The sequence below is a fragment of the Suncus etruscus genome, chromosome 9 (assembly GCF_024139225.1).
Source record: "Suncus etruscus isolate mSunEtr1 chromosome 9, mSunEtr1.pri.cur, whole genome shotgun sequence".
Taxonomy (NCBI): Eukaryota; Metazoa; Chordata; class Mammalia; order Eulipotyphla; family Soricidae; genus Suncus; species Suncus etruscus.
In genome coordinates, this window is record NC_064856.1 from 13,799,476 (window position 1) to 14,085,915 (window position 286,440).

Below are 286,440 nucleotides of genomic sequence, written 5' to 3' on the forward strand. Positions count from 1 at the left end.
GGGTTATTCATGGACAACTGATCAGGGTCCCAGCAAGTGGGACTGAGACGATTTCGGGCACTACACAAGTTTTACCTTTCAAAGGCTTAACCCCAATGGGATAAGAGGAGTTTCAAACTATATCTGCATACACTCTTAAGATAAAGGTGAAATAGGGAGGGCCACAAACGAATAAATATTAATTTTGTGATTTCTCATATGTGAGACTTAAACACATGATAACAACAAAGTGCCAAAGGTAAAATAACAAGAGAACTGATCCAAACAACTTAGTTGGGGAGAGTTTTGTTTGTTTTTGGGTCACACCCGGCGGCGTTCAGGGGTTACTCTTGGCTCTTGCACTCAGAAATCGCCCCTGGCAAGCTGGGGGACCATATAGGATGCCGAGAATTGAACCATCGTCAGTCCTGGGTCGGCTGTGTGCAAGGCAAATGCTCTACCGCTGTGCTATCTCTCCAGCCCCATGGGGAGAGTTTTGAAAGAAGAGTGTTGGAGTCCTTGGGAAGGGAAGTGGATACACTGGTGTTGGGTATTGTACTGGAATTATGTGCATGAGAAACACCATGAATAGTACTGTAAATCAGAGTCAATAAACATTTAAAATTAATTAAATGATGGTCCCAAAAAGGCATGGACAACAATATTTATATCAAATAAAATAGACTTCAAGCTAATAAATAAAGAGCAGCGAGACAAGGGCAGATATAATATGATGATGAAGGCATCCATTTATTTAGAGAACTTAACATTCATGAACATGAACCAAAAGGAGGTGCATCAAAATACATAGAGCATATGCTAGCAGTCCTGAAAGGAGACATCAATAGCATCAAATAGTAGTGGAGGACCTGAACAGTTCTCTCTCATGATTAAATAGATTAACCATTGAAGTAGTCAGTAAAGGGGGCCCGAGTGATAGTGCAGTGGTAGGGCATTTGCCTTGCATGTGGCTGATCCAGGACGGACCTGAGTTCGATCCCCTTGGTGTCCCAAGCCAGGAGTGATTTCTGAGCGTATAGCTAGGAGTAACCCCTGAGCGTCACCAGGTGTGGCCCAAAAACCAATAATAATAATAATAATAATAATAATAATCAGTAAGGGAACAACAGCTTTAAACAAAACCATATGAATTTGAGACATTTGCAAGGCTCTCCACACACCTCACCAAAACAAAACAAAACAAACAAACAAAAAAACAAATGGGGGGGGCCGGGCAGTGGCGCAAGAGGTAAGGTGCCTGCCTTGCCTACGCTAGCCTTGGACGGACCGTGGTTCGATCCCCCGGTGTCCCATATGGTCCCCCAAGCCAGGAGCGACTTCTGAGCGCATAGCCAGGAGTTACCCCTGAGCGTTACCGGGTGTGGCCCAAAAACCAAAAAAAAAAAAAAAAAAAACAAATGGGGGCCAGAGAGATAGTACAGAAGACAGAACACTTGCTTACCATGTGGATAATCTGGGTTGGATTCTTGGCCCCCCTATATAGTCTTCCGTGCCCTGCCAGGTATGATCCCTGAGTGAAGAGCCAGTCAAGCCTTAAATACCACCAGATTGTGACCCACAAAACAAAACAAAACAAAACAGAAAGTCAAATGTTTTCTTCTCAAGTGCTCATGAAGCATTCCCAAAGATAGGACACAGGTTGAAATGTAAAACAGATGACTATAAATTCAAGAAGATCCAAATCATATCTATTTATTTATTTTTGGGTTTTGGGTCTCACCCAGCAGCACTCAGAGATTACTCCTGGCTCTGAGCTCAAAAATCACTTTTGACAGGCTTTGGTGACCATATGGGATGCCAGGGATGCTAGAGATCGAACCTGGATCTGTCCCAACTCAGCCACATACAAAGCAGATGCCTTAGTGCTGTGCTATCACTCCGGCTCCCAAATCGTATTTTTTTTGTTTTTTTTTTTTTGTTTGTATATTTGTTTGTTTTGTTTTGTCACACCTGCTGATGCTCAGGGATTACTGCTAGCTCTGTGCTCAAAAATTGCTCCTGGTTTGAGGGATCATATAGGACACTGAAAATCTAAACAGGTCCATCCATGGGCCCGGAGAGATAGCACAGCCGCGTTTGCCTTGCTAGCAGCCGATCCAGGACCAAAGGTGGTTGGTTCGAATCCCGGTGTCCCATATGGTCCCCCGTGCCTGCCAGGAGCTATTTCTGAGCAGACAGCCAGGAGTAACCCCTGAGCATCGCCGGGTATGGCCCAAAAACAAAAAAAAAAAAAACAAAAACAAAAACAAAAAAAACAGGTCCATCCTGGTTCTGCTGCATGCAAGGCAAACACACCCTACCACTGGGCTATCACTCTGGCCCCCAAATCATTTTTTAAATCAAATTATTAAGACCTTGCTTTTTGATATTTGCTATTTTGTTTTTTATCAACATGATTTCTTTATAGATCTTTGGATATTTTTGGATCAGATGGTATAAATACAAAAATCAGTTGGAAAAGAAAACTCAAATATATGGAGATTAAACAGCAGCTACTAAATAATTCTTAGGCCAAAAAATAAAACAGGGACAATAAAAGAAAAACTATAGTACAATAATCTATGATAAGTAGATAAAGACTTGTATATTAAAAACTTTACAACTCTATTACAATAAATAGAAGACATAGGAGATAAGGTATTTATGGCAAATAGACTGAATGAATTAACATTGTTAAAATGACCTTCCACCCAAGAATATACAGATTCATCATAATCCCTATCGAATTACAAATGACATTCTTCGGGGCCGGAGAGATAGCATGGAGGTAAGGCGTTTGCCTTTCATGCAGAAGGTCATCAGTTTGAATCCGGCTTCCCATATGGTCCCCCATGCCTGCCAGGAGCATTTTCTGAGCATGGAGCCAGGGGTTTCCCCTGAGCACTGCCGAGTGTGACCCAAAAACCACAAAAAAAAAATGACATTCTTCAAAAAAATAAACAAATGTTGCTGAGATCTATATGAAACCACAAAAATACTCAGATAACTATAGCAATTAGAGCCAAAAGAATAATGGAGGTTTCATGTTCTTTGACTTCAAACTACTCTCTTCTAACAAAGTTAGAGTAATCAAAGTATGGTATTAGAATAGAAATAAACACACAGATCAATGGAACAGAACTGAGCAAAGAATTATTATTATTACATACACTGACAGTTTATTTATGACCAAGAAGTCAAGATCATGAAATAGAGAAAGAAAAATTCTTCATTAAGCAGTGTTGGGAAAACTGGATAATCACAAGGTAAAGAATAAAACTGGATCCATATCTCTCATCATTCACAAACGTTAACTCAAAACAGACTTAGATGGTAGGCTTCAAACCATAAAGAAGAAAACATGATCAAAACACTATTATATTGGCTTATAAATAAAAATAAATAAATGGGATTCCATCAAACTAAAATAAGTACAATGTGAAAAAAATCTTACTGTGCAGTTAAGATATTGTTAGGGTCCTGAGCCAAAGGGCGAAATCACACAATTGAAATAGCAAAGCAAAGCTTTATTCCATCAATCAACAAGCTACAAACTGACTGGTCAGAGCCATCTCCTAAAGAGGCAAACCCACCAGGGGTCACAAGCCAGATTAAATAGAGTTAAAAGCAGTAAATCTTCATCTTTAAGTTGAATTGCTGTTCTCTAGGGTATTTCATCATGTCTTTTTATGGCTAGATGTCTAGGGCAGGGTGGTATATTGTGGCTTATAGGGCCCTTTGTCATTATTGTTGGGATAGAAACTTAGCCCTTTCCTGGAACTTAGCCTTGTTAGCCTTAAATAGAAGCTTAACTTTAGGTTGACAAAATGGAGTACTTTCTGCTCCAGGCTTTACATTCCCTCCTCTTCTCTTGGACGTGAGTCAAATCTTTGGCTCTCCTTGAGGTTCCTCCATCCTCGTCCCTATCTAGTGACACATACTGGGATCTTGAGCACAATCATCTTAACTATACTTAAGTGAACCTGAATAAAACAGGTGAGAAAATCTTGTGGAGCATAATCAGAAACCCCAAATAAATTGCTTAAGTCAACATTTAGGAGAGGGATTCCCAAGATGACAGTTTGACCAAAAAAATTCCTTCATCCACAGTGAACAAGGCGGTTCCTGCATTTTCTTCCATCCTGCAACTTAAACAGCTGTTGAGGTGAAGAGAGCAATAACATAGAGCCCTAAAATTCAATTTCCTGGAGAGACAGGATGTGAGAGTTGTTGCCCTCCCTACACTGGGTCCAAAAGAAAAACCTCCCACACCTGGTGCTAATTCTTTTACCCTTAACATTACCAGGGAAGCCACAATCTTTGCTTCTTCTTTCCACCCAGCCTCTTTTAATATTAGTGTCCAATTCATTCTTTCCACTTGTCTCAACTTCTGAGATGGACAGGAACAGTGTAATTTCCAATTGATGTAAATGGCCTTGGCTAGTTGAATTTCAGTGACCCCTCTTGCCCTTATTCCCCTGACAGCTTTCCTGCTGACCTACCTGTTTCTTTCTTTCTTTTTTTTTTTTTTTTTTTTTTTTTTTTTGGTTTTTGGGTCACACCCAGCAGCGCTCAGGGGTTACTCCTGGCTCTGCACTCAGAAATCGCTCCTGGCAGGCTCAGGGGACCATATGGGATGTTGGAATTCAAACCATCATCCTTCTGCATGTAAGGCAAACACCCTACCTCCATGCTATCTCTCTGGCCCCTGTTTCATATTTTCCCTACAGATTTCACCACCTTAGAAATCATCAAGGGCAGTGTGGGCAAAGGTCCATCTTCTGTAACTTCTTCAGGCTGGCAAAGAACTAGAGGCTCTACCTATAAGAAGGAGTGAAACCTCATGCTACCTTAGCTTTTAATGAGGGCCCACACAATTGACTGATCCATGCAATTGAATTTGCAGTTATCAACATCTGGAAAAGAACAGATTAATAAAACAGAGGAATGTCATTTAAAAACGATAAGGCCCTGGAGCAGTAAATGGCCCTTTCTATGCTTGGAAGGACAAGGTTCTCTCTGGGATAGGATGACACAAAATTAAACAACAGAAACCAAAGAATCATAACACTATACCTGTTTTCCCAACAATTTAGGCATCTGTTGAGGTCACACTTCCAGTCTTCCTCAGGATAAGCTCTTTAATGTTATACAGGTATTTCAGGGAGAGGAGACACAGGACTCCCACTAAGTTCAGTAACAGCACATAATTACTTCCATTACTGTACTGTTCAGCCTAAATTCTCCTTAGTAAAGTTCTGGCTTTCACTGTTCTAGTCAGACTTGAGATAGCATGTATAGCTTTTAGTTCCTTCATAACCAGTAAATCCACTAGAATACATTTAATTCGGTCAGTTACAGAAAAAAATAGTTTTTCTCTACACTTTCACCTTGAACCTTGCCAGATGACTAAATAAACATGGATTTTTCCTTTGGATAAGCCCAGCAAAACTGGAGAAATCTCCATCTGGGGCACCCCATTATTTACAAAGAATTTCTGGGGGTTGGTCAAAGACAGAGCAGGTGGCTTATCAGTAAAGCATTCATACTTTACCAGTTACATCAGTGTTACTCAGGCTTAGCCGATGTAAAGATGTGTCAGGTCTTTATAAAAGACTGGTCAGCATGGGGTCGGAGCAGTGGCACAAGCAGTAGGGCATTTGCCTTGCACGCGCTAACCTAGAACAGACCTAGATTCGATCTCCCAGTGTCTCATATGGTCCCCCAAGCCAGAAGCAATATCTGAGTGCCTAGCCAGGAGTAACCCCTGAGCATCACCTGGTGTGGCCCAAAAAGAAAAAAAAAAAAAAAAAGGTCAGCTCAGCATGACGAAGTCCTTGGCCTCTCATTTTCTGTTGGAGTGTCTTAGTAAGGAGTCTGTCCCATTCCTCTCCATCGTTGGGAGAGATTCTGATACACATAACTTTTCTCACTGCTGAGAGCAGGGCTCAGGCTATGGCCAGCTCTTGCAGTATGAGACATTTCTAGACAATTTCTAATTTCCTTAGGCTAGTCTGCCTCTCTGTCTCCCTGTAGTTAGCAAACTACTTGTAAGAGTGGCAAATTTATTGGGCATGCTCCTAGCATTTAACCTCAACCCCTTTCAACTCTGTTTCCATGAAAGAGGGCTCTGGGGTCCCCTAATTGACTTTTTTTTTTTTGGTTTTTGGTTTTTGGTTTTTGGGCCACACCCAGTGGTGCTCAGGGGTTACGCCTGGCTGTCTGCTCAGAAAGAGCTCCTGGCAGGCATGGGGGACCATATGGGACACCGGGATTCGAACCAACCACCTTTGGTTCTGGATCGGCTGCTTGCAAGGCAAACACCGCTGTGCTATCTCTCCGGGCCCAAAAGATACTACTTTTTTTTTTTTTTTTTTTTTTGGTTTTTGGGTCCCCTAATTGACTTTTAAGATTTTCTGTCTGCATCAATAGTAATCCCCTCTAAGGAGAGGAAAACTTCCTGTCTCTATTTATGCAAACTAACATAGTACCATGAAGCATTCCAATAGTAATAAGGATGAAATGGACATTAAGAAAACAACCCCATTCACAATAGTACCACACAAACTCAAATATCTTGGAATCAACTTGACTAAATATGTGAAGGACCTATACAAAGAAAACTATAAAACTCTGCTCCAAGAAATAAGAGAGGACACACGGAAATGGAAACACATACCCTGCTCATGGATTGGCAGGATTAACATCATCAAAATGTCAATACTCCCCAAGGCATTATACAGATTTAATGCCATCCCTCTAAAGATACCCATGACATTCTTCAAAGAAGTGGATCAGACACTTTTGAAATTCATTTGGAACAATAAACACCCTCGAATAGCTAAAGCAATCATTGGGAAAAAGAATATGGGAGGAATTACTTTTCCCAACTTTAAACTGTACTACAAAGCAACAGTTATCAAAACAGCATGGTATTGGAATAAGGATAGGTCCTCAGATCAGTGGAATAGGCTTGAATACTCAGAAAATGTTCCCCAGAGATACAACCATCTAATTTTTGATAAAGGAGCAGGAAATCCTAAATGGAGCAGGGAAAGCCTCTTCAACAAGTGGTGTTGGCACAATTGGATAGCCACTTGCAAAAAATTAAACTTAGACCCCCAGCTAACATCATGTACAAAGGTAAAATCCAAATGGATTAAAGACCTCGATATCAGCCCCAAAACCATAAGATATATAGAACAGCACATAGGCAAAACACTACAGGACATTACAGGCATCTTCAAGGAGGAAACTGCACTCTCCAAGCAAGTGAAAGCAGAGATTAACAGATGGGAATATATTAAGCTGAGAAGCTTCTGCACCTCAAAGGAAATAGTGCCCAGGATACAAGAGCCACCCACTGAGTGGGAGAAACTATTCACCCAATACCCATCAGATAAGGGGCTAATCTCCAAAATATACAAGGCACTGACAGAATTTTACAAGAAAAAAACATCTAACCCCATCAAAAAATGGGGAGAAGAAATGAACAGACACTTTGACAAAGAAGAAATACGCATGGCCAAAAGACACATGAAAAAATGTTCCACATCACTAATCATCAGGGAGATGCAAATCAAAACAACGATGAGATACCACCTCACACCCCAGAGAATGGCACACATCACAAAGAATGAGAATAAACAGTGTTGGCGGGGATGTGGAGAGAAAGGAACTCTTATCCACTGCTGGTGGGAATGCTGTCTAGTTCAACCTTTATGGAAAGCGATATGGAGATTCCTCCAAAAACTGGAAATCGAGCTCCCATACGATCCAGCTATACCACTCCTAGGAATATACCCTAGGAACACAAAAATACAATACAAAAACCCCTTCCTTACACCTATATTCATTGCAGCTCTATTTACCATAGCAAGACTCTGGAAACAACCAAGATGCCCTTCAACAGACGACTGGCTAAAGAAACTGTGGTACATATACACAATGGAATATTATGCAGCTGTCAGGAGAGATGAAATCATGAAATTTTCCTATACATGGATGTACATGGAATCTATTATGCTGAGTGAAATAAGTCAGAGAGAGAGAAAAACGCAGAATGGTCTCACTCATCTATGGGTTTTAAGAAAAATGAAAGACACCCTTGTAATAATAATTTTCAGACACAAAAGAGAAAAGAGCTGGAAGTTCCAGCTCACCTTAGGAAGCTCACCACAAAGAGTGATGAGTTTAGTTAGAGAAATAACTACATTTTGAACTGTCCTAATATTGAGAATATATGAGGGAAATGTAGAGCCTGTTTAGGGTACAGGCGGGGGTTGGGTGGGGAGGAGGGAGATTTGGGACTTGGGTGATGGGAATGTTGCACTGGTGATGGGTGGTGTTCCTTTTATGACTGAAACCCAAACACAATCATGTATGTAATCAAGGTGTTTAAATAAAAAAAAAATTAAAAAAAAATACTGAAGGACGGGGCCTGCGAGGTGGCACTAGAGGTAAGGTGTCTGCCTTGCAAGCGCTAGCAAAGAAAGGACCACGGTTCCCCCGTGTCCCATATAGTCCCCCCAAGCCAGGAGCAATTTCTGAGCACTTAGCCAGGAGTAACCCCTGAGCAACAAACGGGTGTGACCCGAAAAACAAATCAAAACAAACAAAAAAAAAACTGAAGGTCAACAACAGAATCAAGATAGCCAATGACAATAAGTTAGATACGAAAGGGACCTGTTACTCTAGCAGTCCAGGGGTCAAAGAGGGGAGGTATGGAAAGCATGCTGGGAACAGGTCAGAGGGAGGACAACACTGGTGGTGGGAATGGCCCTAATTCACTGTCATTATGTACCTTAAATATAAATGTGAAAGACTTGTAATTCACATTGATCACAATAAAAATTAAAAAGAAAATACTGAAGGTGCCAAGAAAAGAAAATAAAGCAATGTTTCTCAAATTTACAGAACACACAAAACAACCATTATGCATATAAATTTTAGATTTAATTTAGAAAACCATGATTTCCTATCATTTCTAAAGGTCCAATTTTCTTTTTTTTTATCGTTAGTACTTTCATTTTTATTTTTGAGAATATTTTTAGGTGACTTCAATAACATAATCTTTATTGTTTTTTTTTTATTTTAATTATGACATCAAAGATGCAAAGAAAGAGGACAGGGTAAAGTTACAGTGGAAGCACAATCACCCATAAACAGAATTCTCAGTAGTCCCATAGATGATCTCCCAGCCTTGAACTTTCAGCCAAAGAACATTAAGAAAAACAAAACTGAACCCATGTACAATACAATTACTTTGTCCATCAAATCCCCAGTTGTAGTACATACTATTTCTTAGCAGCACACAATATAATCTAAAGACATTAGACTTACGTAACTCCTTAAACATTGAGGGCAAAGTACATTTATCTAGTTCCATGCACATGCTTACTAGTTTAAGTTAACCTCAAAAGTTTTAGTGGGTTGTTTTTCTTAAGGATTGGAGTCAAAGGAACATAGTAAAAAATGGTGTTAGAGTGGCATTTGTTTGCATAGGCCCACCAAAATATAAGGGACATGGAAAGAAAAATTATGGTCTAAATACAAGGAAACCCTACCCCTGAAGTTTCCTGGCACAGGACTGACTCTAGGCTCCAGGCAAACTAGTTTGTCCAATTCAAGTCATCGTCTGTAGTGGCAATACACCTCCATTCCTCACATAGTCTCTGTTGTTGGTATCATGCTTTTGTATTAAAGATCCTGGAGTCTGCATATCCCATATTGCAGTCAGGATGGTGCGGAGCATCCTCTCGTTTCACCTCACACTTAAGGGGCACTAGAGAGAACCATGTCCTGTAGAGCAGGTCATTGTTGTTGTCAAGTCTTCTCAGTGTAAACGGAAGTCTCTTTTTAGGAGGTCGATGTCAGACCCTTGGTAGTGTCTTTGAGAATATTTTTTAAATACAAAATAAATTGATATAATGGGCATAGAGCTATTTCCTTTTGAGCTTTGGTGGATTGGATTATTCAAGGAATATCTTTTCACTTGATTAAGTTGTCAAGTTGGTATACCATTGTTATTTATATTCCTCTATCATTTTAATGTTTATGGTAACGGGATGTGGCCTCTGTCATTTCTTATAATGATTTGTGTCTTTTTTTATTATTTCTTTCATGTGTGTGGGGAGCAGAGTCATGGTCTTCTGTCTTTGGTGGCTTAGTGGTATAAGTTTGGCAATGCTTGGGCCCAGTTATGTAATGGTGCTCAAAACTAGTGGTGCTTAAAACTGCCAGGGCCATACCCAACAGTTCTCAGGAACCATCTAGTGTTTCTTAGCACCACATTAAATTAAACTTGGAAACTCACATATGCAAGGCAAATATTCCAGGCTTTTGAAAACTGTCTCTAGTTAAAAGTCTACTTTTCTAAGAGCACTGTAATGTGAGTTTAGCATCTAAGATCCTTTTCCATATAATTCTCTATACAAAAACATTAGATCATTTCTAATTTAGAGACATACTATAAGCAATTCCGTTTGATCATACAGTTTCTTTCCTTAATATACATCTCTCAAACATTCTGCACATTCTTTCTATAACTTCCCTTCATTCCAATTTGCAACCAGCTGGTCACACTTTCACAGAATTCCCTTTTTTCCCCAACATTCATAACTCAGTACATTATCTTTCTTGCATAAAACACACATCTATGCTCCTTTCTCTAACCTTCCCTTCCTTCATTCTTTGTTCTGGAAGTCATCCTCTCCTGGCCATATGAAACCTCTCTCCTGTCCTTGAAGCCCCAGGCCCCATAATATCATTCAGTTCAGAACAGATGCCCCGTTTTTGTCTCACTGGTCATGGAATCGACATGTGCCCAATCACACATCACTAATGTGTGTGTTTCTCCTATAAATCTATCTGATGCTAATTGAATTACTCAACTGTGTTCAAAAGAACACAGAGTGGAAAAATATTTGGTCTCCTTTCTAACAGGCTGAGGAAAATATTATGGTCAGCAGGACATTGTAAGTGGATTATAACCACTTGTCTTAAAATAGTTTAAATGGGAAAAAATAAAATTGTGTGCTTCTGTAAGAATTAGCAAAGAAAAACATCATCTTTCAACAAGCTAAAAATACGTGAATACCCATTATCCTCAGATTCCCTCCCTGTGAAACTAAACTAAATGTAAGTAAGTGGGGTTCATGAAAACAAGTTGAAAACACATAATGTTCTCTAAAGAACCTTCAAAAAGATTCAGAAGCACTCTAAAGTCCTTCAAAACTTCGAAAATGTCAGAAGTTCTCTTACTGGGAGTTCAGAGCAATTATAGGGAATCAAAACCGCTTTTGTGAACAGGAGCCCACAATCAAGCATGTATTCAAAAAAACCTTTTCGCTGCTCTTGTTAAACGTGGCCCCTCAAGGCCAATGCGCACAGAACTAACAACTCATTGGCTTTTGCAAGCAGGGAAAGCTTTACTAGCTGGGAGGAGGGGCAGTAAAACTGAACTCTATCTTGAGCTTGCTTCTTCCAGGAGAATGTGCCTTTTAAAAAAAGGAAAGAAATGTGGGAGTTGGACTGCTCAGGGTATGATTGGTCTGACTTGTTTTGATAGCAGAGGATATTGAAAACATTAGTCATCTGGCCATCTGGATGCTTTTTTTTATTTTTTGTACTTTGTCATATGCAATAGAACTGCATCAGGTCATGAATTCCCGTTCTTTATTTAAATGTAGAATTTTACTCTAGTAAGATAAGCCATAAACAGGAGCAAAAGAGGGAGAGGGTTAAGTAAGTTTCTCATATCTTTTGTAAAACACTTGTGACAGATGTACTGCTTCTGCAAAATTGCCCAGTTCTGCAAAAATAGTTTGCGAAGAAAAGTTATTAACGTTTGCCTACGCTAATTTATCAATTCAGGCAGTTATGTTTGCTTGGGGCACCTGTTTCATTGCTAGTCAAGTCAAACTTCTGAATCCAGGCAGTCTTTGAAAAAGTTGCAGTAAATAGAAGTGAATAAGCTCAATATCAAAAATATTCTTTTTTTTTTTTAAAGAAGCAGAGTTGGTAAACACAAGCCCAGTTATTTGAACAAATTTCTTAATTCTGATGAGAAAAACTCTAAAATTAATATAAACTTACTTTAAACAAATCAAGAGAGAAACACATTTATCACAAGTATTCTTATAGTATGCTAAAGTTAGTTATGATTTTATAAAAATCAGCTCAAAATTACATATTGTTTTAAAATTTTCCAGTGCTTTGGCTAAAGCACTCTGAATATTTCTTATTGCAAGATGGGGAAATTACAAAGAATCAAAGCAAGCTTTATGTCACCAATCCATAAACATGAGCTATTTTTAAAAATCCTTTTGACAACTAAAACAAACTAAAAATCTAAGAGTATTTGTGAAATCATCTCAGAATCACTTACTGCCCTCTAAAGAACATTTAGAAATATTCCAAAATACAAACGTTTTTGAAAGCACTCAAATCCTTAAGTTCTTTTTTGTTGACATTATCATTGAGAAATATATAATTATATAAATAGTAATAATTTGAGACACATTTATCTCTGGAGTCCCTCTTACATATTCATATCCTAATGATGTCTAAGCATCATTATTCTAGGTTATATTATCATCTCTGCTAGCTGCAAGTTCTCACTCATTAAATTAATAAGAATTAAGAGTTCTTGGAGCTGGAGAGATAGCACAGTGGTAGGGCATTTGCCTTGCATGCAGCCAATTCAGGATGGACGGTGGTTCCCCGAGCCTGCCAGGGGCAATTTCTTTTTTTTTTTTTTTTTTTTTGGTTTTTGGGCCACACCCGGTAACGCTCAGGGGTTACTCCTGGTTATGTGCTCAGAAGTCGCTCCTGGCTTGGGGGACCATATGGGTCACCGGGGGATGGAACCACGGTCCGTCCAAGGCTAGCGCAGGCAAGGCATGCACCTTACCTCTAGCGCCACCGCCCGGCCAGGGGCAATTTCTGAGATCAGAGCCAGGAGTAATTCTTGAGTGTCGCCAGGTGTGACCCAAAAACCAAAAAATAAAAATAAAGAAAAGTCAAAATAAAAACCCAAAACTAAGAGTTCTTAAATTAATAACTAAGAGTAGAGATGAATATATAATTCAGAGGCCTTTGCTAGATGTGACCTTGACTTTGACCTTGGACATATACTTCATAAACAAAAAGGCAGTCATGCTCACACATACCCATTTATTAATTTATTTCTCTGTAGAAGCCTGACTAACATGGGAAGAATGATAAATTCTGGGTTTATCTAACATAAACCTAGTTAGATGAAGCTAAATAAGCTCAACTTATAACAAGATATTTTGTCCTGAATCTGAAGCTGAACTTTAGTTGAAGTGTGTCTTGATACCTGTTTTCAACTAGTCTGCTGTCACTTAAACTGCTTAGATTCATGTGACATTGATGTGTGTAATATTCTCACCATTTCGCACTTCAGAAGATGGGGAATAGTTGGTTCTCAGCATGTCTACAAAAATACTGTTTATACACAATTTTATCTAAATTTTCACTAACTCAATACAGCAAGTTGAAGAAAATTTCTGCCTCTGAGTTTGTTGCATTCATTCTGCCAACATGACCTTAATCTAATGTAATATGAGATTGTTTGCTTTGCATGTTTGTGCAAACTAGACTGATATATATATACACATATACATAAAGTTTATCTATCTTGACACTTATATAGTGGTTTGCCTTTGATCTTACATATGCTGCCTAATTTTGACTAAATACACTTGAACTCTCCCTTAGAAGTTGGTTACTTTTGGGGCCGGGCGGTGGCGCTAAAGGTAAGGTGCCTGCCTTGCCTGCGCTAGCTTTGGACGGACCGCAGTTCGATCCCCCGGTGTCCCATATGGTCCCCCAAGCCAGGAGCAACTTCTGAGCACATGGCCAGGAGTAACCTCTGAGCATTACCGGGTGTGGCCCAAAAAAAAAAAAAAAAAAAGAAGTTGGTTACTTTTGAGAATAATGTTGGATAGTAGGCTAGTTCTTTTTTTTTTTTTTTTTTTTTTTTTGGTTTTGGGCCACACCCTGCGGTGCTCAGGGGTTACTCCTGGCTGTCTGCTCAGAAATAGCTCCCGGCATGCACGGGGGACCATATGGGACACCGGGATTTGAACCAACCACCTTTGGTCCTGGATTGGCTGCTTGCGAGGCAAACGCCACTGTGCTATCTCTCCGGGCCCAGTAGGCTAGTTCTTAAAAAAAAAAAACTGCTTCATTTCTTACTGTGAACATGTGGATCAGATTAAGAAGAAGAGGAACCTCAAGGAGAGAGGCTGGGAAGGTGGCAGGAGTCCTTTAGTCTCAGTAATTTGGTGTACCCCTGAAAATCACTTGTGAATTTGGGAAATGTCTTCTGGAGGTGGGGAAAATGTCAACCCCATACAATTTAGCAGCACATTTAGTGTCTAGGCAAGAATATCATGAATGGTCACTGAGCATAGTTCAACATTTAGACTCCAGAGCTGCAATGAGGACTCAATTCTGAAAGGAAGATTGGGGCTTGGGTTCTAGGGCCAGCAATGAGTTCTTATTTTCTAGAGAGATAAGAAGGAGTTCAGCCTTGGAGAATAAGAGGAGAGGAGAAGAGAAAGGAAGAAGAGGAGAGCAGCTCTTCTGAGAAGAGCTCTGGGGAATTTCTTTCTGGCACAAGAAGTGGAATAAGAGGTCTTAGCTCTGGATCCAAAATCTAGGCTTAGCTTCTGGAACTGAGAAGCAGGTCAGAGGACACAATGGCTGATGATTTCTGTTGAAACCACTTCAGAACTTGGAGAAAGAAAGTGTTTGTGCCAGACCCCAGGGGTTCCCCTAATATGTGAGGGAAGCGAAGGATTTTTGAAAAAAATTTTTTTTCTGGGCTGGTTTATACGTTCTTCATTTATAAAGGACTTATGAAGATAGTAAGATTAGTTTGAAATTCCTGAGTGATATTGAATTTGATTTTGTATATTTTTAACCACCAGTTTTATTTATTTATTTTATATGATTTTGGGGGGCACACAGTTTATAAGGGTTACTCCTAATTATGCACTCAGGAATCACTCCTGACAGTCTCAGGAGACCATGTGGGAGCTGGGGATCAAACCTGGGTCAGCTAAATGCAGGTGTACTATATCTCTAAACACTGGTGGGGCTTAGGGGTTACTACTAGCTCTGCATTCAAGAATTACTTCTGATAGTGCTTGGGGGATCATATGAGATACTGAGGATAGAACCCAGGTTGGCTGTGTGCAAGGCAAACTTTACCTTACCCACTGTGCTATCACTCTAACCCACATATAAACTTTTAAGTTATTTTTTTAAAAAATAGCCCTTTTGAAAATACTTGAGTCTGCTTAGCATCAATTTTAAATATAAATAATTTGTGTGAAATGAATGGTTGATTTGAGTTTGATTTCACCTAAAATATTTAATATTGACAACAGCTACTTTAATTCATTCTAATAAAGTAGAATAAGGGGTGACATATTCCGTAATGCTTAGACCTAACTAAATTGGTGCTACAATTAATTTTAATTTGTTCATTGACATCTGATTTTTAGGTTGATGATAACCTACCACTAACGTGTAAACAAAAACGTCTATATACAGTTTAGTTTCACCTTCAGTTACACTTACACTGCACAGCTACTGTCAATTCCTACAGCAGTTGATCATCCATATTATTCATTTCTCTTGAATTATTTGTTTTCTTTTTTTGGTTTTTGGGTCCTACCTGGCAGCGCTCAGGAGTTACTCCTGGCTTTGTGCTTAGAAGTCGCTCCTGGCAGGCTCAGGGGACATATGGGATGCCCGGATTTGAACCAGGGTCTGTCCTATGTTGGCCGCATGTAAGTCAGACACCTTACCACTGTGCTATCACTCCGGCCCCAATTATTTGTTTTCTTTTTGTCTTCTTTTTCTTTTCTTTAGTTTCTTTGTTTTCTTATGAATGTTAAGGAAAGCATATTTAGTAAACAATTTCTAAGGACCCAGTTTAGAAATCTTGGTCACAATAAAAACTATTGAAAATAAAAAGAGAAATCTTAGTCAAAATAACAATCCTAAGCAAATGCAATTAACTATTTTCTATATCAGCTAAGATTTGTCTAACCTATTGAGAAAATCCACTACTGAGCATGAAAAATAAAATGAAAGAAACTAGAGAGCAATGAACTGAGGCTTTTTAAATGCTACTGCTCGAGGTCATCTAGAACATTGCATTCAGTTATGACAAATGCTTACCTTGGCAAAGAATTGTGTTACACATACTGGCTAGCGTCTGCTGGCGCTGTCACTTCTGTGCCACTCACTGGTCACTACAGGGGAAGTTTTAGGCACAGGCTTGAATTTGTCCCCACCTTTACCACAATGACCAAGTCCCATGTTGACCAGTCGAGGGTGCCAAACAAACCACCAGGACCAAGATTGCAAGTGAACCAGTTTCTCAGATGTGTGCCATGAGAATGAGGGCCTGATTACTACCACCAGAAGCATCCGTGAAAACCTCTGCAGGGACCTGGTTAGGAGAATCCTCTGCACAGCTTGCCTCAGAAGCCAAGCTCCCCTTTCTTCAGTTCAAAAACAAGATTCCTCTACCAGAAAGAACTCTGCTACTCTGAGTGGCTTAATCTCTCCTCAGGTCTTAAGGCCCCACCCAGAATCCCCAAACTGTTCAACCCCGAACTGAATATGGGATTTGTTTTATCTATGTTGTCCTCCATCCCCAGAAGCTAAGCACCAAACAACCTCCGTTTTCCTTCTTATCATCTTCCAGGGGTCCATAGGGAAGCAGCCTACTCAACAACCAGGACATTTGTCTTTCTAGGATGCTGAAGTCTCTCATGGGGACCTCTAGGAATAAATCTAAGAGAAGATAGAGCCTTAAACTCAGCTCACCTGCTACACAAACCAGCTTTACATCCTTCCTGTTTTTATTTAGACTCATGGCTCACATTCACTTCAAAATTGCTACCCTGAAGCAAATTTAACTACAGTTCGAGCCAGCACCAAATTAGAATATCTAATGATGTAGTTGCCTTTGAAAACCAGAGGCATGATCATACTAAAAACCACTGAATGATATGTTAAGTGGAAGAAATCTTTGCTATATAAATGATACCTCCATAAAACTTTCACTAAAAAAAATGAATAACAAACTAATCTTGCCATCATTGAATTGTTACAGGGAAACCTAGTCTCCTGACTGAGATCTCTAGAGTCTTTTCATAATTGGGCAGACTGAGTCCCCTTCTTGCAAAGAGGTCCAACATCCCACCCCACCTAAATTCCTCCAGCTTCACAACTCTGCAACTAATCTTGAACAGATAATAAGCTGCTGCATCATCCCAGTTCTACAACTCCTGGAACATATGGCCATGCAACACCTCCTAATTCCACAGTACTGACAGCCCAGTAGGAACACAGCAAATCAGATAGAAAAGATTTGTAGAAGCTCAGTGTGTGAAAACAAGAACAGACGGCTCAGCTAGCATCAAACAGTTCAGTAAATTCTCAAACAATGACTTTAGTAACACCATTGAGATATAGATGTCATAATAAGCAATATAAAGTAAATTATTTTGTGTCTACTATGGAGGTAACCTTGGGAGGTGGATGGGAACCTAAGGACATTGGTAGAGGAAAGGTCACATGGGTGGTGGAATTGGTATTAAAACATTGAATAAATGAAACTGCTGTATTGCAAGCAACTTTATAAATCATAGTGTTTAAGTAAAATTTATTTTTAAAAAAAGGAAAATAAATAACTTACTTGAATCTAGTTCCTCTCCTTTGTGTATGGAAAATCAACTGCCTCTCTGGAGAGCTGACTAAATGAGGTGCTCTGGGCTGGGAGACAATAGATATGGTGAAGGGCAAGAGAATATTCCAAAAATAAAGGTGGAATTGAGTGAAAGTATACATATTCCTCTCCTTCCTCGGTTCCTAAATAACATACTCACACATCACATCACATCACATCACATCACATCACATTATATTCTCTGATGACAAAATCTGTCCTGTCAGAAAGAAAGGCCCCGTGACACTAAGGGTCTTGAGTCTTTTATTTTTGCCCACACCTGTAAGTACTCAAAGCTTAGTCTTGGCTTTTCACTCAGGGATAATCCATGGTAAGACTCAGGGAGTCATATGGGTGCCTGGGATCAAAACCTGGGTTGGTCATGTGTAAGGCAAATGCCCTACCCACTGTCCAATTGCTCCAGTCCCAAGAGTTTGTCTTACTCCTGCCTCACCACCCTAGCATAGTACTTCTCACTCGAGGGAGATTTTACCCTAGGAAGATCTTTGACTATGTCTGAAGTCATTTTGGTTTTCTCATCTGGATAGTAAGAATGATCCAGGGCTCTCTGTTTAAAGGCCAATACTCTAGAGACAATAGTTGGTGTGAAAACAATAGGTCAGTTTCTCAGGTTGGACTTGCTTTTTGCATCTCTTGTTCTCAGGTTAGAGTTAGTGGTTTATATAGGACAGGGAGGGAAAATAAGTTATTAGAAAACCAATCAGCAGAGGAGTCTGATAAGCAAAGGAAACTTCTCGGAGAGTCTATGTTGGCTCCTCTGAGAACAAGTGGGATTCTTGAGCATAAGTTTCAGGAGGATTCTCAGAGGGCCTGTTGTTTTCTCTTCCCCTCTTCCATCTGTCACTGCACCTGGTACACACCACCAAACACACAAAACATGAGAACATCTTTTAAGATTGAGAGGCAGGTAAAAGCCAAAGGGGAGAGTGCTTGTAAGAATGGAATCTTTAATGCTTGCTCACTTGAGGAGCACAGGCAGTGAGTGCTACAAGTACCTAAAAGACAAGCACCATGAGATGCTGCTAAAGAAGTTCAAATCAAACCAACCCAAGATTCTCAGAATAGGTTTCTACCATATACCCTGCTCTATGGAGCTGAAGGCAATGAAGACATTGGAGGTTATGAGAAGCTCTTGCCTTTTCCCTAATCCTTTTAGTTTCCATCTAATGGAAGAAAGAACCACAGCTCCCTAAAGCCTTTGCCCTGATAATATGTGGAGAAGTGATTAATAAGAATCTAAAAATCTGGAGCTGGAGTGGTGGCGCAAGCAGTAAGGCATCTGCCCTGCCTGCGCTAGCCTAGGACGAAGGGCAGTTTGACTCCCCGGCGTCCTATATGCTCCCCCAAGCAAGGAGCAATTTCTGAGCTCGTAGGCAGGTGTAACCCCTGAGCGTCACCTGATGTGGCCCAAATACAAAAAAAAAAAAAGAATCTAATAATCAATAAAAATATAGTTTGAAGGAAAATAGTGCATGTGTGGATTTACTAGTTAACACATGCTTTTTGTCTGAAAACTAATACTTTTTTCTAAGTCAAGATGATCATTCTCTCCTGGTTATGTTAAAGTTCCTCTCTTTGCTCAACAGCTAGTCCATTCACATAATTTGTGATTTTGTTTTTGTTGTTGTTTTGGACCAATCCAGGTGGGGCCACTTTTGGTACTCAGGGTGGGAGGGAGAAACTGACCTTGAAGTGCCAGAGCCAGAAATCAAACCTTACTGAAAACAGGCAACACATGTCCCCAGCTCTTTGAACCATTTCTCTGGAAAAATTGCTTTGCTTTGATTTCAAAGCTTTCACCCTACAAGTATGATCTGCTATAAAATAATTGCATCTCCCCCGGGCACACACCATAAAATGAATTTTTCTTTCATTCATCTCTCTGATACTGTTTTTTCACTTTCTGTTCTTGGTGCTCAAATTTGTCCTGGCCTGCCCATGCTTAGAAGTCACCAGGTGAAGCTGTGTATAGGAATGGAGGGACGCAATTGGGGGAGCTGGGCATGTGCTCTACTCCCTGAGGCACAGTCCTGGCCCTCTTGTAGGAAGTACCTGTTCAGGACCAAGGCTCCCAGGCCTGATCTGGGAACTAGGTCCATTTGACCCTCACAAGAAATGATTCAAGCACAATTCAGAGAAATAAAGATTAGAGAAAGGCTTCCTGAATAGTATGCACTCAAGAATCAGAATGCGCGTGTCCTCAAAGAATGAGTAGCACTGTTTTTTAAGACCAGCTTTTCTTTTATTAACAGTAAAGTATGTAGTTCCAGAGTCATATCCAGTGGGCATATTCCAGAGACAGTAGTAGCACTGTTGCTACAATAACTTGTAGTTTATGTAAGTATAAAAATGGAGTAAATTAATAAAGGACAGGCTTTTCAGACAAATGGAAGAGTTTTAAGGGATGATTTTCCAGAGTTATGATGCCATTCAGATTCTAACCATATTTGGTCGCTTCCTGGGGTCACCATAGCAATTGTAAGCTGTGTCATGTGGTGGGAGGGAGTTTTACTATGCAAATATACTATAGTGAGTATATAATAAAATCATTATATATATATTATATATAATCCAACTTCACTTAGTCCTCCATCTTGCATTTTATGGGCTCCAACAGGCCTCATATATTATATTCTCACCTGTGAGGTGTTCAGTATCTGTGGCTCAATAATTCCTTTGGCAAAAACATTGTTTCCTATAACTGTATGTGTAAGAGACATGATTAAAGATGAGACCTGATGAGAGATGGGAGAAAGGGGGTGCTATTGATCTGCTAAAGAACAGGGTACTATGACGACTAATCCTTACTTTAGCGCAAAAAAGTTGGTTTTGGATTATATCCAGTGGTACTCAGGGTTTAATCCTGGCTCTGTGCTCAGAGATCATACTTGGTGCCAGAGACCAAACCCAAATCAGCTGTGTGCAAGACAAGAACTTCCCATGCTTTATTAATCTCTTTGACTCCCCCACAAAGATTTTTCAAGTGAATGACAGGCTATTGTCATTGATATATTTTCCTATTTATTTATTTATTTATTTTGTTTTTTTGGGTCACACCCAGCATTACTCAGGGGTTACTCCTGGCTCCATGCTCAGAAATTACTCCTGGCAAGCTCTGGGGACCATATGGGATGTCAGGATTCGAACCAATGACCTCCTGCATGAAAGGCAAATGTCTTACCTCCATGCTATCTCTCTGGCCCTGATATATTTTTCAATGTCTACACAAAGGAATATTTTTTCAAGAGAGGCAGTTTTCTGATTTCTTCCCCATCTCCAAGTTGTATACTATATTTATGCTAGTTGTTTTCCTGTCTCACTCTAATTTTATTTTGATTATTTGACTTCCCCCAGAAAAACCCAAAGAACTGATGTTTTTTTTTTTCTATTCTCTCTACACTGCTAAATATCTTTTTGTTTTGTTTTGTTTTGTTTTGGGGCTACACCCAGTGACGCTCAGGGATTATTCCTGGCTCTGCACTCAGAAATCACTCCTGGCTTGGGGACCTTATAGAATGCCAGTGGATCAAACTGCAGTCAGTCCTAGGTTAACACGTGCAAGGCAGATGCCCTACCACTTGCGCCACTGCTCCAGCCCCATACACTGCTAAATATCTTTATTTTTTTTTGTTTTTGTTTTTGGGTCACAACCAGCAGTGCTCAGGGATTACTTCTGGCTCTCAGAAATAGCTCCTGACTCAGGGGACCATATGAGATGCCAGGATTTGAACCACTGACCTTCTGCATGCAAGGCAAACGCCCTACCTCCATGTTATCTCTCTGGTGCCTAAATACCTTATAAATCACAGAACAGCCCACATACAACAAAGAATCATCCAGTCCTAACTGTCAGTATTACCAAGGTTTCTAAATTTTGTCCCAAAATGAGGTTCATTTGACAGTACAACCTGGTTACATGCAGGAAGTGTTTGTATCACTTTAAAATATCTCAAAGCTAAATTTCAAGATAGCTCGAACACCCAAGTAATGAAAACTCACAGCAAAGGTTTACCTTAGGCAGTTTATTCAAAATGACAAAGACACAAATGTCCTGACAGATACTTGCATATAGATAAATTGGGTCCATGTGCACTTTTCAACTTTTTTTTCCATGTTCTTTGCAAATGGAGAAACATCCCAACCACAGGGCTAGTTCTTTAACAGAATCCATAAAACTTCATCTAGTACTCTGACAATACCTTGACATTCCAGTTTGTTAGAAGAGTGGTGTTGTATTACTAGAGTGAGCTCCAGAAACAAAGATGACAATTTCACAAAAAATAATAGGGGAATGCCAAAAGTGGCTTGCAAAGAAGACCCCTCTCTCCCCATTTTAGTGCAATGCTAATGGAGAAACGCGATGAAGCCAAGGAGTCATAGCTCATATTTTGCAGCCCCAAATTTGCAGGAGTGTATGGCCACTGTCCAGACCTGTTACCCAGCACCACTCTTCCAGCAGAGAGCTCTTTGCTGACTTGTCCACAGTCCCAGCTCACGTTATCCTGCGAGGGTGTTAGCCAGTCACCGGATCCTCTCCTTTGTGCTGGTTTACAACATTCTGTGAGAGGCAGTGGATGTTTTGAAAGCAGATACCCACTGCTAATTATATGGCTATGTTTTTTTAATTGGAGATATAAGCTAACAAAAGCATCCAAGATGTTTCCCCATTCCCCATTAACAAAAGAGGTGTGTGTGTGTGTGTGTGTGTGTGAGAGAGAGAGAGAGAGAGAGAGAGAGAGAGAGAGAGAGAGAGAGAGAGAGAGAGAGAGAGAGAGAGAGAGAGAGAGAGAGAGAAAGCATCATTGAATCTGAACACTCCGGGACTTTAGGCTGAAAATGCATTTTTTTTCTAGCTGTTCTGTTAAATCTTATTTTCTCTATACCCATCAAAGAGAAGTACTAGAGCTTACCAACCCTTACCACAAGAATGGAAATGTTCACCGTCCTGATAAAATATTAATAACACATCATTCCATTATGACTGCCCTTCAGAGCAAGGTTTCTGTGCTGATGGAATACCCAATAAATAGAAGTCAAATATTAATTAGCTAAGCCTCATGTTAAAGAGAAAAAGAAAAATGCAAAGATATGTTTTGTAACACCTGATTTCTTATAAAACATAAAACACAGGGCTGGCGAGGTGGCACCAGAGGTAAGGTGTCAACCGCGGTTCGATCCCCCGGTGTCCCATATGGTCCCCCCAAGCCAGGGGCGATTTCTGAGTGCATAGCCAGGAGTAATCCCTGAGCGTCAAACGGGTGAGGCCCAAAAACCAAAAAATAATAATAATAACACTGACCTCAAACTCGAGGATTTTTTTTTTTACTCTGCAAATGGATGAATGATGAGCTTTGTTCTTGCAAACTAGATGGAATTCCCCAACAAAGAGAGGACAAATCTGAATGAGGCAAGTAGAGAAGGAACTTTCCAGAAATCTGAATGATTTCCTGAGACCCACTTGACAATTGTTTTAGTATAGAGTTTAATCTGAGAGAAGAGCAATTGAGTCTCTCCCAAACAAAAAGCAACTCTTTTATTCTAATAGACAATCTCAAACCTGCTACTGCCTCATCCTCCTGCCCCAGGACAGAAGGCAATGATTTGAAGAGAACAAAACGCAGCATCTCACATTTTGTGAAATGCCAGTTCTATGCCAAGAAGACCTGGAATTACTAAAGGAAAGAACTCTATAGACCAAGGGTCTCAAACTCGAGGCCCACGAGCCGCAAATGGCCCTCCATACAACATTTTGTGGCCCTGCCCTAGAGGAATCTTTTTTTGTTTTGTTTTGTTTTGTTTTAGTTGTTTGGGTCACACACCCCAATATTCAAGGCTTACTACTGACTTTGCACTCAAGGATCACCCCAACTTTGCCTCCTGCGGCCCCCAGGTAAATTGAGTTTGAGACCCCTGCTAAGGAGATCATTTTCTTAATTTACTAATCTTACTATTGCAGTGGGAGTGAAGACTATCATTTACAACTTGAAATTAATTCAACTTTTTGTGTCTTCAGCAACCACATTGATAATGGTACTGAAGTCTATGATCGCAATCTACTTCTGACTCTATGTCATGGTTCAGAAGGTTTAAAAACATTCATAGATATGGGATAATCTTCCTGATAGAAAAAACGATCCAATTCTCTACCAAGCTGCAAAAGAGAATAATGGCTGTCAATCCTTCCCAGGTAGTCTGGTCAGGGCGAATTCTTCTGTAACATTCACAGAGTGGGCCAGTGGGGGCAGATTTATTCCCCTTTTTGCATATGGTAGCCCAGCAATACACCTTACCCCGCCTTACAGAAAAGGCTCAGCTTCACAACTTAATCTTTTCAAATTGCCAAAGCACCAAATTTGTTCCATATCTATAGATTCTGAATCAACACATCAAATTTTTATAGTAATATAAGCCCAGTAATATAATAGGAAATCTGATGGGAAAGTTATCTACCAAACTCAGTTAGCCTAAACAATAGCAAAGAAGGCTTAACAAGCACCAACCGTTGCCTGCAAATCCTTGCTTTAGTAACACCATGGAGAGATACAATTATTTCAAGTTGACATTTGCTTATCTGAGTATTGATCATTCCATTTGTCTTTGAGGGTTTTTGTTTGTTTGTTTGTTTGTTTTTGGTTTTTGGTTTTTGGGCCAGGAGCTGTTTCTGAGCAGACAGCCAGGAGTAACTCCTGAGCACCGCCGGTTGTGGCCCAAAAACCAAAAAAAAAAAAAAAAAAAAAGAAAAAGAAAAAAAAATAGCTCCTGGCAGGCACGGGGGACCATATGGGTCACCAGGATTCCTTTGGTTCTGGATCAGTTGCTTGCGAGGCAAACGCTGCTGTGCTATCTCTCCAGGCCCTTGCCTTTGAGTTTTAACAAACAATATGAAGTAAATTTGTGTCTAAAAAGGGGACAGGTTATGTTGGTGAATGGGAAATTGGGAACACTGGTGAAGGGAAAGTCACAGTGGTGATGGAATTGGTGTTTAAATATTTAATGCCTGAAACAACTGTATTATGAACAACTTGGCAAATCATGGTATTATAATTTAAAATGTTTTAAAAGGGCGTAAGGGGCTGGAGCGATAGTATAGTAGGTAGGTAATTTGCCTTGTACACAACCAACCTGGGTTCAATCCCCAGCATTCTAAATGATTCCCTGAGCTTGCCAGAAGTAATTTTAGAGTGCAGAACCAGGAGTACTACTGGATGTGGCCCAAAAACAAAAACAAAGCAAAATGGCCTGAGAGATAGTTGAAGTGCTGATTTGTCTAGTATGTACAAGGCCCTGAATAGGATTCCTGGTCCAGACTGGTTTCTTTAGCCTGAGCAGACCCCAGCATTGAACTGTCAGGCCTGTACTGCTGGACAGCATGTCACTCAGGAGTAGTCCCTGACAGCACCCCTGGGGATAGGCCCTATTTTTTTAAAGAGAGAGATTCTAAAGATATGTCATTTGTAAATGTGTCTACAATTGTGTGTACAGTGACAGTCTGATGCTATTACTTTAAAACAATGAAGATAATACTAAACCATCACCTCCTGGCATGACATCTCAGTATCATCTTTATTGTGAGTTGGAGCACACAGATGTAGAAAGGGATGCTGTTACTGGGGAAATGTCTAGAGAGTTTTATCTTTCATCCATTTTCCCACCCAGAATCCTGAGGCAAACCAATTTTCCCCTTCCCTGCCCTCAACAAAGGGCCCCTCGCTCACTTAGAAAAGAGTCAGAACAGATTCCTGACGCTTTTAACCCTCCTTCTTCTCAGTGACCTATTTCTTATCAATTTCTTTAACTAACTTCCTTCCCCATAAGCCCTATACAATTACTAACCTAAGCTGGAGAACAAGATGTATTTTAGGGATAAGAAATCCACCCCACTGTCTGGCTAGTACCTGAATAAACTCATCTTTTACTTTTTTTTTTTTTTTTGGTTTTTGGGTCACACCCAGCAACGCTCAAGGATTACTCCTGGCTCTATGCTCAGAAATTGCTCCGGGTAGGCTCGAGGGACCAGATGGGATGCCGGATTCGAACCACCAACCTTTTGCATACAAATGCCCTACCATTGCGCTATCTCTCCGGCCCCATCTTTTACTTTTCTTGCATTAACTCTCCCCTCTTGAGAGTCGGTCTTCATGTGGCTTGCACCTGAACCTGGGTTTGGAACCACCCTCTTGTGAGCTCAGTGAGGAGCCGCAATGCCTTGAGGCAGCTCCCTATGTGGATCTCAGATCAGAACATAACAATAACATGCAATGAGGATTGGATTTCTGAAGTAGCAGTGTTGAAAGTATTCTCCTTCCTTTTTGGGAGGCATCACTGTCCCCTCAAACTTGTAACTACCACGGGAAGCCTGGGAGTAACAGAATGGTGTGCAAGTAATAAAACAAAATAAGGTGTTCCATCTTTGACACCCAAACTTGAGTTTGGAATTTCATAGTCATGATCATGGAAAACAGGCTTTGTTAGCGAGAGAGGAGATATGCAAATTCCCTGGTGATCCTTTGACAGCACCACAGATCAAACCCCTGGATGTTCCATTTAACCCACTTATGGGAACCCCTTTCCAGTCCCTCTCTCCTCATGAGTACTCATTGTTCAGTGAGAGGATGTACTAGTGAGTGAGTCAGACACTAGAGCTCCCTATCTTGTTCTCCACAGGACTGTTAGATCTTTGCTTCCTGCTTTTGTCTTCCCCCAAATTTAAAAATGTTTGTATAAATTGTGTTTGGTGTGAAAGTAGAAGTCAACCACAAATAAGAGGGACAAACCCCAGGTCACCTGCAAAAACTAAAAAATCTCCTGAGGCCCGGCCGGAGAGATAGTACGGCAAGTAGAGCACTTGCCTTGCACGTGGTCAACCCCATTTCAGTCCCTGGAATCCCATATGGTTCCCTAAACCCTGCCAGGTGTGTCCCCTCCAGAAAAAAAGAAAAAAAAAAACTTCCTGAGACCTCTCCCAACCAGAGACTCAAGATAAAAGAAAAGAATCCCTGATTCGCCTCACACCACTGTGCAGGGCTGGGCTGGCAGCTCCTTGCCCACTCCCGCCCCATCATCCTGAGTGTAAGTGATGCCTGAAATATGAAACCACACACCCTTCTTCAGGGAAACCTGAGAGGATTAGTGTGTGGCTGGATTGAGGGGCTGGGAACCCATTGCTCAACTCCTTCCCTGCCTCTACTTTGCCCCACCCACCCAGTCCTGTTTCTACCACAGCCACATCCCATTTCAAATCAGCACCGGTGCCCAAACAGGCTCAGGAGGGAGGTTGGCCACCATGAAGGCAGGAAGACAGTCCAGGCTGAAGGGGGAGAGGGCGAAGCAAGCCTGAGTCAGTGTAGGGGTCACGGGAGCCCCCCTAACCATGAGCCACCAACTCAAGGACTTGGGGCAGGATGGTAAGTTCATTCTCTACTCTGAGGGTGTGGGGGCAGCAACAAGGCAAAGGAACAAGAGGTCTTGTAGGAACAGGGACTTACCATTGTCTCCTGACTGCCTCTTGCACCCTAGCACCTTCTGACTGGTGATCCTACTTCTCCTGGCTAACTCAAAGTTGCTCCTTTCTCTGAATGTCTTGAAGGGATGGTCAAGGGAGGAAGCACAGAATCTGTATTTTCAGTGAAGTCTGGGCTGCAGACTGGCGCACTGGGGATTGTGGGAATTGTTGAATGTTGGATGGTACCAGGGTGTCAGGGAAATGTCAGGACAGGGGCCACTGGGATTTATTTAGGAAATCACTCTTAGTCTAATGAAACCGAGGGTTGAAGGGGATACATGGGTAATAGCAAGGGTTGATATGAAGTGATGAGCCCCACTGCTCATCCTTCACCCCATTATTCTCTTACAGCGGGCAGTGCAGTGAAAGGGCTGGCAAGGAGCTGCTCTGTGGGCACAGGTGAGACAAGAATGAATGATGTGATGACGGGGTGATGCAATGCCAGGCAACCTGCAGTGTTGGCCCAGCTCTATAGCCCAGTGTTCTCAGTCTTCTCCTTCCTCCTTCTTCCCTTTCTCTCACTCAATATGATACCTGGGGCCCGCTCCCCCCCCCCCCAGGCTTACCTTTCTACTAGGGAACTGAAAAGTAGGTCTGTCCTTAACTCTAGTGTAAAGGGGACACCTCCAAAGTGAGGAGCACTTTGAGCCTTGGAACATGTTAGTCTGTCACCAGCCTGGGAGGGTAGGTGTTGGAAAGTGGAAGCCAGGACTGATCCCCAGATTGCCCCACAGGACCTTCAGAGGCAGAGGTTTCTCAAATCAAGGCCTTCCCATCTTCTAGTTATCTGGTGAAGGATTTACTTGGGAGCAGAGAAAGCTGCTCTGGGAGAAACCTAAAGAAGGCACAAATGAGAAAGGAACCCCTCAATTGGCCTGGCAGTTGGGTGCCATGCACTGACGATTTAGACATATGGTGACATTCTAGCAGAGGGCATTCATTCTCCTTATCTTCCTGACATCTGCCATGGAGCAAAGAGCTTCTGCTTCCTCATGTGCCATTCTCCTGGTTTTCTTTCAGGTATTGCTCTTGTGATACCCAACTTGGCATCCCCAAAGGAAGTGTCTAACTTTGTCAGGGGTCTGTATAGGGAGATTGTTGAGCTGGACTTAACATAGTCACAACAAACTTCTTTCAACGGAGAAGTGCCCCACACATCCCCAGGGTCCCCTGACATTTTCTCTTTTCCATGGAAGACAGGAAATGAGTCCAAATGTCAAAGTCATTTCTGTCATTAGATGCTCAAGGGAAACCCTCAAGAGTTCCATTTTCAATCTCATCTAGAATCACTTTTGAGGTGAGCTGATTTCTAATTCCTTTGGGTTGTGGTCTACAAGAAGGGAATAAAAGGTACGAACATAGAAAGTTCTTTCCCCAAAGTAATTGTTATTCCATTCATCAAAAGTGGGAGTCAGAGCCCTTCTCCCCTAGATCATTGGCAAATGCACTTAAATATGAAGATTTCCCCAGCTGCAGGACAAACTGACCTACTCCTCAGTCTGCTTTTGCCCTAAATGTTCTTGGTCAGTCGGGTGTAGTCAGGGATAGGGAGTGTGCCCTGGACTCGAACGTCTTTACGAGTAGATGGCTGCCTTTGGAGCTTCTCAATTATGCATTGCATGGCATTTACAGACTATGAAATAAAAACTGAAAAAAAAAAGGCTTGTTTTCTGTGTAAATGTGCTTTGTAGATTGAAGGACACATTCTGTCTTGTTTTTTACATTTCGTGTGGGGTTTATTTAGTTTTAAAAAATGAGTTTATAGCAGGATTATAGTTTAGGGAAAAAATGTCTGACACTTCCACTACATTGCATCTACAGTGTTTGGAAGGACATTTGGTGATGTTCATTTGGGGAAAGCAAAAACAAAAGTTTTACTCACTGATTGAAGGTGCACTTTGTTCAGAAGAAAATGCAAACATACACTGATCATTTGGGAGAGGCATGGGTTGGACCACACCAGACTATGCTCAAGGATTTTACAAGGAACTGTGCTCTTGGATCATTCTTGGCAGGACTCAGGGAGTGCATTAAGGATGACATGTGGTGCCAGGGATGGACCCTGGATAGTGCAGCACTTTACTTGCTGCATTATGTCTACACCTATACTGAATATTCAGTGTGATGTGTGTGATGTGTGTGTGTAATTTGGGGTTCACACATCTATGTTTTAGAGCTAACTTCTGGTTCTGCACTCAGGACTGAGTGATTATTCCTTGAGTTCAGAAGACTATATGAAGTTCCAAAGACCAGATCTAGTTGGCTGATTGCTAAAGAACCGTACCTATACTATCTCTCAGTCCCTCATATTTGGTCTTTTCAAGCAATGTGTTTGGTCTTGGAAGTGGGGCTGGTATCCCTTATCCTTGCCCTCCTCTTTGCTTCTCTACTCTCCCTCAGACCCTTTCTCAGATCTCATAGGCATACAGACCCAGTGACACATACTTTCTCACCCTCAATCCCATGGAAGTTTATCAATATTATTGTTCTTTCCAGAGAACCAACTTCTAATTTCATGCTTTCTTTTTCCATTTACTTTCCTGATTTTTTTTTTATTTAATTGATTTCTGCTCTACTTTTGTTTTTTCTTTTCTCCTGCTTACCTTGGACTTAATTTGATTGTTCTCATGTAGTCTGCTAAGGTGGATGCTTAGGTAATTGCTTTTAACTCTCTCTTCTAAATGTATGCATTCAAAATAATATAAATTTCTCTCTGAGAACTTCTTTTGCTGAATCCCACACATTTTGATAAGATCAATTTCATTTAAATTTATCTTAATTTTTTGTATTTTTCTGTTATAGAAAAGCATCTCCTTGTCCCCAAGGAAATCTGTTATATTATTTCCCAATAATATCTATTTTAAATTTCTAGGTTAATTTTTATTGTGTTCTTTAAGAGGATACTTTATAATTTTTGTTTATTAACATAGGTCAGAATGTGGTCTACTCTGATGAATTTCTATATGTGTTCAAAAATAATGTGTGTTCTGTTGCTATTTGCTGATGTGTTCCGTAAATGTAAATTAGAATTAGCTATTGATGCTACTGTTCAGTGCAACTATACCCTTATTGTTTTTCTGTCTGCTTCATTTATAAATTCCTAGTATTGGGGCACTGAAGTCTCCACACAAAATAAGGAATTTGTCTATTCCTTCTTGCAGTTTTTGCCTCATCTGGCGCTCAGTTGTTAGGGACATCTGCACTAAGGATTGCTATGTCTTCTTAGAAGTCTGACCTCTTGAGTGTTATGTAATGACCTACACTACCCATGGTAATTTTCTTTACCTTAAGAGCTGCTTTGTCTAAAATTAGGAGTTACTCTAACTTGTCTTTAGTTAGTGTCAACTTGGTGTGTTTTCCACCCTGTTATCTGTACTCTCTCTGCGTCTTTACATTTAAGTTAAACCATAAGGAGTTGCTTACACTCTAACGATGTCTGTCTTTAATTGATATATTTAAGTCATTCCCCTTTGAGTTTCCCTTCACCCTTGATTGATGTTTTTGCCATTGCAATATTCAGAATGCACAATTGGTAGAGGGGCCCACACTCTTGTTGTTGCTTGCAAACTTTGCTGTAGTTCTCTCCAAAGATTTTACAGAGTGTCAGTTCTCACACACATCTTTTTTTATTTTTTTTTTTGGTTTTTGGGCCACACCCGGTAACGCTCAGGGGTTACTCCTGGCTATGTGCTCAGAAGTCGCTCCTGGCTTGGGGGACCATATGGGACACCGGGGGATCGAACCGCGGTCCGTCCAAGGCTAGCGCAGGCAAGGCAGGCACCTTACCTTTAGCGCCACCGCCCGGCCCCCTCTCACACACATCTGATGGTAATTGAGCTGAGAAACAACTGTGCTGCCAGGATTGTTCTCAGTATGTGGAATAGTGCCGGGAAGAACTCTCATTAGATCTCCTGCCTGCCAAGCAGCTAGTCTACCAACTGACCTCTGCCTAGCTGCTAATCCATTCATATTTAAAGCATTTATCAACATTCTTAGATTGATGTTGACTATGTTATTACTTTTTCTATTCATTGCCCTTTTGTCACTCCTCTTGCTTTTTCAATTTTTGATAACCATTTTATATTATTTCAGCTCCTCCTCTTTCTCCTCATTCTTAACATCAATTCTACTTCTTTGTTAAACCTTTTTATTTTTAGTGGTTACACTTGAGTTTTCAACTCCCATTTACAACTAACCCAAATTCACGTTCAAACAAGACTTCACTATTTCATGAGTAGTAGTACAGATACTTAAAGCAGAATATTTCCAATTTCTCCCTCCCCTTCCTTTAACATGGTTGTCTCTCATTTACTTATGTATAAGCTATCACTACCCATTATTACTATTGTTATTATTATTATTATTATTATTTTAAATAAAATTATTTATCTTTAAGAATAATAAAAATAGTTTAGAAGTTAGAGTGTTTGCCTAGCATGTGCCACATCTGGGTTCTATTGCCAATATTACATGGCTCCTTAAGCATCACCAAGAATGGTCCTGGAAGTCTGGGCACCACAAGACCTGAGCTGTACTGAATCATTGGGCCCTTGTATTGTACCAGCTGCCTAGTTGACTGAGAATCTCTGGAGGTGCTCCCAGACTTCCTGAGCACCACTTGGCAGCTCTGCCTTCCCCCATAAAAATGAATACATAAAAATTTTTAACTGATCTGAAGAGATAGAACAGGGGTTAAGACATTTGCTTAGAAGGCCCAGAGAGATAGAACAGAGGCTTTTGCCTTGCAAGCAGCCGATCCAGGACCAAAGGGGTTGGTTCGAATCCCGGTGTCCCACATGGTCCCCCATGCCTGCCAGGAGCTATTTCTGAGCAGACAGCCAGGAGTAACCCCTGAGCACCACCGGGTATGGCCCAAAAACCAAAAAAAAAAAAAAAAAAAAAAAAAGACATTTGCTTAGCATTTAGTTGACTCTAATTCAAATCCTAGCACCATATGGCCCTTTGAATAGAAGGGATCACTAATCACAGAACCAGGAGTAATCCCTGAGCACAACTGTAGGGGCTAAAACAAACAAACAAACAAAAACAAAAGAAAAATTAAAAAAATATGTTTACATTGTTTTCATGTATTGCATCATGAATACTCTTACTTCTTTATGTGAAACTAAGTTTTGAGCACTATAATTTTCCTTCTCTGTAAAATGTATTTCTTGAAAATCAGGGCCACTCCATTTTTATTTATCTGAGAAAGTCTTTACTTTTTCTTCACTTTTGAAAAGTAATTTTGCTGGTAACCAAAAGCTAAGTTGTGGAGCTTTTTTCCTTTTAATATTTTAAATATTTTATTTCATTCTCTTCTTGTTTGCCTATTTTCTGAAGAGAAATCTAGTAGAATCCTAATACTTGATCTTCTATAGCTGAGTCTACACCTCTCCCCACTTGGTTTTTTTCAAGATTTTCTCTTTGTCTTTATTGTGTTATTGAAATATTTTGTGCCTAATCAGGTTTTCAAAATAAATTTTTTGGTTTGGGGGCCACATCCGGTGGCACTTAGGGGTTACTCCTGGCTCTGCACTCAGAAATCACTCCTGGGGCCAGAGAGATAGCATGGAGGTAGGGCATTTGCCTTGCATGCAGAAGGACGGTGGATCGAATTCTGGCATCCCATATGGTCCCCCAAGCCTGCCAGGAGTGATTTCATTTTGGCGGGGATCGAACCCAGCAGTGCTCAGGGGTCACTCTGAGCGCAGAGCCAGGAGTAACCCCTGAGTACTGCTGGGTGTGACCCAAAAACTAAAAACCAAAAAAAAGGGGGGGGGGCGGTGAGGTGGCGCTAGAGGTAAGGTTCTGCCTTGCAAGCGCTAGCCAAGGAAGGACTGCGGTTCGATCCCCCGGCGTCCCATATGGTCCCCCCAAGCCAGGGGCGATTTCTGAGCACTTAGCCAGGAGTAACCCCTGAGCATCAAACGGTGTGGCCCGAAAAACCAAAAATTTAAAAAAAAATCACTCCTGTCTTGAGGGACCATATGGGATGCCAGGAATTGAACCCGCATTCTTCCCAGGTCAGCCATGTGCAAGGCAAATGCTCTAACACTGTGCTCTCTCTGGCCCCCAAAAATAATTTTTATTTAATTAAAGAACTGTGATTTTTTTGTTTGTTTTTGTTTTTGGGTCACACCTGGCAGCGCTCAAGGGTTACTCCTGGCTCTACACTCAGAAATCACTCCTGGCAGGCTCGGGGGACCATATGAGATACCCGGATTCAATCCACCGTCCTTCTGCATGCAAGGGAAATGCCCTACCTTCATGCTATCTCTCCGGCCCCAAAGAACTGTGATTTAAAAGTTATTGATAAGTGAGTTTTAGACATAATATTCCATCACCAATCCCACTACCAGTATGAAGTTCCCTTTCATCAATGTTTCCACTCATCTGCTCCATCCCTTTTGTGCCACCTGATAGGCACAATACAAAGTTTGGTGGTTGCTGCCTAAATCTTATGTTTTCAGTGTTGCTGAGTCTGTACTTTGAATTCATAGCTATACCACTTCCATATCCCCAGTATAACTGGAGCCCTGACCCTTGTTCCCCCATTACTTGTTTTACTGATTATTTTTCTTCCTATTAAGTTCTTTCCTCTCTGTCCTCCTCCCAAAAACCTGGGGTCAAGGGTGATCTAGGCATTCCCCCTTATTTCTTCATCAAGTTATTCTACAAAGCAAAGACAAGTGAGATAAGACTATATTTGTCTTTTATTTTCTGCCTTACTTCACTTCACTCAACACGATATCTTCCAGTTTCAACCATATTGTAATAATTGCATGATTTTATAATATTTTTGCAGCAGCATAGTATTTCATTATGTACATATGCCGACACACTTTTTTTCTGCTTGGTATTTTGAACTTCTTAGATCTGTGCTTTGATGTTTACCATTATTTTTGAACAATCCTTAACCACTATTACTTCACATACCTTCTTTTCCTTTCCTCTCATCTGATATAACCATTAGACCTATGTTATACATTTATTTATTGACGAAAATTCTTTGCTATTCCATTCTAGTGACTCTCATCCTTTTCACACCTGCAGAACAGTAAAAGTTGGACAATTTTTGGGTTGCTGAGACAGAATTTTAAAGCATTATTTAATGTAAGGTTATTCATATATCAAATTTATAATAATACTACATGATTCATTGTAGCATTATTAAAGTGAAATCACTTTTTGCAGATCAGTAGTTGAAAACACTATTTTCATTTTTTTTACATTCTGTTTATCTTTTTCAATTTTGGATGTTTCTATCATCTACTGATTGTTTCAGTTTGCTAATATTCCCATCAAAGCCTTTCTTCATTTCTTATATAATGTTTTGGGTTTCTATTTGTTTCCTTTTTTTTAAGAGTGTTATCCTCTCTTCCCTACATTACCCAGCTACTCTTGCATAGTTCTTACTTCTTCCAATAGATACATAGCATAATTATTCTAATTATTTTAAATTTCTAATCTAATTCCAAAATTTCTGCCATAATCAGTTCTAATAACTAATCATAATCATAATTAGTTCTAATGGTTTCTGTCTCTGTAAATTCTGATGGGTTTTTTTCTTGTGGGGGTTGTTTTTACTGTTTAATATGACTGTGATTTTTTTTTATTGTAGAAATCAACTGGGTTAGTTCTGGGGTAAAAGGAATTGAGGTAAATAGGTCCTTGATATAAGACATTTTATCTGCTAGGAAGTAAGCTGTGTTTATTATTTGCTGTAGCTGTAGGTGTCAGGGAATTCAATTTCCTTTAGTATTCTTGTTCTCCTCTCTCTTGCTTTTGAGTTTCCCTAGAAACTTAATTTTGTTTTGAGCCTGAGTCTTGCATTTGCTTCAGCTATTATCCTATCCTTGTTTTTAAAAAAAATATTTAATTTACTTGTTTTGTTTCCCAGGGCAGTGGGGTTGGGGGGATGGCAAGGGCACATAGTGAGATTCAGGAAGTCGCTTCCAGCACTCCTTGGAAGCTTATGCACCATCGTCCCAATCCCTTAAGTCCCTTACTATGCAGGACCCCAATGATGTAATGGTTAGCTGTTTAGTAGGGAAAAGGTTCTAATATCCTGTGATTTGGTTTCAGTCTCTTTGTAAGTCTGTGCCTGTAAGCTATGACCTTTATAAATGTTTCTTAGCTTGTCCCACTTAGAAGAGAAGAGAGATTAGAAGTGATTTGAGTCCTTTCCTCCAGGACAGTTAAGTTTATAAAACTCCTGTGAGACTCACACTGTAAATTTTCCTTGAGGATAGGACTTTGCTAAGAAATACAGGATACTTTGGATTGCCCTTAATATTTAAGAATGGTTACTTTCCCCTCCCCTCCCCTTGCTGGAAGTACAAGCATTTTCCTCTGTTCTTTAATGTAGATTGGAGAACCTAGTAGGTTATGGGGGGGGGGAACTCAGGAAAGCGCACCCCTTCACACAAGATTGGGCTTCTATATGTTTAATTCTCAAGTTAATCTATACTGAGCTCCATCAATTCATGGGGAGAAGATTGTTTTCCTCCCATATTAACCATGCCCTTTATTTCCTATGTTCTAATGCTTTGGCATCTAAGGACCTTGCAGACCTCCTTCCAATTTTAGTTAATTTTTACAAATAGTCAAGACTCAGTTGCAAGCATACAATTGCAGTGCAAGTCCACTGCCTCAGAGCTCATAATTCAAAGCATCTCCTTTATAAGGTCCTCATACTTTGGACTTCTACTAGTCACCTTCTATATGTTTAATTCTCAAGTTAATCTATACTGAGCTCCATCAATTCATGGGGAGAAGATTATTTTCCTCCCATATTAACCATGACCTTTATTTCCTATGTTCTAATGCTTTGGCATCTAAGGACCTTGCAGACCTCCTTCCAATTTTAGTTAATTTTTACAAATAGTCAAGACTCAATAGCAAGCATACAATTGCAGTGCAAGTCCACTGCCTCAGAGCTCATAATTCAAAGCATCTCCTTTATAAGGTCCTCATACTTTGGACTTCTACTAGTCACCTGTCCTAGTCATCCCAGAGCATCTATTAGACAATTAATAGCTATCCCTATTTCCCAAAGCCCTTCAAAACTGTTTAAAGCAGCCAGTTGCAGTGCTATTTACCCTACCTCATCCTCTCTTCCCTCCAAACAATAGCAAAAGCTCTAGCTCATGGACTCTGCCTCATTGACAGTCATGGACAGTCATCATGGACTTTACCTCCTACTGGACTTAGCACTTGTTCATGTGGAATATCATAGAATGCCCCCTGTGTCCAGGATCTTTCAGGACAATGGGTATCTTCCTTCCTGGCAATTATTTTCATGCCAAAGTGTTCCAATCATTTCCATAACTATGCCTAATTAAAATTAGTACAAATACATAGGTATGTACACACAAACACACACACATGCGCATGCACACACACACACACACACACACACACACACCAAGTTCTGGGAACTCTTTGAAATGCCTCTGGTACTGTTTCTCATCTATGATTATTTTCTCCAAGTATCTATAATTTTTAGTCTCTCTTTATGGTTTATGAGGCTATAACTGCCCCCCCAAACTGAATTATCAAATGACACTAAAAAGAATTGCTGTGTTTCATTTTTTGAATTCTTTTTTTCCCCTGTTTGTTGTTCAGATATGCATAATGGCATATCGAAATTCTTTCTACCCTCTGGAGATGAAAACCAAAACTCCAATAATTTCACTTTTTGTTTGTTTGGGAGTTATACCTGGTGATTCTCTGAGGTTCCTCCTGGCTCAGTGATTAAAGGTTACTTCCAGCAGTGTTTAGGGAACCAGGTAGTACTAGGGATCACACTTGAAGTTCCAGCAAACAAAGTATGCACTCCAGTCCTTTGATCTAACCTCAATAGCTGACAATCACTTTGTCTTCTACCTTCTTAATCAAAGGAAAGAAATTCTCTCTCAAATATTCTTTATGTTTGCAACTTTTGTAAGAGAAAAAAGCCAACATCTTCTAATCAAATATATATTTGATATATATTTATTTGATATATATCAAATATATATATATATTGGTTTTTGAGTCAAACCCAGCAGCTCTCAGGGGTTACTCCTGGCTCTGCATTCAGAAATTGCTTCTGGCAGGCAAGGGGGACATATGGAATGCCGGGATTCAAACCACCATTTATTCTGGATCGGCTGCGTGCAAGGCAAATGCTCTACCAGTGTGCTATCTCTCTAGCCCCCTAATCAAATATCTTTAGCAAGAAATTACCTCCACTAAAATATGCCTGGATAGAATGTTTATAAAAGTACAAAATTAATCATGTCACCTTTGACATAGTGACCAACTTGTTCCAGTTTTGAAAGCCCTATGTTTTGGAATACCCTTCAGTTCTGGACCTGGGGTTGTTCAAGTTTTTATTTATTTACTTAGTTCTTGGGCCACAGTGATGGTGCCTCTGGCTAGCTTGGGGGGACATCATCGGGATGCCAGGAGTTGAACCTGGGTGCCTGCATTGCAAGACAAGCACCCTTCCCACTGTATCTATCTCCCTGGCCCCAAACGGTTCTAGTTTTTAAATGGAAACTCTTGCATCCAAAAGTCCTCCTCTGCACACCTATTGCCACCTGCCCACTAAGGCCTGCCTTACACCCACACCCACTCACTGCCTAGTCCCATCCAGCCCCACAACAGTGCACCATTTCCCCTCTCAGGCATCATGATAGAAGTTTCTACCTTCTGTTCACCTTCCTAATGTCTGAGTGAAACTCTGCCCTGGAACTTATAGATAAAAAGACCAAAAAAAATGGACACTTTTGATCTCATCCACATCTTCAAAACTTGATGTGGAGGGCTAGAGTGACAGTCCAGGGATGAAAGCCCACATATTGCTGACCTCAGTTCAATTCCTATTATATCATATGGTCCCCTGAGGACCACTAGGAGTGATCGCTGAGCCCAGAATTAGGAGCAGTCCCTGAACCTATTTGTTCAATGCCTACTTTTGCTCAGACCTCTATCCCTCATCCTTGTCTGGGAACTGCACTCCATGACCCACATGAACAAGGTTCCCCACCTCAGGCTCTGCTCCAACAAGCTTTAACTCTCTAGAATACCTTTCCCAGAGCATGGGAGAGAAAGCAGCACCAACCTACTGCTGACACATGCAGGAGATGATGGTGGCCTGGTTTGACTGAGGAGGTTGGAGTGGCATTCAGTTCTGGCTTCCCCAAGCTGCAGAGCAGAGAGGAGGAAAGGCAAGTGCTTGACTCGGTAGCTGAGGTACAGGAGGAGAAGTAGGTAGGCTGGCTGGTCAGCAGAGATCTTAGTCCATCTTGTACAGTCAGTCTCTGGTGACCTTTGGAGCCAACCAGCTCCAGGATACATCAGGATGGAATTTCTGTGGAAGAGAAGGCTTTCCTGGATTCTAGGTGATGACAGTATTTGATGATGTATTTGATGATGACATATTTACTGTCCCCCTGTAGGTGACAGGTCTGGAAGAGGATCCTCCAGAAAGCGGACACCCAAAACCCAGAGTGCCTCAGTTAGGCATAGGGCACAGCAGAGCCTGAAAGAACAATCCGGGGGCAGCCCAAGGCCAGGATCTCCCCGGAGGAAGTCAACTGGACATGGACGGCTGCGAGAGGAACAGGGAAAACAGGAGCGGAGAGTAGCTGGAAGGACTCACCAGGGGAAGAAGAAGAGAAATGGGAGGACTTCTTTCCGGGAGCAGAGAGCACCTTCCAAGAAGCATAAGGATGTGCGAAGGAACGAAGAGGAGATATGGAAGCAACTGAAGAAGCATAGGTGTGTAGGGCCTCTGTTGGGGACTTGTTTTCTGTCCAAGTCCTCCCTTTTCTTCCTGCACTTCTCCCTCTCCTGATAAGAACCCCATGTCCCTCTCCCCTATGATAACTCTGGAGATTCTATTTGCCTGTACCTTGGTCACTGTCCAACTCTTAGGACCCATGACTTAGGACCCAGGTGAGGGTCACAGCTCCTGGCCACTCTCCAATTTGATACCTCATATCTACATGTGGAAAGCTCTGAGAGGAGAGAGACTAAGAGAGCATGGGTGGCAGGGTCCCAAGTCCCCCAAATTTCAGTTGATGACTCCCCTTGCAGGAGCTGAGAGAAATGAAGAAAATTAAATTGAGGAATAATCAAAGGATTCAAACATCCCAGATACTCAATATGAGTCTGTGTCCTCTTCTTGGAAATATGACAGGGGTAATGGGGGACCTTGGGAACTTCTTTTACTTTTAATAAACAAATTATTTAATTGAATCACCATGAGATACAGTTACTAGTTGTTCATAATTGAGTTTCAGTCATACAATGTTCCTTCACTAGAGTACATTTCCTGCCACCAATGTCCCATGTTCCCTCCCACCTTGTCCCCCTTCCCTGTCTGCCTCTAACAGACATTTTCTTCTCTCTCTCTCTCTTTTTTTCTCTCTCTCCCTCCCTCCCTCCCTCCCTCTCTTTCTCCATTTTTTTCTTTTATCTTGGGGGCTTCAGAGCAGGGAGCAGGCCTAAGCAGGGTGGTCAGTGCTGGGTGTATGTCCTGGAACACAACCATCTTCCCTGTCCTGGGCTCCTCAACATTCCACAGAGTGTCTAAGGACACGCATCTCTCTCACACTCCCCCTGCTCTGCCTGGACTCGGCCCTTAGATCATCTTCCTTGGCTTCCGGTGCCTCTGGTGGTGAATCTCTCTCTGAAGAAGAATTAGCCCAGATCCTGGAGCAGGTAGAAGAGAAGAAGAAACTCATTGCCACCATGCGGAATAAGCCCTGGCCCATGGCAAAGAAGCTTTCAGAGCTCAGGTAAGAGATGATTGGCTGGAATCTCTAGATATCCAAAAGATCCAGCTCTTGGAGGTGCAGTGGATATTTGCTTTTCATGATGCCAACCTCAATTTTTCCCTGGCACTGCATATGGTCCTTCAGCACTACCAGGGCTACTTTGAGTCCAGAGCCAGGAATAACCCACCCTACCCACCAAAAACAGGGACTCGGCTTCTTCTGGTAAGCGCAGAAATCTCTTCCTTCTCTCAGTTACAAGGGGGTTTGATGGGAAGAGAGATTCACCTTTCCACCCTACTTATTCCTCTCATCCTCAGCAGAAGCACTGCTCTAGTAGGTGGGTGGGTGGGTGGGTGGGTGGGAGTGGTAAGGAGTACACAAAAATCAAGAGAAGTGTGAGGCTTTACCTTACCTGAAAGCCTGTTTGTCGCCAGACCCAGCAGGATAAGGAACCATGGCACTCCTGCCAATACACAACCCTTGGACTGGTTGCCTGTCTTTTTGTCCATTAATTCACATCCTTCTGTCCTTCTTCATCTTGGCAGTCTTTTATTACCTCCCTCACCCAATTTCAAAAGCCTCCTGTGTTCTCTAAGCATCACACTGGCAGTGTAGAGAATGAAGAGAAGATGTCTTAACTACTCTCTATTCCCAAGGCCTAACACAGGATTGAATTTACAATGAAATTATGAATATAGTCAGTGATAAAGTACACAACCTTTTGTCTCCTAGTGTCTTCTCTGGCTTGCACCTGAAAGGTTGAAACTCAAAGTGCTTTATGATTCTAAAACTGGCAGTTTGGAGAGTCTGCTTAAGTGAAGTATTGCTTGACTTCTCATCTTTTACTAAACACACTCCCTTTCATGGTCTCCCCAGTACCTTGGCTTTTCTTCCACAACATTGGAGGTGCTATTGACCTTCAGTAAGCAAAGTGAGTTTATATGGACAGAATAGGAAAAGCAAGTGGGAGGAGCCATGTCACGACCAAAGAATAAAAGAAATAGTTCTTTGATAAGAGTTGAAAAGGACTGTTAGAAACAAAAGTTTATTGACAGAAACTAGAAGTTCCCATGTAGTGAGTTTTCTTTGGCTGGGCGATGGCTGTCTCTCATAGGCTGAGCTGTTTCTGGGCAGTGAAGTTACTAGGGTCTTGGGCAGAAGTGGGTGATACAAGGCTCATTACTTCCATCTCTTCCGGTTGGGTTCTGTACACCACACTGCATGTTGAGAACTCTAGTTTAACCTCCTGACCTCATTAGTGGAGGTTTCTGCTTACTCACCTCACAGTTTTCACTGTTAATTGTTACTCCCTTTTCATTCCCTCTCTAAAGTCATTTTCCCTGAGACCTGTCACACCTGAGTCACCTCATTACTCAAATCCAAGTCCTTCAACCTTTAATGTGTAAATCATCTTGGCAGCCAATATTTTGACACAGTCAGCCTTCCAGGTTGCTGGTTACACAAAGGCAAAGTAGACCCTCACCAGGGTTCTGGAAAACAGATTAAGCCACTGCCCTGCAGATATTATCTCCTACACCTGCCTTCCAGTGGTGCCTGTCAGTGTCCAGTAACCTCCATGTTTCAGAGGTCCTCTTCAGTACTGCTGAGGGCCAACCAATCAAGAGATAAAGTGGTAGGTAGACAAAGAACTTTATTAGTGAAAAGCCTGCAGGTTGGAAGATTTCAAAAAAGCCTTAAAGAATCAGTTTGTGTGAATGTGCAATAAGCAGCAGTTTATATCTAAATATATATATATATTTTATTATAGATAATTTATCAATAATATGCTATATATTATATTTATTATATAATTTATTATAGATAATATTATATCTAGGAGGGGCCAGAGAGATAGCATGGAGGTAAGGCATTTGTCTTGCATGCAGAAGGACGGTAGTTCAAATCACAGCATCCCATACGGTCCCATTTCTTAGTGTAGAGCCAGGAGTACACCCTGAGTGCTGCTGGGTGTGAAAATTAATTTTTTAAAAAATATTATATCTAGGAAAGTCTTTTTGGAAGGGACAGATTGCACTAGGTGAGCATGATGGGCGGTGGATTGATTAAATTCTTTGTGGGCTGATCCTTGAGGCACACTCTGATGTATGCATGAACAAGAGGAAGATTTCTGATGGAATTTCAGCCTCTGTGTAATCTTTCTTTTATAGATTTTAGGGGAAAGGGCAGCGTAAGGATAAATTCTTCACATCCTCAATGACCCAAGTCGGGAGAAATTTACGTTTGAATTTGAAATCTGGCTCTTTTGTACCAGTTTCATGTTAACTCACAGAACATACAAGAGTCTAAAAGTGCTCTAGTGATGGAAATCTGCCCCCAGCTGAAAGTCACTGGCCATGTGCTGTTCGTGGACACTTGAAAAAAATGCAGCTGAGAAACTGAGTCCTGGATCTTATTTAAATGACATTTGGATTCATTTTTATTTAAATCATCTCCTGTGGCTCATGGCATCAGGTGGGTGGTAGGAACAGCTCCAGACTTGGCTGTCTGCCTTCCCATCTCCCTTTTTCTCAGTCTCTTCTCTCAGGCCCCCAGACTGGGTTCTTGAGCAGAATAGCCATCTGTCACTCTAAGAGAGCCATACCCCAACTCAGGTGTCACTGGAACACATCTTTTATTAACAATGGAAAATGAGCAACCTTGATGTTTATGGAAATGTGATCTCCAGCTGCCTGGAAGCCACAGGGACCATGAAAACCCTTGAAGTACTTTCAGCTATCCAGATAAGCCAGAGGGGGAGAATCCTGTCTTGCAGGGGGGTAGGCAATGACTTAAGACTGAGAATCTGGGGCCCGGAGAGATAGCACAGCGGCGTTTGCCTTGCAAGCAGCCGATCCAGGACCAAAGGTGGTTGGTTCGAATCCCGGTATCCCATGTGGTCCCCCATGCCTGCCAGGAGCTATTTCTGAGCAGACAGCCAGGAGTAACTCCTGAGCACCGTTGGGTGTGGCCCAAAAACCAAAAAAAAACAAAAAAAAGACTGAGAATCTGAAAAGATGCCTGTCTCAGTCTCTGTCTCTCTGTTCCTTTCTCTTATTTTCTCTCTCTCTCTCTCTCTCTCTCACTCTCTCTCTCTCTCCTCTCTCTCTCTCTCTCCTCTCTCCTCTCTCTCTCTCTCTCTCTCTCTCCTCTCTCTCTCTCCTCTCTCTCTCTTCTCTCTCTCTCTCTCATCTCTCTCTCTCTCTCTCTCTCTCTCTCTCTCTCTCTCTCTCTCTCTCTCTCTGCTGCAGGTCTGCTAATACATAATGGTCCTGTCCCTCCAGACCTCCCTCCTCCTTCCCTCTCCCAAGACTCCTTATCCCAGACTCAAGTATCCATCTTCCTCTATACACTCACTACTGGGTCTCCTCCACTTTAGCTACTATCCTTTTTTGTTTTGTTTTGCTTTGTTTGGGGGTCACACCTGTGGTGCACAGGACTTAGTCCTGACTCTGCACTCAGAGATCACTCCTGGCTGGCACCCTACCCATCTAATTGCTATCTTTATGGGAAGTTTCTGCTATCTGGCTAATGTACTACTAAATGTAGTTCTATTAAGTCACATCCTTAACTTCCATCAGATATTATGATTTATAAGCATTTGTTGTGTCCCATAGTTTGAATACTCCCAATTTTGAATCAAAACTGAGTTTTCAGAAGTCAGTTTTAGCTGAGTTTTTAGAAGTCAGTGTTCACCAGTAGCTCCCTCCTTTCCAAGCATCTAATAAACTGATCCACATGCTTCTCATCCAATTTCCCCTAGATGTTCAGTCTTTTATTTAACAGTTATACACTCCACAAATAATTATGAAGAGTTGTATTTCTTTTCTGTTGCTGCTACAGAAAATAGCTTGATCATTATTTATAACAATACTCACTTATTGGTTCATGAAAGTTCAGCATGGTGTGACCTCACTCAGGGTCTCCTGGAGCTAAAATCAAGGTCTTGGCAGGGTTATGGTTCCCATCCTGTATTCAAGGTCATCTTTCAAACTCACTGGTTTGTAGGGGAGTTCATTTCCTTCTCTTGATTTCTATATGTATTCCCTCTCCAGCAACAGATCATCAAGAACCTTCTGTTTCTCTGAATTGCCTTCAAACCCATCTTTTTCTCTGACTCTTGTTTTTTTTTTTTGGGGGGGGGGCATACCCAGTGATGCACAAGGCTTATTTATGGCTCTACATTCAAGAATTACTTCTGGAGGTGCTCAAGGGAAGTCTGTGAGTTTGAGAAAGTCTTAGCGAATAGATTTTAAGCTATTGATGTGTATTTTTGCTGCAACAGAAGTTTGTAAATCATCTTTCCATACTTCTGAAAATCAAGAAATCAAAGCTCAACTTTGGAAACAGGGTGAAAGAGGATGAGTAAGAGGTTTGATAGCTTGAGTTCATGTTTAGAGAACAATGTTAAAGAGTTAAACACCTATGTAGAGCAGAGTTGATTTTTTTCCATTACTAAGGTCAAGGGACTTGGTTTATAGGCATATAGGATTTTAGTGGGTTATCAGGTAATTCAAAATACTCTTTCTGTTTTAAAGTTAATGATTTTTGCTGGCTCTTCAAGCTCATGTTCTCCTTTGAACATGTATCTCACTTGTGTCTATGTCTCTGTACTTATTTGCTTGCTCTTTCAAGTGTTTTTCTCTTTTAAACATGTACTTCCTCTCTTCTCAACACCTAGCCCCCACCTTTTCTAAATAAATTTCAATAAAAAACTATTTCCACAAAAAAGAAGAAAAATATCAATGAGTTTAAGAACATCTCTGTTAGACTGTGTGAAAAGTGTGTTGGCACTATGGACAATGTCTTGGATCGGACGATAACTTGCCTGAAGCCTAGAGTTGGTCTTATGCCAGGAAACTTCAGGGGTAGGATCTCTTTGTATTTAGGCCAAGGTTATTTCTTTCCATACCTCTCATATTTTGGTGGGCCTATGCAAACAACAATTGCCACTCTAACACCATTTTTACTGTGCTCCTTTGACTCTAATCCTTAAAATGCTTAAGGATTAGACTTAAAATTTGAGGTTAAATACACCCACTTAAAATTTGAGGTTAACTAGGGCCGGGCGGTGGCGCTGGAGGTAAGGTGCCTGCCTTGCCTGCGCTAGCCTAGGACGGACCGCGGTTCGATCCCCCGGCGTCCCATATGGTCCCCCAAGAAGCCAGGAGCAACTTCTGAGCGCATAGCCAGGAGTAACCCCTGAGCGTCACAGGGTGTGGCCCAAAAACCAAAAAAAAAAAAAAAAAATTTGAGGTTAACTTAAGCTAATATGCATGTACATGAAAATGTAAAAAATACTATGCCTCTAATGTTTAAGGAGTTACGTAAGTTTTATGGCTTTAGATTGCCTTGTGTGCTATTAAGAAATATTATAATATGCTACAATCTGGGGACTTGAGAGACAAAGTAATTGTACATGGATTCTGTTTTATTTATCTTAACGTTCTTTGGCTGAAAGTTCAAAGTTAAGATATCAGCAAGGGGACTTCTTCTGAGAATTATGTTATGGCTGATTGTCCTTCCACTGTAACTTTACCTTGTCCTCTTTCTTTGCATCTTTTGTTCTCATAATTCAAAATAAAAAAATTAAAAAAAAAGAACATCTCTGTTGTTCTGTGACATTCAAGGTCATATCACCAGGTGAACGACTAAGAAGACCAATATTTTGCCTAAATGTCCCTACCATATGTCAAGCACTATTGGCATTTTGGAAACTTCTGGGAAAAAGACAAAAAGAGATGCTGTTATGGAATTTATCTTCTAACTAGGCATGTAAAAATACTTAAGACTTTGAGCCACGTACACATTCATAACTCACGTTTCGTTTGGTTAGGTGTGAATTGAATTTCTGCCCCCTTTTGTTTCTCTAACCAGGGAAGCTCAAGAATTTGTGGAGAAGTATGAAGGAGCCTTGGGAAGGGGGAAAGGCAAGCGACTCTACGCATACAGGATGCTGATGGCTAAGGTGTGGTATGGAGGCAGCACACCTGAAGGAGGACTCCTTCAGCCTCGGAGTTAGGTGACCATCACAAACATATGCCCAGGCCTTCCTACATGTAAACACTAGCTCTCCCAAATCCTCAGTAGGAGGCCTGACTGGCCATTCTGATTTACCCACAAATGAAAGAAGCCAATCATAGCCTCTCTATTTCCAAATACATATCTTGGCAGTCTTCAATATATTTGAGATTTGTTTCTAGTGAAGAACGTGAAGAACGGAGCTAACAGAAATAAAGATGATACAACTACATATTATTTTCCATACATCAAATTAGGATACATCATTTGATTTGATACAGGTTCAAAAGTGCTAGTGGTATGGATGGGGATTGGGACTATGTCTCTTTTTATATTATTATTATCTCATAACCTGGGCTCTGATTCAGGCTCAGATAATAGTGGATATTTACTTGGAAGTACACTGATGTATCTGTACTTATTTTGTAATTGTTAAAACTACCATTTTTTATTGATGCATTAATTACAATTTCAGTAAGTTGATGTCATATATTTATATAATACTCACCACTTCCTACCATCAAAGTTTCAGTGCCAATGCCAAAAAGATCTCTCTATTCATTCTTCCCACTCCTCTACCTCTTTCCCTCCATTAACCACCAAAAGTTTTGCTAAGTTCAGGAGTTCTGAATATTGGATATTGTTTTTTTTTATTAGGGTTTTCCAGTTTGTGTGTTTTACTTATATTTCACTATTAGTCAAACCATCTAGTAACTGTCATTTCTTTATTTCACTTAGCATAATCATCTCAAGTTCTAACCATGCTATTCCCAAAAGAATGCATCTTTTTTATATTTTTTGGGGGGTCACACCTGGCAATGCTCAGGGGTTACTCCTGGCTCTGCTCAAAAATAGCTCCTGGAAGGCTCAGGGGACCATATGGGATGCTAGGATTCGAACCACCATCCTTCTGCATGCAAGGCAAACGTCTTACCTCCATGCTATCTTTCCAGCCCCAAGAATGCATCTTTTTATATGAGTATATTAAGTTTATATATCACAACTTTGTTATCTGGTTGTCTATTTACAGGCATTTGGGTTGATTCCTTATTTTGGCTATTGTGAATAATGCTAAAATGAGCATAAGAGTACAAATATCGCTGTCTCGTAAAAAAAAAAAAAGAGTACAAATATCCTTTTCAAATAGTGTTTTCATTTTCTAAGGATAAATGCCTAGGAATGGCATTGGTGAATCATATCAAATTTCACATGTGACAATCCATTTTTCCTATATCATTTGTTGAAGAGGTTTTACATTTTCCATTATATGGGTATTTTGTTATAGATGAGATGTCTGTATTTGTAGTCTCTCTTTTATTCCATTTGTCTTTGTGCTTGATAAATAAAAAATATCATTATTATTTACTTGATATGTTTTTTGTTTGGAGGACACACCTGGCAATGCTCAGGGGTTACTCCTGGCTCTGCACTCAGAAATGGCTCCTGGCAGCTCAAGGTGCCTAATGGGATGCCAGAGATTAAACCCGGATCAGCTGTGTGCAAGGCAAATGCCCTACTCACCCTAATCACTCCAGCCCTATTTACTTGATTTTTCTATATAACCTTTTGAGAGCTTTTAGAAGAACTCATAATCTCAAGTGCTGATTTATTCTTATGTCTAATGATGCTAAATTCCTATTTTTGTCTTTGTTTTTTAATAATATTTTGACTGATCTTGCTTATTTCTATATATGTTTTTAAATTACTTGGCCAAATTTCAAGATAGCCTATTGAAGTTTTGATCAGAAACTTTTAATTCTTGATTTAATTTGGGAAACATCTTGTTCATACTATATGCAGGCCTACATCTAAGAAAGCATGCATTTTCCAAGTCTTCTTTTACAGTTTTGGTCAAAGTTTGTCATTTTCTTCATATAGTTCTTTCTCATGTCTTATTTATTTCTATAAAGTTTATATTTTCACTTGTGCATAAGTCATTTATTGACTAAAATCTATTATTTCTGGGATATAAGAAAGTCACAGATGGAGCTGGAGCAATAGCATAGCATGTAGGCCATTTGCCTTACATGCAGCCAGCCCAGGTTTGATCCTTGGTCCTTGGATCCTTGGATCCCATATGGTCACCCAAGCCTGGCAGGAGTAATTTATGAGCATAGATTTAGGAGTAACCCCTGAATGCAAGTAGGTATGACCCAAAAAATGAAAGAAAAGAAAGCCACAGATTTGTGTATTATTTTTTACATCTGTAACCAGAAAGATAATACAACAGGTAAGGTGCTTGCCTTGCATGTGGCTGACCAAAGTTTGATCCTGAGGATCCCATATGGTCCCCTGAGACCACTAGGAGTGATCCCTGAATGCAGTCAGAATAATACCGAGAGCAACACCCAGTGTGGCCCTATCCCACACACACAAAAGAAAAGATTTATATATATATATATATATATATATATATATATATATATATATACATATATATATATCTGGTTCCTTTCTTGTCATGTCTAATTTATTCTTATCATGTTTTAAAAGATCTTTGCTGAATTCTCCTAAATGTGATATAACATTCTTCTCCTAGAGTGTAGGTTAACAATCCTACAATAATTTCAATTGATGGTGATGATTATATCTATTTTTTCATTCTATAATTTTCTTGCAGATGACTCTAGCACAACACATTAAGTTAACAAGAGCTGTTTTCTTGATATAGATTTTCTTTCTTACAGTGAGAAATCATCCTTCTTAGGGCTGGGGACAGAGAGACCGTGGCTGGAGCACATAACTGGCCTTCAGAGGCCTTGAGCTCAGTTCTTGGCACTGCATGGTCTCCCCCAAGCACCACCAAGGTGGTTCTGATGACACCAGCATGCCTGAGCCCAAGCAGCAGCATCTGTGTATCGCCAGAAATGGCTCCAGGAACCCTGAGCACTGCTGAGGAGAGAACCCCCTGCCCAAAATAAAGAGATTATCCTTTCAGTTAAGCATTATAAAATTTTCATTTTACTGGAAGTAAATGTTAGATATCATTAAATCTCTTTCCCTTTTTATTATCAAGATTCCTCTTATATCTGATGTAATATCAGTCATGATGCATTATTTTTAATTCCACAGGCATACTTTTTTTTTCCCAAAGTTTTTTTCTTTTTTTTTTTTTTTGTGGTTTTTGGGTCACACCCGGCAGTGCTCAGGGGTTATTCCTGGCTCCAGGCTCAGAAATTGCTCCTGGCAGGCACGGGGGACCTGGGACGCCGGGATTCGAACCGATGACCTCCTGCATGCAAGGCAAACGCTTTACCTCCATGCTATCTCTCCGGCCCCTTTCCCAAAGTTTTTTTTGTTTTTTTGGTTTTTGGGCCACACCTGGTAACGCTCAGGGGTTACTCCTGGCTATGCGCTCAGAAGTCGCTCCTGGCTTGGGGGACCATATGGAATGCCGGGGGATCAAACCGCGGTCCGTCCTAGGCTAGCACTGGCAAGGCAGATACCTTACCTCTAGCACCACCACGCCGGCCCCTCAAAGTTTTTTTAAATATAATTTTTTTCTAAGACTGATTTGAAGTTCCATATTAATATATATGTAGGCACACTATCTTGGCAGATTTTAATATTAGTACTGCACTTGCTTTTTTTTTTTTCTTTTTTTGGTTTTTTGGTCACACCCAGCAGCGCTCAGGGGATTACTCCTGGCTCTACAGTCAGGAATTACTCTTGGCAGTGTTCAGGGGACCATATGGGATGCCAGGGATCAAACCCAAGTTGGATGCAAGCAAGGAAAAGTCCTACGTGCTATATTATCATTATTGGCCCAAGACTATACTTAGTTTTAACTTGATAAATGACTCAGATGAGCTTTTCCTTAAACTTAAAGTTAAGGTACAAAGAGCATGATTATTCACTTTTTAGGGGAAAGCTTACAACTACAAATCAGGGGCATTTACTTGCACACAACTGACTAAAGTTCAGTCCTCAACACCTGATATTTTCCCCCAAGCCCATCAGTAATGATTCCTCAGTGCACAATCAGGAGTAAGCCCTGATCACTGCTGGTTGTTCCCCACAACCCTCAAAAAAAAAAAAAAAAAAAAAACTTACAGATCAGGATCTGGAGATAATATGGATCAGGTGCTTGCATCCCAGATAATTCTTTGAATTTAGCCAACAGTGATCCCTGAGCACAGACATGAGTAAGCCCTGAGCACCTCAGTGTTGGCACCAAAACAAACAGATCAGGAGCCTTTTTTTTATCATCTACTTTGCTCTTCATACATCTACAGAGGTTTGCCTCAACATTATTTTGTCTGACCACTATTTCAGATCTTTTCCCTGTACGTGGCTGGGGATCACGTTGCAGCCATAAATGACAGCACAGCCCTAGGTTTAGCAACTTCATCCCCTATAGTTCAGAGGGAATTGAGGGCCTTCTCCACCACCTGCCAAGTCAGTGTTCTGATTCTTGGTACAACAAAGGTTAAGAGCTTTAATATAAAACCTCTCCAGACCTTTCCCTGCCTCTGTTCTTCCACTAGGAAGGAACTTTTCAGACTGAGCTATCCACAGACTTCAGGAGACATCCATGGTTGCCAGGCAACCAGCTGGCTAGCTGAGTCTCCTAGGGCCTCACTTGGCAACAGTCATTACCCCTATTGACCCTCAGTTTTGCAAGCCTATATTTTGTACTGATTTTATCAACATCCCTACCAGATATCCATCTCTCGGGAAGGACTCACATTAATAGTCTCTCACATTATGAGACTGAAATATAAAACTAGATGGATTATTAATTAATTAATTCACAAGGAGAAACAACTGTTGTAAGAATTGGAAACTCTGAAGTTCACATCAGCAATGCCTTCAATATTTTTGTAGAAAATTACTTATTTGCTTTTGTTGTTGTTGTTGTTGTTGTTGTTTTTTGGCTGCACCCTTTTGATGCTCAGGGGTTACTCCTGGCTAAGTGCTCAGAAATTGCCTCTGGCTTGGGGGGACAATATGGGACGCCGGGGGATCAAACCGCAGTCCTTCCTTGGCTAGCGCTTGCAAGGCAGACGCCTTACCTCTAGCGCCACCTCACCCAGAAAATTATTTTTGGAAAGTGAAAGCAAAATGGCAGATCCTATCTGTTTCTTTGAAATGAAAAAATGCCATAGAAACCAAAATGATCACAGACTAGATGGTGGACAAATATTTTTCCTTATTGACAGATTTACCTGAGACACCAAATAAACCAAGTGTAGTTTTTTCTTTATTGGGGAGGGGCCTCCTAAGCATTGCTCAGAGGGCCTAGGGCCACTTACCAGTGATCCTCAGTCAAATGGACCAGTTAGTGTTAGGCCCCCCAAGGATGTGGTGATGATCAGGTCTACAGTGCCAAATATTTCCCAGCCACCCTACAGGAGCAGACTTGGGTGGAGATGCTTCTGAGACTCAGGCTGCACCCCAAGATGCTTAGAGTACCATGAGGTACTAGTGCACTAACTAGGATTGGTCTCGTGCAAGGCATGCACCTTCACCCATACACTATCTCTCTTTATCATTAAAAACTCATTTTTGAATACAAAACCAGAACTAGGGAAAGTAGTTGAAGTAAATGATCTGATGTTCTAATGTCCATTCTTTGCTGCTCCTGCATCCCCCACCCCCTCATGGCTTAGGGATATCTTTGCCTATTATCAACCAGGCTATGCTTATGGTTTCTTCCTCTGCACATCCATGGTTATCACCCTCTTCTGCCAGGTAGTTTTCTTTCTTAAACAGTGATGCCTAATCAGAATATGGTCAGTGTCTTCCCATCCAGAAACCTGCTCAATTATTTTGTTTGTTTGTTTGTTTGTTTTTGGCCTACACTGGCAGCACTCAGGGGTTACTCCTGACTCTGCACTCAGAAATCAATCCTGGCAGGCTTGGGGCACCATATGGGATGCCAGGGATTAAATCTGGGTCGACCATGGAGAGGCAAATACCCTCTCTGCTGTGCTATTGCTCTGTTTTGACTCCCTGCTCAATTCTTTTTCTCTTTGATCCCTCTATAAATTTGCAAGGAAAGTTTTTTTTCTTCATGAACAAATTCTTAGGAGAAGAGTAACTGACTTTAAACTCTTCTCCATAAACTTCTTTGCATCTTTTCTATTAGTAATTTTAACTTCAAAGGGATTTCTTTCTAGGAGATGAGACTTTTGGAGAGTTAACATCTTTTCATCCACCCACCAGGCCAGCAGCTTTTTCAAGTTTCTGAATGGTATCAACTCTGAGAGCTGGAGCTAGAAATAAACTAGAGAAATTCCTTCCAAAGTTCTTTCTAAAAACAGAAAGCTGTTATTTCAACAGGAAAAGTCTTGGAAATCTTGGGCTGAGCTGTGTTTATCATTTCTACCAGTCTTAAAATTTAGCACCAACATGTGATAAATTTAGATGCTTAGTTTTCTGTCATATTTTTCAGTAATAGTTATGAGAATTTTTACCCCCTTAAATTTTTGTCTTAAGATAAAGGAAATTGTTTTAGAGGTGCCCAGCACAACTTTAGATCCCAAGCCAGAAATAATATATAGAATTTCTAAGTTCTTATATAAACTGTCCAAATCTGAAATTTTAGGAACATCATAGATAAATGCAAGGTATTGTATTACCCTGACTTTTCTCTCACTCCACACCTGACAGTGGAAAGTGAAGATTTGAATATCTATCTCTGGCAATCCACATTCACAGATTCTAAGATGGCAGCCTCTCCCACCCACCTAACAACCTCATGTTGATACATCAGCAGGCCTCATATCTGCCAGGCCTCAGACAACATGTTGACATACTGAGGGTTGCCTGTTTAATTTCAGAAATGGATCAAGTTTAAAAGAGATTTTGATAACTTCAAGACTCAATGTATTCCTTGGGAAATGAAGATTAAGGATATTGAAAGTGAGTAATTTGGTGTCACTATCTTTATTTGCTTTTCTGGAAAGCTGTCCAATGGTTTATGTTGTGTCCTTGGCCAACTGATCCCAAACATTTGTTGCATTAGAAAAGAAATTGTAGGGGCCAGTGAGATAGCACTTGCCTTGCATGCAGCCAACCCAGGATGGACAGTGGTTTAAGTCCCGGCATCCCATATGATCCCCAAACCTGCCAGGAGCAACTTCTGAGCACAGAGCCAGGAGTAACCCCTGAGTAGCACCGAGCATGACCCAAAAACTAAAAAAAAAAATGTAGGACTATTTGTGTGACTATTGAGACCAAAACTTAAATGTACTTCACCTTTTGATTACCCAAGTCATCTTGGGTAGGTAGCTAACACCATATAACCTTGCAATATTTTTAAATAAATTAAAATGGATACCAAGATGTCTGTTTCAGACTGATGTAAAAATTAAATTTGGGCTAAGGAGACAGTACAATGGGTAAGACACTTACTTGCCTTGCATGCAGCAGACTTTGTTCAATTCCTGAATCACTTAGATCCCTCGGCCCTATTAGGAGCAACTCCTAAACATAGAATATGGAGTATCCTCCAAACACTGCTGAGTATGTCCCAAAAATCGAAAAAGAAAAAACAAATGACTCCATCACACACATCTAACTAATGTGCTTCTTCTGCTACACCTAAATCCCATCATCTATTCTCTGTCTAGGTCACTTTGGTTCTTCAGTAGCATCATATTTCATCTTTCTCCGATGGATGTATGGAGTTAACCTTGTTCTTTTTGGTTTAATATTTGGTCTAGTAATAATCCCAGAGGTAAGAAAAGAAACTTTTATATTTCGTACAGTGTTGACACTTTTTGGTCACTATTTTTCTTATCCTAAGCAAATACTCTGAGAATTAGTCATTTAAAAATTCTATACTTACACCAATTAATCATATATTTCACTTGCCAAAAATGAAACCAAATACTTGTATTCCTTTTTCTGAAACCTTTGCCTATTTTATAATAGGGGCCTCTCCTAGTGATGCTCAGGGGCCTCTAGAATTGCATCTGACTATCCTCAAGGTAACCCTGAGGTGTTGGGATTGAACTTAGGGTCCCCACATGCTAAGTATGCCCTCTACCATTTGAACCACGTCTCAGCTCAGTTCTTCTGAGTTGGGATATGAGCCCTACTTTTATTTGACCTTTCATTAATTTTTAGATCACTGGAGAATTAATATCTCAGTGAGTTTTTATTTTAAACACCTCCCAAAAGAGAAAGTACTCATTTTATCATAACCTATTACAAATAGTAACTTGGCATTGAACAATAGTTCTGCTCAGGCTTCTTTCAAATATACTGAGGCCAAAGTGATAGCACAGTGGTAGTTTTGTTTGCTGACTCAGGACAGACCCAAATTTGAGCCCCAGCATCTTATATAGTCCCCCGAGGCTGTCAGGAGCAATTTCTGAACACAGAGCCAGGAGTAACTCTTGAGCTCTGCCAGGTTGTGGCCCAAAAACCAAAAAAAAAAATTATTTTAAAAATAATCTTATTATTAGGAATATAGGTATATCCTTACCCTTCAATGACTAATTGAGAGTTAAAAAAGATAAAAGACTTGTAAAGATGTACACTCAATTTGCAATGACTGAAACCCTGGGTTTCCAGTGTTGGCCTGAGAGCTTTTGCAAGGGCACCTGAGAGCATGAGGCAAGAGTATGGTAATTCCAAAAAAAAAAAAAAAAAAAAAAAAAAAAAGTATGGTAATTGCTACAGCAAAAATCTGCCCCAATACCCTCCCCCAAAACAAAGAAAGAAAGTGCTTTATGCAGGCCCTGGGCACACAGTAGATCTACTTCAACAGCTTTCAATAACGATATGTCCACATTTAGCATTTTCTTCCTTTTACATTTAATTGGTTCTAGGATAGCTCGATGAATCCTATTTTATTTCAAATGGTTCCATGAGCATAATGGAGTCAATTCTATCTGGAGTCACATCCTTGGGAAACTTTTCTGCCCATCCATTTTCAGGAAATTGAAAGACTTTCACAGAATGTGAATTAAATGAGATTCGTTGAAGAGTCTGATGGAGTGTTATAATAGCACTTGGTAGCAAAGGAGTGCTACATTTGTTATTAAACCGCTGAATTATTTTCCACGTTAACTATGAAGTGTTCTTATAAAGGAGTTATTTGAATTGGGCAAATGGCTCAAAGGACTGAAGTGCATGTTTTATATGCAGAAACTTTCAGTTCCTCTGAGCACTAACGAATATATCCCCACCCCAGAAAAGGATGTTTATACATTAACTGGTTTTTACACTCCTTAAAAAGCATACCTGAAAAATCAAACGTTATGAGTCCTCTTTGATATATGTATATATATATATGTATGTGTATATATTTAATCCATGATCACTCTTGGGACCCCGAAAGGCTGATCTTTAAAATATGGCCCTTGTATATTGGCTCTTGTACCAAGCCAGGCTTTTTCCAAGGGCCAGATGCCTGAATTATCCAAGCAAGATCTTGACTTGTTTGTCAAGTAACTGGAAAAGTCCTATGGGAGAAAAGTGGGGGAAAGGTAGGGAAGGGAATGTTGTGTAGACAAAGGAGTCCTGGATGAGGATGAAAGATCACAAGGAAAGAAAGGAAGAGCTAAAGACTTACCCTGTTGCAATAGCTCTATTACCAATGGAATGAATTAAAGAGATCAAATGAATGACCAAGACTTGATGAGAGGTTGACTAGCAGTCACCGAGGATATTGAGTAAACCAAGATGCCTTTTTAATGAATATGGTGGTAAATTTGCCACACAACAGATACATGATTCAAATTGATTTAAAATAAAGTTGAGAAAGGACCATGTGAACCAAAGAACTTCAGGACCCGGGAATTTTCAGCATAAAGCAGACAAGCAGCTATTCCTGTGGCAAAAGGATGTCATAAAGTGAACCTCAGTGAGATAGAAGTGTCTGAATATTAGAAGTACTAAAATGATAGACATGTGGGGCCCGGAGAGATAGCACAGAGGCGTTTGCCTTGCAAGCAGCCAATCCAGGACCAAAGGTGGTTGGTTCAAATCCCTGTGTCCCATATGGTCCCCCGTGCCTGCCAGGAGCTGCTTCTGAGCAGACAGCCAGGAGTAACCCCTGAGCACCGCCGGGTGTGACCCAAAAACCAAAAAAACAAAAAACAAAAATGATAGACATGTTTAAATTTTCCCTCATTTACACCTTTCTTTGCCACAAACTCTGGTACCACATGAATAAGATCAATAGTACCAACTGTTCTAATAAGCCTTGCTGGGTTTTATTGACAATAACTAGTCTGCATTGATCAGGACACCTGCCTGATCACTTTGAAGCCCCCAGCAGATAATGTAGGAGATGAAGACCTGGCCTCATGTACTTCAATCTCACACTGGCTACAAATTTTAAAACACTGAGAAAATGTTTTGTTTTGGTTTGGTTTGGTTTGGTTTTTGGGCCACACCAGGTGACACTCGGGTTACTCCTGGCAATATAATCAGAAATTGTTCCTGGCTTGAGGGACCATTTGGATGCCAAGGGATCGAACCACAGTCTGTCCTAGGCTAGTGTGTGCAAGGCAGATGCCTTACACCCTGCGCCACTGCTCTGGCCCTTGTTTTGTTGTAATACAAGATCCTAGACCATTAAATCAACTGAATGTGAAAATCTGAGGGTGTGGTCCTAGCATCCTTGTTTTACATTAATCTTTTGTTTTCCTTTTATTTTTATGCTGGGAATCAAACCCAGCAGGGCCTTACACATACAAGACAGATGCTTACCACTGAGCTGTATCTCTAACCCAGCAACCTTACCTTCAAAGCTCTAATTTTAAGAGAACCACAAATGTTCTCCATCTTTTTTTTTTTCTGGGCCACGCCCATTTGATGCTCAGGGGTTATTCCTGGCTACGCGCTCAGAAATTGCCCCTGGCTTGGGGGGACCATATGGGATGCCAGGAGATCGAACCGTGGTCCTTTCCTTGGCTAGCACTTACAAGGCAGACACCTTACCTCTAGAGCCACCTCGCCGGCCCCCTTTTTTTTTTTTTTTTTTTTTGGTTTTTGGTTTTTGGGTCACACCCGGCAGCACTCAGGGGTTACTTCTGGCTCTATGCTCAGAAATTGCTCCTGGCAGGCTCAGGAAACCGTATGGGATGCTGGGATTCGAACCACCGTCCTTCTGCATGCAAGGCAAATGCCTTACCTCCATGCTATCTCTTCAGCCCTGTTATCCATCTTTTAGTATATTTCCTCCTTTTGAATATATAAGATATTCCTAGGACTTGTTTTTTGTTTGTTTGTTTGTTTGTTTTTTTGAGAAGTAATTGGGGACCCACATTCAGTGGTATTTGTGGCTACTCCTGATTCTGTGTTCAGAAAGCTATTCCCATGATGCACAGGGGTCCATGCAGTGCAGGACAAGCATCTTAGCCACTATCCTATTTCTATGACCCTATGACTTGTTTTTTATTTTATTTTATTGAAACCATTGTGATCTACAAAGTCCTTCATAGTTGAATTTCAGATATACTGTGAATCAGGGCTATTCCCACCACCAGTGCTTACCTCCCTCCACCAATGTTTTCAGTGTGCATCCTATACCCCCACACCTTGCTCCCTAACCTGACATTGTAAGAATCCCATTTTAAGTTGAGATTGTTAAAGTTTGGGTCTTTGATTCCTCCTCTGGGAGGGATTGAATGAATATGAATGAATGTTTCCATTTTCTTGCCATATAAACTTTATTTGTTGGGTCCCCACCCAAGGTACTGATGGGCGTGCCCTATGGAAGTATCCCTAGGAAGACAGTACCTCGGGCTGAGGAAGAAAAGGCCATGGATTTTTCTGTCCTTTGGGATTTTGAGGTACAGCTGCCGACATATGAGTGCACTTTCAATCTTTGGTTGCAAAACAGAGAGAATGTGGCTCACTAGTGAATCTTTCCTTCAATTAGTGAAACCAGAACTCTGATCAACCAGAATCCCTACGTTCTGCAGTGAGCTAGACAAACTTTCCTTTCAGCCATTCTCCCTGGACCTCCCTGTTGCTTCTCCACAGCCTCATACATGACAGATGTGAGTCTTCTGAGACCACAGCTCCTTCATCCTGCCACCTTTGACTGAATGTATCCTGCTGTTACCACAAAATGGGCTAACCCCTGAGTGTGGGCCCTCGAGTTTTATATGCAGAATTAGCACTCAAAACTCCCTAGTGCTTATGATATCAAAGTTTCTTTATTGTTCAGCCTAATTTCTAGGTCCCTCCCTGATGTCCAGAACTATCTTTACTTTTTGTTACAACATTATTCATGGATCTTTCTAGTGTGTGATATCCGTTGTCCTGCTCCAAGATTTGCTATTACCTCCTGGTTAGGGCCTGCTGTTCTGAAGTCGATTACTGAAGCTCTGTAGCTGTCCTCAAAGCCTGTAGCCCTTCTTCTATGTTTGCTCCCTTGGCTTTCTGCTGTTCTCAGGTCTCCTAACTGAGAACTCCTGCTTTCCTGCCCAGGAAGCCAAGGGGAAGTGTCCTCTTCTTTGCCTCTTAGCCATCTCCATCAAATTGCTATCTCTCATGTTATTTTTTGGGGGAAGGCACCCCACACCTGGTGGTGCTCAGGGTTTACTTCTGACTCTATGCTCAGGGATCATTCCTGGTAGACTGGAGGGACAATATGGGGGACAGGAAACCAAACTCAAGTTAGTCAAGGCTTTACCCATTGTCATTAAAATGACCAATTAAATAAACATGTTGCCTGGAGATCGTCTCTTGATCCTCCATCTCCCCCTAATGCTCCCTGCTCCTCAAACTCAGTGTCAATCTAACAAAACTCATAGCTATTCCTTGTTTCTTTATTGCTAAGGCAGTTCATCAAAACCATTCAAGCCTAAAATCTGAATGTCATTGCCCTTTCTCCCTCTTCCTACACCATCTTCACTTTGCACAGAAGCTGGAATTATAAACCACGCACACACATTCACACACATACACACACACACACACACACACACATCATCATCATCATCATCATCATCATCATCATCCCAAATGATAGCAACACTTTCTTCTCCATTTGTATCTCTATGTATAATGGAGAATTTAAAAATGGAGAAAGAGCGAGGCAGAGAGAAAGAGAGAAAGATGGATAAATTTCAGAGCACTGAGGAAATGAAAAGAGCACCCGAAGCTCTTGCTTTCTCCCCACTGACCCCTGTGAATTGATGCTAGAGCAGAAACTGCTGGCACAAAGCAGGCAAACACTGTGTCTGGCTTTTCTATTCCTCAGGGTTACATCAAGTATTCTGCTCTCTTCTACGGCTACTACAACAACCAGAGGACCATCGGGTGGCTGAGATACAGGCTTCCCATGGCTTACTTTATGGTGGGGGTCAGCGTGTTTGGCTACAGCCTGATGATCGTCATTCGCTCGTGAGTCTGCCCAGTTCACTTTTAGGCCTTTCATTTTCTCCCCACAACTTCCTGGTGATTCCTGCCCCATCTTGTGGGAATTTAGAGAGAAAACTGGAAAAAAAAAAAAAGCCCACGTGACTTCTGACAGTATAAAAGTCATATGTTAGAAGCTGTGAACTGTGGGTCAGACTCTGTTCGTTATTCTGAACAGGGAAAAGTGTTTCTCAGATGAACTAAAAACTAAATGAAGCCAACAGAGCTCCTAAGCATCCCTAGAGTCAATCAGTAAAACAGAATAAGAAAGACCCAGACCCCACCCTGCCCCAACCACCACATCTCTGAGCACTTGGAACTCTTTATTTTGTTTTGTTTTGTTTTCTTTCTTTTTTTTTCTTTATTTTATTGTATTGCACTTGGAACTCTTATTCCCATGCAGCTGAGCTCCAGAGAACACAGAGTAATAGAGGACAAAATGGTAGGTAATATGGCAGTTCCAAGTAATTGCAACCTAAATTGGTTAAGAAAGGACATCAAAACCATACCCACATCCCACAACTGCTGCCATGTAAACTCATAAACCTAGCTTCACAGCTAATTTAAAAAAAAATACAAGCCAAAATGCTAAAATACTTGGGTATACCAATCTTCAGACTGAAAATTCTGGGGCCCACAGGAGAAGAGCAGGCCTAATCCCTACCCAGACCAACTACACTGCTTCACAACTGATCTCTACAGAGAAGCCAAAATGACACCAATTTCAAGGGTTCCAGTATTTGGCCTTAAAGCTCTGGGGCCTTTGCGAAGTGGGTGGGTAGCCTCTCCTATGCCCCTTCCCCACACTCCCAGAGGCACCAGTAGCCACATGCACATCCCACAGCTGTGGAAACTCTTCAGCCCAATTCTACAGATCCTGGAGCACCCAGCTGTACAATACCCCCAAATTCCACAGTACTGACAGCACAGTAGCAGCACACTAGATTACATAGGAAAGTAGCATGGAAGCTAACTAATTTCAATAAGAAAAATAATAATACAGAAGGCTCAAAAAAGCAACAACTTAGAAAACTGCATGCAATTACTTTAATAACCCCACTGTGAAATACAACAATTTTTACACATTTTCTTTTGCTGAAGTATTTTTTGATTAATTTCATTAGCCACTTAGTTGTTATAAGCAATATGGAATAAATTGTTTTGTGCTGCTGGGGTGGTGGGTGGGAAACTGGGACAATGGGAGGAGGGTCACACTGGTAGTAGAATTGGTGTTGGAACTTTGAATATCTGAGGTAATTGTATAAATTATTGTATAATTATATAAATAATTGTATAAACAACATTGTAAACCACAGTGTTTAAAATAAAACATAAAAAGTAAAAACAGGGGCCGGGAAGGTGGCACTAGAGGTAAGGTGTCTGCCTTGCAAGCGCTAGCGATCTCCCGGCGTCCCATATGGTCCCCCCAAGCCAGGGGCATTTCTGATTGCATAGCCAGGAGTAACTCCTGAGCGTCAAATGGGTGTGGCCCAAAAACCAAAAAAAATAAAATAAAATAAAATAAATAAAAACAAAAATATCACAAAAATAAAAAGGAAAGAAAGGACATAAATGTTACCTGGTATTAGTACCAACAGTCTTGGGACTTATTTTATATCGGAGAGTACTGCCAGATACTCCAACAGGCTGGGTGCATGATCTACATGCAGGAGAACCAGGTCAGACTGAACACAACCAGTAGTGACCTCCAAACTCCAAACCAGGCTTTTCCCTGAGCATCACCAAGTAGAGAGGAAAGAAAGAAAAGAAAGAAAAGAAAGAAAGAAAGAAAGAAAGAAAGAAAGAAAGAAAGAAAGAAAGAAAGAAAGAAAGAAAGAAAGAAAGAAAGAAAGAAAGAAAGAAAGAAAGAAAGAAAGAAAGAAAGAAAGAAAGAAAAAAGAAAGAAAGAAAGAAAGAAGAAAAAAAAAAAAAGAAAGAAAGAAAGAAGGAAAGAAGAAAGAAAGAAGGAAAGAAAGAAGGAAGAAAGGAAAGAAAGAAGAAAGAAAAGAAAGAAAGAAAAGAAAAGAAAGAAAGAAAGAAAGAAAGAGAGAGAAAGAAAGAAAGAAAGAAAGAAAGAAAGAAAGAAAGAAAGAAAGAAAGAAGAAAGAAAAAAAGAAAGAAAGAAGAAAGAAAGAAAGAAAGAAAGAAAGAAAGAAAGAAAGAAAGAAAGAAAAGAAAGAAAGAAAGAAACAAAGAAAGAAAGAAAAAAGAAAGAAAGAAAGAAAGAAAGAAAAAGAAAGAAAGAAAGTAAGAAGAAAGAAAAAAAGAAAGAAATAAAGAAATAAAAAAAGAAAGAAAAAAAAAAAGAAAAAAAAAAAAGAAAGAAAGAAAAAGAAAGAATAAAGAAAGAAAGAAAGAAAGAAAGAAAGAAAGAAAGAAAGAAAAGAAAGAAGAAAGAAAGAAAGAAAGAAAGAAAGAAAAGAAAGAAAAGAAAGAAAGAAAGAAAGAAAGAAAGAAAGAGAAAGAAAGAAGATAAAGGAAGGAAGGAGATAAAGGAAGGAAGGAAGGAGAGAGGGAGAGGGAAGGAAGGAGGAAGGGAGGGAGGGAAGGAAGGAAGGAAGGAAGAAAGGAGGGAAGGGGAAGGAGAGAAGGAAGGAAGGAAGGAAGGAGGGAAGGGGAAGGAGAGAAGGAAGGAAGGAAGGAAGGAAGGAAGGAAGGAAGGAAGGAAGGAAGGAAGGAAGGAAGGAAGGAAAGAAGAAGGAAGAAGAGGGGAGAAGGGAGGGAAGGGGAAGGAGAGAAGGAAGGAGGGGAAGGAAGAAGGGAAGGAAGAAGGAGGGGAGAGAAGAAGGAAGAAAGGAAGATGGGGCCGGAGAGATAGCACAGCAGCGCTTGCCTTGCAAGCAGCCAATTCAGGACTTAAGGTGGTTGGTTCGAATTCTGGCGTCCCATATGGTCCCCCCCGTGCCTGCCAGGAGCTATTTCTGAGTAGATAGCCAGGAGTAACCCCTGAGCACCTCCGGGTGTGGCCCCCCCCCAAAAAAAAAAGAAAAGAAGGAAATAAGGAAGGAAGGAGGGAGGAAGGGAGGGAGGGAGGAAGGGAGGGAGGGAGGAAGGAAGGAAGGAAGGAAGGAAGGAAGGAAGGAAGGAAGGAAGGAAGGAAGGAAGGAAGGAAGGAAGGAAGGAAGGAAGGAAGGAAGGAAGGAAGGAAGGAAGGAAGGAAGGAAGGAAAGTGGGAGGGAAGTGGGAGGGAAGAAGGGAAGAGGGAGGGAAGAAGGGAAGGAAGGAGAAAAGAAGGGAGGGAGGGAAGGGCCCACTTAGAGCAAAGTGGCCTGGGTAACCCTCCGTTGGGAGAAACCAGGCAGACATAAGTAACAGGAACATGTGCCTTGCAGAATGGCCAGTAATACCCAGGGCACCACGAGTGAGGGAGAGAATGACAATTTCACCTTCAGCTTCAAGATGTTCACAAGCTGGGACTACTTGATTGGGAACTCCGAGACAGCAGACAACAAATATGCCTCCATCACCACCAGCTTCAAGGTATCCACCCCAGGGCAGGCCCCACTTCCCCAGAAACTGGAAGTTCTCTGGTCATTGAGAAACTACGGCAAGTAAATAAGGGGTGAAAATCTCACAATTGGAGAGCAGGAAATAAGGTGCCCAAATGATTGGTCAAGAAAGTTTTCTTGGGCCCAGAGAAATAGCACAGCGGCGTTTGCCTTGCAAGCAACCCATCCAGGACCTAAGGTGGTTGGTTCGAATCCCGACGTCCCATATGGTCCCCCCGTGCCTGCCAGAAGCTATTTCTGAGCAGACAGCCAGGAGTAACCCCTGAGCACCCCCGGTGTGGCCCAAAAAACAAACAAAAAAAAAAGTTTTCTTGGGGCCGGAGAGATAGCATGGATGTAAGGCCTTTCATGCAGGAGTCGGTGGTTCAAATCCCGGCATCCCAGATGGTCCCCTGAGCCTGCCAGGAGCGATTTCTGAGCATAGAGCCAGGAGGAACCCCGAATGCTACCGAGTGTGATCCAAAAACCAAAAAAAAAAGAAAGTTTTCTTATAATTACCTGGCAGGGGAGATACCATGATCACGAAGGTGGTTTCCCCAGGGCGAGGCTCACCCATTGCACTCCGGGTGTGCTGCAATTTCCCCAAATGTGGGAAAATCGACTGCATAATTTGTGGAAGTGGGGGACTGCATTCATGCTCTCCCCTGGGAAAAAAAAAAGAAAGCTTTCTTGGAAATATGAACCCAGAAGATTTAAATTATATTTAGATGGAAACTGCTTTGCTTATTTTGGTAACACATGGTCACACTTCAAGGCTTACTGTTGACTCGTGGTCAGCATTCTTGGCAATTTTTGGAAATCCATATGCAGTGATAGGGACTGAACCTGGGTCACAATTTCTATTTCTATTGTCCCTTAAATTAAAGCTTAACAATGTTGAATCTTGCAGTTCAAGCACTGGCAAAGTTCGCCTATAAACAGTTAGAGAGCAAATATATTTTTTACTTTGTAGTCCATATGGTCTCTCTCACAGCTACGCAACTATGGCAGTGTAGCACGAAGACAACCATAGACAATGTGTAAAAGTAAGCAGACATGACTTAGCTTCAGTAAAATCTTATTTTAAAAAGGGGCAGCAGGCTGGATCTGAACCCCGCATCACAGTTTGCTGACTCCTAATTCATGTGAATGGTGTTTAGGATTTCTTCACTTTTTTTTTTTTTTTTGGTTTTTGGTTTTTGGTTTTTGGGCCACACCCAGCGGTGCTCAGGGGTTACTCCTGGCTGTCTGCTCAGAAATAGCTCCTGGCAGGCACGGGGGACCATATGGGTCACGGGATTCGAACCAACCACCTTTGGTCCTGGATCGGCTGCTTGCAAGGCAAACGCCGCTGTGCTATCTCTCCGGGCCCTTCTTCACTTCTTTAAGCACAGTTTGGAAACATTTGACACAGAAGTATTGTACCTTTTTTAAGGTACAATAGAAAAGTTTCTCTCTTTTTTTGGTTTTGTTTTGTTTTGTTTTGTTTTGGGCCACATCCGGTGATGCTCAAAGGTTACTCCTGGAAAAGTGCTCAGAAATCGCTTCTGGCTTGGGAGACCATATGGGTTGCCGGGGGATCGAACCGCAGTCTGTCCTAGGCTAGCACTGGCAAGGCAGACAAAGCCTTGTCCGGACCAAGTTTCTCCTTTTTGCTGCTATTAACTTTGTATCCAGCATAAGAAAATGGCAGATCCTGATGGAAGATACTAAAGTACCTGAAGAAAATTACTCCAGTCAATGGAATAATTGTTCAGTTCGGGCTGAGTTACATCAGTCAGTTAATGTACACAATCTTGCAACAAGTGTCCTGGTTTGCAAGAATATTGTCTCCACTATTTATATCTTTCTCCTTCCCAGATTCTCAAAGAATTTCATAGATGATGCAGGCTAGCAAGGTTAGAAATCTTCCATCTGGGGGCCGGCGAGGTGGCGCTAGAGGTAAGGTGTCTGCCTTGCAAGCGCTAGCCAAGGATCAGGACCTCGGTTCAATCCCCCGGCGTCCCATATGGTCCCCCGCAAGCCAGGGGCAATTTCTGAGCCTTAGCCAGGAGTAACCCCTGAGCATCAAATGGGTGTGGCCCGAAAAAAACAAAAAAAGAAAAGAAAAGAAAAGAAATCTTCCATCTGGATCCTCTGACACCATCCTTTGACCACGTCTGCTACTTCTCCTAACCCACAAGTACTACAGAAGTCTGTGGAGGAACTGTTGGGAACTGGAGGAAAGTCAAGTCACCAAGAGCACCCACAACTTGAATCTTTTGCTCAGTGTAATAAAATTATCATTAAATAACCATAACCCGCCCTCTCCCATCATGACATACAAGATGTAAAAAGTGGGGTAGCCCACTGCTGAGAAATCTGTACCGAAGGTTGACTTTTCTTTCTCCTAAATATTTTTCTCCATGCTTACTGAAACTCTGTCTCCCTTAGAGAATATACTAAATATTCAGCAAAACTTTCTTTTGTTTTTACAGTATACCTTTTCTTTTATTTCTTTTCTGCAGTGAAGGTGAAGGTCTAAGTCCCAAGATAAGGCTGGAACTTACAGTTTTCCTTTTTTGCAAAGAACATAACCTCTCACCAGTTTGAAGACCACAGCTCTCTGCAAACTGAGTGATAGGGAATAATTTCCAAGCCTAGTCCATAATTGGAATGTAGGCACACTTTGACAGTTTCATTAGTGGGGAGGCAGAGCCTGAGTGTCTGTGCAGGGCAGGAATTCATGCAGATGTTATCAGCCCTAATCTCCCTGTGTTCGAGGCATCAAATTTCTTTGTTTCTCTCTGCTGAAGCCTGAAGCTAGAGTTAGAGCCCATCCCCCAAGATCGAGGCCTGGAGGGTTTCCTCTTATTATGAGAAGAAAACTAAATTGAACACTGCTCCAACCATGCCAGGTCAACAAATTGGACTCACATGGTGAGCTGCAGAGGCCGAGCCTGGCTCTGGTGGGTGTACCTGCCATCTATAAGCATCTGTCAGTGGGCAGCAGCCCAGGTCTCCTGATGGGAGGACTGGGTAAGAGAAAAAAAGAAGACAGGACTACTGAGCTCAGATACATTTAACTGTCTTTCCAGGTCTCAGGGAAATGAAGGGCAGACTGATCACACGATAGAAATATTGACCATATGGGAACTCAGGATGGCTTTTCAGAGCTGTCGAAGGAAAAATCAGATGTGTTTGCTTGGATATCCCAGCCTCTGCCTTCATTTATTCATTAATTTAGCATATTGCCTATTTTTAATTTTATATTCTATTGGTAACATTGTGTGTGTGGGTTTGAGGGAGCCGGTAGAAAGGGGGAGGATTAGGATCACTTTTAGAGTTTAGCTTTAAAGATTCCTTAATCCCTGTAATATCTCTCTAGCTCCTGAGGGCACTTCTTTTGTGAAAAAGTAAGATAATTAACTGCTTATATTTACTGATCTATAAATGATCTCAATCTGAACTGAGTACAATAACTGCTCATTGACGAAATAAATAATTTAGCATCTTTCATCCTGGTTTTCCCATTTCTCATGCAGGATACAGAGTTAATAATTTTTAAATCTCTGATATGTTATATAATAGAATCAAAGAAGAGGAAATATTTTACAATTCCATTTATAGCAAAATTATATAAATTGTATCAAATTCCTGGGATTATATATAACAGCCTACCCTTTAAAAAAAAAGTACAATACTTCTATATCGAATGTTTCCAAATTATGCTTAAAGAAGTGAAGAAATAGGGCCAGAGAAATAGCATAGCGGTAAGGCATTTGCCTTTCATGTGGCAGACCCGGGACAGACCGGTTCAATTTCTGGCATCCCATATGATCCCCTAAGCTTGCCAGGAGCAATTTCTGAGCACAGAGCCAGGAGTGACCCCTGAGTATCGCCAGGTGTGGCCCAAAAACCAATCATTCATTTAATCAATCAATAAACCTTTTTTAAAAAAAGTGAAGAAACCCTAAATACTATGCTCATGAAGTAGGAATCAGCACACAGGGTTCAAATCAGCCTGCTGTCCATTTTTAAAATAAGATTTTACTGAAGCAAAGTCATGTTAGCTTATTTTTACACATTGTGGTTGTCGTCATGTTACACTGGCATATTTGAGTAGCTGTGAGAGAGACCATATGGCCTACAAAGTAAAAAAATTTTTTGCTCTCTAACTGTTTATAGGAAAAACTTTGCCAGTGCTTGGACTGCAAGAGTCAACATTGTTAAGATTCAATTTAAGTAATGAGAGAAATAGAAATTGTGACCCAGATTCAATCCCTCTCACTGCATATGGATTTCCAAGAATTGCCAAGAATGGTACCTGACCACAGAGCCCAGAGTAAGCGAGGAAGCCTTGAGTGTCACTATGTGTGACCAAAACAAAGAAAATGTCATTAAAATATAATTTATATTGGAGCCAGAGTGAAAGTACAATGGTCAGACATTTGCCTTGCAAGTGATCAATTCAGGTTCAATCCCCAGCAGCCAATATGGTCCCCCAACCACCACCAGCGGTAACTCCTGAACATTGCCAAATGTGACCCAATAACAAAAACAAAAAAATTAATAATAACAATAATAATAACAGAGTTAAGTCAAATATAATTTAAATTCACTTCATTTATAGATTTAGATAGAACAATCTTAATCAGATAGTTTCTGAAATCTCTCTGGATCTTGGTACTGTGATCTGAATACTGATCCTTATAGTTTATTGTTGAAATCCAATGAGCTCATCGCAGCAAGTGGTTAGCACTACACCTGTCACCAGTATTCAATAGTTCCTGTTGGTACCTGGTCTGTCAATGTTCACAGCTTATATTCACACTTGGCAGGAATCAATAGTGGATGAGCAGGAGAGCAACAAGGAAGAAAATGTCCACCTAACACGATTCCTCCGTGTCCTGGCCAACTTCCTCATCATCTGCTGTTTGTGTGGAAGTGGGTACCTCATTTACTTTGTTGTGAAGCGATCCCAGGAATTTGCCAAAATGAAGAATGTCAGCTGGTATGAAAGGAATGAGGTAAGGGAAGAGGGAAGGTCTCTGCACAGGTGCATATGTCAGGTAGTTTCTGAAATCACATCATTCCTGTGCCACTCAATGGAATGACTGGAAGTATGGTTATGAAACATTTTTTAAAATAAAATTACATTCTGGCCCGGAGAGATAGCACAGCGGCATTTGCCTTGCAAACAGCCAATCCAGGACCAAAGGTGGTTGGTTCGAATCCCGGTGTCCCATATGGTCCCCCGTGCCTGCCAGGAGCTATTTCTGAGCAGACAGCCAGGAGTAACCCCTGAGCACAGCTGGCTGTGACCCAAAAAACCCAAACAAATAAAAAAAAATAAAAATAAAATTACATTCATTTCCAGTTAAGTGGCTGAATTTTTTTTTTGTTTTGTTTTTAGGCCACACCCGGCAGTGCTCAGGGGTTACTCCTGGCTGTCTGCTCAGAAATAGCTCCTGGCAGGCACGGGGGACCATATGGGATACCGGGATTCGAACCAACCACCTTTGGTCCTGGATCAGCTGCTTGCAAGGCAAACGCTGCTGTGCTATCTCTCCGGGCCCATGGCCTGAATATTTTTAACAAGTAGTCACCTGTTACTGGGCCTTTGGGCTGGCTTGTATAGCTAAAGCTGGATTTAATTAACATGTCAGTCAACTGAATAGTCAGTTATCTTAACACCAGTTATTAGAGAGATTATTTCTTTTTCCTTAAAGCTCCACAGTGCCATGCTTCATAAATCAAATATGTATTAATGCAGAGATGTGGTTCTTGGCTTCTTTTTATATTCTATAGTCTATCTTTTCTTGGATTTAAACATACTGATGTCTTGCAGAGTGATTTCACTCATCGAAAAATCACAATAAACTTACTTCAGTTTTTATTGTGATGATATTAAATCCATACATCTCTTTTTGGAATTTTATATCTGTGGTAGTTGGCAATAATGGGGGAAATGACTACAACTGTCCTTTTAGTTTTTATGTTTTGAAGTCACATCTGGATTGTTCAGGGATTACTTCTGGCTGTGTGTTCTGAATTACACTGACAGGCTTGAGGAAATATATAGAATGCCAGGGTTCAAACCCGGATCAGCCAAATGCAAGGCAAACGTCCTACCCGCTTCATTATCTTTTCAGCCCCAAGTTTTCCATTCTTGTCTGCACAATTACTTGCAAAGGGATTTTTCTAGTTCCTTCCATGAAGAGGTGGAATCTGTATCTCAATCTTTATTTTTATCCGGGTTTGGTGGCATGACTTTCTTTAGTGAACAGGATAGTAGCAACTGTAGGAAAAGAGGATAGGGATCGCAGAGTGACAGCACAGAGGCAGATAATTTTATTGCATGCAGCTGACCCAGGTTCGATCCCTGACACCTCATCTGGTTCCCTGGTCAAAAAAGGAGTGATCCCTGAGTGCAGAGCCAAGAGTAAACCCTGAGTTCTACCAGAAACAAGAAAAACAAACAAAATTGGATTGGAAAGGTGCTTAAAAATTGGAATTGGGGGGGGGGGGTGTGTGTGAGAGCGGTAGCGCAGCAGTAGGGAGTTTGCTTTGCACAAGGCTGACCCATGACAAACTGAGGTTCAATCCCCCGGCATCCCATATAGTTCCCCAAGTCAGGAGTGATTTCTGAGTGCAGAGCCAGGAGTAACCCCTAAGCATCACCAGGTGTGGCCCCAAATCCAAAAAAAAAATAATAATAATTGGAATTTTTTTTGTCTTGGGGATGTTTCCCATTTGAGAAATCCAGATTAGCTTGTTAAGTGATAAGACACAGAAGAACTAGATACCCCCTCATTCTAGATGATAGCTAATGAGATCCTAGCTATTTGGTTAAACTAATTATAAATCATTTGGCGACAGATATATAAATAAAGTTAAGACTTGATAATGAATCATTTAGTTAAACCTAGAGAAAAGGGGCTGAAGAGATAGCATGGAGGTAAGGCATTTGCCTTGCATGCAGAAGGTCAATGGTTTGAATCCCAGCATCCCATATGGTCCCCGGTGACTGCCAGCGGCGATTTCTGAGCATAGAGCCAGGAGTAACTCCTGAGCACTGCCGGGTGTGACCCAAAAAACAAAAACAAACAAGCCCAGAGAAAAAAAAGATGTTTGTGAATAATTCCACATGCTGTAATCCCACAGGGGAAGGAAAAGCAGGTCTGGAGCAGGGCCACCACAAGAAATAATCAAAACTAGGCTGGAGAGAAATGAAACATGCATCTCATGACCTTTCCACCATATGAGCAAGAAAAGATCTGGCTGGGACCACAGTATTTATTGGAAAGATAGGACTACCCTCATGGTTGAAGACTAGGTTAAGGTAGAGATCCTATCTAGAATTTTTCCTGCCCAGATGGGTTTTTGTCATGTAAAAGAGGAAGCCATAATAGTTTAGGGTGAAGGCTGATTAATCCAACAGATGTTGATCCACAAAATAATGAGATAAATTAAATAAAAAGAAAAAATCCTGGTCCATGGGGCCTGGAATGGTGGCGCTAGAGGTAAGGCATCTACCTTGTGAGTGCTAGCCTGGGACGAACTGTGATTCAATCCCGCAGCATCCCATAAGGTCCCCCAAGCCAAGAATGATTTCTGAGCACATAGCCAAGAGTAACCCCTGAGCATCACCGGGTGTGGCCCCCCCCAAAAAAAAAACATGGGCCAGGCATGTCAGTGGAAGGTCACATGTCTACCATGTATAAGGTCCAAGGCTCAGTCCCTGGCACCACAAAAATAAAAAAGAAAAAGAAAAAAAATCCCCAAATAAAACATGCAAGAATATTCTCTATAAAGATAGAACAGCAAGTAAGGAACTTGCATTGCATGCAACTGACCTGGGTTTGATTTCTGGCATCCTATATAGTCCCCCTAGCACTGCCAAGAGTAATTCCTGAGTGCAGAGCAATGAGTAAGCCCCAAGCAACACCAGGTGAATCCAGAAACAAACAAAAAGGCAAGAATAGAAATATATAAGTGATAACATAAATATAAAATACAGCTCAAATATATTTAAGTCTTCATATATCAATGTTTATAGTAAATGTGAGTGGATCAAAAATCAAAATTTAAAGGCAGTAGTTATTAAAAATAATTGAGAGGGGAGCTGGTGAGGTGGCACTAGAGGTAAGGTGTCTGCCTTGCAAGCGCTAACCAAGGAAGGACTGCGGTTCGATCCCCCGGTGTCCCATATGGTCCCCCCAAGCCAGGGGCAATTTCTGAGCGCTTAGCCAGTAGTAACCCATGAGCATCAAACGGTGTGGCCAAAAATAAATAAATAAATAAATAATTGAGAGGGGCTGGAGAGATAGCATGGAGGTAAAGCGTTTACCTTTCATGCAGAAGGACAGTGGTTCAAATCCCGGCATTCCATATGGTCCCCTGTGCCTGCCAGGAGCGATTTCTGAGCATAGAGCCAGGAGTAACTCCTAAGCACCGCCAGGTGTGACCCAAAAACCAAAAAAAAATAAAAAATAAAAATAAAATAATTGAGAGGGGAGCCAGAGAAATAGCAGAGCGATAGGGTATTTGCCTTGCACACAGCCGATCTAAGACAGATGGTGGTTCAAATCCCAGTATCCCATCGCCTGGAGCGATTTCTGAGCACAGAGCCAGGAGTAACCCCTGAGCACCACCAGGTGTGACCAAAAAAACAAAAACCAAAAAATTGAGAGGGACTGGGGCCACAACTGGTAATGCTTTGAGCTTACTCTTGGCTGTGCTCCGGACTCACTCCTGGCTGTGCTCAGGGGACCAGAGATGCAACCAGAGTCAGTCATATCTAAGGCCTTATCCCCATACTATCTCTCCAGCCCCCAAGTATTTTTTGTTCATTCCTCTCCCTTAATTTTTGCTGTTGTTGCTCCTATTGCTATAATCAAGGAATGCAGGAGAAAAGGAAGCGAAGAAGAAATAACAAATTACTTGCACCACCATGGGTGGAAGACAGGAGAGCTCTGAACTCAAACAGCAACGCTGCTCAGATCATGCTCAGTGCATGTGAAACACTGGGGATTTGAACTTGTGACTGTGTGTTTGCAAGGCAGATGCTCTAAGTCATTGTGCTATTCCTCCAGGACTCGAGCTAACTTTATTTTTAAGTCATGCTTCTTTTTTTTTTTTTTTTTTTTTTTTTTTTGGTTTTTGGGCCACACCCGGCAGTGCTCAGGGGTTACTCCTGGCTGTCTGCTCAAAAATAGCTCCTGGCAGGCACGGGGGACCATATGGGACACCAGGATTCGAACCAACCACCTTTGGTCCTGGATAGGCTGCTTGCAAGGCAAACGCCGCTGTGCTATCTCTCCGGGCCCAAGTCATGCTTCTTACAATGAACTCATCTAAAACATAAGGCTAATAAGGTAGGAGAGAGGAATAAAAAAGATGCCCAAGATAAATTCCGCCTTAAGCAGAGTGCAGTTTACTTAAGAAGTAAGCGTGATGATAATAAATCAGAGCACACACATCAATAGACAGGAATAACCAAACAAATATGTTTTGAGTTATGGGTATGTTTGCAGGGAGTGAGGGGGTTGTTTATGTGAGTTGAAAATATGAGGATCTGGGACCAGCGATGTGGCGCTAGAGGCAAGGTGTCTGCCTTCCAAGCGCTAGCCAAGAAAGGACCACGGTTCTGTCTCCCTGCGTCCCATATGGTCCCCCCAAGCCAGGGGCAATTTCTGAGCGCTTAGCCAGGAGTAACCCCTGAGCATCAAATGGGTGTGGCCCGAAAAAAGAAAAAAAGAAAATATGAGGATCTTGTGTAAAGAAAGGAATGATGGGCCCGGAGAGATAGCACAGAGGCGTTTGCCTTGCAAGCAGCCGATCCAAGACCAAAGGTGGTTGGTTCGAATCCCGGTGTCCCATATGGTCCCCCCGTGCCTGCCAGGAGCTATTTCTGAGCCGATAGCCAGGAGTAACCCCTGAGCACCACCGGGTGTGGCCCAAAAACAAACAAACAAACAAAAAAAAAAAAAAAGAAAGGAATGAGGCTGAGCAAACACACAAAGAACAATGCTGGATATGGTAGTGTGGCAATGCACTGCAGGAGGAATAATTGCATGAGCAGGTAGATGGTGAGAAGTCAAACCAACCAGAAGGTATGAGAGACACCAGGAAAGTCAAAACCAGACCAGAAATGTTGGCCAACTCACCATGCGGTCAGCAGTGAGATTTACTCTTCACGCAGTGAACAGCTTGAGGTGCAGTGTGTTCTGTTGGAAGTTTGAATTATCCTAAATTGGAGCCGGTGTTTATAATATACTAGACTCCTGGCTAATCGATGTGTGTGCATTATCTCTTATACCAAGGACTGTGATTACCTTTTCATGCATGAAGAAACAAGAATCTCAGAGAAGTGATGAGATTTTTCCTAAGTTACAAAACCGGCAAATTGTAGGTAGCAAACTAGAGGTCACAGCCATTGAACCAATGCCAATGCACACTACTTGTGCATCCCTCTATTACTAGTTCCCATTTGTGATTTGAGCCTCCTGTTCTCCATGCTCAGGAGCTGAGGGTTACCATGGTGCCATCATCCAGGTCCCAACTCTTTTAAAACACAAAAAGTGCCTTGGTGCTTAGCTCATTGACTTCTCAAAAAAATTGTGCTTGTTTTATCAATATAGACAGCCACAACCTTGATAACAGTCAACAGGCATTCCAGTGTGTGGAATATATACTAGCTGTTCAGAGGGTGTTGGCTGTCTTAGCCAGGGTCATATCCCCAATTTTGAAGACCCCAAGCATTCCTGGAGCAAAGGCAGTGACAGCAGGGAGATGGAAGGGCATAGCCCAAAAGGTACACAGATAGTGGCCAAGCAAGTAATGGTCATGACACAAATGATCCAGCTGCTCACTCTCTCAGGTAGAAATTGTGATGTCCCTGCTGGGGATGTTTTGTCCCCCTCTCTTTGAAACCATCGCTATCCTGGAGAATTACCATCCACGTGTTGGACTGAAGTGGCAGCTGGGCCGCATCTTTGCTCTTTTCCTGGGGAATCTCTACACCTTTCTGTTGGCCCTCATGGATGATGTCCACCTCAAGGTAATGACCACACACTCCCTGAACCCCTTGTAGTCCTATAATTCCTTTTTTTATTTGTTTTTGTTTAGGAGCAAACACCAGGTCTACTGTACTATCTCTCTGGTCCTGTTGTTCCTTTTTAAGAACATTCTCAACCATAATCACAGTAGTGACTTTTTAATATTTTTATAACAAAACCCTCAACCCTAATCACAGTATCTGAATAAATTTTGGAAAGCTTGGAAAAGTGAAGTAGAAAAAGAGAGATCCAGAGCTCTATAAGCCAAAAACCATCTGCTGTTATTATTTTGCTGCAGATTCCCAGTGCTTGCATGGTACCCTGAGCACAGAGCCAGCACTAGGTCTCAGCACCACTGAGTGTGGCCCTCATACCAAAGTCATTCATAAATAAATAAGAAACACTTTGCTGCTGTTTTCTTTTTAAGAAATGTATTGCCATGGTATTAGTAGTGATGCCACTCTGCAATTTTGCTTTGTTTATTTATGTTTGGGGGTATTTATACACACCTGGAAGACTATATATATATATATGGACCCAGAAATTGAATCAGGACTGGCAGCATATAAGAAAAGTACCTCAACTCCTTTATTTTCTCTCTAGATTCTAAACTACAATTCTTTTCTGTTTTTTTTTCTTCATTTTTTCCCCACATCTGATGCTCATCATTTGGTACCTTTAATGTTTATCTGCACCTTTGTCTATATTATTTCTTGGCAGCCTTAAACTATTAGTAGCCAAGCAAGTATCCATTGAGATGATAGGCCACAACATTTTGCACAGCTGGTTGAACCTGAGAGAAGGCAGCACCCACTGTTGCTGTGTAGAGTATCTGCTTGTCATAATACCTGGGGTGCTCCCTGTTGTATCACACAGTGATTAGGGAGACCCCATGCATGACAACAGCTATGAGATCTACTTCAATAGAGAAATCCTAGGAAGGGGTGGTAGATCATAGAAGGACTTGGAAAGTGCTAATTGAAAGGAGCAGGACCCCAAATACATATCTCCTCCCTACCTTCTATATACATGGTGTGGACTTTAACTTATGAGTCATGGGAACTATTAGAAGACTTAGTGTGAATGTAACTGCATCTGGCTTTTGTCTACATGCCACCCCCATCTACCCTACATCTCTGACTCCCCTCCTATCCCAGATATCTACACCAGCCTCAGCTCCTCCATCCAATAGAGTCGTTGCTCTGTCTCTCTCTCTCAGCCCTTCTCCCCACATGTGACTAGTTGTCTAATCCTTTCTGGGGTTTAGGTTTCTCTGTCAGTGATTTATTTCTATGATTGCCATTCACTGATGTAAATGCTCCTTGGTTCCCCCTAATTACTTAGCACGTATCATTCTGTTTATTAATTGTCCATGTGGTTATTGTTGTCATTTACCTGTGTGCCCTGCTCTCAACACTGATTTGTATAAGCTGATTATATAAGCTGATTTGTAAATCTATAATAAATTATTCCCTGGAGAAGAATAATGAGGGTCAGGGATGTTGTTCAATGGTCAGGGCTGCATACCTTGCAGTTCCATCCTTGGCATTGAATGACCCCCTTAAGGGTCTCTGGGGGAGGCTTGGTAGCCCTGAATACTGCTGAATGTGGCCCTATTAACCCCAGCTCTGCTGGGTTAGAGCAGTGCTAGATCACCAAGCTGAGCAAGATTGTTCTAGTATCATTGAGATTTAGCCCCTTCAGAATTCTGCTTGGGTGACTCCAAAATCAAGCAGAAAAATAACTAGATGAATGGATGGATGAATAATAATTTAGAAGAAAAGGTCATTATAAAAAGACTCAGGAACTTCAACCAATCTCCCTCTGAGTCTTCTGTATAGACTGAAAAGTTGGGAAAGGCATTTCTGGATAGATTTGTTGAATGAGAGAGCAAGGCTGAAGCACTGGATGGTGGCATGTACTGGCTTTAATTACTATTCCTGTGGCAACAACAGTTGGACCATCTCCGGCTTCTTCCCCACATCTCCTTCCCCATTTTAGCTGTCTAACGAAGAGATAATAAGGAACATCACCCACTGGACTCTGTTTAACTACTACAACTCCTCAGGTTGGAACGACAGCATCCCACGACCACCCCTGCACCCTGCAGATGTGCCCCGGGGATCTTGCTGGGAGACGGCCGTGGGCATTGTGAGTAGCCATGCTGTCCTGAAAAGGTGGCCTCCATTCTCTATTCTTAGTTATGCCTTCCTTGGCACTCTCATCATGTTTCATTGTTGTTGAGGTTGATGACAGAGGGTAGAATATATGCTTGTCTATGGTGCCCACACTGAGTTGCAATGTCCTGTAAATGTCCTGGGGCTGGGTAGTAAAGGTAACACCTCAGGGGTCAGTACTCACACGTGCAGTCCTCATGAAGGTTTGACCTTAGTGGTGGTGTCTATATGCATGCTCACAGGGGTCACAATTTCAGTAGGGGCACACAAGTTATGGCTGTGGTTCTCATTAGTGTCCTAAATTGTATTTTCTGGCAGTGAAACTCTTTAAATTATGGTGTTCTTTTGTGGGTCACACCCTTTTCATGATGCTCACATGAAACTGGCTGTGATGGAACTAGAAACCAAAGGATGGCAGACAACAGATTGCCAAATCTATCAAAGGATGGAGCTGTGGGCTTGTTCCTGGTGCATGTGGGACACACAGGGAACCTGAATTCGGGACCATATACTTACAAGGCAGATGCTCTAAGCCCCACACTATTCCTCTGGAACCACATTTCCATTTATAATTCACCACAGGTCAAGTCATTATTTCTTTTAAAAGCTCCACCTTCTTACTCCTAGTTTTTCAGTGACCTTATATTTTTATATATAAACTGTGATCAACCAAATATCCCTAGATTTATTTTGGATCTTAGAACAGATTTCAACAAAAGCTTGTCTTCCTTTCACTAGAAATCATGACTAAAATTGGGGTGCAGGACTTTTTGTGTATATGTGCATCTGTGCTCTACTTTAGAGAAAAAAGTGAATAGTTTTTATTAGAATTCTTCCAAATTAGGAGCTGAAGTGATAGCACAGTGGTAGGGCATTTGCACAAAGCCGACTCGGGACACACCCAGGTCTGATCCCTGACATCACCTATGGTCCCCTGAGCCTGCCCGGGACAATTTCTTTTTTATTGGGGGGGGGGGTCCACACCTGGCAGCGTTCAGAGGTTACTCCTGACTCTGCACTCAGAAATCGCTCCTGAGCCCAAGGCTCGGAGGACCATATGGGATGCCAGGGATCGAACTTAGGTCTGTCCCAGATTGACAGTGTGCAAGGAAAATGCTGTGCTATCACTCCGGCTCCACCAGGAGTGATTTCCTCCCTCCCTTCCTCCCTCCCTCCCTCCCTTCCTCCCTTCCTCCTTTCCCTCCTTCCTTCCTTCCCAACCTACCCCTTTGCTAGACTCTTCCCTCTGCCTCTGCACAGGCACACAGTATGTAACTTTTTGAGACTTCCTGCATCCCCCTAAAGAATTCCCCCACTTAGAGCATCACATAGTGTGTTTTTAACTGAGGCTGGTGGGAGGTTCTACATCACACACTACTGGACACTGCCTACAAGTCCAGCCCCCAGATGCAGGAGGCATTTCTTGTTTCTTCCTTCATAGAAGATTCAGGAGTGATTTCCTCCCTCCCTTCCTCCCTCCCTCCCTCCCTTCCTCCCTTCCTCCTTTCCTTCCTTCCTTCCTTCCTTCCTTCCCAACCTACCCCTTTGCTAGACTCTTCCCTCTGCCTCTGCACAGGCACACAGTATGTAACTTTTTGAGACTTCCTGCATCCCCCTAAAGAATTCCCCCACTTAGAGCATCACATAGTATGTTTTCAACTGAGGCTGGTGGGAGGTTCTACATCACACACTACTGGACACTGCCTACAAGTCCAGCCCCCAGATGCAGGAGGCATTTCTTGTTTCTTCCTTCATAGAAGATTCAGGCTCACCATTTCTCATCTCCTTCAGTCCAGACTTCTCCATGCTCTTCAAATCTCCCACTTTTCCATGCACAAAGTAGCTGGGTACCTCAACTCCTGCATTTCTTTTGTTTTTTTTTTCTTTTTTTTTTTCTGGTGGTGGTGGTGGTGGTGGTGGTGGTGGTAGTGGTGGTTGTGAACTCCTGCATTTCTAAACTCGTGTGTATAATACAGAAAGTCTCTTCCAGTCAGCAAACCCACCCTCCCTTTGAGGATCCATCTTGCCCTCCTCCTGAAGGCCCTTCAGCTTTCCCACCACTGACTGAAGCTCACTTGTAATGACTTGTTTGAGGCATTAGGTCCTGCATTGCTATATTCCCCCCACACTCCATTCAAGGCCCCAGAGTGGCCCAAAGTGGATACTAGAAACACATGGATTTGACTATTATTTAGGATGATTAGCCTGGATTCTTATTGATAACCCTGAAAATTCATCAGCCATTTACAGAACAAACATTTATCAATCATATTAGAGGCTATAAAGAGAAATAAATCAATCACTGCTTTTTTGGCCTTTAGGCTAAAAGCAAGTGTAAAAATGAATAAAGCAAGACTCTGGGATCCCTAGGCACTCCAGTCTCTACGATGTCAAGATACCTGGTATGATGGTGTCTGGTATGTCTTTTTCATTAAAAATTAATCAGAAATTATGTATACTCTATAAAGCAAAGCTTTGCTTTGGGCTCTTTTTCTGTTGCGTGTCTTTGAAAATCCTGCATGATTTTCTATATATGCCAAGAAATAAAGTCCAAGTAACTAGAAGTAAAGCAAGTCAGTTGCTATGCTGAGACAGTAGTCAGATTCTACCTTACCTGGTGCAGTTGGTACTTCAGAGTTGGTGGGTAAGCAAGGAGTAACCCTTTAGATTCTAGATCTAAACAATAGTACTGACAACTATTAAACTTTAGACAGAGCCAATATGCCAGGTGATATGCATACATAATATTTAATCTTTCCAATAATCCCACAAGTATAACATCATTATCAGTTGCAACAGGTTCAGGAACTAATGATAAGATCTACTTAGTAACTTGAAGAGTTGGGCCCTAAATTGAGCACTTTCACCAGAGGGAAATCAGGTGAAATTACACAGGAAACTCATGTGGGTAAATCTGCATAGCTGACGGCAGTCAGAAGTGAATGTGGGAAAACTCTAACCAGCCCCTGTTCCCATGTTCTTTCTTGTAGGAATTCATGAGACTGACTGTGTCGGACATGCTGGTGACCTACATTACCATCCTGCTAGGGGACTTCCTGAGGGCGTGCTTTGTGCGGTTCATGAACTACTGTTGGTGCTGGGACTTGGAAGCTGGTTTTGTAGGTCACAGATTCTTGAAACTCTTAGCCATTCCCATTGATGTATTCTTGTGCATGTTTTTTTTTTTTTTTTTAGCTGCTAATGCCAGCTTTGGCTCTGAGGAGTAGTATTTAATCTACAGGTCTTGAAGCGTTTTCTATTTTCCCTTATGTAATTAATAAGACCTTCTCTGGCACTGGAGGTGACTGGCCTTGGAAAAGAGGCACACCAACCTCAGTGCTGAGTGGGTGGGTGAGAAGGGAATGTGAACAGCCCCAACTCTCATCAGGGCAGTCAAAGATCCTGCAAGGGGCTGGAGCAATAGCACAGCAGTAGGGGGTTTGTCTTGCACACGGCTAACCCAGGATGAACCTGGGTTGGATCCCCAGCATCCCATATAGTCCCCCAAGCCAAGAGGGATTTCTGAGTGCATAGCCAGGAATAATCTCTAAGCGTCACTGGGTGTAGCCCCCCCCCCCAAAAAAAAATCCTGCAACCATGGTACCTAGAATAAATAAAAAGAGGAAGTGGGGAAGAAAAGAAATTAAGAATAAAACAGTTTCTCATAGAGGCAGGCTTGGCAGGGGAGGTGGGAAATGAACACTGTTGCAGGGATTGGTTTTAGAACATTTGAATGACTGAAACTCAACTGTCAACAACTTTTTTTTTTTTTGGCTTTTTTGGATTACACAGGCAGTACTCAGGGGTTACTCCTGGCTCTACACTAAGAAATTGCTCCGGCAGGCTCGGAGGGGACCATATGGGATGCCGGGGTTCGAACCACTGTACTGCATGCAAGGCAAATGCCCTACCTCCATGCTATCTCTCCGGCCCCATGCCAACAACTTTTTTTTTTTTTAACATTTTATTTTTTGATTTTCAGGCCACACCCGTTTGATGCTCAGGGGTTATTCCTGGCTACGCATTCAGAAATCGCCCCTGGCTTGGGGGACCATATGGGACGCCAGGGGATCGAACCGTGGTCCTTTCCTTGGCTAGCACTGGCAAGGCAGACACCTTACCTCCAGCGCCACCTCGCTGGCCCCGCCAACAACTTTTTAACTCTTTTCTTTCATGGTGATTTAATTTAACACACACACACATACACACACACACACACACACACACACAACTGTGCTACTAGTCTACACTCTGCATGTAGCACAATAAATCGTGAAAGTGGAGAGCAGAAAATCTTGGGGTTGGGTAGCTATCAGTAGCTTGGGGTAGATGTAGCTATCAGTATCTCAACAAGTTCTGGAACACACCAAGAATACAACAACCACTTGTACTGTCTCTTGGATTCTTCTTTGAGAACATCTCTTGACTCAGTCTCTTCATCAGCACCTCTTCCCCACCTACCCAGGAAAGTGTTCTTCCTACCCACATATGCTTTCCACGAAGATTGCAGAGCATCAAGCTTCATCTGCCCCATGTATTTCCACCAAACTTTACCTGCCCACACAATAGTCATGGTATGTGTGAGGTGAGGAGATCCTGCCTTAACTGAGCTCCACATCTGATTGATTTATGTCATCCTTTACTTAGACAATCACCGGGAACAGGCTGGGCTCCAGAGTAGGTTTTAGCATAATTTCTCTTTCAGCCACCAGGTATTTTTTTGGGGGGGGACCACATCTGGTAATGCTCAGGAGTTACTACTGGCTTTGCACTCAGAAATTACTCCTAGCAGGCTCAGGTGACCATATGGGATGCTGGGGATCAAATCTGGGTCAGCCATGTGCAAGGCAAATGACCTACCTGCTGTGTTCTGACCCCACTAGCAAGTTTTCCTCAAGTCTACTCAATCCCTTCTTAATAGCAAAGGGCAAAAACATCATCTTTACCAGAGAATAAGGTGAAAGAACCTGTTTTCAAAGAAGACAGCATCATTTATTTTCTTCATTTCTTTTGTAGAGCACATGCCTTATATGTGTGAACCCCTGGGCTCAATTCCAGGCTGCGCACATTCATACACACAAGGCACAAACGTGGGTAATGCGCTTTTCCTCCTTCCCTGGCTTTCCTTTCTTTTTTAACTTCTCAAACTTCATCATCTAGGTCCCCTTGTCTGTATTTCTGGAAGCAGTAAGGCTTCATGAGAATCCTGACGCCATAGTGCTCACAGCCCTTGTATTCCTTCAAACCCTTGACACATACCCCACCGTTCCGAGAGCCCACAATCTGACAGAGCTTGTTCTTTTCTATCAAATGCTCTCAGAATAGAGGGCAACAAGGAGGCTAAAGGATAGTTGAAAAAAAAGTAATTGATTTTGGGCTAGAGAGATAGTACAGTATGAGTAGGACAATTGCCTTGTAAAAGTCAACCCAGGCTCAATTCCTGGCTTTCCATATGGTCCCCTGAGCACTGTCAGGAACACTCCATGGCATGAAGTGCCCCCCCCCAAAAAAAAGAAAAACAATGAGTGGTTTTGTGTGTTTTTAAATCTTTGTATGACTGCTTTGGCTCCTTCTTTTTATGATTCTTTCATGATTCCTTGGTTATAGTTTCAAGGAACATTCCTGAATAGAGCATTGGTAAAAAATAATCTCTCAGAGGGCTAGAGAGCTATGACAAGGTCTCAGGCACTTGTGCTAGATGAGACAGGTTCAATTCCTGGCCCCTCAAGTGGTCCTCAGAGTACCACCAGGAATGACCTCTGAGCACAGATCCAGCAATAAGCACACTCCACCCCAAAATGTTTTATAGATCCAGAAATCAGCCTACATAGTTACAATTTACAGGCTCATGAAAGTAAAAACTCACCTTTTTATGCAAAGTATTTCAATTTTGAGACTCTCAAAACAGTGATCACTGAAATATATAGGGAGAGTGAAGAATGAGTAACTAGGATAAATGGCCTGGCTCCTGGTTACTTATCCATGATGTTGTCTGTGAGATGAGAGCCCAAGGAAGTCAGGACAGAACAAATCTACAGAAGATACTATGTAGTATGGATTCTGCCATCTCACCAGCTTTGCTGAGGCAGCCATCAAGCTGCACCTGAGACCCACTTTATCTACAAGGCATGGGATCTGGTCCCTGCCACCCAGATATTTCTGGAGCTGAAGTTATCAGGAGGAGGTGAGGTTATGCTCTTGCTAAAAAGAGAAATCAATCTCTACTATGTGACTTTGGTTGGAGTTTTTGGGGGATAAAAAAAAATAACTGACCAAAGGCTGAAGAGGGGCAAGTAAGAAATTGATGTATTGAGTTCACTGTGGGAAAGTGAGAGTAAGACTAAAGAGAGCAGTCTTCACTGGGGAGTAGGAACTGGTAATATTTTATAGCCTTAGAGCAGAAGGGTTTTGCTTGCAGGTGGTATTGATTTTGCAGCATGTTTTTTGTATATAGTAGGCAGTGTTTTTGCTGCCTCAGACTCTAGGAAGCAGGATGTTTTTAGGAAAGGATGGGCAAGCCTATGGTCAGCCAATCTTCACAGTTATGCTCAAAGAATTCTTCGACAACTTCTAGCATCGACCTCCACCAGGGTCCTCGGGTCTTCTCTTTTGAAGAGTAGAAGAATGGTTTTATTAGATGGAAATGAGTTCAAGAAAGTTCAGACTTATCCAGAGAGAAGAATGATCCCCAAAGTCAAAGGAACTCACAAAAATAAGACACGGGCAACTCTAGGATGGAATGCTGTAAAGTTAGAGGAAGAAATTATGCACCCACTGTAAGAGTATAGGCAACCCCAGACTGGTGAGCTTCAGTTGCTTTGGGAAACTGAAAATACAGGTCTTTTCCAAGTCGCCTTAGGGTTTCTATGCAGAGAATAGTTGTTGCTATAATTTTGTCAAGGAAATTGGCTTTGAGTTCTGGCTTTGTCTTCATTCTCTGAATGAAGCTAGGTCCAAAGGACCTGCTTTGTGTTTTGGGCTGGCATCTTAAAGAGTTTGAATCTTAAGCCTCATTGCTTGAGTTTGTGTAGGGTAACTTCTTTACAGATCATATACTGTCTCTCGAAACATTTCTTGAATCTTATGGTTCCTGAAATTCATTGCTAGAGAACTCCCCTACCTGAAAATTTACCTCAAAACCTTTTCTTTCTAGGTTGAAAACATGGAGTTGGAATGATATATCAAAGAGCTAGAGCATATGCATTGCATATGTGTGTTTGGTTTTGATTCCTTCAACACTGCAGGACACCCTCCCCCCAGCACTGATAGAAACAACCAGAGGGCATTAAGCTGGAGCATCCCCCTAAGCATTGGGACTGTGACAATTAAAACAATTTTTTAATGTGCTATAAAAATGAAACTCTGAATATAAGGCTTTATAGTGTTAAGTGAAACAGTAACCTGGGATAAAGTGACCTTTGTGTCACCAGTTTGCTAGTAGGAATTCAACTAACACTGTCTTCCCTTCTCCTGCCTCTCTCTGTTATCAGCCATCATATGCCGAGTTTGATATTAGTGGAAATGTGCTTGGGTTGATCTTCAACCAAGGAATGATCTGGTAAGTTGTCCATTTGGCTATTGCATTTAGAGGAAGTCAAAAAACTAGAATCCCAGCTTTTGCATTTCAATTAGCTGCCAAGAAGCTAAGCAAATCATCGTTCTTCTCTAGATTCCCTTCTTGCACCTGAAAAGTAGAAAGCAAAACTAGATGAGACCAGGATAGTGTCTGACCCATATACCACTGAGGACACAGATAGGAAAGGAGAGAAAGAGCTAAGGGACAGAAGGAGAAAGGACACTGAACCCTGGTGGGGAAAAGGAGAAAGAAAAAAGAAGAGAAACGGGAAGAGAAAGGAAATGGGGAGAAATGAGGGAGGAATGGGAAAGGCTGGAAAGTAATTTAGCTTAGAACTTCTGCTCTGAGAGGGGAGTTTAGGATCTAAGACTTCATTCAGGTAAAGACTAAAATGGCAAGGGTAAGGCAAGGTAATGGCAAGGTAAAGACTAAAATGGTTGCAAGCCAAGTTCCAAGTCTCTTAATTTAATGACCTCTGATCTGTTTCTCAGCCACAGAACTATTTGAGGGGAACCGTGGAGAAATGGCCTAGTGACAGGCTAAAGACTGGAGATGGAAGGATGGTAAAATAGTCAAATTCCACAGCCAATTTTGCTCCGAGTATCTCCTGGTATAGGCTTAGTGATAGACAGCCTGAGTAAATGGACAGCTGTTTCCCGGACACTGACAGTGAAAGAGCTGGACCTCTAACCCCTGACCTCACTTCCTATTTCCTGTTCTCCTTCCCTGGCCACCTCTGTTGTGGAGCCAACCAGGCATGTGGTTTCTGCCTTCCAGGATGGGCTCCTTCTATGCTCCGGGACTGGTAGGCATCAATGTGCTGCGCCTGCTGACCTCCATGTACTTCCAGTGCTGGGCGGTGATGAGCAGCAACGTGCCCCATGAGCGTGTATTCAAAGCCTCGCGGTCCAACAACTTCTACATGGGTCTTCTGCTGCTGGTGCTATTCCTCAGCCTGCTGCCTGTGGCCTACACCATCATGTCCCTCCCGCCCTCCTTTGATTGTGGGCCCTTCAGGTGTGTCTATTGTGCCCTGGTAGAACCCACAGGCAGTTTCTGCTTACAAACAGCTCCCAGGGTTTGGGGCACATCACCAGTGCAAGGATGGAAATCCTCGGTCCACACCATCCTACAACCAGCACTTCATGTGCCTGTGAAGCATCTGAAACAAGAATGGATAAACAGCATCTCTATTTTATTCTTAATTACTTCTAATAGCCATGTAGCTATTCCCATTAATTTATTTCTTTTTCATTTAAGCCCCTATAGGGCTCTTAAAATGAACTCATTATATTGAATAGCTGTGTGGCAAAATGACTACTGTAAATCTCTTTTTTTTTTTCAGTTTTGGTTTTGTTTTTTATGCCACACCTGATGGGGCACAGGCTTACCCCTGACTATACTCAGGAATCAGTCACATCTATCAGGGCTCAGGGAACCAGATCTATCTAGCATTGGGGATCAAAATTTGGTCAACTGCATATAAAGAAAGCTCTGTAACTATTGTTTTAACCCCCTAGTATAACTCTGGTGGGTGATGATACTGTCATGGGTAAGCAATGAAGAGGCCGTTCTATGGATGAACTGACCTCACATTTATAAGTGTTACAAATTGAGCTAACTTCTGGTATGGTTTGTGAATAAAACTATGTCTACAATGTACCCCCATATGTTTATGATAGGAAGGTTTCTTCATTTTATAGTTTAAGTAGATATTTCTGAGTGCCCCAATGTTCAGGCGTCTCTCTTTTATACTTCCAATGTTAGACATCATCAAGTGTCCTGGCCCCCCTCCCTTGCTGCCCTCTCCTTTCCAATGACCAGCATCACTTATCCTGTCACCACTTTTCTCTTGGTCTGAGGTCTACTGTCCTATGGTCCATTGCTGGGATACCACAGCAGCCTCAGTGCTCTTTGTCCCCTTGTTTTTCCTTTGTTCTCTGGCCATGTGTGAGAAAGCCATGGCTTTTCTGCCTTCCATCCTGACATAGTTGATGGGTCCAAGAGGAAATGACCTCATTTGTGTCCCCTTTTTTAATAGTTTGCTCTCTCCACCCCTTAGCAATTTTCATAGTCTAATGTGAATTGACTGTATCTCCTGTAGATGAGATTTAAAACAACTCTTTGGATTGAAATAAATTACCTGGTGCCTGACCTCTCCCCATTCCACTTCCACCATTACACATGTGCCACTGAGAAGTGACACAGCTTTGGGACTCATGCAGGTCCCTCTGCTCCACAAAGCATTTGCATGCAACAGGAGTTCAAGGTACAAATCAGAATGTCGGGAGACTAGACAGTGTTTAGAGAGATATGTTACTGTGGAAGCAGGGAGGCTGAGAAATACTGTGTGTCCACTGAGTTCAATTCAAATGTGAGATCACCTGAAGACAAAGTCCATCTACTCAGTAAAAAAAAAAAAAGTCTTTTGTGTTTCCAGCTGTTTGGAACCTGCCTCCCATTGTATATGCCACCTGCTCATATAGAAATGCTTAATGTGGGGCCAGAGAGAGCTAGTATAGGAAATAAGGCGCTCGCCTTGCATACAACAGTAGCCTAGGAGTCATTCCTGAACACAGGTCCAGGAATAGCCATCCAGCACCCAAAGACTAATGGTTCCCAGCATTAATGGAATATGCCCCCCCATCAGCCCAATGAGAAACAATTGATGGGTCTAGTTTGAGTGATGAACAGGTATTGTCTTCTAGCTACTGGGTATAAAACAGTGGGAAGAAAAAGCAAAGCTTATATCTTTGTGGATCTTCTGTTCTGGGGTAAGGGGAACCATTTGTAGTGTCAGGGATCTAAGTGGGGTCAGAAGTATGGGGCAGGGGCTGGAGAGATAGCATGGAGGTAAGGCGTTTGCCTTTCATGCAAGAGGTCATCGGTTCGAATCCCAGCGTCCCATATGGTCCCCCGTGCCTGCCAGGAGCAATTTCTGAGCATGGAGCCAGGAGTAACCCCTGAGCACTGCCGGGTGTGACCCAAAAACCACAAAAAAAAAAAAAAAAGAAGTATGGGGCAAACACCTTCACTCCTGTACTATCTGTTCCTCCTACAGACTTTTATTAGTCCTGATCTCCCCAAGTTCTACTCCCACCATCACCAACAGCAGGACAAGTCAGTATATTCAGCATGTGATTTAAAAAAAAAATGTACAGATCTAAAAATGATTAGTCATGAGAGCAAATGAGGTTCTACATTGATGCTACTGATTCAATCACATCTGATAGATTGTTTTCTGCAAATTACCCTACTGATGAATAAGAATGAATACCGTTGTCTGTAAGCACCTAAAAATTCCACAAGCTTTGTAAATTGGTCCAGCTAAGCCTTTTCTGTTTTCTCTATATTTTGATCATTATTAGTTGTAGCACATCATAGCAAATTCCACTTCAGCGTGTCCTAAATTAGTGTTTTCTCCACTTCTTTGAAAATAACTTCACCCATATTTTGTTCCACATAGAATAGTCATAGAAGTCCAATCTGCACTCACTTCAAACTTGGCATTAACTCCTTAGCAAAGGAGCCGAATCAGTAGTATCAGCCAATTGACTCATCAAGAACCACAGAAAAGTGCTGGAAATTATTCACATTGTTTTTGAATAGGACTCTGCTTTCATGTCTTCAATTCTTCCAACAGCTGCTCTTGCTGTAAATTGTTAATTCTTAAAACAAGTCTGTTTTCTCTGTATACATTTATTCAGATCCAACAATCAAACACAATGTAATAAATCCACTACTGGTAAATGGGGAAAATTATTTTCAAAACTGGAAGAAAGGGGATTCTGTTCTATAGTGATAGTTTAGCTGGATTGTGTCCAACAGCTGTGAAGGAAACTGAAAGTGTGATATATTTGGGGATTTAGCTGAGATTTTTCTTTTAAAGGGCAAAAAGGGCTGCAGTACAGTAGGCAATGGTGCTTGCCTTGCATGTAGCCACCCAAGATTCTATCCCTGGAATCCCATATGGTTTCCTGAACACCCCAGAAATAATTCCTAAATGCAAAGCCAGAAGTAACCCCTGAGCATCTCCAAAAAATTATTCCACATCACACTACTCCACTGCCTAAAGGCTTTAAATTTTCTAGTGACCCAGACCTAATAGTAAGTATTTTTAAAAACCATGATGAGGTCACATTTACTTTCTCCTTGCTAGCCACCACCTGCCCAAAATTTCAAGTCAGTCTAACAGCTACACATCTTGCAATGAAAGTTATCAGGCAAAAGAGAAAGTAATGTGAGAAGTTGTGTCATATGCATCTTCCCATTCCAGAAAATGGGATCAAGTAGAGAGTCAGGAACTTTCCAGGCATAAGGCCTAGACAAAACTTCAAAATGGCAGCCAATTCTGCTCATGGTGCCTATAGAGTGAGATTCTGACTCTTCCAAGAAAGCAGTATTAAGATGCAGTTCACCACATGTGTGAATTAGTTGGGTGTGTGCAGGAGGTTGGTGGCATACTATAACCTGTCTTCTTTTTCCAGTGGGAAAAACAGAATGTATGAAGTCATCCAAGAGACCATTGAAAATGACTTCCCCACCTTCCTGGGAAAGATCTTTGCTTTCCTCGCCAACCCTGGTCTCATCATCCCAGCCATCTTACTAATGTTGTAAGTTAATTGTGGGTGGCCCTGGTTCCACATCATGGAAACCTCCCCTTAAAATTAACACTTCTTTGGCAGCTTCTTTTTGGCAGACCTCTGTGGTTTGCATTTCCCAGAAACCCCTCCTAAAACCATGATTCAAATGCCAGTTGAAGGGATAGAGAAGGGAGACAGAAAGGGATAGGAAGATGCATTATGTTACTACAAGGACTTTGATGCTACTGGGTCACTCCAGGAGAGAGTGTGCCTCTAAAACAGTACAGAGGGGTAAGAGGTGTGGGGGAGAATCCAGAGCATTTGTACACCAGTTTTTTTTTTTTTTTTTTTTTTTTTTTTTTGTGGTTTTTGGGTCACACCCGGCAGTGCTCAGGGGTTACTCCTGGCTCCATGCTCAGAAATTGCTCCTGGCAGGCACGGGGGACCATATGGGACGCTGGGATTCGAACCGATGACCTCTTGCATGAAAGGCAAACGCCTTACCTCCATGCTATCTCTCCAGCCCCTGTACACCAGTTTTAAGATGCTTGCTGAGTGCTTCTGAGAGATAGAGAAGTATGTGAATGGGTGTGGCTAATTCCTTAGAGATTTATCCAGCTGTGTGCAGGGGTAAGCTAACCTCTACATGGGGTGAAGAAAATGCTTCTTGAACACAGAATGTATCTCCTGCAGGGAGATACTGAAGGCAGAACTGATCCGTGGCATAAGAGTGGTCTCTGATTCTATCTGCAATTCTCTCTCGAATGTTCCCTAGAAAAATGAGAGGGCTGAGTCTCAGGAATGCTGAAAAGATCCTTGGCCATCTCTACTAAACCTTGTGTTTCATTCTTCTGTATCACCAATAACCAGTCCCATGCCTAGACATAAGACACAGTCAATAGGAATATAGCAAAGGAAGAAATAATGTGAGAAGAATCTTGAACTTGAGTACAGTCATCAACAATGCATTAATAAAAGTAATAATTTTTCTTTTATGAAACCTATTGGGCATAATATTTTGAAATTATGAAATATAGGTTCACCCTAATGCAATCCACATCATCACATGACTCCCCCAAGTACTTCCATGAGTAACCCCTGAGCACAGAACCAGGAGTAAGCTCTAAGCATCACTGTGACCAATGCCCCCCACAAAATTATAAAATATTCCTCCAAGATAGAAATATTCCCCAAAGTCACCATGTATAAGATAACAAAGTTAAACAGATTGGGGGGGGGAGTTGGGTCACACCCGGCAGTGCTCAGGGGTTACTCCTAGCTCTGAGCTCAGAAATGACTCCTGGGGCCTGAGAGATAGCATGGAGGTAAAGCATTTGCCTTGCATGCAGAAGAACAGTGGTTCGAATCCCGGCATCCCATATGGTCCCCCGAGCCTGCCAGGAGCGATTTCTGAACATAGAGCCAGGAGTAACCCCTGAGCGCTGACGGGTGTGACCCTAAAACCAAAAAAAAAAAAGGAAAGAAAGAAAGAAAGAAAGAAAGAGAGAGAGAGAGAGAGAGAGAGAAAGAAAGAAAGAAAGAAAGAAAGAAAGAAAGAAAGAAAGAAAGAAAGAAAGAAAGAAAGAAAGAAAGAAAGAAAGAAAGAAAGAAAGAAAGAAAGAAAGAAAGAAAGAAAGAAAGAAAGAAAGAAAGAAAGAAAGAAAGAAAGAAAGAAAGAAAGAAAGAAAGAAAGAAAGAAAGAAAGAAAGAAAGAAAGAAAGAAAGAAAGAAAGAAAGAAAGAGGGGCCGGGCGGTGGCGCTAAAGGTAAGGTGCCTGCCTTGCCTGCACTAGCCTGGGACGGACCGCGGTTCGATCCCCCGGCGTCCCATATGGTTCCCCAAGCCAGGAGCGACTTCTGAGCGCATAGCCAGGAGTAACCCCTGAGCGTCACCGGGTGTGGCCCAAAAAACCAAAAAAAAAAAAAAAAAAAAAAAAAAAAAAAAAAAAAGAAAGAAAGAAAGAAAGAAAGAAAGAAAGAGAGAGAGAGAGAGAGAGAGAGAGAGAGAAAGGAATGAAGGGAGGAAGGAAGGAAGGAAGGAAGGAAGGAAGGAAGGAAGGAAGGAAGGAAGGAAGGAAGGAAGGAAGGAAGGAAGGAAGGAAGGAAGGAAGGAAGGAAGGAAGGAAGGAAGGAAGGAAGGAAGGAAAGGAAGGAAGGAAGGGAAGGAAGGGAAGGAAGGGAAGGAAAGGAAGAAAGAAAGAAAGAAAGAAAGAAAGAAAGAAGGAAGGAAGGAAGGAAGGAAGGAAGGAAGGAAGGAAGGAAGGAAGGAAGGAAGGAAGGAAGGAAGGAAGGAAGGAAGGAAGGAAAGAAAGAAAGAAAGAAAGAAAGAAAGAAAGAAAGAAAGAAAGAAAGAAAGAAAGAAAGAAAGAAAGAAAGAAAGAAAGAAAGAAAGAAAGAAAGAAAGAAAGAAAGAAAGAAAGAAGAAAGAAAGAAAGGGCTCCTGGCAGGCACCAGGGACCATATCGGATGCCAGGATTCAAACCATTGTTCATCCTGTATCAGCTGCATGCAAGGTAAACACCCTACCACTGTGCTATTTCTCCAGCCCCTGAACAGGTGGGGATTTTTTTTTGTTTGTTTGTTTGTTTTTATTTGGGGCCACACCTGGTGGTGCTCAAGGGCTACTCCTGGCTCTGAGCTCAGAAATCATTTCTGGTGGGCTTATGGGACCATATGGGATGCCAAGGATCAAACCCAATTTGACCATTGTGCTTCACTCTGGACCCAAGGTTAAACAAATTTAATATTTATCTATATTTGCTTCAGATTTCTCTCTTTTTTTCTTTTTTTATTTGAGTCACTTTGATGTATAATTCTTTTTTGGAGGGGGGCGAGGGCCACACCCGGTGACGTTCAGAGGTTACTCCTAGCTATGTGCTCACAAATCACTCCTAGCTTGGAGGACCATATGGGACACTGGGGTATTAAACCGCAGTCTATCCTAAATTAGTGCATGCAAGGCAAATGCCTTACTGTTTGCGCCACCACTCTAGTCCCCAGATTTCTCTTTTTAAAATAACAAATATTATAGCTATACTTTAAGCCACACCTAGCTCTTTTCTGTCCCAAATATAGCCACCTTTTAGAGGTTTTGGTTTTGTGTGTTGTTTTGTTTTGTTTTTGTTTGGGGGCCACACCCAGAAGTGCTCATGGGTTATTCCTGGCCTTGAGCTCAGAAATTGCTCCTGGCAGACTGAGGGAACTGTATGGGGTACTGGGAATTGAACTTAGGTCAGCCAGCTTTGCTACTGTTCCTGCCCCTAGCTGTGTTTTTTATCATTTCCATATATTTTTGGTATGTATGAATACACCTTATTTTCTGAATTTACAATTTTAGCTTTCTTTCACTCAGCATTGTGTTTGGAGATTTAACTGTGTGGATCCATGAGCATGTTTCAATGGTTCGTCTGTGTTCCACATATGTGGAAATGACAGATGATCCCTCCATTCCTCTGTTCATCTATTGAATATGTGTTCCGTGGATGTGTCTATGCAGATGTATTTTTCTGAGCCAGACCTCTGGACATGGAATTACTGGGTCATGAGTGCATGCTTCTGCCATCATTCTAGATCATGCAAAATCACCGTCTCTGAAATCAAAGAATCTCCTTATATTCAGGTTTCAAGTTACCTTTCCTTCAGTTTCTAGCTTGAAGAGGTCTTTCATTGTAGTGACAACTTATACTGCCCCATGATTGCCTGTGGAAATTCTGAAACCAAGCACCAAAACTGTCCTTGAAAGGAGCAAAGGAAAAGGTCAAAAGAGAAAACAGGATTGAGAGGAACATAGCCCCAGGAACATGTCACCATCCCGACCCTCTATTCTTCCATGATTGATGGTAGTTATAGGATAAGGGCCACAGACTGAATAGGTGTTGACAAAGCTGCCTTTGCCTGTCCTGCCTTCTCTCCTCTTGTTGCCAAATGTGGCTCAGAGTACACAGAGCTCAATATAGTCACTTAGGCTTTTGCAAAAAAGAAATGCTTTATTAGCTTTATTGTCTGGGCCAAATAATGCAGTCAATTCTGCTCAAATAGAGATATGTACAAGAATTTAATATGGAAAACTAAGGAAGAGCTTGGAATGGGAAGGGGGCCAAAGTAGCTTTAGCTTGATACTCTTTGATTGACTCAGTCCATTGTAAAAAAAAAAAAAACTGAGGGAGCTTAAAGTTACTGCTGATGAGAGAAGTGGGTCCCCAAAAGCGTAGTTCTCCTGGGCATCTCTTGAAACTGGCTGTCTCACCTACTACTATGTTGCCAGGGACTTCGGTGAAGAGCAAGAGAGAATAGAGTTAGTGTTACTACTTACTTTCCTACTTGTTGCACTTTCATCACCACCATGAAATTCCTGGGAATTAGGATGGGAAAAATTTGCCACTAGCATCTGCCCACATGGATGCTCATGACCCACCCTATGATGCAGCTGTCAAGCAATACCTGAGTTCCACTTGATCTTCATGGCATGGGAACTTGTCCTCACTACTCAATTTCATAGGAGGCTATGCTCTCAGGGGTGTGTGTGAGGAACTTCTCTTTGCAGGAGGACTATTCACCACTTTCAATGTCTACCTTATAAAAAAAATTTGAAGAAGGTGGTGAATAATGAAGTAAAATATTTTTACTCAGAAATATAAGGGAAGGAAAAAGAAACATGTAACCAGAGCAATAGTACAGCGGGTAGGTTGTTTGGCCTGCATGCAGATGACCCAGTTTGATATTTGGCACCCCATATGATCCCCCAAGCCCACCAAACTTATTCCTGAGTACAGAGCCAGGAGAGAGAGAAAGTGTGAGAGACATGTTGAAGAAATAACACAGGAGTGTGCATCTGAAGTTGAAGAGTAGAGATGCTGAGGGAATCATCATAATCAAAGATGAACCCCCAAGTTGAAATATGGGTGACCCCCAGTATGGTGAATTCACCTACTTGTTTCTTAAAAGTTAGTTTTATAGGATTTTCCAAAGTTCCTCATACTATATAGATAAAGTCTGTTGCTAGGATGTTGTCAAGGGGATTAGCTGAGAACTTGCACATCTTTTTCATGTTTTTATCACAGCCTATGTCTCTGCCCTGCAGCTTCTTTTTCCTCTCAGGGGGTCCAGCAGATGTTCTGGGCCTAAATTCTTTGTCTCAATGGTCTCCAGCCTTTTCAAACAGGCTTCTGCCTCTCAAGGACTTCATGACTTGGGGCTGGTTTAATTTGAAGGCGTGACCATCTGCCTGCCTGCAACAAAGTCACCTGGCATCTGGACTTTTTTTAGAGGTTAAGATTCATGCCTGGGGACTGTGAAGTAGCACAGTAGGTAGAGCACTAGCCTTGCACATGTTTTACACTATTTCCATCTCAGCACCCTATATGACCCCTTGAGCACTGACAGAAGTGATTTTTGAGGACAGAGCCAGGAGTTAGCCCTGAGCATTGCAAGGTATGGCCACCTAAACAAACAAAAACAAACAAACATGGGGCCAGAGAAATAGCACAGTGGATAGGGTGTTTGTCTTGCATGTGGCCAACCAGAGTTTGATCCCCAACAGTTCATATGGTCCCCCAGCCTGCCAGGAGTAATTCTGAATGCAGAGCCAGAAGTAACCCCTGAGAACTGCCGGGTGTGGTCCAACCCCCCCCAAAAAAATACCTTATGCTTTGCATGTGGCCAATCCCAGATCAATTCCTAGCATCAAATCATCTCTTGAGTACCACTAGGTACCACTAGGGACCCCCAAGCATTCTGACACTGAAGGACATGAACAACATAAGATTGGTTGGTCCTAGCACTGAGCTGCTGACCTGAGAGGGTACCCTAAGCAACCTGATCACCAATTAGGGTCCCCCCTACAAAAGAAAATAGAAACAAAATAGTCTCCAGCACAGATCAGACTGTAGAAACGGAATACTTTGTTCTTTTATGGAGCAACTCTTTCCACTTTTATTCTGGTCCAGTTTTATCTGTTTTATTTAATTTTTAGTAAAATACATAGTTCTGTATTAGCGAATAGGATGATTTGCAGGAAAAAACATTGTTTTTACAATTATGAATATATTTTGATTTTGATAATGTCTATTTTGTATGGGTGGTTAAAAAAACTCACACCACATGATAATAAACTTAATGATATAAGTAAAGCTTGAATGTCCTGGCACCTTTACAAAGAGTGGCTAGTCTCCCATGTCTGTCACTTTAAGTAAGAATTGAAGCAAGATGGGCTGTGCTGGAGAGATGGTGGAGAGGACTGGAACACATGGTGTCAGAATCAGACCTGAAACTTGTGTCCCAGCACCAACAGCTTTGGTCCAAAACAAACTAACAAATAAAAAATTGAAGCAGGGACTGGAATGATAGCACAGAAGGTAAGGTGTTTACCTTGCATGTGGCTGATCCAGGTTCAATCCATAGCATCTCATATGGTCCCTGCACCTGTCAGGAATAACTCCTGAGTGCAGAGCCAGGAGTAATTCCAGAGTGCCACTGGTTGTACCCCCAAATTGAAGCAAATTGAGATGAGGCTTAATGAAAGAAATCATTAATATAGTATAGATTCTGTAACCCTAAAATTCACTTACAAATGTAATACTGAAATCAGATTTCCCAGAGATTTTGAAAGCCATGGTAAGAGAAGTTCCTAGGGTTGTTCAGAGACCACAGAACGGGCTAACTCGGTACAGTTTGCCCTACAGTGTGCAGAGTAGTTGCCTGGTTGGCTCAGCTACAGACTGTAAATCAGCAGGGCTGACTCTCTGGAGAAAGTCAGTCAGCTCCAGGTAGTACCTAGGTCCTGCTCCTTACACTTGAAATTCAAAGACTCACTTTGCTTCTTGGAGAGTTTTGTAGCAATTATGATGCTTCTGCCGGTAGAAAATTAGTTCTCTTTATCACACTTGAGCCCTATAGGAGTTCTTATTCTTGAAAGGTTGTAAGGATTTTCTTGTTGCTATTATTTTTTGCTTTGGGGTCACAACTGGTGGTGCCTGAGAGCTTTCTCCTGCCTGTTCCAGGACCACTCCTGGTCCAAGGGCCTAGGGTACCACATGAGATGCCAGAGACTGAACCTAGGTTGGCCGTGTGCAAAGCAAATACCATCTTTCCATCCCAGGTCAGGCAAAGATTATGGTTATAGAAGAAAAATTAGTTCTTTATTATTGGTTAAAACCCACTCCTTCTGTATCTTCCAAACTTCCTGTCTACTCCTTACTCTTCTAGGACACCTTTATTTTTTACTTTTTATTGTCTTTTTTAATTACTTTTTTTAAGCATATGTTTACAAAGTTTATGATTGAGTTTCAGTTAGAGCATACACTACTCTTCCCCAGTGAACATTTCTCACCACCAATGTCCCAGTTTCCCTCCAATCCTCCCCCTTGCTTGCCTCCGGGACAGATATTTTACTTCTCTCTCTCACTCCCTCTCTCTCTCTCTCTTCTCTACCATTGTCATTCACTTGGACACTCTGAACTTGATGTGAGGATACAACAGAATAGTCATTTTCCATCGTTGTCAGGGAAACCTTCAGCTCAGTGGTTACTTCACTAGGAAGAAGCTTTTCACAGTATTTGATGGTTTTTACCTAGAAAAAATTTCATCAGTCATCAGTGTAGAGTTTAGCGTATTGTTTTGTTTTGTTTCGCACTCTGCTACCCAAAGAAGGTTGTTAAGAAAGTACTATATTAAGGGAAACAAGTAAGACCCAAGGACAAATATCATTTGACTTACAGGAAGTAGTGAGAATGAGCAATTCAGAAACCAAGTAGACAGTGTTTGCAGAGGAAGGGAAAATCAATGTGGAGTTGTTTAATAGAAGCAGTTTCTATCTGGGATGATGATGAATAAATTCTGGAAATAGTGGAAGTGGTTTTACCATACAGGGAAAGTACTTAATACCCTAAATTATACATGTTAAATGGTAACTTTATATTAGAACATTTCACCATTATTAAAATAAAATTGTTTTAAAAAGACCTAGGTTTAAAGTATTTTACATGGTGGGTGGGAACCAGAGCAGTAGAACAGCAAGCAGACTTGCCCTGCCTGCAACCCACCCAGGTTCAATCCCTGGCATTCTATATAGTTTCCTGAGCACTTCTAGAAGTGACTCCTGTTTGGCCCCAAAATAAACAAACAAATAAAAATATTTTAAGGGGCTAAAGAGATTTCAGCACATTCCCTACCTGACCAAGGTTAGATTCCTGGCACTACCTGGCTCCCTGAGCATTGCCAGGCACAGTCCTGGAGAGCCCTGGTAGTCCCCAGCACCTCATGGCTTGAGCTTCACTGCATCCTTAGGCCTTGGTATTGGACCAGCCAATATTGTTAACAGAATCACTGATAATGACCCCTGGGTCTCCAGACCAAAACTTTGGAGTCCACCCCTACACACGCACACAAAAGTATTTTAATTCAGTGGCTGCCAAACTTAGCTGATTCCCCTGGTAAATCCAGCCTCAGTATCCAGGCACACCTCAGGCGTCAAAAAGCTGGGGAGAGGAGACCCCCAAGTACATCATTGGCATGGATAATACTTCCACAGTGCTCCTCCTCACGGGGATATCAGAACCTGTACACTAAGAGGCTTTTCTTACTGTCAACAGTTCTCAAAAATGCCTGTGCCTATGATATTAGTTCAGCATTCTGTAGATGAGCAGAAGAAAGTCAAAAGGAAGTGGAAGTGAAAAACTCATTGGATGTGTCCTTAATAGATGGTTGTGTGTGTTTTGCAGAGAGTCAAAAAATGAGATTGCTGTGCTGTGTAACAGACATTGATAAACTCACCTGCAGGATATTTTACAGAATAAAATATCTATAGATTTTTCAAAAAAAAGAATTAATATAAGGACTGTCTGGGGCCTCCTAAGAACTAAACGGGGAAGTGGAGACAGCAGGACAGTCTCGGCCAAGTCTACAGGCATTCCACTTTGATTCCCCAGTAAAGGCATCCAAACTCCAAGATCAAAGTACCCTCAAGGGACCCTTTTTGTTTTTGCAGTCTGGCCATCTACTATCTGAATTCAGTGTCCAAAAGCCTCTCCCGAGCTAATGCCCAGCTGAGGAAGAAAATCCAATTGGTAAGTGTATAAGGAGCTCCTAAATGAGGGACTGGACGACTATTTTGTTGGTTTTTTTGGCTTTTCTTTTGGGGGGCATGCCTGGCAGTGCTCAGGGATGACTCCTAGCTCTGTGCTCAAGGATTAAACCTTGAAATGTTCACAGTGATGATGGAGATCAAAACCCAAGTGAGGAGCCGGATCGGTAGCACAAGCGATAGGGTGTTTGCATTGCATGCGCTAACCTAGGACGGACCAAGGTTCAATCCTCCAGCGTCCCATATGGTCCCCCAAGCCAGGAAAAATTTCTGAGCACACAGCCAGGAGTAACCCCTGAGCATCAATGGGTTATTCCAAAAACAAACAAACAACAACAACAACAACAACAAAAACCCAGGAACCTGTATGCAAGGCAAGTGCCCTACTTGCTGTTCTATTGCTCCAGTCCCAAACTAATTTTGTTTGGGGCTCATTTTCCCTGAGAGCCCAGCTGCATTCTTCAAAGGGTTTTCTTCTAAGCTAAATTTCACCAAATATTCATTTTGGGAAGTGGCTACAGTAATCTACCATGTGCATTCCTATCAGAGGGAATTCCTATATGAGGGAACCTGGCAGCAACAATGGATTAAATTTCCAGAAGCTGCTAAAGAGCTGGAGAAGTTCAAGGAACTCAACTGCTCTTCATATATAATAAAGTCAACTCCCAAAACAATTCTTCAGATTAAAACTATATTATAGGTGACCAGCAAGATGGCCTTGCATTCTGCCAACCCTGATTCTATACCCAGCATAATACATGGTGCCCCCCAATTACCACCAGCAGTGATCCGTGAGCACAGAGACAGCACCAAGTCCTAAGCCCTTCACCATCTGGTGAGACCTAAACCTCCCCCTCCAATATATTTTTTTTTACTTATACGATCAGGAGCCAGGGGGCTGGAGATATAATACAGTGGTAGGGTGTTTGCCTTGCATGTTGCATGCAGCCAATTCAGGAAGGATGGTGGTTTGAATCCCAGCATCCCAGATGATCCTTCAAGCCTGCCAGGGGCAATTTCTGAGCACAGAGCCAGTAGTAACCCTTGAATGCTACCAGGTATGACCCAAAACCAAAAAACAAAATCAGGAACGAGAGAAATAGTAAATAGTAAAGGGTTTCCTGCAACCCCAGTTCAAGCTCCAATACCACATCACAAGGGTTACTCCTGAGTACAAAGCACCACTGTGATGGTTTAGTTTTTAAAGTATAGGATAAATATTGAAAAGAAATAGTGTGGCCAAAATGACACAGGAAGGGGAGTACAATTAAGATAGATGAGGGACCTCTAAGACAATGATAGTTGGAAATGATCACTCTGGACAAAAACTGGGTTCTGAAAGGTTACCATGTGATATGCATAATATCCCTTCAGTAACAATCTTTCTTTGTTGTTGTTGTGTTGGGTTTTTTTGGGGGGTCACACCTGGTGATGCTCAGGAGTTACTCCTGGCTCTGTGCTCAGAAATCATTCCTGGCTCGGGGAACCATATGGGACACTGGGATGTGGTTTGTCTGGGTCAGTCGAGTGCAAGGCAAACGCTCTACTGCTGTGCTATTGCTCCGGCCCCATCAGTAACAATCTTGAAAACCACAGTGTCTAAAAGGAAAAAAAGGAGAGACAGAGAGAGAAAAGTGTCTGCCATAGAGGTATGTAGGGATAGGGGGTTAGGGTTAATGGTGGGAAATGTGCACTGGTGAAGGTTATTGTATATTGTATGACTAAAACTCAACATGAGCAGCTTTGTAACTATATCTCATGGTGATTCAATTTTTAAAATTATATTAAAAATGACTGTGTATCAGAGCCCAGAGGTCATTTAAGTGCCCTTGCCAGTGCATCCTCTCAACATCTACTGCCATGGCTCTGGCTGCTGCCTGCCCATATCCAGTCCCACCTAGGAGTAGGAGCACAGACCCAATCTCTCCAAGTCCCACCCTCCTCTCCTTCTCTTCAACCCTCCAGGTCCCAACCCACTCCCTCTGCTAGCAAAGGGAAGTCCTCCCCAGACAGACAAAACATTAAAGGGTTGGAGGGCTTTTGTTCTCACATGGTCAGGTGTTCCTTCAAGTACTGTGTTGAGCCTGGATGCCAGGACACCCTCGCTGATCAGCCATTAGGACAATAACAGGGCTACTAGGCTAGATTCTGGGAACTGCAGACAGGTTCCTTGTCCAAGACTCACCATCCCTTACTAAGAGCTCCAACACTGCTCTCCCAACCCAGACCTAGTGTTTCTTATTCCCCACAGCTACGAGAAGTTGAGAAGATCCACAAATTGGTCAAAGGCAAAGCCGTGGGCAAAGACTCTGGGGACATTTCTAAAGGTAGTTCCCAAAATGCCACCCAGCTCCAAGCCACCAAAGAAGGTAAGTTGAGTGCTGTGATTACTTGCCACAGGCCACACAGAAGTGTGAGGAGCCTCTGTTCCTGAGGCCAGGGATGATGCATGTACCAGACATGCATGAGGACCAGCACTGCATAGAACCAATACACCATCCGGAGCTGCTTGATGGCCCTGAACACTGCCAGTGGACCCCATGTATAATGATAAATATATTATTAATAATAAAATATTTATAATATATACTATACATATTATATAATAGTGATGTTATATAATATTTAATATGATATATAAGAATACATATTATAATATATAATATAGAAATAGCATCTGTCAGTGAATTAGATAACTCTGGGATTGAAAGATTTCTGGGAGGGGCCGGAGAGATAGCATGGAGGTAAGGCGTTTGCCTTTCATGCAGGAGGTCATCGGTTCGAATCCCGGCGCCCCATATGGTCCCCTGTGCCTGCCAGGAGCAATTTCTGAGCCTGGAGCCAGGAATAACCCCTGAGCACTGCCAGGTGTGACCCAAAAACAAAAAAAAAAAAAAAAAGAAAGATTTCTGGGGTCCAAGGAGATGACTGGAAGGGCTGGAGTACATATCTGTCTGGCATGAGGCCCCAGGTTTGATCCCTGGCACTACATGTCCCTACTAAAGCACTACCAAGTGTAGCCCTGTTAGCCCTAGTATGACTGAACCCCAGGAGTACCAAATCATTGATCCGGACTTGAACTTTCAGGCATAATGTCACTGAGAGTCACACCTGGGCCCTCAGCACAGCCTGGGAACACATACATATGAGAGAGAGAGAGAGAGAGAGAGAGAGAGAGAGAGAGAGAGACAGAGACAGAGAGAGACAGAGACAGAGAGAGACAGAGACAGAGACAGAGACAGAGAGACAGAGAGAGAGACAGAGACAGAGGCAGAGGCAGAGACACAGAGACACAGAGAGAGAGAAATCAGAATTTTATGGGTTTTTTTGTTTAGAGGTCATACCCTGTGATGCTCAAGCATCATTCTCGGTGGGACTCAGGGAATCGTACTTGGTGCTGGGAATCAAACCAGCAAGAACCTTCCTTACCTGCAGTATATTATTACTTTCTGGCCCCAAGATCAGATGTTTTAATATTCTCAGCTATATGAAGTTGGACATGTGAAATTAAGAATAACTCGCAGTGCTGACCTCTTAGCTGGGCAGGGGCCCTCGCTTTAATGAGCAGTGACTCAGGCACACAAGTACTTGGCTAACTTCCTGCACCAAGGGCCTGAATCATAGGAGCAGGGCAGCTGTGTGGGAGAATGGGGGCAATCCCGCCCTTTCATTTGTTTGGCACATTGCTATCCCTGTCTCTGTCCACGGTTTCTATGGTGACTGTTATTTATGTTCTTTGCGATTGAGTCCATCTTAAATTGAGGTTTATTGCATCCTATTAGTTTCAGGTGTAGAATAGTGCAGTCTGCTATGTGTATATATTGAACTATGATCCTCACAGTCTAGTTAACATCCATCCCACACAGTTACAATGATTTTTTGATTGTGATAACAACTTTTCAGAGCTACTCTTGTATCACTTTCAAATATGCAGTAGAGACATAATGAGCTGCATAAATCAAGCAGTGCAATAAAGAATGGCAGTCAGGGACTGGAGTGATAATTTAGCGGGGAAGGTACTTGCCTTAGACACTGCCAACCCAGGTTCAATCCCCAGCACCCCAGAAGGTCCCCAAACTCACTAGGACTGATCCTTGAGGCCAGAGCCAGGAGTAAGTCTGAGCAATGCTGGTTCTGACCCAAAAATAATGAAAATTGTGGAAAAAAAGATGTGTGCTGAGAGATAATATATAAGTTATTAAATATATCACCTTATATATCATGTATCTTACGTAATATAATATATATTACATGCTGTAATGCTGCCCCTGGTCCTGGCACCACAATGGTCCCTGGAACACTACTGAGGGACCCCTGAGCAGAAAGCCAAGAGCAAAACTACTAATCACAGATGGGTTTTTCAAAAAAAATTTTCAAAAAAGAAAGATGAATGGCAGATTTTTGGATCCCAGCACACGTGCAAGTTGTGTTTCCCCATCCCTCGATCTGTTGCTTGTGCGACAGCATCATTTCTAAAAACATAGTATGTGCTCAAAAGTGAAATATGACATGGACGCAAAATGAGAGAATGAATGTGTGATGCTGGCAAGTGTGGCCAAGAGCCTGCTTCCACCTGGGGCTGCACCTCTCCTTTGTGAAAGATGCTGCATTTTCAGGGCATGCAGCAAGTTCAGCCAGAGGGAACCTGAGCCATCACCAGCCACACATCCTGTCCCCACCTGCGTCAGCCATCACTGTCCATCCACTTTCTCTCCTGAGTCTGTCACTTCCCACGTCAGATCCTTGAAATGGCTGGCTACTAATTTGCCATCCTACCCAGATCGTTTTAGGTGCCCTACCTGTGGGCAGACATGAATCACAGCTGCCTGGCAACACAGAATGTGTTTTCTTGCTACTTCAAATGAATTCCCCTCACTCCTTCTTTCCCTCCCTTCCTCTTCCCTTTCTCCCTCTCCTTCCCTCCCTTCCTCCATCTCTCACCTTCCTTTCCTTTATTGCCTCTTTCATTTCCTAGCTTCGTCTTCCTGTCTCTTCTCTCCTTCCCTCCCTCCTTCTTCCCCTTTCCCTTCCTCCATCCTTCCTCTTTCCCTTTCTCCCTTCTTTCTTTCTCTTCTTCCCTTCTTCCTTCCTTTCCTCCACCCTTCCCTCTCTTTCTCTCATTCTACCTTCCCTCTTACTCTTCCATCCCTCATTTCCTTCCCTCCATCATTCCATCATTTCTTCCTTCCTTTTTCCTTTTCTTCCTTTTCTCCCTGCTTCCTTCCTTTCTGTCACTCCTTCCTTCCCTTTCCTGTCTTTTATTCTTTCTCATTCTTTTCTTCTACCTTTACTTTCATTTTCCTTTCATCCTTCTTTTATTCCTTTCTCCTCCCTCTCTTCCCTTCTTGCACTCTGTGCTTAGGGGTCATCTAGTTGATGCTTCATCATACCATGTAGTTCTGAGAATTGAACCAGAGCCTCCTGCATACAAACCAAGTGCTCAGTTCAGTGAGCTAACTCCAACCCTCCTTTCTTCTTATTGAGATCCTATGATTTATGCTAGTGTTAACATTTACAGAGTTGTTTATACTTCAGCTGTACATAGTCACTGCCCCTCCACCATGAGTAATTTCTTTTCATGAAGAAATGGGATTTGTATCTAGCAGTTTCTCTGCCTCCTACCAGGAGTAGTCTGAATTCTTTTTAAAAAGAGAACCTCAGGGCCCGGAAACATAGCACAGCGGCGTTTGCCTTGCAAGCAGCCGATCCAGGACCAAAGGCGGTTGGTTCGAATCCTGGTGTCCCATATGGTCCCCCGTGCCTGCCAGGAGCTATTTCTGAGCAGACAGCCAGGAGTAACCCCTGAGCAACGCCGGGTGTGGCCCAAAAAAAAAAAAACAACAACAACAACAACAAAAAAGAGAACCTCGGAGCGATAGTACAGCAGGGAGGGCATTTGCTTTGCACACAGTTGACCTTGGTTCAATTCCTGGCATCCCCTATGGTCCCTTGAGCCCCACAAGAGTGATCCCTGAGTACAGAGCCAGGAGTCAACCCTGGGCATCTCTGAGTGTGGCCCAACTCAAAATTGAACAGACTCCTGTTGAGTCTGAATGTATGGAAGACTATTGGACACCACAGACATTTGATTAAGACCAGTCAGCACTCCTCTGATGCCCTGAAAAATTGGATTCCCCAATAATACAATCAAGGGATATTGACTAGCAATGTATGAGGAGCTGAAGAAAATGTTAGACATCATCTAACATTCCCAAGTGGGTAATGAAGTTTATGCAACTTTATATTGTAAAATAACCCAAAGTGAGGGTGAATGGTTGTATTTGGACACCAATAGACTTATGCACAAAAGGAAAGGATTGCAAGTCTAAATGCTTCCTTTAGAAACTTAGGGTTGGGCTGAAGAGATAGCATGGAGGTAAGGTGTTTGCCTTGCATGCAGAAGGTCGGTGGTTTGAATCCCGGCATCCCATATGGTCCCTCGAGCCTGCCAGAAGTGATTTCTGAGCATAGAGCAAGGAGTAACCCCTGAGCACTGCCAGTATAACCCAAAAAACAAAAAACAAAAAAAAAAAATTCTAATAGAGTCAAAAGAAAAAAATAAAAAATAATAAAAATAAATTAAAAAAAAGAAAAAAACATAGGGTTGATCCCTGCTATTCCACATGGACCCCTGAGCACTGCCTAAATGCAGAGCCAGGAGTAAGCCCTGAGCACCACTGGGTGTGACCCAATACCTAATCAAAAATAAATAAATAAAAAGAATCAAGAGAATAGCCCAGAGAACATACCTGGGGCAGGGTCTGGCATTAAAGCCTGAAACTAGTCACAGGTCATATCCAATCCTTGTAGAAACTTTGCTTATTTCTGTGTCCCAGAGAAGAGGAGCTAGTTTGTGAAATGCAGGCCAGGAAAAGTCCCTAAGTTGGAGTTGGGCAATGGGAGAAACAAATGAAAGAGATGGAACTGGCCCTCATCCCAAACAGTTTACACAGTCTCTTTCATCATCATCTGTGACCCTGCAGCCGCCTGAGGTTGGTGTTAGTTTCTCAGTTTTATTAAAATCTAGAGAACACAGGGCACAGTAGCACAAAGTAGCTGCCCTGCAAGCCTGAGGCTGCCAGATTGATCCTGAATGCTGCTCATGTATACTGATCTCCATCACAGGGACTGTGATGGAAGGTAGGGAGGGAGGTGGGTGGAAGAGAAGGAAGGAAAGAAAGAGGGAGGGAGGGAGAGAAGGTGATAGAAGAGAGGGAAGGAAGGTGGCAGAGAAGGAAGGAGGGACAGAGGGAGAGAGAAAAGGAAAGATCACAAACTCAGGATGTTGTTCAATAGAGAGCATAGGCCTGACATATGTGAGTGAGGTCCTGGGTTCAATCCCTAACATTTGTTAAAGAACAGAACCCAAAACCCCACCCCACCCAGGTCAGAGAGAGGCAAGATGAGGTCATGGGGCTGAAGAGCTTTACCAGGTCAACCCTGGTTCAATTCCCAGCCCTCTAGGGCACCTCATGGCCATCAGCAATGCTCAGGGTGACCCCTGAGCACAAAGTCAGGGTGTCACCAAGTACTAATTCTCTACCCAGTAGCCCCTGCCCCTTCCTTGAATCCATTGGTGCAGAAGCTGGGCAGGTTCTTGAAGGTAGTCTGACCTCCCTCGTCTCCCAGCTGTATCACAAGCTTCAACCAGTATGCTTCTGGGGGTAGCAAACCTTCTCCCTCCTCCTCACTCCGGTCTCACTTACATTCTTTCCAGGAACCACATCTAACTCCACTAGCCAAAGCCAGCACCCGACCCTGAAGACACAGCGTGGGGGACCCTCCAGTTCTCAAGGGGGATCCTCATTGCCTACCCCTCAGGCTGACCCCACATCTCCACCCACTGGCATCAGAAAAGATCCCAGCCCCCGAAGGCCTCAGACTCAGCCCCAGAAGTCAGCTCCTGCAAAGCGTGCTCAGAGATCCCCCCACCGACAGCTGGGGACCCCATCTCGTGCTGACAACCCCCACTGAAACTCCCAAATATGTGAGTTCTTTCTGTCCTCTCATGAACTGTAGAATTGGGGCTCCTTGGTCTCCAGTCATGGTGGGTTACCTCAAGGAAGAAGCCCACTTCTTGTCAGGGAACTCTGCCCTCTCCCCATGCTCTGCCCTTCCCAGGTTCTGGTTCAGGCACCTTAGACCTTGAGAATTCAGGGGTTTCCCTCAGATCCCCAGACTTGACAGGAAGAGGTGAGGTGGGACCACCACCCCAGACTATCTCATGTCAGGGACACAGGTTCCTGCCCACTTACCATCCCCCAGAGGAGGAGGCCCAGGAACCCGCAGTTCCTGACCTTGACCCTGGAAGCTGTCTCTTTGGATCAGACTCTCTGGAAAACGGTGTGAAGGTGTCTCCAAAAATTAAAACTAGAACTTCTATATGATCCAGCAATTCCACACTGGGCATTTACCTCAAGAATACAGATGCACCATGGTTTGGGACAGACACACACTGTGTTCGTGGCAGCACTGTTCACAGCAGCCAAGATCTGGAAACACTCCAACTACCTGAGGACAGATGAGCAAGTGTGTCAAGAGATCAGGGCATGACTGCACAATGGGACATGGCTCAGCTATGAGAAAATATTGAATCGTGTAGTGTGCTGTCACTTGGAAATATTTGGATGGGGTCAGGCTCAGAGAAGGAAGTTAGAAAGAAAAAATCAAATACTAAACGAGTTGACACACATGTGGAGTATTAAATAGACAATCCCTAGTGGAAACAAATCCTGAGATGCAATCAACACAGCTGAGATCTAAGGGTGCTGGGGAATGGGGTGAAGAAAGGACCTTGGGGTCTTGTGAAGGGATCCTAGCACTCTGGGGTGTAACCACACCACAAGTGTAAAACACTATTATTGGGGCCAGAGTGATAGTACAGGGAGCCACATCTGTTCCCTTCAGCACCACCAGGAGTGAGCACGGAGCCAGGAATAAGCTCTAAGCACTTCCCGATATTGTTCCAAAACAAAAATAGTAAGAATAATAAAAACAAAACATTAATGTCAATACTGCTATAAACTATGATGCTTCAATAAAAACCTGATTCTGAGAAAACACTCTAGTTTTTATTTTGCTGGGAGGTTGGATGGGGAGGAAAGCCACACTGGCTGGTGTTCAGGGCTTACTCTTGGCTCTGGGAAAAGGGATCATTCCTGGTAATACTTAGGGGAACCATGGGTAGTCTCAGAGACAGACCCCAAAAGGGCTCCATGCAAGGCAAGTGCCTTGTCCTCTATCCCTTTAGCCCCTGGGCATCCCTTACTGGAGGGAAATGTAGCTAACCTTGAGTTTTATTTATCACAAGAAAGTTACAACTATGAGTCATTTCTTTCCTTCTAATAATCCATGGGCACAGCATCCATGAAACAATCCACTGTAGGAACACACTTTTGGGGACCAGAGAAGTAGCTCAGGGGTCTTGAGCTCAGGTTTTACACATGGAAGTCCCACCTGTTTGGGCGTCATTTGCTTGTCACTTTTACTCCTTGACTGGTTATCGATAGATCCTCAAAGAGCTCCCAGAATGAGAAATTGATTCCCATTCCCCTTGGAGGGGAAAGAGATTTTGGTGATATTTATCTGCAGCAAATAATCCACACAGACAGAAGGGTAAAGGGGCAAGAAGGTCAGAGGTAGAGTCCTTTTCAGCCTACCACCAGCTCCAAAAAAAACCTCACGCCAGCTAGTAAACTGCTCCAAAAGACCCTGAGCACCTCGCTTCCAAACTAGTAGGCTCTAACAGTGTCCCCACCTGGAAAGTCATAAGTGGGACAATAGGCAGAGATAATCTTATGGAAATGCTTTCATATATAACATAGGGAGCCACATAAGGACACACTTTTGGGGGTCAGAGAAGTAGCTCAGGGGTCTGAAGCTCAGATTTTACACATGGGAGCCCCACATTCCACATTCCACTTGGCATTGTATGAACTTCTGAGCACTGACAGGAGTGACCTCTTAGTACTGCACTAGGATTTGCCCCCAAACACCACCACCGCAAAAAAAAAAAAAATAATAAAATAAAATAACACTCTTGGGGTGAGGAATAGAGTTTAAATGTCTAATCCTGGGGTGGCAAACAAGTTCGACACAAAGAGTTAAAATTTTAAACTGTGAGAGTCAGAGAGCCACACCACACCACACAGTGACCTGCCAAAACAGACACTCACACAAAAGCATATAATTTTAACAATAATCTATTAAACACATATTGCATTTTGCCATTTTGAGTGAGGGTCAAAATCCTGCAGTGATGGTGAGGGTGTACTGCGTCCTCCACACTAAGAACTAATGGCCAGATGTGGCACATGTTGTGCCACACAGGTCCCCCGGCTCGCTGGCCCATGCAATTGTTTCCGTGGGATGGGAGACGGGATGATGCAGCCTGGAGGCGGGACTACACACTCGGAGATCTCTCCTCAGAGGTCCCTCCTCCAAGTATCGCCCTGGTGGCCTCTAAGGACCACCGAGCTGTGACCCATCCTCCCCATCTAATTACTGCTGGGTATGGCCCTTATTTTATTATTTTGTTTTGTTTGGGGCCACACCCAGCAGTGCTTAGGGGTTACTCTTGGTTCTGCACTCAGGAATTATTCCTGGAAGTGTTCCATAAAGAATACTGAGGATTGAACCTAGGTGGACCATGTGCAAGGCAAGCGCCCTACCAACTGTACATTGCTTTGGTTCCCTGTGAAGGAAGAAGAAAAGAATGAAAAAGAAAGAAAGAGGGGCCGGCGAGGTGGCGCTGGAGGTAAGGTGTCTGCCTTGTAAGCACTAGCCAAGGAAGGACCGCGGTTTGATCCCCCGGCATCCCAAGCCAGGGGTGATTTCTTAGCGCTTAGACAGGAGTAACCCCTGAGCATCAAATGGGTGTGGCCCAAAAAACCGGAAGGAAGGAAGGAAGGAAGGAAGGAAGGAAGGAAGGAAGGAAGGAAGGAAGGAAGGAAGGAAGGAAGGAAGGAAGGAAGGGAGGGAGGGAGGGAGGGAGGGTGGGAAGGAGGAAGGAAGGAAGAGAGAGAGGAAGGAAGGAAGAAAAGAGGGAGGAAGGAATAGAGGGAGGAAGGAAAGAGAAAGAAAGAAGGAAGGAAGGAAGGAAGGAAGGAAGGAAGGAAGAAAGAAAGAAAGAAAGAAAGAAAGAAAGAAAGAAAGAAAGAAAGAAAGAAAGAAAGAAAGAAAGAAAGAAAGAAAGAAAGAAAGAAAGAAAGAAAGAAAGAAAGAAAGAAAGAAAGAAAGAAAGAAAGAAAGAAAGAAAGAAACTGGAGAGATAGCACAGCAGCGTTTGCCTTGCAAGCAGCCAACCCAGGACCTAAGGTGGTTTGTTCAAATCCTGGCATTCCATATGGTCCCCTGTGCCTGCCAGGAGCTATTTCTGAGCAAGATAGCCAGGAGTGACCCCTGAGCACTGCCGGGTGTGGCCCAAAAACCAAAAATAATCTGCAAGTAAGGAGCCTGAGAGATAGCATTGTGGATAAGGAATTTGCTTTGTATTTTACCTACCCAAGTTTGATATCCCAAGCACTACCAGATATGATTTCTGAATGCACAGACAGGAGTAACCCCTGAGCATTCTGAGCCTGCCAAGTGTGGGCTGAAAACAAAAAGAAGGAAAATTAAAAATATTTTGTTTTTAGGCCACACTCAGATATGCTCAGGGGTTACTCCTGATTCTGTGCTCAGAAATTACTCCTGGTAGGCTCGGGGACCCATAACGGATACTGGGATCTAACCTGGGTCAGCTGCATGCAAGGCAAATGCCCTACACACTGTGCTATTACTCCAATCCCTAAAAATGTTTACTGAAAATGTATTAAGTGGGAAGGGGCTCCACCACTTTCCCTCCCCAGGAACAAAACAGAAATACAGTTTTCAAGGGCAAAACCAGAAAATATACCAATGCCATCAAATTTGGAAGCTGGCCTTGGTCTTGAGCTGGCGGCTGGCCACAGAACTGTGCCAGCTCGTTTATTCTTCAGTGCGGTATTAGTTTGCAAAAAGTGATGTAGGCCCAAGGTCAGATTTGGGACAGAGGAAGTATATATGTTGCCAGCTCTCCTCCTAGCAATCCCTCCTCTGATTCTCTTGTGAGGACCCAACAAGTTAATGTGTGCTGAGTGCACAGTAAAAAACAGATACTGGGGACAGAGAGATAGCACAGCGGTAGGGCTTTTGCCTTGCAAGCGCTGACCCAGAACGAACTGTGGTTCAAATCCCGGCATCCCATATGGTCCCCGTGTTTGCCAGGAGCTGTTTCTGAGCAGAGAGCCAGGAGTAACCCCTGAGCACCTCTGGGTGTGGCCTCAAAACCAAAAAAATAAAAGAAACAGACACTGGACCAGGTCCATAGTAATGCTGTAAATTATGTACCTGCCTTGCACAGAGCCCACTCCATTCTAACTGCAGACATCATATATGATCCCCCAAGCACCACTAGGGAACACGCCTGAGTACAGAGCCAGGAAGTGCCACTCTGCACTGTCTCCCCTCCCCCACCCCAAATCACCCAAGTGTAGCCCAACCGCCTCCTTCCCCCCATTCCCTCTCAAAAGACTCTGTGGCAGAACCTCCTCAGGCTCAAGTCTGAGCACAAATACTTCGTGGGCTCAACCGAGCATTACTCCCTTTCTAATCAGCTCAGGGCTTTAGCAGCACCAGAAACAAGGAAGAAAGCTGGGCAGGAGGATAGTTCTCAGATGCCTTTTTTTTTCATCCATATTTTCTCAGATAATGTTGCATATATGCAATGACTAGAACAAAAGTTACTGCGGTGGAGGGGGCCTGGGGAGACAGGGAGATAAATCTTGGGGGGTAGCAACCAACTATGTGTCATCCCCAGCACCACTGAATACAGCACTTGAGCCCTCTCCCCAATCATTGCTGAGAGTGGCCCCAGTAGCTCCTGAGCATCACTTGGGTGGTCCTAGTGGTCCCCAGTATGTTCCCACTGAGGCCAGAGTTAGCAGCGCATTTCTCTACCCTAGCATCCAACTTTTCAGCCAGATTAGCTGAGAATTGCCAGGAGTGGTCTCCTAGGCTCCCTTGGCACCGCTTAGAAACCACCAAAATATAGAAAAGAAAAAAACTGGCGCTGTCCCCTACACCCCCATACACGGTGTAGATTTCTTTCTTGGACCGGATTTCCTCTTTCACCACGAGTGAATAGTGCCATCTTGTGTGTACTTCATGAAATGTCCTTTCCTGAAAAAGAACTGGGACTTTTATCCCCTGATACCTTCCCCTCAGTGCAGATGTCCTTTTGAGGGGGAACAGTAAGAAGGCCAGGCTGTGGTGCTAGCATACAGCCACTTGCAGCGCTCACACCCGTGCTCTCTGTGACTCGCATGCTTCTTGGAAGGACAAGTTATGACTGTGTGCAGAAGCCCCTGCAATGGTTGCACTTCCTGCTTCTGGGGAATGGAGCTGCAGCCCTTTTTGTGGTGCTCACACACACCCGGCTGTGACCACTTCGTATAGTGCTGTCAGGTTCAAGCAACTGAGTGGCCTGAATTGAGCTCTGGGTTTGTGAGGCACCAGGATTTTAACTCATGACCATATGCTTGCAAGGCCAGTCGCTCAATGCCTACTTTTTCCTCCAGGCCCAAGGCACTGGGACTGAAATTGCACTTTCCATAGATCCCCATTATCAGGGCTCTTGGTTGCTGTGTGTGTGTGTGTGTGTGTGTGTGTGTGTGTGTGTGCGTGTGTGTGTGTGTGTGTGTGTGTATGTGTTTTGTTTTGGTTTTGGGGCTACACCTTGCGGCACTCAGGAGCTGCTCCTGGTTCTGCTCTCAAAAATCACTCCTGGCAGGCTCAGGGGACCATAAGAGATGCCTAGGATTGAGCCTGGGTAGGCAGCATGCAAGGCAAACGCCCTACCCACTATGCTATCACTGCTGCTAACCAAAAAAAAAAATCCTGACACAGGCCTATGCACCTCAGTGCTCCCCACTCCTTTACTACTTTATTAGCTTTCTTTACAGAATAAATCCTCAGCTGGAAACCTCTGAAACAGTATGTCTCAAGTTCTTTCAACCATGCTCCTGGCCCTGCCCTGCTTCCAACATTGTTTCCCTCCAGTGCGCCTAGCACAGCCTGTTGGCTCCCTAATCTAGTGCTGTATGCTCCCTCCCCCTCAGAATATTCTTTTTTTCTTTTAACTGAACAACAAGTTGGCCAAAAACCAATATGGCCCAAAACCAAAACAAAGAAACAAAAACTAAAACAGAAAACAGGGTGCTGAAAGGGAGGTAAAGTGATACACATGATACTCTTTCAGCAACAATATTGCAAACCAGTAACTGAAATAATAAAAAGGGGAGGAGGAGAGATATAGGGGGAAAAGGGATGGAGGGAGGGATGGGTGTTGGACATTGTGGTGCAACTGAACTCAACCATGAACAACTTTGTGGCTATATCACAGTGATTCAACTAAATTTAAAAAAAATAAATAAAAAATAAAGGAGAGGCTGGAGAGATAGCATAGGGGTAAGGCATTTGCCTTGCATGCAGAAGGATGGAGGTTTGAATTCTGGCATCCCATATGGTCTCCTGAGCCTGCCAGGAGCCATTTTGAGCATAGAGCCAGGAGAAACCCCTGAGCACTGCTGGGTATGACCCCAAAACAAAAAACAAACAAACAAAAACCCAAAGGAGCTTTGTACATAAAAAAGAATTGAACCGGGGCCTGGAGAGATAGCACAGCGGTGTTTGCCTTGCAAGCAGCCGATCCAGGACCAAAGGTGGTTGGTTCGAATCCCGGTGTCCCATATGGTCCCCCGTGCCTGCCAGGAGCTATTTCTGAGCAGACAGCCAGGAGTAACCCCTGAGCACCGCCGGGTATGGCCCAAAAACCAAAAATAAAAAAAAGAATTGAACCAAATTATAAGTAATTTTAACTACTACATTTTTATCAGTTGGGCTATTCTGCTGATTATTAAAATTAAGAAAAATTTCTACAGGTTAATAAAAAATTTTAGCAAAATAAGTGAAAGTTCTTTTAAAAAATAATTACATAAGCATATATAAAATACATTTCCTTGCTCAGGAGAATGTAGTTGTCAGAGTGTACTCGATTCTCTTGTTGGCAGTTTATTTTTATAGTTACTTTATTAGATGTGAGCCTGCATAAATATATCACATATTTTTAAACATACAGATATACATGAATTCATACAAGTTGTGAGACTATAAGAGCATGAACACAAGATCATCTGGGATCAAGTCTAGGCATTGACACCTATTAGTCATCTGCTCTAAAACTGAATCACAACCCTAGCCTCCTCCTTTCTTCCTCCTCCTTTTATTTTCTTGTCTTTTTTCTCTTCCTTTCTCCTCTTCTTTCTCTTCCTCCTCTTCTTTTCCTTACTTTTCTTCTTCCCCTTCCTCTTTTCTTCTCTTCTCCTTCTTAATCTCCCTCCTCTTCTTCCTCTTCTACACTTCCTCCAACTCATTATTATTCTCTTCTTGGGTCTCTGGGACTTCAATGATTCCTATGTTGTTTCTGTTGAGTTTATCCCCTCAGAATATTCTAAGGACCCACCCCTGTGAATAACCATGTGGCTCCTGGTTCAGAAACACTACTTTAGGGGATCTCCTGAGACATCACCTCAAAACTTGCCTCCAATTCTACTTGCTGCAGAACCCAGAGGTTCCCCAGCACCATCCTTTTGTCTCTTACTCTTGCAAAAGGCTTCCTGTTCTAGATCTTCCATGTTAGATTCTATCCTTCAGGAAACCTTGATACCTCTGCAAATTCCCATTTCTGTATTTGTTTTCATTCTACACTCTCTACATCTGACCTATGCTTCTCTGTGTGTTGTTTTGTTTTGGTTTTGGGGCCACCTGGCAGGCTTGGAGGACCAAAAGGTATGTTGGAGATGGATCAAACGTGGGTCAGCCCCATGCAAGACAAATGCCCTACATGCTGTGCTATCACTTCGGCCCCTAACTTATGTTCAATCTCAGTGCCTTGGGAATAGCCTAAGACCCTTCCTAACCATGTGGCCCTTCGGAATATGAGTCCATGCTGCCTTCAAGTTGGGCCCACTTATGTGGAGTTGTAAAATCTGTGATCAGAAGTATGGCAGTGGGGCCAGAGAGTACTAAAGGGTGGGGGACTTACCTTGCACACAGTTGCTCCAGGTTCAATCCTCAGCATTCCATATAGACCCCAATCACTGCTAGGGGTAATTCCTGATTGAAAAGCCAGGAATAACCCCTAAGCATTACTGAGTGTAGCCCAGAAAAAAAAAAAAAAAAAGTATGACAGAACCTCACCTTGATTAGTCACCTAGATCTCTGCATCACTAACCTTGCTGAAAATCACTTAAAATATTGCTTTTTTTTTTATCCACCTCTGTAAAACAATGCCACATTCCAAGACATTCATTCACCCCCACCTGACACACCTAACATATGTTCTATTTGCTTGGTCTCCCTTCTCCCTCTAAAAAATAAACTCTGGCTCCTTCCTCTCTCTCTCCTTTCCCTCTCTTCCTCCCCCTCCCTATCCTTCTCTTCTTCTTTCTCCCTCTGTCCCTCTCTCTCTCCCCTTCTCCCTCTCTTCCTCTCCCTGTCATTCCTTTCTCTCTCTCCCCCCTTTCTCCCTCCCTGTCCCTCTCCTCCTCCTCTCTCCTTCCCTCTCTCTCCCTCTCCCTGTCACTCTTTTCTCTCTCCCTCTCCCTCCCCCCTCCTCCTCTCTCTTCTTTCCTCTCTCTCCTTCCTCTTCCTCCCTCTCTCCCTCTTACTCCTTTCTTCTTCCCCTTCTCCCTCTCCCCCCTCTCCCTCTCACTCCCTCTGTCTCTTTGTCTCTCTTCTCTCTCTTTCTCTCTCTCTCCACTCTCTCCCTTCCCTTCACTATCTCTTTCTCGTCTCTCTCATGCAAAAAAGAAAAAAAAAATAAAAAATAAACTCTGGCTATAGGAACTTGGGCTTGGTTCTTTTTGCTGTTTAGTACAACCAGGAGACACACACACACACACACACACACACACACACACACACACACACAGACACATCGCCCACTGTACTATCTCTCTGGCCAGAAGTAATGATGCATGCATAACATGTAATAGGCAGTTATTTGATGGCCCTTTTTAATAGATGAATCAATCATATTTGAACAATTCTTTGAACACTGAGTTTTGAACGCTGAGAATTAATAACTAATTCCTCATCTGCAGGAAGGCCAGAGTTCAGTGCAGAGGTTAAGGCATTTGCCTTACAGTTTACTCCCATTCAGTCCCCAGAAGTGATTCCTGAATACTGCTGGTTGTAGCCCCAAATCCCAAAATAGAATAAAAGATGTAGGATCAGTCTCTAAGATTCCCTCTAGCTCAAAGCTTATATATGTTTTCTGGGGCCCCTGAAGGACTATCTGAAATGAACTGCTCCATTGGGTTGTAAGAAGATGAATAGCAGTAGCTTTGGGCTCATTTCTCAGTTAAACTCTCCCACTACCCACTACCGCTCCAATCTTCAGGTCCGTGAATTTTCTACAGATTAAAATTAGTCTCCTGGGCCTAATGCATGTATAATGATGACAGCTGCCAGGGCCACACCAGCAGTTAAGAAATTGAATTGAAATTGACAGAAGCCAGGACCATAGATCAGAGCAGTCAGTCTGAGGTTAGGGAGCTCAGCCGGTCAGTGGGATCTCAAAAATGTGTCATTAGTGGCACCTGGCATCCTCGTCCAAATGGTAAATGTCCTTTCTGGAGCAAAAGGAGATTCTCCTGGACAAGGAACGGTGGCTGGGGTTTTTTGAAAGGGCAAGAATACAAATGTTTACAAAGCAGCAAGGGAAAGTAAGGAGGGCTTCAACCTCATAGCCAATCAAACAGCGTGTGGGTCTGAGACAACTGGACTAAAAACTGGAATAAATTTGGAATTGAAAAATAAGGAAGTATCTGCAACCAAAATTTGTAGAATACAAATAAAGCAAGACTCCAGGTCTTTTGTTTTGTTTTTAAGAAAAACAAACTTTAAATTAATGAGTCAAGTAGTTTTTTAAGAAATAAAAGAGACCCTGGAGATAGCTCAAAGCACTAGAGCACATGTTTTGGATGTTAGAGCCCCAGGCTCAATCCTAGCACAGGGTCCCTCAAGATAGCCGGAAGGAACCCCAGAGCACTGCAAAGACACAGAAACAATATGACTTACTGAGCTCTTTGTAAAGGGAGAATTCTAAGAACTGGCTCCTTTAGAAAAGGTCCTACTATCTGCCATCTACATGCAATGGGCGTGGGGGGGTGTGATTTAGTGTGTGTGTGTGTGTATGTATGGGGGTGTGATTTAGTCTGAGCCCGTGTGTGGTGGTGGGGGTGTGTGGGTGTGGGTGGGTGGGATGTGATTTAGTCTGAGCCCAAAGGCCTACAAGGGAGCTAATGGAAATCCAGGTCTGACCTGAAATCCAGAGAGCAAGTATGTAAGGCAGAGAAAGATGACTATCTTCGGAGAACCAATCCTTGCTTCTTCATCTTTTCGTTCTCATCTGTCTCTTTCATCTTTAGGGTATCACCTGCTATACAAGGTTCACCCAAACCCTTTTGGAAACATCCCCACAAACACACCCTGATGGTGATAAAGTCTTACCCATTCTCACATCAGTTACATTGACATATAAAATAAACCAAGTCACAGTTGTACTGCGGATGACAGGTGGAGTAAGTTTCTAGAACTGATGAGAAATACGATTCAATGATGCAGGAATGACTCTTCAGCAGGATAAATTTAAAACCTTTGTCATGATGGAGCCAGAGTACAGGGGTAGGGCATTTGCCTTGCAAGCGGCTGATCTAGGACGAACTGCTAGGACAGACCACGGTTCAATCCCTGGCATCTCATATGGTGCCCCAGCCAGGAGCGATTTCTTTTGTGCAAAGCCAGAATAACCCCTGAGCGTCACTGGGTGTGCACCCCCCCCCAAAAAAAAAACCCTTGTCATAAAATAGGAAAACAACAAAGTCCAAGGGCTAGTCCCTCCACCCAATGGAGCCTCTTAGTCACGTGTCTTGCTCACCACAAAAGCATTTAAATGTTGAAGAGATTAATTTTGCCATTCTATATTAATTTAGGGATACAGGATCCTCTGGCTCCTCAGTCAACTAGGCCTACAGTTCAATTCTTGGGCCTTAACTGGAGGGATTATGGGGCTTGTACGGGTTATCTACCTGAAGCCAGTTGAGATGGTCTCCTGTACACATAGCAGGATGAGATTCTAACCTCTATTTTTTTTGGGGGGGGGGTCACACCTGGCAGCGCTTAGGGGTTCCTCCTGGCTCTATGCTCAGAAATCGCGCCTGGCAGACTCGGGGGACCATATGGGATACCGGGATTCAAACCACCGTCCTTCTGCATGCAAGGCAAACGCTTTACCTCCATGCTATCTCTCCGACCCCGCTTTTTTTTTTTTTTTTTTTTGGTTTTTGGGCCACACCCGGCGGTGCTCAGGGGTTACTCCTGGCTGTCTGCTCAGAAATAGCTCCTGGCAGGCACGGGGGGGGGGGGAGGGGGGGGAACACGGACCATGTGGGACACGGGGATTCGAACCAACCACCTTTGGTCCTGGATCGGCTGTTTGCAAGGCAAATGCCGCTGTGCTATCTCTCCGGGCCGCTTTTTTTTTTTTTTAACAACTAACATGGTGCTTTATTTTTCACTTCCAACGAGTGCAGTAACTTATTATTATTATGCCGGGATTCGAATCACCGTCCTTCTGCCTTACCCCCATGCTATCTCTTCGGCCCCCGAATGCCGCAACTTAACCTGTTTATATGCCCCTTTACTTTACTACCTCTTCTTTTAAAAACACAAACTAGGGCCCGGAGAGATAGCACAGCGGTGTTTGTCTTGCCAGCAGCCGATCCAGGACCTAAGGTGGTTGGTGGTTCGAATCCCCCATATGGTCCCCCGTGCATGCCAGGAGCTATTTCTGAGCAGACAGCCAGGAGTAACCCGTGAGCAACGCTGGGTGTGGCCCAAAAACCACACACACACACACACACACACACACATACACACACACACACACATACACACACACACTAGAGTAACTAATTCAGATTCATTATACAAATCACTGTCAACAGGTTTTAATAGTGAGCAGTATTGAGACAACTAGATTTTGTTGTTTATCAGCCATGGTTTTAAGCTTAGTAATTAGAAATAACCCTGGGCTAGAGAGATACCACGCGGCAAGGAGTTAGCTTTACATGCGGCCGATCCGGGATTGACCCGGTTTGATTCCCAGCATCCTCTATGGTCCCCCAGCCTGCCATGGGGCGATTTCTGAGTGCAGAGCCAGGAGTAACCCCTGAGCACCGCTGAGTGTGGCCCATAAACCAATCAATCAATCAAGTTAAAAAAAAAAAAAAAAAGGAAAACCTTACTCTGGATTATTTTTAAATGTCTTAATTACTTGTAACATTAGCCTAAAAAAATGAAGTGTGGGGGCCTGAGCGATAGATAGTATAGCGGGTACTTGCCTTGCAGTCTACCTGGGTTGAATCCCCACCTCCTGGTATAGGGAGAGGAGTACATTCCTGAGTGCAGAGCCAGAAGTTTACCAAACCGGGTATGGCAAACCGAGTATGGCACGAAACGTTAAAAAGATGAAACGTGGGGCCGGGAAGGTGGCGCTACAGGTAAGGTGTCTGCCTTGCAAGCGCTAGGGTAGGAGGGATGGGTGGCGTCCCATATGGTCCCTCCCAAGCCAGGACCAATTTCTGAGCTCATAGCCAGGAGTAACTCCTGAGTGTCAAACGGGTATGGCCCAAAAACCAAAAAAAAAAAAAAAAAGAGAGAGATGAAACGTGCTAAATTGATCAAATGCAATCTAAGGTATTGAAGTGACCAACCTTCCCACCCCAGGCCCCGTAAATGCCTTTTAAATTTTAAAACCTGCCAGAACTTTAACACTACCTAAAACTAGACAGACTTGAGACTCTTTTTTTTTTTTTTTTTTTTTTTATAACTCTAGAAGGATCTAAACAAAAAGCAAATTCAGAACAAAGTTCCAGGTTCCCCCAAAACGTGGCAGCGGCTCCAGGGCACAGGCCCAAGTGGCGGGAGCAGCCATTGCACCGGGACAGCAACACGTGGCCCGCAAGCAAATGGGGTTGGAACCTGGGGGGGGGATAAGAGGGGCGTGGAAAAAAAACAGGCTGGCTGAGAGCGGAGGTCTCGACTGCTGACTGCTGCGACCCCCATTCCAAAATGACTGATAGAGGGGCCAGAGAGCTAGCATGGAGGTAAGACATTTGCATGCATGCATGCATGCATTCAGCAGGACGGTGGTTCGAATCCCGGCATCCCATAGGATCCCCCTCTAGAGCCTGCCAGGAGCGATTTATGAGCGCAGAGTCAGGAAAAAACCCTGAGCGCTGCGAGTGTGACCCCAAAACCAAAAGGAAAAGAGGAGAGAAGAGAGCAAAGCAGCGCGCGCCACGGCCCAGACCGGAAGAGGCCTCTTTGGCCCCCGCGCCCGGGCGCTACCATCAGCCGCGCCCCCCACGGCGGTGCGGAATGGTACCGTTCACCGCTTCTGATTGGTCCGCGGTACTGCGGGGGCGTGGCCTCCGGAATCGGCCTCCGTGCCCGGGCGCTACCACCTCCCGCCCGGTTCCCCACGGCGGTGCGGAATGGTATCGTCCTCGGCTCCTGATTGGTCCGCTGCGCGGCGGGGACGTGGCCTCGGGAGTCGGCCTCGGCGCGCCGGATCCCCCGCGCCGCATTGAGAGCGGGCGCCATGGTGAGTGCGAGTGTTGCTGAGGTGGGGGCCGCCTTCTGGGCCTGCGTTCGTCGCGTTCGGGTTCGGGCGCGAGCCGGAATCGGCGCGGGGGCGTGGCGAAGCGCAGCGCCGCACGGGTTGGCCCGACTCCCCACTCACACGCGCCCGGGCGCTTCCTTCTAGGTGCTGCTGCACGTGCTCTTCGAGCACGCGGTGGGCTACGCGCTGCTGGCGCTGAAGGAAGTGGAGGAGATCAGCCTGCTGCTGCCTCAGGTGAGCGAGTGCGCGGGAAGGCCCTGCGCGTGCGCGGAAGGCCCGGCAGGCGGGCAGGCCCGGCCCAGCATGCACCGCGCGCGCTCGCTGGCTCCCACGTGGCCGGGCCGCACGCGCTCCAAATGAGCGGGCTTGCATTGCATCCACTGTCATCTGTTGTCATCGGGGACCCCCCCCCGCACCCCGGAACAGACGAAGCAGAGCCTGTGTCGTCGCCCCCTTTTTTCAAGCCTGCTGGGTTCTTCGAGAAACCCTGCGCTGCATTGGCTAGAGCGCCCCTTACACCCCCTTTTGTGTGTACCCCCCAGGTGGAGGAGTGCGTGCTCAACCTAGGCAAGTTCCACAACCTCGTACGTCTCGTGGCCTTCAGTCCCTTTGCCTCGTCCCAGGTTGCCTTAGAAAATGCCAACGCCGTGTCCGAAGGTGAGGGGGAGCGCCACGAGGGAATCGGGAGGGGAGGGAGAGTGAGCACAGACGTGCCTTTTCATGCCATCTGGGGTGTGTCGGATCGCAGTTAAAATCGCCTTTGCAGGGGCCGCAGAGATAGCATGGAGTGTAGGTCGTTTGCCTTGCATGCAGAAGGACGGTGGTTCCAGACCCGGCATCCCATAGGGCCCCCCCCCCTAAAGCCTGCCAGGAACGATTTCTGAGCATAGAGCCAGAAGGAACTCCTGAGAGCTGCCGGGTGTGACCCAAAAACCAAACGAAGTGATCACTCGGGGCCAGAGAGATAGCATGGAGATAGGTAGGCGTTGCCTTGCATGCACAAAGTACCGTGGTTCAAATCCCTGCATTCCATAGGCGCGGCCCCCCCCCCAGAGCCTGCTAGGCGCTATTTCTGAGCGTAGAGCCAGGAGTAATCCCTGAGCTATGCCGGGTGTGACCCAAGGAAATTCCCCTTGCAGACCTTAGGTCACTGGGGAGGTAAACTGCTTTAAAAGCACAGGAATGAGGGGTGGTAGGATGATGTTTCCCCGTGGGTAGAATGGTGATTATTAAACGTGTGCGGGTTGGTTTCATGCTAAGTTCAATCGAATGCTGGAATCACTAGGCTAGATTCTAAACTGGCTGACCCAGCTGCTCTCCTCTTCCCACCATTTGATAAGAGGCTTTGCAATGATGACTTGGTTCTGTCAATCCCCTGAGTGTACTCCTTGATGTCAAAATGTCTCTGAGCAAAGCCTGGATGTAAGAGGAGCTAGGCGTGCCATCCCAGCATGCTCAGTGCCCCCCAGAAGGGGGGCAGTGTGATTCAAACTGTTACTCGGCCTGTTGATTAGTGGGAGCTCTGTTCTTGCCCTCAGGTATTGTCCATGAGGACCTCCGCCTGCTCTTGGAGACTCACCTACCATCCAAAAAGAAAAAAGTGCTCCTTGGGGTTGGAGACACCAAAATTGGTGCTGCTATACAGGAGGAGTTGGGGTACACCTGCCAGACGGGAGGAGTCATCATGGAGATTATGCGGGGTGAGATGTTTTGTTTACCTCAAGCTTTGCATCTTTGGAGTTTAGAAAATATTCTAAATTGGGCCCGGAGATAGCACAGCGGCGTTTGCCTTGCAAGCAGCCGATCCAGGACCAAAGGTGGTTGGTTCGAATCCCGGTGTCCCATATGGTCCCCCGTGCCTGCCAGGAGCTATTTCTGATCAGACAGCCAGGAGTAACCCCTGAGCACCGCCGGGTGTGGCCCAAAAACCAAAAAAAAAAAAAGAAAATATTCTAAATTATTTTACTGGGGCCGGAGAGATAGCAGCACAGTGGTAGGGCGTTGTTAGCCTTGTAAGCAGCTGGCCAGGACCTATGTTGGTTCAATCCCGGCATCTCATGGTCCCCCATGCCTGCCAGGAGTAACCACTGAGCACCGTCGGGTGTGACTCAAAAGCCAAAAAAAAATGAAGGTTTTTACTGGGGCACCCTTTTAGCTGGGACCCTCATGTGCAAGAGGTGGCTGGAAGCCCTTCACTGCTCACTTGCTGTCTGCTATCCTACAGGAGTCCGCCTGCACTTCCACAGCCTGGTGAGGGGCCTGACAGATCTCTCTGCTTGCAAAGCTCAGCTGGGCCTGGGGCACAGCTATTCTCGTGCCAAAGTTAAATTTAATGTGAACCGGGTAGACAATATGATCATCCAGTCTATTAGTCTTCTAGACCAGCTAGATAAGGACATCAATACCTTCTCTATGCGAGTCAGGTAAGGTATGGTGAAGCCCCTTTTGTGGGTAAGATCTTTGGGGTTCTTTTACAGCGAGTTTTCTACTATGGGGTTGATTCCAGTGGGTCTAATCTAGGATTGGACTGGGCCTCCCAATGCTTACCACAGACTGTGTTCTTTACACTGACTGTATAGAAAGAGGAGGTATAGTAAGTACACCCCATATACACCTCAGCCCAGGACCTTTGCCTGGTCTGTATTGTGAATGGGGGGACACGGAAGCTGAGTTTTTCCTCTGGGTAGAGAAAGCATGGGTGTAGATGGGTTTAAGCTGCAGTTTTTTTCCTTTGGACTAAGGAGTGATTGTGGCTTTTGGCAGGGAATGGTACGGATACCATTTTCCCGAGCTGGTGAAGATTGTCAACGACAACGCTACATACTGCCGTATTGCACAGTTTATTGGAAACCGGCGGGAACTGAACGAGGACAAGCTAGAGAAGTTGGAGGAGTTAACGATGGATGGGGCCAAGGCTAAGGCCATTCTCGATGCCTCCAGGTCCTCCATGGGTCAGTATAGAGCCTGCCCTCCAGAAGTAGCTTCATGGGGTACAGAGATAGCACAGTGGCAGGGCATGTGCCGTGAATGCAACCTGTTCTGGGTTTAACCCCCAGCATCCTATATGGCCCCCTGGGCGCCGTTTCGGGTATAACCCATAAACATGAACAAATGGTCTGACTCCTAATGATGCTTGGTCTTGTTCTAGGCATGGATATATCTGCTATCGACTTGATAAATATAGAGAGTTTCTCCAGTCGAGTGGTTTCCCTATCAGAGTACCGCCAGAGCCTTCATACCTACCTGCGGTCCAAAATGAGCCAAGTGGCCCCTAGTCTGTCAGCACTGATTGGGGAAGCGGTACGTAAAAGGGGAATAAGGAATATCATCCTATATACCTGGGCTGTTTTATTTCCATGTAAACATCCCGCCTTCACCCCCAGAATCCCATTTGGGACTGCCGGGAGAATGTAGGGGTCTTGTGGTTGGCAGGTGTCCATTCCACCTCTTACCTGCTCTAACTCCTCCTCCAGGTAGGCGCACGTCTCATTGCTCATGCTGGCAGTCTCACCAACCTGGCTAAGTACCCGGCATCCACTGTGCAGATCCTTGGGGCTGAAAAGGCCCTGTTCAGGTACCAGTGAGGGCACTTGCCCGCACTCAAGTGCCACTTCTGGTGTCCACTGCTTATTGGGGGATTCACTGTGATGGCTGACCAGGGCTCCCTGACCTATACCGGCTTCTCTGCTGTGGGGATGATGGGCAAGTCCTGGTGTCTGAGTGATTCCCAGGGCCCAGCATATTTTCAGGTCAGCGACATTGGGTTCCTTCTATCTGCCTCTGGGAGCTATGGGTTGTCAGGAGGTGCCAGGCCCCAGCTTTGCCTGAGGCCTGAGGTGGGGGCAGTTGTCTTGGATAATGGGGTTGGAGTTATGAACTAAAGTTTCCACTGAATATTCTTCTCTCAGAGCCTTGAAGACAAGGGGCAACACCCCAAAATATGGACTCATTTTCCACTCTACTTTCATTGGTCGAGCAGCTGCCATGAACAAAGGCCGCATCTCCCGATACCTGGCAAACAAATGCAGTATTGCCTCACGAATAGATTGCTTCTCTGGTATGAATAGTGAGGTGTTGGCAGCTGGGAGGGAGGGGGGGTCCATCTCAGCTTCTACAGTGATGTCAGTATTTTTCGTCAACAGCAGTTCACCAAGTGAGTGGTGATACTTTGGGTCTGAGTGAAGCTTAAGGGGGATGCTGGCGTTTTGGGTGGTAGTTTTCCCTTATGGGCTGACAGGTTGTTTGCCTACATACACATTCAGAGGTGCCCACAAGTGTGTTTGGCGAGAAACTTCGAGAGCAAGTTGAGGAGCGGCTATCCTTCTATGAGACGGGAGTGACTCCACGGAAGAATCTGGTTGTCATGAAGGAGGCAATGGTGGAGGTCAGTTTGGGAACTCCCAAGTGGGAACAACCATAGCTCGCAAGCAGTTGGAGGTGATGAACTCTTCTCAGCCTGACCTTGTAGAGTGGAGGCAAAAAAAAAACTGATTTAATGAGCCTGATCCAAACCAGCCAGAAAGGCCCTAGAGAGCCAGATCTTTGGAGCCTCTTTAGCTTTACTCTTTGCCTAGGCAGAGGAAGCGGCTGCTGAGATTGCCAGAAAACTGCAGAAGGAAGAGAAGAAACGCTTGAAGAAGGAAAAGAAACGCTTGGCCGCAGCTGCCCTTGCCTCTTCAGAAAACAGCACCCCCGAGACCACTACCCCTGAGGAGTGTGAGGTCAGTGCTCTGGGCAGCTCAGCCTCGCCCCAGGTGAAGTTACTACGTTGAATGATTTACAGCATCTGGATGCACCACAAGCCAGGATTTTGAATGCAGGCTTTCTGGCACATGGTCTAAAACTGCCTCTTGATTCTCTAAGAAGGAAATACGTAGGTGCTGAGAGTTCTGCTCAGAGAGCCCAGAGTTGGTTGTAAAACACACCCATGCCCTGGGCAAGTGTACATTCCTGCTCTGCTCTCAGATGTGTCCAGAGGTGCTGGCCATGCACTTGGCAATAGGGGTGGGGGTGTCTGCTAATGAGATAGGCTGTAATCATTCCGGATTCAGTGCCCAATTAGACACAGTGCATCCAGCTCCCTCTTCACACAATTGGACTTGATGGTGGTTGTGACCAATATGGCGGGGTTTCTATGTGGATTCATTGGAATGTATTCCCAACTACATTCAGTGACAGATCATCCCCTTCACATCCTACCATTCTCAATTCCTGGAATGGTGGTGGCAGGAGGAGGGTTCCATTTCATGTACAGTGTGTGACATTGTTTCCTGTCCTTTGCCCCTTAGGAGCCAAGTGAAAGGCCCAAAAAGAAGAAAAAGAAAAAAAACCGGGAGGTGCCTCAAGAGAACGGGATGGATGAAGAACCCTCTGCCTCCAAACCCAAAAAGAAAAAGGCATTTTCCATGGAGGAGCAAATTAATAGTGATGATCTTGAAGAGACCACTGTCACTGTAAGTCTTCCTAAGAGGAAGAGGTCACCAGCTAGTGATCAGGAAGAAGCTGAAAACAAGGTTTCCAAGAAAAAGAAGCGGAAATTCTCCCTTAAGGAGGAGCCACTCAGCAGCCCTGAAGAAACTGGGTGCAGCATTAAGAGTAATGGCAGTGCCAAGAAAAAGAAAAAGTCACAAAAACAATCTCAGGAAGACTAAAAGGACACTTGGGTGACACCCTGTACCCCCAATAAAGACATTTAAATTCCACCAACAATTGTCATTCAGGTTTTTATTGAACACTCTTGACATGGGATGAGATGGCAGAGCCTATGAGTGGGGTAGGGAACCAATGACAGCCTCAGTGAAGTCGTGGCAGGTGGCATAACCACCCATGTCAGAAGTTCGAACCTGTGGGGGAGAATAGTCATCATCCCTGTGGCCTAGGCTCCCACCCCTCCCCACCAGCTCCCACCTAGCTACACAGGTCCCTAAGGAAGCTGGCCCCAGGACAACCTAGGCTCTGCCCAGGAGATGGATGGAGTGACTGGTCTAAAAGGCTTATGGGCTTGCTTCTGGCTGGTCCACTGTACGGAAAGGATGTGTAGGTGGTAGTATGGTCCTTGTTAGGTTAGAAGAAATAATGGGCTCTAGCCCCCTTGGGGGTGCAGGTGGCCGATGACAGACTTGATGAAGTCGGTGGTGGTGCAGTAGCCGCCCATGTCTCGAGTCCGCACCTATAGCCACCAGCGGCAATGGCCGTGGGGGAGAGAGAAGAGAGCCCATGAAGGGGGGTTGGTCAGGGCACAGAGATGGAATATGGAATCCAGGAAAGGGGGGACAAGATGGGGAAAGATGATGCCATACAGCAGAGATGCAAGGAGGTGCCCATCCACTCTTCTCTCGAGAGCCAGAGTCCCTATTTGAGCTATGGTGGTTCAGCAGGCAAGATGGCTGAGAATGACAGACGCAAAACAAATTGGTGACAGGATGAAATAATGCCTTGAAAAGGAGACACCCAGGAGAAGAAAAGGCAAGAGGATGGGACTCCAGGTGGAGCCAAGGTGACACCTGGTACCATTCTACCTGTGGGTCCCTCAGCTGCTCCATTCCCCAGGCCAGTGCCAGCCGCTTTCAGATTTCCCTCCTCCTCCTCCCCCCCCCCCCCCTACAGGGACCAGGGTGTGGAGCAGCAAGAAGGGAGTAGCTGATGGGGACTGAAGCACAGGGAGTCAAGAAACTGGTCAGCCAGCCCAGAGAGGGAGGGAAGGATTGGAGAGCAGGCACAGATGTTTTGGGGACCTGGATCAAGATTCAGGTTCCCCAAGAAAACAAGTGGGCGAAGCCACACTGTTCGACTTACCTTGCCAACTTTAATCACCTTCTTCACAGCATCCGAAATCATGTTGGAGTGGTACTCAAGACTATTAATGTGAACAGGGAAAACTCAGATTCCTCCCCTGTGTGGGCCCCCCCTCACACCAACTCACCTCCCCCAACCCACTGTGACCTACTTGAGGTGCCGAAGCATGTTGGAGGCTGAGAGCAGCATGGCAGTGGGGTTGGCAATATTCCTGCCTACTGCCTGGGCAAATGGGTGCCGGGCTCCCTGTGGGGAGAGGGATAGCATCACTACAGAGGTTTAAGTTGGGAGAGGGCAAGACCGGGTGCCTGAAAAGAGGCTTGGGGGTCGGAAGAGCAGCAGAGGACCAGGACCACTGGGGAAGGTCAAAGTCAGAAGACCCACTTACCATCTCAAAGACGGCATATTCAGCACTGTAGCTCTCACCAGGGACCACACCGGCACCCCCAACCAGACCAGCAGCCAGATTGTCAATAATGTTCCCATAGAGATTGGGCATCACAAGCACATCAAACTGGTAAGGATTCTGCACCAGCTAGGGAACAAGAAGTGGGCATAAATCAAAGCTCCCCATACCCAGACCATGAGAAAACAACTATCACGGCCTCACCTGCATGCAGCAGTTATCTATGATCATTGTCTCAAACTTGATTTTGGGATACAACTCAGCAATTTCCTTACAGCACTGCAGGAACAACCCATCCCCAAGTTTCCTGTGCATGAACCAAAGAGAAGAGATTCAGCCAGGAGAGTGTGGGGGGTTACTTGCCCACAGAACCTGCTCCCCAGAAAGTCATGTCCCTCACATGATGTTGGCCTTGTGGACAGCTGTGACCTTGCCCCGCCCCTTCTTGGTGGCATAGTCAAAGGCAAACTTGGCGATGCGCTGAGACTTGGTACGAGTGACAATCTTCAAGCACTCAATCACACCCTTGACGCTCTGGAGAACAAGAAGAAAAATTGAGACCAGGAAGGTGGACAGAAATGAGGGTCTCTCCCACCTCTACTCCTCCCCACCCCCGCTTCTGGGACCTCACCTCATGTTCCAAAGAGCTATACTCGCCTTCTGTCTGCTCACGAATAATCACCAGATCTAGATTGTTATGCCGGGTCATGTACCCAGGAAGCGACTTCACATGAACAACATTGGCAAACAAGTCCAACTTACGCCTGGAATTGGGGCAGTCATCAGCACGTGCCTGTTACCCCAGCACCCCTCTCACCGGAGCCCTCCACTACACACCTCAGCCGCATATCATAGGAGGTTAGTTCCCCTTTATACTCCATCGGGGTGTGGATCTTTCCTGCAATAAAAGTTGGGAGCAACATCAGGCACAGGCTCCTAAGGGAACCCAGATAGAAATCCCCACAGGGACAGACAGAGCAACCCAAGTTCCAATCTCAAAGCAGGGATCCTTCTGTGTCCAGAAAGGGGCCAGGCCAGCATCACTGGAGAGAGGCATTGGACAAAGGCTGAAGTGAGAAATAAAGCATCTAGTTAAAACAAAAAACTATTTTTGTTCACTGCTTTATTTTCCATCCAGTACCTGGCACCTTCAAAATAACCTAAAAGGGCAAATGGAGATGTTACAGTCTGGGTTAAATAGTTGGGAGGGAGGAAAAGAGAGCAAAGAGATCTATGGTCTTTCTATCTACCTATTTTATTTGACACTTTTTTCCAACTAAATAACATGTTGCTAAGGATAGATGACCACCAGAAAACTACAACTCCTGCCATCAAGGGGCAACAATGCACATTTGTGGAAGTAAGACCACTCAAAAAATGTGGCTAGTTTTTTCTCTTTTCAGGTTTGTTCCTGACTCTGTGCTCGGGATCACTCTTCGCAGTTCTCAATCATTCCTGGTGGGCTTGGGAGACTATTTGGAGTGAATGTCAGGGATCAAACCCAGGTTGGCATGTGCAAGCCAAGTACCTACTACTATACTATTCTCAGGCTCAGAAGACATGATTATTTTGAAAGAATATTAGCAGCACACAAGGCATACAGAGAAAACATTAGAGTCCTAGAAGACCTGCTACTTCAGCCAAGTGCACATAGGAGGCTAAACAGTGCTTACAAACTCCCAGAACCAAATAAATAACCTTATTGGGGGCCAGAAAGATGGTACAGCAGGTAAGACACTTGCTTGCAACAGACCCAGGTTCAATCCCCAGCACCTCATACAGTCCCTCAAGCTCTCCAGGAGTGATTATTAAGCACAGGGTCAGGAGTAAGCCCTGAGCACACTGTCAGGTTTGACACAAAACAAAAACCAAAAAAAAAAAAAAAAAAGTGGCAAAAATTATCTGATTTTTCAGGATTCTAGTTGTGTTTACATGAGGTCCAGTCGTTTAAAGGTCTTTGAAAAAAATCACCCTAAAGTGGGTGAACCCAAAATTTAAAGAAAAGTCTACATGAGAAAAGGAAAAACAGAGACCAGAGAAAGGCTTATGAAGATGGAGGTAGAAATTGGCGTTACACCTGCAAGCCAGACATAACCCATGGGTGAAGAAAAAAAAAATCAGACTGACTTCATTCCCCCAATTATTCAGGCCAGTGCACTTCCCTACACCTTAATTTTACAGTCATGGCCCCAGAACTGTAACAATAGGCACATGTTTCTGGAAGGCAGAAAATATGCCTGTTAGGGGACAGGCCAGAATCACTGGATACTCAAAACTCACTAATTTAGGGGACAGAGTGGTGGCGCAAGCCATAAGGCATCTGCTTTGCACGTGCTAGCCTAGGTCAGACCTCGGTTTGATCCCCCAGCAGCGTCTGATATGGTCCCCAAGCTAGGAGCGATTTCTGAGCTCATAGCCAGGAGTAACCCTTGAGGATCACCAAGTGTGGCCCAAAAACCAAAATAAATAAATGAACCACTAATTTTTTTTTTTTTTTTTTTTTGGTTTTTGGATCATATCCAGCAGTGCTCAGGGGTTACTCCTAGCTCTATGCTCAGAAATCGCTCCTGGCAGGCTCGAAGGACCATATGGGATGCCGGGATTCAAACCACCAACCTTCTGCATGCTAGACAAACGCCTTACCTTCCATGCTATCTCTCCAGCCCAGTCATTGCTATCTTAATGGTGTTACTGATCTCATTTTTTTGAGTATTTACTGGTTCTAGTTAGGCAGAACTTCTGTGTTACTGTTTCACTCTCTGAATTTGGGGATCTTCTATGCAACGTACCATCAGATTTGCTGTGATCCTACTGGGCTGACAGCACTGTGAAATCTGAATGCATTAAAACTATGTAGCTGAAACAATGTGTGGCTTGGCAGTTTGGAGATTCAGTTTTGGAATTAGCCATTTCTTTGTTGGAGGGTACCAGAGCTGATGAAAAGGGAATTCGCCTATTCTCATTCTGAGACCCCAGAATTGTCACCCCAGACTGGTTTACCTGGGAAGACTCAGCAGTGCACCATGTTGTTTTTATTTTTATTTATTTAGGTTTTATTGGGGGGGGTCACACCTAGATATGCCCAGGGGCTGCTCTTGGCTCTGAGCTAGAGAATCACTCCTAGCAGGCTTGAGGAATGATATGGGATGACAGGATCAAATCCAGGTTGACCAGATGTAAGGCAAGTGCCCTACAGACTATACTATTGCTACAAAAGCACCCAAAAGCTTTGGTCTTTTATCTTGCCTTTTTCTTTTTTTTTTTGTTTCTGGGTCACACCAGGCAGTGCTCAGGAGTTTCTCCTGGCTCTACGCTCAGAAATAGCTCCTGGCAGGCTCGGGGAACCATATGGAATGCTGGGATTCGATCCACCGACCTTCTGCATGCAAGGCAAATGCCTTACCTCCATGCTATCTCTCCGGCTCCCATAAATCACTAATTTAAAACTAAGCCTAATAAAGTCCTTTTCCAAGACCAAAGGAACTGTGGGGTTAGCAGGGAAGATCTAAAGGCAACCCCCACTATGGTTGGGAAAGGAAAAAGAAGGAAAAGCAAAAAAAAGCAGCAGCAGCTAGAAGTGGTATTCTTTTTGGTTGGTTTTTTTTTTTTGGTTGGTTTTTTTTTTTTTTTTTTTTTTGTTTTTGGGCCACACCCAGCGGTGCTCAGGGGTTACTCCTGGCTGTCTGCTCAGAAATAGCTCCTGGCAGGCACGGGGGACCATATGGGACACCGGGATTCGAACCAACCATCTTAGGTCCTGGATCGGCTGCTTGCAAGGCAAACACCGCTGTGCTATCTCTCCGGGCCCTAGAAGTGGTATTCTAAAGACACAAGTCCAGTGACCTGGAGTGACTCCCAGGACAGACTTGGAAACTGGGGAGCTTGCAGAGTCAGCTGTCATTCGACTCCTGGGCTGCTCCCAGGGGAGAAGGGGGTGGGGGGACATGTCTCTGAGACCATGTCTAATCTCAGCAAGCCCAAGGGGGTTGCTTCACGGACACTGCTCTGTTCCTCTGATATGACAAGACAGTGAAGCGTGTTAGAGAGAGCCAGGGGGCTGAGGAATACATACCAATAATGGCCACTTTGTTCTCCTTCATGGAGGTCAGCACTTGGTCCAGCTTCTCCTCCGAGGCCGTATTCTGCACCTCACTCAGGTGATACTCCTGGAACTCCACTGGGACACAAGCAGCCTTCGGGGGGGGGGGGGGCACGTACCGCCAAATCGCGGGGTGAGGTGGCACCACGCGCCCCCTTCCTCCCTCCCTCGATTCCTCGCTCCCTCCCGGGGGGCTGCCTCCCCCGGGGGGCTCACCTTGAAAACCTCCTTGACGGCGTGCATCAGCTCGGGGCCCACGCCGTCTCCCGGCAGCATGGTCACAGGGAAGGCTCCCTCCACCTTCACGTCCTCGGCCTGCGAGCGGGCCCGGGGGGATTGCATTTGTAGCAGGCTGCAGCCCGGGGATCGAGGGGGCTGGGAATTGGCGGGAAAGAATGTCAAAGGGCCGGGCCGGGGCGGGCGCTCACCTGGCTCCGCGAGGCGGCCTGGGTCACGGCGGAGGTGGCCAGGCTCCTCCATGGCCCGGGGTTCGGGGCAGCGACCAGCGCCTGCGACAGACAGACAGAAGCCCGTGAGGCCGGGTCTGGGGGTTCCCCGCGAACCTCAATGCTGCAGTGCACCCGCCCGCCTTACTCGGGTCAGCCAGCGGACACTGCACAGGGCCGCCATGTTCCCGCCGGAAGTCACGTGAGACACAACGTCGGAAGCCGGAAGCTCCGGGAACCGCGACTTCCGGCAGGGGGCGAGGCCTGGAGCGCGGGGAAGCCCCGCCCTTCGGCCCTAGTGCGCATGCCCCGTCCGCTTGTCTGTCTCCCTTTGGCCCTGTCCTCCCTCCCCTTTGCCTGCTCGGGAGCCCCAGCCACCTATTTCTTGCTTTGTTTTTTTGTTTGTTTGTTTATGTTTGTTTTTGTTTTTTTATCATATCTTGATTTAAACATCTTGATTACAAATATGATTGTGGTTGGGTTTCAGTCATGGAAAGAACACCCCCTCTTCACCAGTGCCACATTCCCATCACCCATGTCCTAAATTTCCCTCCTCTCCTCCCCAACCCCACTTGTACTCTTGACAGGCTTTCTGCTTCCCTCATTCATTCACATTGTTAGGAGAAGTTTTTTATTTTTTTAATATCTTTATTTAAACACCTTGATTGCAAATATACAGTCCTGGAAAGAATATCCCCTTTCACCAGTGCCACATTCCCATCACCAATGTCCCAAATCTCCCTCCTCCCCAGCCCACCTCCATCTGTGCTCTAGACAGGCTTTCTACTTTCCTCATTCATTCACATTGTTAGGATAGTTCTCAGTTTAGTTACTTCTCAAACTGCACTCACCACTCTGTGGTGAGCTTCAAGTAGTGAGCTGGGCCTTCCAGCCCTCCTCTCTTTTGTCTCTGAGAATTATTGCAAGAACGTCTTTTATTTTTCTTAAAACACATAGATGAGTGAGACTATTCTGCGTCTATCTCTCTCCCTCTGGCTGATTTCACTCGGCATAATAGGCTCAGCCGCAGTGATTATGCCAAGACTGAAGAATTATAGTCATAGTGAGGAGCTTGAATGATAGTACAGCAGATAGGGGTCACTGGCCTTGCATGCAGCTGACTGAGGTTCGATCCCCAGCATCCTCTAAGGGCCACCGCCCCCACCCGGAGTGAGTGATTCCATAGTGCAGAGCAAGGTGTGACCCCTGAGCACTTGCCAGCATGCTCAGGTTTGGGTCCAGAACCCGAAGATAAAGTTACAAGAACTGAGACTTTTGTGTGTCCAATGGGGACCAGAGTTAAAAGAACTGAGAAGGGGAATCTCTCCTTTCATTATGTGAGCTTGTGTGGTCCTGAACTCTGCTCTGCACTCAAAGGTTACAGTATTTTCTGTGGGAGGAGGTGTGGGTCTGGATTTTCTTTACACCTCTTAGTTTGTCCAGTTACTCTGACCAAGTTTTTCCCTTGTTGATTTTGATAAGGATTCTCACTTCCAGGTTCCCTGTACCATAGTCTATCTCTGTTTCTCTCTCTCATTCTGTCTCTCTGTCTCTGTTGTTAAAAGGGAGACCAAGAAGCCTAGGCCTGGGGAGGCCCAAGGTTCGAGACAGCTCCAGAGCCCAAGGGGGAAGCCCAGAGTCCAGTGAAAAACCCATTACCTCAATAAAGACCACAAAACATACCTTAGAGAATGCAAAAGCAAAGTAGGTTTATTACAAAACTCTGGAACTTCACGGACAGCCATGTGGACTGAAACTGGAAGCCCCAGGTAATCTAGGAAGGTGTCTTTTATAGGTCTGAGGAACCTCCCTAGTCTGGGGTTAAACACAATGTCCAATCAGAGTATGAACTTGTCTTTTGCAAAAGAAAAGGTGAGAATCTTCTGAGCATGAGCCAGGAGTAACCCCTGAGCATTGGCCGAGTGTGACACCCACCAAAAAAAAAAAAAATAGAAAAGGAAGGAAGGAAGGAAGGAAGGAAGGAAGGAAGGAAGGAAGGAAGGAAGGAAGGAAGGAAGGAAGGAAGGAAGGAAGGAAGGAAGGAAGGAAGAACACATGAAAAAACAATTATAGTTTTTCACTTAATGGACCTTCCTCAAGCTGATAGAAACTTAGTAATTTCTAATGTGGGCATTGACCAGAAACACTGCTACATATATTTGTGTATCATTTTCTTTGTTCCTGTGATAAGTGATACAGTAGTTAGTTGTGTGCAAATCCTGCAACTAGGGGCCAAAGCAATAGCACAGCAGTAGAACATTTACCTTCCCACAAGCACCAACACCAACAAGAATAATACCTGACTGCTGAGCCAGAAGTAACTCCTGAGCACCTCCAGGTGTGGTCCAAAACCAAAATAAAACAAATAAAATCTTCATAGCAAAGACATCAGCAGTACACCTTGGAGACTGATAAAAGTTTGTACTCCTCCATTTGCAAATCTAAGATCCCAAATAAATGCTCCTATTTTATTTTAGTCTCACTGTGTTTTTCTCAGCAAACAGGTGAGGACTTCAGACCTTTTATAGTTCTGTTGGACCCAGGCACACAGAATCATGATCATCCCCAGACCTGTGGGAAGAAGGATGCAGGAAAGGGGACCCGAGGGTCCTCAACCCTCCAGTGAGAAGCCAGGGCAAAACGATGTGGAGTTTGGGCGGGGGGGCTTTCTGGGTTCTCTGCACCTCCCCAACCCCTGTGCCTCTACTCCCTGCTTGGGACACCTCCTGTCACTGTGTACAAACAGCTCCTGGTCACCACAGGGCCTGTCTTTCCATATAATAAAATTGCAGAGTTTTCTTTGATGAACTTTCAGCAAAGTATGCCAGAGCAGGGAGAGACATTTAAGGGGCTCCACAGGTGGGACTTTTGGGCCAACTCAGTATGCTACTGTGGGACAGAATAACTGAATATCTAAACGGAATAAATGCTCACACGTTTGCGCTGTAAAATGTCAGAGTGGATCTGTCACAAGTGTAACAGTGGATCTGTCATTTCAGAGCCTACCTAAGTTGAGAGGGTGATTTCCAGGGTCAAATGAAACTGTTTTTTTGTTTTGTTTTGGGGTCACACTAGGCGGTGCTCAGGGGTCACTTCTGGTTCTGAGCTCAGAAATTGCTCCTGGCAGGCACGGGGGACCACATGAGAAACAGGGAATCGAACCATTTTTTGTCCTTGGGTCGGCTTCGTGCAAGGCAAACGCTCTACCGCTGTGCTCTCTCTCCGGTCTGGGAGAAACTCCTGGCTCCCAGATTGAACCTGAAGCCATTTTTCTTGCAACAGCGCCACCTGCCGGGCATTGCCTCCAGGTACATGTAGAAACCACACGTGGCCCCACAGACATCCTTGTGACTGAGGCTGACATCACCGCCTAGGAATGGGTCAACTGGTGGCTATAACGGAATGGAAGGGCACAGCAGGCTTTACTAGTCAAATGGAAATGTACTCTGTTTCAGCGCACAGTTCTACTGGCCCTGTCACTAATGTGGGTTTTACCTGAAAGAGCAGTAGCAATCTTAATTCCTTGCTTAGATAGAAATCTAAGCACAATTGCTAAACTCAATTGGGACTCTCAATTCACAGAAGCTGTCAGCTTCTGCTAATTCGACACTCCCCCCCCCCCCCTCCTCAGTGCTGTCTCTGGAGACTCCAAAGCTGGAAAGATGAACTGATGCAGTGAGATGGACTGATCTCAGAGCAGTGCTGTTAGTCCTGGTTAGTCCTGGTCCATATTTCCCCTGGAATCTACATTTTCAGTGCCTCCTGGTTTGCTGCCAATGGCCTCTATGTCTTGTCCTTAAGACTGGCAGCTTCTGGGTGAGCCAGAAGTAATACAGTAGGGAGTCAGAGTTGAATCCCTGAAATTCCACATGGTCCTTTGAGCACCACCACGAGTCATCCCTGAGTGCAGAGTCAGGAGTAACCTCTGAGGATTGCTGGATGTGGGCACAAAACAAACAAACAAACAAAATTATCTTTTGGGACTGCAAACTGCAGGAATATATTCACCAAACAATCATACAGTTTGCATCATTTTAGGAAGATGCCCAGAGAAGGGGTCCTTAAAGTTACATAGTAATCTTGTTCCACATCACTAATTATCAGGGAGATGCAAATCAAAACAACAATGAGGTACCATCTCACACCAGAGACTGGCACACATCACAAAGAACAAGAACAGGGCCCAGAGAGATAGCACAGCGGCGTTTGCCTTGCAAGCAGCCGATCCAGGACCAAAGGTGGTTGGTTCGAATCCCGGTGTCCCATATGGTCCCCCGTGCCTGCCAGGAGCTATTTCTGAGCAGACAGCCAGGAGTAACCCCTGAGCAACGCCGGGTGTGGCCCCCCCAAAAAAAATTAAAAAAAAAAAAAGAAAGAACAAGAACAATAAGTGCTGGAGGGATATGGAGAGAAAGGAACTCTCACTCACGGCTGGTGGGAATGCCATCTAGTCCAGCCTTTATGGAAAACAATATGGAGATTCCTCAAAAAACTGGAAATTGAGCTCCCATATGATCCAGCTATATCACTTCTAGGGATATACCCTAGGAACACAAAACGCACTACAAAAATGCCTTACTCACACCTATATTCATTACAGCACTATTTACAATAGTCAGACTCTGGAAACAACCAAGATGCCCTTCAATAGATGAAAGGCTAAAAAAATTGTGGTGCATATACACAATGGAATTATTATTCAGCCATCAGGAGTGATGAAGCCATGAAATTTTCCTATACATGAATGGACATAGAAACTACTATGCTGGGGCCGGGTAGGTGGCGCTGGAGGTAAGGTGTCTGCCTTGCAAGCGCTAGCCAAGGAAGGACCGCGGTTCGATCCCCCGGCGTCCCATATGGTCCCCCCAAGCCAGGGGCGATTTCTGAGCACATAGCCAGGAGTAACCCCTGAGCATCAAAGGGGTGTGGCCCAAAAACCAAAACTACTATGCTGAGTGAAATAAGCTGGAGGGAGAAAGAGACACACAGTCTCACTTACCTATGGGTTTAAAAAAAATAAAAAACGTGCTCGCTTCGGCAGCACATATACTAAAATTGGAACGATACAGAGAAGATTAGCATGGCCCCTGCGCAAGGATGACATGCAAATTCGTGAAGCATTCCATATTTAAAATAAATAAATAAATAAATAAATAAAAAACATTATTGTAATAATGCCCACAGATGAGGTCCAGAAGGACCAGTTCACGATTTGAAGCTAACATCAAAGAGGGGTGAGTACAGTTAGAGAAATAATACACTAACAACTACCTTGAAATGTTAATGAGTGAGAGAAGTAGAATGCCTGTCTCGGATATAGGCAGGGGGTGTGGGAAGAGGGAGATGGGGGCATTGGTGGTGAGAATGCTGCACTGGTGAATGGGGGGGGGGTGTTCTTTTTGTGACTGACATGACTACAGTCATGTGTGTAATCATAGTGTATAAAGATATTATTTTTAAAAAGTTACATAGTAATCAACCAAGCACAGTGAGTTTATACAGTAACACAGAAGGCTCAACTAGCATCAACCACAGTGACTAAATCTTTAGACACTGACTTTAGACACCATGGAGAGATAGGACACTCTTCAAATTGACTCTTGTTGATCTAAATTTTGATAATTCTATTTGCCTTTGAATATGAAATGAATATGAATATGGAATAAGCTTGTTTGTACCTGCCTAGAGGCAGGCTGTGGTGGTGGGTGAGAGATTGAGCACACTGGTGAAGGAAGGTCACACTGGTATTTGAATATTTAGTGCCTGAAAGGACTGAATTATGAATAACTTGGTAAATCTTGTGGTATAATAAAAATTAGGAAAAGAAAAAGAGAATGAGGGGCCAGTGAGGTGGCACTAGAGGTAAGGTGTGTCTGCCTTGCAAGCGCTAGCCAAGGAAGGACCGCGTTTCGATCCCCCAGTGTCCCATATGGTCCCCCCAAGCAAGGGGAGATTTCTTTTTCTTTTTGGTTTTTCGGCCACACCCATTTGTTGCTCAGGGGTTACTCCTGGCTAAGTGCTCAGAAATTGCCCCTGGCTTGGGGGGACCATATGGGATGTGGTGGGGGAATCAAACCTGGGTCCTGATCCTTGGCTAGCACTTGCAAGGCAGACACCTTATCTTTAGTGCCACCTTGCCGGCCCCCAGGGGCAATTTCTGAGCGCTTAGCCAGGAGTAACCCCTGAGCATCAAACGGGTGTGGCTCAAAAAACAAACAAACAAAAAAAAAAAAGAAAGAAAAAGAGAATGAATCCTTTTCTACTAGCACCAACTGGGATAAGCCTACTGATCCAGCCTGTGTGCCCAAACAGTTGTCATCACAGCCTGTATGTGTCCTTCATAGCAGTGATGTGATAGCACTCACCATCATAGTGAAGAAGATGTGTTTCTGATTCACAAGACACAGCCAAACAGTAGACAGAAGTACCTTGGGAAAGAGGCCTCTCACTCCCGGGAGGGCATCTGCGTTGGGTTTTTGACCCATCTCTGGATTGCCATTGATGACTCACTGCTTTGGGCATATGTTAAGGTATAGTTATAATATTGCCATGCTAATTTGATCTGAAAATTCCAGCTGCACCATGGTTTTGGGGGGGTCACACTTGGCAGTGCTCAGGGGTTACTCCTAGCTCTATGCTCAGAAATCGCTCCTGGCAGGCTCAGAGGACCATATGAGATGCCGGGATTCAAACAACTGCATTCAAGGCAGGAGTAACCCCTGAGCTTCACCAGGTATAGCCCCCCCAAAAAAAGCAAAAAAAAAAGAATTATACATCACAGTGCCTCAAATAAAAATGAAATAAAGAAAATGGCTTTAGTCTTGTATGCAGGAAAGTAAAACAATAGAAATAATAATAAATAACATCAATAAAAATTCAATTTTACATACTTACCTGGCAGGGAAGATACCATGATCACGAAGGTGGTTTTCCCAGGGTGAGGCTTATCCATTGCACTCCGGATGTGCTGACCCCTGCGATTTCCCCAAATGTGGAAAACTTGACTGCATAATTTGTGGTAGTGGGGGACTGTGTTTGCTCTCTCCCCTGAAAAGAGAGAAAAAGAAAAAAAAATTCATTTTTACACTAACCAGCTAAGTGAGTTTATCCCTTTGGGGCTTCAAATGACTGATTCTGGGACCCTGGGTGGCTCTGGAGAGGTGCATGCCTTGATGTGGCCTTCTTGTGCTGCTTGAAGTTCTATTAATAGTGGCCTTATTTCAATTTTTGGTTTTCAGGCCACGCCTGGTGGTGCTCAGGGTTTACTCCTAGATCTTTACTCAGAAATCACTCCTGGTGGCACACACTGGGCCATTTGGGGTGCCAGGGATTGAACCAGGGTCAGTCACATGCAAGACAAGTGCCCTATCCTGCTATCACTCTGCCCCCTTTTTTTTTTGGTTTTTGGGCCACACCCGTTTGACGCTCAGGGGTTACTCCTGGCTATGTGCTCAGAAATCACCCCTGGCTTGGGAGGACCATATGGGACACCGGGGGATCGAACCGCGGTCCATCCGCTTGCAAGGCAGACACCTAACCTGTAGCGCCACCTTCCCGGCCCCACTCTGCCCCCTTAATTCAATTTTGCATAATACTCAGGGAAGAAGTGTGGCTTCTGCTTCTGCTGACCAGTCTTGGATGCAAGGGCTGATTCAGGGGATTACTCAAGTTCCAAAAAGAACATGCAGGGCCAGAAAGATGGCACAGCGCTGGGGCTTTTGCCTTGCATGAGGCCGATCCAGGAGGGACCAGGTTTGATTCCTGGCATCCCATGTGGTCCCCCAGCCTGCCAGGGGTGCTTTCTGAGTGCAGAGCCAGGAGTAGCCTCTCAGAGCCACTGCTGCCGGATGTGGTCTAAAAACCAATCAACTAATCAATAAAATAAATAAAGTTTAAAATTATAAACAAACAAACAAAAAGAACATGCAAGATCAGTGTGGGCAGAAGGAAGTCCCATCCATGATGCCCATCACGACTACACTATTTCTCAGGGCTGTGTGTGCAGCCAACACATTGGAAGAAGGATGGATTTTCTCCTGGACAGAATAGCTTACTACCTTCCACTAAAGATGAAGGCAATATTTGTCAAGGCCCTCAGATGCAACACAGATCACTGTTTGTCCTCTCCACACCACCCCAAAGGGACTTGGGGACCAAAGGGACCTGACACACATGATTATTTTGCTGCTTGCATAAATTAAATAAAAATAATTAACCACTAACATGATTGCATCTTGGGGTTGGACCTGTGAAGCCTGGAACAGGAGGGACTAAGTTAAAATAAAGCACTCAAAATACTACATAGAAATGAAAATAATATACAAAATATTTCAGGAGCTAGAGAGATAGTACAGGAGATAGGAAACTTGCCTTAAATACAGCCTACCTGGATTTGATCTCCGGCATCCTATATGGTCTCCTGAGCACTTTCAGGAGTAAGTTCTGAGTGCAGAGCCAGGAGTAGCTCGAGCATAACTGGACATGCCCCCCATGTCACACATACATACAAAAAAAGTAATCAACGCCTACACACAACATGGGTAAATTTCAGCTAGAACAATGAATGAACATTAGATTTTTTGTTTGTTTGTTTTGGGGGGGCTACACCCAAGCGGTGCTCAGGGGTTACTCCTGGCTATCTGCTCAGAAATAGCTCCTGGCAGGCACGAGGGACCATATGGGACACTGGGATTCGACCCAACCACCTTAGGTCCTAGGCTGGCTGCTTGCAAGGCAAACACTGCTATGCTATCTCTCCAGGCCCTGAACATCAGATTTTTAAAAAAAACTTCATAGTTAGAATTAGGGAGATGACTCAAGGGATGAATACATGCTTTGTTAGCACAAGGCCCAGGTTGGATCCTCAGCTCGTCATGGTCCCCAAAGTATGGCTAGGTGTAGCCTCTCTCAAAGCAAACAAAAAAATATCTTACATGACACATGAGATCATCTACACATTTTTGAGATCAGAGAAATGGTTCAGAGTGAGAAGTGGGAAAAGGAACTGGCACTGAGTAATACCTATTCACAGGGGAAGGTTGCAGAAAGGATGCTAGGAGTTTGCAAATGACTTATTTTTGTTGGATTGGTTTTGTTTTTGGACCACACTCAGAAATGCTCAGGCTTTGAGCATATTCCTGGCTTTGCACTTAGGAATTACTCTTTTTTTTTTTTTGGTTTTTGGGTCACACCGGGCAGTGCTCAGGGGTTACTACTGGCTCTATGCTCAGAAATCGCTCCTGGCACGGGGGAACCATTATCTCTCCAGCCCCAGGAATTACTCTTGGCAGTGCTGGAGAACCGTAGAGGTTGATTGGGATTGAATCCTGGTCAGCTGTGATTAAAGCAAGCACTCTATCTCTATCTGCTGAACTATCTCTTTGGCCCCAATGCTATAATTTTTTAGGTAGATTAAAGAAAAAGAGTTGAGAGCTAGGGGGGGCGGGGAGAGAGAGAGGGGGGAGAGAGGGGGGGAGAGAGAGAGAGAGGGGAGAGAGGGGGGGAGAGAGAGAGAGGGGAGAGAGAGAGAGAGAGAGAGAGAGAGAGAGAGAGAGAGAGAGAGAGAGAGAGAGAGAGAGAGAGAGAGAGAGGTTTTTCAAAAGACTAAACTCAGGCTTTGCATCAGGTTCGGGTTAGATCTCTGCACTATGCTGTCCTCTAAGCAAGACTAAGACTGTCCCCTTCTCCTCCCTCCCCAAACAAAATAAGTTGAGGGCCTGGAAATATAATATAGCAGGTATAGCAAGCCTTGCATGCAGCTGATCTGAGTTTGATTCCTAGCACTTTATATAGTCCATGAGCCCAGCCAGGAGTAATCCCTGAATGCACAGCCAAAAGTAAGCCCTGAGCACTGCCAGGTATGCCCACAAAACAAAAACAAAGCATCAATCATTGAATCAAATGAATCGTTCATATACAAGTCACACACAAAAGATGTGCTATTAACAATAAAAAGAACTTCTCAGGTACGTGGAGCCCCATTATTCAGCCCTCTTGCTGAAATACAGGAAGGCTTTCACTGGGACCCCCAAAAGGTCAGCTTGAATCTGTGCACCTTTTCTTCCTACATGCCCAGGAATATCCCCATGCTGGCCTGAAGCCAGAGTGGAAGGGACAGCTGGTGACAAGCACAGTGACAACCTACTGACCTGTGCCATAGGCTTTGTTTTTCAGAGGTGAGTGTTCAACCACAGCATCCCCAAATCCTCAGCACTACAAACATTTTTTTCTTTTTTTTAATTTTATTAAATTACGCAGTCGAGTTTCCCATATTTGGGGAAATCACAGAGATCAGCACACCTGGGGTGCAATGGGTGAGACTTGCCCTGGGGAAACCACCTTCAAGATATGGTATCGCCCCTGCCAGGTAAGTATACTACAAACTATTTGTGAGAGAAATAAAATACTCAGGCCACTTGCTGGTTCAAGTCTCCAGACACCAAGTCCTTTTCACCCTGGGGTGCAGGGCAAAGGCAGGTAGTCAGGCCAAGTGGCCACAGATATGAGGTGAGTCTTCAAAGAGCATGTCCCAGAAGGAGTGGATAATAGCAAAACAGGGAACAGAAGGTGTGCTGCCCACTATTTGAGACATCTTCAGACACCCCAAATGCCTCATTCATCATGTATTCCTGTCTACTACCTTCCAATGCCACAAATTGAGTTAACAAATAATCCATAGTACTACTGCTGAAGGGTGGTGTAGAGTCTATGACTGAAACTTAACCACAAACAATTTTGTAGCCCACTTCTTTTTTGCTTAAACAAAGTAATTATATTAAAAAAAAAAACAGTGCTTTCAAGTCAGGTACTGCCCTATGGCTGCAGAAGTATCTCAAAACACACACACACATATGTCAACCCTCTCTGTTCCTCTGTTCCCCTCAATCTGTCAGCCTCGAGAGCTCCTAGATCTTTCCAGGAAAAGTCAACTTTGAGAGTAGGGATGGAGGATTAAAGTTTATGCAGTCAGGGAAAGAAGTTGGTTCTTTTTTTGGTTTGTTTTTTTGGGCCACACCCAGCCCTCAGGGGTTACTCCTGGCTCTGCGCTCAGAAATTGCTCCTGCAGGCTCAGGGGACCATATGGGATGCCAAAAATCGAACCCAGGTCCATCCTGGATGTGCAAGGCAAACATCTACCACTGTGCTATCTCTCCAGCCCCAGGAGTTTGTTCTTTAGGAAGAAAATTACAGGGTCTGGGGAGGTAGCTCAAAAAACTTGAGTATGCACAAGAGACAGAATTTGAGCCCAGCTCTGCATGACCTCCTGAAACCTTCTGGAGGTGACCCTGGTGGTGCTCGGCACTGCTGGTCCAAGCAGCAAAACATCACTGTGCCTACACATTGAACTGGTTGGCCTCGTGTAGCTGGGAATGGCCCGATCCTCCACTGAGTATTCTTGGGGGTCCCCCTTTTAAAAAAAAAGAAAAATACAAAATTATGAGAGAGATCACAGATTAAGGTTATTTTTGGGGGGGGGGGGTTACACTCGGCAGCACTCAGGGGTTACTCCTAGCTCTGTGCTTAGAAATGATCCTGAGAAGAAAGGGACCAATAGGATTGCAGGATTCTAACCACCATCCATCCTGAATTGGATGTGTGCAAGGCAAATGCCCCACCATTGTGCTATCTCTCCAACCTCATCACAGATTTAGTGTTTGAGCCTGAGGAGTAGATACTCTGAGCAAAGCTCCCACTTTGGAGTTGAAGACATTCAGGGACAAGGAATTACCATTGCCTTTGAAAGGGAGCCAATTAAGTGCAGAGTATGGCAGGGATTGGATTCCTTTCTGAATCTTACAAGAGATTTGTGTTTGGAGATGCCAACGTGTAGGCCACAAAGTGCAAATGGGAGTCTTAGGAGGAAATCACTTCAGCATGTTTGAAGTCCTGGAAGGACCTTGAACAATAGTTGTGTTCAGCAGAGAAATCAATGGTTTCCACATGTCCCCTCCAAAGTGCCTTTTTAGGATAATGTAAACATTGGGTCAGATTACATTTTCTTTGGGGGAAGGGGTAACTTCCCAGCAATGCTCAGGGGGTCTGGGGCCTCTCCCTGCAATTCTCAGCCAACTAGGCTGGCAGGTCAGTGCCAGAATGAGAGGATATGGCTCAGCCTCATGGTATGGAGGATTATGTGGGCAACCTCAGCAATGCTCAGAGACCTCGAAGGCCACACTCCAAGGTGTGCAGGCATTTCCAAGGAACCATGTGGTGCTGAGGTCAGATCTGGGATCAAATGCTTGCAAGCAAGTGGCTTAACCCTGTAAAATTGCTCCAGTCCCAGGGTTACATGACAGTATCAATGAACATTTTTTCATGAAATTAGTTTTTATAATCACCAAAAGAAAAGAAAGCATAAATTTCCAAAATTATAATTACATCTAACCACGGGGAACATGTAGCAAGGAGCTCCCAGCAGCTCTGGAAAAGAGTTGTACAGTCCTTCACAGATTTATGGGTTCCATGAAACTTAAACATCTGAGAAAACAGGGGTCTCCAGACCCTCTGGCCTCTTCAGTGAGAACAGAGTGAACAACTCAAACACACACACACACACACACACACACACACACACACACCCCACTACATACCCTCTCCTGCTCTGCAAAGGAATCACAGAATCCTTCCTCAGTGACCTCACAGGAAATGAAAGGAAAGTCAGCCCACAGAATGGGAAAAACTATTCACCCAATACCCATCAGATAAGGGGCTAATATCTAAGATATACAAGGTACTGACAGATCTTAACAACAACAACAACAACAACAACAACAACAATGTAACCACATCAAAAAATGGGAGAAGAAATGAACAGACACTTCCTCAAAGAAGAAATACAGATGGCCAAAAGGCACATGAAAATGCTCTACATCACTAATTGTCAGAGAGATGCAAATCAAAACAACAATGAGGTGTTATCACACACCATAGAGACTTGCACACATCACAAAGAACAAGAACAATCAGTGCTGGAGGGGATGTGGGGAGAAAGGAACTTTCATTCACAGCTGGTAAGAATGTCGTCTAGTCCAGCCCTTATGGAAAACAATATGGAGATTTCGAAAAATGGAAATTGAGCTCCCATATGATCCAGCTATACCATTCTTAGGGATAATCCCTACGAACACAAAAATGCAATTCAAAAATCCCTTCCTCACATCTATATTCATTGCAGTGCTATTTACACAATGCTACAACAAACCATGTTAACAAACCCTGAGGCCTAGGAAGTCACCATATTTATAAAAGTCCTAATTGCCAAAGGGAGGGTTTTTTTGTTTTCTGTTTTTTGTTTTTGTTTTTGGGTCACACCCAGCTCAGGGGTCACACCCAGCTCAGGAGTTACTCCTGGCTCTGCCCACAGAAATCGCCACTGACAGGCTCTGGGGACCATATGGGATGCCAGGATTCGAACCGCCATAGGTCCTTTGTTGGCCACATAAAAAGGTAAACGCCCTACCACTGTGCTATCTCTTCAGCACCAAAGGGAGGGTTTTTTTTTTTTTTTTTTTTTTTGTTTTTTGGGCCACACCCGTTTGACGCTCAGGGGTTACTCCTGGCTATGTGCTCAGAAATCGCCCCTGGCTTGGGTGGACCATATGGGACGCCGGGGATCCGCGGTCCTTCCTTGGCTAGCGCTTGCAAGGCAGACACCTTACCTCCAGCGCCACCTACCCGGCCCCATGGGAGGGTTTTTTTAAAAGCTGTCTGCTATTACAAGTTTTTCAAAGCAGTCGGTACTCACAGAGAGGACATTTGAAAATAATAGTACCTGTAAGAAAAGATACTTGAAAAAATAACCTGTACTCACAGGCACTGGGAGCCTGAGAAAATCTTGGTTGCCTGTCCATGACACAGTCGAGATACAAAGGGATATAGCATTAATATTAGTTGAGACATACCTTTAGCTAACATTCTAAGATTATTCAGATTTAATATTTACATGGATTCAAATATTCTTTATCTAATAATTATTACTCACTTTTCTTAGAGCCTCTCTTAAAAATTACTCAGATATAGAAACACACCTTATGAGAAACATTTGTGTAGATTCTAGCATTTTTATTTAGTCTTAAAGTATAATTATTCACCCTCAAATCTAACTTAGCTTTTAATCTATGTGCAGCCATAGTAAGAGTTAACATTTCAGGCCCCAGTTCAGTACGCATAAAACCAAAACAAACTGATCTTGCTACTGAGAAACTACTGAGAGCAAGAAGCAGCCTCAAAAGTGAAACTATCTTGCATTAGAAATATGCTTTATATAAAAAAAAGAAATATGCTTTATACAATTTGCCCCTATGCCTTTTTTGGTAAATTAGCCTTATGATCTGTCAAGAAAATGAGTATAAGTATTCCACCTTGTGCCTTGAATAAATGGAACTGAGCTTGATACCAACTTGACTCCTTGACCCTCTGTTACCCATCAGCTGACCCGTTACACACCTTTCTATGGACCCCCAGAATTTCTTTGTGTCAAGACCAACCAGTCTGTGACAAACCAAGACACCCACAAACAGATGAATGGCTAAAGAAACTGTGGTACATATACGGAATAAAATATTATGCAGCGTCAAGAGAGATGAAGTCATGAAATTTTCCTATACATGGATGACCATGGAAACTATTATGCTGAGTGAAATAAGTCAGAGGGGGGGCCGGGCGGTGGCGCTAAAGGTAAGGTGCCTGCCTTGCCTGCGCTTGCCTTGGACGGACCGCGGTTCGATCCCCCGGTGTCCCATATGGTCCCCCAAGCCAGGAGCAACTTCTGAGCACATAGCCAGGAGTAGCCCCTGAGCATTACTGGGTGTGGCCCAAAAATCCAAAAAAAAAAAAAACAAAAAAAACAAAAAAAAAAGAAATAAGTCAGAGGGAGAGAGACACACATAGAATAGTCTCACTCATCTATGGGTTTTAAGAAACATACATTATTGTAATAATACCCAGAGATGAGGGCAGGGTGGACCGGCTCACGATATGAAGCTCACCACAAAGAGTGATGAGTGCAGTTAGAGAAATAACTACACTAACAACTGCCATGACAATGTTAATGAGTAAGAGAAGTAGAATGCTGGGCCGGAGAGATAGCACAGCAGTAGGGCATTTGACTTGCATGCAGAAGGATGGTGTTCAAATCTCAGCATCCCATATAGTTCCCTGAGCCTGCTGGGGCGATTTCTGAGCATAAAGCCATGAGTAGCCTCTGAGTGCTGCCGGGTGTGACCCAAAAACAAAAGAGAGAGAGAGAGAGAGAGAGAGAGAGAGAGAGAGAGAGAGAGAGAGAGAGAGAGAGAGAGAGAGAGAGAGAGAGAGAGAGAGAGAGAGAGAAGTAGAATGCCTGTCTTGAATACAGGCAGGGGGTGGGGGAGGAAGGAGATTAGGGGCATTGGTGGTGGGAATTTTGCACTGGTGAAGAGGGGTGTTCTTTTTATGACTGAAACCCAACTACAATCATGTTTGCAATCATGGTAATAGAGATATTATTTAAAAAAAAAAGAAAGAAAGAAAAAGGGGCTGGAAAGATAGCATGGACGTAGGGCATTTGCCTTGCATGCAGAAGGACAGTGGTTCGAATCCCAGCATTCCATATGGTCTCCCGAGTCTGCCAGGAGTGATTTCTGAGCACAGAGCCAGGAGTAACCCCTGAGTGCTGCCGGGTGTGATCCCAAAACAAACAAAAAAAGAAAAAAGAAAAAAAGTCAGACAAGGAATCTGACTGCTCCTGGAGTAAGAAGAAATGGATATATACTAAGGCTGGGAAGAACCTGTATGGCCTAACATGTATGTCCCTGGATTTGACTCCCATATCCATATGTGACTTAGTATATACTATATTACTGTGTTTTATATATGTTAATTACAGCTTGTGGGCTTCCAAGTAGTATTCAGAGGGGGTCAATTGGGTCATTTTGTTGCATAAGGGGACACAAAGATATGGTGATTTTTGGGGGGTTTAGTTTTTGGGTTTTTGGGGGGTTTTGATTTGGGGCCAACACCCAGTAATGGTCAGAAATAACTCCTGGCTCTGCAGTCATAAATCACTCCTGCCAGGTTCATGGGACCATATGAGATGCTAGGGTTTGCAGCAGACCACTCAGCCATCGGGCAGCACTCGTATCCTCCTCGGAAGACAGGTGAGCAAGGGATCAGCATAACAAGGCAAGGGGTCGGCATAACAAAAGACTCAAAAGTCTTGGGTGCTGGAAAGTAGTTAAGAGCTTTGGCTTGAGCCTCCACTACAGAGCAACTGCATTTATTTCTCTAGTTTTTTTTGTTTTTTTTTTTTTATCCATTTAACAGCAGGATATTGGCAAAAAATCAAAATACATCAATTTACAGGTTCCTCATTTCAACACATTATTTTTGTTTGTTTTGTTTCTTTTTGTTTGTTTTTTTGTGTCACACCGGCAGTGCTCAGGGGTTACTCCTGGCTCCACACTCAGAAATCGCTCCTGGCAGGCTTGGGGGACCATATGGGATGCCAGGATTTGAACCACCGACCTCCTGCATGCAAGGCAAACGCCTTACTTCCATGCTATCTCTCCGGCCCCATTTCAACACATGATTAACAATTTTCTTTTTTTTTTTTTTTTTTTTTGTGGTTTTTGGGTCACAACCGGCAGTGCTCAGGGGTTATTCCTGGCTCCAGGCTCAGAAATTGCTCCTGGCAGGCACAGGGGACCATATGGGACGCTGGGATTCGAACCGATGACCTTCTGCATGAAAGGCAAACGCCTTACATCCATGCTATCTCTCCGGCCCCGATTAACAATTTTCTAAGCATGCCGACCTCATCAAGAATCAGATTTAATCTTACTATTTCTAAACAATGGCACTCTGGTGATTGTCTATATTAACAATATGACGGGGCCGGAGAGATAGCATGGAGGTAAGGCGTTTGCCTTTCATGCAGGAGGTCATCGGTTAGAATCCCGGTGTCCCATATGGTTCCCCGTACCTGCCAGGAGCAATTTCTGAGCCTGGAGCCAGAAATAACCTGAGCACTGCCGGGTATGACCCAAAAACCACACACACACACACACACACACACACACACACACACACACAACCCAACAATATGACCTAAGACTAATGTTTTTTGTTTTTTTTTTTGTTTGTTTGTTTTTGGGTTACACCCAGCACGCTCAGGGGTTACTCCTGGCTCTATGCTCAGAAATCGCCCCTGGCAGGTATGGGGGACCATATGGGATAACGGGATTCGAACCACTGTCCTTCTGCATGGAAGGCAAACGCCTTACCTCCATGCTATCTCGCCGGCCCCCTAAGACTAATGTTTAATGTAGTTAATTTTTACTTGATTTTAAAAACCTGCCCAACCTGAATTGTGAGCGGGATTTTTTTTATTATATTTAAAATGTTATAAATCCACCATTTTAAATTTATGTCTGGGGGGGGGTCCACGTTTAGGTCTCCAATAATGTACTGCTTTGGTCCAAGCCTTTCACAGCCTTCTTTTGTTTTTTGTTTGTTTTTTGTTTTGTTTTGTTTTTGTTTTTGGGCCACACTTGGCGGTGCTCAGGGGTTACTCCTGGCTATCTGCTCAGAAAAGGCTCCTGGCAGGCACGGGGGACCATATGGGACGCCGGGATTTGAACCAACCACCTTTGGTCCTGGGATGGCTACTTGCAAGGCAAACACCGCTGTACTGTCTCTCCGGCCCCTTTTTTTGGGGGGGGGGTCAGACCTGGCAGCGCTCAGGGGTTGCTCCTGGCTCTATGCTCAGAAATCACTCCCGGCAGGCTCAGGGGATGATATGGGATGCCAGGATTTGAACCACCGATCTTCTGCATGCAAGGCAAACACCTTACCTCCATACTATCTCTCCGGCCTCCTCCACAGCCTTCTTTATTTGCTTTTTAAGTAAATCCTTTTGTTCCTGTGTAAGATGAAATTAAAGAGGCATTGCTCTTAATAGTATTTCTAAGAAGGGCAATTTATAATAAGGCATTCTTTTTCCTTCATGTACCACTCCTCTGTTACCAGCCACATCATACACTTCTGTAGTTAGTTCTGTAGGTGTAGTTAATCCTATGCTAAGTGGGCCATAGTCTAGTCCTATCTATAGGTGGTTCTCATTTTTTGCCCTGTATTAGACATAACCATCATGTGCCTTGCTTTTTTTTTTTTTTTAGGAACATAAGAAATCCTGTTTCCTTTACCTGATCTATTTCTGCCTTATTATAAAGACACTTATATGAATCTGTCACAGTCCTTCAAGTGTCTCCAGCTGTCAGGTTTTATGCTATGGGCTTTTCCCTAGATTCTTCTATCAGAGACTTTTCTACTTATAAATGATTCAAAATTATGGCTAAATGATTCTTGATATTATTATTCTTAAGAATAATGATAGATTTTAAGCACAGAATATTAGTGATAGCTTTTAAGCAAAATTCCTTGATTTTCTGCTAAAGACTTTTCTAAAAAATCATTCTTGGAAGTTCCTGTGTGATTCGTAAAATCATTAATGTGTTCTCAAATAATTATGTTGTGGGTTTTCTATAGAACCCAGTATTCACTATGTCATGGACTCCACTGGAGCTGCCGTGGAAGGGGTCGAACCAGGTCAGCCACATACAAGGCAAGTGCTGTACCCATTGTACTATTGCTTTGGCCCTCAATGTGGTGCTGCTTGGATTTTGCAGTTCTAGGGACCACTGAGCCACTCCAGCATCACTCTAGAGCCCCCAACACCACTCAAGTTGTGGTTCTGGGGAAGGGAGTGGTCATATATGGCATTAGGAATCAAACTGGGTTTGACTGCATACAGGGCATGTGTCCTAGCCCTAAACTATCTCCTCAATATTATTTCCAGATTTTCTACTAGTGCTTGAGGGTGGCTGAAAAGCAACCCCAAGTTCCAGGCAGCACTGGGCACTGCCACAGCTCCAGATGGGAAGGCTACAGTCCAGCTCCTTCTGAGAGCAGAAGAACAAGCTAGCAGCACGGGTGGTGGGGGGGTGGGGGAATGGGGGTGGTGGGGGTGCTGTACTGGGAACATAACTGTCTTCTTTGCTCAGTGCAAACTGAAACTGGTTTTGCGTGGGTTTATGACTGGAAAGGGGTGACCCACTTCAAGATGTTTTTGTTTCTTGGGGGACAGAGTCATAGCACAAAGGGTACAGTGTTTGCCTTGCACACAATTGACCCAGATTTGATCCAATATGGTCCCACTAGCACCATCAGGTGTAATTCCTGGGCGCAGAGACAATAGAAACCCCTGAGCATTGCCAGGCATGGACCAAAACCAAAAATAAACAAAAAGAAATTTAGTTTCCTCTAGGAAGCTGGAGATAAGAGCATCACTCTCTACCCAAATCCTCCCCCGCCTTCCCCATTCCTGTCTCCACATCCTGGGATGTCATTCAAGGGAACTCACTCTGACTAGATGTGGCAACTGTACAAATCCTAAGGCAAGGGGCTCGAGAGATAGCACAACGGTGGGATGTTTGTCTTGTATGCAGCTGACCTGGGAGGGACTTGGTTCAATTGCTGAAACCTATCTGGTCCCCAACCTGCTAGGGGCAATTTCTCAGTACAGAGCCAGGAGTAACCCCTGAGCACTGCTGGGTGTGACCCAACAACCAATCAATCAATGAATCAATCAATAAATAAATAAAGTTTAAAAATTTTTTAAAGGTTATGGATGGACAGGAGAGATAGCACAGCGGCATTTGCCTTGCAAGCAGCTGACCCAGGACCTAAGGTAGCTGGTTAGAATCCCAGCATCCCATATGGTCCCCTGTGCCTGCCAGAAGCTATTTCTGAGCAGATAGCCAGGTGTGGCCCCCCAAAAAATAAAGTATTTTAAAAAATTATGGGTGATTGTCTTCCCACAGTAACTTTATCTTGTCCTCTTTCTTTGAATCTTTGATCTCATAATAAAAAATAAATTTAAAAAGGGCCAGAGAGATAGCATGGAGTTAGGGTGTTTGTCTGGCATGCAGAAGAACAGTGCCAGGAGTGATTTCTGAGCGTAGAGCCAGCAGGAGTAACCCCTGAGCGCTGACGGGTGTGACCCAAAAACAAACAAACAAAAAAAAATTTTTTTTAATTTTAGGGCAAATCCTGGAGTGTGTTTTAAATATTTTTCCTGAAACATTTAAAGAAACATCAGGAATCAGAGAGGAAGATGAAGAACTGGAGACTCCTGGGATTTTGTATATTTTCTCCATGGACCTACAAGAACAGCTCTGTACATACAGATAGGAGGGCCATCCCCCAGTGCTTGGAGATAGAACTTAGGACCTTACACACATGCCTAGTATGTGTTCTGTCATTTGACCACTTTTCCTGGCCTTATTAATTTGGGGGGAACACCTGTTGGCACTCAGAAGTTCTGTGTTCTGTGCTCCTGGCAGGCTCAGGGGACCATCTAGGTTGCTGGGGGTCGAACCCGGGTCGGCTGTGTGCAAAGCAAACGCTCTGCTATAATATATAATAGCCTCTGTGCTATTGCTCTGGCCAGCCCCTTTATTTTTGTAGTGGGCTCTCTCCCTGGCCCCATCAGTAGCAGCTTTAATTTTTCTTTTCTTTTAGTTTTCTGCACCCACCAGATCCAGGTGCCTGGCTGGCGCTTTGAAACCTCCAGGGGGCGCTACGGTCCAACACACAGGCTGTTTAAGGGCGTCCCTGCCCAATGCCCTGCTTCTTCCCCTGTTTGCAATAGGCTGCACCTCTTTTAGGAGAAAACTCAAGAGAAGGAAGAGTTCAGTTGCTTTTAGAAATACTGCCTTAAGGCCCAGGCCAAAAAGAAGAATTTGAGGTTCTTTGTACAGTGTCCTTCAGAAGAATGCTTCCAGTGATAGTCTTTCACTTAGATTCAGTGATTTTTAAAACTATACTTGCTACTGAAGCTTTTCTTTTCCATCTCGTTAGATTTTAATTTTTAAAAATAACTTTGCCTTTGTTCTTCATGAAACAAATGTACTAAGATCAATTGTGTCAACTATGTGATATATTTCCTTTAAATAAATTTGTTGTTTTTTGGGGGGGTTGGGGTCACACCTGGCAGTGCTCAGGGGTTACTCCTGGCTCTAAGCTCAGAAAACACCCCTGGCAGGCACAGGGGACCATGTGGGATGCCGGGATTTGAACCACCGTCCTTCTGTATAAAAGGCAAATGCCTTATCTCCATGCTATCTCTCTGGCCCCTCCTTTAAATAAATTTTAAAATATTAACAAATTAAAAAAAAAAGAAGCAAAGGCAAATCAGGTGTGTGTGTGTGTGTGTGTGTGTGTGTGTGTGTATGTGTGTGTGTTGTGTGTTGGTAGGGAGAAATATTCATTAGAGTCGATAGCTATTCCGTGCCAGATGCTAAAGAGTCTTTTGGGGAACCATGCCAGATAGGGGATGGAACCTGGAATGCCCACATAACAAACTTTGTTTCAGGGGCAGGAGCAATGGCGCAAGCAGTAGGGCATCTGCCTTATCTGCCTTGCACACACTAGCCTAGAAAAGACCGTGGTTTGATCCCCCAGTGTCCCATATGGTCCCTCAAGCCAGAGGCGATGTCTGAGCGCATAGTCAGTAGTAGCCCCTGAGTATCATCAGGTGTGGCTTCCAAAAACAAAACAACAACAAAACCCCCTGCATTTCAATCCTTGAAGTCATATTCCCAGCCCCAATTATTTTGTTTTGTTTTGTTTTGGGGGGGGGCACACCCAGGAATGCTCAGAGGTTACTCCTAACATTGCATTTAGGAATCATTCATGGTGGTGCTCAGGGGCCTATATGGGATGCCAGGGATAGAACCCAGGTTGGCCATGCGCAAGGCAAGAGTCCTCTCCATTGTACTATCACTCCAGCCCCAGTTTCACTAGTCTTTACATAGGATGCTCCTTTGGCCCCAAACTCCCTCCATTAAAGCTCAGTCTTATGCAGTCCCTGCTCTACCTCTCCTGTCCCAGCCAATCTTGGGTGACATGAGTGTTTGAAAGGACACGTCTGTGACTCATTCTCTGCTCATTCTCTGGCACTGAGCCCAGGGTGAGAGCCCTCCCCATGGATGTGGTCATAGACACCAGAAGCCAGCAGGAATAGTCAAAAGCAATGGGCCAGAGATTTGGGTGAGCCTGGGCCAGTAGGGATCTTCATCCTCTACATATCGCAACCTTCTCTTCAGCTTTCTATGGCTACTGTCACAGCAGTCCCCCAAATTCTTTGCTCAAAGAAATTACTGCCATTTGAGAACATTTGCCAAAGGGTAAAAGAGAGATCATGCAGAATTAAAACAGCAGCATGCCCATAAAGAATTTCAACAGACTGTGGCTGCATCTAAGGCAGACAGACTTAGCTTTGGGCTCGGGGTCTCTGGTTCAGAAAACTCTCCTAGTGCTGCAGGCCCTGGGAAGTCTTGAACCTCATGCTGATTGGTTTCTTTTTTTTTTTTTTTGGTTTTTGGGCCACACCCGGCGGTGCTCAGGGGTTACTCCTGGCTGTCTGCTCAGAAATAGCTCCTGGCAGGCACGGGGGACCATATGGGACACCAGGATTCAAACCAACCACCTTTGGTCCTGGATCGGCTGCTTGCAAGGCAAACGCCGCTGTGCTATCTCTCTGGGCCTGCTGATTGGTTTCTTTCCAGTGCAAGTCATTAGAACAGAAGAGCAACTCATCCAACTCAGGACAATGAGTACCCAAGCTCCTTTCCTGGGCTAACTGACACCCTTTGAGCACCAAGTTCATTCTGAGCAATTATCTCCCCAATTGACCCAGGAACTTGAAAACCTACCACACCAAAGTGTCCCAGAAAAGGAATATGAACCTCATCACCTCCTAGAGAAGAAAGTGCTACAAAAGTGGGGCATCAAGGGGCATCAAGGGGCTGGAACAATAGTACAGTAGGTAGGGAGCTTGCCTTGCACTCAGCCAACCTGGGTTTGATCTCCTTATGGTCCCCAAAGCACTACCAGAAGTAATCCAAGCACAGCCTCAGGAGTCAGTCCTGAATCCAAACCAAACCAAAAAAACACCGCCCCCCTCAAAAAAAAAAAAGAGGGCATTGTAACCGACCAGCGAAATAATCAGAATAAAGGCACCAAACTGAGAATGAAAGTCTATCTCTGGGAACCAGGAAGATCTTTGGTCCCAGGCAAGCAAGGAACTTGCTGCAAGAGAGCAGCACACATTTGGATCAGGCATCAAAATGTTTAAGATATTCCAAAGCAGGGGCTGGAGTCATTGTATAGTGGGTAGGACTCTTACCTTGCACATGGCTGACCTAAGTTCAGTTCCCAGCATCCCAGATGGTTCCCTTAACACTGATAGGATTCCTGAGCCAGAAATAAACCCTGAAAACCACCAGGTATGGTCCAAAACAACATTGTCACCGTGAGCACTGGGGTAGAAAAGAGACATGAAAGGAGAAATCTTTCTGTTTGTTTGGTTTTGGGTCATATCCATCAGTACTCAGGGATTATTCCTGGCTGTGTGCTCAGGAATAACTTTTGGCAGGTTCAGGAGACCATCTGGGACGTAGGGAATTGAACCCAGGCTAGACACATGCAAGGCAAGCAAGCACCTTACCTGCTTTACTATCGATCCTGCCCCTGGAGAACTTTTTTTTTTTTTTTTTTGGTTTTTGGGCCACACCCGGTAACACTCAGGGGTTACTCCTGGCTATGTGCTCAGAAGCTGCTCCTGGCTTGGGGGACCATATGGGACACTGGGGGATCGAACCTCAGTCCGTCCAAGGCTAGCGCAGGCAAGGCAGGCACCTTACCTTTAGCGCCACCGCCCGGCCCCCATCCCTGGAGAACTTTTAAGAGTTGTAGAGGCTCTTCAAACAACCCAAGTGCCCAGTGATAGATGAGTGCATCAAGAAACTGTGGCTGAGATAAATAAGGAGCACCACTCAGCTATGAGTGGACTCTTGCAGTTTGCTGCAACTTGGATGAAATTGCTGGGTGTCATGCTAAGTGGTGCGAATCAGAAAGAAAAAGAGATACTGGATGATCTTGCTTATATGGAGAGAACAAAATAACAAAGCCAGGGATTACACATTTTCCAATGGAAACAAACCCTAAGTATTGTAAATAGGGCTGTGAACTGAGAGGGCGAAGATAGGGGTATTGTGTGGTGGGGAGAAAGGGGGCTTGAGATAATGGTGGAGAGATCTGGGTACTCTGTTGATGGGTGTGGTGCTCCAGAACTGTAAGTAAAACACTAAAAAAAAAAAACCTGTAAGTAAAATATCAAACATGGGGATGGCCAGTAGGCATAGAAAAAGGTATTCTTCATCTTTTTTTTTTTTTTTTTTTTTTTGGTTTTTCAGGCCACACTCGTTTGATGCTCATGGGTTACTCCTGGCTAAGCACTCAGAAATTGCCCCTGGCTTGGGAAACCATATGGGATGCTGGGGGATCGAACCGTGGTCCTTCCTTGGCTAGCGCTTGCAAGGCAGACACCTTACCTCTAGCACCACCTCGCCGGCCCCTATTCTTCACCTTTTATTATCAGGAAAATACAAATCTAAGCAGAATGAGATATTATCTCACATCAGTGAGAATGGCATCTCCAAAAGATGGAAACCAATCAATATTGCCAGGGATGATGTGTGGAATTCTCATTCATTATTGCTGGAAATGCCGTCTGATTCAGCCTCCATGAAAAACCATATTAGAGATGCCTCCAAAAAGTAAGAATAGAAACTTCGTAATGTGTTTGTCAAAGAAGCAGGCAGGGGATGCAGGAGTGGGGGGTGATGGAGCACAGGAATAAAGATGACGGGTAATGGATTGATATAGAAATATTATATGCCTGAAACTTAACTAGCAATAAATTTGTGAATCATTTCTTTACATAATTTTTAAAGTAAAAATGAGCGGCTGAAGCAATAGTACAACAGGTAGGGTACGTGTTTGGAGCTGGAGAGATAGCACAGTGATAGGGCATTTGCCTTGCATACAGCCAATCCAGGACAGTTAGTGGTTCGAATCCCGGCATCCCATATGGTCCCCTGAGCCTACCAGGGGCAATTTCTGAGCACAGAGCCAGGAATAACTCCTGAGCACTGCTGGGTGTGACCCAAAACCCAAACAACAACAACAAAAGGTAGGGTGTATGGCTTTGTACATGGCTGACCCAGGTTCAATCCCCGGCATCCCATATAGTACCCAAGCGAGCCCACCAGGAGTGATCCTGAGTGCCATCAAGTGTGGTCCAAAAACAAAAACAAAAAAAGTAAGAATATCTCCATAATCTAATGACTGCACATCCTAATTTCTATCTTTAACACAAATAATTACTTTGAAAAAATAGATGCATCCCTGTGTTCACTGCAGAACTTCATAAAACAGCTAGAATATCTGTCCAGTAACAGTTGAATAGATCAAGAAGTTGTGATTTAGATAGTCAATGGAATACTCTGTACCTGTCAGTAAAGTTTGAAACCATGTAGTTGGCTACATCTTGGATGAAACGAGAGGATATTGTGCTAATAGAAAAGTCAGAGGGAGGGGCCAGAGCAATAGCACAGGGATAAGGCATTTGCCTTGCATGTGGCTGACCTGTGACGGACCCTGGTTCAATTCTTGGTATCCCAGATGGTCCCCTGAGCCTGCCAAGAGCCAGGAGTAACCCCTGAGGGCCATCAGGTGTGACCCAAACCCCCTCCCCCCAAAAAAAAGTCAAAGGGAGAAGGGAAATGCTGGATGATCTCCTTCATTACAGGATATAAACAAACAAGTTAGTATTAAACAACATAAGCCTTTTGTTTTGACTATAAAACTCAAATTATAGAGAAGGAAAGGAGTGTAGGAAATGAAAAAGTGGACTAGAAGTGATACACAGAGGGGTACAGTAACTTTGTATATGAAAACCATAAATGTTAACATTATTATGAGAGAACTTTTTTTTTTTTTTTTTTGGTTTTTGGGTCACACCCCGAAGCGCTCAGGGGTTACTCGTGGCTCTACGCTCAGATATCGCTCCTGGCATGCTTGGGGGACCATATAGATGCCGGGATTCAAACCATCGTCCTTCTGCATGCAAGGCAAATGCCCTAACTCTATGCTATCTCTCTGGTCCAATAATTTTTTTCTTTTTGGGCCACACCCTGTGACGCTCAGGGGTTACTCCTGAGCTCAGAAATTGCTCCTGGCTTGGGGGACCATATAGGATGTTGGGGATAGAACTGAGGTTCGTCTTGTATTGGCTGCGTGCAAGGCAAATGCCCTACTGCTGTACTATCGCTCCGGCCCAAATGTTAACAGTATTATAACCATGTTAAATTATAATAAAATTAAATTGGGGGGGGCAGAGATATAGCACAGTGGTAGGGCTTTTGCCTTACATGCAGCCGATTCAGGACGAACAGTGGTTCAAATCCCGGCATCTCATGCCTGCCAGGAGCGATTTCTGAGCACAGAGCCAGAAGTAACCCCTGAGCACTACTGGGTATAACCCCAAAACAAAAATTTAATTAAAATTAAAAATTTAATAATTAATACCTGGTGGGCATCATAGGTCTAGAAAGAGAAACTAGAAAAGGGAGCTGGGGTTTGGAGAATGGCATATGTGTGGCCCGAGCAAGTGGAGAAAGCACAACTCTGACCTGGGGGTAAATAGGGGTGTGGATGGAGTGGGTCCCTACCCTTCCCCAAATAGCCTCTATTCTCCCCCAGGGACTAACAGAATAGAATGAAGGCCACAGTTAGATCTCCCCCCACCCATGTGGACTCTGAGGCTACAGCAGAGCAGGGGTGGGGTGGGAGGGAGAAGGGAGAAGGTAGCAGCTGGAGGTGGGTCAAAGGGCTGGAGCACATGCCTGACATTCTCTAAGGCCTCAGTGAGGTGCTCACAACACTTGACCTCTTGATCAAGATCAGGTGTAGCCTTGGTGGCCCCCGAGAACTGCAGGGGAGCCCCTCCCCAAAATAAATGAAAAGAAGGCTCTAAGATCAGACTAGGCAACAACAGGATTTGCAAGAGATGAGTGTGAGCAAAGAGGTCCTGGTGTTAGCATTTTTTCTGGGTTCAAGGAAAGAAGAGATGAGGCAAAGAACTGACAGACTTTCCAGTTCCTCTGCACCCAGTACGGAGAGTCTAGGGGGCAGAGCCGTTTCGCAAGAGGTAGGGCATCTGCCTTGCATGCACTAACCTAGGACTGACCTAGGTTCACTCCCCCGGCGTCACATATGGTCCCCCAAGCCAGAAGCAATTTCTGAGCACATAGTCAGGAGTAACCCCTGAGCATCATCAGGTGTGGCCACCCCCGCCACCCCACCCCCCCCCCCACAACGTACACACACAAGAGGAGAGTATATGCTGAAAAGTCCACAAGCCAGAGGCAGGCTGGAAGGCTGTGAGGGGTGAGTGAGAATAAGACATCTAAACAAATGGTTTCAGGGCCCGGAGAGATAGCACAACGGCGTTTGCCTTGCAAGCAGCCGATCCAGAACCAAAGGTGGTTGGTTCAAATCCCGGTGTCCCATATGGTCCCCCGTGCCTGCCAGGAGCTATTTCTGAGCAGAAAGCCAGGAGTAACCCCTGAGTATTGCCGGGTGTGGCCCAAAACCAAACCAAAACAAAAAAAAAAAAAAAAAAAACAAATGGTTTCAGACTTCTGCCTTGTGGCTGGGTGCAGGTGCAAAAACACTGAAAACTGATGCTTTACACAGAAAAACACTTCTCACATGTTAAGTGTGGGTGGCCAAATAGTACTTGAATGTGGCCAATCCAGGTTCGATCCCTGGTACCCCATTGGGCTCCAAGCACCACTGGGATGATCCTTGCAGTGCAGAGCCAGGAATAAGTTCTGAGTTCAAAACACAAAACTAAACAATCATGTTAGAATATAGGTTCTCATCTGAGAAGATAGCTCAAAGGGCTGATGCATTGCCTTGTATGTTCAGCATGCAGAGTTCTATTCCTGGCAGCACATGATCCCTCCGTCCTTCCCATCTCAGCTGGTCCTTTCTCAGGCCCGCCCAGAGGGTCCCCATCCTGCTCTTCTTGGGTGTTGGGATGGCCTTGCTACCCCCCAATTCTGCTGGACCCAAGCAATATCGGCATGGCCAGATGAAGCACTGAACCCACCAGCACAATAGGCTTGCCAGGAGGACGGAGGAATATGACCAAGTAACTCCAGAACATTCCTTGGGACTTCTTTCTTCCAAATAGGTTCTGAATCAGCAGGTCTGGACAGGTCACTGGGCCCTGAGCTCTTAGAAACTTCAGGACACTGGCTGCTCTAGGACCAGCAGGTAAGTGGTGTGGGTGATTGTCAGGGAGCTAGAGAATTCCTGGCTTGAGAATTCCCTTCAGGAGCTCTGCTTTACCCAATTGCGTGGGAAGGGGGAACAGGCCTTGAAGACGATGGGAAAAGGCCAGAGAGTCTAGACAGAAGAACTGCGAGGACTGAGACTTTGGAGCGGTCAGGAAAACTCAGGAAGGAATCAGCTCTGGGAGATGGATGGTTCAGCCGTGTCCCTGGACCCAAGCGGAGTGGACGCTCCTATCCCCCAAGAAAGAGCACAAAAGTCAGCTGGGATGGGAAAGTGATGCTTCAGGGGTTCCAAGAGTGCAGGGCAGGGCACTCCCCCAGCTGTCTACATGCATTCTGGGCTCAGGCACAGACCAACAGGGCATAGGCAGGGAGAGGCCGTGGCTGGACCAGGACGCGCGGCCTGTGCGCAGGGCAGAGGGGCACGAATGAAACCTGCGGGCATCTGCTGAGCACCGGCAAGGAGGACAGTGCGGCTCGGGGTTCGAGTGGTCAGCTTGCCTGGGACAACACGGGGTCTCTGAGAGGCTCCAGGCAAGGTTTCTCTATTGCAGGCCAGCCCGGGGAAGAGAAGCGGGGATGGAGAGCCGCGTCCCCAGCCGCCTCGGCGGGCCAAGAACCTCGAAGGTTGGCAGCGCTCGAAGGCGAAGGCGTCGAGGCGGGCGACACGTGCGGAGAGTGGCGGGGACCGGAGGAGCCCCCCGGAGCTGCTGCGTGCCTCCCGGGGCGCCCCGGGTGGGATGCGCTCCGTGCGCTCCCGCGTTCGGCGCTTGCCGGCCCCGCGCGTCCGTCCCCGGCCCCCGCGGTCCCCGCGGCCCCCGCGATCGCCGCGCCAGGGTCCGCCCCGCCGTTGGCGGCAGCCCGGACCCGGCCGCTCCTCCCCCGATGATGTCACGTCCCCGGCCGCCCCTCGGCCGGCCGCGCCGCCCCGCCCCCGGCCCCGGCCCCCGGCCCGCGTCCCCTGGGCCCGCCCGCGCGCTCCCTTCGGCTGCGCTCCCCCGGGAGCGGCGGCGGCGGGATGGCCCGGGCCCGCGGCCAGGCCCCGGGCAGCGGCGGGCGGCGGCGGCGGGCGCGGCAGGGCGGCGCGGGGAGCGGTTGCGGGCCCCGGGGGGACCCGGCCGGGCTGCTGCTGCTGCTGCTCCAGGTGCTGCCGCCCGGCGCCGCCGCCGCCGCCGGGCCCGGGCGCCGGGGATCGCGGGGCGCAGGCGGCGGCAGCTGGCCCGGAGCGGCTCCGGCCTTCCCCCGGGACGCGCGGCTGCTGCTGCTCCTGCCGCCGCTGCCGCTGCCAACGCCGCTGCCAACGCCGTGCCCCGCGCCCGCAGCCTCCGCCTCCCGGATGGTAATCAGCGCCCCGCGCCGGCGCCGCGGGCGGGCGGGCGGGCGGGCGAGGAGGGCCGGGCGGGAGGCAGAAGGCGGGCGCCCCCGCTCCGCCCCCCGAGGCCGCTCCCGGGGCGCTCGCCCCCTCCCCGTCCTCCCTCCCCGCCCTGCACCTCCGACGCCCGCGGCCCCGGGCGGCCGCCAGAGCGCGCCTCTGGGGCGCCCCGCTCCGCTCCGCCCCGCTCCGCACGCCCGCCCGCCCCGCGCGCAGGCCGCGGGGGAATCCCGCCGCCGCCCGCCCCGCGCCCCGGGAGGGGAAGGACTGGAGGGGAGCGCCCCAGAGGCTGCGGGGAACTCGCGGGGCGCCCGGTGCCGTCGGGGCGGGCGGAGCGGGGCGCGGCGCGGCGCGGTGCAGACGCGGTGCAGACGCGGGACGACGCGCGTCCCCCGGCGGTGCGGGCGCCCTCCGACCGCCCGACCGCCCGACCGCGCGCCCTTATGTTCCCCGCGCAGGACGCCGTGGCCCGCGGCGGGCTGAGTCTGAAGGAGGAGCCGCTGCTGCCCGCCGGCCTGGGCTCCGTGCGCTCCTGGATGCAGGGCGCGGGCATCCTGGACGCCGGTACCGCGGCGCAGAGGTAAGCACTCGGCTGGGCTAGGCTGCAGGGGACCCCAACTCTGCAAGGTCCCGGTACCTGCCTAGATGCCCAGTCCCGGGGCGCGGGTTGGGGCGGGCCGGGCGGAGCTTCTGCTGCCCCTCCGGGCTGTCCCCGGACTCTGCTTTCAGTCTGTCGCCAAGGACCCCGCGGACCCTAAGTGGCGGGCGTGGGAGGAGGGACTCCTCCTGAAGTTGACCGTCTGCCGTCAGTCCTCCTGGAACTGTCAGTCCCCTCCTTCCTGGGCAGTCCCCCCATTCTGTCCAGGTCCAATTCCGTGGCTTGGACTAGAAGGCTCGAAACCCAGCCCCCTTTTCTGCTGCCCCACGCCCCCCACTCTGAGTTAGATAGAGGCTGGCCAGCCTCCAAGTGCCTGGGGGCTTCTGGAGTGGGGAAGGGGTGCCTTGTGGCCTCTTGGACGTCTTGGCTGGGATGCTTAGGGTGGGAAATGGTCCTGTCTTTCCTCAAGATGTTTCTGGTGAGTCTTGAGGAAGGAGAAGCCCGCTGGGAAGAGGGGGTTCCCCTGGAAATCCGACCCCCATCTCCTCCGTCTTTTCACAAGTGTCTGGGCACAGGGCCCAGATTCCGGATTTGCAAAGAAAGTTTCAAGGTGGACCAGAGTGATAGCACAGCACTTGCCTTGCACAAAGTCAACCCGGGTTAGCTCTCCAGCACCCCTTTTGCTCCCCAAGCCCTCTAGAGTCCGGGTAAGCCCTGAGTACCAGCAGGTGTGGCCCCAAAATAACAAAAAACAAAGTTTAAAGGTAGTCCCCTCACAACTTCCAGTTTTTGCACCTCTAGTTGTGAGGTGGAAGGTGGGAATTGTCCTCCTTCCTGGAGGGGTTTCTAGTGGTAAGCGTTGGAGAGGGGCTGTTATTACTGCCTACGAGAGGACTTGCTCTGATGCTGTGGGGGTCTCTGATAAGGGCATGCAGGAGCAGGTCTTGGAGAGCAGCCACTCGTCTATACCCCTCAGCCCTGATTGGGGACCCCTTCTGGCACCTTCAGCACGACGCCTCTCATCCATTCCTTGCAAAATGAAAAGCTGTCCTTGGCTGACAGAAGGAAGCAAGGGAGCCGGGCAAGCTCTGCAGTTCATCTCTTCTGGAAGAGAAAAGTCCTGCCTGAGATTCCATTTCCACAAGTTTTTCTCCCTGTGTGGCTATATGCCAGGCAAAGCGAAAACTAGAAGGCAAAAAAAAAAAAAAAAAAGTCTTTCTAACGCAATCACTGACAGTCTGCTGGCGGGTTTCCCACGCATCTTCCTTGCCCTGAGTGTGTGTTTTGCTGGGTGGCTCCTGCCTTGTTCTTTGTCCTGCCTGAGTTTGGGTTGGCTCCAGTTTTCCGTTTAACCCAGTGCGGTCAGTTTCTCAAGGATGCTCCAACTTCCTCGCCACTGGTGGCTCTGTAATGGGGCTTCCGTAGCAGCGGGACTTGAAAGTTTCTATTTTCTCTCTGATGCTCCTCTAACCCTAGCTGGACTGAGCATGAAGTAAGAGAATACGGTGGACAGGAGCGAGACTAATGTAGAATATTAGCATGGGCACAGGGCTCCTCCCAGCAGCACTGACCACTCACACAAGGGCTGAGATGGTTGAGAAAACATCCCCAATGTGAGGAGCTGATCTTCAGTGTCGTCAGACCTGGAGAGGAACTGAGGGCTCCTTTCAAGTTGGTGCTTTCCCTCTGCTGTCAGAGGGGAGTAGGCTAATCTTTCTCCTTGCTCAGGGTGCTTATCATTGCTTACTTTTGTGTCTTGGTCTCCAGATATTCCTCTGCCCAGGTTGTTCTAGCCACAAAGAGCAAACATTTCTTGACCTCTCTTGCCTCCCTCTTTTTTTTTTTTCTTTTCTGTTTTTGTTTTTGGGTCACACCCAGCAGCACTCAGTGGTTACTCCTGGCTGTGCACTCAGAAATCACTCCTAGCAGGCTCAGGGGACCATATAGGATGCTGGGGATCAAAACCAGGTCAGCCGCATGCAAGGCAAATGCCCTACATGCTGTGCTATCACTACGGCCCCTGCTTCCCTTACAAGGGTTTACTCTTCCCTGCGGAGCTCTCTGGGCTGTGACGGTTGCCTGGATGCTTCTCCTGTCTTTACTCCATAGCCATCTTGTTGACAAGACTTATGGGCCGTCTCTTCTGTGTCCTGTCTCCAATCTCAGTGCCCACAGACATCTTCTGTGGGTGTGGCCACATCCGCCAGTGAACATAGGGCCTCACAAATGATGGGCACAGGCTACACTGTTGAACTGCATCCCCAGCACCCAGCACATCCCTAGAACCCCTTTAGTAACTTTGTTTTGCTTGGGGGAAAGCTCAGGATTACTTTTGGCTCAGTTCTGAGGGGCTACTCCTAATGATGTTCAGGGGACCATGCGCAGTGCCAGAGATCAAACCAAGTTCAGCTGTGTATAAGGCAAGCACCTTACCCCTGTACTATCTCCCCAACCTTGAATTTTATCTTAATTTCTAGTGTATTATTCCAGATCATTTTAATGCACATAGCAGCATCTCTCTTAGTGATGATTGTTACTATGTTATATATTTGTTTTTGCCCCGGACCACAACTGGTGGTGTTGAGGGCTTTTCTTTATGCTCAAGGATCACTCCTGGTGGGGCTCAGGGGACCATATGTGGTGCTGGGGGTCAAACCAGGGTCAGTAATATTCAAAGTATCCTTGTACTCTCACTGTAGCCCACTTACTTTGAGTAATGAAACACCCTGTCTCCTATCACATTTCTACTGGTTGAAGTCTGGCCTGCCCCTAATTCTGACCTCTGCCCCCCTTTCACAGCCCAAGCCCCTCAGCATCACTATCCCAAATGAGATGCCAAAGCAGTATTGCCAGTCTGTGCTCCTGCCCGTCCCATATTACAAACTTTGTGATTTCCCTTCTCCTCTCAGATAGTAAGTACCATAATGTGATCCCAGCCTTCCAGGCAGCTTTGTGTTGGCTACTTGGAGTATGTGGGCACTTCTGTGAGCCCACTCCCCTATTTGGCCATCATACCCACATTTGCACTGAATAAATTCTTGTTGCTCCAGGGCCCACCCAACATCTGCCTTCTCACGGGTGGGGACAGTTCTGATTGCTGCCTGTCAGTCAGCAGCGCCCCGGCCAGTCCACAGGGCTCTGCCTTGTCTGTTGGGCATCCTTGCCTGCCTCTTGCCTGCATAGCAGGAAGGGACTTCATTTGGCCCTGTGTCTACTGCCATGGGGTGGGGGTGGGCCATCAGGAACAGTGCAGACCACACAGAGCAGGAATGCAAGCAAGAAGCTCCTAAAGCCCTCTCTTTTGGGCTTCTGCTCCCCAATTGATGGTCACCAGCATCTTGCTGACTCCAGTGAATGGCTAGCTACAAGTGATTCCAGGAAATGGCTCCCAAGCTATACAGTGCCTCAGTTTTACAGAAGGAGGATGACCCCAGAGCTTGCTAAAATCAACAAGGGGTGTCTCTGCCAACCAGAAGGAAAATTCAGAGCCCTTGAGTAGTAGAAGGCAAAAAGGAGCTATGCCCTCTATCCCTAGAGGTACTGCCAGGCTCTCTCTCAAAGGAGCACTGCATGCAGACCCCTAGCAGACCCCATGGCTGGGACTATATCCCCTACTCCTGGTGGGAAGCAATGGGGTTTTTCAGGCCCCCCTACCCAGCCCCCTTCCCTGGCCCACCTGCACCCCCGACCTCTTCCTCACAAAGACAGCCCAGAAGTAGTTCTCTCTAATGTGGTTCCCAGCCTGGGGAGACTTCGAGCAGACCCAGACCAGCCCCCCACAAACCCACACAACTCATCCCAGTGTACTAGCAGGGCCTGAAGAGTGGAGCTTTCCTGTAAGCAGCAGCAGGCAGGCCTCCCTGCTAGGAAATGCTTTTGTGAGCTTTAATAATTAATAACCACCCTCAGCCTGGGCCCTGGCAGGCAAGCTTGGGGTGTGTGGCAAAGGGGTTGGCAGGGTTTAGGGAGATGTAAGGGTAAGAGGAGAGTTGAGGGCTGGCTGGTGAGAAACTTTGGCATTTTGAGAGCTCAGTGGCTGAGATTTCCTAGGACAGCAGGGGCTCAGAGATAACTCCAGTACTGGGCACCTGGGCTGCAGCCTCTGACCATTAGGCCCTCCATCTTTCTCCGTGGGTGTGTCCCCGCAAACTCTCCCATCCTTGAAGTGTGGCACAGTGAGGTTCTGAGCATCTCAGATTAGGCCAATAGATTGTGGCCAGGGCTAGAGATGCTAGGGAGAGTGGAGGGTAGGGGAGCATTGGTTTAGTAAATATAGGGGATGGGAAGAAGGCCAGATATAGCCAGACCCAGCTGGGTAAAAGAAGAGCTGGAGATGGCTCAAAGGGCTAAAGCTCATGCTTCTCATGCAAGACAGTCCTCCAGTCCCCTGGTTTGATTCCTGGCATTCATAGTCCAGTCCCAAAGCACCACTGGGAATAATTCTGAGTACTGTGCCTTTGTGACTCCACAACAGAACAAAAATAACAACAAACATCCTCCACGGAGTCTCCAGAGACGGAAGTCTCCAGGGACGGGATGCATTAGATCTGGGTTCAATCCCTGGCACTGCAAAAACCAAAACACCAACTCGACTTAGCGGAGACTTTAGGGAAGTCAGAGATGAGGGATTCAATGCCGGCAACATGTACTTTTTAAATTTTTCTTTGGGGCCACACCTGGCAATACTCAGTGCTTATTCCTGGCTCTGTGTTCAGGGATCGCCCGTAGCAGAGTTGGAGGACCATATGGGGTTCTAGGGACCAAACCCAGGGCAGCTGCATGCAAGGCAAACACCCTACTCACTGTACTATCACTCCTACTTCAAGACACTCTTTGCTTCTCTTCCTGGGGGTCACCAAGGAGCCTTCCTCAGGGGTCCAGGGCTTGGTCTCATTTCCCAGCATCACTTGCAAGGCAGAACCAAGGTGCTGCATGGAAACAGGCTTTCAGGTGGCAGAATTAGGGGATAAGGGTGGAGGGGCAGAAGGCCTGGGGTTCCTCTTGGGAGATCCAGGCTTATTCTCTGTCTTCGGTGGAGTCAGAAATGTGTCTTTTGTGTCTTTTGTGTCCCATCAGGGGTCCTCCAGGGCTGCACCCAGAAATGCTCAGGGCACCTGGAGATCAAATACTGACCACACCCATGTGTTGTCTCTGAATCCCATGTCTTAAAGTGTTCAAGGTTGTTTGTTAGTTTGGGGGCCATACCCAGTGATGCTCAGGGCTTACTCCTGGCTCTGTACTTAGGAATTACTCTTGGTGGTGCTCGGGGGACTATATGGGATACTGGGGATTGAACCCTGGTGGTACTTGAGGGAACCCTGTGGTGCCAAAGATCAAACCCTGGGCCAGTCCGAGGAGCATGTGCTCTCACCCTTTGTGCCATCTCCAGACTCTAAATGGTTCATGTTTATAATACGCATACATCAAGGAGGAGCCCAGCATGGCCTGAATGGAGCAGAAATGATCCTTGCTAAACTGTGGAAGCAAGATCCAGAGACTACTGGGAAGAAATTCAGGGCATCTGGCTCCATGCAGGAAATGGAACATCTCCAGGAACCTGCTGAGCTGGCCCAGCTCCAGGAGATAGACCCCTCTCCAACCCCCAGCCCCCAGGCTGTCCCCACATACATGTCTTTGTGTAGTAAGCACCAGTGCCTCCTCTGATTGTCCTTGTCCATCAAAAAACTCAGGCAGCCTCTGTGTCCTGTGTGTCCATGCTGGCCACAGAGCATGCAGCCTTTCATCAGACAGGACCCACTGTTTTCTATCTCTACCAACCTCCTTTAACTTTCAGTGTATTTCAGGGCAGAAGATGGGAAGCAGAGTAAGTGAGCCAGGGTGGGAAGAGGAAAATAAACCCTTTTCTTCAAATGTGGGCTCCTTAGTCCAGGAACAAATGCCCACCAACTCAACACATTTTGGAGTTGCTAGGAAAGTGCTATTGAACATTTTTATATCAAACAGTATTTGAGGAAAAGAAGAGAGTCCCTCATTTTGGATTCATTAAAATGTTGAAGTGACTTTGACCTCACCCCACTCTCTTTACCCCATGCACCCTACTGCATTTCAGGAGGGCATGCTTTGTGCTAACAAATGAGACATTGCTGAATTCAGGGCTTCAGTAAGACATGCATGGGAAGGCAGTTTGGTAGCATTTATCTACCGGGCTGCACTTAATAGACCCTTGGCACTATGGCTCTGCTAGTTTCTGTGTTGTTAAAGTGGAAAGTGTTGGGGGAAGTGGGTATCTGCATCCTGAGCACTCGGTCCTTGGGCTCCAGCACCTATGTTCCTACATGCATAACAGGTCAGAATTAACAGAAACAATACCCCCAGAGACCTCCCAGTCCATGACTGGCTGACATTGGGGAATCATGTCCTTAACTCCCTCACCCACTCACAAAAGGGGAGGCCAACTCTAGTTTTTGAGGTTTTGGTGATGGTGGTTTGTAGCATGAAATAATTAAGGATGGGGCTGGATGGTGATGGATGGAGGCCTTTGTGCTTAGGCCCCAGCCACGTGGCTTCATCCCCCATGCAGCCGGCGAGTTCCAGGCCCAGGTGAAACGCGAAATCACTCACTCACAGGCAGGCTTCAGGAAGCATTATCTTTATTCATGCCCTATTCACCACATGTGTGTGGCCTATCTCATAACCTTTTAAGCAGTTAGCCATTACAGGCTACCCTGTGTCTAAACCCTTTCAGCCATCTTCCTCAGAGCGCCCAGCAGGGCCAAAAGGCCAAAAAACCCTTAATCCCCTGGCTTCCGGGTTTATCTACCTATTCCATGACCCCTCCCAGGAATGGGCCGGGTCTTCCAGGTAAGGTCACACCTATTATCCGGTTCCCAAGACCCCTCCCAGAAATGGGTGGGTCTCAGATAGGTACCCTACAGTGGTTGTTTGGTTTTTATGGTCTGGGGGCCACACCCAGCTATACTCATGGGTTACTCCTGGCTCTTCATTCAGGAATCACACCTGGTGGGCTCAGGGGACCATTATGAGGTCCTGGGGATCAAACCTGGGTTGGCAGAATGCAAGGCAAGTGTGCCCTACCTACAGTAGTCCAGCTAACTGAAGCACAGGACTGTGGGCAATATGTTGATCCCATGCCCTCTTGAGTTTCTCTGCCTTCCATGGTTCCCAACTCCTGCCAGCCTTTCCTAAAGTTACCTCCCAAATTATTTGCATTGGGGGGCTGCAAAGATAGTACAGTGGATAAGGCATTTGCCTTGCATGTAGCTGACCCAGGTTCAATCTCCATCATACTATATGGTCCCCTGAGCCTGCCAGGAGGGATCCCTGAGTACAGAGCCAGGAGTAAATTCTATGTATTGGGTGTGGCCCAAAACCAAAAACCAAAAAACCAAAAAACAAAAAATCAATAAAACGTTTGCATTGGATTCCTTTTCTCAAGGTCTGCTTCTGGGGAAACCTTAATAAAAATCCTGCCTCTTCAGACATCAGGTCTTCTGCTTCCTTCCTTTTATGGGTTTTTTTTTTCCGGGCCACACACATTTGATGCTCAGGGGTTACTCCTGGCTAAGGCTCAGAAATTGCCCCTGGTTTGGGGGGACCATATGGGACACCGGGGGATCGAACCGCAGTCCTGATCCTTGGCTAGTGCTTGCAAGGCAGACACCTTACCTCTAGTGCCACCTCGCCGGCCCCCCTTTTATGTTTTTTAAGCTAAAGGGATTTTGCCAGTAGATATCCTCATGTTTCCTCCCTTTCTCCCATTGGTGTTCTCATGCAACCCCATTTTGGAGATCATGGAATCAGGGCTATTGGTTTTCATCTACCTCTCACTAAGCTAGTGTGAGGACATTGAATGAGGGGTCCCAGTACCTGCCTATAATCCACATCCAGTCATGGCTCTCTTCTGAGTCACCTGAGCACATCTGGCTCTGTCCTTTCTCACCTGGTTTGCTTTCTCTTCAGAAGAGCTCCAAAGGGAGCTCCAAAGTGAGCAAAGCAAGTCTCCCCTTCCCTCTCCCAACTCCTCCCTTCAGGGCTAGCAGCTCCTACTGGGGTTGCTGACTGGTCACATACCTTAGTTTACTGCAGGCCTGGTACCTGGGCCACCATAGGAAGGCAAAACTCAGATTTGCCTTATACTATACAGGCAAAACTCTTTTCTCTTTGCCCTTGTTCTTTGCACTGGCCATCAGGGGCAAAGGCAGGCAAGCTGGAGACATTCACAGCCCAGCCATGGTGCTGTAGGTGGTAAGGTCTGACCCCTGTCTGTATGTGTCTCCACTCAGAAGCAGCTACTGTCATTCCTGCTGTTCAGGGGAGCAGTCCTGTCCCAGACCTCTCTCTAAACTGCGTGTTTACCTTAGGGTTGTGAGACCAGGAGGATGACCTCTGTGTACCTCTGTCCCCTGAGTAAGGTAGTAAAGGAGGGGTGACCTCTATGATGCCCACACCCCCACAGGGAAGTAGGACACCCCCACAATGTGCCTCTGCTGGATTGGTTCATAGGCCTGCCCCTGGCCCTTGCAGGGCTACCTGCCCTTTCCCCTCCTAGGGCTCCTGACCTCTGCTCCTGAGAATCCCATCCTGCTGGCAGGGCAGGCCCTGGAAAGGGAGCTGGCTGAGGACACGGTCCTGTCTTGCCAAGTCTGGACCTCAGGAGTGGGCAGGCAGCCAAGCCCCAGAGGGGCTGATCTTTGCCAGAAGGGCTGGAAGGGGGAAGGAGAGTTCTTGGCTTACTGGGCACTGGTGTGGATCCGGGCTGAGGAAGTACCAGGGATCTGTGTCAAAGGATGCGATGATGCCTAGGGAATTCTCACCACTCAGCCACCAGTCCTCTTGGTCAGGGCCCCTCTTTCTCTGTGCCCCTTGCCTACTCTGGCACCTTGCCTGGTAGATGACAGAACGGAGAGCAGTGATCTGAGATGCTTGCTCCAATCTGTACCCTTCTGGCCTTCTCTCCCCCTGGTGGCCCTGGAACTTGTCTTTTCCCCATTAAACCTGACCAGGGGCCAGAAGGAGGAGTCTGGATGCAGATTCATTAGTATATTCATCAGCAGTAATCCATTTGTCTGTAGGGATCCCAGCCTCTATCAGGGGTCCTCAAACTTTTTAAACAGGGGTCCAGTTCACTGTCCTTCAGACTGTTGGAGGGCCAGATTATAGTAAAAACAAAAATTATGAACAAATTTCTATGCACACTACATATATCTTATTTACAAGTGAAGAAACAAAATGGGAATAAATATAATATGTGGCCTGCGGGCCGTAGTTTGAGGACCATTGCCTAGACATGAACTGTGTTCAAGGCCTGAACCAGGAAGGACAAGCATGGGAGGAGGGAGTGGGAAGGATGACTCTGGAGATGGGAGCCTTTGCTGCAAGTATCTTTGCTTCAGGACCAAGACTTGTGAGCAGCAGCCCCTTCTCTTCTCCTTCTTGATCAGGGAACAAACAAGCCTCATCAGTTCTGCCTCCAAAATCAGCGTTTCCCAGTGCTGTGGAAATGACTGACTCAAAGAGCTGCAGTGCAAGCTTTACAGCGGGAGCCCAGGATTGATCCCCAGCACCACCAGGGGTGACCTCCCTCCAAAAAGCAATCAGCATTTCACACAAGTCGCTGATGGTCCTGTGAAGGTTTTCAGGAAGGGCAGGGACCATTTACATTTTGTTCTGTGCGTTATTACAGAAAGGCGTATAAGTAAGAACCTAACAAGCTTCTCAAGTCCACAGCATCCCAGATAGCCTAGCCTCGTGGGAAGCCGATAAAAAATGAACTGATTACAATTGTGTAGGAGAGGCATTAAGTAGAGATGAGTGGGCTGGACATGGTCGCAGTGGCAGCCATGCCAAGTCAGACTTCCACATAAATGATCTCAAGACACCTCCACCCTCAGAGCCTCTCCCTTTTGTAGTACAGTGGATCTGGTTTCCTGCCTCTAGCATCTTCTGAGCCCGGCCTGATTCCAGAAATTTCTGGTGGCCTTCAGTTGTGTCTCCCAAACCGCATCCCTCAGCAAAAGTGCTTGTGGTATTACTTACCTATGGCCACACTCTAAAGTATTCCCAGAGACTGAGAGATAGTGCAGGGGTTGAGTGTTGTGCCTTTATGGAGTTGACTCCTGCGCCCACCCAGTTCCTCAAGAATTGCTGGGTACTACCCTGGATGGCCCTAGCACAGGTGGTTGTGGCCCCCAGCATCACAGTCCAGGCATTTGACTAAAACTGCAGGGATGGGCTTTTAAGTCCTGAGAGTACTACTTACACCTCAAAAAATGTATCCTCAAATTCAGGAGTATGAGCAGCAAGTCCGCCTGTCTGGTCAGGGTTTCTGAGTCAGAAATGAGATGAAGGGCCAGAGTGATAGGACAGTGGGTAGGACACTTGCCTTGCATGTGAATGATTGGGGTTTGACCCCCACAATACCCTATATAGTCCTCTGAGCACTTCCAAGCATAATTTTTTTTTTTTGATTTTTGGGTCAAACTCGGTGGTGCTCAGGGGTTACTTCTGGCTCTGTGCTCAAAAATTGCTCCTGGCAGGCTTGGGGGACCATATGGGATGCCGGGATTCAAATCAGGGTCCATCCTGTGTTGGTTGCAAGCAAGGCAAACACCTTACCACTGTGTTATCACTCCGGCCCCTCCAGGCATAATTTTTCAGTTCAGAGCCCGGAATAAGCCCTGAGCATTGCCAAGTGTACAACCCCCAAAAAAAGAAAGAAAGAAATGAGATGCATGGCTGGGTGAGTCTGGGACCCCATCTCAAAGGGGGCTGTAGTCAGGGTGATACTCAGTCAGGACTTCAGGGCACTTGCTCACATAATTGGCAAGTCCATGCTGCCATGGCAGAGGTCTTGGGTTTTCTGCAGGTGGCCCCCTCCACTGTGTGTCCTCTCTGTGTTCAGCAACAATCAGAGAGAGGAAGCAAAGACCAGGCACAGGTCATGTCTGTTATGCCCAATCTGCTTGTGCCTTATTTTTCTGGCTGCTCTCACCATTCCTGCCTGAGCCAAGTCATCAAGGGCTGTTCCTGGAAGGTGTTTGAGGTCTCAGCCATCTCCCCTCACCTTTGCTGAGCAGCCACATTTTCCAGAAGTGCTGGCCACTACACTCCAGGTTGGTAGAGAGACAACCTGGAGTCAGGAGATTTGGGGAACATCAGTTAGAAAGTTCAGCTCAGAGCAGAAAGTCTGAAGCAGGGCCTGGTTTTCAGGTGTTTTCAATTCAACTTTTCATCTCTTTACCACTGAAATCTTGTGGGGCTCACAGCAGCATCTGGCCCTTTGCCTGACAGCTGACTCCTGTTTTCTCATCAAGGATTCAGAGGAAAGCCACCACCTCCAGGACATCTTCCCTTCATTCCACAAACAGAATTCCTATAGTTGCGAAGATTTTTGTTAGTTTGTTTATTTTTGGAGGGTGGGATACACAAGCATCCCATCTGACTAGGGTGCTCATCGGGGTCATTAGGGGTGCAATGCTTACAAGTCTCTCCAAGGTTTGCACTCTTTGTGGCTGAGCTTTTGCATGTGCTCACCAGGACTCACACTCTTAAATGAGTCCTTGTTTATAGAAAAAAGTATAGAAAGGCTCTCTGTGTAGAGTCTGGCTGTCAGGCGAGTGATGGATGAAGCTGTCATCGCTCATGTTCTTCCTCGACATCTCTATGATGCTCACATTTGTGTCCCCCATTTTTCTGCGCTCACACAAACCTGGCTACAGTACAGCCAGAAATTGTCTATAGTGCTGGGGATCACAGGACTGTGCCTGGCACTCGTGAGCTACCAGGAATTTGAAATTACGACCATTATCGTACAAAGTTGATGCTCTAGGCCCCTGCACTATTGCTTTGTCCACCCCCCCCTTTTTTTTTTTATCTAAAACTCTCCCTTTTTTGTTTTGTTTTTGGGTCACACCTAGCAGCGCTCAGGGGTTACTCCTGGCTCTATGCTCAGAAATCGCTTCTGGCAGGCTCGGGGGACCATATGGGATGCTGGGATTTGAACCACCATCCTTATGCATGCAAGGCAAATGCCTTACCTCCATGCTCTCTCTCCGGCCCTATAAAAAAAACTCTCTTAAGGGAGTATATACCACTTTGATTCATGCTGTAGCTCTGTGTGTCTGTCATCCCTCAGTCTCCAACATTCACTCTGGCCCCTGCTCAGAGGACCACAAGTCTAATGCTTGCACATCATCAAGGTTCAGGACATGGTTGGTGAGGAGGAAGCACCATGGTTCTCTTCCTGCCCTCTCTAAGTTTGCACCTGGCAGTGGTTTTCTGATGTGCTAGTGGGAAGTTCTGGAAGAGGTTAGACATTTCTTTCTGAAAACCTGGATCTAGGCTTCTGCACCTGGGCAGGGCATCCATGCCTTTAGCCAGAGCCCAGCATCCGGGCTGGACAGGCTCATGGCCCTGAGCCAGTTTGATGTCTCTGTGAGTCTGGCAGTCAGGCAGGCGATGGTACAAATGACATCATCGCCCAGGCAACCCCGCAGACAGCTCTGTTTTAAGGGAGAGGAGGAGGTTCGTTCCAGAATCTCCTGGCTGCTGCCTACTGCAGGTGCCTCTGGTGGGCAAGAGGCATCGCTGACACATTGAGTTTGTGCAATTGGCCTTTCAAAATATGAGACCCGAGGAATCCTGGGGCAAGCCTGGCAGGAAAGTCTGTTGCTGTTATGGCAGTGGAGTTTGTTCCCCAAAGAGTGAGGTGACCTTAGGCTGGGATGACCTCAGAGCAGTCTCTGTCTAGAACTGCAGTGACTGGCGAGGGTGGAAAGAGTCTGCATCCAATCCAAGTTCTTTTTGTTGTTGTTGTTGTTGTTTATCTTTCTTTGGTTTTTGGGCCACACCCAGCAATGCTCAGGGGTTACTCCTGGCTCTGTGTTCAGAAATCGCCTCTGGCAGGCTCAGGGGACCATATAGGATGCTGGGAACTGATTCTGGGTCCCTCCCAGGTTGGCCATGTACAAGGCAAATGCCCTACCACTGTGCTATTGCTCCAGCCCCGATTTTCTCTTTCTTTTTTGAGCAGTGCTCAGGGCTTCCTCCTGACTGTGCTCAGGGATCACTTCTGGAGGTTTTATGGGGACCATCTGGGTTGCTGGGGATTGAACCTGGGTTCACCATGTGCAAGGAAAACTCCTTCCCTGTTTTATTATCTTTCCAGCCTCATTAATTTCCTTGTTTTGGGGGGAAGGTTGAGTTGGGCCATCCTAAGGTGTTCAGGGTCTATTCCCAGCTCTGTATTTAGTGGGTGACTCCCAGTGGTGCTTGAGGTCAAGATCAGTGTCCTTGGGGTCGGAGAGATAGTATGGAGGTAGGGTGTTTGCCTTTTATGCAGAAGGATGGTCATTCGAATCTCGGCATCTCATATGGTCACCCCAGCCTTCCCCCTATATTGTCTCTCTGCCCTCCCAATTTAATTCTTTCACATGTTTGCCCAGTTGTAGCTGCTGCCCACTCCCCAGCCAGGGTGAGGGACCTTCCTGCCCTCCAAGAGAGCATTTTTGTGGGGTCTCCAACTCCTCTTCTCCCGCAGTGGCGTGGGCCTGGCACGAGCACATTTTGAGAAGCAGCCTCCCTCGAACCTCAGGAAATCCAACTTCTTCCACTTTGTGCTGGCCATGTATGACCGGCAGGGGCAGCCCGTGGAGGTGGAGCGGACAGCCTTCATCGACTTCGTGGAGAAGGATCGGGTGAGAGGCTCATAGGCTCTGGGGTGGGTGGAATATGGGGATCCCCCCAGCCTGCTAACCAGCTTATGACTGGGCAGATGGTGGATGAATGGGCACAGGGGAGAGAGAAGCAGGATGGGGGAAGTGGGGTGCGGAATTCCTGGAAGCTAGAAGGGTCCTCAGGACACTGTCCCTGCAGGAGCCCGGAGCAGAAAAGACCAACAACGGGATCCATTACCGCCTCCGGCTGGTGTATAACAACGGTGAGTGGGGCCAGGCCTGGTGCCCCCTCCTCAAGGCTGAGGAGCCCCAGATTCTAGGAGGGGGGTGTGGAGCGTGAGGTGGCCACAGCGGCTCCCCTACAGCCAGCCCAACCTCCCTCCCCGCCCTAGGACTGCGGACAGAACAGGATCTCTACGTGCGCCTCATCGACTCTATGTCCAAGCAGGTGAGTCAGCCTGTGGGGAGAGACAGAGACATGGAGACAGGAGAGAAGGAATGAGGGTGATTCTGGGAATCCAAAGCATCCTGCCTGCAAGACAGGTGCTCTGCCCTCTCACTCAGCCCTACTGCCAAGCCCACTTGTGCCTTCTAGACAGAACAAAGGCATCGAAGGTGCAGACGCAGTCTTGGCTGCTATCTCCAGAGATTTACTGGGGAGGCAGGGGGTGGGGGCCAGACCTGGGCAGGGCTGTGTAAGGATGAGGTCGCAGCTGCCGACTGTCCTCAGCTGGATCTGCGGGATCCCTGGAGAAGCAACAGTCTTAGAGTTTGAGTCCCCTGATGCCAAGAGCTTGGATTCTGTGTCATCTATTAGTCTGCCCCCCCAAGGCAGGGAGTGTGTGCTCCCCAACATTTGTAGGGGGTACAGCTCCTCTCTTGACAGTCCATGCCCTTGGTGACCTGCACCAGGGGGGATAGGGGGGCAGGCGGGGGTGAGTGAGCTGAGCCCTGGTAACCATAGGAAATTTGGTTTTCGAGGGTAGTGTTTATTTGGTTTTGGTTTGGGGGGTCACACCTGGTAGTGCTCATGGATTACTCCTGGCTCTGCACTCAGAAATTACTTCTGGCAGGTTCTGGGGACATATGGGATGCTGGCTTCGAACCTGGGTCAATAGCAATGCAAGGAAATGCCCTACCCACTGTGCTATTACTCTGGCCCCACCCTAGGCAATTTGGAACCAGAGTAAACCCTGATGAATTATGCTGAGGTAGAACCCCCAAGTGTGGGGACCCTGCTGGAAAGGAGGGGCCCCAGCTCACACATTTTGCAGGCAGCCACAGGATCCCCACAACTCTGGTGGGGATGGGGGTGGGGTGGGGAAGTGGCTCCTTTCTAGGTCTGTGGTCAATGTGGTTACCCTGGCCAGCCAGGCAGTGGCACCGTGGGATTGTGGGGAGACAAGTGTGGAGTTAAAGGAGCCCAGGAGGGGGCCACTAATGGGGTTACAAACCAGTAGGCCTTGGTTACAGTTTGGGGTGCTCCTTCTGGGCTTCTGGGCAGGGTGGGGGGGCAGAGGTGGAGCATTTGCTTCAGCCTGGGAAAAGTTAATTCATTGGCAGCAAAAGCTTAGACCAGGTTAGTGAGCAGGAGACAGAGGCTCGTGAGGGTAGGGTACAGTGTCCTTAGAACAGTTTCTACCCACTGAGTCAGCTGGCCTTGGTCCCTGCAAGGCTGCCCCTGGACAAGCCTTGTTGCCCCTGGCAACCTTGTGTCACTCTTTCTCCCTGGAGGTGGTCTCTGTTTGGGTTTGCCAGCCCTCCAGCTCCTTCATTGCACTCCTGTGTCCCCAGATGCCCTTCTCTCTCTGGGGTGGGGGTAGGACTTGAGAGGAGCCCACTGTCCCTCCCTCAGGCCATCATCTACGAGGGGCAGGACAAGAACCCCGAAATGTGCCGAGTGCTGCTCACTCACGAGATCATGTGCAGGTGAGGCCGGCAGGGTCACCCATACTCTGCCCCTTGGCCCAGAGGTTGCTGAGGACTGCCGCCACCTTCCCTCCCTCTTGTGTCCTAGGGGAGCCTGGCAGGGAGTGGGGGGGAGGTGGGAGGCCCCAGGGCACAGAGCTGGCAGCGGGAGAGGGTCCTTGAGGCCCCATTAGCCTGGCCTGTTTATGAGTGTTTTTGGAAGCTTAACTAACAATGCCCAGGGGAGAGGGGCTGGGTGAGCTGAGTGGGGAGGCTGAGTGGAAACCTGACTGCTCCCTGGTGACACTCAGGGCAGCTTCCTGGGCCACAGGGTGGGGGAACCTAGACCCCAGCTTGTCCTAGGTGGGGTCCTGGAGGAGATGCAGTTTTTCAGGCAGGGCAGGAGAATAATGCTCAAAACGTTGATGTGGCCTGTGCCCTCCTAGTGGTGACTAGGAGGAGCCTTCTGGGGTGCTGGCACCCCGACAGTCCAGTCCACAGTGACCATTCACAAAGCACATGCTTTCCCTCTGAGCACATTCCTCCAAGGCTAAAGGGAGAGAGAGATACATGACTGGTGGCAGTGCTGCCCCTTTCTGAACTTCCCCGGGACCATATGCCTTGCGAACAAGAACAAGCGTGTCTTGGCCAGTGTTCCAGCATTCACAGCTCCCTGTGAAAGACCCGGGGTGGGGAGGGAGGTGGGGAATGTCAGTCTGGAATGTCACAGCTGGAGACAGTTCCACATCAGCTTCTTACCTGGAGCTCCACATATATGATTCATATGCACACAACACTTTATGCATACACACATGACACACAGCTTACACAAATACCACACATCCCACATGCGTGCCACATATGTACTATACATATACCATGAAGGTATATACCATGCCAACACACACCACACACATGCCATACAGGCTTGTATCACACATACACATGTATACTGTAACCTCTCACTCTCATGCCCTCCCTTCCTCTTTCCTCCCTCCTCATATTTTCTTCAGTCGGTGCTGTGACCGGAAAAGCTGTGGAAACCGGAATGAGACGCCCTCTGACCCCGTCATTATTGACAGGTACCAGCTAGGGAAGGGGCTGGAAGCTTCGAGACCAGGGCATCTGGGTCTCTCACAGGGCACGGTGGCTCCTTGTGCTTCTCCTCCAGCCCCCCTGATGGCTGTGAGCGAGAGAAACCCAGAAACTAGTTACTAACCAGGGCCCCAGTAAAACCCCTGGTGGCCTTCTTTTAGGAGCCAAGCAAGTATGGGGTTTTGTTTCCGATCAGGAGCATGGAAGGCAGGGATTGCTGGAGGCAGGCAGGGTTGGGAAAGGGGCCTCGGTAAATGGGGGGCAGTGTGGACCTGCTGGTGAGGCTGGTCCCCTAATGTTGCCCCCTGTGCTGTAGACTTGTTTTTCCTTCATTGAAAACTGGGAAAATGTTTTCAGCCACATAATTGTTCACAGTTGCATGTGAAAAGCATTCCCCTCACCATTGTTTTTGGTTTCGGTTTTGGATTTTTTTTGGTTTGTTGGGGTTTTATTTGGGTCATACAAGGTGTTCAGGAATTACTCCTGGCTCTGCATTCAGGAATCACTCTTAGCAGGGATGGGGGACCATATGGGATGCTAGGGATAGAACCCAGGTCAACTGTGTGGAAAGCAATTCTCTACCTGCTCTACTATCATTCTAGCCTCCACCATGGTTGTTAAATGATTTTATTTCTTTGTGAATGGGAAGCTCATATATAAGGTACACAGTTAACACACACACACACACACACAGAAAAAATAAATAATGACAAATCAGCCTGCCCCTTCTACCCTCCAGAGCTCACTGCCCTTACTAGCTCCTTGTCACTCTCAGTGTTCCTGGTAACATTATCCTGAAATCTCTCCAGACCCAAACAAACCTTTCCTCTTCTTTGAACACATGAGAGTCATAAGGTACAGAAACTCAAGAAGTCTAGAAGGGTTTATGCCACTCCCCACCCATCACTCAATAAGCAACTGAACCAGTTACTGGCATTGCTTAGAGACTCAAGGCACAGACCAGAAATGTAGCTTGATGTTCTTTGTGCATCATTCTCTCTCTCTTTTCAATCAAAATTAGGCCTAAACATGTGTTGTCACCCTTCTTCTTCTCTAAAACCTAGCTATAGCAGCAACTTATCTAAAAACATAAGAAAAAGAACTTTTTGCCACTAAATTATTTCATTGTGGGTGAGTTGTAATTCATATTACATACTTAGCTATTAGATGTTTGGGATGTTTTTTCAGTGGTAAAAATCTGTAAAATGGCTTTGCCATGTGTTGTTTTGCACATTAATGAATTAATATGAGAATGATCGCTAGAAGTAGAATCAATAGCTGAAAGGAGATGAGCTTTCTTTAATTTGATGGTTATTGCCAATTTGCCCTCCACAGAGATGACCTCAGTTGACATTCATGCCAGCAATCTTGAAAATACCTGTTGCATACACGTTAACCAATAAATATGCTGTTTATTCATTCAATTAATTTTTTTAGCATTTATTCCATGTCAGAGTCACTTCTCTGTGCTTTGAGTTAAGCAGTGACAAAAATCGGGTTTGAGGAAATAACTCACAGGGCAGAAACACATGCCTGCTTGAGAGGCCCAATGTCTCCCCAAAGTGGGAAAAATAATCACAAGATAAAAATAAAAATACTATGGCAAGAAAGAAAAGGAAAATCATTAGACAAGATCAGAGAGTACTGGGGCCTCTCAGAAAGGGGGGGAGGGCAGATTCCCCTGAAACTAGAGCAGCCCAATACCACATCCTACACACTCCAGCTCCATTACTTAACATCAAATTTCCAAGCCATCTAATTTATTCCAGATATATAGATTCTGGATAGACACCTCAAAATTTCATAGTAATGTCAGCCCAGTAATATAACAGGAAATCTGATGGAAAAGTTACATAGAAATCTGCTAAGCTGAGTGAGCCTAAACAGTGACACAGAACACTAGCATCACCCACAGCCCTGTAAATTCTTAGACACTGACTTTAATAACACTAGAAAGAGATATAATAATTATTTCAGGGCCCGGAGAGATAGCACAGCGGTGTTTGCCTTGCAAGCAGCCCGGTCCAGGACCAAAGGTGGTTGGTTCGAATCCCGGTGCCTGCCAGGAGCAATTTCTGAGCAGACAGCCAGGAGTAGCCCCTGAGCAAAGCCGGGTGTGGCCCAAAAACCAAAAAAAAAAAAAAAATTATTTCAAATTGACTCTTGTTGATCTAGGTTTTGATAATTCCATTTGCCTTTGTGTTGTAACAAATAATATGAAGCAAATTTATGCCTGAAAAAGGGAAAGCCATGGTGGTGGGTGGGAAATTGGGGACACTAGTGAAGAGAATCTCACACTGGTGGTGGGATTGGTGTTTGAACATTTAATGCCTGAAAAAACTGTATTATGAACAACTTGGTAAGTCATGGTGTTACAATAAAAAAATTTTTTTAAAGTAGAAGAAACCTGAATAATCTCTTAAAAAAAAAAAAAGAGAGAAAGGGAATATCAGAAAGGGTACTGCAGATCAGAGTATATAAGAAAGATTGAGCTGAAAAGCTCAATTTTGGGGGTTTGTCTTTTATTTTGTTTTTATTTTGGGGCCACACTCAGTGGTACTTAGGAGTTACTCTTAGCTCTTACTCAAGAATAACTCCTGATAGTGGTTGGGAGACTAGGATGCCAGGCATTAAGCCCAAGTTAGTCAAATGCAAGACAAGCACCCTACCTGCTGTACTATCTCTCTGACTCTAAAAAGTACTCTGAAAACTCAAGTCCATTTGCCTATACTAGGTCAAAGGGGTAGAAGGGGCAGAAATTCCAGGACCCCATTGTGCTATTACCTGGGCCCAAAGGTTCAGGGACTCACCAGGGCCACATATGGCATCATATGTGACTTGGGTCACTAAGGCCATTATCAGGTTCTCTAGGGGCCTCCAGTAGGACTGGACCTCTGAGGGTGGGGGAAATGAGGTGCTGGCTATGTAACTCACATGTAATGAGCACTGTTGACCTCTAAGCTGTCTCCCTGACCCAAAAAGGACATTTGAACTGAGAACTGAAAGAACTAAGAAAGGGCAGCTTGGTAAGATAGGTCAGAAAAGAGAATACTGGGCCCGGAGAGATAGCACAGCGCAGTTTGCCTTGCAAGCAGCCGATCCAGGACCAAAGGTGGTTGGTTCGAATCCCGGTGTCCCATATGGTCCCCCGTGCCTGCCAGGAGCTATTTCTGAGCAGACAGCCTGGAATAACCCCTGAGCACTGCCGGGTGTGGCCCAAAAACCAAAAAAAAAAAAGAAAAGAAAAGAGAATACTACAACAGTGATGGAGGGAAGTGGTCAACCAGGAGGAGTGGGAGCTGAAAGGTGAAGTGTTGTGCCTAAAACCCTATCAGTAACTGTATGGTAAGCCAAAAATTTATTTTGAAGTGCCTCTTAGGGGCTGGAATGATAGTGCAACAGATAGGGTATTTATTTGCCTTGCACATGACTGATTGTGTCCAGTTCTTCACACTCCAAAGCGTTCCCTGAGCACCTCCAGGAATAATTTCTGAGCTCAGAGCTAGGAGAAACCTCTGGGCATTGCCAGGTGTAGCACCCCCCCTCCCCTAATAAAAAAGAAAAGGTGCCTATTATAGAGGCAAGCTGGTGAGTGAGGGAAACTGGAAACTGGTGGAGGGAAGTGGACAGTGGTAAAGGGATTGTATGCATGAAACCCAATTATGAGCAACTTTGTAATTCATAATGACTAAATAAAATCCTAAAAAAGGAAAAAATGGTGACGCTTGTATGAATCTGGGAGAACATTCTCTCTAGGCAAGAACCTTCCTTAAGGAAGAGCAAGAAGCCCAGATGACTGAAGAGATGATGGGACAGGAGAAGATGATGTCAAAGATCAAGGGTAGGGCCCGGAGAGATAGCACAGCGGCATTTGCCTTGCAAGTAGCCTATCCAGGACCAAAGGTGGTTGGTTCAAATCCCGGTGTCCCATATGGTCCCTGTGCCTGCCAGGAGCTATTTCTGAGCAGACAGCCAGGAGTAACCCCTGAGGGTGTGGCCCAAAAACAAACAAACAAAAAAAAAAAAACAAAAAAAAAAGGAAAAAAAAAGATCAAGGATAGAGCTAGGAAAAGACAAAATCATGGAATCTTGGGCTAGAGAGATAGCATGGAGGTAAGGCGTTTGCCTTGCATGCAGGACAGTGGTTCAAATCCCAGCATCCCATATGGTCCTCCAAGCCTGCCAGGAACAATTTCTGGATGTAGAGCTAGGAGTAACCCCCAGTGCTGCCGGGTGTGACCCAAAAACAAAAACAAAAAGCATGGAATCTTAGGAGATGCATGCAGAGCTAAGCTTGTAAGCACTAAAAGATTTCATTCTGAATGTCAAGGAAGCCTTTTGATTGAGATAGGAGATTGCAGTTTAAATGATAAGATCTTTTTGTATTTGAGTAATTTTACACTTGTTTTTGTGCTGAAAATGAATGTAGGAGGCAAGGATAGATGCAGAGAGATGACAGGCTGAGGCCAGGGTTGTGATAAAAGCTGTTAAAGGAACAGTAGGATTTTCGTTTTTTATTTTAGAACCATACCTGGCAATGCTTAGGGCTTACTCCTTGCTCTGTGCTCAGGGATCACTTCTTGCGGTGCTTAGGGTACTATATGGGATGCTAAGGATTGAACCCACATCAGCCATGTGCAAGGCAAGCTCCTTATCTGCTGTATTATTTCTAGCTTCATGAATTCTGGATATGTCTCAGGCAGAAATGACAAAATTTATCATAGAGGGAAAAAGAAAGTGAGAGAGGGAGTGAAATCATAGACACCTTTAGGGTTTCTGACTTGAGCAACTTAGAAATTCAGTTTATGAGAAGAGGAGAAGGGATTAGAAGTTTAACTTTGGGCATATGTTATGTTTGTGTTGCTGTTGGGCCTTTTGTTTGGTTTTTGTTTGAGGCCACACCTGGTTATGCTCAGGGTTTATGCCTGGCTCTGCTCACAGAAATCACTCCACCCCCTGGACCTGTTGTGTTGAAGTCACTCACCAAATATCCAGGTGGGACTGGGAGACCAGATGAAAATATGAGTGTGGTTCTCAAGGGAAAAGTTCAGACTGCAGATAGAAACTTTAATGAATGAAATCATCAAGGGAGTGAGTGTTGATAGAAAATAGAGGAGGCTCAAGAATTGAATCCTGGGGTTTTCAGTATTTAGAGGTCACAGAGATATGGGATCAGCAAGGAGAGCAAGATCAAGCAGCTCATGAAGGAAAGCAGAGTGCAATGTTCTGGAGGCTTAGATGAGAAAATATTCTTCAGACAGGCAATAAAAGGCTATCTCAAACTCTGCTCTAGAGATGATAGAAAGACTAAAAATTGACCAGTGGGGGACATAAGTGACCTTGACAAGAGCTATTTCAATGGAATATTGAACCAGAAGTCAAATAGGAATAGACATAAGAGAGAATGGATTTAAGACAGGGTTTTAGGAGCATAATGCAAAACCAAGAAAAATAGCTAATTGAGAAACAGATGAGGAAATGAGAAATATAACAATGCAAAGATGGGAGAGAGAAAGACTGGAGCAACATCCTGTGGTCAGCAAAGGGCTTGAGATCTTGTGCAGGACCATAGGGGGGAGAGGTTGGAGTGGTGGTGATGCCTAGTCTCAGCTGGTAACTGAAACGGCCCTCCATCGAAACTTCCAGAAGAACCTAGAACATGGGTGCAGATGTAGTAAATGGGCATATCCCGTTAGGGATGTTTTCATCTGATTGTTTTCATCAGGAATGAGGAGACAAAATCACCAGTTTAGGAAGGAGGGAGAAGGAGACACTAGGGCATGAGACAGAGTGAATGGACTGTGGTCATCACATATGATTACATTTAGAGATTGCCTGAGATTTGTGGTCCAGTGTTTCCAATGAGTACTTTTTCCATACTAGGTATAAGTAGTGCCAGATAGATTAGCATGGCCAATAATGATCAACATTTGGGGTTATTGAGTTCACTGAAACATGAGCAGGCAAAAAAGTGAAAAATGTTTGTGGAGGTGATTTCAAAAATGGAACAAAGAAGCAACCAGAGAGATGGTATAGTGTGTAGGCACTTGACCTTGCACATGGCCAACTTGGTATTTGATCCCATGTGATTTAATAAGTCCACCAGGAAGGGTCCCTGTGCTCAGAGCCAAGAATAAGTCCTAAGCACCATCAGGTGTGTACCCCACCCCTAAATGGAACAAGGAAGTTAAGTTGGATATGAAGAGGAGTTTAAGAAAACAAAGGGAAGTCAGGTTTCATGTAATATGCTCTGAATAGCTAAAAAGTTAACTTGGTTTGGTTGGTTTGTTTTTTGGGGTCATATCCAGTGGCGCTCAGGGGTTCCTCCTGGCTCTGTGCTCAGAAATCACTTCTGGCAGGCTTGGGGGGCCATATGGGATGCCAGGGATTGTACCAGAGTTGGTCCTGGGTTGGCTGCATGCAAAGTAAATGCCCTATCGCTGTACTACACTTTGGCCCAGGGCTAAAGAATTTTTAATGTGGGGTACTAGAAGGGGGTTGACTAAGTAGAAGATATTTTGACAGGGAGTTGGTAGGATTATTTGGTGATGGCATTTTAGTGGTGATGTTGGGCCAAGTGAGCATGGAGAGAATCTTAAGAAATGCTTAAGATGTTGCATGAATTATCTATATTAATATGTTATAATCAAAGAATTATCATAGGACCAGAGTTCAAGAGCTTATTAGAAAGCAGGAGTAGGTTTGCTCTTCAAGGCCATGTTCTCCCTTGAACACATATTTATGTTTCTTTGCTTGTTTATATTTGCTCTGGAGAAGTGACACTTCTTCCTCTTTCCTCACATTTTACTAAGTAAGTTTCAATAAAAATTATCTTGTTTCACCAAAAAAAGGGAGTAAAACCATCAAGGAATGAAGGCGAGTAATCTCAGGGTTGAGAAATGACTGCAACCAGAAGAGGTTGTCATCATATCCTTCATCTCTCTCTATCATATAAATGAGTTTCGACATTCTCATAAAGTCTTTTTTTTATTTACTCAGATACTGAGACGACTCTTAACATCTGTCACATTTATATGTATTTTCTTTTCTGTGAACTATCTGTTATGGTCCTTTGTTTATTTTTCTGTAAAAGATTGACTTTTGTTATTAATTTGAAGTAGTTCAGATTAAGGATACTAGCCTTTTGTCATTAATTGCATGAGTTTCTTCGTGAGTTACCTTTTAGCTTCTTTTGCTTTGGGGCCACACCAGCTCAGTCTTATTCTTGGCTCTGGGCTCAAGGAGCATTCCTGGTGGGGGCTTAGAGGATGTTGTGAGTGTCAGGGATCAAACTTGGGTTAGCTGCATGCAAAGCAAGAGACCTGTCTCCAGTACTCTCTCTCTAGCTCCCATCCCACTTTTACTTTTTTATGGTGAAAAGTTCTCAATTTCTCACTATTTTAAGTACTCTAGTTTTTGTCATCTTTAGGAAAACCTATATCATGCTAGCATCACTTTAATTTTTTGTGTGTGGTTTCTTCTGATACCATTTTTTGTCTTTTTGATTTTGGGTCACACCCAAAGTGCTCAGGAGTACTCCTGGCTCTGCACTCAGGAAACTCTCCTGGCAGGCTCAGAGGACCATATGGAATGTCAGGGATTGAACCCGGGTCAGCTGTGTGCAAGGCAAATACCCTACTTACTGTTAACTCCTGCCTCTCTTCTGAGACATTTAAAGTGCCATTATTTACATTTAAATATTTGAGCCACTTGAAAAAAATTGTCAATATGTCCTCTGTGATATGTACACATGAAAATTATAACAACATAAAAAATATGAAGCATAGTAATCAATGTGCACCTGTGAACCTGCCAACAACTTAAAATGTGAAGATGAAAAACAACCTTGAAGTCACCTCTGGTCCCTTTCGTATCTCGTACTACTGCCCACCCCTCTTCAGAAGGAGATAGTTTGTGTTTATTTATTTATTTTTTTAGTTTGTGTTTATTTTAACCTTGCTCTTTAAATAATAATTTGCCAATGACGTGTCATCTTAAATTCTATGTATTTAGGCATGTTGTGTAACTTTATAGAAATGATCTCAGGTTGTCAGGATTAATTTCTTTTAGTTCACTGTTATAGTTTTAAGATGTTTGTGTTTTGCTATTTTTAGCTGGAGTTTGTTGTATTTGGTTTTTAGTAATGATAAGTGCCTCAAGTTCTGAACACTCTTGTTTGTGTCTCCTAATTTGAATAGGTACAAAGGATTGTTTGGTGTATAAACCTAGGACTGGCATTGGCAAGCCTTAGCATATTCTCCTGACCCACAAGCTAAATCACAAGGTCAGGTGCTGCACTTGCTGAGTTTCACTCCCCTTATCTGACCTCTGCAGTGAGTGAGGCTCTATTGCTCTGTATCTTCACCAACGCTTTGATTATTCTGAGTTCTAATGATACTGAACTTCCTTTTATCAACTTAATTTGTATTTACATTCCTTCTATTCTTTTGTTTTGGCCACATCCTGTAATGTTCCGAGATCACTCCTGGTTTGCTTCTGGCAGAGCTGGACTATAGGGGGTGCCGGTATCAAACCTAGATTGGCCCTGTACTAAGCAAAAGCTCTACCCATTATACTATCTTTCCAGTCTTTGCTTTCTTTCCTTTTTTTTAAACTTTACTTTTTGATTGATTGATTGGTTTTAGGGCCACACCCAGTGGTGTTTAGGGGTCACTCCAGGCTTCTGCACTCAGAAATTGCCCCTGGCAGGCTGGGGCACCACATGGGGTGCTGGGAATTGAACAGGGACAAGGCAAATGCCCCACCACTGTGCTATCTCTTCGGTCCCTCAGCTTTATTTCTCATTAAACAATTTTCTTGTCTTCTGCCTTTTTTTCTTTTTGAAACTTTTGGGGGGTTCCCACAATTTTTTGGTCTTTGTAAATCTTAGACCAGGAGTGGCGAACAAGTTCGACACAAAGAGCCAAAATTTTAAACTGTGCGAGTCAGAGAGCCATACCACGAAGTGACCTGCCAAAACAAACACTCACACAAAAGCATCTAATTTTAACAATAATCTATTAAACACATATTGCATTTTGCCATTTTGAGTGAGGGTCAAAATCCTGTTTGCCACCCCTGTCTTAGACAATCCTTTGATTAGGAAGTCTATTTTAAATATCTCTATATAATTGAATTTATCTCTATATAACTGAATTTAGTTCCCTCAAGGTTTTTACTGTTTTATTTATTTATTTATTTATTTATTTATTTATTTATTTATTTATTTTTATCATTCCTGTTGATACTCTGGGCCTAACCCTGGCTCTGTGCTTGGGAGACCATGCTGTTCTAGGAATTGAACTGTGCCTACCAATATTCAGGGAAGACCCTGGGAGTGAAGGAGATGCTATTTTATTTTATTTAGTTTGCAATGGTGGGAATTGAACCCTGTTCTCATGCATGCCAGACATGTGCTTTACCATGGAGCCCCTCCCCGTCTTATATATTCATTTCTTTTTCTTTTCTTCTCTTTTCTTTTTTTTTTAGTTTTTGGGTCATACCTGGCAGCACTCAGAAGTCACTCCTGGCAGGCTCAGGAGACCATAAAGGATGCCAGGATTTGAACCACCGGCTTTTTGAATCAGCTGCATGCAAGGCAAATGCTTACCTCTGTGCTATCTCTTCAGCCCCTCTTTTTTTTTTTTAAAAAAAAACAACAGTGACACTTGGGTTACTCCTGACTCTGCCCTCAGAAAATTATCCCAGACTATTTGTTTTTTTTTGGTTTGGGGCCACACTGGCTGATGCTCAGGGGTTACTCCTGGCTATGCGATAAGAAATCACTCCTGGCTTGGGGAACCATATGGGACGCTGGGAATCGGGGACTGAATCAAGGTCCATCCTTGATTGGCCTCATGCAAGGCAAATGCGCTACTGCTATGCTATTGCTCTGGCCCAATGTTTGTTTGTTTTTGGGTTTTGGGCCACACCCCGTGTCACTCAGGGGTAATTCCTGGCTATGAGCTCAGAAATCACTCCTGGCTTAGGGGACCATTTGGGACACCTGGAGATCAAACCAAGGTTCATCCTGGGTCAGCTGCTTGCAAGGCAAATGCCCTGCCGCTGTGCTATCGCTCCAGCCCCATATTTAATTATTTTTGATAGTGAAATCAGGCCCTTATACACACAAGGCAAGGGCTCTACCATTGAGCCACATCCTTATCCCATTCTATATATTTTTCTTACTTTTTTTTAAATTTTGGGCCACACCCAGTAATGCTCAGGGGTTACTCCTGGCTACATGCTCAGAAATTGCTATTGGCTTGGGGGACCATATGGGACACTGGGGGATCGAACCACAGTCCATCTTAGTTCATTTTAGTCAGCTGCTTGCAAGGCAAATGCCCTACCACTTGTGCCACCGCCTGGCCCCTATTCCACTCTATATTTTATTTTTACTTTTCTTCCCCTCCTTTTGGCGCATCCTCAACAGTGCTTAGTGCTCGACAGTGTTCCAAGGCTACTCTCAGCATGGGGGACCACACAGTGCTGGGGATTAACACTGAACTCTGGGGTTGGAGAGATAGCACAGTGGTAGGGTGTTTGCCTTGCAAGCAGCTAATTCAGGACTGATAGTGGTTCAATCCTGGCAACCCATATGGTTGCCCATTCCTGCCAGGAGTGATTTTTGAGTGCATAGTCAGGAGTAACTCCTTAGCGCCACAAGGTGTGACCCTCCCCAAAACAAACACTGAGATTTCAACTACAAAGCACACATTTCCCACCTTGAGCTAACTCTGATCAGAGGTATTATTTTATTTCTTATTGTTTTGTTTTGTTGGGGAGGGGGCAACCTGCCTCTGCATACATGTTATACCTTACCTGAGGTAACCTCTCTGGCCCCAAAGGTGCTATTTTAAATGGGGTGGTCCCAGTAGGTCAAATTGAGAACACAGTATTTAAGAAAGAAAGTGGTGATATTTTGTTGCTATTGCAAATGACATCTCCTCTTAGGTATTCTCTTTGTTGATAGTATAGAGAAATGCAATTGATTTTTTATTTGTTTGGTTTTTGAGCCATAAAAAAACAGGGTTACTCAGGAGTCTGAGCAATAGAGTGAGGATGGTACTTGCCTTATGTGACTGGGTTCAAGCCCTACATCCTCTTGGGTTCCCCGAACATCCATCGTGATTCCTGCTTAGCCAGGAGTAACTCTATCACTGCTAGGTGCAACTCCTGTGCTCAGAGCCAGGAGTAACCCTTAAGCATCACTGGGTGTGGCCAAAAACCCAAAAACAGAAAAAAGAAATCTTTCTAAGAGTTATTTTTGTTTACCCAAAAGATAAATATCTTTTGGATTTTGGGTCATATCAGGTGATACTCAGGGGCTCTTAGGGATCAAACTAAGGTTGGTTGCAGGTGTTGTCAGTGCCTCTCCCACTTTACTCTCTCTTCCCTATCTTATGTCTCACATTTTCATAACCTTTTTTTTTTGTTTGTTTGTTTGTTTTTGTTTTTGGGTCACACCCAGCAGTGCTCAGGGGTTACTCCTGGCTCTATGCTCAGAAATCGCTCCTGGCAGGTTCAGGGGACCATATGGGATGCCGGGATTTGAACCACCGACCTTCTGCATGTGAGGCAAACACCTTACCTCCATGCTATCTCTCAGGCCCCCATAACCTGTTTTCATGACCACTCTGCTTCTATAGATTGACACTTTTTTTTTTTAACTACACAAGGTGGTTCTCAGGGCTCATTCCTAGCTCTGTGCTCAGGAATCACCCCTGGTGTGGAATCAGAGGATCAAGCCCAAGTTGGCCATGTGCAAAACAAGCACCCTACCCACTGTATCATTGCCCCTAGAAAGGCATGTTCCTGCTATGACTTCTCTTTAACATACGACTGTTTACTGGTATGCTTCTGTAGTAGCTCTGTAACTATAAACAACTCCAATAGTATTATAAATGGTGATACCTCCATAAAAAATATATTAAAAAATACAAGTGTGTTTCTAGACCGAAGATGCTGCACAGCAGTAAAGTGTGCCTCACATGACTGACCTCTGGATTTTACCCTTGGCAACCCCAGCAAAACAGCAACGCAAAGCAAAACAAAGAAAGGAAAAGAAACACAAGTGTATTTCCTTTACTTTTTTGGTTTGCTTGTTTTGGGGCTATACCTGGTAGTGTTCAGGGCTCAATCCTGACTCTGCACTCAGGGATCACTCCTGGTGGTGCTTAGGGGACTATATGGGGATAAAACCCGGATCGGCAGTATGCAAGTGCATACTATCACTCAGGATCCCCTATTCATTTTTATTAAATCTATTATTATTAAATTGATATACAATAAAATGCACATAAACTATACAACTTTAAAAGTTTTATCATTTTAGGGTGGAGAAGAGGGGAAGGGGAGGGTTTATCTGGTAGTGACTCCCAGAAATTCTTAGCCAGACATGTGGTTTACTGCAAGGACCAAAGCATGTTGTGCTGTACAGGCCTGTGGTGCTAAGGATTACCTGGGTCACCCAGGTACTCAGGGGGCCTCCAGAGCCACATCCACTGGTGATACTAGCATCCAGTGATGCTTAGGGGGTCATAAGGTGCTGGGGATTAGTCTGGATCAAGGCCTGCACCTTTCACCCTGTATTGCCTCTTGGCCCTATTTGGTTTGGTTTTGTGTTAGAGCCACACCAGGTTGTTCTCAAGGACTAATCCCATGAGATACCTGCTGGTTTCTCCCTGTAGTGCTTGGCTAGAATTCTTTACTTCTTTTTTTTTTTTTTTTTTGGGCCACACCCGGCGGTGCTCAGGGGTTACTCCTGGCTGTCTGCTCAGAAATAGCTCCTGGCAGGCACGGGGGACCATATGGGACACCGGGATTCGAACCAACCACCTTTGGTCCTGGATCAGCTGCTTGCAAGGCAAACACCGCTGTGCTATCTCTCCGGGCCCAATTCTTTACTTCTTTCTGTGCCTGTTAGCATTCTACTTTGACCTGGAGTTTAACTATAATTTCAATATCAATAATGAAATAGATGGTCTTCTTCTTGAATAACCTTAGTAGTTGTGTCATTCAAAATTTACCATTTGTCTTATCATTTGTTAAACTTGTGACACAAAATTGCTTGTACTACTCCCTATCCTTTAAGTTAATATCTCTAGGACCTAGCTATGACTGCTCTCATTTATAATATTGGCAAGTGTTGTGTCTATATTTCTTTTTTTTTTTTTTTGGGCCACACCCGTTTGACGCTCAGGGGTTACTCCTGGCTATGTGCTCAGAAATCGCCCCTGGCTTGGGGGGACCATATGGGACACCGGGGGATCGAACCTACGCTAGCGCTTGCAAAGCAGACACCTTACCTCTAGCGCCACCTTCCCGGCCCCATGTCTATATTTCTTTCTTGATCAGTTTTGGCTATTGGTTTATACTATTGAATTTCTAAAAGAGTCAACTTTTAGTCACATTAATTTTCTCCTTTTTATTTTTCATTTTCTATGTTGAAGTGTATTAGTTTCCTTCTCCTGGGTTGTTTAATTTTCTTGACTTTTTTTGGTTTCCTGGAGCGGACATGCTGAAGTATATGATTCTTGTATAGGCGTGTTATATATTTCTCCCTCCATCTTGAATTAAGGGCACACCTCATATTCTCTTGTATTTTATTTTTTATTAAATCAAAAATACTTTCCTTTTTTAATTTTATGCCACACATAGCTGTGCTCAGGGCTTTCTCCTAGTTGTGTACTTAGGGATCATTTCTGGCAATCTCATGGGACCATAGTTTGTGTTAGGAATTGAACTGGGATTGGCCACCTGCCAAGCAAGCATCTTAATCCCTGTACAATCTTTCTGACCCCTAAAAATACTTCCTTATTTCCCTTATGAGTTTATTTTGCTTTTGATTCGTGTGTTTCTTTGTTTCAAAAAGTCAGGGAATTCTCCTAGGGACTTTATGTTATTAGTTTCTAATTTGATGCTGTTGTGTGCAAAAACATGTACTTTGTACCTCCTGGATATTTTAATTTTGGATACTATTTTATGGTATAAAATAGGTCCACCTTGATGAATGTTTTGTATGTTCTTGGAAAGAATGTATAATCAGTTGTTGTTATGTTGTTCTATAAATATCAAACAAGTTAGTTGATAATGTTCTTTGAGTTTAATATATCCTGACTGACTTTCTGTATGATTCTATTATTGGGAGAAGGGCATTAAAATCATGACTATTAATGTGAATTTGTGTATTCTCCTTGAGTTCTATTTGTTTTACACTGTATAATTTGAAAAAGTGTTATTAAGGATATAGAATTTTAGCATTTATGTATTTTATTAGGATCAATTTATCATGAATCCATGAAATATACTTTGATATTAAGAGTCACTTTAGCTTTCTTGCATTAATGTAAGTTTTATCTTTTTACTTTCACTTTAAACCCATTTATGTCTTTATATTTAAGATTTTTACTTTGGGGCCAGAGAGAGAGCATGGAGGTAGAGCATTTTTGCCTTGCATACAGAAGGACGGTGGTTCGAATCCCGGCATCCCATATGGTCCCCCGAGCTTGCCAGGAGCAATTTCTGAGCATAGAGCCAGGAGTAACCCCTGAGCGCTGCCGGGTGTGACCCAAAAACCAAAAAAGAAAAAAAAAAAAGATTTTTATTTTGTTTTGTTTTAGAGTCACACCCAGATGTGTTTAGGGCTTTCCCCCCCCCCCCCCCCCCTGGCTGTATGTTCCTTGTACCATATGAAATACTGGAGATTAAACCTGGGTCAGTCACATGAAGGCAGTTGCTTTCCCCACTGTATTATTTCTCTGGGCCCTAAGGTACAGTTTGTTTTGCTTTGTTCTGGGGTCACAACTGGCAATACTCTGAGTGATTTCTGGGATCACTCAGGGATCACTTCTGGTGACACTCAGGGGAACATATGTGTCGTAGATCAAATCCAAGTCTGCTGCATGCCAGGCAAGAGCCCTATTGTGTCTATATTATCACTGTGACCCATAAGGTGAATTTTTTTTTTTTTTTTTTTTTTTTTTGGTTTTTGAGTCAGACTCCTTGTCGTTCAGGGGTTACTCCTGGCTCTCTGCTCAGAAATCGCTCCTGGTAGGCTGGGGACCATAAGGAATGCCAGGATTCAAATCACCATTGGTCCTGGGTCGGCCGCTTACAAGGCAAATGCCCTATTGCTGCGCGCTCTCTCTCTCCAGCCCCAATATAAGGTGAATTGTTTTTGTTTTTTGGGTCACACCTGGCAGTACTCAGGGGTTACTCCTGGCTCTATGCTCAGAAATCACCCCTGGCAGGCAAGGGGGACCATCTGGGATGCCGGGATTCAAACCATCATCCCTCTGCATGAAAGGCAAATGCCTTACCTCCATACTATCTCTCCGGCCCCATAAGGTGAATTTTTATATAGCTTGTAATTCCAACTTTTAAATTGGATTTTTTTTTTTTTTTTAGTTTTTGGGTCACACCTGGTGACACTCGGGGGGTTACTTCTGGCTATGCACTCAGAAATTGCTCCTGGCTTGAGGGACCATATGGGACGCCAGGGGATGGAACTGTGTTCTGTCCTAGGCTAGCTGGGGGCAAGACAGAGACGCCTTACCACTTGCGCCACCATTCCTGCCCCTAAATTGGAGTTTAAAGTTTGAAGCTGGAGAGATAGTATCGTGGGTAAGGTGCTTGGCTTGCATGCACAAAAATAAACAAACAAACAAATAAATAAAAAACAACCATAGAAATCTAATTTGACAATGTCAATCTTTGCCTTATTTTGAGGCCATACCCAGCAATACTCAATGGTTACTCCTGGTGGTGAATTCAGGAATAATTACTCCTGGAAGTTCTCAGAGGACCATGTGGAATGCCAGGGATTGAACTCCAGTTGAACCACATAGTAGGCACAAGTACCCTACCTGTTTACTATCTCTCCCACCCCAGATTTTAATTAGGATATTTAAACAGTTTATATGTTATTTTAATATGGTTGGATTTGAGTCTATTATTTTAATATTAGCTTTTTATTTAATATTACATTTATGATTTATGGAATTTATTGCAATCATCCCTAAATAATATGACTTTGTTAACTATTATTAATTTTACTTTTATATGTTACAAGATCTATATTATATTATTTTGTTTGAAGGGTTTTTTTTGCAGCCCAGAGTATTGAACATGTAAAGCAAATGTATTACTGTTGAATGTGCTCTATCCATCCTGGCCGGAGAGATAGCACAGCGGTAGGGCTTTTGCCTTGTATGCAGTAGACCTGGGAGATTTGATTCCCGGCATTTCATATGGTCCCCCAGCCTCCCAGGGGCAATTTCTGAGTGCAGAGCCAGGAGGAATTTCTGAGCATGGCCACATGTGATCCAGAAACCAATCCATCAATGAATATGCTACATCCAAGGCCCTAAACAACACTTTTAAATTATTTTTACAATATGAACAATTATTCTCTATAGCTGACCATAATGATATAGTCCCATATAGTCATCATTTTCAATATTCTTCATTCTTTTCTGTAGGTGGAGATTTCCATCCATTTACCTGCAATATGTCTGGCATTTTTTTCCCCATTCCATCTTTTCCCATTCCATCTGTAGTTTTTTTGATGGTCAGAGGTCTCTCTCACACTTTGGGCTGTGGTGTTCGAACTTTCTTTTGGTACTTCCTAGGTTCACAGCCCAGGTTGTGTTACATATTTGTGGTTTTTACTCTTTAGTTGTGGTCATAACATGTGCTTTCGGGGGGGGGGGGGGTCCTACTCACACATATTTTTCATTGCATCACTTGTTGAGTGGGTGTGTCTTATCCTTCCGTTTTGGTATCTACACATATGATTGCAATACAGCCAGAGGGGCCAGAGCAATAGTGCAGCGGTAGGGCGTTTGCCTTGCACGCAGCCGACCCAGGACAGACCTGGTTCGATCTCCGGCGTCCCATATGGCTCCCCAAGCCAGGAATGATTTCTGAGTGCCAGGAGTAATCCCTGAGCATCATTGGAAATAATTTACAGCCCAGGGATCTTCGATAGCAGAGTAGTCAAGAATGGACTCAGTAATATGAGTAGTATTAGAGATTAGAATTTCAACATTATGCTTTGCAAGGAAGGTGCTTTGTAAGGGCTTCTTTCATTATCTTTTATTCTTGAGTTTCTGATTCTGTTATACCATTGTTATATTTGTTCACTCCACTATAATTTATTTATTTATCTCTATCTTTTGTTTGTTTGTATGTTTTTGTTTTTGGGCCACACCCAGCGGTGCTCAGGGGTTACTCCTGGCTGTCTGCTCAGAAATAGCTCCTGGCAGGCATGGGGGACCACATGGGACACTGGAATTCGAACCAACCACCTTAGGTCCTGGATCGGGTGCTTGCAAAGCAAATGCCGCTGTGCTATCTCTCCGGGCCCATCTCTATTTTCTTAATGGCTACTGGGATCAAACCTAGGGCCTCAAACATGTAAGGCAAGCTTTCCCTACTGAGCTTTATCCCTGGCCCTCTAATGACTTTAAATAATAATTTTTAATATTTTCTCTTTATTATTGATTCATGTTTAGCAACTTGATTGTGACATGTCTTAGTGTTAGTTTACTTCATGGTTTATTTTTAATCTTTTTAGTCTTAGAGTTCATAGTTTTCATTATTTTTTAGTCACTGGGGAAATTACAAAGTTATCCATGATTGGGTTTCAGGCATACATTGTTTCAACATCTGTCCCTGCCCCTTCACCACTTGGGGAGTTGGTTTTGGTTTTCTTTTGTTGCCGGCAGCAGCGCTCAGGGGTTACTCCTGGCTCTAAGCTCAGAGCTCGTTTGGGGGAACATATAGTATGCCGGGATTAGAACCACAGTCCTTCTGCATGTGAGGTAAATGCCCTACCTCCATGCTATCTCTCCGGCCCTCATTGAGGAGTTTTTAACCACTGTTTTCCTCAAGTATGTTTTCCGCTGCCCTCTTTAGGATCTCCAGTTATCCTTAGACTAAACTATTTGAGGTTTTCCTGAAACTCACTAGTAATTCTTTTTTGTTTTGTTTTGTTTTTTTGGGCCACAACACTCAGGAGTTACTCCTGTCTGTGTGCTTAGAAATAGCTCCTGGCTGGGGGACCACATGGGAGGCCTGGGGATCAGCCCCTACTTAGCTTTTTGAACCTTAACAAATTAAGTTATAACTCTTTATTTTTTTCTGTTAATTCTAACATTTGTGTCTGCTCTAGTTCCTTTCCAGTTGATTTATCATTGTCCTCAGACAGCACTTATCTATTTTTGCATGTAGCATGTCTGCTAATCTTTGATTGGACTGAAACTTTAGGTTTTGAAGTGATAGATATTTTTGAGTCCCTGTAAATCTCTTGAACTTTGCTCTGGATGCAATTAAGCGTCTCAAAAACACTTTGATCTTTTGGAGGGAGGGGAACAACAACTATCAGCAGAACTTGGAGGACCTGGGAGCATTCCCAGTGCTAGTAAATAGTCCCCACCAAAATTACCACAAAGATGTTCAGGGAACACCAGAACTCAATCACGTGGTGCTGGGTGGAGGGACATAGAGTATCAGGGATCCAACTTCAGGGCCTCAGACATGTTAGGTATGTGCTTTTAGGCATAAACTCTTACTCCAGCTCAACATTCTGATCTTTTCCAGTCTTGTTTATATGTATGATTTACTAGATGTACCCACAGCAACAATATGACACTAATTATTCATCAGTAATTAAATGGAGTACACAATGCCCCATGAATTGAGTTTTTTTTTTTTTTTGGGCCACACCCGTTTGACGCTCAGGGGTTACTCCTGGCTATGTGCTCAGAAATCGCCCCTGGCTTTGGGGGACCATATGGGACGCCGGGGGATCGAACCGCTGTCCATTCCTTGGCTAGCGCTTGTAAGGCAGACACCTTACCTCTAGCGCCACCTTCCCGGCCCCGAGTTGGTTTTTTTCTTTTTCATCTAGTTTGTAGAAGCAGACATTATTGCCATCAGTGTGTGAGTACCAAGATCAGTTCCTTTATTTCTTTCTTTTTTTTTTTTTGGTTTATGGGTCACACTCAGCAGCACTCAGAGGTTACTCCTGGCTCTATGCTCAGAAATTGCTCCTGGCAGTCTCAGGGGACCATATGGGATGTCAGGATTCAAACCACCAACCTTCTGCATGAATGGCAAACACCTTACCTTCATGCTACCCCTTCGGCCCCTCCTTTATTTTCTTGTTCTTGTCCTGATGACCTCAAATAATTTTCTCACAGGCATGCACTGGTATCTGGGAAATCCTTCAGGAGCAACCTCCATACATTTCTTCCTGCACACCTGTCTCAATAAGACCTGTCACCTCCCAGTTCTTTCTCCTCCATTTTGGTCCTTTGTAGCTCTCTGCCTCAGTTCTCTCTCTCCAGGCTGCAGCCTGGAATGTCTCAGCAATGTGTGGGAGCTTGTATAAGGTACAACATATATAGTTTTATTATTACCATTGAATGATAGCAAGATATTCAATTATAGACTTGTCGATGGTTGACTTTCTTTTCTTCTTTCTTTCTTTTTTTTTGTTTTTTTTTTTTTTTGTTTTTGTTTTTGGGCCACACCCAGTGGTGCTCAGGGGTTACTCCTGGCTGTCTGCTCAGAAATAGCTCCTGGCAGGCACGGGGGACCATATGGGACACCGGGATTCGAACCAACCACCTTTGCTCCTGGATTGCTTGCAAAGCAAACCCTGCTGTGCTATCTCTCCAGGCCCTTTTCCAGGCCCTTTTCTTTCTTTCTTTTTTTTTTTTTTTTTTTTTTTTTGGTTTCTGGGTCACACCCGGCAGAACTCAGGGGTTGCTCCTGGCTCTATGCTCAGAAATCGCCCCTGGCAGGCATGGGGGACCATATGGGATGCCGGGATTTGAACCACTGTCCTTCTGCATGAAAGGCAAATACCTTACCTCCATGCTATCTCTCCGGCGATGGTTGACTTTCAGTCATACAGTGTTCCAACACTCGATCCCTTCACCAGGTTTATTTTCTGCCAACAATTTCCCCCAGTTTCCCTCACACTACTTCACCCCAGCCGGCCTCTATGGCAAACACTTTTCTTCTCTCTTTTTTCTTTTTAGGTTTATAATACTGTTACTAGAAGGATATCACATAATTTACCTCCTTTCAGCACCCAGTTCTTGTGTAGAGCGATCATTTCCAACTCTCATTGTTATAGTGATCCCTTTTCTGTCCTAACTGTACTCCCTCCTCCTGACCCTCTTTTTAATTGTCCTTGGTTATTGTTCTCAACCATATATAGTTTCTTTCATTGTTTGTTTTGTTTTGGGGCCACACCCAGTTGTGCTCAGGTCATGCTCCTGCTCTACACTCAGGTATCACTCCCAGGCTTGGAGTACTATATGGGACACCTGGGGTCTAGATCAGCTGCATACAATCAAGTACCATACCCGCTGTACTATCACTCTGGCCCACACATAGTTTTTTTTAATCTCAGGGATCACAGTCCTTTGTCTCCTTTATCTGTTGTCTTGGACAGTATTTTGTCTGATTTGTTTTGCTTCTTTTCAGACCGTTGGTAAATGTCTTTATTATTCCATCTTGGACTGAGATAAAAGTAGAAGTATATTTCTTAATCTCTAATCAGATGGTGTTTTTCTAGTTCTCTTTCCCTCCACTAATTTGTAACCTAATTGTGTGTCTAATTGGGCCTACTGTTTTATACATGTCCATTAAATCAAGATTAATTGTTGTGTTGTTCAGATATGTCTTTATCTTTGTCTGCTTGATGAAATAAGAACTAAGAGGTAAGGTTATAATCTTCTATATGATTTTTCAACTTTCAATTTATGAGTTTCATCAACATATCTATTATATGTAGACATTTATTATTTATTTATTTATTTATTTATTTATTTATTTTTTGGTTTTTGGGTCACACCCAGCAGCACTTAGGGGTTACTCCTGGCTTCACGCTCAGAAATAGCTCCTGGCAGGCTTGGGGGACCGTATAGGATGCCCGGATTCGAACTGATGACTTTCTGTATGAAAGGCAAATGCCTTACCTCCATGCTATCTCTCCGGCCCCTGCATGTTTTTAATTTTATAGTTTCTTTCTGAACTTAACCCTTTTGTAGCTATTTCTAATCCTTATTTTATTTATTTATTTATTTATTTATTTATTTATTTATTTATTTATTTATTTATTTATTTTGGGTTTTGGGTCACATCCACCAGCACTCAGGAGTTACTCCTGACTCTGGGCTCAGAAATTGTTCCTGATAGGCTTGGGGGACATTTAGGATGCTGGAAATCTAACCAGGGTCCATCCACCACTGTGCTACTGCTCAGCTTCTAATCCTTTTTTTTTTTTCCTTTCAGTTTTTGGGCCACACCCAGTGGCACTCAGGAGTTAGTCCTGGCTATGTGCTCAGAAATCACTCCCAGCTTGGGGGACCAGATGGGATGCTGGGGAGTCGAACCACAGTCCATTCTGGGTCTGCTGTGTGCAAGGCAAACGCCCTACCACTGCACCATCGCTCTGGCCCCTAATCCTTTATTTTAATAATACTGTTGCTTTAAAGTTGTTTATCTGATATTAGAAATGAGTTCAACTCACTTTTTGTTAAATTTGCTTTATATACTTTTTTATTTCCTTTTATTTTTCAAAAGATATATGTCTTTATTTTTCAGATATCTTTAATTTAAGATTGTATTGCTGGTTAATATTTTTTAAAAAAATATGATCTATAATATGGCATGATTAGTTCATTTACTTTATCAGGGTTATTGATTTATTTCAACTACTTTTTTTTTTGTTGTTTGTTTTTGTTTTTAGGCCACACCCAGTGACGCTCAGGGGTTACTCCTGGCTATGAGCTCAGAAATTGCTCCTGGCTTGGGGCACCATATGGGATGCCAGGGGATCGAACTGGGGTCCATCCTAGGCTAGCGCTTGCAAGGCAGACAGACACCTTACTGTTTGCGCCACCACTCTAGCTCCTTAGATATACTTTTTATTTGTTCGATTTCTATGTTTTCCTTTCATCCTTTTATTTATTTATTTATTTATTTATTTATTTATTTATTTATTTATTTATTTATTTATTTATTTATTTATTGGTTTTTTTGGGCCATACCCGGCGGCGCTCAGGGGTTACTCCTGGCTATCTGCTCAGAAATAGCTCCTGGCAGGCATGGGGGACCATATGGGACACGGGATTCAAACCAACCACCTTAGGTTCTGGATCGGCTGCTTGCAAGGCAAACACCACTGTGCTATCTCTCCGGGCCCTAAAATTTTATTTATTTATTTATTTATTTATTTATTTATTTATTTATTTATTTATTTTTGTTTTCCTTTCATCCTTTTAAAAACATTTAGTGTTTTGCTTTAAGTGCTCTGTTCCTTATTTCATTTTTTTTACTGGGCTAAGGCATTTACTGACCTTTTTTGTTTTTGTTTTCGTTTTTTACTTTTTTCTTGTTTGTAAGTAATTTTAAAAATTGAATCACCAGGGCTGAAGAGATAGCATAGAGGTAGGGCTTTTGCATTGCATGCAGAAGGATGGTGGTTCGAATCCCAGCATCCCATATCGTCCCCAGAGCCTTGCCAGGAGTAATTTCTGAATGTAGAGCCAGGAGTAACCTCTGAGCGCTGTCGGGTGTGACCCAAAAACCAAAAAGAGAAAAATTGAATCACCTCTTGATACACAGTTACAAAGTTGTTCATGATTGAATTTCACTCATACTATGTCTGACACCCATCCCTTCTTCACCAGTGCATATTTTTATCACCAGTTTCTCTAGTTTTCCTCTTTTCCTTCCTCTTCACTCTCCTGCCTGTCTTTATAACAGACATTTTTTTTCTCTATATATCTATCTATTTGTCTATCTATTTACCTATCTCCCTCTCTCCCTCCCTCCCTCTTTTACTTTTAGGCACTATGGTTTACAATATTGTTACTGAAAGGGTATCAGTCATATCACTTTATCTCCTTTCAGCATCCAGTTCTCATCCAGAGTAATCATCTACAACTATCATTATACTGAAATTTTCTATTCCTTTGTTTATTTATCTTGAATTTTAGTGCAAGGCAAGCATCCCACTGACTATCGCTCTGGGCCTTACTATATATTCTTAAAGTCACAGTTTCTATTTTGACTCATTTTAGAATTGGGCAGGTGTGCTAGACTGCCTCGAACAGATTCACAAGAGCTAATTATTAGCATTCTTGTCAAGGGCATGCTTAGTGACGTCACTTTGATAGCTTGAAATCAGTAAAAGAGGAAGAGGTAACCATGGGAATGGGTCATTATTATAAATCAAGGGTCTTCCCCCTTGAGAAATGGTTATTAAATACAGGTAACACCAGCACCACTGACCTTCATTCAGCATTCTAGCTGATCCTGGTCTTACTATAAGCCACAGTTTTATTTCTTTTAATATTTTACACATTATATTTTTTTGTATTATATATGAAGATTTTCAATTTAGAGTTACAGGCTCTTGCTTTTTTATTTTTATCATTCTTCATCTTACAATTTTGGGGGTCATTTTCTTTTTTCTGGAAGTACATAGTTTCTGGTATCTTTTGCTTTTGTTTTTGTTTTTTTTGGGTCACACTCAGGGGTTACTCCTGTTCCATACTCAGAAGTCACTCCTGGCAGGCTCGGGGGACCATATCGGAGGCCGGGATTTGAACCACCGTCCTTTTGCATGAAAGGCAAACATCCTACCTCCATATCTCCGGCTCCCATTTTTTTGTATGTGTGTATATTTGTTGTTTTTGGGGCCACACCTGGTGATGCTCAGGGATTACTCCTGGCTATGTGCTCAGAAATCGCCCCTGGCTTGGGGGACCATATGGGATGCCGGGGGATTGAACCACAGTCCATCCTAGGTTAGCATGTGCAAGGCAAGTGCCCTACCACCTGCACCATCACTCTGGCCCCGACAATTCCATTTTTATTGAATGTAATCTCTATTTCTCTTCAACTCATAGTAGCATTTCCTTAAGTGGACCATAAACCACCATGGTGTCAGCATTCTAGAATTTTGCCACAAAAATGATTCTTTTCCTTTTTTCTTTTTTTTAAAGTAAAACGTGTTAGTTTTTAGCTTTTTTTAAAGTTTTGGTTCACACTTGGCTTATTCCTAGTTCTGTGCTCAGGGTTCACTCCTCCCAGGGCTCAGAAGACCATCTAGGGGGGCCAGAGGTTGAATTCAGATTGGCCATGTGCAAGGCAAGGATCCTACCTACTGTACTATCTTTCCAGACCCCAAACAGTTTTTGTTGAACAAAATTAACTTAGAAAGATGTGATTGGATGGACCGAGAGTTAACACAGTGGTAGAGGTAGCACAGTGCATTTGCATTGCACGTGGCGGACCCCGTATGGTCCTGGTTTTGATTCCCGGCATCCCATATTGTGCCCTGAGCCAGGAGTAATTTTTGAGCAAAGAGCCAGGAGTAACCCCTGAGCACTACTGGGTGTGGCCCAAAAGAAAGAAAGAAATCCATGGTCAAGAGAACACAAGCTTAAAAGAGGGCCGAAGAGATAGAACAGTGGTAAGGCATTTGCCTTAGACACAGGAGGACAGTGGTTCGAATCCTGGCATCCCATATGGTTCCCCAAGCCTGCCAGGAGCGATTGAGCCTAGAGCCAGGAGTAACCCCTGAGCCCTGCTGGATGTGACCCAAAAATCAAAAAAAAAAAAAAAAAAAAAAAAAAAGAGCAAGTCAGCAGCAAGTAAAGAGACATTGAGACAAACAAGTGTCTATGTATCTACTCAGATCTCTGCCTATATTTTGTTTGAATTTCTTTATGTTGTATGAGTTCTTTATATACCTTCATTATTAACTCTATATCGGATTATTGTATGCAATTATTCCTTTCCATGAGGTATCTTATTTTTAATCTGTTTATGTATTTTTTCTGTACAAAAGCTTTAATGCAGTCCCAACTGTTTTTTGTTTTTGTTTTTGTTTTTGTTTTTTGGGTCACACCCGGCAGTGCTCAGGGGTTACTCCTGGCTGTCTGCTCAGAAATAGCTCCTGGCAGGCACAGGGGACCATATGGGACACCGGGATTCGAACCAACCACCTTTTGGTCCTGGATCAGCTGCTTGCAAGGCAAACGCTGCTGTGCTATCTCTCCAGGCCTAGTCCCAACTATTTATCTTTGCTTTACTATCCTTTGTTGCTGGTGTGAATGAAGCCCAACAGATATGTGTATTGTATAATATTGGATCCTTTGTAATAAATTAAATATTGATAAATATGGGATTTATTACTGGGCCTTTAAATCTATTTTATTTGTATGCTACTTTTATTCCAGTATTATAGTTTTTCAGTAACTGCTGCTTTATGGAATACTTTGAAGTCAAGTTAATATAACACCATCTTCATTTTTCTGCCTTAAGAATACCCTACCTGGGGCTAGAGTGATAGATAGTACAGTGGGTAGGGCATTTACTTTGCAGTTGAACTGGGTTCAATCCCTGGTATCCTGTATGGTTCCCCGAGCCTGCCAGGAGTACCCCTGAGTGTGGCCAGGTGTATTCCTAAAACCAAAAAAAAATAAAATAAAACAAAAAGACTGCCCTAGTTCTTTAAGGTGTTGTGTGTGTGTGTGTGTGTGTGTGTGTGTGTGTGTGTTTACTGGAAATTAAATTTAGTGCTTCACATATGCAAGATATGATCTCTATCCCTAATATATATACGCATATTGGATATTTTTAAAGATTCCTTATAAACTTTAGTATTTTTATTCTATTTAATCTCAAAAATACAATTTTGATTAACTAATTTTGATTAAGATGCATTTAATCTTTATAATGTTTTTAGTAAAATGGACATTTTTGTTTGTTTGTTTGTATTTTGGGCCACACTCAGCAGTGCTCAGGGTTATTTCTGGCTCTGTGCTCTACCTTTCTGGTAGGTTTGAGAAAGTATATGGGAAACTTAGGGTCAAACCTGGGTCAGCTGTGTGCAAAGTAAACACCCTGCCTGCTATGCTATTGCTCCAACCCCTAAACTGGATATATTGATTAGATTGATTCTCTCCACATCCATGTATCCAATATGTCTTTTCATTTTAAGTTTTTTTTTTTTTTTTTTGGGCCACACCCGGTAATGCTCAGGGGTTACTCCTGGCTATGTGCTCAGAAGTTGCTCCTGGCTTGGGGGACCATATGGGACACCGGGGGATCGAACCGCGGTCCGTCCAAGGCTAGCGCAGGCAAGGCAGGCACCTTACCTTTAGTGCCACCGCCCAGCCCCCATTTTAAGTTTTTTAAGTGTCTTGAATTTATTACACAGTTTTTTCACCTCCTTAATTAAATGTATTTCTAAATATTTTACTCCGTAGAGGCATAAACATTTTTTATTTGTTATTTAAATAAGGAATTCAAGAGCTTGCTTTTTTTTTTTTTTTTTTTTTTTTTTGGTTTTTGAGTCACACCCCGCAGCAATCAGGAGTTAGTCCTGGCTTTATGCTCAGAAATAGCTCCTGGCAGGCTCAGGGGACCATATGGAATGCCAGGATTCAAACCACCATCCTTCTGCGTCTAAGGCAAATGCCTTACTGCTGTGCTATCTCTCTGGCCCCCAGGAGTTACTCTTGACTCTGCACTCAGGTATGACTCCTGGAAATGCTTGGGGGCCATATGAATCACTGGGAATCAAACCTGGGACAGCTGCATGCCTACCCACTGTACTATGACTTCTCTTCAAGAGATTTTTAAATACCGTATTTTCCGGTGTATAAGACGACTGGGTGTATAAGACGACCCCCTAATTTTGCAGTTAAAACATAGGTTTAGGCCTATATTCGCTGTATCAGACAGAACGTTCCTGTGCTGCAATTGTATGTACCACAGTGAGCCAATCACAACAACAAAGGTTCAGAGGTTATACTGTAATAGACTTCCTCTCTGACTGGCCAATCTGAGCAGGCTTTTTACAGTGTTGATTCAGGTCCAGAACACTGTATAATTTGCATGCATCAAAAGCCTACTTGAAAAAAAAAACAAACAAACCAAGAGGGGCCGGGCAGTGGCGCTGGAGGTAAGGTGCCTGCCTTGCCTGCGCTAGCCTAGGACAGACCGTGGTTCGATCCCCCGGCGTCCCATATGGTCCCCCAAGAAGCCAGGAGCAACTTCTGAGCGCATAGCCAGGAGTAACCCCTGAGCGTCACAGGGTGTGGCCCAAAAGCCAAAAAAAAAAAAAAAAAAAAAAGCCTGCTTGGATTGGCTGAGTTAGAGAGGCGGTCCGAGCAGCCTTGCAGTGATTGGTGCAGGATTGAGTTGGAAAATTCATTTTGTGGCAATATTCAGACAATTTTTGTTTAGCGGCATATTGAAACATTTTTCGGGATATACTTGGCGTATAAGATGATCCCCGATTCGGTTGACTTTTCTTTGTTTCAAAAGTCATCTTATACACCGGAAAATACGGTATTGATTTTGAGGGTGTGATACTAGGGATCGAATTCAGGGTTTCATATATGCAAATCATGTGCTTTACCGCCAGGCCACATTCCTGATCTTTGATAGCATTTTAATTGAGTTGCTAGGGTTTTTCTATGTATTAGCATGTCATCTGAAAATAATGGTATTTCACTTCTTTACAATTAAAATTTTTATTTAGTTTTATAAATCGTGATCCTAAAAATATTGGGTTTTGGGGCCAGAAAGATAGCATGGATGTAAGGCATTTGTCTTGCATGCAGAAGGACGGTGGTTCGAGTCCCGGCATCCCATATGATCCCCAGAGCCTGCCAGGAGCTATTTCTGAGTGTAGAGCCAGGAGTAACCCCTGAGCACTGCCAGGTGTGACCCAAAAATACAGAAAAAAAAATTTGGGTTTTTTGTTTGTTTTTTTGGGCCACACCCAGCAGCACTCAGGGGTTACTCCTGGATCTAAAATTATTGTTTAATTTCAGTCTTCGTAAGTTTATTATTAATTGTGTCCCAATTATAAACCAATCAATGGTTTATCCTCAAATATTTTATGTGAACATGAAAAAAAGTTAAGTTTTTCCCATCAGGTGAAATAAAACATTCTACAATGTCTATCAAGTCCATCTGTTCGAGTTCATTATTTAAGGCTGTAGTCTATTTACTATTCTCTCTTTAGTTGATCTGTCAATGGTTGTAAGGAGGTTGTTAAAATAGCTATTTTTATTATATTACTGTCAATATTGCTCTTTAATCTAGTAAAAGTTGCTTAATATATTTTGGTGCACATTCATATAGTGAATACCTATTGATAATTGTAATATCTTCTTGCTGTGTTAAGCCCTTAATCATCAGACATCTATTCCTATATCTGATTACCTTTTTCTGGAAATGTGTTATTGATATGATTATAACTATAATTGTCTCTTTTTGGGGGGGGGGCTTGGGCCACAACAGTTGATGCTCAGGGGTTACTCCTGGCTATGCACTCAGAAATCGCTCCTGGCTTGGGGAATCATATGGGACACCGGGGGATGAACCATGGTCCATCCTAGGCTAGCTTGGGCAAGGCAGACAACCTTACCGCTTGCGCCACTACTCTGGCACTTTTTAATTTGTTTTTCTTTTTGAGCAACACCCGGTAATACTCAGGGGTTACTCCTGGTTCTGCACTCAGGAATCACTTCTGGTGGTGCTTGGGGAACTATATGGGATGTCAATGATCAAACCCGGGTCAATTGCATGCAAAGCACGCACCCTATTGCTATACTATCACTCCAGACCCTGTAATTGTCTTTTTTGAGTTATCATTTTCTTATGGTATTGTTTTCCAGCCTTTTTCTTTAAATAGTATTCTCTTGAAGGCTAAGATATGTTTCCTGTAGACAACAAAATATTGAATTTTGGTATTTGATTCCTCAAATACTATTTTTAAATTTTTATTGTGGCCAAAGTTAGTTACAAATCATTCACAGTAATATTTTTTTTTTTTTTTTTTTTTTGTGGTTTTTGGGTCACACCCGGCAGTGCTCAGGGGTTATTCCTGGCTCCAGGCTCAGAAATTGCTCCTGGCAGGCACGGGAGGACCATATATGGGACGCCGGGATTCGAACCGATGACCTCCTGCATGAGAGGCAAACGCCTTACCTCCATGCTATCTCTCCGGCCCCATCATTCACAGTAATATTAAGGTACATAGTGACAATGAATAAAAGCCATTCCCACCACCAGTGTTGTCCTTCCTCCACCCCTTTTCCCAGCATGCATCCCACTTCTCCCTCTTTTACCCCCCAGGATGCTAGCATAACTGGTCCCCACTTGTACAGCTTGTTGTAGATTGGGTATCGATTCTGTTGTCGATGACTTTGTGTTTGCTGTTTAAGTCTGACTTTTATTTATTTATTTATTTATTTATTTATTTATTTATTTATTTATTTATTTATTTTGGTTTTTGGGCCAAACCTGGTGACGCTCAGGGGTTACTCCTGGCTCTGCACTCAGAAATTGCTTCTGGCTTGAGGGACCACATGGACGCCAGGGTATCAAACTTCGGTCTGTCCTAGGCTAGCGCTCACAAGGTAGACAGACACCTTATGGCTGTGCAACTGCTCCAGCCCCCAAGTTTGATCATTTTTTATTTCCACTAAATGTTCATATGATTGTCTGGTCCTGGTACCATCCATTTTTCCCCCTCAACTGAGCAAGATGATTCTAGTAATGTGGTTTTGTTATTGGAGGTATAAGAAAAGGGAGGGGCCGGAAGATAGCATGGAGATAAGGCATTTGCCTTGCATGCAGAAGATCGGTGGTTCGAATCCCGACATTCCATATGATCCCCTGAGCCTGCCAGGAGTGATTTCTGAGCATAGAGCCAGGAGTAACTTCTGAGCGCTGCCAGGTGTGACAAACAAACAAACAAACAAACAAAAAAAAACAAGCACACACACACACACACCCCAAAAAAAAGAAAAAGAAAAAAACTAGAAGGAATCATCTAGGTGATATAAATATCGATTTAGAAGAAGAAAGGGGAAAAAGGAGAAAAAGGTAACAAAACAGCACAAAAGAAAAAAAAAGCCATAACAACAAAAGTACAAAGAAAAACAGCGAAGAAAGAACAACAATAAAAAGCCAGCAACTACAAAAGACAAACAAACAAAAAAAAAAAAAAACAAGAGAACAACAAAAAAATATGCCCACACACACAAAAAAAAATCAAGATAAAACAACAATAAAAACAAACAGGGCCCGGAGAGATAGCACAGTGGCATTTGCCTTGCAAGCAGCCGATCCAGGACCAAAGGTGGTTGGTTCGAATCCCGGTGTCCCAGATGGTCTCCCGTGCCTGCCAGGAGCTATTTCTGAGCTGGGTGTGGCCCAAAAACCAAAACAAACAAACAAAACAGTCAAAAAGTCCCAAACCAGCACCTACTTCAAAAGGTTTGTGTTTCTTCTTCTTCTTCTTCTTCTTTTTTTTTTTTTTCTGCAAAGGCACAGTAAGAATTGAGGAAATTAGAAAGGGAATTCCCTTGGTCTACAGAAGTATAATGCCATGGGAACAATTACAGGCTTCATTCACACTCATTTTTACACCCCAAAGTCTTTTTATGGTGCCAGGAAACTTTCCACTCAGTTGTGGATGATAACATCAGGCTGCTGTAGCTAGAGATCTTGGTATGTGTGTAGGTCCTCAAATACTTTTTATTTTATTAATGTACTTTATGGTTTGGTGCCACACCTGCTGGTAATCTGGGGCTGCTCCAGGGTGGCTTCCAAACACATTCTCTGCTACTGCACTCCTTCATTGCCCCTGTATTGTATGCTTGCGCTTAGCTATTGCATTTCTGTTTGATGCTTGTAATGGTTTCACTATCCTTATTATAAATCTTATTATTTTGGGGCGAGGTCACACCTGGCGGCTCTCTGGGGTTACTCCTGGCTCTGTGCTCAGAAATCACTCGTGGCAGGCACGGGGACCATATGGGATGCCAGAATTCGAACCACGGTCTGTCTTGGATCAGTTGCATGCAAGGCAAATTTCCTACCGCTGTGCTATCTCTCTGGCCCCTAAACTTGTTTTGTTTATCAGTTGTTTTCCTGATTTTGTTGAACATTGTTATAACAGCTTTTTTTTGTTTGGTTTGGGGGCCACACCCGGTGGTGCTCAGGAGTTACTCCTGGCATTGTGCTCAGAAATTGTTCCTGGCACGCTTAGGGGACCATATATGTCAGTCCTGGGTCGGTCACATGCAAGGCAAACACCCTAACCGCTGTACTATCTCTCCAGCAATTATAACAGCTTTAAACTCTTCTTTGAAGCAAGCTCTTCAATTGCCTTCTACATGAACTTCCCCCAGGATTTTGTTTTCTTCATGATTTGTACCAAATTCCTCTTTCTCCTTTTCTTGTTTAAGATTGTCTCTGAGATTCTCAGTGTTGTGTTAGGCAGCAGTCTTTCCTTCACTTGCTGTGTAGGTTTTGTAGTAGAACTACAGGTTACAGGGTTCAAGTCCTAAGTTAGTTTCCCACGATCTACTTCTGCACTCATCGGGGTAACTGGAGATCTCATGCAGTCACTGCATGTGGCCTCAGGAGATTCTTTGCCCTTTATGTGGGTTTTTTTGGGTTTTTTTTTTGTTTGTTTGTTTTTTTGTTTTTTGGGCCACACCCATTTGACCCTCAGGGGTTACTCCTGGCTATGCACTCAGAAATCGCCCCCGGCTTGGGGGGACCATATGGGACACCGGGGGATCGAACCGCGGTCCGTCCTACGCTAGCCAGCGCTTGCAAGGCAGACACCTTACCTCTAGTGCCATCTTCCCGGCCCCCCTGTATGTGGTCTTATCCTAATCTGTAAATTCTGCTGCCTAGTCTTGTAGAGGGGTACCCAGAAAAGAACTAGCTGGGAGCTACTAGGGTTCAGATGATGGTCAGACCAGAACCAGGATGGTGGTGACTTTTAAAGTCAGTAGCTACTGTCAGGACAAAGAAAATGCCTCCCTTACAACCAACCTACTTTCAATTTGGGTGGTTAAGTGCCAACTTCCATTGCTGGAAGTAGTGTAGAAATAGATCCCAACCCCAGGCTCTTAGGGAAGCTTCTCTTAGGAGGAGGCCAGAGGTTGTGATACCTTTGTACCCAGTGAGCTTCTCAATTGCCCTTTCACCCCTAAGAGTCCAGTTGTGTGCAATCCAAAGTCACAGGATCAATAAGTTGTCAGCTCCTGAACCCAAACTCCCCTTAACTGGTAGCCATACTGGTTGCCACAGAAACCTCGGGCGCCCCCAGTGGCAGGAATGTGGAATATTCTTCCCGTCAATCCTGTCTTGACTGTTTCCTACCAGGCTGGCTGGTGGTGTTGGCATCTTTGGGAACCTGTGAGATAACTCAGGGATGAGGGGTACATCATGCATTACATATGCAAGGATTCAGCACTGAATGGTCTCTCAAACAACCCTTGAACACCACTAGGTGTGACCCTTGAGGCCCCTGAGTGCTGCAAAGTCTTCCTGAGTATCCCAGTATGGACTGAGGTATGTAACATCATCACCCCAAACATTTAACTGTTCCGGACTATTGGCAGTGGGGAGTAGCCCCCAGCCTCCCTGAATATTGTTGCTGTTTGGTTTTGGTTTGGGGGCCACACTCAGTTTTCTCTGGGCTTACTTCTGACTCTTCCTCAGGGATCACTCTTTTTTTTTTTTTTTTTTTTTTTTTGGATTTTGGGCCATACCCGGCGGTGCTCAGGGGTTATTCCTGGTGTCTGCTCAGAAATAGCTCCTGGCAGGCACGGGGGACCATATGGGACACCGGGATTCGAACCAACCACCTTTGGTCCTGGATCGGCTGCTTGCAAGGCAAATGCCGCTGTGCTATCTCTCCGGGCCCGCTATGTGTTTTCTATGCTTCATATCTATGTACCAGTTTTTCCTCCATTGTTGTCCTTTCTCCCAGTGTACATTTTATTGTAAAGGGAAAGGATCATGCTTGATGGTGCTCAGGGACTACTCCCTGTGGTGCTCAGGAGACTGTGTGGTTCCAGGAATCAAACCTGGAGCTCATCCTACATGTACTCCCATCCTTTGTACTGTTTTCCTTCCTTAGTTTCTTATTTTCATTGCACTGTTGTTATTGTTTTACTGTAATTTTCTAAGTGGTTTCCCTGGGAATTACAATGACAATATCTTCTTTGAAAACAATCTAATTCAGATGAATATCAACTTAATTTTAATGATATACAAAAGCAACGCATCTATGTAAGCACTCTCTCTTTCCTCTCTTTGCTTTTGTTCTATCTTTGTCAATCACATCAGATCTTCACACATTATAAGTCTATCAACACAGATTTTAAATTATTGCTTTATGCAGTTTTCTTTAATAGATTGTATTTGTAAGAACACTTTCAAGTTCATAATAAAAATGTGTGGAAACTGCAGAGAGTTCTGGCAATATCCTGCCTGCACACATGCATAATGGTCTTTGAAAGTTTAGTACATGGGCCAGTTTAGAGAGAGAGCCCAACAGGCTGAGCACATGCTTTGCATACAGAAGGCCCAGATTCAATCCCTGGCACTGCATAGTCCCCCAAAGCTCTACCAAGAGAGATCCCCAAATACTGAGCAAAAGCAGCCCCTGAGTACAGCCAGGCATGTCCCCAAACCAGAATAAATAAATTCCAGTAGAACAAAATAGTCAGAAATTGATTTCTAATCAATTTCTAGTGTGGTTTTTGTTTATTACCTAGTTATATTTCCTAGTGCTCATTATTCTTTCATTTCCTGCCTGTGCAGGATCTCAGGATTCCCCTGGGAGTTGAGAAACTGTCAGTTCTTCTAGAGGTCTGTGCTATGTCCTACCTTCCCCCAGGACTGCCTCCTCTCTGGGACATATAAGCACTTTTGAGAGTCCGGAGAGCATCTCATTCCCACTTTCTCCATCTTTTGTTTTTGTTTTTGTTTTTTTTGGGGGGTCACACCCGGCAGTACTCGAGTTACTCCTGGCTCTATGCTCAGAAATCGCTCCTGGCAGGCTCAGGGAACCATATGGAATGCTGGGATTTGAACTACCTATCTTCTGCATGCAAGGCAAATGCACTACCTCCATGCTATCTCTCCAACCCACACTTTCTCCATCTTGAGAAAACTTTTATTTGCCCCAACAAGTATTGCTATCTCCAGAAAAGCATTGATCACTGTAACCACTGGCAGTTTTCCTGCAAACATCCTGATCAAGTACCTAGTTGTGCCCTTTGGTTTCTCACAGTGGTTCTCAGTGTCAGGAAGAAAATCCAAGCCTCACACATACAAAGTAAAGCATATGCTCCAGCCCTTTGCACTACTTCCCCAGCCCCTGAAAAAATTGATTATGCTAATTTTGTTGTGACTCTGTTGCTTTAGGGAAGAATGACTTTTTTGGTGGGGGAGGGAGAGTACACGCAGCACTGCTCTGGTTACTTTTGGCTCTGCACTCAGAAGTTGCTCTTGGCAGGTTCTGGGAACCATATGAGATGTCGGATATTGAACCCAGGTCCATCTCGGATAGTCGCATGCAAAGCATACGCCCTACCGCTGTGCTATCACTTCAGTTCTTAGGTAAAGTGACTCTTTTTTTTCTTTTTTTTTTTTTGGGTCACACCCGGCAGTGCTCAGGGGTTACTTCTGGCTTTATGCTCAGAAATCGCTCCCAGCAGGCTCGGGGACCATATGGGATGCCGGGATTCGAACCACCATCCTTTAGCATCTAAGGCAAAAGCCCTACCACTGTCCTATCTCTTTAGCCCCTCGTAGAGTAAAATAACTCTTAAGAGGTCTTTGCAATCCTCAAAATTCTTCCCTACTAATTATTGTTTTTCACATGGGTGTGGGATTTTACATTACACTGTTAAAAGAGATTTGGGAGTATTGGTCCAACATTCATTATAACATCCTTTTTTTTAAATTTTTGTGGGTGAAACCCAGACTGTGGCTCTGTATTCAGTGGTGGTGCACAGTTCTCTGGGGGTTGCAGAGGATAATGCAGAAGATTCAACTGGGATTGCTCACATACAAGGCAAGTGTCCTGTCTGCTGTACTATATCTCTGTTTCTCACAATAATTTGACTCTGAATTCTATCATGAATCCATGAGTACCAGTGGTGGGACCAAAGCTAGAATGGATGCCCAAGACAAAAGAGACAAGTTGAACCGTAATTCCCAACCTTTGAGAATTTAAGAATAGCTGATGAGGGGCCAGAGAGATAGCACAGTGGTAAAGTGTTTGCCGTTGATGCAGAAGGTTGGTGGTTTGAATCCCGGCATCCCATATGGTCTCCCAAGCCTGCCAGGAGCTATTTCTGAGCATAGAGCCAGGAGGAACCCCTGAGCACTGCTGGGTGTGACCCAAAACAAAACAAAAAGAATAGCTGATGAGAGGGCTCAAGCAATAACACAGTGGATAGGACACTTCCTTGCACACAGCCAACCTGAGTTTGATTGCCAGCATCTCATATTTTCCCTAAGCACACCATTGCTAGTGTAGCCCAAAACAAGCAAAAAAGAGTAGCTGAAAGGCCAGAGAATAGCACAGTGGGTAGGGAATTTGCCTTGCACACAGTAGACCCAGATTCAACCCCTGGAATCCCATATGGTCTTCTGAGCTCCAATTCTACCAGGAGTCATTAATGACCACAGAGCCAGGAGTAATCCCTGAGTACCAGCAGGTGTGGCCCAAAAATCAGAGACAGAGAGTAGCTGAGGAGACAAAGCATAATTGTTTAAACCCATACATAACAGAACTATGTATGGCTAGAGGACAAACTCTCTAATAGACTCCTGTAAATGAGAAGGGGCCACACTCACCAGAGCAGTAGCCAATAGCAACACACACTGTTAGGCACATGACGTGTAGCTACTGTGACTGATAAATAGAATTTTTAGATTTTATTTTATAGTAATTAGTTCAAATAATTACATGTAGGTATTAGACATTCGATTTGTTTGTTTTTGTTTGGGGGTTGGTTACTCCTGACTCTGTACTCGTGAATTACTCCTGGTGGTGTTTCAGGAACCATATGGGATGCTGAGGTCGAACCTGGGTCAGCCATGTGCAAGGCAAATGCCCTTCCTGCTGTATTCTCTCTCCAGCCCCTGGACATCCCACTTCTCAGACTTAGTATCTCCTTGAGGGATCAGGAATGAAGCTCAGCGATAGAATACAGGATTTTCAGGAAGGAGGCCCTACTTTTGACCTCTGGCACCCACAATAAAAGTGAGAGATAAAGAATGGGTTGGCTGAGCTGACATCTGCACAGGAGCAGGACAGGGTGGGGTGAGGAATCCCCATTTCTTAGGAACACTCCACAGTGAGCTGTGGCCAGTCTGGTATTCAGAAATTCTTATGAGCAACACTCTTGGAACAGATCATATCTGAACCACCTGGCAAAGGAAAGCTCTGGTCAACCTGATGGGAGAAAATTTAGGCCCCTAATTCCTCATGAGGCCCAAACAGCAGTTTGGTGACAAGCAGTTTGGTGGGAAAGAGTTAGTGGGAGCTACAAAAGAACCAGTCCCCCCACTACAACACACCCTAATCTGGAGCAAAAGCACAGCAGGTACGGTAATTGCCTTGCACACAACCCACCCAGGTTTGATCCCCAGCACCCCATATGAGCCCTTGAGCCCCATCATGAGTGATTCCTGGCCGGAGAAATAGCATGGAAGTAAGGCGTTTGCCCTGCATACAGAAGGATGGTGGTTCGAATCCCGGCATCCCATATGGTCCCCCGAGCCTGCCAGGAGTGATTTCTGAGCACAGAGCCAGGAGTAACCCCTGAGCGCTGCCGGGTGTGACCCAAAAAACAAAACAAAAAAAGGAGTGATTCCTGAGCACAGAACCAGGAGTAAGCCATGAGCACTACTAACTGTGACCCTAAGCCCCCACAAAAAAACAATAAAAGAGAAACAGCCCCCCCCACATCCAGCAAGCACTGCTCTAGCTGACCCCGCAGACTCATAGCAGCTTCTCTTCCTCTCCCTGCCCCATCCAACCAGTATCTGGACTCCCCCAATGCTGTTGCAAGCAAAGGCTTCTCAGTGCTGGGCCAGAGTGAGGTTTTTCTCTGTGAGTTTCACTTCCTTTCCTGGGAGCCTGTTCACATCCAGAATATTTGAGAGGAGGGAATCACAGAGGGGGTTCTGGAAAGGTCCCCCCCAGGCCTTGGGGTTCCTGTAGGATAAAATATGAATCATATGGATGAGGGTCTCCAAGCCTCCTCTTATTTGAGGATTTAAGGGAAGTTTCTGGGTAAGTGAAGGTGAGCTTGGAGTGTGAAGGGCCACGAGGGCTTATATCTGTAGATACAGGAGGAAGAAGAGGAGGAAGCCAGAGGGGAGGGATCACAGGAGAGGTAAGCAGTGAGCCAGTAGATGAATGTTCACCTCTTGAATAAAAAATAACTCCATAGGGGCCGAACGGTGGCGCAGCGGTAGGGCATTTGCCTTGCTGACCTAGGACGGACCGCAGTTCAATCCCCCAGCATCCCATATGGTTCTCCAAGCCAGAGCGATTTTCAAGCACAGAGCCAGAAGTAACCCCTGAGCATCACAGGGTGTGACCCAAAAAGCAAAAAGGAAGGAAGGAGGGGCCAAAGAGATAGCATGGAGGTAGGGTGTTTGCCTTGCTAGTGGAAGGAAGGTGGTTTGAATTCCAGCATCCTATATGGTCCCCTGAGCCTGCCAGGAGTGATTTCTGAGTGTAGAGCCATTAGTAACCTCTGAGCGCTGCCAGGTGTGACCCAAAAACAAAACAAACAAACAAAAACAAAAGAAAAAAGGAAGGAAGAAAGTCCACAAAGGGTGAGAGACTCAGACCACCTGGAAAGACTGGCCAGACCCCATAGCAAGTCTCTTCCCTCCCCTTCCGTGCTTTAGTTTGTAAAAAGAATTGTCTTCATGGGCCGGGCGGTGGCGCTAGAGGTAAGGTGCCTGCCTTGCCTGCGCTAGCCTAGGACGGACCGCGGTTCGATCCCCCGGCGTCCCATATGGTCCCCCAAGCCAGGAGCGACTTCTGAGTGCATAGCCAGGAGTAACCCCTGAGCGTCACTGGGTGTGGCCCAAAAACCAAAAAAAAAAAAGAATTGTCTTCTTTTGTGGGGGTGGGGCCACACTTGGCAATGCCCTCATTCTACATGTAGGAATTACTCAGCCAAGTATAAGGCAAATGTTCTGCCTGTTCGACTTTTACTCAAGCCCCCGGATGTCTTTTGTTATTGTTGTTAAATGAGGGCCACATCTGTGGTACTCAGGGGCCAACAAAACCTGCAAGTACCAGTGATGCAGAACTCATCACACCCAGTGATGCAGAAGAGAGAGTCATGAACTAGGGCTCGAACCCAGGACAACAGCCACTTGAGCCACAGCAATGGTCCTGCAGCTTAACCCCAGCTAGTGGGAATGTTGTGAAGTTGACTATGATCTTGTTACACAGGGCCCGAGAGATAACACAGGATTAAGGCACTTATTTTGCAAATGGCTAGCCCCAGGTTCAGTTCCTGTCACCACCATATAGTTGGTCCCCCAACACTCCTAAGAGTGATCCCTGAGCACAGAATCAGGAGCAAGTCCTGAGCACAACTCTGTGTGACCCCAAAACAAAACAAAAATTGGGTACCCAATGCCTGGCCTATGCCTGCCCCAGGTCATTTTTTGTCCTGTCCGGCTCTCAGCCCAGTGACCATTGTGATAGTCAGAATAGTGAGTCAAGTCCACAACAGGAAGTTCAGAGCCAGGGAAGAACTTCTAACCCTTTGGCCAGAGGGGAGCTAGAGAGGGTATGGGTCTGGGAACTGTTCCTTTAGCCTGAGCCTGAGTTCCTGTCTTTCTCCTTAGATTGTTCTAGTTTGATTTTTTGGGCCACAGCCAGCAATGCCTAGAGGTTATTTCTGGTTCTATGCTCAGGAATCACTCTTGATAGTGCTTCGGGACCATATGGGATGTCGGGGCTCGAACCTGGGCTGGCTACATGCAACCTACTGTACTGTCATGCAGGGCACTGTTCCCCATTTTGAATCCCAAATTACACACACATCTACCTTTCTTCTCTGTGGCTTCCCACAAGCCGTTTTGTGGCAACTACTCTCCCTATTTCTAAATCCTTCTTCTTCCTCTTCATCCCTAGAAACCCTCTACCTGCATTCAAAGAAGATCCCCCCCACATAGAGAATAGGCTGTGTGTGTGTGTGTGTGTGTGTGTGTGTGTGTGTGTGTGTGTGTGTGTGTGAGTGACTGTCCTCAAGGCCATCAATAGCTTTATGCTCAGGTGACAGACTGCCTGGCGCCCCTCTGTCCCTGCCAGGCCACTGGGGAGCTGATGCCGCCCATTAGCAGCCCCTGATCCCCCACCTCCCTCCTCTCAGGCCCATTTGGGGGTAGCAGAGTCACCACCACTCTGCATGGGCAGCTGGGGGGCCCTTAGCCATCTCTGCACTCTTCCCCCTCTCCTCAGGCCCCATGCCCAGCCCTGAGGTTTGAAGAGCCTAGTAAGTGCCCTATCAACATGTTAATCAAATTACTTAGGAGCTAAAATTGACGCTGTTCATTAATTATACAAGATTATGCTAATTGTGCATGCAAATGCATGCAGGGGAACAGAAGGTGTTCAGGCGCATGGTGGGCCATTAGCATAGAGGATGGGGTGCGGGTGCATTGGCATGCTAATGTATGCGCCCCTGCTATTTATAGTCCCCAGCCCATCTGCACTGCAGCCACCTCTGCCCTGGGGAGGGACTGTGGGGAGAGGCCAAGGCCAGGCCTGGCAGGTGAGACTGGCCCCCAGGGACATTGGGCTTCACTGTTACCACAGGACCAGGAAATGGTAAGAACCATATCCATCAGAACCACCCCCAAATGTACCTGGACTGACCCACCCGCCTCCACTTTGGTGTGTGTTTCTTCTTGGAGGTTAATGCCTCTTCCAGTGTGGCGCAGCCAAAATGGCTCTTCTTTACCTACCACAGGCCCAGAGCTGACCTAAATTAGGATCATTTTCCCAGGTGCGGGGTGGCAGCTGCCCACTTGGTCTTACCAGGCCCACCTTCCAGGAGTGTGCCATGTATTAGCAGAGTTGGCACGCCCTTTACATGGATGACCCTATCTTCTTTTTCTTAAGAAAATGCCACTTGTCTTTCAGATCCCAAATACCTATGAGCCCATGTGACCATAAAACAGGTTCCTTGTCCAGATGGAGTAAGGGTCACACTACTATAGGTCACACTCAACAAGTGTCCCGCTGGGCAGACCCTTCTTTCTTTGCTCAGGGCCCTCTGATTTCTCTTAGCTTCATCTTCATCTTCCTCTGACTGACCCATAGAAGGTGGGGTAGAGGGGTGTACTGATGATTGCGGGGTAAGTGGCCTGGCCATTTGGATCTGCCTCTGTCCTGGAGCCAGGACAGCCCCTCATGAAAGCAATGAAGAGCACAGACCTTATCCCAGAGGATACTCAGTTTCTTCTGAAGCTCATGAGCTTCACAGCAAGCTCTTGAGGGTGAAAATAGCAGAGTGTTTCCTCCTGCTTCTCTTCATCCCAGAACTGAACTTGAACTTGTCAACTTGAACTAAGCACCTACTGTGTAGGTTTATTCTCCCGTTGACTCCAAGTTTTCTTTCTTTCATGAGGTCCTCGCAGGAGACTATGTATGCCGTTGCCCCAACCCATGCATCCATTTGCCCTTTCTAAGTCTTCCTCTGCCCCTTTTTGCTTGTTTTTGTTTTTGGGTCACACCTGGCAGCTCTCAGGGGTTACTCCTGGCTCTGTGCTCAGAAATCGCCCCTAGCAGGCTTGGGGGACCATATGGGATGCTGGGATTCGAACTGGCATCCATCCTGTGTTAGTTGTGTGCAAGGCAAATGCCTTACTGCTATGCTATCGCTCTGGTCCTCCTCTGCCCTTGATGGCAACAGCACACCACATGTCACTGTCTGGCTTAGTTCATTCATTTAAGGAACAGAGAGTCATTAAAAAAAAAAAATGAAATTCAGTCAGTCTCCCGGCCACACTCAAGGTATGAATATAATTGGGGGAAAAGTCCTGTTGGACAGCGATTGTGACTTCCTTACTCCTGATAGTCCCATCTTGAATCATAACTTTGGGTCCCTGTCCAGCTCTTTCCATTACCAACAGCTGTTGTAAGTGGAAACCTTACATCAGCCCTTAGGAAGTATCTCCAGGGGAATATTGAGAGGAGAAACAACTGATGAGACATTCTGGTTTCTGAGGAGGCAATTCCTAGAAGCAAAGCTCAGGACAGGATGCGGGTGCTGGTGAGAGTGGCTTATGGGAGGCGGGAGGCAGCATTTCAGGAAAACAGGAGTGAGGGGAGCAGGACAGGTTGATGATGCACTGAGCCGAAGTACTCTAGGGACCATATGGGATACTGGGTTGAACCCAGGTTAGATGTGTGCAAGGCATATGTCTTCCCACTGTACTATCACTGTACCCTGAGTCTCTGTTGAGTACACCTTGGGCTACAGTGTGCCCTTAAGTGGGCCCCTGTGTCTTGGTTAAAAACATTCCTTTGATGAGGAAGGCATCTCTGCATTTCATCTGCAGTGGTGTTCTTGGGGAGGAGTGAATGCATTTCCAGGCACAATTAGAAAGCCAGTCTTAAGTGTGGATGTGCAAAATTGGGATTCGGATAAACAGCCCCCACCTTTTAGGCCTAACTAGGGTTTCCCAAAATATATATCCCCAGAGGTGCTGGAAATTGGTAGTTCAAGTGGTATTGGGGTGTTTTCTGTGTATTGGCCTAAAGAAGGAAGATTTTTAAAGGAGCCATGAGTAATTGTATTTCAGGGAGATAGTTGGTCAAATAAGTTGGGGGCTTATCATTTAAATTCTAAGCATCAGAATTGTGATGGTAACTACCATGCTTTAAGCGCTGTATTAGCTGGATGATACTGTTACAGAGCCTCATCTGATTTTGGTGGGGAAGTGATGGTGTTAGATCACAGTGGGCCGTGCTCAGGGGTGCTTGGATCAGTTTTCAGGAGTGACCCCTTCTGATGCTCAAGGGATCATATCACTGCCAGGGATTCTAAATTGCTGAACTAAACCCGGAAACTATTTTCCAACCTATTCTTCTGACCTTTTATTATTCTTTGAGTGTGGAGAATGTTGAAAAGTAGATTTTGGGGCCGAAGAGATAGCATGGAGGTAGGGTGCTTGCCTTGCATGCAGAAGGACAGTGGTTCTAATCCCGGCCTCCCATATGGTCCCCCATACCTGCCAGGGGTGATTTCTGAGTGCAGAGCCAGGAGTAACCCCCGAGCAAAGCCAGGTGTGACTCAAAAAAAGAAACAAAAACAAAAGAAAAGTAGATTTTGTGTGTTTTTGTGTCCACCCCCTCTCATAATGGTTTCACACATGCACGGCAAGTGTTCTACTACTGTATCACATTTCCGTCTCAATTTTTTGTGAAGGAGAGTGTTTTGTCTTGCTTAGTTTCTCCTCCATGTTCTGTGTTGCTCTAAGTATGCTGAGGACCACATAGTGTCGGGAATCTAACTGAGTTGCATGCTTGGCCGCCTGTGGCCCCCTGCACTATTTCTCTGACCTTCAAATGATGAATAGTTGATACATTCATAGCAATTTTCTTTATATTCATTTGATTTGGGGGCCACATCCAGAAGTGCTCAGGGGCTACTGTCACTTGATGCTTGGGTGCTGTTCCATGCTGTGATTAGAGGGCTGTGCCATGCTGGGGAATGAACTGGGCCCCCTGCATATAAGCCAAATGTTCTGGCCTGCAAACGATCTCTGATCCTGAAATTTGCCCAGGAGAGCAGCAGTCACAACCACCAAAGTTCCCAAAGGGTAGCTGCATGTGTCCTTGGTGAGCCTGACAAGATTGCCACCTTGAGGAAACCCTGAGAACTCGCTGGTCAGACACCCACAAAGCCTGACCCTCAGAGTAGCTTTAAAGAAGGGAGGACTTGAAGCAACTTAAAGCAAGGCCCATGCCAGCCTCAGGCGGAATAGGGTTAGATTCAGACACTCCATGACTCCATGACTCAGTTGTTCTTAAAATTCCAAGTTCCTTTCTCAACTTAATCTTGATGTTGCAGCTTATTCTTTCTTCTCCTTAGTTTGAAAAGCAGAAGTGATAGAACAAGTATTTATTTATTTATTTATTTATTTATTTATTTATTTATTTATTTTTGGTTTTGTGCATTTGTGCACACCCGGCAGCACTCAGGGATCACTCCTGGTTCTATGCTCAGAAATCACTCCTGGCAGGCTCGGGGGACCATATGCGATGCTGGGATTAGAACCACCATCCTTCTGCATGCAAGGGAAACATCTTACCTTCATGCTATCTCTCCGGCTCCCTAAAGCAAGTATCTTTTTTTTTTTTTTTTTTTGGTTTTTGGGCCACACCCAGTGTTGCTCAGGGTTACTCCTGTCTGTCTGCTCAGAAATAGCTCCTGGCAGGCACGGGGGACCATATGGGACACCGGGATTCGAACCAACCACCTTTGGTCCTGGATCGGCTGCTTGCAAGGCAAACGCCGCTGTGCTATTTCTCCAGGCCCAAAGCAAGTATCTTTTAAAAATAATAATAAAGCTCAGCAGAGTTTTCAGCACTTAAATACTTTTTTATGAACCTGATCGTGAGGGGAGGGGAGGACATCCAGTGGTTCTCAGGATTTTCACCCAATTTTGTGCTCAGAGGTTACAAGGTGAGCACCTCTATTATAGTATCTTTTATGTATTATCTCCAGCCCCCAGGGTCAGTTTTACAATGTAAATACCTACATTACAAGTGTATTACACAGGCTGGTGAGGTGGCACTAGAGGTAAGGTGCCTGCCTTGCAAGCGCTAGCCAAGGAAAGATCGCAACAACCGCGGTTTGATCCCCTGGCGTCCCATATGGTCCCCCTAAGCCAGGGGCAATTTCTGAGTGTTTAGCCAGGAGTAACCCCTGAGCATCAAATGGGTGTGGCCTGAAAAAACAAACAAACAAAAAAAAACAAGTGTATTGCATGCCAGCCCCATTACTAGGTGAGCACCTGTATTCCAGCACCCTATTTTGGGGGGGGGGTCACAACCAGTGGCGCTCAGGGGTTACTCCTGGCTCTGTGCTCAGAAATCTCTACTGGCAGACATAGGGGACCATATGGGATTCTGGGATTTGAACCACTGTCCATCCTGGATCAGTTGCTTGCAAGGCAAACACCTTACCTATCTCTCTGGCTCCTCCATCACCCTATTTTATGTCTCTAGTCCCTGTAACATTTTGGTAGGGGGCACACCCAGTGATACTCAAGAGATTACTCCTGGCTCTGCACTCAGGAATCACTCCTGGCAGTGTTCAGAGGAACCATATAGGATGCTGGGGATAGAAACCTATTCATCTGCATTTAAGGCAAGTGCTCTAATCACTGTGCTCTCACCACCCACCGACCCACCCCCAAATTACTTTTCAAATCTGCCTTGCCTCATTCTACATTTCTAACTCATGCTTGTATTTTTGGTATAGTCCTCATTCTTGGTACAGATCCTGGGGATTCATCTTTCTCTTACCCCACTTTATGCAATTTTCAGAGGTAAAGACTATGCCCCCAGAGAGCCTTCTGGGACAGGGACAGGTCCTGTCCAATGGGACATTAAAAAATGTCCCTGTGGGCCTGGAAGGTGGCGCTAGAGGTAAGGTGCCTTGCAAGCACTAGCCAAGGAACGGACTGCAGTTCGATCCCCCGGCGTCCCATATGGTCCCGCCAAGCCAGGGGCAATTTCTGAGCAGATAGCCAGGAGTAACCCCTGAGCGTCTAACGGGTGTGGGCCAAAAACCAAAAAAAAAAAAAAAAAAAATGTCCCTGGGGCCAAAGCAATAGCATGGTGGGTAGACCATTTGCCTTGTCTATGGCCGACCAGGATTTGATCCCCAGCATCCCATATGATCTCCTGAGCCCATCAGGAATGATTCCTGAGTGCAGAGCCAGAAGTAACCCCTCAGCACTGCCAGGTGTAGCCCAAAAACAAAATCATAAACAAAATACTTGCTCACCTCTGTAAGAATGTCAGGGTTAGCTTTACCTTACTTCCCCAGATTGTGGAGAAGCTCAGTCCCAAGTCCCCCTTCCAGCCCCATGAGGGTAAGGGAACTGTTCAGAAAGAATCCCCAAGCGCACCTCCCTCCTGGTACATCCTGGCTAGTGAGAAAGTCCTTTCCTGGTGACTAGCAGCCTCTAGCCCCTCCAGAAAGGGACAAGCACAAAATAACCCACTCCTGCCTTAGACTCTTGTGAGGCAGCCCAGGCTCAGGACCTTGTCCTCACTCATGTGCACCCATCCCAGGGAAGAAGGGAGAAGAAATGACATGAGGGAGATCACCAGATAAGGCAAAGAGTTTGTTGATAATCATAGTATAATAAAATGCAGCTTGGTTTGGTTTTAGGGCTATACCCAGCAAGCTCAGGCCTTACTTATGATTTTGCTTTCAGGAATTAGTCCTAGTGGGACTCAGGGGATCATATGGAATGCCAGAGATCAAACCCTGGCCAGCCATATACAGGTGAATACCCTACCTACTGTACTATAGCTCTGGGCCCCTAACATGGTAAATATTAAAGCTAGATTCTTGGGGCCAGAGCGGTAGCACAAGGGGTAAGGCATCTATCTGCCTTGCCTGCATTAGCCTAGGACAGACTGCGGTTCAATCCTCCAGTGTCCCATATGATCCCCCACGCCAGAAGCGATTTCTGAGCGTATGGCCAGGAGTAGCCCCTGAGCATCACCGGGTGTAGCCCAAAATTCAAACAAACATCAACAACAACAAAAAAGCTAGATTCTTGGGCTGGAGAGATAGCCCGGCTATAGGGCGTTTGCCTTGGAAGCAGCTGATACAGGACGAATGGTGGTTCGAATCCCGGCATCCCATATGGTCTACCGTGCCTGCCAGGAGCAATTTCTGAGTGCAGAGCCAGGAGTAACCCCTGAACGCTGCCAGGTGTGACCTCCCCCCCCCAAAAAAAAAAATAGGCTGCTGGAATACAGGTGCTCATCTAGTAATGGGGCTGACCTGTAATATACTTGTTTTTTTTTTGTTTTTTGTTTTTTTTTGTTTTTTTTTTTTTTGGTTTTTGGGCCACACCCTGTGACGCTCAGGGGTTACTTCTGGCTATGCGCTCAGAAGTTGCTCCTGGCTTCTTGGGGGACCATATGGGACGCCGGGGGATCGAACCGCGGTCCGTCCTAGGCTAGCGCAGGCAAGGCAGGCACCTTACCTCCAGCGCCACCGCCCGGCCCCTGTAATATACTTGTAATGCAGGTATTTGCATTGTAAAACTGACCCCAGGGCTGGAGATAATACATAAAGGTGTGACCCAAAAACAAACAAACAAAAGCTAGATTCTCAGCCCACAGCACAGCAGCATTTGCCTTGCAGGCAGCCGATCCAGGACCAAAGGTGGTTGGTTCGAATCCAGGTGTCCCATATGGTCCCCCGTGCCTGCCAGGAGCTATTTCTGAGCAGACAGCCAGGAGTAACCCCTGAGCAACACCGGGTGTGGCTCAAAAACAAACAAAAACAAAAAACAAAAAAAAAGCTAGATTCTCTGCCTAACAGAAAACATTATAGCTTCCCAAGCTCGTTTATGTATCACTTTTCTGAAAATTCACACCTGATTTTACAGAGTCAGGTAAATGAGTCTGTTACTCTACCCACTCACCCCTCCAAGCATGAATGGCTTATTTTTTTAACTTCAAGGTCACTTGGATATTTATAACTTGTTTGGGGAGCCACCCAGGCAAATGGGTGCAGGCAGTTGACAGAAGCATTTGTGTGGACCAGGATCATGTGGACCAGAACCCCTCCCTGCCCTAAATAATGGAATAGCTTGTAGGAGTCTTTGTTAGTTTAATATTCTAGAGAAATAATGTCTGATATAAATATAATACGAACTACATATCTAATGTTATTGATTTTTTAAAAATACATCAGTAGGGACCAGAGAGATAGTACAGTGGTAAAACACTTGCCTTGCACATAAATGGCCCCAGTTCAACCAGTACCACATATGGTTCCACGGGCACTGATAGGAATGATCCCTCAGCATAAAGCCAGGAGTAAGGTCTGAGCACTTCAGTGTGATCCAAACCTCCTATGCATATGTAAGATTTAATTTCCTAGTAACTACACCATCGAAACTTAAAAGAGGGGCTGGAGAGATAGCAGAGATCAGGAAGTTCAAATCCAGACCCTGATACTGAATGATTTGGAAGCACCACCGGGGGTAACTTTTGTCAGGCCCTGATCAGCACCTGATGGTCTTGGTGGTCCCTAGCCAGGTCCTCATACCCTAGCATTGAGTTGGCTGAGTATTGTCAGTGGTGGTCCCTGGATGTCCTTGAGCACTGTTTGGAGTCCCCTCCCAAAACAAATTTTAATTAAACCAGTAAGGACTAGAGCAATAAATAGTACAGCAGGTAGGACACTTGTCTTGCAGGTGGCCAACCTTGGTTTGATCCCCAGTATTCTATATGGTCCTCCCAAACCGACCAGGAGTGATCCCTGAGTGCAGAGCCAGGAGCTCTGAGCACCGTGGAATGTGACCCAAAATCATAATAAAATAAATAAAATAAACCAGTAAGATTAATTATGGCTATATTCATGATTCAATCCAGCATACCAAAATTACTATTATTTTAACATACTAGAGTTTTTAAATGTTACTAATGAGATGTTCTCTTTGTTTGCTTTTATTTTAGGCCAGATTCAGCAGTGCTCAGTGCTGACACCTGGGTCTGCACTCAGATTATTCCTGGTGGTTCTTGGGGGACCTAATCAAATACCAGGGATCAAACCTAGGTTGGCATCATGCAAGGGGCAAGCGCCTTCCCCACTGTATTTTCTCTCTGGCCCAGTAATATTCTTTCTTCTAAGTATCTCTGGAGGGGCAGAATGATAGTACAGTAGATAGGGTGCTTGCCTTGCAGGCCCTGCCAAACCCCCCTTTCCATGTAAAAATAAGTCTCTGGAACTGGATGTATATTTTACACTTAGCATCACGGTTGAGACAGTTGAAGCACTCAGTGTGGGACCAGAAGTCTACTATTAAAAGAGACTGTTTCAAAGGCAGAGGTTGCAAAATATTTTCAGAGAATTGCCAGCAAAGCTTATGGAAACCCAGATGATGGGGGCCCATCCCCAAGACTTCTGACTCAGCAAGTCTAGGCAGCTTAAGAAGCTGCCTCTAGGAAATCCTCAGGATATGCTGAAGCTGCTTGTCAGGTGCCCCACTTCCAGGCTAATGTGGAAAAACTGTCACGTCTTTCTTTTTTTCTTTTAATTTCATTTTAGACACTGTGATTTACAGAGTTGTTCATAATACAGTTACTTCTGGCATTTAATATTCCAACACCAATTCCCTTCACCTGGTCATCAGTCTCTCAATCTCCAGAAGCCTGCCCCTTGGCAGGTACAAATAACTTATTTAATATTGCTTGGTACAACTAAATGCTAATGGAATCCTCAAGGTAAAAAAAAAACTTGCATTAAAAGAAAATTCGTGGGGCCGGGCGGTGGCGCTGGAGGTAAGGTGCCTGCCTTGCCTGCGCTAGCCTAGGACGGACCACGGTTCGATCCCCCGGCGTCCCATATGGTCCCCCAAGAAGCCAGGAGCAACTTCTGAGCGCATAGCCAGGAGTAACCCCTGAGCGTCACAGGGTGTAGCCCAAAAAACCAAAAAAAAAAAAAAAAAAAAAAGAAAATTCGTGAAAATTGTCATATGGGGTCATTTGTCAATGAGATCTTATGTCTTTGTTGAAGGTCTACAAAGCTATATACTGCAGTTGAGCGTTATTGTTGATTTTGTTTATCGAACTATTTGTCTTCTATGATAATTTCACACTAATTGGTGTTCTCCTACTGGGAAACCAGTATTAAAATTATGAGGGTATTGTATGGCCTCATAAGCAGCTACTTGGTTCATGACTGAAGATTAGTGAGCTGGGCTGATGAGTGCATTTGGCAACAGCAATGAGTTAAATGAGTCTGTGGAGCTGGCCACTTATGCAGACATGGTGGAAGGCTCTGGGCTCTTGGGTGTGGCTGCCAGGGAGGTGGCCTGGCCCCAAAGCTCCTTGGCGATGTCAGCCACTGGATTGTCACCTTTCTGCATGATCTCCAGGTTGGAGTATTTGCCTTGACACCACCTCTCCATGGGTAGATGCCAACTAGGAGCAGCCCCATGGACCACCCTCAGGCTGTGGGTGAAAGGAGCAATAGTCCCATAGAGAGCATCAGAGTATGTGGCTGAGCTAAAAGCAGAGGTTCCCAAACAGATTTAGCCTTCTTTCCCCTTTTGGGGACAACAACAGCAACAACAACAACAGCAACAACAACAACAACAAATTATGCAGTGACCCCTGCAAATTTCACTCTCACCATCATTCTGGGCTTCCTGCCAGGATGCTTGAGATCCACTTTGGAAAAGTGAGCTCGAAGCTCAGGGAGAAGGGAAAAGGAATTGGCCCTCAGCACCTCCAACCAGGTCAGCCCTCTGTTGACTACAGGACATGCCAAGCTGGCTGAAAACCAAATGGCACAGTGTGAGTCCATCTCAAAAGAGGTGCTACCGGGAGGTCCCAAACCTGAAGGAAACAATAGCCTGAAGCAAAGCCTGTCCCAAGGGGTAGAGAGAGAACACAAGAATGAAAGTGCTTGCCTTGCATCTCACAGGTCTCCAATAGAGGATCACTCCTGAGCACAGACTAAGCCCAGAATTGCCTCTGAGAACAGCTGATTGTGGCCCCAAAACAAACAGAGAAATAGCATGGCAGGTGAGGCACTTGCCTTGCACACAGACAACCCAATTTTGGTACCAGGCATCCATATGGTTCCCCAAGCTTGCCAGGTGGGATCCCTATGTGCCGTGCCGAGGTAAGCTCTGAGTGCCTCAGGGTGTGGCTCAAAACAAGTAAAATCTGATGGGGCCTGAGCAGTGGTAGGGCATTTGCCTTGCACGTGTCTGATCCAGGATGGACCTCGGTTTGATCCCTGAAGTCCCATATGGTCCCCCAAAACAGGAGCGATTTCTGAGTACATAGCCAGGAGTAAACCCTGAGCATCACCAGATGTGCCCCCCCCCAAAAAAAAGTCAAAAAAACAAAAGCTGCCCTAGAAAAAGAGTAAAGTAACTGCATAGTAAGGAAACTGCAGAATACATAGGTGATCTGGGTTTAATGCCCAGCACCACCTGAGCCAGCAGTAAGCTTTGAGCACCAACAGGTGTGTCCCTAAAATCAAAATATTTATATTTATTCATTAAAAATAAATTAGGAAGGGACCGGAGCAATAGCACAGCGGGTAGGGTGTTTGGTTTGCACACGGATGACCCAGGTTCGATCCTTGGCATTCCATATGGTCCCCCAAGCCTGCCAGGAGTGATCCTTATTACAGAGCAAGAAGTAATCCCTGAGCAACTAAAAATAAATTTAAAGTATGTCCTAGAGGTGTCTGCAAGTTCAAGAATGAGGAAGGATCCCGGACTTAGAGAGAATTTGACCTAGACTTGAACTGGGAGTTCCTGCCTGTCCCCCAAACACACTTCCTCTTGAAGATCAGGAGTGGGATTGAGTGTAACAATCATGTGTGTGGTTCTATAGGGGACATTATCATCATTGACACCCCACATCATTCCTGACACCCAAGAGTGAGCCATTCATTGCAGACAGGGCTATTCTCTATCCCAGTAGTTGCCCTTCTGACATCTTCTAAAGTACTGCGCACATGACTTGGAATCATTCTGGACCATGAGGTACAGGTGATGTACTGTGAGTGGGTGTCTATGATCTATCATCAAAAATGGAGTGTGTTTGAGATGGTGACAGTGGGTATAGGGATATTGACACCATAGGAACTCAGAGTCTATGACATATAATATGGGACAAGAAGGGTGTTTGTACCTTGGTGCAACCTTGAGAGCATTTAGGGCACCCCACAGTGCTGTGGGGGTATCCTGTCAAATGTATGGAGTGTCAGAATACTGGGGAGCTTTTGTTGGGGTCTCATGCACTACCATACTGTATGGAAAAGAAATAATAGGGTTTCTCAGGAGAGCACCCATTGTGTGAGGAGATATAACAGGTACTGAGGAGTTGGCATTAGACAGAGTCAGCATTAGCCATCCCCAGTTGGATGACACGTGTCCAGCTCCTTTGAGGGCTACCCTTGAGCTCTTGTTCCAGGGGTACTATCTACCACCCTAACCCCTTTCAGAGACTTTCCCTTCAGAGATTAGACTTTCCACACTGTTATTAAATCTTCCCAGAGGTGCCAGTGGGGTAGAACAGCCAGTAGGGTACTTTCCTTCTGTGGGACCAAACTCGCCTCAATCCCTGGCACTGAATACTATCCTTTGAACCCTACTAGGAGTGACTCTAGACCACAGTCAAGAGTAAGTCCTGAGTACCGCCAGGTGTGGCCCAACATTCCCCCCACCCCTCAAAAAAAAACAAACATTTTTCAATGTGAATTTAATGTTTGTTATACTTCAGAAACAACTCTGATGTATTAAAGCGGTTCTTAATGAGGGGCTCAAAAGTGAGCGGGGTGGTAAAGTTAGGGAGCTGCCCCCATAAGGTGAGATAAGAGATGGGGCCGGAGAAATAGCATGAAAGTAGGGTGTTTGCCTTTCATGCAGAAGGTCATCGGTTTGAATCCCGGCACCCATATGGTCCCCTGAGCCTGCCAGGAGTGATTTCTGAGCATAGAGCCAGGAGTAACCCCTGAGTGCTGCCGGGTGTGACCCAAAAAAAAAAAACAATAACAAAAAAAAAAGAGAGAGAGAGAGAGAGTCCCAAGGTCTGGGTCACATGCCAGGAGTACCCAGCAGAATTTAGCTTTGGAAAGGTGTTCCTCCCTGCCTGGATGCTCAGTGAGTTATGGATCAGGCACATTAATGACAATCTCCTGCATTTACTAAGAAGACCCAAGTCAGAGGGTCATCCAGGTCACCTCCTAGAGCATGGGGAGTGAAGGGCCACAAACCCATCATCCCAAACCCACCATCCCAGCAGGAAAGACTAGAAGACCCAGTGTTCCAGGTTGGCCAGAAAAGCAGCCAGTGAAGGTCCAAGAATGTAGATGAGGTTTCAGGGAGAGAGAACAGAGGCCCTCGCCCTAGGTTCAATCCCCAGTCCATCATCCCCTTCTTGCACCACAGCATCCCAGGTATGTGGTCCAAGCACTTTCAGGAAGTATTCCTTTGGCCAACAAACAGGCAACCTCATCACTGAATATTTCCCATTCCTGTAGCAAAATAAAAAGTATCAGGAAAGTGGAGTGGCCACATGTTTGTTTTCGCATGCACAGATGGTACCACAAGGTTCTAGGTTCTACAGGTTTTTTATGTGTGATGTAGATGAATGCATGTATGAGTAGGGCCTGCAATTTTGGGGGGAATTACTATGAAGAAGAACACAGATGTCTGCTTTGGATGATGATGACTACAGTTTTAGCAAGGGCTTTACTTGTGGTAATCATACACAACATAGGATGCATTCCTGTGCAGACACAGTGTTTCACATTCTTTCTGTGCCTATGTCCTGTAGGCTGGACTACACAGGGCAAATAGGGCCTGTAAGTAAGTGGCAGGGGTCAGTATGTATAAGTAGCAGAGTTGGAGGAAGCAGCTTTGTGTATGTTTATTCTCTGTACTTCTGACAAGGCACTACTTCATGGGTGTGTGGGGTACACACAGGGGTAATGATTATGTTCTCATAGAATAGAAGGGCTCCCCAGTGTACCTAACTAGATATCTCATGTATGCACTGGGGATAAACTGGATGATGAATCTGTCTTGTGTTAGTGACAGGTATGCTCTGGGGGTATGCTCTGGAGGTGCTGTCTGTATGATGGCCAGAGACCATAGCCAATAGCCATGGAGTAGAGTGAACAGGTGCACATGAGACACATAAAGTACAGCGAACTGAGGGATGTAAGTTATGAGCAAGGCACTCCAGTGCATGTAAAAGATGAGCCAGGACAAATATATTTTGTGTGACTGACACAGACACACTTGGGGAGACAAATGAGCATTGTGTGATGTGTCTGCCTGGGAGGGGGCAGGTGTTCTTTGTGCAGAAATAGTGGGTGACACACATCTACTTAGTCTATGTGGTGCCCTCTGTGTGTGCAAGCTGGGGTGTTTTCCCGAGTGCGCACACGGAGGGGATCACCCAGCAGGGAGGAGGAACTGCATCTTCACCTCTTTGAGGATCCTCCTGAGCCCTCCAACCACACTGTTTCAGGTTCTTCCTCAAGTTCTTCCTCAAATGCAACCAGAATTGCCTAAAGAATGCAGGGAATCCCCGAGACATGAGGCGCTTCCAGGTGGGTCTGGGCTGAGGGTTCCCCCTGCAAGCCTGCTCCCCCACTAGTGGGGCGGGGTGGAAGCTGGGACCCCCGTGCCCTGGGAAAGGCTCCCTGGGGCAGAGATTTGCCCTGCTGGGGTGCTCCAAGTCCTGTGCCTGCTGGGGGTGGGGAGCTCCATCTCAACTTATGCTGGCTGCCAAGGGAGGCTTCATTAGAGGCCCACTTAAGGAGATGCTAATTGTGACATTTTTACATGATTAACGACCCAGTTCATTTGCATAGCATGAAGCTGAGAGCAGCTGCCCTTAGCTTAGCACATCCCCAACCTGCGCATCCTTCCAGAGAAGGGGGTGGGGGACTCCCTCTGACAGGCCCCCGAGGCTAATACTGTCCCCCTTTTATCCATTCTCAGTCCCACTAAGAATCCAGGGATGCAGCCTGGGGAGGTTGTGCAAACCAGCAGCCTCTGTTTGCAGTTTCTTTTTTTTTTTTTTTTTTTTTTTGTGGTTTTTGGGTCACACCCGGCAGTGCTCAGGGATTATTCCTGGCTCCAGGCTCAGAAATTGTTCCTGGCAGGCACGGGGGACCATATGGGACGCCGGGATTCGAACCGATGACCTCCTGCATGAAAGGCAAACGCCTTACCTCCATGCTATCTCTCCGGCCCCTGCAGTTTCTTTTTTTTTAACTTTTTTTTTTTTTTGGTTTTTGGTTTTTGGGTCACACCTGGCAGTGCTCAGGGGTTAGTCCTGGCTCTATGCTCAGAAATCACTCCTGGCATGCTCAAGGGACCATATGGGATGCCGGGATTCGAACCACCGACCTTCTGCATGCAAGGCAAACGCTTTACCTCCATGCTATCTCTCCGGCCCCATGCACAGAGTTTCAAGCCTGATTTTTTTCTTGCACCTGGGGGTCAGTTCCAGAGTTGATGGGGCTGTGGTTAGCCCGTCTCAGGACCCAACTGTCCTGTCCCCTGTCTAAAGGACTGACACATTTCCCGGGTCATGAGTCTAAAATTCTGAATTGCAGTTATGGGCCTCAGTTAGCAGGTTTCCTGTATCCTGCCCACAGGTGGTGGTGTCCACAACAGTGAGTGTGGACGGCCATGTACTGGCCGTGTCCGACAACATGTTCGTGCACAACAACTCCAAGCATGGCCGCAGGGCGCGCCGCCTGGACCCCTCGGAAGGTCAGCCCCCGCCCCAGGTCCAGCCCAGACTGCTGTGCCCCTCTCTCCCCATTGCCTCACCCGCTTGACCCCTCTTGCGAGGCTTGACTGGGCTCCTCTCCTGACTCCCAGCGGCCACCCCCTGCATCAAGGCCATCAGCCCCGGGGAAGGCTGGACTACGGGCGGCGCCACTGTCATTGTCATTGGGGACAACTTCTTCGACGGGCTGCAGGTCGTGTTCGGGAACGTGCTCGTGTGGAGCGAGGTGGGCCACCCCACCCTGCCCCGCCATACCCTGCCTCCCCGGGTGGGGGGGTCTCCTCCAAACTGCCCCTCTTCTCACCGCTATGTATGGGAACCCAGGCTTGCGTCTCCCCTCGCAGCTCATCACACCGCACGCCATCCGGGTGCAGACGCCCCCGCGGCACGTCCCTGGGGTGGTGGAGGTGACCCTCTCCTACAAATCTAAGCAGTTTTGCAAGGGAGCCCCTGGCCGCTTTGTCTACACAGGTAAGGAGTCAGGCTGGGGCTTGGGGGGCTTGGCAGGAGCACCAGGTGTGCAGGTCAGCTCACCCCAAGTGGCTGCTTCCCAACACCCATGTGCACCCCAGAACCTTCACAGGCCACCACACACACACACACGCACACCCTCTCGCACTCCTGGCACTTAGTATCTTTAGGGAAATATTTATTGCTGCAGGGGCCAGAGAGAGTACAGTGGCTAGGAACTTCGGGGAGACTGCCAGGAGATATTCCTGAGTATAGAGCCAGGAATAAGCCCAGAGCACAGCCAGATATGACCAAAAAGAGTAAAGAAATACTTATCCCAAAGGTTCCCCAAATAAGCCCATTGCACACCCCTCTCTACCCTTGGGTGTCTGTGCCCTTCCTGGCCTGCCTCTCACGCGCCTGAGCACACACACCCCCTGGTGGAAGCAGAGTAAAAGCGCAAGACAGACTCTGGCTTGCTCGAGGGGAGAAGCGTCTGTCCCCGCAGCGTGTCGGAAGCGGGCGGGGATCCTCTCCACCTCCGTGCTTCTGGCCAGCCCCAGCCCGAGTCACCCGCTTCTCCCCGTGGCCGAATGCTACCAGGATGGGCTGGTTCTCTGGGACAGAGAGTGGACTCAAGGGGATCCAGGGGGATCCTGGGGGAGATAAGTTGAAGGAAGCCGCTGGAGAAGCAAGGCAGCGGCCCGAGAGGAAAAGAGCCTGGTAGAAAGGCCCAAGTCCCGGCATCGGTGCAGGCGGTGCTGAGCTAGCTGGTGCGAGAGGCAATGAGCGGGATGGGCACTGGGAGGCGGGCGGGACCGCAGGAAGGGCGACTGTACCTTGGGAAGATGCGACTTGCGTCCCCAAGAGTCTTGGGCACACACACACACACACACACACACACACACACAGAGCGCTAACGGAGGGAGCAGATGTTTCGTTCTGCACCGTAATACATAGAGTATTGGGGTGTTTATTTTCGATTTGGAGGCCAAACTCCATAGTGCTCAGTGTTAACTCCTGACTCTAAGCTCACCTGCGGGCTGAGATTATCCGAGTCAGCCACTTGCAAGGCAAGCGCCCTACCCGTGCAATCTCTCCAGAGTTTGCTGTTGTTGGTTTGTTTGTTTATTTTTATGACAAACAATCTGCATCTGACAAGACCAAAAAGAGACAAAAAATTCTCCCTTCGGTCCTAACTCTGGACATATACCCAAATTCTCCCCCCTCCCATTTTTTTTCTTTTGTTTGGGGCCAACAGTCAGCAAGTGCTCAGGGGTTACTCTCAGTTCTGAGGACAATCTGGGATGTCAGGACTCGAACCCGGTTGGCCGCTTGCAAGCCCTCGGCTGTGCCAGCTCAGGCTCCCAGTGTGTGTGCACAAAACGGCTCCTCTCCTCTACAGTCAACTGAGCTCCTGGGTCGAGCAGGGCCTGGCTAGGGAAAATCTGTCGAGTGGATGGATGAGCACAGAGCACGAGAGGAGCCCTCTGGGCGCCCCCAGGGGCTGGGCTGGCTCCGTGCTGGGGGAAGGTGTCCTGCAAATGCCCCTGTCTTGTCTCCCCAGCCCTGAATGAGCCCACCATCGACTACGGGTTCCAGCGACTGCAGAAAGTTATTCCCAGGCACCCCGGAGACCCCGAGAGGCTCCCCAAGGTAGTCAGGCAGCGGCTGGGCTCAGTGCGGGTGCGGAGTAGTCTCGGGACCCCGCGCCCGGGCCTGCCCCTCCGGAGGTCCCGTGGCTACTCACGCCTGCCCCTGCTCCCCAGGAGGTGCTGCTGAAGCGGGCGGCCGACCTGGCCGAGGCGCTGTACGGTGTCCCCAGCAACAACCAGGTAAGGGCGCGCCCTGGGCCCCGGGCCGCCTGGATGTGTGGGTGGGTGGGTGTGTGCCCTCGCGCGCCCCCGCCCCGGCCGTGCCCGGATCTTGTTCCCCAGGAGCTGCTGTTGAAGCGCGCGGCGGACGTGGCCGAGGCCCTGTACAGCGCCCCCCGCGCGCCCGCGTCCCTGGCACCCCTGGCCCCGAGCCACCCGCACCCCGCCGTCGTGGGCATCAACGCCTTCAGCAGCCCGCTGGCCATCGCCGTCGGGGACGCCACGCCGGGACCCGAGCCGGGTGCGTGGCCTCCCCTTACTTCTCCTCCCGGTGGGCCAGGCCCTGTGCGCCCCTGGTCGTGCGCCTCTGACCGTGCGCCCCTGGCCGTGTGCACCTGACCGTGCGCCCCTAGCCGTGCGCCCCTGGCCGTGCGTCCCTGACCGTGCCCCTCTGGCCGTGCGTCCCGGCCCGTGAGCCCTTGACCCGGACTGTGCACCCCTGGCCTTGCGCCTCTGACCGTGCGCCCCGCTCCCGCAGGTTACGCGCGCAGCTGCAGCAGCGCGTCTCCCAGGGGGTTCGCGCCCAGCCCCGGCTCTCAGCAGAGCAGCTACGGCCTGGGCGGCTACGGGACGACGGGAGTGGCCGGCCTCGGCGTGCCCGGGTCCCCCAGCTTCCTCAACGGCTCCACGGCCACCTCGCCCTTTGCCAGTGAGTGTCCCTGGCGCGGCACGGATGGGGGGGTCCGGGGCTGCAAGACGGGACCCCCCCCCGTCTAGATTGCCCTCCCGGAGGGGAGGGGGAACTCCGACACCTATTTTGGGGATCACCCCTGGGATTACGCCTGGGATTACGCACAAGGGATTACGCCTGGCGGTGCTGGAGGGACTTGATAGGATGCTGCGGATCCGGCCCGAGCGACCGACCGCGTGCAGGGCAACCGCTCTGGCCCCCCAAGCTCCGGCACCTTTAGGTCTTTTTTCCGAGCTTGGAGCCCCAGATCCCCGAAACCCAGCTGAGCCTGGCAACTGGAGCGCTTCTACTTCTGCTTCTGGGGGAGTCTGGCGCTCCCTGCCGGACGTTCGCGGGATTCTGGGCTCTGGAAAAGAAGTTTGTCCGCTAGGGTCTGAGAAGCTGGCATGCCAGGGGAGTTGTCAAACTCGCTGCTCGCTGAGGGTAGAGCGGGAGGATTCTGTATGGTCAGTCAGCTGGATCCAGGTTTCGCATGTCCACATCAGGTTCTCGCTGACATTCAGCGAACCACTTCTTTATTATGTTGCTTTATTTTTGGTTTCTGGATCACACCCGACAGGCTCTGCACTCAGAAGTTGCTCCTGGCAGGTTGGGGGAACTATATGAGATGCTGGGATACGAACCAGGGTCCGTCCTGTGTTGGCCTCGTGCAAAGCAAACGCCCGACCGCTGTGCTATTGCTCTGGCCCCTCAGCGAATCCCTTTGGAGTCAGTTTCCTCTCGGAAAAAAAAAGAGACCAATATCAATCAACCCTTCAGATGACTTAAGATTGTTTTCAGATCTGAATGGCTCAATTCTGAAAGAGTGTCTGACTTGGAAGTTCCAACCCCCTGCTTCTGGATGGTGTTTTGAGGTGGGGGGTAACTAGCAGTAAGCTTTATTATGCTTTGGACATTTTGCACTTTCCTAAAGTTCTTCCTTACAACATCTACTGTTCGAACAGCCTCTTTCCCCAGGTTTCTCTCTCCAGCAGTCACTTATAAAACAACTTCTTGGTACAGAACCGCTAGCTGGGGGCTCATTCAGCTCCAGCTCACCCTATAGGTTGTCTGTGGTTGTACCTGAAGTCCTGGGAGAGTCTGCTGAGCCAACATCCAGGATGCAGAAGCTGCCCTCGAAATGGTTGGGTGTGACTTTTTTTTTTTTTTGACCTTGCACATCCCCTAATTGTCAGTATTGCTGAGGATTGATATCTCTGCTCCTGTGGCGCCTCATTGCTGGCAGTCTGCAGCCTGGGTGTTGCTCTTTCTGGCTCTCTTCCTGGGACTCAGAACCCCAGGTGCCAGTGTCTAGTTCAGCCTTGCACTTCCAGTATTGCCTGATGTCCATCTCTCCTTACGCTTTGCTGGGGCCAGATGACCTGATCCCCTGTAATCCTGAGGTCACACTTTCACCGGTTCTCTCAGATTTGACAATGGATATAGCCTATAATCGCCCACTTTTCTGCCTGAGGGACACATGACCCAACAGTATGGAAGTCAACCCACTGGATCCCCCATTTGGCCAGAGAATCAAGAATTCTAGAGGAGTGGGATTGGAGAGATAGTACAGTGGGTAGTGCACTTGCCTTGCATGTGACCCAAGTTTGATTCCTAGTCCAAGTCAAGAGCTGTCCCTGAGAGAGAACCAGGAATAAGCTCTGAGCATTGACAGATGTGGCCCAGAAGACCCTTCCAAAAAATAAAATAATAATAATAAGGGCCAGAGTGATAGTACAGCGGGTAGGGGGTATTTGCTTTGCACACAGCCAACCAGGGTTCTATCCCTGCGTCCCAGATGATTCCTCAAGTCCCCAGCTTTAATTCCTGGCATCCCATATAGTCCTCCGAGCCTTCCAGGAGTGGTTCCTGAGTGCAGAGCCAGGAAGTAACCCCTGATCACTGCCAGGTGTGGCCCCAAAACAAATAATAATAATCTAGAGGGAATGAATTAAATCTGTTTCCAGCATCAGCTGGTGACCAACCATTTTATGACTTGACCGGCTATGCTCCCCCTCATCCCCAGGCCCCTAACGGTAGAACTGGAGAGGGGGTCCTCATTGAGTTCTCCAGGATGTACCTGGAATGCCTGCTCTTGCCAGAAGTTTAGGTCCTCTGAGTCTTCTATTTCTTCTTCCAGCAGCCCTGGGCCAACTGGGCAGCCCAGGACCCCCAGTGGGACTCATAAAATGCAGATGAGCACCCCAGGCTGAAGAAAGGATATATTTCCTGGCCTTTGCTTCCAGCCCTGCATTCAGCTACAGGGATCTCAGCAATAAGCTGCAATGCATGAACATTGGCTGAAGGGAGATGGGTGTGTAGGGGATTGAGAGCATTTGAAATTGCAACTATTGAAAGTATCCTCATATTAAGAGTGATCATTTGAAGGGGAGTTTGAGGTTTAAGGGCCTTCTGGAACCATTGGTTTAAAAGCCCCACTCCCTTCTGCCAGCTGCTTGGACCACACTCAGAACAGCCTTATTGGTCTTTAGAAAAGAGAGGCAGGAAATTGGTCCAGAAGGTGGAGAAAGGTAGGATTTAGAGATTCACTGGGTAGGACTCGCCCAGACAGGAAGGCTGCCAGAAGCTAAGCCAGCTGCTAGCCAATGCCTGTTCTGCAAACCGGTCCACAGAGCAGCAGTTGGGGTTTACTGACCAGGGATTTCCAGCCTTTCCACAACTGCGGGCCAGTGCCAGTCCGTGAACTAGTCTGAGCTGTGCTCCTGCACTGAAAGGTCCATATGCACTTCACACTGTCCCCAACTACTTGCTCCAGTGAGGCTGTGAATCCCGATCTCAGACTAGCCTTATCTGCCCAGGAAACCCATTTCCCAGCAGTTTCTACCCTACTTCATCCCTGCACCTCCCTTTCCTTTGCGGCTCCTCCCAGAATACTTTTGTGGGAGGTTCTGGATTGGGCTTTGTTTTTTTATCTAATGGACCTATCATCTATAGCCCCGAAAAAGGGTCCCTTAGAACCTCCCAAAAGGCAAATGCTGGCCTAAAGAACCCAATCTGCCTCCACATTCTGTCCTTTACTGGTCTCTCCAGGACATTCAGAGCCCCAGGTGAGATCTGAGCCTGGTGTCTGGAGGTGGGGGGCGCCCCCCCCCCAGTTGCTCACTCTGGTGCTATCTCCCTGTTGTGTCTCCCACCTCCCTCCCTGCTGCGCCTGCCCCTGCCCGCCCCGCCCCGGAGTCATGCCCTCTAGCCCCCCGCTGGCCGCTGCCTCCTCTATGTCCCTCCCGGCCGCTGCCCCCACCACCAGCGTCTTCTCCTTCTCGCCTGTCAACATGATCTCCGCTGTGAAGCAGAGGAGCGCCTTCGCCCCGGTGCTGCGGCCCCCCAGCTCCCCGCCCCAGGTCTGCCCCCGAGCCCACGGGGAGGGCCTTGCAGGTGAGTGAGCCCAGAGCCCAAGGAGCACCGGGCAGGGCGTCCACTCTACCCTCCTCCCACCAGTTCACACCTTCTGGGGATCAGGGACCCTCTAGGTACCTGGGACAGCACCAAATACCCACCCAGGGAAGGAGATTCAAACCCAGTTGGAGGAAAGGGCGGGAAGGCTGCATGCAAGACCTCGCCCCTTCTGGTTGTGCCAAAGCTAAGCTCCCCCACTACTGGACTACAGCGCCTCCCTGTGTCCACTTAGGGAGCACACATCACCGAGTCCCTTCAGTGAGGTCATTGTCCTCTGCTCCTTCTCTTTCTCTTCCCAGTCAGCCCTTCATCCCAAAGAGCTGGCTTTAGCCAGTAATGGACAGCAAGTTGGAAATAGTTTCACCCCAGACCTGGATGCCTCTGAGGGTGGCATAAAAGTGTTCTAAGTGGATCAGACTTGGCACACCAGCTTTCCACTTGGTTTTCAAGTTTCAGAAACTGTGTCTTTAGGGGAATAGTGAAGTCTGGGGCCATACCCAGTCCTTGATACTCAGGGCTTCCTTGTGGCTCTGTGGTTAAGGAGCTGGGGGCTCCTAGTGGGGGTTCCCTGAGGAACCAATATCCCTGTGCTGATGATTGAACCTGGTTAGCCCCATGCCAGGAAAGCATATTCACCTGTAACTGTCTCTCCAGTGCTTTTATAGGGCCATAACGGTGGTGCTCAAGGCATGCCTTGCTCTGTGCTCAGAGAGTCATATATAGTGCTGGGGATCCCCAACCTAGTCTGTCTAGTTACCTTTTCAGCATTGCTCAGGAGTCTCCAGAGCCCTCTGGTGGTGCTGGGAGGTCTCTGCATTAGCAGGAGGAGAGCTCACAACCTCAACTATTTCAGTGGCCCTGGATAGTTTTCTTTCATCTAAGTGTATCTGAGGCTTAAATATGTGGAGAAGGGCTAAAAAGATAGTACAGTGGGTAAGGCAGTTGCCCTGCACTTGGATAACCCAGCTTTAAACACCCAGCATCTCATATGGTCCCCCAAGCATTGCCAGGAATAATTACTGAATGCAGAGTCAGGAGTAACCCACAAGTATGGCTCAAAAATAAAACACACACAAAATTGCGTAGAGCCAATTTAAATAGTTCAGTTCATTGAAATGATCACATATATTTTGCATATTGAGGTTTGATCCTCAATATTATATGGTCCCCCCCCCCAAGCACATCTAGTCCTGAGCATTGAGCCAGGAGTGAGACTCCAGATATAGACCCCTCTCCCCGAAAAAAGAATCCCCTTGGAGATAGGCAGGGGATAGGTCTGCAAAAAGGTTCACTCCCTGGAAGCAGAGTTCTCCCTTCTGTCTTGGGACAGGGACAATGGCTTCTGTCCCTGAGACAGGTCCTCTGAAGCAGATAGGGCTGGGAAGAGATGCAGAGTCACCTAGCATGAGGCTGCGAAGGATGAGAGCCGCCTCTTCCTCCCAGCCTGCAAGCCAGGGAGCTTCCCTTTGATACTGCTGGGGTCCCCAAGTGATTTAAGTGAAGTGGGGGGGAGAAAGGTGGTAGCCCTGAGCTCTTGGGAGTGCTGCCAACTAACAGGGCAGGGATGATGGCATCAGACGACTCATGCTCCTCTCCTTGGTTCCCACAGACCAGCCTTTTGAGGATTCTGACAAATTCCACTCTCCAGCCCGGGGGCTGCAGAGTCTGGCATACTCCTAATTATGGTAGGTATGAGGGAGCCCTGGGGAGGCTTCCCTTCTCTCGAAGCCTTCATGGAATGAGGATCTGAGGTCCAGGACTCCTCCCCAGGGCCCAGAAATCTGGTTGTTGGGCCCCAAACCCACAGCAGTGGCCCCAGCTGAAGAACATGGTCCTCTTACTGCCAGAACCTTCTCCTGAACTTTCTTCCTCCTTCTGCCCTCTAGGTCGACAGGTGTTGCCCACTGAGGCTGGACTGAAAGTCCCCCAGGATTCATATCCACAACTGAGATGATGGCACAGACATGTTCAGAGTCGGGGCTGCAGGCAAAGCTCCAACCAGGACCCTGGAGGATGGGAGAGACCTTTCTCCCAGTGCTCAAGGGCCCCTTATCCACCCGCCCCCGGCTTCTCTCACCCCTTTTTCTTGGGGCCAGTCAGAAGTCCAGGCACAGTGCTGCTGCTCTTGGCTGGAGAGCTTCAAGGAGGCACTGGGGTGCTAGACCTCACTGGCAGTAGCTTCCTCTGGAGCAGGAGCTGGGGCAGACCAAAGGCACCCTGGACAGTGAGTGCCCCCAGAGCACAGATACAGATGGGGCAGATGGTGGGAAAGACAGCTCAGGGAGAGGGGGCTGAGAAGAGACTGTTGTCACCTGGCCCACAACCCAGTGTCTTCCCCAGGGCAGGGGTGGAGTCCATGTGAAGGTGCAGCTGGCCCTGGCTCCCAGAGAGCTCCTGGGGTCACCTCCCCCCCCAAGCGCCCCATTTCCCCTGGGCCGCACACTCATGCCCACCACATCATGAATCCCAGTGGGAACTCAGAGCCCGCAGGAGGTAGATGAGGGGGTAATGCACCCATGGAATTGTGGGTCTCTCCCCCGGTGGGTGTTTCATGGACTTTGGGGCCCCTCTGTGACTGTGGTTGGCCCCGTAGCGCAGGGGATGGATGGACCCAGCCGTCGCTGGGCTCCCTCTACTCTGCTGTGATTGGAGCAACTGGAACAATAAACACAGATGCAGGTGCCCACTGGCTACCTGGGTCAGGTTCTGTTTTCTTAGTGGTGCCCCAAGAAGGGGCACATCATGCTTCCACATCATGCCCTCTGGGGAACCTTACCAAATGTCATAATGTCATACTGTCCACCTTTCATACAACACTTACATGCCATGAGCAGGAATAAGTATTTCTACCTCGAGTCAACTGTTAGGGGTTAGTAGGCCAAAAGCCCCAGGAGACATACCTAAGGCCTCCCACTGGCCCCAAACCATTCTCCACACCCTCCCCTCCTGCCAGGATAGAACCCAGGTGAGTGTCAGTACTTGTGGGTATCCAACCCATCCCCTAGGGCACAAGTGTGGGATCCTGACCAACTTGGCACCCCTGCAGGACTGGGCCAGGCTGGACCTCCATAATCAATACCTCAATCCCCCTTACTGCTTGCCAGGTCTAGGAACCTCCTGGCTGACAGAATGGAAGGGGATTGGTGAGGAATGAATTCCAAAATCAACCACTGCCCCCAGGACAGATCCCAGTGGCCTCTATCTCAGCACTGCACCTCTGCTTCCTGTCGTGGCTCCACCTTCCAACCTTGTCTTCTTCTTATGGCTACTGTGTCCTGTCAGCTGATGTTGCACCTCCAGCCCTTGCATTTAAGAAATTTCTACTGTGCCCCCTTTGGAATATCCTGGGGACCTACAATGGGATCATAATGTTCCCAGTTTAAAATTTCTGCCTTAGAGCCTGAGAGAGAGAGAGAGAGTACAATGGGTAGGGCTCTTGCCTTGCATGCAGCCAAACTGGATTAGAACTCAACATCCCATCCTGGTAGCACTTGTTGGTCTCCCAAGTGTCACCAGGATCTCTGAGTGTACATCCACTATGAATCCCCAAATACTACCAGGTGTTGCCCTGAAACAAACAAAATAATGTTTTTAATTAAAAATAGAAGGGTTCAAAAAAATAGAGGAGTTCAGGGCCAGAGAGATAACAGCGATAGGGCGTTTGCCTTGCATTGCAGAAGGACGGTAGTTCGAATCTCAGAATCCCCTATGGTCCCCCGAGCCTGCCAGGAGTGATTTCTGAGCGTAAAGCCAGGAGTAACCCCTGAATGTTGCCGGGTGTGACCCCCCTCCCAAAAAAAAACACAAAAATAAAATAAAATAAATAGAGGGGCAGGAACAGCACAGCAGGTAGGGTACCTTGCTTTCAACCAACCCAGGTTTGATCCTTGGCATCCCAGATGATCCCTGAGCACCACCAGGAGTAAACCCTGAGCACTGCCACGTGTGACCCCCAAAATTAAAGAGATTAATTTTTTAAGTTAAAATAAATTTTAAAAATAAATTTCTAACCTAGGTTGGAGCAATAGTATAGCAGGTAGGGTGCTTGCCTTGCACGTGTCTGACCCAGGTTCTATTCCCAGCCTACAATATTGTCCCCTGAGCACCACCAGGAGGAATTCCTGAGCACAGAGCTAAAATAAGAGTAAGCCTTGATAACCAGCTATGACCCAAAAATTAAAAAAATAAATTTTTTTTTTTTTTTTTTTTTGGTTTTTGGGCCACACCCGGTAATGCTCAGGGGTTACTCCTGGCTATGCGCTCAGAAGTCGCTCCTGGCTTGGGGGACCATATGGGACGCCGGGGGATCGAACTGCGGTCTTTCCTTGGCTAGCGCTTGCAAGGCAGGCACCTTACCTTTAGCGCCACCGCCCGGCCCCAAAAAATAAATTTTTAAGTTAAAATTTAAAAATAAAATTAAAAGGCCAGCCTAGATCAGAGTGATAGTTTATTGAGTATTGTAACTTGCCTTGCACATGCCTGGCCCCAGATTCAATTTCTAGTATTCCCTATAGTCCCCTGAGCATCTTTTGGGGTGATATTTGAACATAGATTCAGGAATAACCCCCGAACACTGCTGGGTATGGCCCAAAAACTAAAAGAAAAAAAATGCTCTAGAATACAGAGGTGTCCTGCAAGCTCAGGAGCCCAGTGCCCAGGATCTCAGGCTTTTGTCTCCTAGCAGCACCCTTTGGCTACACCCTCTGGGAAACCCTTTTGGTCTTTCCCCTGCCTTGGGTCCCCACCTATAGGCCTTAGAACAAAGACTCAACAGGAAAGATGGACGGGCTTGTGTTGGGTTGCCTCCACTTCTTCCTCTGTGTTTTTGACCTATACCTGGGGTTTATCTACCCAGATAAGGAGAGCTGTTTCATGGCCTCCCTCAGGGCCTGCTCCAACCCCTGTGACCTGGCTTCAGAACCTGACAGCTGACCGATTGGGGTCAGCTGAGTGCAAGGCAAACACCCTGCTGCTATGCTATTACTCCAGCCCCTCTGGGCTCCCTTTTTAAGGCACCTAGTCTGTGGGTTTTGTTTTGTTTGTTTTTTTGGCAGTGCAGCCCAACTAGTCCAAAATTTTCTCACAGGCCTTAATTTTGGTCTTCTAGAAGCAGGCCCTGAGACAAGTTCCCTGTGGAGGAACCTACCAGAAAATACCCAGGTTTCTGGTTCCAGAGTCATCCTAGGACTAGTTCCTGAGGGCTGTAATCCATGTTGGAGGCAGGAAGTCTGGGGCAGTAAAGTCATGGGTTATGTTTAATAAACAAGGTGTGACATCTGTCCCAAGAGGCCACCCAACTCTGCTGAAGGTGTCAATAGCATCACATGTAGCAGGCAGAGCTCCTAGATAACAAAATATGTCCTGAATGGACCCTACCCTTCCCAAGTCAGTGTCATGGTGCCCTTCTTCCTCCCCTGTGTGACTCTGTCTGGAGACAGGATCTTGAAGAGGTGAGAAAGATTGGTGAGGACTTCAGAGGAGAACCCTGATCTGAGAGGATGGGTGTCCTGGAAGGAAGAGAAAGGGTTCCTCAGCGAGGAAGCGAATTCTACCCTGTGAGGACACAGTGAGAAGCCAGGAAGAGCATCCTCACCAGGAATCAAATCTGGACTCCTTTTCTTTTTGGGGGGAGGGGAGCACACCTGGTGACACTCAGAGGTTACTTCTGGCTCTGCACTCAGACAACTCCTGGCAGGTTTGGAGGACCATATGAGATGCCAGAGAACGAACCCAGGTCCATCCTGGGTTGGGATCAGCTGAGTGCAAGGCAAACACCCTGCTGCTGTGCTATTGCTCCAGCCCCTCTGGGCTCCCTTTTTAAGTCACCTAGTCTGTGTTTTTTTGTTTTGTTTTGTTTTTTTGGCAATGCAGCCCAACTAGTCCAATATTTTCTCACAGGCCTTAATTTTGGTCTTCTAGAAGCAGGCCCTGAGGCAAGTTCCCTGTGGGGGATCTCTGGGAAACAGGGTAAAACACACGTCAGTGTTCTCTCCCACAGGGCAAAGGAGCCCAAGAGTCCACAGACTGCTCCCAGGAGCTTACCCTTTGGCCACCTGCCCCACCTGCAGTGTGAAGCTAGTCTAAGGAAACTAGCTTCCCTCACACATCTGTTGTTAGCATGACATGAGTGAGTTTCTGGAAGGAATATAGACATGGCCCAGTAGTGTCTTCCAGGCTACTGAATCACCAGGATCCTTTTCGACAGCCCCTGATCAGAGCTGTCCCTGTGATGAAAACAATTAACCACATCTGTGTTACACGAGATCTTTCCATGTTCTGTGAATGAAGGGTGAGTCAGACTAAAGCATGATTCACGAGTGAGTCCAAGACACAGCTGTGGGCAGCCCTGAACCTGGGCCTGAGTTTGCACAAAGCAATGGAACAATTTCTCATCATCATGGGCAGCACTTTTCTGCCTTCCTCACATTCTCCCCTCAAAGGGGTTTCCCAGCATCAGCAATTCTGAGCCTGAGTTTTCGTCTGAGCTGAATAGGAACAGCATGGTCTTGATCTTTCATAGGCCTATGTGGCGACAACCCTGCCTGATAAATGCTATCAGATACCAAATCTTAGTTTCCGGACAGCTCAGAGGTCTGTCTGAATCAAGAGAGATGGATTTAGAGAGTTGATGCAATAGTACAATGAGTAATTGTGTGTGGCTGGCCCAGGTTTGATTCCTAGCACCTAACATGGTCCCCTGAACACTGCCAGGAGAAATCTGTGACTATAGAACTAGGAGTGAGCTCTGAGCACCATTAGGTGTGGCCAAAAAATAAGTTAAAATAAAAAGGAAGAGAGATTTTAGTTATAATTAAGAGAATTGATTAGGATTGACCCTTATAAATTCTAGACATCCCAGCAATGGAAATCCTATGAAACCTATGAAATCTTATGAATCCGATGGCAATCCTTGGCTCCAATGTCTTTGCTCATATTGATCAGGATGGCATTGTTCATATGGAATAGAGATTGTCTTCATGTGTATATATTAGATACAGAGTCTGAGACAAGGATTCAAGTTTAGATTTGGGAGATGATCTCAGCACTAATGAGGTGAGAAGGGAAGAAAACTCATTAACATGAGTTAGGAACCAAAGAAGTAGTACAGGGATTAAGGCATTTGCCACCCTTGGTTGGCTCCATGGCATCTCCACGTGATCCTCCAAACCCCACCAAGAATGATCAGAGCAAGGAGTACTGAGTATATCTGGGTAGGGCTCAAACACCCTCCATCAGATATACAGTATACTATTGAGCAGGACACTGCTGAGAGCATTTCTAAAGTTATTCAGGGAACTTTGGAAAACCAGAGAAGATGCACACGTCAGAGATTTTCCACTGGGGATGGGAGGTATAAGGGAGGAGGAATACTTACTTATACACCAACTTTCATTAGTCAGAGAGGAAGGATCCTAGGTGGAGAGTAGAAGGGGGATATCACCTTCCTGTAACCTCCAATATGCTTTGTGTTGGCACAATAAATAAATCCCCAAAGCTAGAGAAAAGTCTTGGGCATGGAGCTGCAGATGAAGTTAAGCTGTTATACAGTGAACAGGGAAAGATGGGAAGAGGAGATGGGAAGGATAGCAGGATCTGACTTTGAGCTGATGGTCCTTTACAGCCATGGTGTAGAACAAGAAGTTGGTTTATTCTATTTGAAATAAATTAGAGGGCTAGAGAGATAGTGCAAAGATGAAGGTTCTTGCCTAGCATGCAGCTGTCACCTCAACTCTGGTCCAAATCTCAACACTGCAAAAGGTCTCAGATCACTCCAGATGTGCCCCCTAAACATAGAGCCAGGTGTGGCCCCTGAGCACTGCAGGGTGTGTACCCCCTTCAAAAGAAAAAAAAAAGGAAAAAAATAAATTATAAATTAAGAGTGGACATAAATTTTCCTTTATCTGTAGGACTTATCTCTGCTGGGACCAAAAAACAGAAATTCTCCCCAGGCTGTTTCTGGTGGAAATACCAAAATGACAGGTAATAAAGGGAACTTTTGGGGCCAGAGCAATAGTGCAGAGGTTAGGCATTTGCCTTGCATACAACTGACCCAGCATCCCATCTGGTCCCCAGAGCCTACCATGAGTGATCTCTAAGTGCAGAGCCAGAAATAAGCCCTGAGCACTGCCTGGTGTGGCTCCAAAATAAAACAATAACTAACTAATTAAAAATAAAAAGAACCTTCTCAGCAGCACTTGGGGGGTTTTCCAATGGGATACAATGGGGGCAGGGGTAAGATGTGTGTCTGGCACATAGCCACTCACCCTTCCCAGTAAGAGCGTTTCTAGGAAATCCTCTGTTTTCTTCTCACATGTGCTTCCCAGCAGACAGTCTTTTGTGCTCTGCATCCTACCCTGGGGATTGGGCAACCTCTGAGGCTGTGTTTGACTCATAAACCACTGTGAAGAGGACTCATGGGACCCAGGAAGTCAGGCAGCCCTACTACAGCTGTTCGCAAAATCACCATCTTCTTCCCACCCCGATCCATCTGTATGGAGCTCTAGAAAAAGAAAGTCTTGGATAGGAGGAGCGGATAGGGAGTTTGCCTTGCACATAGTTGACCTGGGTTCGATCCTCAGGGTCTCCCAAGCCTAATTCCTGAGTGCAGAGCCACAAGTAACCCCTGAGCACCGCTGGGTGTGGTCCAAAAGTAAAAATAAACAAAAAGGAAAAACTTTTCAGAATAAAATGAAACTGCCATTTATGGGGAAGAGATCATCTTTTCAATAAATGGCATTGAGGGGGCAGAGAGATAGCACAGCGGTAGGGTGTTTGCCTTGCACACAGCTGATTCAGGATGGACAGTGGTTCTAATCCCAGCATCCCATATGGTCTAGGAGCGATTTCTGAGCACAGAACCAGGAGTAACTCCTGAGCACCACTGGGTGTGGCCCAAAACAAGCGAACAAAAAAAGGCATTGAATCCATTGAATATTTACATGAAAAGTTAAAGTTGGCCCCTATCTCACACCATACACACAAAAAAGTCAATCCCAGGTGGATTGAATAAAAGAGAGTTTAAGGCTAAGTTTTCTATCCTTTTTGTTCATCTTATCTATCATGTCATCAGCACAACACAATCACAATAATGTTAAATTTAAGTAAATTTTTGACATCTGGTACATTATACTCTGCATTATAGTTCTTTTTCTAATTATCTTGACTACTTTTGATTCTTTGTATTGCCATATAAATTTTATGAACTCTTTTTCTTTTTTTAAAAACTGATCATCTTGGGGCCGAGCGGTGGTGCTAAAGGTAAGGTGCCTGCCTTGCCTGCGCTATCCTTGGACGGACCGCGGTTCGATTCCCCGGTGTCCCAGATGGTCCCCCAAGCCAGGAGCAACTTCTGAGCGCATAGCCAGGAGTAACCCCTGAGCGTTACCGGGTGTGGCCCAAAAACCAAACAATAAATAAATAAATAAATAAATAAATAAATAAATAAATAAATAAATAAATAAATAAAAACTGATCATCTTGGGGCCGGAGCGATAATGCAGCAGTAATGTTTTTTTCTTGCATGCGGCTGATCCAGGACAGACCTTGGTTTGATCCCCAGCATCCCATATGATCCCCCAAACCAGGAGTGATTTCTGAGCATGTAGCCAGGAGAAATCCCTGAGAGGTGTGGCCAAAAAACAAAAATAAATAAATAAATAAATAAATAAATAAATAAAAATATACACCTGACTATCTTTATTAAAACTGCATTAAAAGTATAGGGACCTGTGGACTTAATATTTAATATAGGTCAATTGATGAGAACTTATACCTTTAATAATTTTAATTTTAATCAATGGATATATATATTCATTTATTTCTATCCTGTAAAACTTTCTTAATTTGATTTTGTAGGCCTCTACATAAAAGATTTATACATCTTTCTGCATGAATTAAGATAAAAAGGTGACTTTCTCCATTAATTTCTTTTTTTGTTTGTTTTTGAGTCACACCTGGCAGCACTCAGGGGTTCCTCCTGGCTCTATACTCAGAAATCGCTCCTGGCAGGCTCGGGGAATCATATGGGTTGCGGGGATTCGAACCACCATCCTTCTGCATGCACAGCAAACACCCTACCTCCATGCTACCTCTCCGAACCCTCTCTTCATTAATTTCTAAACATGCTAAATTATATTAGTTATATGTCTAATGTTAAATTATTGCATTGTCGAATTACATTTGTTTGGATTTGGGATCATACTGGCAGTGTTCAGGAGTTACTTCCTGGTTCTGCACTCAGGAATCACTCCTGGCAGGCTCAAGGGACCTTATTCAGGGTATGCAAGGTATGTATATATATATATACCCCAGAAGACAGACTATACATTAACATATGTATATATATATGTATATATATGTATGTATGTATGAGGGTGTGTAGTATTTAACTCTCTCTTTTCCCCATCCCTCGTCTGTTCTTCTCCCCCCAGGTTCCCCACACCAAGGGGTCCCCACAGTTCCACACTTCTCAGGAAACTAGGATTCTGGGAAACAAAGCAAAGAGCCCTAGAGTTCTTCTCGGTCCATCACCCTGTCCTGTCACCCCTGCTGCCTTTCGCAAAGGTAGAAATGAAAATCACAATGAGAATGAGTGTGACCCCCTAGGACCCTGCCCGCAGGGTGGATTGAGGATCACATAGTAATTCGTGGGTCACGAGCGGGATCCGACCTAAAAAGGAGGAAAGAGGCTGAGAAAGAAATGAGCTCAAGTCAAGCTGGCTGATCAAGAGCTGAATTTATTAAGGCAAGACAAGCTTATATAGTTCTACAGCATAAGGAAGTAGCTTTCAGTACTTTTCCATGGTATAGTAAAGTAGGGGGGTCGTACAGGATGGACTTTCCAGTTTTACAACATACCCTTATATCGCATAGACTTATATCGCACAGACATTCTTTCACAATGGTAGCTTAACAGGATGTGATCTTATCTTAGCAACTCGGGCGGTTTACTGGGACATCTGACTTGTTTGGTTAACATTTCTTTTAGGTCCAGGGGGTAAATGCCACAGTGGCCGCCTATCAGGTACACAGGCCTTTGGTTTCTCAGGCATCAGAGACTCCATTTTGCTCTCTAGCTCTAACAGCCTCCAACAAACAAGCATAAACTCATTCTTCGATGAGAGAACCAGGTCCACCCGGCTCTCTCCTCTGAGCTTAGCTCTGCTTCTCTGCTTTGTGTTTGTCCCCAGTTCTCCCTATTGTAGCTCCAAAAAAAGCACTCAGTGCTGCAATCAGAGGAACACACAGTAGAGGAGTCCCAGATTCCAATTATTTCCCAAAGGGGAAGGTATTAGAAAATCTCCTCCCCTTCCACCTATTTTTTTTTTTTTTAGTTTTGGGTCCACACTTGGCAGTGTTCAGAGGTTACTTCCTTGTTTTGTTTTGTTTTTTGGTTTTTGGGTCACACCTGGCAGTGCTCAGGGGTTACTCCTGGCAGGTGTGATTTGAACCACCCACCTTTGGTCCTGGATCGGGTGCTTTCGGGTGCTTGCAAGGCAAACGCAGCTATGCTATCTCTCCGGGCCCCAGAGGTTACTTCCTTTTTTTTGTTGTTTGTTTGTCTGTTTTTGTTTTTGGGCCATACCCAGTGATGCTCAGAGGTTACTTCTGGCTATGCACTCAGAAATCACTCCTGGCTTGGGGGACCATATGGACCCAGGTCTATCCTGGGTCAGCCACATGCAAGGCAAATGCCCTACTGCTGTGCTGTTGCTCTAGCCCTGGGGTTACCTCTGGTTCTGCATTCAGAACTCACTCGGGTGGTGATGTGATGCTAAGAACCAAGCTGTGTGCAATGCAAGTGCTCTAACCACTATCCTATCTCTTCTCTATACTATCTCTTCAGCCTTGTACATTTCCCTCTTCGCCTCATTCTTTGCTGGGGACTCAGAGTGACAACCCCTGTGGGGTTGGTGGAGAGGTGTCATGAATGGACTGGGGCTGGGATACAGCTCAGTAGTAGAGCATTTGCCTTATATATCTGAGGTCCTGGGTTCGATTCCCAGCACTGAAAAGTAGGGTGGTGCTAAGGAGATAGCTCAAAGGGTTGGGGGCACACTTTCAGTATAGGCACACCAGATTTTATCTTAAGCACCACATAAGGCCCCGAATACTGCACAGGAGTAACCCCCAAGTACCACCAAACTACCAAGGAGATGCAGAGGAGGGTTCTGAGGTCATAGGACCCTCTTAGGCTCTCACTAGAGACAGATGAGAGATTTCATAACTATTTGGGGGAGGGAATACACCTGGCACCTACTCTGCTTTGGGAGATCACTCCTGGTGTGGCTCAGGGACCATATGGGATCCTGGGAATGGAACCTGGGTCAGCAGCATGCAAGAAAAGCACCCGACTTGCTACATCATCCCCCGTGTAAACTCTCTGAAACCTAAGACCTCTGACTCTGAGACCTAAGAGGGCACCAAGTCTGAAAAGGCCCTAGCTACCAGAGGGAAGGTCTTTTCAAAGCTGTCTACTATTACAGAATCTGCCTGGACTCATAGAGAGGGCGTTTGAAAAGTAGCACGATTGGGGCCAGAGAGATAGCATGGAGGTAAGTCATTTGCCATGCATGCAGAAGGACAATGGTTTGAATCCCAGCATCCCATATGATCCCGGAGCCTGCCAGGAGCGATTTTTGAGTGTAGAGCCAGGAGTCACCCCTGAGTGCTGCTGGGTGTGACCCAAAAGCCAAAAAGAAAAAGAAAAGTAGCACCTTTAAGGGAGGACGTTTGGAGAGTAACCTGTACTCATAGGCATTATGACCCTGAAAATGGTCGCCTATCAATGAAGCACTCAGGAAAAAAGGGGGTGTAGCATAAATATTATTTGAGACATAACTTCAGCTAATATTCTAAAGACTACGCTTAGGGCCTCTCTTAAATATTAATCCTATTTATATAAAAACACCTTATTAGTAACATTTTTGTAGATTCAAGTATTCTTTATTTAGTCTTACTGAATAATCACCACTCTCAAATCTAGCTTTGCTGTTAGCCTACATGCAGTCATATCAAGGGTTAATATTTTAGGCCCCAGTTCAGAATACATGAACTGGAGCAAGGCCAAAACAATAGCCAGTCTCTGGGAACTGACCTTGCTGGAGGAATGTGGAGGCTGGGAGCTTTGCCTGGCCCAGGTTGATAAAGATAAACACGCAGCTTGTCCTGGGCATTATGTCCAGGGCCCAGTGGTTATATCTGCAATTGTGATATCTTGTCGAAAAATGTTGCATAAGTGTTCTGCTCTAGCCCAGAGAAGGCTAGGCTAGGCTAGAATAAAGACATAAGATGAATAGAGTGCCGGTCCCCAATACAAGCAGGGGGTGGGGGAGGAGGAAGATGAGGGGTATTGGTGGTGGGAAGGTTGCACTGGTGTAAGGAGGGTATACTTTTTATGACTGAAACCCAACTACAAACACTTTGTAATCATGGTGCTTAAATAAAGATTGTTTTTTGGGTTTTTTTTTTTTTGGAGGGATTGGGTCATACCAGGTGGTGCTCAGGGGTTACTCCTGGCTCTGTGCTCAGAAATATCCCCTGTCTAGCTTGGGGGACCATATGGGATGCCAGGATTTGAATCACTGTTCATCCTAGATTGGCTGCATGCAAGGCAAATGCCCTACCGCTGTGCTATCTCTTTGACCCTATATATATATATATACATATATATATATATATATATATATATATATATATATTAAAAGATATAGGGGGCCAGAGCAGTGGCACAAGCAGTAGGGCATTTGCCTTGCATGCACTAACTTAGGATGGACTGCTGTTCACTGTTCGATCCCTGGTGTCCCATATGGTCCCCCAAACCAGGAGCACTTTCTGAGCGCATAGCCAGGAGTAATCCTTGAGTATCACAGGGTGTGCCCCCCACAAAAGACAAAAGACAGAACTTTACTTCTGTGTGTCTGAATCTCTGATTTCATTTCCACCAACTTTATCATGCACATGCCTTCTCGAGGAGGGACCCCAAGAATTCCCTCTATGTCCAGACAAGTTGTCTGTGACATCTATCCACTGTACTATTTCTCTAGCTCCCAGATTTCATAATGTGGGTGTAATTGCAGGGCAGTAGAACAACAGGGCAGTAAAATAAAACTATATTCCACATTCACTTTACCTATTTCATTATTTTTAATTTTCCCCAATGTGCAAAGGATCAAATCCAGGTTTCATGCATGCCAGGAAGGCTTGTGCTTACCTCAAATCTACATCCATCCCAGTCTCACATTTTTTTCCCTTTTCTTTTTTTGGGGGGTGGAGGTGTATTACCCAGCAGCATTCAGGGCTTACCCCTGATTCTATACTCAGGGATTATTCCTGGTGACACTGAGAGAACAATTTGGAGTAGCAGGAGTGGAACTTAGGTTAAGCACATACAAGGCAGGGCTTCACTATTATTTCTCTCTTCCTGTTCAAACTGAGAAAGGAGCCAAGTGTTTAAAGGGGGTAAAGAAAACACCTCAGTGGCAGGACTGTATTTCCAGCATCCTAACATCTTGTTCTTCAAAGCCTTTCTCCAGCTTCTGCCAGCTAGGAGTGAGGGCAGCCCTGGTACTGCCAGGCTGTACAGGGAGCCCCACTTGCCAGGCTGCCAGTGTTCCTGAGCTGAGCCGGGGATGCTGCCAAGTGGCTCTGAGAGGGGAAATGTGGCTACAGTTCCATGCAGGGCTAGAAAGAACTCCAGTTCCTAGACACCAAGAATAGACTGTCCTTTGGCCTGGATCTCTGCCCATACTCACTTTTTGGGGGGATTCCACCCACTTGGGATCCTGCCTCCTTTCCTCCCCCCTTCAGGTCCCCCAGAGCTCACATCCACCTTCAGGCCACTGGGGAAGCTCCAGCCCCTTTTGGGCTGGCATGAATTCAAGTGCTGCCAGCCCCGGCTTCAGCTTCTGCAGTAAAGGCCAGTTGGTGTGGGCTGCTCCCGGCCGTAGTCTCTGGAATCAGGCCTCAGGACCTGCTGCCAACACAAACTGTGGCTGCCGGCTGGAATGTGGTGGGTGGCGGCTGGCCGAGCTGTGGAAGTTGGCAGGGTCGCAAGCCCTACTGGTTCCACAGTCCAGGGCCCTAATGCCCAGGGTCAGGCCAGGCCAAGCCAGCAAGCCACAGGCTGCAGAGCCTCACTGCCACCTCACTGAGCAGCCAGGGATATACCTTCTCTTGGTCTCACCCCCAAACCAAAAACCCACCCTCAAGGCTCACAGGATTTAGAATTTCTCCCAGCTTACTGCAGCTCATAAGGGTGTGGGTGCAGCAATGGGGGCGGGGGTCACATGTGGGTGAGAACAGAAAGGAACAAGAGCCTCATAAGGCTGTTTGCCTCCACACAACCCAGTGTTGGTGCTACCTTGTCATTAGGTAGGTCCCCAGTGTACCCAGCATTTGTGGAAGCCCATTCCTTCAGCTGGGGTTCCCTGGAGGCAGAGGCTGAAATTGAGGCTTGCAGGTACAATAACATTCTTCCTATAAAGAAAGCCCTCCCTGTGATGAATGGGCTAGTACATCCCTGTGTCAGCCCATCATTAGGGGGTATGCACACATCTGTCTGTGGCAACCATTCTTGGCTAAGAGTAGGACCAGGGAGAAGGAAGGGACACATGTGAGTTGTGAGCAGGTGCTATAGCAGGTGGGGTGTATGCCAAGCCCCCACTATGACCAATGGACAGTCATGCACAAGCAGGGGCAAGGCCGGATATAGCTCAGTGGCCACGTGCCTGTCTCAGTGTGTAGGACCCTGCCCTTGACGCCTAGCACACCTCTCTCCCCCTGAAAAAGGAAAGAGGTCAGGCCTTCTTTCTAACACCATAATTTGTTTCAAGGTGGGTGGAGGGGCATCCTGGGTTGATGGCGATGTTCAGGGATCGAGACTGGTGAAGTGCTCACAATCAGATGACTCAATGATGGTCACTCATTAGGAAACTAATTGGGAGTCTTGCTGCCCTAGGCTTCCCAGTCCTTCTCTTTCTCTTTTCCCCTATATCCAGGTAGAAGTCCATTTCTTTCTTTTTCTTTTGTTTTTTTTTTTTTTTTTTTGAGGAGGGGCTCCCAAATGGTGCTCAGGTGTTCCCCCGATGATACTCAGCCAACCAGGCCAGCAGTTCAGTGGGAGTGTCTGAGGACACGGAGCTACTCGGACCCTTTAGTGCAGGGACCACCAGGAACATCCAGTAGTGCTCTGCGGCCCCTGGGCCACCCTGGTGGTTCTGGGGGGCCAGCAGGGCCATACCTGGAGCTGCTTAGGAGACAGGTGGTGCCAGGGATCAGGCCTGGATCTGGTACATGCTTGGTATGTGTCCTGAACCCTGTACTATCTTCCTGCCCAGTCAAATCTCTCTTTACTTTCTTTAGATCTAGGACCCACCAGATTAGACGTGGGGGTGGGGCACAGGAAAACAGACATTTGTTGTCCCATCAAGTCTCTTGTTGGCAGGGGAAGGAAGATTGAATCCCACACAGCAATGCTCAGGAGTGTGCTCCTGGCAGCTCAGGGGATCATGTGTGGTGCCAGGGATTCAAACCAGGGTTGGTGGGATCTGGCAAACACCTTACCAGGGGTCTCAAACTCACAGCCCGCGGGCCGCAAATGGCCCTCCGTACAACATTTTGTGACCCTGCCCCAGAGGAATCTTTTTTTGTTTTGTTTTGTTTTAGTTGTTTGGGTCACACCCCCCAATGTTCAAGGCTTACCACTGACTTTGCACTCAAGGATCACCCCGACTTTGCCTCCTGCGTCCCCCAGGTAAATTGAGTTTGAGAGGCTTAACCTCTATCATACTAGCTCTCCAACTCCCGCTTGTCCCTTTTTTGTTTTGTTTGTATTTGACCACACCAGGGAATATTTCTGGCTTAACACTCAGGAATTGGTTCTGATAGTACTTGGGAGACCACTGGGATGCTGGAGATTGAACTCCGATTGGCTGCATGCAAGACAAAAGCCTTGGGGGCTTTAGGGGCTTTTGGCCCTTGGGGGCTTGCTCTGGTCCTACCTCTTGTTCCTTTTCAAAGAGACTTTTCAACCATGCCCTTTCTCTTACCCCTTCTCTTTGTCTACTGCCACAGCTGCTACAGTGACAGGAAGGAGAAACCAAACAGTGGTGCTCAGCAGTGGTCACACTCTTTACTTTCGGGGCTCACACAGCCCACTGGAGAGGAGGTGACACATTCTGTTATGGCACCAGAGATCCCAGTGCTCTGCCGTGAGGCTTGTACTTGGCTTATGTAGTGTGCCATAGCTGAAGATACTGAGTCCACTGAGAATCATCTGAACATCAACCCCTGCTTCCCCAGGGGTCTCCCCTTTTCCCAAGAGTCATTTCCAAACCCAAAGAAAAACTCTAGAGCCTTCCATTTTCCCCCTCTGAATTGCTGGGCACAACCTTTGCTGTAGCCCCCAGCCTACAGGCATAATGGCTGAATGCCAACAGGACTGCTGTGGTGGAGGCCAAGCCTCTCCCCTGAAAAAAGGAGATGTCAGGAGGCAGAAACTGCTGAGAAAAGGCCAGTTGTGCCTTAGGTTAGTGCTTGGCAGGATAGCAGCAATGAGCTTATTAAAATTAATGTCTAATGAAATTTAACAATGCTGAGTAGTCTGGATGAAAAAATGTGTGCTTTGCCCTTCCACTTAGATGAATATTGCTAGAACACTCCTTACATACACTAAGCTGCCTTTTCCAAGATAGAAAGAATTTACAATCATATAATTTGGCCTGGAAGAATTTGCAATAGTATTATTTGTTTGGCTAGTTACTTAGTAATATGTACATTATGAGAACATTTAGTTTTTTCAAGAAGTACACAGTTTCCATAAAAAACTTTTTGTCCTTGTCCCCTCTAGTTAAAAAACACTGAATCACACCCTGCCTGTCCTTCTGAAAGTATTCACATAAAAATCAGCCACTAATCTATGGATTTAACACCACAGAAAGTTTTGGTCTTTTAGTTCCTTTTATAGCAATGCTTAGTTAAGCTTTAATAGATGATTCTGTTTATTAATAGTAAATTTTAATGGAATGCTAGTAAAGATATGATTAACAGAAAAAGAGTGATTTCTATGGTTTCTGTTTAGGGTAATGAAACTAATGACTATAAAACAAAGAATTTATGGAAAATACTGAAATGTTCAGAATGTACAGGTGGCAGTTTTGTATCAGTGTCAATTCATAATATTTAACCCTGAAAGCTATAATCTATGTAACGCTTAATATACCATAAGTGCCTGCTAGTGATAATTTCACACTTAAATATGAACGAAAATCTTGAAAAGATGGACTCGATTCCAACCACCCTCGAGTGGGTCTGGTTTCTGAGCACCCTCTCTTCGGACTCCTAAGCTCCCATCCTCCTTCCAAGTAACCCCAACATCCCTCCTAGTGCTGGCTTGTGGAAAAACTTCATTCTCGTGGGCATATAGATATACTGAACCAATTAGAGGAAACACAGAAATGATGGGAGTAAGAAGGGGGGTGCAGGGAACATTCAGGGCAAAAGCCACAGAGGATCTGGGAGGGAGACTTTGACCAAGGGAAGAGATGAGGCAGAAAGATTATCAGGAAGCAGATGAAAAGAAACATTAGGAAAGGCAAAGAATTCATAGGAAATACTCAAAGCATCAAAAATCAAATCAATAAAATTAAAAAGCTGAATGGAATCCCATTTCTGAAAAGATGGGCTTGTTTCCTGTTCCTTCTACTATAAGCATCATGAAAAACCCTGAGGTTCTGAGAAATACATCCTGGTGTGGTTTTGTCACGGTGTGAATGCCACAAGTGTGATTGCACAAGTCTGTATGGAGTGTCCACCCCATGCCTAGAACCAGGGTTTTAGAACATCTGCTGTTATGTGCTGCCAATGATGATCCAGAGAAAAAACATAAAAGGCACTGACTGGAAGGAGGAAAACAGAGACCAGTAATACTAGAAGGACCTCAGTATCTGGGAAAAGGCATGCAGTGAGTTTTAGTGCTTATCTTTTTTCCCCCATAAAGGACCACACTCCAGTGGTGCTCAGGCTACCACACAAAACCAGGGATCCGACTCAGCACCTGCATGTGCCAGGCATGATATCCCCTCCTGAGCCATATCCCTAGTTCAGGATGCTTCATTTGACTGAAGAAAGCAGACTAAAGCAGCTGTGCCAAGATGGAGCCTAGTGCTGACTAATCATGGACTTCCCCCCTTGTTTCAGTGCTAAGAACTGCACCGGGGGAAAAAAATTAGGCCCCGGGTGGATATTAAACATACTAATAAGTGTGCAACTCATGTAGAAGCATGTTTTGTTCAAGGCATCTATGCCCCAGCTCCCTGAAGATCTGTCCCTATATACTCGAGTCATTCCTCCACCTCTTTGCCTTAAAATATTTTCCCTGGGAAGATTTTTAAGAAATTTAAAAAATTTTTGTGCTCACTTCGGCAGCACATATACTAAAATTGGAACAATACAGAGGAGATTAGCATGGCCCCTGAGCAAGGATGACAAGCAAATTTGTGAAGCGTTCCATATTAAAAAAAAAAAAAAAGAAATTAAAAAAAATTTTAAGAATGGGATAAGGTGGTCCAGAGAGATAGATAGCACAGCAGTGGGGCATTTGCCTTATACACAGCCAATCCAGGACAGATGGTGGTTCGAATCCCAAAATTCCATATTGTTCCCTGTGCTTGCCAAGAGCAATTTCTGAGCACAGAGTCAGGAGTAACCCCTGAGCGCTGCTGGGTGTGACCCCTCCCCCCCCAAAAAAAACAACAACAACAAAAAATGAATGGGTACTTGCATTGCATGTGGTCAACCTGGGTTCTATCTCTGGCATCCTGTGATTCCCTCAAGTTTACCAGGACTCTGTACCCTGAGTGCAGACCAAGAGTAAGTTCTGAGCACCACTGGGTGTGACAATGCCCCTCTCCAATTAATAAAGAAAAACTTCCCTGGAAACCAGAGAGGTAGTACAGGGATAAGGGACTTGCACACAGCTGACCCTGGTTACATCCCCATTCCTATATGGTTCTCTGAGCACTATCAGGAGAGAAGCCTGAGCACAGAGGCAGGAGTAAGCTCTGAGTACTGGTGAGTTTAGCCACCAAACTAAACCAAACATCCTCCAGCCTGTGTTAGGGAAGCCAGCAACGACATGCTGCTTTGTGCCCTCATGTTTCTAAAGCTGCAGTAAGTGCTGCTAGAGAACTGGGAATATTGTTTAAGAAGCTGAGCACATGCCTTGAATGGATGAGCTAGGTTTGATCCCTGGCATTATTCAGCAACTCAGCACTACTGGGAGAGACACCTGAGCACTTAACTAGGAGTTTAGCCCTCATCATCACTGTGTATGACCCAAATACCAAAACCAAAATGCAACTTGAATGTCTCCTGGGTCTCATGATCAAAGGTAGCCCTTCCAATTTTACTAGAAAGTTGCCCCTGCCACCAGAAATCTTCAGTTGGCTGTTCCCCTTTTGTTCAAGTCCTCTCAACTTTCTGTCAGAGTGGATCACAGGATCTCAGAATAGGTCTGAAAAGGAGTCAAAGGAAAGGGCAGAGGAAGATTCACCACCTGGTTAGGCAATAGGGAAGAAGACCCCTTTTGTGTTTCACTGGGGAGTAGCCCCAGCCAGAAACTTCTGGTTGATCTTCCCTCTTTGCTCAAGTTCTCGTAACTTTCTTCCTCCATAGGAGAGAGGAAGGAGAGAAGTATAGGAAAGGTGTTGAAACCCAACAAAGACTGAAGAGGCAGTGTCCTCGCAGGGAATAGCTTCAGAGAGACTGTTCTATTGTGACCCAGGGAAAAGTGAAGGACTGTCCCTATAAGACAGCTGTGGAGAGACTGTTGTTAATAGACCCTTGACTCAGCTTCCCTCTGAAATGCAGAGAAATCACCAGACTGAGGTGCCATTTTCACAGAGCCCCACATTGTGGGGTGCCAGATGCAAAAGATGTAATGAATGTAGGCCAGGGGTGTTGTTAGATCCTGAGCAAATTTCACCCAGCCCCAGGCCTGAGCAAGGTTGGGAACTTGCTCAAGATATAACGCCCTCCCCTACATCCATTACTTCTTTTAATGTGCCCAGAGACTATTTCTGGCTCTGTGCCCAGGAGGGATTTCCTGACAGTACTCAGGGGATTATTTGGGGGTGCTGGGGATCAAATGAGGGTCAGCAGGATGCAAGACAAGTACCTTAGTTTATACAAGTACTATAGTATCCCTCCATCTTTCACTTGACCTCATGCATCTGAGGTTTTATCTCTGCTCATCTATTTTTTTTTGGGGGGGGGGAATCACATCCAGCAGCGCTCAGGGGTTACTCCTGACTCTATACTCAGAAATTGCTCCTGGCAGGCTCTGGGGACCCTATGGGATGCCGAGATTCGAACCACTGTCCTTTTGTATGCAAGGCAAATGCCCTACCTTCATGCTATCTCTCCACCCCCCTCTGCTCATCAGTTTTTGCATAGGCGTCATTGGGGGTGTTGTAGAATGTTATGATTTGCATTATGTGGATCACATCTGGCAGTGCTCAAGGCTTCTCTTGGCACAGTGCTTCAGGATAACCCACAGTGGTGGTTGAGGGATTAGCAGGTGCTGGGGGTTGAATCCAGGGTTTCCACTCCAGCCCTCCTGGCAGAGTCAAGGACAACTTGACTTCCCAGTCAAGTAAGGGGACTTTGAGTCTGGTGGAGCCTAGGTGGTCGGAGACAAATGTTCTCTGCACAAACACCAAGGAATAGTAGTTAGTCAGCCATCAAGGATGGGACAGGCAATGGGTCTAGGAAGTTACAGGTCCCAGGTTCTAGGACCCAGGGTGTTCTACCTCCTGATCTCTTGGGCATTTCCCTGACCTCAGAAACCCCTTTTCCTGGTGCTCCTCACAAAACTCCTATGTCCACCCTTTGGTTACCACTTGTGGTGCCTCCTCAACTTTCTGCCACACGCCAGAGAGATAGCACAGTGCTAGGGCATTTGCCTTGTATGCAGCCAATTCAGTCTGCATCAGTCCTGAATCGAACTTATGGTTGTTTGAATCCCGGCATCCCATATGGCCCCCCCATTCCTGCCAGAAGCAATTTCTGAGCGAAGAGCCAGGAGTAACCCCTGAACACCACAGGGTGTGGCTCAGAAACCAATCAATCAATCATGAATCAATCAACAAATAAAATTAAAAAAAAAAGAAGATAAAGGGCCGGAGAGATGGCGTGGAGGTAGGGCATTTGCCTTGCATGCAGAAGGATGGTGGTTCAAATCCCAGCATCCCATATGGTCCCCCGAGCCTGCCAGGAGAGATTTCTGAGCATAGAGCCAGGAGTAACCCCTGAGCACTGCCATGTGTGACCCAAAAACAAAAACAAACAAACAAACAAAAAAAGATAAGGTAGTCCAAATGAATGATTTTTTTTTTTTTTTGTGGTTTTTGGGTCACACCCGGCAGTGCTCAGGGGTTTTTCCTGGCTCCAGGCTCAGAAATTGCTCCTGGCATGCACGGGGGACCATATGGGATGCCGGGATTCGAACCGATGACCTTCTGCATGAAAGGTAAATGCCTTACCTCCATGCTATCTCTCCGGCCCCCCAAATGAATGATTTAAAATATTTGTTAATAGGGGCATTGGTGGTGGGAAGGTTGCACTGGTAAAAGGGAGTGTTGTTTTGTTTTTTTTTTAGGAATGAAACCCGACTACAATCATGTTTGTAATCATGGTGCTCAAGTAAATATATTAATAAAAAATAAAACTACTGTTACCATCAAAAAATAAAATATTTGTTAAGACAGTGTAATAAGCATTGTATTAGTTAGGAGTTCAATGGGAAATATCACTGTAATGTGAAACGAGGGCATCCAAACTATATTCCACTGATCATTGTTAACAGAAACATTAGAAGCTGGAGAGATAGCATGGAGGTAGGGCATTTGCCTTGCATGCAGGACAGTGGTTCGAATCCCAACATCCCATATGGTCCCCCATGCCTTCCAGGGGTGATTTCTGAGTGCAGAGCTAGAAGTAACCCCTGAGAGCTGCCGGGTATTACCCCAAAACCAAAAAAAATACCCTAAAAACATTAAAAGATTATTATAAACATAATAGAATAGAAATTAATACACTGAAATATTCTAATAATGAGCACTATAGTGAGATTCCACATCCTGCAACTATTTTTATAAAATAAAATGTTGGTAAAAACGTTAGAAAATGGACCCAGAGAGACAGCACAGCGGTGTTTGTCTTGTAAGCAGCCGATCCAGGACCAAAGGTGGTTGGTTCGAATCTCGGTGTCCCATATGATCCCCCGTGCCTGCCAGGAGCTATTTCTGAGCACCCAGCACCACTGGGTGTGGCCCAAAAACAAAAAACAAACAAAAAAAAAGTTAGAAAATTATATATTTTTTTGGTTTTTGGGTCACACCCGGCAGTGCTTAGGGGTTGGTTACTCCTGGCTCTACACTCAGAAATCACTCCTGACAGGCTCGAGGGACCACCTGGGATGCTGGGATTTGAACCACCATCCATCCTGGATTGGCTGCTTGCAGGCAAATGCCTTAACGCTGTGCTATCTCTCAGACCCCTGAAAAACACTTTAAGACAACCTTGCAACATGCATTTATCTGTAGATGTCAAAGGCAAAGATAAATGAGTAAAGATCTCCAATGTCTGAGATTCTTGGTCACAAATGAGGCATTGAATTGTAGATTTAAGCTGACCTTGGGAAAGTATAACAATAATAGACTCATTAAACTCGTTAAACTGCTTGTATCCCTGCCAAGCTTGTTTTACAGCTTTTGTGTCAACAAGATAATTTCTATTTTCCTCTATATGTCTATTCAGCATAGCAGTTTTGTTCAAGTCTCTCCATCAAGAATAGAAGTAGTTCGTGTGGATCCTGTTGACTGTCTCCAGCAAACTGTTTATTTATCTTTCCAAGGATCATCTTAAAGTTCTTTGGGTTGATATACCTGTACTGTCCTGCCCATAGGCTTTTATAATCTTACCAAGCTCTTCTGACACCTTGCCTTTATGTTCCAATAGCTGTGATCTGTTAATGTTCTTTTTATAATGATTCTGATAAAAGTAATCAGTCAAACCGGGAATATTATACAGGTACTGTAGCACTGAGTTCATGTAACAAGTGTTTCCTAAATTATAAAGTTCAGTGAGAGCAGGGACACTTCCCTCATTTACAGAATCAAGATTCTGGAACTGGTCATTTCCACTCCTGATAGCCTCGTTGTGTAGTGTCAGCTTATTGTCCAGATTACCTATTGAGGTCAGTTTGTTTCCTGCTCACATTTTTTTTAAGTAATCTGTGTTGGTTCTGAGGGGAGGTTTACAGTCTTAACATGCATTTGTGTCTGAATTTTTTTCATTTGTAAGAAACCTGCTTCTGGGTTGGAGAAATAGCATGGAGGTAAAGTGTTTGCCTTGCATGCAGAAGGATGGTGGTTCGAATCCCAGCATCCCATATGGTCCCCCGAGCCTGCCAGGAGTGATTTCTGAGCATAGAGCCAGGAGGAACCCCTGAGTGCTGCCAGGTGTGACCCAAAAACCCAAACAAACAAGAATCCTGCTTCTGACAAGGTATAGTGGAACCCAAAGTTTTGTGATAGTGTTGCCATTTGTTGAAACATAACCATATCCTTTTCCTCAAATGAGATTACCAGCAATCCATTCATTATCCATTTTTACCCAAATAGATGAATTGTCTTTTGTACTGAAAATCTTCTTTAAAGTGTTTTTCTGTAGCTCTACAGGGCTCTCCTTTGGGTGAATTTAAGTTTAGTGAAAATAATGTGAAGGGGGGCCGGAGCAGTGGCACAGGGTGTTAGGCATCTGCCTTGCACACACTAGCCTAGGACAGACTGTAGTTCGATCCCCCAGCGTCCCATATGGTCCCCCAAGCCAGGAGAGGTTTCTGAGCGCATAACCAGGAGTAACCCCTGAGCTTCACTGAGTGTGCCCCAAAAAAACCAAACCAAAACAAAACAAAACAAAAATTTATAATGTTAAAGATAAAATTCCGTGGGTGGCATGCCTTTTCTATATTTTATTAGTTGAGTTTGAGAGTTCTGTAAGCTCTTTCTTTTTATTTTATTTTATTTTTATTTCTTTTTTGGGGGGAAAGGTAGGGTAAGTGGGAGAGGGTTCTCGAGGCTTGTTAACTGGGATCTCTTTATAAGCTCTTTCAGCTATGAATTTTCCCTGTGGATTAAAGAGGATACCAATATGTTTGATTTGCCATTCCTTACAAAATGATTGAAAAGTTTTACTTATGTAGGCCAGGCCATGTCTGTCTTTACAGATTGGGGACACCCATAACATAAAAACATTGAAGCATAAAGATGCAAACTGCTTATGTCATTCTAAAGTCATTGGGATTCCCCATATAAAACAGGAATATGTATCTACCACCACATAAAAATAGGGATATTTTTTGGAAAAAAAGTCAACATGTGACATATCCATTTGCCACAGTTCATTAGTCTGTAACCCTTGGGGGTTGGCCCCAACTACATGTGTTCTTTTATTCAAGGGTGTGCAAATGGTACATGTATCAACTATTTGTCTGGCTTGCTTGCATGGAATATGATAATTGACATGCAAATGACTGGTAAGACCCACTTAAGGGAATTAGCCCATGTGATGGTGCATCAGTTTACTGTTCAGATATGAGTCCCTATTCCTCAAACATCTGAAAATTTCATAACCTCCTCAATATAATAAAAGGGGGAGATGTAGCCAGGGCCCTTTAGAGACAGGTTTGGACCCCACTGAGATTATTACTCTAGCAAGACAGGCTCTTATGCCTGCCAAACAGAGCCCCTGAAAACAGGCACTCCACAGACCGAGGCACTCTCTCCTCCCAAAAGGGAGAGAAAGATAAGTGCTGGTTAGAGCAACCACCTCACAATGGAGCCCAGGTCCTGTGCTCTCCCCAGTCACATAGGTCACATCTGCAAACCTGACACAAAGTCACGTCCACATACCTAACATGCTGCACAAATACCTGGCCAGTAAGGCCCTTCCATTCTCTTTGTTTGAGCTCCAGGAATAATGCAATAGATTCTATTAACTGTGTGGCTGTTTAAATGCTCCTGCTCACCACTGATAATAAAAACAAGTCATTTCATTGTAGTGGCCCCAGAAGGCCTTTCTTCAGACACATCCAATCTACTTATATAGGACAGCATGAACAAGGTCTCAAACTTCACACACACACACACACACACACACACACACACATACAAACACACACACAGTTTACATCTTTTGCAGGTCACTGCTAAATATCCAAATTCCCCCTCACCCCAAATAAAGCCCTAGAAGGGCAAGAGTGATAGTATAGTATAGTAGTGTGTTGCCTTGTATGCAGCAGGCCTAGTTTGATACCTAGCACTTTATAAGGTACCCTGAGCCAGAAGTGATTCTTCAGCACTGATGTGTGTGGCAAAAACAAAACAAAACAAAACAAAACAACTAAATGGGGTCCTCTCACCCCTCTCTTCTGAAATCAACTGCTAAGGGTAGACAAGTACAGAACAGCATGGAAGAAGGTGTGTAAAGGTCTCATCCAGGGAGGTGTGAGAGGCCCAAGACACAGGTCACAGTAAAAGGGGCAGAGGGTCCAGATAGGTTTTAATGAGCCTCTTCCCCCCACAATTCAGTTCTGGACAGGTCCAGCCCACCCACAGTTCTGGCGCTTGTCAGCTGTCACTGTTCTGCCCCCTCAGACGCTCTAGGCGTCTCCGAAGGTCAGGGGGCACCTTGGCCCCAGCTGCCAGCAGCTCTCTCAGTCTCTGTTTGGGGGTCTTGGTGAGGCGGAAGTTGCAGGGGACAGGACCCTCTTCAAAGGTGACACGGCAGTTCCTTGTCGATGTGTGATAGCCCTCAGCACTGGCGGTCACCACATAGTCCCCTGGGGTCAGCAGACGCCAGTAGTCCCCATCCCAAGCTGAAAGAAGCAAAGGGGGCAAGATCAGGACCTTAAATTCCTCTGCCTCTGATTCAGCTGGAAACATTCCCACCACACCACTCCCTCCAATACACACCTGTTGTCACATCATGGTTAATCCCCTCCACGGCAATGACAGCATCAGCGATTCCCAGCTCTGTGTCCTTGTCCCGCACAACTCCCGTGATGCCCATGCGCACCTGAGTGGAAAAAAGGTTATAAAAAGTCCTTCCTGGGCCAGGAAGCAACAGAGCAGTTAGGGTGCATGCCCAGCATATAATGCCCTGGAGTGATCCTGAACATCGCCAGGTATAGCCCTAGAGACCCACTCAGCATAGGGCCCAGCTGCACATCTCAGGCCCTGACACCAATCCACTGGCTCATTTGACTAAATATCACTGGGAATAGACCCCAGGGCACAGCTGGGGAGACCGTCCCACAAACCAAACCAAACTCTTCCCTTCTGCAGGTGTACATGACTTGCAGTGAATTTCCTGGCCCTGTAAACTTTATAATGATGGTATGTTGCTGGTGACCAATGTTATTTCCTGGGGCTAGAGAGAGAGATCAGGCATTTGCCTTGCAAATGATAGACCCCAGTTCAGTCTCCTGTACAACATATTGTCCCAAGTACTGCTAGGTGTGGGCCCAAAGCCAATCAAGAATTAATTGAGCAGCTGCTCACCTGGAAAAGTTATGAATATAAATGCCAAAACATACCCTAGGATTTCTCCCAAGTTCCAGTATCCTCCATTGGGCTTGTGGCTTTAGAACCCTCAGAAACTCTTAGGAGACCATTTGCAGGGCCTTGAGTTCCCACAAAGGTGGAAGAGATTCAGGCCAGACACTGTCTACGGTTCTAGTAGCTTTAGGACCCTTCTCATGATTGCTGTGGGTCCCCTTTTACTGGATTGTCAGTACTGTCCTCTACACCTCCACATCAGCCAGATGCCCACTGGCATCAGTGGGGAGAAGGCATTAGTGAAAGTCACAGATCAAGGGACTGGAGATTGTACAGCTGGGTGCTTACCAAGATCACACCTGACCAGGATTCAATCCCTGGCATCCCATATAGTCCCTGAGCACTTCCAGAAGTGACTGCTGAATGCAGAGCAAGGAGTAAGCCCCGAGCACTGAAAACTGTGGCCCAAAAACCAAAGGAAAAAAAGAAAAGAAAAAGGAAGGAGGCTCAGGAACAAAGTTTTCAGTGGGATATGAAGAAGCTAGGAATGGCGGGGAGCACCCCACCTGCTCCAGGTAGGTGAGAAGGGCTTCTTTATTGTTCTCCCACTCCTGTGGCAGCTCACTCTCATGTGGAAACTTGTCACAGGACAGCTCTACTGTGACTTCAAAGCAGTTGGTGTGCAGGTAGCTGAAGTCGTTCATGCCTGAGGGTACCACAGGCAATGAAGATTAGCCCACCTTCCCAACACCCAATTTTGGGAGATGCAACCCATGGGCAGCCAAGCCTGCTATTACGAGGAGCAGCAGGTAGTCTCGCAGGGGAAAGACCCCCCTTTTCTTGGAGGGGACACATACTTCCGGGCACCGTGTGCCAATCAGCACCATTGATGATGTTGCCATGCACAGAGAAGTCCTCATAGTGGCAGGGCCGGCGGTTGGGATCCTGCATGGCCCGATTAGAACCCGCATAGACAGTGCTGAGCCAGCGGAACACAGCATCGTCCGGGGTGGGCGTGAGTTCACGGGCCTCCCACGGGGTCCGAGTCATGTCGAAGGGGTAGGACACCACGAGCTCCCCGCCATGAAGATTGGCACTCAACACAAAGGGGATCCGCTCCATCCACTTAATCACGGCCCGAGTTTCAGGGGCCACCTGGACAGATGCAAGTCAGCAGTGGCAGAAGGCAGAAGCGAGGGTGCCAAGAGTGGCCCTCCACCGGCCCCCACCCCTGAATACTCACAGTAGCATTGGGCAAGACATAGTAAGCAGGCATTGGCAGGTGGTGATTGGGGACAGTGTTGGGGACCAGTCCGTCATCCTCTGCTTCCCACAAGGGTGTGTTGAGGTCAGCGAAGTTGTGATTGAGGTCAATGCTCTGATGGGTCCAGCGGCCCTCTGCCCATCCCACCAGCTCCGAGCCCTGACAAGGAAGGAGCCGGGTCAAACTAAGCAGAGTCTGGGCAGCAGGCAGGAAGAAGGGGGTGGCCCATGAGCCCGGAGGCCTTACCCTCCGGAAGGCTGTCTCATAGCCATCGGGGTTCATGGATGGCAGCAGGTGGATGCGTGTCTCGGTGAGCAGCCGGGTCACCCGTGGATCCCCTCGAAGGAACTCATGGCACAGGTACTGCATGAAGAGCAGCACAAGCTCCCGGCCCAGGGCTTCGTTGCCATGCATGCCAGCCACATAGCGCACCTCTGGCTCTCCTGCAGTGCACAGGGGCTCACAGCTGCTCTGTTGCCAAAGACCCTACCCCCACACACACACCCTCTCCTCATGCCCCCTGCCAGTACCCAGCTCATGCTGCCCCGGATTGTCCGACAATTCCATCACATAGAGCTTCAGGCCCTGGTAGCTCTTCCCAATGCTGTAGACTCGGGTGATGTTGGGGCACTGTTCATTCACCTGCTTCATCAGCTGGGGTGGAAGTGAAGAAAGGGGAAAGGGGAACATGGCAGGGAGGCATGAGAGCTGGTGACCCAAAGGACAGATCTTACAGGGACAGGGAAGGGCTTGAAAAAACTAGTGGTGGGGAGGAGAATCCACAGAGGGAGGAAAGGAACCTCAGGATATTCAAGAAAGGAGAATGAGGAGAGATATATTAAGAGGAAAATGAGGGCAGGGTTTAGGAGCCACGGGAGAGCAAGATGGGCAGGCTGATCCTATAGGGTCCCAGGCTATGTCTGACCTTCCTCATGGCCTTGTAATTGTGATGCTTGAAGTCCAGCTGATCAGTAGATTCCAGGTTGGGGGTCTCGGAGATTGGGTTGCTGGGATCTAGTAGAGGGGGAGTTCCTAGTAAAGGGGGAGTTCATAGGGGAGGTTGCAACCTGCCCTGCCCATGTAGGCCCACCTGAGACAGGACAGCCCAGGATCTCTGCCCGGAGGCAAGCTGCACCCCCCTGCAACCAGGTCTGGGGCAGCAGGCGGATGAAGCGGGCTTGCTGGGGCTCTGGCAGAACATTCAGCACTGAGGTCTCAGGGTCCGAATTTGCAGGAAATACCTGTGGATAGCAAGTGCTTTAGATGGAGCTCAGCAGCCCGACCCAGGATCCAGAAGAGAGGCTCAGGCTTCCAAGATAATAGCGATTGTTCCCCCAACCCCAAGTCCCTGGAGACAGGCACTTGGCGGTCAACACTGACCACTGCCCACCCAGTCCTGCCAATGAGACTGTCCTACACTGACCAGTTTCCTACCACAGCGGCCACTCATCAGCCCCCATGTGGCCATATCTCTCGGAAATAGCCCATCCTAAAGGTTCCCAGGCCTTGTCTTACAGTTTTGTTTTCATTTTTGTTTTTTTGTTTTGTTTTGGTTTTGGTTTTTGGTTTTTGGGTCACACCCAGCAGCGCTCAGGGGTTCCTCCTGGCTCTACGCTTAGAAATTGCTCCTGGCAGGCTCTGGGGACTATATGAGATGCTGGGATTCGAACCACCGTCCTTCTGCATGCAAGGCAAACTCCCTACCTCCATGCTATCTCTCTGGCCATCTTATAGTTTTGTAATATAAAAGGGGGTGCCAGAGAAGAGGAAGTCAGAGCCCAGCAGAGGTGCAAAGTGAGGCCAGAACTTTCAGAAGGAGGATTCCAAGGGCTGGAGCACTGGCACAAGAGGTAGGGTGTTTGCTTTGCATGCTTTAACTTAGGATGGACTGAGGTTCGATTCCCTCGCATCCCATGTGGTTCCCCCAAGCCAGGGGTGATTTTTGAGCACATAGCCAGGAGTAACCCCTGAGTGTCACTGAGTGTGGCCCCAAACCAAAAACAAAAAAAACAAAGCAACAACAACAACAAAAAACAAAAAACGGGGGTTCCAGCAGGTCCCAGCAGTGGCATGAAGTGGCACCCACCCAATGGTAGACCTATTTGGGTAGTATGAGGGTATGTGCCAATACTTTCTGGCTCTCAGAGCTACCTGCTAATCCCATCCTCACAGCAACCCCCTCTTTCTGGGGATGCTCAAGGAGCCCCAACTCAGCTCCAGACAGTGCTACCCAATTTCCAGCACAGAAGATTCCAGTTATCATGTCAACACTCACCGCATCCATCCCACTGCTGCGATTCCTGCTGGTCCACCAGATCTGACTGTCATTGCTGAACTGGACTTTAAATGAGGTGACCCAATCATACCTGTCAGGAGAGGTGCGAGATCTTCCATGGCCACTAGGACTCTGGCCCCTGCCCAGGACTTTGTGAAGTTCAGGGTCAGTCTGCCTCACCTCCAGATTGAGTTCCTGCCCTGAGTGATGATGCCTGAGAAGCGGGTGGGCTGTTTCGCATCTACCTGCAGCCACGGCTCAGGATCCTGTTGGTCCGCACACCAGGCTCCATCAAAGAGGTCACCATCCTCCAGGCCTGACTGTAGACACAGGACACAAAAATCAGGCCCAGGGAATCCATGGATAGGGAAGGGTACAGGCTCAGGGCTCAGCTCAAAAGGTTCTTAACCTGGATGTTTAGCCGTCCTCGGTGGGGTCCAAGACCAAAGGACTGGCTGCTGGATGCCTCAAACTGGCTATCAGAAACTCTCAGGGACTCCAGGCCCAAAGGAGGACAGTCTGGGACAGGACAGTGAGACAAAACCAGATCAGGGTTGTCAGGAAATGAGAAGCTGAATGTAAAGCATGCCGTGTCCTGAAAAGACACAGGCCAGTGCTCACAAGGCCAAGGGTGTTCCCAGACTGCAGATCTAGGCTAGGCAATACCTGGTTTTTGCTGCTTGGGGAGTTCAGGGGTTGTCACTGAAGGTTTGGTAGTCACTGGGGATTTGGGGGGAGTGAGTTTCCTTCGCTTCTTTACAACAACCTTCTTCTTGGTGATGCGAATCCGGACATGCTGTTTTGAGATCGCTGATAACCAGGAAGGAACAGCCCAGGGAAGGAAGAAGAGCATGAAATCCCATTTTGGAGCTTTGCCCGTCCCAGCAAACTCCAGAACAGTCTCTAAGCCCCATAGCTAGACTCACAGGCTTGCAGTCACACCCTGTCCACCCTGCCAGCCACTTCTGTGCTCTTCCTGCTCCAACTCTAGGGGTGCTGTTCCCCATAAGAGGGATCATTTTCAGCAACGAGGCACTATCTGATTGCTCTCAAGTTTATGGGCCAGGGGGTGGAGTGATAGTACAGGAGTAAGGTGCTTGCCTTGTATGCAGTCAACTTCTGTTCAATCCCCAGCATCCAAAATGGTTTGTCAGGAGTAACTCCTGAGTGTAGTGCCAGGAGTAAGCCCTGAGCACCAATGGGTGTGAACCCAAACCCCTTAAAACTAAAGTTTATGGGCTGGAATGATAGTACAGAAGATAAGGTATTTGTCTGTCATGCAGCCAACCGAAGTCCAATCCCTGACACTGCCCATGGTCTCCTGAGACCCTCTAGGAGTGATCCCTGAGCACTGAGCCAGGAGTAAGCCCTGAGCACCGCTGGTATTACCCAAAAACAAACAAACAAAAAAAAAGAAGTTAAAGAAAAAAAAAAAGAAAACTGAAGGAGCCCGAGCGGTCCGAGCAGTGGCACAGCAGTAAGGTGTTTACCTTGCATGCGTCTGACCTAGGATGGACAGCTGTTCGAACCTCTCCCCCAGAGTCCCATATGGTCTCCCAAGCCAGGAGCAATTTCTGAGCATATAGCCAGGAGTAACCCCTGAGCATCACCGGGTATGGCCCAAAATTAAAAAATAAATAAATATGGGCCGGGCGGTGGCGCTGGAGGTAAGGTGCCTGCCTTGCCTGCGCTAGCCTAGGAGGACCGCGGTTCGATCCCCCGGTGTCCCATATGGTCCCCCAAGAAGCCAGGAGCAACTTCTGAGCGCATAGCCAGGAGTAACCCCTGAGCGGCACAGGGTGTGGCCCAAAAACCAAAAAAAAAATAAAATAAAAATAAATAAATAAATAAATAAACACAAAAAAACAGAAACTGAAGAACTGAGTTTGGTTCCTTCCCTCCAGGTCTTGGCCCATCCCCATCCTTACATTTTTCCTACTTAGCTCAAATCACATGCTCTTCCAGGGGCTTCCATAACTCCCGACTTGGTTTCATGCACAAAACCCCTAGGCATCTACTCTGCTGAGATATCCTGTCCTCAGAGCCACATCTGACTTGTGCTCAGGCTGTCCAGGATCCAACTCACCCTCTGGCTCCCTGTCTTGCCTATAGCACGTACCCCTAAAGTCCCCATTACCCCAGCACCATAGATAGTTCCAGAACATTCTGTACATATTCATGCCTGGTACCCTTTGCATATACTTGTTTTTGTTTTGTTTTGTTTTATTGTTTTTGGGTCACACCCGGCAGCGCTCAGGGGTTCCTCCTGGCTCTACGCTCAGAAATGTCTTCTGGCAGGCTCGGTGGACCATATGGGATGCCGGGATTCCAATAGGTATCCTGGTCTGCCGCTAGCAACGCCTTTCGCTGTGCTATCTCTCCAGCCCGCCCTTTGCATATACTTTTCCCTTCTTGGCTGTCCTCTGGATCTCCCTAGTTCAGACTAGGAAGAGAGTGAACCTTTCAGGAACCAGTTCCCCTCGCCTCCAATAAGCCACTTTGACTGCCTCCCCTTGCCCTCTTCCTCTTAGGTTCCAGGGCTGTGTGGCTTGCACCGGGGAGTCTGGGGAAGGAGAACTAGCATCTTGCCCTCCCCAAACAATGCCCCATTCATTCTCAGTAGCCTCCTCCTTCCAAACTCTTTCCTCCTCTCTTCCAAACTCCTGCCCTCAAGGTTCTCTCCTACAGTTTTGCACCCCTGTCACTCTCCTGTGGCTCTGAGCGCTGTTTCAGCATCTGAGAGAAGGGAAGAGGCAGCGTCCCTCTGGCTCCGGGCCTAGAACTGATGACTTGCTGACTCAGTCTGGCCAGCACCAGAGGCTGCTGAGTCAGCAGTCCCTGTATGGGGGAGCTGAGTGTGTGTGTCTTGTGTGTGCAAAGAAGTGTGTTGGGGAAAGGCTTTTCAGGGAACGTGTGGTGGTGGTGGTGGTGTTGGAAAGTCCAGGAATTGTATGTGGCTATATGCATGTATGTATGTGTTGGAAATGGGATGTCTGTGCGCACATGTATTGGGGAAGGTTCTTGCAGAAACTGTGCGTCCATGCAAATGCCCGCGTATGGATGTGGCCATGTGTGATGGGGAAGAGCCCTTCTAGGATTGTGGGGTGTGTGTGTGTGTCTGTGTGTGTCTGTGTGTCTGTGTGTGTCTGTGTGTGTGTGATGTGTGTGTGTGATGTCTGTGCGCACATGTATTGGGGAAGGTTCTTGCAGAAACTGTGCGTCCATGCAAATGCCCGCGCATGGATGTGGCCATGTGTGATGGGGAAGAGCCCTTCCAGGATTGTGGTGTGTGTGTGTGTGTGTGTGTGTGTGTGTGTGTGTGTGTGTGTGTGTGCGTGCGTGCGCGCGTCCCGGAGATGCGGGGAGACCTGCGGGGACGGGGACCGCAAGGCAACCCTGGCGCTCCATCCAGCTCACCCTTCTTCCCCGCTCCGGGCGGCTGCGTGGGGCTGCTCAGCGCCGTGGTCCACGCGCGGGCTTCGGTGGCGTTGGGCGGCGCGGGGTCCAGCCCCGAGGCTCCGGGCGCCCCCCGACTCAGCGGGGCCAGCGGCGCCCCCGCGGCCAAGGCGAGCAGGAGCCCCCACATGGCGAGGCCGGGAGCGAGAGCGCGCGGCCGGGTGGGGCGTCCGGGGGTTTTGGCCTTCCTGCCCGAGCCCCCCGCCCCTTCCTGCGCCGCCCACTGCCCGCTCGGCGCCCCCCGACTCTCGGGGGCCGGCCGCGGAGGGCCGGTGGGCGGAGCGGCCGGCGATCCCCCACCCCCGGGCGCCCCAGGTCCCCAGGGGGCCCGGCCCCACCCGGACGCGCGCCCGGCCTCCTGGCCCCGAGCTGCTCCCCACGCACAGTGCAGGGGGGTAAACTGAGGCTGGAGAGGCTCCAGGAGTCGGCCCAGGAGCTGAGCATTTTGGGGAGAAGAGGGCAAGCCCGGAGGAAGACGAGTTCGGAGCCTGGACGGTAGCCGGGGAGGAGAGAGGGAGGTTGGGGCTGGCAGTGGGGTGTGCTGCGCTGTGCTGACCCCTCGGGAATCTTTGGGGGACACCCTGGGGTCCCCCTGGCCGTAACGCATCTCTCTCTGCCCCGAAGGCCTCCCCTCTGGTCACTCCCCCTTCTCCGCCCCGACCCCTCCACCTCCCCGCCCCTCGCCTGCTGCCACGTTTGGGGGTTACATAACCAGAGCTGGGGTTACTTGTAGCCTTAGAGCACTTCTCAGCCCGGCTAGGGGTGCTGGAGCAGACGATGGGGAGGTGATCATGGGGTGCCTCCGCCCCCCTCATCCTCTTCCACCCTCTCCCCACATCTCTCCACCACGGTTCCCTGGACTGTCCCCCTTTCTGTCTTCAGCAAGACTCTCCCCACTTCCCCTCCCAAGGACCCCTCCCCAAAAGGAAGGACATCAGGCTCCACCCTGCAGCCCTGGCTGCTTCTGCTCAGCTCAGTGTGACCACCATTCCCATCAGAACGGGGTGGCCTCCCCCACCCCGACTTCCAGAGTAATCCGTGTCCCAGCAGCTGCCGCCAGTAAAGTCAAGGCCACCGGGTATCCGCAAGTTAAGTCGCCTAAGCTTACAAGATCTCTCCAAAGAAACGCTGTGGTTTTCTGGCTGAGGATCCTTCTTTCTGCAGCTCCCCACTGCACGCCACCCACTACTGGCCCCGAGACATCTGGTCAACCTCACACGCTCTGGGTAGAGGGTTCAAAGTGTCCAAAAGGTGCCAACTAGGAGAGGACCACAGTAGGCTGACTTATCCTAAAATACCAGGTCCAGCAGGATGCCTTCATATTGGATCCCAAGCTTCAGACACCCTCAAGGCAAGTGGGGAGAAAGCTCTAAGAATGTGTGGATGTGGTGGATGTGGTGGATGAGGTGCAGAAGTGGTTTTGCAAAGGGTTCCTTAGGATTAGGAGAGATTGGGCCCAGTTAGAGTCTGAGGAGGGCCATCTTCCCACCAAGCCTGCCTCTCTACCCACTTCCAACCACCTGTATCCCCATTTCCCAGTGGGCCAGGCAGAAAGAATGTGGCATTTCAATGTGGTGCTCCAAATTGGTGGTGCTCAATCTCCTACAGTTTAACTTTCTCCAGACCTTTCTTCTCGTGTCCCTAGCTGCCCCTCCTGTAGATCCCCTCATGGTCAGGTTGTTCACCCAACCTTTGGCCCCCCCTGGCCTCCTACCACTCCCAGAAGACCTAGCTATTCCTGCAGCACATCACACTGGCTAACCTCAGGGCCTTTGCACTGCTCCTCAAATTTATATATTTTCAGCCAGGCTACCATTCATAATGTCCTGCTTCAAAAGACCTTTCATGCCTATTCAGTTAAAATTAAGCTCTGTCCCTCTACACCTCTCTGTCCTGTTTCTTTTTTCTTTTCTGTTTTTTGAAGGGGTTGGATGGGAGTTGGGGGGGGTCATATCCCATAGTACCCAGAGCTTATTCTTTTTTTTTTTTTTTTTTTTGGTTTTTGAGCCACACCCAGCGGTGCTCAGGGGTTACTCCTGGCTGTCTGCTCAGAAATAGCTCCTGGCAGGCACGGGGGACCATATGGGACACCGGGATTTGAACCAACCACCTTTGGTCCTGGATTGGCTGCTTGCAAGTCAAACGCCGCTGTGCTATCTCTCCGGGCCCCAGAGCTTATTCTTGACTCTATGCTCAGGGACCACTCTTGGCAGGCTTGGAAGACCATATGAGATAAGGGAGTTGACCCTGGATTGGTCAAATGCAAGACAAGTGCTATACCCACTGTACTATCTCTCTAGTCCCTCTGTTTTTATTGTTTTCTTCCAAGAGTGATGGTACAGCAGATATGGTACTTGCCTTGCATGTGACCAACACAGGTTCAATCCCCAAAACCCCTTTTGGTCCCCTAAGCACCACCAGGATTGAGCCCTGAGTGCAAAACCAGTAGTTAGCCTTGAGCATTTCTGGGTGTGGCAATATACACACATACAAACACACACATGAACGCATATGCACAAACAGAGGCACTCAACACTCTCTGAGATGATCCTGTCTGGAGATAAGGAACTTTCCAGAAGTCCCCTTTGCTCTCCATGATCACAGCTGTACCCCGGAACCTGGATCAGTGCCTGCTTGCTCATTAACTATCATTCAAAAAGTATGCACATGTATTCAATGGAATACTATGCAGTTGTCAGCTAAAATTAAATCATGACAGTTTCCTATACATGGATGGACATGGAAACTTTTATGCAGAGTGAAATGACTCAGAATAGTCTCACTCATCTGTGGGATTTAAGAAAAATAAAAGACAGTATGGTAATAATACCCAGAGACAATAGAGATGAGGGCTGGAATGAATGGTATGAAGCTTATAACAAAGAGTGGTGAGTGCAGCTAGAGAAATAACTACACAAACAACTATCATGACAATGGTGGTGAGTGAGAGAAATAGAATGCCTGTCTTGAAGACAGGCGGGGGTGGGTGGGGTGGATGGAGGAGGAGGGTGATGGGGGCATTGGTGATGGGAAGGTTGCACTGGTGAAGGAGGTGTGTACTTTTTATGACTGAAACCCAACAACAAACATGTTTGTAATCATGATGCTTAAATAAAGATATTATTAAAAAATTAAAAATAGGGACCAGAGAGATAGCATGGAGGTAAGGCATTTGCCTTTCATGCAGAAGGATGGTGGTTCAAATCCCAGCATCCCATATGGTCCCCTGTGCCTGCCAGGGGTGATTTCTGAGCATAGAGCCAGGAGTAACCCCTGAACGCTGCCGGGTGTGACCCAAAAACCAAAAAAAATAAAATAAAATAAAATAAATAAAAATAAAAATAAAGACAAAAGGGGCAGAGAGACAGCATGGAGGTAGAGTGTTTGCCTTGCATGCAGAAGGACGATAGTTCGAATCCCGGCATCCTATATGGTCCCCCGAGCCTGCCAGGAGCGATTTCTGAGCATAGAGCCAGGAGTAACCCCTAAGTGCTGCCGGGTGTGACCCAAAAACAAACAAACAAACAAATAAATAAATAAAAACAAAAACTATGCACACAATATACTCTTAATTAGAGGAGACCAAACAGGACCGAAGGGAAACTGACTCTAACTATATCAGGTTTGAGTCAGAGAAATGAGCAGGGTATGACCTGGGAACCCACTTGCGAAAGGCAAAGTCACAGACATGCAGATAGCTAAGGAAGTATGTGGAACCTTAGAAGCTAGGGAATGTCTGTGGAACCCTGTACATCTCCTGGACCCTTTCATCCCCTTAGTACCTCTCTGTGACTTTCTGCCTCGTTGCAAGCTGTAGAAGCACTTTGTGTCTATATACAACCTCTAAGGCCCATCTCACTGCCCATTTGAACTTCCTCCTCCCTTCATTGTCCCAACCAGCTACATCTAACTTTTCCTACTGGTCATTGCTGCTGCAAAAGCATCCAGCCTAGGAGCAGATTCAAGGGTGCTAGCTCCCAGGGTTTAGGAACAGAGTAGCACCCAGTTCCTTCGTAGCCAAATCTCTTGTACCTGGGATCAGGTGAAAAAAAATTGGGGGGGGGGCCGGGCGGTGGCGCTGGAGGTAAGGTGCCTGCCTTGCCTGCGCTAGCCTAGGACAGACCACGGTTCGATCCCCCGGCGTCCCATATGGTCCCCCAAGAAGCCAGGAGCAACTTCTGAGCGCATAGCCAGGAGTAACCCCTGAGCGTCACAGGGTGTGGCCCAAAAACCAAAAAAAAGAAAAAAAATTGGGGGAGGGGGTCACACCAGCGACAGCGGTTGGCTTAGTCCTGACTCTGCACTTAGAAATCGCTCCTGGCAGGCTCAGGGGACCAGGTGGGATGCCTGATTGAACCAGGTTTTGTCCGGGGTTGGCCACATGCAAGGCATTAAATGCCCTACTGCTGTGCTGTTGCTCTGGCCCCAAGTAAAGGATTTTTTTCATGACCCCACAAAGGTGAGGATGCTGCAGAGTACATGTGAGCAGAACCCAGCTGCCTGCCATATGGGAACTTGAGGGAGTGGGCTGGAAATTTCCTAGAACTGACCCAGTAGCAAGATAGGACAAACACTCAGGCTTCATGTCACATTCAATTTTTGTGATTTATTTTGCTTGCTTATCGTTGGATAGTAATCTTTTTTTCTGCTTCTGATCTTCTTCTGAAAAATGGGAATGTCTACAGAATAACTGGATGAGGGAATGCAAGGTTTGAAAGGAGGAATAATTAGATCACCCTGACCCCAGAGCGTAGCGGGAGAAAAAGGGCGGAGAAAAAATTGAGAGAGGAGAAAAAGATAGAGGGGAAGCAATGGGGAGCAGAGGCTAAGGGGATGAGTATAAAGGAGTGGTATAACTGAATATCAAAACCACAGTCAACAACACTGGAAACAGGGGTCCAAACAAGGTGGCAGGCTGGGATAGGGTGGGTGGGAGGGAACCTAGGAACCCTGGTGGAGGGAAGAAGACACTGGTGGTAGGATTGGTGATGGAACCATAATGTCTAAAATTCAAATACAAAATGACTTTGTAAATCTTGACAATTTAATCATTTATATTTGTTTTCTGGTCCACATCTAGCAATTCTCAGGGTTTACTTCTGGTTTTGCATTCAGGAGTCATTCTTGGCAGTCTCATGGAATGCTAGGATTGAACCTGAGTCGGCCGAGTGCAAGGCAAATGTGCTACCTACTGTAATATATCTCTGGCCCTTTAATTTTTTTTTTAGAATTAAAGATTTATTTTTCACTTCATATTAGCAAAGTGGTTTCACATGCAGGCACCATCCTTATTTACAGAAGAGGCGACAGATTCAAATGATTCAGTATTTGTTCAAAGTTGCCACATGAAAACATGAAAAGCTAACTCAGATTTTCAGATTCTGCATGGAATAATATTTTGTTCCATTGTTCCAGGCTGTTTCTGTGCTTTTTGGTAGAAGTAGGTGGTTGTGTATATAAACATTTTAATGGGATTATTATGTTACTGACCCTACCCTGATCGGTGATTGTACCCTACCCTAGGGTGTGATCTGGCATTCTGCTCCCACCCTAGGGTGGTACCTGATTCTGCTCCCACCATTGGGTGGTAACTGATCCCACCATTGGGTGGTACCTGATTCTGGGGCATAAAAGCAAGGGTCTGTGGAAGGCAGGGGGGCGGGAGGGGGCTTTTTTCCTGTGACCTATTCTTAGGCCTTTTGGCTTTGGCCTCTTCACGGAATAAAGAGCTGTTTTCTTCAGAAGCCTGACTGCCTGTTGGCTTTCTTCCCGCCGCATTCACCTCAGAACCGCTGACTGAACAGGGTCACAGACGCGTGGTCCGAGCTGGAGGAGAAAGGCCTCATCCTCCATCCCTCCATCAGTCAACCTCTTCAGGGGCTGACTTGCAACAGTAGGTGACAGCAGCTATAAACCATGATCCGATGGAACTAAGATAGGGTAGAAAAGGAGAGGATTGAAGATGTTTGTAGGAAGGAACTTACAGTTTAAAGTTAAATTCAAATTAGCTTTCCTCGGAAAAATGAATGAACAGTTCCTTCAAAATTATTTTTAATATTATAATGCATTAAAATTAATTTTGTTAATTAATTAGCTATTCACCACTGGAGCATTTAGTCAGAATTTAGGAGAGATTTTTTTAAAAAACACCAGGGTTACAGTGTTGTTCATAATAGTTTTTAATTTTTCAGATAAAATTGTGCATGATTGATTTACAGTCATACATTATACACCTTTCACCTGTGCACATTTCCTGCCACCAAAGTCCCCAGTTTCCCACCCACCCATCCTTCCCCACCAGACTCTGTGACAGGAATTTAACTTCTATCTTTTCTGACACTGTGGTTTGCACTGTTGTTAATGAAAAGGTGCCATGCATGTCACTTTATCCCCTTTCAGCACCTAGTTCTTGGCCAGAGTGATCAGTTCCAATTATCACTGTCATAGTAGACCCTTCTCTACTCTAACTGAACTCACTGCTCTTTGTGGCAAGCTACTACTTGGACTGCTCCTCCTGATCCTCATCTCTATTTTCTCTGGATATTATTACTATACTCTTTTATTTTTCTTATACACCACATGTGAGTGAGATTATTGTCTATCTCTCTCCCTCTGCATTTTTTACCCCACATAAATGGGACCACATTAAATGGAGAAGCTTTTTAACTTCAAAGGAAACAGTAACTAGGATATAAAGACTACCCATGGAATGGGAGAAACTATTCACCCAATACCCATATGATAAAGGGTTAATATCAACAATATTCAAGATACCGACAGAACTTAACAAGAAAAGAACATCTAACCCCACCCAAAAATAGGGAGAAATGAATAGACATTTTCTCAAAGAAGAAATACAGATGGCCAAAAGTCACATGAAAAAATGCTCCACCTTACTAATCATAAGGGAGATGCAAATCATAATAACGACGAGGTACCATCTTACATCACAGAGACTGGCACATCACAAAGAACAAGAACTATTAGTGCTGGCATGAATGTGGGGAGAAAGGAACTCTCATTCACGGCTGGTGGGAATGCCTTCTAGTCCAGCCTTTATGGAAAACAATATTTATATTCCTCAAAAAACTAAAAATTGAGTTCCTTATAATCCAGCATTACCACTCCTAGGGCTATACCCTATGTATAACACAATGTAAAGATGCCCTCTGCATTTCTATATTCATAATACTGCTAGCAGCATTATTAACAATAGCCAGTATCTGGAAGCAATCCCGGTACCTGACAACAGATGAGTGGCTAAAGAAACTGTGGTACATCTGCACAATGGAATACTATGCAACCATTAGGAAAAATATAGACATAAAATCTGCTTATAAATGGGTGGATGTGCTGTGTGAAATGAGTCAGAGGGAGAGGGATAAACATAGACTAATCTCACTCATTTGTGGGATGTAATAAAAACAAAAGATGTGGGCCCGGAGAGATAGCACAGCGGCGTTTGCCTTGCAAGCAGCCGATCAGGACCAAAGGTGGTTGGTTCGAATCCCGGTGTCCCATATGGCCCCCTGTGCCTGCCAGGAGCTATTTCTGAGCAGCCAGCCAGGAGTAACCCCTGAGCATGGCCGGGTGTGGCCCCCAAAAAAGCAAAAACAAAACAAAACAAAAGATGTTGGTAATAATATCCAGAGATAATAGAGATGAGGATCAGGAGGACTAGTCCAATAATTTTGAAGGTTTTTTTTTTTTTTTTTTTTTTGGTCTTTCGGCCACACCTGGTGATGCTCAGGGCTTACTCCTGGCTATGAACTCCAGAAATTAATCTTGGCTTGGGGACCATAAGGGATGCTGGGGATCAAACCACAGTCCATCCTAGGTTAGTGCATGCAAAGCAGACATCCTACTGCTTGCGCCACCACTCAGGCCCCATGTTTAATTTTTTAAGTGGGAATAATGTCCTCCTCCTAGGATAGGAGGATGTGACAATGAACTAATATGTGGTTCTGGGTGGAATAATGAAGCAAATTTTCACATTTCAAACAGACTAACTATAAACAAGCTAACACCAGAGAGCAAGAGCTATCATGGGGCAGCATAGTCTGAGTCACGTATAATAACCATGGAATGCTTCAGGACGTCCTTCAGATGCAACTTTATATCTTTGGTTACCTGGAAATGTCCTCCAAATAATGCTCATATCCTTGAGGTAGCCCTTGCTTTGCAAAACAACATGCTTGGGAATTTCTGCCCTGTGCCTGCAAATGCCTCATCTCCCACTGGATATTCTATAAAACTAAGTTCTTGCCTTTCTTCTGGGCCTGGTGTTTTGCAAGCACAAGTTCAACTGTGTCTACCAGTAAAATCAGTCTTACCTAAATCTCAAGGAATGCTATTTGTTTTTTCACTTGCTTTTTGTTTGTTTGTTTGTTTTTGTTTTTTGGGCCACACCCATTTGATGCTCAGGGGTTACTCCTGGCTAAGTGCTCAGAAATTGCCTCTGTCTTGGGGGGAACATATGGGACACTGGGGGATTGAACCTCGGTCCTTCCTTGGCTAGCGCTTGCCTCTAGTGCCACCTCTCCGGCCCGTTTTTTTGTTTTGTTTTTGTTTTTTGTTTTTTCACTTGCTTTTGATGGGAATTTCTGCACTATTCCTGGGATACGGAGTGGTGTGAGAGGTAAATTAACCAGATAAAATTAAGGTGGAGAAAAGCAGCTTAACAGAGTCTTCATCAAGAAATGAGGCTGGGGCCAGAGTGATAGAACAGTGATAGGGCCTTTGCTTTGCACACAGCCAACCTAGGTTCAATTCCTGGTATCTCATATGGTCCCCCAAACCTGCCAGGGGCAATTTCTGAGTGCAGAGCCAGGAGTAAACCCTGAGCACCGCTGGGTGTGCCCCCCCAAAAAATGAGATTAGAGCCTGGCTTTATCCACAGTGGGACCTACTTTCTATATTTCCTAATCTATTCCCAGTATTCTGATCCAGAATTTGTCTGCTCTGATCCAGGTGAGCATTGTCAAGGAATTAAGGGCACCTTGGCTATACAGGCTGTCATTTCCCCACAGACCCTCTCCTCTCATTGCCTCTCTTTTGTACATCAATGTCTTTGAGACTTACTCTTCAATCTATTGGCTAGGACCAGAGCAGCAGCCTCTTCTAAGAGCTTGCTAGTCTGTAGAACACCACCACCACCAGAGACCTACCAAATCAGAATTTATATTTTGGGGGGCTTTTTGTTTTGTTTGGGGTCACACCTGGCAGTGCTCAGGGCTTACTTCTGACTCTGCACTCAAAAGTCATTTCTGGGGGCCGGAGCGGTAAGGTGTCTGCCTTGCCGGTGCTAGCCTCACCCCGGCATCCCATATGGTCCTCCAAGCCAGGAGGAATTTCTGAGTGCTTAGCCAGGAGTAACCCCTGAGCGTCACCAGTGTGGCCCAAAAACAAAGCAAAACAAAAAGGTCATTTCTGGCAGTGCTTGGGATGACCAGATGGGATGCTGGGGATCAAACCCCAGTCAGCTGCCATATAAAGCAAATGCCCAACCAGCTGTAATATCGCTACAGTTCCCAGAATCTGTTTAGTTTTGTTTTGTTGTTGTTTTTCAAAAGACTCCCAGAAATTCATGTGCATATTAAAGGATGAGAAGCATGAGGAGAGATGCATAAGATTCGTGAACTCACATTCTGGGTACAGTGGTGTTTAATACTGTTTCTGGAAATAATATATTGAGCTATAAGAGTATATCCAAACAATGGGGGCCAGAGAGATAGCATGGAAGTAAGGCATTTGCCTTGCATGCAGAATCCTGGCATCCCATATGGTCCCCTGAGCCTGCCAGGAGTAACTCCTGAGCGCTGCCGGGTGTGACCCAAAAACAAAAATGAAAAAGAGAGTATATCCAAACAACATTTGGAAATTGGTATTTTATTTATCCTGGAAGAATAGATTTCTGATCTCCACAATATTATCAACCTTATGCTGATTTGATTTGCTTTGCTAAAGCTAGATCATTTTTGCCTAATAATTTTGGTTCTATACTATACAATATCCAAATTAGTGATCAAAATATTATTGTCCAACTTTCTGTGTTATCTGGTTTAGTAATTATTTTATAATTATAATTTTATTGGATTTCTAGTTGCTAATTCAATCTCAAAGCTTCCAAGAAAACTTAATATGTATTATTATTTTTGCTTTGGTTTTGGATCCAACATCTGGCAGTGCTCAGGGCTGACTCCTGACTGTTATACTCAGGGATCACTCTTGCAGGGTTGGGTAACAATGTTTTTGGGTTTTTTTTTTTTTTTTTTTGGTCACATCCGGCAGCGCTCAGGGGTCACTCCTGGCTCTATGCTTAGAAATTGCTCCTGGCAGACTCAGGGGACCATATGGGATGCCAGGATTCGAACCACAGTCCTTCTGCATGCAAGGCAAATGCCTTACCTCCATGCTCTCTCTCCGGCCCAGTTGGGTAACAATGTGTTGTGCTAGGGACTGTAACCAAATCAGCTGCGACAAGGCAAGAAACTCACCTATGTACTATCTCTCCAATCCCTGAATATTTATACTGATGTCTGAAAACAGTAGGTAATTCATCAGCTTCCCCCCACACACACCTTTTTTTTTTTTTTTTTTTTTTTTTTTTTTTTTTGAGTCTTCTCTTCAGGAGATCCTGTGTAGTAGCTTGCCTTTTTTTTTTTTTTAACCCGATAACACATCTGATATTCCAGGCCTTTTCATCATGCCTTTCCTATTTCTTCTCTCTGTCTCATATATTGAATTGTATATTGTTCTCTTAGTTGAATCTCTTGTTCTGCTGAAGCACATCCTCTAGTTTCCAAAGCGTCAGATTTGTGAGTCCTTGTATGACCTAAAATATCTTTTTTTTAACTTTATTTATTAATTGATTGATTGGTTGTTGGGCCACATCCAGTGGTGCCCAGAAGTTACTCCTGACTCTACATTCATAAATCTCCCCTGGCAGGCTGGTGGAACATATGGGTGCCGGGAATAGAACCGGGTCCCGCCCGGGTCAGCTGCATGCAAGGCAAGTGCCTTACCACTATGCTATCTCTCCAGCCCCCATGCCTAAAATATCTTTTGTTTTTCTGCTTTATTTTTTGGAGGGGCACATCCAGAAGTGCTCAGGGCTTATTCCTGGTTCTGAGCTCAGGATCAACCTGGTCTGGTCTTGGAGAACTAACTCTATGTGGTGCCAGAAATTGAATCCAGGTCAGCTGCATGCAAGGTCAAAGCCAACCTCTGTAAAATCACTCCAGTCCCTCTAATATCTTCACTTGATAAGTTTCTGGACAGATATTTGTCTCTGCTTTATAAATTATGCTTCCTCAGAATTTTGTGGGCTTGGCTTTGTTTCACTGGGAAGAGTCAGAGCAAAGGAATCCAGTGAGTGATCCCAGTGTTACAGACCTCAAAGTTATTTGGTTTCCCCACATAATAATGGGCACTAGTACATGAAGAGAATTTGACTGCATTCGAAGTATGCATACCTATGCAAGGGAAATAGCTGGTCTGCCTGAACCCAGGTGGGAGAAAGTTAGGAATGTTCAAGGATGTAATTCGAGCCACATCTGGCAGCACTCCTGACATTGCCCAAGAGTTACATGCTTGGGGGACCAGATGCAGTGCATAGAATGGAACTGGGATCAGCCATCTATCTGGCTGGGATGAGGGTGTGGGAGAAGTAGGGAAGGAGTAACATCTGCATATGCATGGTCAGAGCTCCAGAGAATTGGATGGGCAGACATCACGGAAAGAACATGCTAGAATATGCATTGTCTGGCTCATTAGGGTGCTATCCCTCTACCTGCAGCATGATTTTCAGTGTTAAAGGGAGAGGAGGGACAGGGAGAGGGTTAGTGTGCATGAGTCTGTGTGCTGGAGCCTGGATTTTCATCCCAAGTGGCTCACATCATCCCTCAATCCAGGTGTGACACAATATCCGAAAAAGTAAAAATAAGTAAAGTTAAATGAGGAGGGAGTCATCGAGGACTCAGCACTGGGCTCTATCTTGGCATACATTGATTTAGTTCAGTTTCTTTTTTGTTTGTTTTTTTATTTTTTGAGTTACAACCAATGAGTGCTTAGGGGGTTCTCCTAATTCAGGAATTATTCCTGGCTGATTGAGGGGACAATTTAGGGTGCCAAACACTGAATTTGACTGAGTGACAAGCAAGGCAAGCTCCCTATCTGATGTACTTTTGCTCTGGCCCCAATCTTTTTTTAATGAAATAAAATTGGAAGTTTTTGTTCCTTGCTAATATCAAAACAAAATTCTGTTTGTTTGGGGTCACACCCGGTTGTGCTTAAGAATCACTCCTGGCGAGGCTAGGGGAACATGTGGTTCTGGAAACAGAATTTGGGTCAGCTCTATGCAAAGCCAGTTTCCTAAACTACTAAACCACAAGATAATATTGTTATCTCGGCAATAATGCAGTCGATTAGTCAAATTCTTTCTCTGCTAACCCCTTTCTGCTATGTCTTTGTTTGGGATATGCAACTCAAGGACAGAAACAGTTTTAAGTTTCCTTTTGAGATGATAAGTCCTAAGTAGCTGGCTTGGTGACCTTGGTGGGGCGGGCTCCCCAACACAGTGCTTATTCACTCTCACCAAGAGCTGACAACACTGGCTCTGGGGGCTCTTGAACCCCCTCATCAAGATACCAAAGTCATCAAGCTTGAGTTTTGGGATCAATGTCCTCTGGTGATCAATTCTTGTTCTGCCTTCTTTTTCCCAGAGATGACAGAACCCCTCTTCTGCCCTCTTCTGGTCAGGGTATGACATGTGACCAGAACTGAGTTCTCACCATCCTGACTGATTCCCACCCATTCCTGCTCTCTGTCCTTGGGGACTTGGCACCACTTGACCACTTGACCACCAGTGGTCACATACTCTTGGTTGTATTGTTCTGGAAGCAGCTTACTTGGTGGCAGACAACTGGGAGAGCTCTTGGACATCCTCGTTCCCTCCTTTCTTTCGGTTTTTGAGCCATAACCAACAATGCTGAGGGGACCACTCGGGGGCTAAGGATTGAGGTGCAAGCACCTTCCCCACTGTACTAGCTCTCCAGCCTCCCCCTCCCTCATATCCACTCTCTCCAGATCTAAAATCTCTCCAGATCTGAAACCAAGTTGTGTTGGAATCTCCTGACCCTCCCTATTTACTCACAAGCCTGGGGTTGGGCTTCCCATTGTCAGGTTGTAGTGAGTGTTCTGGCAGCCTCATCCTCATTTCACC

The 286,440-nt window shown here is 45.4% G+C and overlaps 5 protein-coding genes, 9 non-coding genes and 1 pseudogene across 19 annotated transcripts; 12 read left to right on the plus strand and 3 right to left on the minus strand.

The window, feature by feature from the left end:
• The first annotated feature begins 27,149 nt into the window (after positions 1 to 27,149).
• On the plus strand, positions 27,150 to 105,694 carry TMC2 (transmembrane channel like 2). The gene is made up of 21 exons (XM_049780010.1): positions 27,150 to 27,183; positions 27,633 to 27,680; positions 38,729 to 39,050; positions 39,920 to 40,072; positions 45,926 to 46,016; positions 52,855 to 52,936; positions 53,647 to 53,753; positions 57,727 to 57,825; positions 59,244 to 59,386; positions 62,734 to 62,881; positions 67,710 to 67,898; positions 73,754 to 73,933; positions 75,933 to 76,082; positions 79,099 to 79,227; positions 83,599 to 83,666; positions 84,462 to 84,701; positions 88,172 to 88,297; positions 97,250 to 97,328; positions 99,597 to 99,714; positions 105,199 to 105,332; positions 105,611 to 105,694. Exons 1-21 carry the CDS (start codon positions 27,150 to 27,152, stop codon positions 105,692 to 105,694), a joined length of 2,724 nt encoding a protein of 907 aa, XP_049635967.1.
• LOC126019438 (U1 spliceosomal RNA) lies at positions 63,401 to 63,557 on the plus strand. The gene has a single exon (XR_007499145.1). It is a non-coding gene; the product is annotated as a U1 spliceosomal RNA (small nuclear RNA).
• Positions 105,695 to 119,093: 13,399 nt separating the features above from the next.
• NOP56 (NOP56 ribonucleoprotein) lies at positions 119,094 to 124,805 on the plus strand. The gene is made up of 12 exons (XM_049780011.1): positions 119,094 to 119,156; positions 119,259 to 119,348; positions 119,657 to 119,771; positions 120,653 to 120,814; positions 121,339 to 121,537; positions 121,878 to 122,065; positions 122,263 to 122,414; positions 122,588 to 122,688; positions 123,023 to 123,171; positions 123,377 to 123,498; positions 123,689 to 123,835; positions 124,403 to 124,805. Exons 1-12 carry the CDS (start codon positions 119,094 to 119,096, stop codon positions 124,763 to 124,765), a joined length of 1,851 nt encoding a protein of 616 aa, XP_049635968.1. The 3' UTR covers positions 124,766 to 124,805.
• LOC126019472 (small nucleolar RNA SNORD110) lies at positions 120,460 to 120,527 on the plus strand. The gene has a single exon (XR_007499162.1). It is a non-coding gene; the product is annotated as a small nucleolar RNA SNORD110 (small nucleolar RNA).
• On the plus strand, positions 121,645 to 121,777 carry LOC126019296 (small nucleolar RNA SNORA51). Its single transcript, XR_007499025.1, has one exon. It is a non-coding gene; the product is annotated as a small nucleolar RNA SNORA51 (small nucleolar RNA).
• Positions 122,752 to 122,840, plus strand: LOC126019470 (small nucleolar RNA SNORD86). Its single transcript, XR_007499160.1, has one exon. It is a non-coding gene; the product is annotated as a small nucleolar RNA SNORD86 (small nucleolar RNA).
• Positions 123,226 to 123,296, plus strand: LOC126019251 (small nucleolar RNA SNORD56). The gene has a single exon (XR_007498985.1). It is a non-coding gene; the product is annotated as a small nucleolar RNA SNORD56 (small nucleolar RNA).
• Positions 123,547 to 123,622, plus strand: LOC126019250 (small nucleolar RNA SNORD57). Its single transcript, XR_007498984.1, has one exon. It is a non-coding gene; the product is annotated as a small nucleolar RNA SNORD57 (small nucleolar RNA).
• An 18-nt stretch (positions 124,806 to 124,823) lies between the features above and the next one.
• On the minus strand, positions 124,824 to 131,100 carry IDH3B (isocitrate dehydrogenase (NAD(+)) 3 non-catalytic subunit beta). Of its 3 annotated transcripts, XR_007498886.1 has the most exons (13): positions 131,009 to 131,088; positions 130,843 to 130,923; positions 130,631 to 130,729; positions 130,388 to 130,508; positions 127,153 to 127,213; positions 126,947 to 127,079; positions 126,716 to 126,849; positions 126,520 to 126,622; positions 126,298 to 126,444; positions 126,061 to 126,155; positions 125,910 to 125,970; positions 125,063 to 125,283; positions 124,824 to 124,957 (listed from the first exon to the last, which is right to left on the minus strand). XR_007498886.1 is itself a non-coding variant. In XM_049779298.1 (12 exons), the coding sequence occupies exons 1-12, from the start codon at positions 131,042 to 131,044 to the stop codon at positions 124,877 to 124,879; spliced, it is 1,152 nt and encodes a 383-aa protein (XP_049635255.1). In that variant the 5' UTR covers positions 131,045 to 131,100; the 3' UTR covers positions 124,824 to 124,876. The 3 variants fall into 3 exon arrangements, 2 of the variants coding, with proteins under 2 accessions (XP_049635255.1, XP_049635253.1); XM_049779298.1 differs by lacking the exon at positions 125,063 to 125,283 and having other exon boundaries at positions 131,009 to 131,100; XM_049779296.1 differs by having other exon boundaries at positions 124,824 to 125,283; positions 131,009 to 131,100.
• A 4,785-nt stretch (positions 131,101 to 135,885) lies between these two features.
• On the plus strand, positions 135,886 to 135,992 carry LOC126019660 (U6 spliceosomal RNA). Its single transcript, XR_007499291.1, has one exon. It is a non-coding gene; the product is annotated as a U6 spliceosomal RNA (small nuclear RNA).
• Positions 135,993 to 137,746: 1,754 nt separating this feature from the next.
• On the plus strand, positions 137,747 to 137,910 carry LOC126019743 (U1 spliceosomal RNA). Its single transcript, XR_007499368.1, has one exon. It is a non-coding gene; the product is annotated as a U1 spliceosomal RNA (small nuclear RNA).
• A 3,193-nt stretch (positions 137,911 to 141,103) lies between these two features.
• Positions 141,104 to 141,234, minus strand: LOC126019508 (uncharacterized; annotated as a pseudogene).
• Positions 141,235 to 159,687: 18,453 nt separating this feature from the next.
• EBF4 (EBF family member 4) lies at positions 159,688 to 240,896 on the plus strand. 4 transcript variants are annotated; one of them, XM_049779206.1, is made up of 18 exons: positions 159,688 to 159,731; positions 160,935 to 161,056; positions 174,594 to 174,750; positions 174,929 to 174,992; positions 175,122 to 175,177; positions 176,585 to 176,658; positions 177,651 to 177,719; positions 230,918 to 230,999; positions 232,056 to 232,173; positions 232,285 to 232,418; positions 232,537 to 232,663; positions 234,210 to 234,298; positions 234,412 to 234,477; positions 234,580 to 234,757; positions 234,995 to 235,165; positions 238,385 to 238,582; positions 240,213 to 240,288; positions 240,490 to 240,896. In XM_049779206.1, exons 2-17 carry the CDS (start codon positions 161,013 to 161,015, stop codon positions 240,281 to 240,283), a joined length of 1,698 nt encoding a protein of 565 aa, XP_049635163.1. In that variant the 5' UTR covers positions 159,688 to 159,731; positions 160,935 to 161,012; the 3' UTR covers positions 240,284 to 240,288; positions 240,490 to 240,896. The 4 variants fall into 4 exon arrangements, 2 of the variants coding, with proteins under 2 accessions (XP_049635163.1, XP_049635162.1); XM_049779205.1 differs by lacking the exon at positions 159,688 to 159,731 and having other exon boundaries at positions 160,900 to 161,056; XR_007498882.1 differs by lacking the exons at positions 159,688 to 159,731; positions 240,490 to 240,896 and having other exon boundaries at positions 160,898 to 161,056; positions 238,332 to 238,582.
• A 17,116-nt stretch (positions 240,897 to 258,012) lies between these two features.
• LOC126019822 (U6 spliceosomal RNA) lies at positions 258,013 to 258,119 on the plus strand. Its single transcript, XR_007499443.1, has one exon. It is a non-coding gene; the product is annotated as a U6 spliceosomal RNA (small nuclear RNA).
• Positions 258,120 to 265,208: 7,089 nt separating this feature from the next.
• CPXM1 (carboxypeptidase X, M14 family member 1) lies at positions 265,209 to 270,696 on the minus strand. Its single transcript, XM_049779187.1, has 13 exons — positions 270,429 to 270,696; positions 270,172 to 270,281; positions 269,943 to 270,082; positions 269,763 to 269,853; positions 268,578 to 268,728; positions 268,413 to 268,501; positions 268,018 to 268,141; positions 267,734 to 267,930; positions 267,467 to 267,646; positions 267,081 to 267,378; positions 266,790 to 266,929; positions 265,639 to 265,741; positions 265,209 to 265,541 (listed from the first exon to the last, which is right to left on the minus strand). Exons 1-13 carry the CDS (start codon positions 270,613 to 270,615, stop codon positions 265,294 to 265,296), a joined length of 2,058 nt encoding a protein of 685 aa, XP_049635144.1. The 5' UTR covers positions 270,616 to 270,696; the 3' UTR covers positions 265,209 to 265,293.
• Positions 270,697 to 286,440: the final 15,744 nt, after the last annotated feature.

Bases quoted from the DNA above. Each gene is read 5' to 3' on its own strand.
- NOP56 (XM_049780011.1), top strand. From the start codon at position 119,094: ATGGTGAGTGCGAGTGTTGCTGAGGTGGGGGCCGCCTTCTGGGCCTGC. The intron at 122,689-123,022 runs GTACCAGTGAGG...TTCTTCTCTCAG, and splicing joins GCTGAAAAGGCCCTGTTCAG to AGCCTTGAAGACAAGGGGCA. The intron at 123,499-123,688 runs GTCAGTTTGGGA...CTCTTTGCCTAG, and splicing joins TGAAGGAGGCAATGGTGGAG to GCAGAGGAAGCGGCTGCTGA.
- CPXM1 (XM_049779187.1), bottom strand. From the start codon at position 270,615: ATGCTCTTCTTCCTTCCCTGGGCTGTTCCTTCCTGGTTATCAGCGATC. The intron at 270,282-270,428 runs GTATTGCCTAGC...GTCCTGTCCCAG, and splicing joins CCCCAAGCAGCAAAAACCAG to ACTGTCCTCCTTTGGGCCTG. The intron at 267,647-267,733 runs GTAAGGCCTCCG...CTTCCTTGTCAG, and splicing joins ATGAGACAGCCTTCCGGAGG to GGCTCGGAGCTGGTGGGATG.
- TMC2 (XM_049780010.1), top strand. From the start codon at position 27,150: ATGAGCCACCAACTCAAGGACTTGGGGCAGGATG. The intron at 53,754-57,726 runs GTAAGAAAAGAA...TCCCCACCCAAG, and splicing joins GTCTAGTAATAATCCCAGAG to GTACTGATGGGCGTGCCCTA. The intron at 79,228-83,598 runs GTAGGTCACAGA...CTCTGTTATCAG, and splicing joins GGGACTTGGAAGCTGGTTTT to CCATCATATGCCGAGTTTGA.
- EBF4 (XM_049779205.1), top strand. From the start codon at position 160,920: ATGTTCCCCGCGCAGGACGCCGTGGCCCGCGGCGGGCTGAGTCTGAAG. The intron at 232,174-232,284 runs GTCAGCCCCCGC...CCTGACTCCCAG, and splicing joins CCGCCTGGACCCCTCGGAAG to CGGCCACCCCCTGCATCAAG. The intron at 232,419-232,536 runs GTGGGCCACCCC...CTCCCCTCGCAG, and splicing joins ACGTGCTCGTGTGGAGCGAG to CTCATCACACCGCACGCCAT.
- IDH3B (XM_049779296.1), bottom strand. From the start codon at position 131,044: ATGGCGGCCCTGTGCAGTGTCCGCTGGCTGACCCGA. The intron at 130,730-130,842 runs GTGAGCGCCCGC...GCCCGCTCGCAG, and splicing joins AGGCCGCCTCGCGGAGCCAG to GCCGAGGACGTGAAGGTGGA. The intron at 130,509-130,630 runs GTGAGCCCCCCG...CCCCCCCCGAAG, and splicing joins CCGTCAAGGAGGTTTTCAAG to GCTGCTTGTGTCCCAGTGGA.